Source organism: Diuraphis noxia, unplaced genomic scaffold, assembly GCF_037042655.1.
Source record: "Diuraphis noxia isolate RWA-SAM2 unplaced genomic scaffold, SU_Dnox_SAM2 contig0001, whole genome shotgun sequence".
NCBI classification, from domain to species: Eukaryota; Metazoa; Arthropoda; class Insecta; order Hemiptera; family Aphididae; genus Diuraphis; species Diuraphis noxia.
Window position 1 is genome coordinate 62,878,855 of NW_028301711.1, and position 288,358 is coordinate 63,167,212.

General features: G+C 27.7%; 12 protein-coding genes, 1 long non-coding RNA gene and 5 pseudogenes across 24 annotated transcripts in view; 10 read left to right on the forward strand and 8 right to left on the reverse strand.

Annotated features, from left to right (window-relative positions):
* The first annotated feature begins 421 nt into the window (after positions 1-421).
* LOC149061213 (uncharacterized) lies at positions 422-61,112 on the forward strand. The gene is made up of 9 exons (XM_089230879.1): positions 422-681; positions 12,415-12,519; positions 16,763-16,897; positions 39,597-39,659; positions 44,078-44,188; positions 49,525-49,596; positions 59,003-59,074; positions 60,786-60,857; positions 60,915-61,112. Exons 3-9 carry the CDS (start codon positions 16,805-16,807, stop codon positions 61,110-61,112), a joined length of 681 nt encoding a protein of 226 aa, XP_089087005.1. The 5' UTR covers positions 422-681; positions 12,415-12,519; positions 16,763-16,804.
* Positions 52,590-54,971, forward strand: LOC149061214 (uncharacterized). The gene is made up of 7 exons (XM_089216024.1): positions 52,590-53,585; positions 53,676-53,744; positions 53,837-53,902; positions 54,008-54,076; positions 54,169-54,234; positions 54,339-54,411; positions 54,543-54,971. The coding sequence occupies exons 1-7, from the start codon at positions 53,489-53,491 to the stop codon at positions 54,793-54,795; spliced, it is 693 nt and encodes a 230-aa protein (XP_089072150.1). The 5' UTR covers positions 52,590-53,488; the 3' UTR covers positions 54,796-54,971.
* Positions 61,113-66,852: 5,740 nt separating the features above from the next.
* Positions 66,853-72,829, reverse strand: LOC149061215 (uncharacterized). Its single transcript, XM_089216105.1, has 8 exons — positions 72,481-72,829; positions 69,104-69,318; positions 68,820-69,029; positions 68,406-68,672; positions 68,092-68,306; positions 67,827-67,989; positions 67,587-67,689; positions 66,853-67,007 (listed from the first exon to the last, which is right to left on the reverse strand). Exons 2-8 carry the CDS (start codon positions 69,315-69,317, stop codon positions 66,902-66,904), a joined length of 1,278 nt encoding a protein of 425 aa, XP_089072231.1. The 5' UTR covers position 69,318; positions 72,481-72,829; the 3' UTR covers positions 66,853-66,901.
* On the reverse strand, positions 69,726-72,097 carry LOC149061216 (uncharacterized). The gene has a single exon (XM_089230880.1). It carries the CDS (start codon positions 71,868-71,870, stop codon positions 69,726-69,728), a length of 2,145 nt encoding a protein of 714 aa, XP_089087006.1. The 5' UTR covers positions 71,871-72,097.
* Positions 72,830-84,540: 11,711 nt separating the features above from the next.
* LOC149061217 (uncharacterized) lies at positions 84,541-85,735 on the forward strand. Its single transcript, XM_089230881.1, has 2 exons — positions 84,541-85,608; positions 85,684-85,735. The coding sequence occupies exons 1-2, from the start codon at positions 85,403-85,405 to the stop codon at positions 85,733-85,735; spliced, it is 258 nt and encodes an 85-aa protein (XP_089087007.1). The 5' UTR covers positions 84,541-85,402.
* A 3,420-nt stretch (positions 85,736-89,155) lies between these two features.
* LOC107170789 (uncharacterized) lies at positions 89,156-93,167 on the forward strand (annotated as a pseudogene). Its single transcript, XR_016191840.1, has 7 exons — positions 89,156-89,835; positions 90,246-90,570; positions 90,638-90,836; positions 90,973-91,189; positions 91,250-91,440; positions 91,866-92,897; positions 92,960-93,167. The product of XR_016191840.1 is annotated as an uncharacterized LOC107170789 (transcript).
* Positions 93,168-93,688: 521 nt separating this feature from the next.
* Positions 93,689-103,643, reverse strand: LOC107168143 (uncharacterized). Of its 6 annotated transcripts, none has more exons than XM_015517453.2 (6): positions 103,146-103,605; positions 102,432-102,567; positions 100,161-100,271; positions 98,301-98,729; positions 95,407-95,430; positions 93,689-94,039 (listed from the first exon to the last, which is right to left on the reverse strand). In XM_015517453.2, the coding sequence occupies exons 3-6, from the start codon at positions 100,251-100,253 to the stop codon at positions 93,908-93,910; spliced, it is 678 nt and encodes a 225-aa protein (XP_015372939.2). In that variant the 5' UTR covers positions 100,254-100,271; positions 102,432-102,567; positions 103,146-103,605; the 3' UTR covers positions 93,689-93,907. The 6 variants fall into 6 exon arrangements, with proteins under 6 accessions (XP_015372939.2, XP_015372942.2, XP_015372943.2 ...); XM_015517456.2 differs by having other exon boundaries at positions 103,119-103,605; XM_015517457.2 differs by having other exon boundaries at positions 103,113-103,605.
* Positions 103,644-104,062: 419 nt separating this feature from the next.
* LOC107168140 (zinc finger MYM-type protein 1-like) lies at positions 104,063-108,421 on the reverse strand (annotated as a pseudogene). Its single transcript, XR_016189701.1, has 8 exons — positions 108,097-108,421; positions 106,612-106,883; positions 106,354-106,549; positions 105,967-106,290; positions 105,604-105,856; positions 105,248-105,505; positions 104,911-105,165; positions 104,063-104,850 (listed from the first exon to the last, which is right to left on the reverse strand). The product of XR_016189701.1 is annotated as a zinc finger MYM-type protein 1-like (transcript).
* A 4,989-nt stretch (positions 108,422-113,410) lies between these two features.
* On the reverse strand, positions 113,411-119,120 carry LOC149061218 (uncharacterized; annotated as a pseudogene). The gene is made up of 7 exons (XR_016189476.1): positions 118,274-119,120; positions 117,801-117,927; positions 114,514-114,761; positions 114,077-114,448; positions 113,892-114,000; positions 113,706-113,831; positions 113,411-113,550 (listed from the first exon to the last, which is right to left on the reverse strand). The product of XR_016189476.1 is annotated as an uncharacterized LOC149061218 (transcript).
* A 2,116-nt stretch (positions 119,121-121,236) lies between these two features.
* Positions 121,237-125,578, forward strand: LOC149061219 (uncharacterized; annotated as a pseudogene).
* Positions 125,579-128,081: 2,503 nt separating this feature from the next.
* Positions 128,082-171,803, forward strand: LOC107168139 (uncharacterized). Its single transcript, XM_015517451.2, has 7 exons — positions 128,082-128,671; positions 169,495-170,037; positions 170,142-170,324; positions 170,410-170,500; positions 170,571-170,651; positions 170,734-170,825; positions 170,897-171,803. The coding sequence occupies exons 1-7, from the start codon at positions 128,396-128,398 to the stop codon at positions 171,776-171,778; spliced, it is 2,148 nt and encodes a 715-aa protein (XP_015372937.2). The 5' UTR covers positions 128,082-128,395; the 3' UTR covers positions 171,779-171,803.
* Positions 171,804-176,985: 5,182 nt separating this feature from the next.
* On the forward strand, positions 176,986-179,768 carry LOC107168726 (U11/U12 small nuclear ribonucleoprotein 35 kDa protein-like). 2 transcript variants are annotated; one of them, XM_089217247.1, is made up of 4 exons: positions 176,986-177,183; positions 177,719-178,013; positions 178,884-179,097; positions 179,172-179,768. In XM_089217247.1, the coding sequence occupies exons 2-4, from the start codon at positions 177,765-177,767 to the stop codon at positions 179,612-179,614; spliced, it is 906 nt and encodes a 301-aa protein (XP_089073373.1). In that variant the 5' UTR covers positions 176,986-177,183; positions 177,719-177,764; the 3' UTR covers positions 179,615-179,768. The 2 variants fall into 2 exon arrangements, with proteins under 2 accessions (XP_089073373.1, XP_089073372.1); XM_089217246.1 differs by having other exon boundaries at positions 176,986-177,168.
* Positions 179,769-194,269: 14,501 nt separating this feature from the next.
* Positions 194,270-227,105, forward strand: LOC107168725 (ras-related protein Rab-29-like). The gene is made up of 6 exons (XM_089216196.1): positions 194,270-194,495; positions 212,813-213,039; positions 215,278-215,475; positions 217,124-217,305; positions 226,118-226,239; positions 226,302-227,105. The coding sequence occupies exons 2-6, from the start codon at positions 212,871-212,873 to the stop codon at positions 226,411-226,413; spliced, it is 783 nt and encodes a 260-aa protein (XP_089072322.1). The 5' UTR covers positions 194,270-194,495; positions 212,813-212,870; the 3' UTR covers positions 226,414-227,105.
* On the reverse strand, positions 225,016-230,798 carry LOC149061220 (uncharacterized). The gene is made up of 2 exons (XR_016189461.1): positions 230,684-230,798; positions 225,016-225,200 (listed from the first exon to the last, which is right to left on the reverse strand). It is a non-coding gene; the product is annotated as an uncharacterized LOC149061220 (long non-coding RNA).
* Positions 230,799-235,589: 4,791 nt separating this feature from the next.
* On the forward strand, positions 235,590-256,390 carry c11.1 (maestro heat like repeat family protein c11.1). Of its 2 annotated transcripts, XM_015518230.2 has the most exons (29): positions 235,599-236,261; positions 236,616-236,761; positions 236,995-237,186; positions 238,743-238,932; positions 239,524-239,660; positions 239,826-240,062; positions 240,127-240,205; positions 241,580-241,770; positions 241,833-241,952; positions 243,445-243,646; positions 243,847-244,038; positions 244,120-244,415; positions 244,535-244,807; positions 244,890-245,083; positions 247,665-247,810; positions 247,884-248,065; positions 248,141-248,368; positions 248,422-248,593; positions 248,841-248,976; positions 249,511-249,664; positions 251,118-251,305; positions 251,382-251,519; positions 252,208-252,322; positions 252,391-252,534; positions 252,667-252,855; positions 252,926-253,081; positions 255,425-255,559; positions 255,652-255,754; positions 255,848-256,390. In XM_015518230.2, the coding sequence occupies exons 1-29, from the start codon at positions 236,207-236,209 to the stop codon at positions 255,979-255,981; spliced, it is 4,824 nt and encodes a 1,607-aa protein (XP_015373716.2). In that variant the 5' UTR covers positions 235,599-236,206; the 3' UTR covers positions 255,982-256,390. The 2 variants fall into 2 exon arrangements, with proteins under 2 accessions (XP_015373717.2, XP_015373716.2); XM_015518231.2 differs by lacking the exon at positions 252,667-252,855 and having other exon boundaries at positions 235,590-236,261.
* A 1,620-nt stretch (positions 256,391-258,010) lies between these two features.
* Positions 258,011-260,049, reverse strand: LOC107168723 (E3 SUMO-protein ligase KIAA1586-like). The gene is made up of 3 exons (XM_015518227.2): positions 260,011-260,049; positions 258,646-259,374; positions 258,011-258,519 (listed from the first exon to the last, which is right to left on the reverse strand). The coding sequence occupies exons 2-3, from the start codon at positions 259,331-259,333 to the stop codon at positions 258,011-258,013; spliced, it is 1,197 nt and encodes a 398-aa protein (XP_015373713.2). The 5' UTR covers positions 259,334-259,374; positions 260,011-260,049.
* A 12,273-nt stretch (positions 260,050-272,322) lies between these two features.
* Positions 272,323-280,765, reverse strand: LOC149061221 (uncharacterized; annotated as a pseudogene). Its single transcript, XR_016189877.1, has 17 exons — positions 280,672-280,765; positions 280,273-280,346; positions 280,065-280,180; positions 279,801-280,008; positions 279,648-279,737; positions 279,403-279,529; positions 279,261-279,340; positions 277,726-277,930; positions 277,403-277,664; positions 277,097-277,336; positions 274,602-275,507; positions 274,362-274,528; positions 273,654-273,791; positions 273,294-273,545; positions 273,040-273,223; positions 272,814-272,957; positions 272,323-272,459 (listed from the first exon to the last, which is right to left on the reverse strand). The product of XR_016189877.1 is annotated as an uncharacterized LOC149061221 (transcript).
* Positions 280,766-285,979: 5,214 nt separating this feature from the next.
* Positions 285,980-288,358, forward strand: part of LOC107172804 (zinc finger MYM-type protein 1-like) — a 6,365-nt gene continuing 3,986 nt past the window's right edge. Inside the window, exon 1 of the mRNA XM_089230882.1 lies at positions 285,980-286,023. Within this exon, the coding sequence (XP_089087008.1) occupies positions 285,980-286,023 (44 nt within the window). The remainder of the gene's footprint in view (positions 286,024-288,358) is intronic.

The window sequence follows — 288,358 nt, forward strand, 5'->3', positions numbered from 1 at the left end:
CGAATGTGCACGGAATTGACTTATTTGGTGATCAAAACAACTCCACAGTTTTATGTGTGGACTATTCAAGTATTTTTGAACTGATATGACGGTAAAATGATTCGATACCAGTACTTTTTTATCAATATGAGTTAAGTATCGAAACCATGGTATCGATACAAAAAGTACTTGTATCGAAAGAAAAGTATCGATACTTTAATGGTATCGGTAGTATCGCAACGTCCCTAGTTCCAGCAAAGCAAATTTAAAACATCTAACAAAATGTTTTCTGTTCCATCAGTGCTGTAACTTGTTTTCAACTTGTTGGAAACAATAATTTTTTGTTGCTAGTTATACGTTCAGTCTAATGTTATGCGCATGCGTACAATGTAAAATATTAATTATTGTGTTTTTGTTTTATTCAATTGATAACGTATTAACGTCAAGAGTCTTGAGTCGTTTAATGTTTATTCGTTTACTGTGCTTACGAGTTACGAGTGACAGCTTAAATCATGTTTTTTATATTATATTTTTATTTTATTTATTGATTGAAATTTTGAGATAGATTTTGAATTTTCGACTCCTCGTCCACGTCCTCTTCATCATCTAACAGCTATGAATTTTCAGTTGGTAGCGACGATGAAGTTTATTTTGAAGACAGAACAAGACCGAAAATGAGAACTATTTTGAGATTGTAGCAAGGTAGGTAAGCTTTTGTTAATTACATTTGAGTAAACTACAAACAACAAATGGTAAGCAAACATTCCCCTCTCGGGTTTAAATTGTAACTTTTTTATCATTTATAAAACTTAGAGGCAGTTTTGGTAAATTTGTTGCTGGTTATTGATTTGGCAACATAAATTCTTTGTTTTTTTATTTCGGTACAATGACTTAGAGTTTATGGAACATTTCCGTGTTAGACGCCACATTGCCACTGGAGGACATGGAAAAATATCTGCCTACAAACAAGTAAATCACTATCAAGTTACTTATTTTCTCTATTTGACTCTAACCTTAAGTCCTAAGATAGGAGTTAAATACTATTAATGTTTTAAATAGAATCAATTAATTAATTAACTTTTGTGGAGTTCATAGGCGGACATTTGGTTCAATTTTTAGGGGGGCTATAATAATCCAATGTAAAGTGGACCGCAGGGGCTTCGCCCCCGCACCCCCACATGCTATAAACATATAACTAATACAAATATTGATATTTTTAATTTGTATTAAAAAAAAAAAAAAACACTAAATAAGGTAAATTTAAAAATAATTAATCCATTTAACGTGTTTCTTAGATCACCAGTTTCGTTATTAACTTCTTCTAATTGTAAATCATCCAAGTCGTCATTGTAAACGAGGTTTGTTTCAATGTTGTTAACATTTTTTATTTTTTCTTTCTTTTTAAGATCTTTTTTCACATTAAAAATACTAAACAAATTTGCCATGTTCAAAAATCAAAACACTTAACGTCTACGTCACAACACTCAACCGAGTCAACCGAACTACCAATTAAACTATTATAGTATTATTATAGTTGTATACTCGTATTCAACAATATTAACCGTCAATGGCGTCAATACTCAATTGTCATAACCACAAAAACGTTGAAACCTAAACAATTTTTATACACACAGATATATAAAAATTTTTATATATCTGTGATTATACACTAATTAATAATAATTATTATTATTATCAGAATGTCAGCGCGGCACGTGAGAGACCGTTTCTATCATGAGTAACCTAACCGCCGCCTAGCATACCGATAAGACGTGATAACGCGTCGTCTATGGGATATCCGCGTGACCGCGTGTTCGTAAATTAAATGAATTCGGTCAGTTGTTGGTGGCGGTGGATTTGATTGTTTGATGGCTATATATTCTAAGATTTTTAATGATATTATATTAGCGTCATTTGTTGGTTAAATATTATTTTACGATTTTCAAATAAAACGAAAACATAATAATTAAATCAACGAATAACATTAATAATTAAATTTCGATTTTGAGGGGGCTATTAAAATATTTAGGGGGGCTAAGCCCCCCTAAGCCCCCCCCCCCCCCCCCCCGATGTCCGCCTATGGTGGAGTTCCAAAATGTTCAATTATTTCTTCCCATAATTTGAGTCTATTCACACTGTCATAAGCTTGTATTTAATAAAAAAATACCATAATTTATAAATTAATACAAACCATAATAATTAACTTATTTCAAATACCTACATATTTTGGTTTAAAAATTTGTATAAATAGAGGTGCTAAATTGTGTATTAAATTAAATATTAGTTATTAAGTCTGTTAAATAAATCAATATATTTTATTTAATTTATATAATGTAGGTATTGCTTAAACAACAATAAAGATTTTAAAAAAAAAAATTTAAAAACAATAAATTATTGTTCTGATTCTGAAACTTATCTTAAATTATTAAACCTACTCATTTTTTTAGATTTTAATTTTTCTTTGGTTTGCTGGACATCAGACTTCCTCTTTCCGAGATGTTGCTGATTCGTTTGGCACAGTGGTTCCCAACCTTTTACGAGTGTGTCCCTAAAATTTTAAATTTAACTTTTGGCGACCCAAAAAAAAGAACATAATTGCAAGCATCGCTTTCATTTATTAACTTCAAAGTGGTATCTATCCTCAAATACTAAATATAATAAATTTATAAAATACAAATAAAAAACTGATCAACATACGTGACTTAGGTACGTCTTAAAATATTATAAAAAGCAATTTATTCTTTGTTTCAAATTTGACATGGTATTAATTGTATCAACTCTTATTTAATGATTTCCTTGATGCTGAACATATTCCACGAGTTCTTCAATATTTGGATGTATATTCATTGAAAGTGCACATTGCATATCGTGTTGAGCGTCAAGCCGGTTTCTATACTTTGTTTTGATGACAACTAACGTAGAAAAACCGGCTTCACATAAGTATGTGGTTGGGAATGGTAGCAATGCATTTTTGGATTCTCTTGATAAAATCGGTTTATCTTTAAGTTGTGCCCAAAATTTTCTTTTAAGACATGACTGGCATGAAGGTCAAAAAGTTCTTCTTGGAACCCTCAAATGTCTTCACCAACTTCGTGAACAGAAATTTCAAAAGGATTTCTTACCCAACTGTATTTACTGAGCTCTACGTTTTCTGGTATATATCGATCGAGTTCTAACTGTAATTTGTCCAAGTATGCTTGAAGCAGTAATTTTAAGTCATTTAATGTTACCTTTGTTGAATCTTCAAGAAATTCACTTAAAAGGGTAAATGTAGCAATTTTTCCTTGAAACAGTTTTTCCCGCCAAAGTGCGAGCTTTTGTTTGAATGATGAGAATTTTTCGCCAATATCGACCATTGTCCTATTCTTCCCCTGCATTTTAATATTCAATTCATTTAACCGTCCAAAAATATTACTTAGAAAAGTCAATTTAGCGACCCACGAATCATCATTAAGTTTATCAGCCAATGTGTGTTTTTTTTCCGTCAGAAAAATTTGTATTTCTAAACACAAAGGCATTACACGAGTAAAAATTTTTCCACGGGAAGGCCAACGTAAATACTAGTGATAAAGTAAATTTACATATTGTGATCCAATCTCGTCACACATGGCATGGAATATTCTTGAATTTAATGCTCTTGATTTTTTGAAATTAACAATTTGAATTACGTCTTGAAGTACTGAAAAAAGTTCTGGCTGAAATGTTCTAGTAGCTAAATTTTCTCGATGTAAAAAGCAATGAATAATAAAACATTTGAGTTAACTTCCTGAACTCGTTTACAAAATCCTATTCGATTCCCAAGCATTGCCGGTGCACCATCCGAACAGATTCCAACGCAATTACACCAAGCTAGATTATTTTTAAGAAAAATCCTTCAACTTTATTAAAAATATCTAAGCCTGTTGTCGTTGTAAGAAGAGGCTCACAAAATAAGAATTCTTCACGAAAATCGTTAGTACTTCGATAATGTATGAATACCATCAATTGTGCGTTATTTTGAATATCAACAGATTCATCAATTTGTATGGAAAATGTATTAGCTGCAATCGCTTGATGTACTAGCTCTTTTAAAATATTTTCAGACATAAGGTCTATTCTTTGTTTAACTGTGTTATCCGAAAGTGGGATTAATTCCAATTAGTTAGCAATGTTATCTCCGCAGACCATTCTAACCATAGAAATAGCTGCTGGTTTGATAAGTTCCTCTCCAATGCTATGTGCCTTTTTAGAGCGTGCGATTTTCAAAGCAACGTCAAATGATGCTTTTGTTGTTTTCTGTAATGAAACTGTAAGTGTAGTGGACGGACAATCAAGACGCATACGTTTTATTTTATTTTTATAGTCCATGGATAGTAACTATCAAACAACTGGAAGTTACCATGACTAAAAGCTACAGAGTGTTTTCCTATTTTATATGAATCACTAGCTTGATCATAATGCAAACCATAAGATTTATCATAACGTTTTATTACATGATGTTTATTATCTAAAACATTTGTAAATGATGGATCTAACTCATCGTCATCATCTTCATCACTAGAGCATACATTTTCTTTGTTCATTGTGAATAATATATATGTATATATAATATATATATATGTGTGTACTTAAAATTTGTTTATTTTAATAAACGTATAAAATCCGCATCTATATCTTCCTTCATTCAGTTCCTGCGTTTTATCGATAACCAAAAACCCGTAGTTGCTGCGATTCCAACAAAAATGATGATACAGCTTATTCAAAATGTTCGTTTTGCAGATTTGCAGTTATGCAAAATATGAATAAAGATATAACATGTATTCAACAAATTAAAATAAACTTTCCAATCACCCCAGATTTAAATGGTAAAATTTAAAAATGGTGTTAATATTATAACATGATACAATAACATGATCTCACTACTAATTAAATATTATTTAATGACAACACCAATCATTGACAGAAAAATTTAGTATTTATCATTATTCAGTAAACAATATTATTTTAAATTAAAAAAAAAAAAATATATTACATTTTAATAATTTATATTGAGAATTTAAACTATTACCTAGGTACTTAGTAGTAATTTAAGTATAAATATTAATCACATAGGTACCCACATTAAAAAAATTCTTTATATGATTTACACAATTTACATATTATGTGTATTTATTATACTGTGTGTAATTACTGATTAACATCTATATGACCAAATATGTATACTATAGGTATAGATTATTAGATTATAGGCAATTCTTCGCTATTGCAAGATTTCTCAGATATTAATTTGTTATTTATCTTCTGGATGTTAATTAATTATTTTTATTTTAGACCACTTTGAGCCAAGTCTCCGTGGTAATGTAACCATATATATTTCGGATTCTTCATAATTTTGAAAAAAAATTATATCGCTTGTGTCAATAACAAAATTGATGCATATTGCAAATTTTTTTTATTTAATATATTTAACGTACGAAGAGCTAAAATTAGAGTTTGTGTATGTACATTTTGTAGGTATAATTGTGGATGGAACAAAAGATATGAATATGCCAGTATTTTGATAATTCAAAAGCTTAAAACATTTCTTTGTAAACGACGTTATCAACTTTTTCTGGATCGGAGGCAAAAATATACAAATTAGTAATTCGATTAAGCGAACTATTCGATAAAGACTCAAATGGCTGGCTTGAAAAATTTCAGAAAAAAAATAATATTTCTTTTAAATCAGTTAGCGGCGATAACTGGAAAACAAAAATACCCGAAATTATTAATTATTGTAATAAATGTATGAATAATTAATGTAAAAATAAAATAAAAATTTAGGTAACTGGTTTTATTTTTCGTAAATGTTAGTTTTATCGTGTATGTAATTAATGTAAAAATAATATAAAATAAAATTATTGAATTTATTTATTTATTAAAAAAAATGTTTTCCTCTAAATAGTGGACAAAATTTCGGCGACCAAGAGTGTCCGCTGTTCAGAAGTTTCACTGTATATATTAAAGAAGGTTTTTCGTTATAAAACACAAATAAATATATTAGAGTAATTATGCTTTTTATATTCTGCCCCCCTTCCAGAAAAATAGTTTTTGCGCCACTGGGTTTGGGTAGTTTGCAGTTACTGCCGGGTGTTCAGTAATCACCATATTTGTGTACAAGTAATATGACTAAGATACGATAGTTAATACTTGGTAACAACTTTTAGTATATTGTGTGAAATTTGTATTTTATCGATTAATTAAATTATTTTCCACCGCTACCATTCCCGTATTAACTTCTGATATTTTTTTTTATTATAGTCACCCTAGGTTACAGTATACAATAAATAAATAACTTTGTACTAAATTATACCGAAGAAATTTTGTACATAAAATTAATAATTTTATTTCATACTTAAATTATTGCAGTTAGTCTAATTACGAACTATTAAAACCATAATGATCACTATACAATGTAAGGAGCATCAACTTTGGTCAGCAGACCCTATAAAAGCAATGAAAGCGTTTTACGATTGTCAAACCCGTCAAGTAACATCACAAATAAATAAATATAATAAATACATTTTTCATTTATAAACTGGATGGTAATTTATATTGGTTCTCAGATTATCACAATTTCCAGTTTAATGTTTTTTGAATATTTTCAGTGGTGGCGCCAGAATTATTTTTTAGGTAGGGCCAATAGAATAACGCCAACAATTATAAGGTAGGACCACAAAAAAAATTAAGTTAGGTATGAAATAGGAAAATATCTTTAATTTTTAAATTATTTTTCATTTCATAACGGCTAGTTGACTTTTGTAATATTTTTAATTCGGATTTTAAGCTTTCAATGTGTTACGTCCCGACTGAACGTCGATTCATACATCAACGTAGAGATGAAATACTGATGTTTACAATGTAATAATGTCTTAATTTTCACAAATGTATTAATACTTGATACAAAAATACAGTTTATATGCTATAAAGGTGTTGGTGAGCGGTGTTACGACCTTACTCTGAAATATTGTTTTAAATGACAATGAATGGTTTTACGACCTGCCTCTAAGTGTCTTAAATGTCCCTAACCGTCTGATGAGCTCTTGTCGTGGTCTCTCTTATATATGCTCGTGTCCGTAAGAGTAGGTGGTCGTACGTGGTGGTGAAATCTGGCACAAGGCAGAATTTGAGTCTCCTAGTGTAATTGGATAATTCTAGTCGATTCACATCCTCTCTTAGTAACACAGAATTTTTCCGAGAAGAAACGTGTGACAATGCTTTTATAGTTTAATTATCTACGTTTTTTTACGATGACCTCAGTATGTTATTTTATATTAATTGCCTACTTAGTTATATCACCACTCATAGTAGAAACGTACACTATGTTTTGAATATTGATAGGGTACGTAACATATGTCACCTAAATAAGCTTGTACAAAAAGAAGTATGGTATCATATGTAAAAATGTCGAAGATGCTGGATTAAAAGCACTTATCCCGTTGATTATCTAACTTATTTGTTATTTTGTCCAAAGTACAATAGAATACTCCAGATCTAAATTTGTTTTCTTCTATCGGCAATAATTGTTTTTCCATAGTGCTATATTCATGTATACATTTTTCTAATCTTTTTGGTGTTTTTTAAATAATTATTTGTTTAACTTTGTTTAAATTATGCAGATGGATGTGTTATATCACAATTTTTTGAAATTTTGGCTGCTTCATCATAAAATATTTTGTGTTTTTATAGGATTTCTAAGTTCCAAAAAGTGTTTTTTTTTTTGTAAATTCCACTAATATAATACAATTAGCCATAATATCAGTTTTAAAATCTTGTAAATATTTTCTCTACTTTGTATTTGTATTCAGAATATAATATCAACAAATACCAATAATAAATAAACAAATTTTAAATCAATTTTTCTTAATAGTCCTTCGGCTCCAAGAGAACATTAATTATTTATGGAAAAAGATGATTTATTTAAAAGCAAATAAAACAATTTAAAGAGTATTTTTTATAGCTTTACAACAATAAACTAGCGAAGACTATCTTGTTAGACATAGGCGTTTTATTTCTACTGGTTTTTAAAACCCGGTATTTAATACCTCCTTTTTTAATTCGATAAATTGTGAATGAACTACAGAACTAGAAAAAAAACATATAACTCGCGTAACAAAGTAAAGAATAAATCAGCTTCTTCTATATTTTGTGCTACATCAACTTTTATTAGATTTAGTCTGTGGTTTGCGCAGTGAGTATATATTGCTTGAACGACTTTATTTAAAAAAATAGCTTACACACCATTAACGTAGCCCCGCATAACGCTTGCTTCATCGTACATTTGTGCCACCAATTATTGATATAAATTTGGCATTTACTAAAAACTCGTTTTATAAGTGGAAATAAAAAATGAGCATTTAAATTTTTAATAGGTGTAAAACTTAAAAACCTCTTTTTTATTTCACATCGAAAAAGATATCTTACCACAATAAATAGTTTCTCTGTCTTGCAAAATAAATTGATTCTTTTGTTTCTTTGGAAATTTTAAATAAAATTATATTAGACATAATTTGAATAATTTAATTTTGTTTTGAATGATGTAAATATCTTGCATTTTTAAGCCCATTCATTTTCGCTTTAACAATATCATAAAAATTACTAATAGCACTCATTACCTCAATAAAATTCCCTTTGTTCAGACTATGCTTATTTTCACTATTTCTTCTCAAAGCTTGTGCTTGAACGGCTAGTATTCTTAATGAAATAATAATTTACTTCATATATCTCCTATATTCCATTACTATGTGTTCATGATGGTCTAAAATTTGAGATAAGACTAAGATATTTTTATTTTTATTATTTTTATGTTTCACTCATGATATTAAACATTTTTTATGTTCATCAGATTTTTCATACAGAAGATATCCTTTAGCAGACATTGCAATTTTCCAGTTTTTGTATCCTGTAATTCTATAATTTGTACTTATATTATTTTTTAATTTTTTGGAAAAAAAATCTAAAAGGAAAGCAAAATAAAGAATCTTCTACTATGCTGTATTCCAACTATTTAAAAAGTTCATACCAGTTGGAATTGTAACCTCTTATTTTTTTTTCGACCGACACCATATACAGTTTATGGATATTTTTTTAGTTTGAGTCGAGTAGGACTCACATCTTCCTAAGGTTTGGCTTATATTATTAGGACCAGGAATTCGTCAAAAACTATCTGGTATAGTTAAATATTTCTCAGCTACTTCATGTTCATTATAATTACGTCTTACCACTATATAATTTTCAAGGTTGCCTTCTTCACTTAAATCATCATTGAAAAATCTAATTTAAAAATAATAATACTCATAATACAGATGAAAGCTGGCTTAAATACTTAATATTACTTAATATAATAAAATGTATGACAAAATATAAAATTAATTAAGATCGAATTAAATGATTATTACCTATTGAATTATAAGATTATATAATAAAGTATTTATATATAATTTTTCAAATATGTACAAATGTTTTAATGATTTATCACACAGGTACCTACCCATTATTCCAATTTAACATAGATAATCAGAAAAATTATTTAACACTAACCTACTTAAATTTCATAATTATCATCGATTATAGAAAAATGTTTAATATGTTATGCCGATAAAATACTTAAACATATTTCAGATAAATTTAGCTACTTTAAAAATAATTGATGGAAATTTTAAATACCTGGTTATAGGACTAGAAATTTTCGAATTGGAGAATTTCAATTCCTAGGGTTCAGCTTCAGACTCAACTTCATTAATAATATTACTTTTTATTTTATTTTTCGACTTCATGAAGAAATCATCTATGTTATTTCTATTTCTCTTTTTTATTTTTAATAAAATGATTACACAGGTATAAACACGTATAAAATAATTATATAGGTAGGCAATACAATAAGTACCTATATATCCACAACGTATCAGTAAATCGACTGAATACGAATACTGAATGCACTTCTGATTACTGTAAACTATAAACTGCACTTTACAAGTGAATAATATTATTTATACAACATGATTACAAATATTTCAAAAATTAAATATTAAAGTTAATGATAATTTTGAAAAAAAATTTTAATAAGCATAGTCTAGCACGGTTTACTGTCTCACTGATGTCTATTTATAGAAACACAAAGGATTTACCTACATTACCAAAAGTGAGTATGTATATTGTATATTATTATTAGACAATACACATACCTATATATAATTATCTTGGTAGTATAATTATTACAAAACATGTTAATATAATGAACTATTATCGTAGCGAAGTAGATTCGTATGTAATTCCGAATATAAAGATACTATCTTAATACTTGGTAGGTAATAATGCTCTTTTAATCTAAATTACATACACTGAACAAAATGCAAATGCCTATGAAAAATGACTATTATTATTTCTAAGGTCAGACCAGTGGTAGGGCTAAAGGTAGTACAAGGAATTTTCGGTTATGAGTGAGTTGCGGTCCAACATGTCATCTACGTGTTGAAGACCGGTGAATTGCGGCCCGGTCATATTTTATCACTAAGTTATTCGCGGCCTGGGAAATTTATTTATTTTAAATTTTGTGCCAGCAGTATCGGCAATATCTTATCTAAAGTAGATACCATAACGTCAATAGTTCAAACGAAAAATATTACAGTGTTAATCTGTTCACCACTTGTCCACTTAGTATCTATGTCTACGAAAACTAAAAATTCTGTTTGAGTGTGTTATACAGTTTATTATAAGTGCGTTATAGAGTTTGTAAATAGTTAAAAATCAAAACCAATTATTCTCTACGAAGGCTACAAATTTCGTTTTCACAAAACACTAAAAAACGATGTACAGCGGTGGCCTTGCAGTGTCAAAAGTTGTAAGTGCTTTTTAAAATTATCTCCTTTAAATAAAATAGTTGACAGTTATACTAATCATAACCACAATAAAAATGACAAAAAGTCATAAATAGGCAAATATTAAGTAATTCTCTGAAAAGAAAAGCAATAGCTAGAAGACATTTCTTGCTAACCTTCAAAATTAATTCGTTCAGAATTGAAGAAAGGCGATATATCGACTTTGACAACGAATGATTTATCATTAATTCGACACAATGTTCATCGTGCCCGTTCATTTGTACACCCCCCTCTGTCAAAATGCATTAAAGAATTACATGCTGCTTTAGAGTCTATGAATATAAAAACTAATATAGGTGAGCCATTTTTGTTTATCAACGACAAAGAAAATTTTATAATTGGTTTTTCTACTACATAAAACATAAAAGTACTGTGCGATGTCTTTCAGTCTTCCTTAATGCTAAAATAAGAGGATGTCAATATCACCTAGGGAAAAGTTGGTGATGGAAAATTTAAAGTTTCGGACTCACGAAAATGTATAACACAAATATAGATAAAAGGTATTTAAAAAAAATTTTTTCTGGTTTGCCATTTTTGGATTCTGACAACATCATTGATTGCTTCACTGATGACTTTTTAGCAATACTGCCCGCTAAAGATGATCGGGTTGTACAATTTACCGACTATGTTTTCGAAAACTATATATCCGCGGATGCTATGTTTCCTCCACAAATTTGGGCACAGTTTTTTGCTAGCTTTAACCGTACCACTAACGGCTGTGAAAGTTTTCATTCACACCTAAGTTCATCGTTCTACTATAGTCATCCTAACATCTATAATTTTATTGATGTGTTAGTAGAAATTCAATCAGAAACATATTATATCAAATGTAGAAGCAATGGAATAAAAACGAATAAAATATGTGAAAAAGAAGCATTTATAAGACAATAGATGACAAAGCTAGCACAAAAAGAAATAGAGCAGTTTGATTTCGTCAAATCATTAAGTTTTAAGTTTTTTTCCAACCAATAAATATAAATTTAAATATACCATATGAATATTTGCCATTTTTCATATTTTATAAAAATTAAAAATTAATATAATATAAATATAAATATACCATATGAATATTTGCCATTTTTACATATTTTACAAAAATTTAAAATTCATTTTACCATAAATTACCATACATTTTGCCATTAAAAAAAAAAAAAAATTTGGGAGACGACTCAGCCAACCTCCTCGTGGTGTCTTATGGGTAACGCTGAAAGGCTGTTTTGAAGTGATAAATAAAATGTAAAATGTGGCCGCAACTCGTACGTCTGTTTTATAAACACGGGCCGCAACTCGTACGTTATTTAGGAATCGGGCCGCAACTCACCAACACCGGAATTTTCAGGTAGGGACATGGCCCTATCTGGCCAGTACTTGGCGGTGCCACTGAATATTTTCATAATTCATGCACACCACAAAATACAATAAAATAAATGTCAATACTAATATTTCCAGTTCTCGAGTTTTAAAAAATTTTAATATCCAATCACAGAAATATAATTTTTTTGTATCATGTTATTTATTTACTCGTATTTTATGTGATTAGGTATGTAGTGAGAAAAAAAACTTTGAAAATAATTACATAGATCATCGACATTGGGCAACTGATCTCAATGACGTGAGAGAAGCATTAAATGAATACAATGAAAAGGTATGCAACAACTTTTTTTATGATTGTAACTAGTACCTAATATAATGTTCAATTCAGAAAAATTATATTATATTTTATAAGTATCACTACATAGTAGGTATATTTTATTTTACCATACAGTTTGGCAGTTGGTTTATTTTTCTTTTGTAGTTTTGAAATAATTATAACTACTTATTTATATCGAACCAACTATTAGACTGGTTATTCCAACAACATTATTAAAGTTATTTTAATAAGTCATACAATATGAGTAGTTGGCATAAACATGCTTTTATCAGTTGAATTATCTCATAATTCTATAATTTAAGTTCAAAATATGTTTCAGAGCTAATGTATAACATGGAATTGTTCGAGATTTTCTGAATTCCTTCAAATGGCACATTATTCTATGATACTAAAAATTGTGATTTATTGTCTTTAAATTGTTCGTGTTTAGCTTCAAACTTCAATCATATTAAAGCCAATGGATCACATTTTTTATATTAAAGATAGTGAACTACTGAACTATATTATGATGGAATTTAGGGTTTATTTCTCGAAGAAATTTACATCAAAGCGTAACAATGTCATTTCTCTCCATCAAAAATATTCGGCCATCATTAAACTTTTTATAAGAAAATTAAAAATTTTTCAACAAATTTTGCAACTAACGTAAGGATCCAGAATAATTGATTTTCTGTTCTAAAGCATTTAATATCAAATTCGCTATTGGGTAGTCGCCTAAATCATATAACTCGTGTACCGTTCTCCTAACAATATTTGAATAAAAATCGTCGAGCTCTTATACAATTATCACACGTTTGTAGCCTTTGTGTGGAGGTTTGAATGTCAAAACTGACTTTGATTCATAGGGTTCAGGTCTTGAATATTTTGCTTCCATGTAAATACGTCTGACAAACCACAAGCTTCAGCGATACGTTTTTAAGAATTCGGTAGTAAAATCTAGTTTTGATAACAGTTCTATTAAAAATATATAAACATTTTAAACAATCTGTTTACTCTGGCTGCGAGTATCATGAAAGATGAAAGTATGATGAAAGATATTTTTAATAAACCTTAGGACATAAGCTTATTCAAACTCAAGAAAAATACACAAATATTCACGATATATATTTATTAATGACATTTTGTAATTTTTCATGTTTTTTTATTTTATTTAGAATTTTGGTATTTAAAGGGTTCATTTATATTATATAATTAATATATGTTTCTATTTTAATTTCTTTTAATTTTTCTATACACATGAAAATATCTGGATTAAATGTATAAAAGCTAGAATTAAATTCACATAGAGAAATCAAATATACTTACCGTGTTAATAACTCAAACAAAAAGTCAAATAAAAATAGTCGATTGTTTACACTTTTTTTATGTAATATGAAAAGTAAGTATATGATAGGCATAATATAGTTGCATCAAAAAAATTAAGAGTGCAAAAAAGTAGTTTTTATTATTTTTTTCGAGGATACTATGATATTTTAAAATATTAATTGTTTTTCAGATTTTTGGTAAAACTTCTGTAATAAATTAGAGCGACAATATTTAATCTTTTTTTTTTTTTACATAGATATTGAAGACTAGGGGTGGCACCGACGTTAGTCATTTCACCCCCCCCCCCCCAGCCATCATCGTTTATTGACTAACTATGGACTAACTAAAAGTTCTATGGATACCCTATGTACCTCACGTACATGAATAGAGGCCACTACTCCTATCTTGGTTGCCTTCGGCATAAATAGTTGCACTTAACTAAGCTGATGTAACTAAGTAAGATTTTTACGTGACTACATGGCTCCGTTCTTCTCTCTTGGGTCCAAGTGTATTTATTTTCCGCACAAACGCTCTTCTAGTTTCTAGTTCGGCCTCACAGTTAGCGACATAGTGGTATCTGGAGCCGCAACTCCCGCAGAGACCCTTCCTGTCTTCTCTTTCACACTGATAGGATTGATGCCTGAAGGCAAAGCACCTAAAGCATCTGAGCTTTTTGATGTGTACTGCGACTCTGCCGTACACGATGCCAACCCATAGTCTGCCCACCTTGAGCAGTTCCGCTGTGGACTTCGTTGGGAGCAAGATCATGGCAGACTTACACCCTCCGTAAGTTCTCCTCATGTGTATGACTTTGGCTGCATGGCCCTCCAAATTCGTCTCGCGCTTGACCGCTTCCATGACGTCTTCGATACTGGAAAGGCTATCAAGGTCCTTCACTTCTATTGTCTTCATGTCCACAGTTCTTCTGGCAGTAATGTCTGGGTCCAGAACACCAACCACTACTTTCTTCAGCCTCTCAGCAGCTTCAGCGCCGCCGTCCACTTCCATAATCAGGTTCCCATGTCTCGTTTCACGGATCTTTAAGATCTTGACGAGTTTGATGTCCCTTAACCCTTCTTTAACGCCTTTTAGTAGCTCACTATAGTGATCGGAAGTGGAGTTACCTTTCTCGATGATGACCGCGCTGGGTCTGGATTTCTTCTGAAGTCTGTGTTTCTCGGGTCCGCAAGCTGCCTCGACGTGCCTGGTTTAGCTGCCCCTGCTGATGCGACCTCTGCCGATGTTGGTTCTGGTTTCTCTGCCTTCTTCATCTTTGCCTTCTCTCTCCTACTGTGGCTTGTGTTGGCATTGTCGACGTTGGACAGAGTGTGCAGAATAGGATTGCGTGTAGTAGCACTGTTCTTACTCCTAGGAGCATCCTGTTCTGCCTCTGTCTGCACTGCCTTCTCACTCGTGGCAGGGGGGTCGGTTGGCTTTAGCTCATATCAAATATTGAGTTTTGACAGGTCCTTCATCCTACCACTTTGTTTCTCTGCGTAAACTTGGCATATTTCACTATAGTCTTTTGTTTTAACTGTCATTAGCTTCAGCTGTTTGCTCCAATCTTTTATTTGCTTGTGCACGTGCTTGGTCGAGAATGTGAAGCTGTGTAGCTCTGTCACTACACCCGTTATTTTCTCTACTTCATCTAGTAGCTCCTGCATCATTTTAAGTCACCAAACAGCTAAACTTTCATACTCAATGTCGTCCGGAATATCATGCTTCTTCATCTTCATCTCCAATTCTTCTCTATTCATCTCGGTAAATCTCATTCTAGTCATTTTGCGTGACTCCACGCGGACACCCGCAGTTGTCTGTTCCGTGCCCACCGTAACCTACCTACACGACAGTTTCAGCACTAGTGGCTTTTGTAGTTGCGAGGGCTAGGCTGGCCACCCCCGTACCCTCACGGTCGTTTGATGACGACCGTAGTGGGCCTGCAACGTTGGAACCGGTTTTTAGGCCGGATCCACCCACTACTGCCGACTCCTGGAGTTCCGAGGCCCTTGAGGTGGTAACAAAATTTCTGTTATTAACGCCCATTAAGAGTTTTTGAAAGGATGGCTCTCCCTTGCGTTTAAGCTCTGCTGCCAGGGTGATTTTTAAGTCAGTGTTGCCTTCACCTGTGTCCGTTTGCAGGCGCTTGCAGGTGGACCAGACCTGCCCGATCAGTTATGGTCAGGCTCTGTATTCGGTCTAACTAAGACCGCGATTGCTTTGTAAGACACAGTTAAGAGTCCGCAAACCTCCCTACCACGACAAGGCGGATCCCATAGGGAGGAACAATCTTTAATCTAACCTAGGTTATCTAACCTAACCTAACCTCATATTTTGATGAACAAACGATGTACGATATTTTGGCACAGGTGAACAGACAATGCGCAAATTTTATACGGCCATGTTTTTAGCCTGTGAGGATACTTGCCTGTACATTTACATAGGTACTGCAATTATTCTCATAGTACTGTATAACTGAACTTTTTTGAGGATACAATTTACCGAATCCGGAATACTTAACCCTTTAAATGTACCTATTAAATTAAATTATTATACCTCATACTAGTATAAATCTGTAAAATTTACATTTAGGCTGCAGAAGGACTGCTTAACATAATTTTTGCAATTATTGAATTAAAATTTAAGATATTATCGATTAAGTAACTTACTCTTGATAGAACTACAGAATATCTCTATAGATACAATATTGACACCTACTCTAAGCAGAGCGGTTACATAGGTACTTGTCCACTTTTTCGTCTGTCTTTATTTCCATGCTATTGCTGTCTATGTACAATATAATATAATATAGGTATATTATAATTCCACATACCTAAAACCAAATAATATTGCAAACAATTACATTTATAATATATTATATAGGTACGTATCAAAAATAATTACAATTATTTATTTATAAATGTATTATAATTAGATTCAAATATCAAATAAAGTATTTGCAACATTTAAAAATCACATGCACAAGTCATTATATGCTGATTTTGAAAAATCAATCGAACGGTTAAAAAAATGTCTGGGAAATTTTATTTGCGATACACAATTGAACCAAGTAAGATTAACTTAAGTTATTCTTATCTCAGAAAGTATAATTTAACACTAACAATTTCGCATTTTATAACAATACTAATTATTACAAACTATATTGTATTTTTAGAATCTTATTTTTTATTATTGTAAAAAAAAAAATCAATTGTTTTTAGGCTATCTTATTATGATGATAAACTAAATATATCATACTATCAGAATATTTGAGTTGCAACTCAAAAATCCATATTTTGAGAAAAACGAAATTTTGATTTGACAGCGTTGTAAAATATCTATTAAACATTAAGTAGGTATTCCTCTTTTCATCAAATTATCTTGATGTTTATGCATATATTTATAATGCTGAGTTTAAAAAATGTTTTCCTACTTGTAGAAATAATTAACTTTTTTTGAGTTGATATAGTAATACTATAAATATTTCACAACAAATTTCCTAATTACTACAATAATAGGTAACTTAAATTTCGAATTAGAAATTTTTCCATTTTTATTTGCAATTAATAACTTTAACAATTAATAACAATTAATATTAGATTTTATATAGGTATTTAATACTTACTTTTCTTAGAAGTAAAATGGTACCTAAGTAAAACATAACAGACACATTTATTAAAAAAATGTAAACGGAATATAACAATTTTTTTAAATAAAAACTAAACATAGTAGGTACCTTTTATAAAATTAAAATACATATTGTGAAACCTTTTAAACAATTTTAATTATACTTATCAATCTATTTATTATATAATTTAATATACCTTACATAATATTTTTAACCTAAGCTTTGGTTTTACAATATATAACTTATAAGAATATAGTAAAATTAAATTTTTTTTTAACTTGATAAAAAAATAAGAATAATAATTGATACAGTGAGATTAATAATAAAAAATGTCTTATAAACGATGGAAATATATTCAAAATAAAAAAACAATTATTGTTTCGTTTACGTAAATATTTCAATATCTTATAAACTTATTGATTAAACAATTTTTTCTTTACATTCATTTTGCTTTTTTTTTATATAAAACATTTTTAGTCTTCTTTAAAATTTTTTTCATTATTTTTCTTAGTCTAATTATTTACTGCTTGTTTAGTTGTTTTCTGGGTTATTATTGACTATTGTTCTGTCAATAAACTTTCGAAAAAGATATGGCGTTACTGTGTACATACATAACTTTGTGAAATATAAAAAAATCTTTGTGTTCATCTCTGTTGTTGAATAAGGTTTCCATTATTTTTTCTGCAAACTTTATTATTGACACTCAATGTGGTGGGATGTATACGGGTCCGCTTTTTAATGCATGCTTTTTCTGATTTTCAATTCAGCTGTGCATTGCATCAACGAGCATTTGCGTGTAACCAGTTGTTAAGAACTTGCGAGTTATTTCTGAAATGACATTTTTCTAAGTTTTCTGGGAAGTAAAAATATAGTTTTTATGTTTTTTTAAAATTCGAATTAACTTTTTAGTGCTAGTGTAGCTTGTTTTTGGAAATATTAAATTTAAAATATAAAAATCACCCACATAAAATAAGTTTTGTTTTAGACAATTTAGTCGTTGTTAGCACGTTGAGTGCCAGTGTATTTATGATGCGCATATAGTAAGTTTCCGCGCCAAAACTGAGCCGCGACGCCGTCGGTCGACTACGTGTGGACACCGGTTCCGCGCGCCGTGCACCGTAAAATTGTTATTTAAATATTATAAAAAAAATTATTTTCTGTACGAATATATACTATATTATCAAGGTTATTTTTTTAAAAAGTAATCAATAATTTATTGCCACACTAATTAATTTTAATATTTAAAAAAAAACAAACAATAAAATGTAATAAATACAAAATTTACATGAAAAACAAAATTATTTACGTATAATATTGGCTGTTAAAAAATAAACAGATTTTTAACTTTTGGAAAATAAAACGAATCATTAACATAATATTAAATTAATTATAATTATAATAAATAAAATAACTAGAAAACCATCGTTATCTTATTAATTTGTTTAGTTTACAACACAAAAAAAATTAAAATACCTAATAAAAATCCTTCAAAACAACTAATTGTTAAAACTTGCATAAAGTAATTCTAAAAAGTATATAATAATTTTATATGGTTTTAAAAATCCCTTCAAATTAATAAAAAAAAGTTTAAGTGTATGTTATAAAAACAATAAATAAACAAAAAATAAAATGAAAAACATTAAAATTTAAAATTTTCACAATTTTCTATGGAAGTTTTCAAAGCATGGATCCAAACCTAACCTAACCCGGTTGTGAATCATATTTATTACAATAATAAATAGTTTCTTCTCTTTTTCCTGTGGAAGCACACAATCGGCACCTTTTGAGAATGTATCTATTTTTATGATTTTTTTCAACTTTACATGGAAAATGACGTTCGGATATCTGAGGACGAATTAGTGGTACCGGGTCAGATTTATAAGATAGTAAAGCTTTTATAACTGATAACCGGTAGTCATATAAGTTTACTTTTTTTATATTTGTGCAATAAAGTATATGTGAATTTAATAAACTTATTTGTAAAAAATGAATCGCAATTTTTTTATACCAACGTATTACGTTGAACGTAAAGTTTTACGTTCTGGATAATAAGACATCATTTGATCTTGGCGATCGATACCTGACATATATTTATTGTACTCCGCTATTGCCAAGGGTTTAATTTTTTTTTGACCATGTCGATTAGTTGTTTCAACCATTTAATTTTTAAATTTTGAACTTATGCTAAGTACGTCACGCCTATCTTTCCATTTGACAACACATATTCCATCCTTAGTATACTTGCCAACTGATTCTCCAGGTTTGAGCTTTCTGGTAACAACTTCTTTTGGATTATCTCTTCTATTAGTACGTAGAGTTCCGGTACAATATGTTTTTCTTTTCAATAATTTATGGGCTAGTTGAACGCTGTTGTAATAGTTATCCATAAATAACGAATAGCCTTTGTCAAGATAATTGTCCATTAGTTTTTCTACGACATATTCGGTATGACTAACTCCGGGCAATACACCAGTACCTTGGCCAGAATAAATCATAATTTGTTGTACAAGTCCTTGGTGTTCAGTTAACACGTACAACTTAACGCCATATTTATGGCGTTTATTTTTTATGTATTGCCATTGATTATAAATACTATAGATCGCTCACTGCAATACAAAATACGCTGCGCGGAAATTATTTCCGATAGAGCGCGATAAGGTATTATTTTTGTCAACAATAAAATTAATATTATATTTTCTAATCGCCCGCCGGATCGTCATACTCGCCGACCGCCGTCGCACATCATCGTCAACCTCCATTGCTCGTCGACCCGCGACCCGCACTCTCGTACTAACAATATTATTTGCGCCTGCATAGTGCATACCACGCGCGGTAACACTCGAATTCAACAAAATCAAAAAAAATTATAGTTATAGGGTCGGTATATCAGCATTTTATATTTTACATGACTGTATTTATTTTGGGTTTTATTTGAGGAGGTTATACAACATATTATTATTTATTACCTTTTTTTTTTTTATTTTATAATAAACACAAATTTAGGATAACAACATTTTAATCGTAATGACAGTACAATATATTGGTACAAATGTACAATAATTAAAAAGGTACTCGGAAAGAAAATGTATAGGATTTTAGATTTTTTTAAATATAAAAATATGATTAAGTCTACTATTTCTAAGTATGAAACATGTTTTAATTGTTTCGGAATATCTTTAATTTATCCGCCTGTTGAATTTCTTTGTTATGAAGTTTTGATGTAATCCATTTGCATTCTTTAAACATTTTGGTTCTGAAAAGTAGCTCTATTATGTACATGTAATGGTCTTTGCACGAAGAGTTTAAAATTGAGGTATTTTTAGCAATTTTCTTGGTAACATCGTTTGTAAGTTGAGTGACTATTTTTTTTTCAATTTTTATGTCTTCGAATTTCCTTTCAAAAATAGCAAGGCAAATATTTGATATTTTCAATAGTATGGATGAAGGCATTTTTAAACCTTTTGTATTAGTAAATATATTATCAAACGTTTTATAAGTTTATAATAATTGGTTTTTATCATTAAGATCTTTTTCAGTGATCAAATTTGAATAACAATCAACGCACTTAAATTTCTCGAGACACTTATTTGCTAAATATTCTGAGAAATAAACAACGGTACATGTTTCCAGTGAAGCGGGTATAGGGCTACAGTCTAAAGATAATGAACTGGTTTCCGATGAGTTATCAGACACTAAATTATTTTGTTCTTTATCGAGATCAGTTTCTATCAAATCTGGGTTTGGACGATCAATTAAAAATTCTTTTGAAACATCAACATTTAAATATTCATCGTCATCTTCTTCACAGTTGCATTTGTCTGAACATTTCATCAAACTGTATGAACAGATGCTTCCAAAACAAGACCTAAAAGTGCGAGCGGTTGGATTTCTGTTATAACCATTTCTTTGTCTTATTATTGAAAATAAATTTTCCAACGGATCTTGGGTTAACCGATTTGTCATAAAAAAAAATGCATTTTCTGGATATTTTTCAGTCATTTCCATAAGTTCTGACTCGTATAGATTCAGCAATGCAGTTGAAGTCCAAACCATTCCTGAAAAGCACGGTGGAGTACTGTTTTTTTTATTTTTATGGTTAATTTTAACAAGATTTTTAAATGTTGAAATTGATTTTTTTAAATTAGAAAATACTTGTGGATTTTTTACACTCAGTGGACGTTTATTGGGATTGTTATCAAAAAGATTTTTACTATTTCCAGAATCAAATATATCGTTTACTGTTATAAAAAAGTTTGCAGTGTTGATTGCCGTTGATGATTTTAACTGACCCGTAGCCACACAAGTTTTAATTGAAGCTGCTACTGATCTACTCAACAATTGTATAGCCAACTTACATGACATTTTTTGAAATGCATTTGGCGCGAGATGAACTGGCGTGATTTTTATCATGGACCGTACTTTTGAACTTGTTGTATCAATGTCGTATGTTTTTTTCACGTCACTTAATGAAATAATTTCTTCTTCATATTTAAAGTTGCAGCTTAGAAGGTTGTTTCTGACGCTTTTAATTAGGTGTGGCATGTCATAGATTAAAAATAGTTTCCTACAACAAATTGTGGTAAATGGTTCATTTTCAGAGCCACCTAAAATTGAAAACATTCGCCTATTTTGGGTACCCTGGTCACAAATAATAGCAGATGGTAAAAATCCAAGTTCTAATATTTTCTGAACACATTCTTTAATAATTAATACCAAACTGTCACCTTTTACACCACTCCCTGTGAAATAGTAGCTTAATGGAATTTTCCAGTTTACATATAATCCACGAATCATAACAACAAGAGAATGTGACCCAGGTTTGTTTGATTTTCCTAGTGACCCAAGATCTTCAAAACCTTCAACTTCGTCTAATGTTTTATTATATTCGATATATTTTTTTATAGCCATCTCGTCCAATAAAATCATGCATTTTCTTTCTTTAAATGACATACAATCAGCCTTGAGTTTTAATTGTTCCATGTATTTAGGAGAGAATCCGGTCGAGTATGAAATTGAGTTTAGCCAGCGACGTACAGTACTCTCACCTGGTAAAACTACTTTGTTTCTACGCATATGCTTATAAGTAAATGGTGATTTATAGTACAATGACAGTGATACATTTTTTTCTGCTCTAGTCCATGGCTTACGATTTTTGTGCAATACTTGCATCGTAACAAGAGCTTTCGAAGGTGTCGAAGAAAAAGAAATTCGTCTAACATTTGTTTCATTTGAACTTTTTTTATATTTTTATTTTTTTCATTTTTATTTTTCAAATAACTTATTATTGATCTTTTTCGTTTTAACAATCTTTGTAGATTAATATTTTTTTGACGTAGTTGTTTATTTGTCATTTTAATTTTTCTAGGACTTTCTGGTGTGTTTATATATGATTTTGGATTATTTTTCTGTGGACTTGGTAGATCGATTAACCTTGAAACCCAAGATTTTGTGCCTGGAGATGACAAAGTAGGACTACCAAACATCATGGAAGGATTCGGATTTTCAACATTATTTGTTACATATCGTCTCACAGGTGATAAAACTTTAAATTTGCTCGGAGAAGGTGACCAACCTGGACTTTTTGAAAATGTTTTATCTCCTATACACAAAAATTTAAAAAACATATATAATAAATGATGGGATAAATAATAAGCTGATAGATTCGATAGTAGTAAACACACTTTTGAACCTATCAAATTTTTTTGTTAAAAAAACATAAAAAACACATCTAGAAATGACTTTGAAAAAAACATTACAAGAAAAACCAACCTTATATTTTTATGTTAAAAATTACAAAAAATCTAGACATCTGTTAAAATTCCAAAAAATTTAAATTATTTTTATTTATTTTATTTTTTACAAAATATCGTGTCCGGAAAAAATTCTATAAAATGTTATTTATTTTTCTTTCTAGGCAGTAAGTAGTGACCACGTGTAATATTATTATTATAACATACTTAATATTTTTAATTATATTTAAAAATTATAATAATAGAATATTGTTATCACTGTTAAAGCTTTGTGTGGCCGTTTTTGATCTTGAAAAAGTTCTCACCACACCACAGGGTGATGTTAGCAGTTTTTATTACAAACGTAAATTTGCGACGTACAATTATTTCACCATCTTTGATATTGGAAAAAAACATGGATACTGTTTTGTGTGGCATCAATCAGAGGATAACAGAGAATCCAACAAAATTTTAACTTGTCTTTATAAGTTTTTGAAAATAATCAAGGATCAAGGTATTAAGGAAGTTGTATTCTATTCAGATAACTGTGGTGGACAGAACCGTAACCGCTTTGTTTATGCTATGTGGGAGTATGCCTCATACACTATAAAACTTAAAATAACTCACCGATTTTTAGAACCCAAAATGAGGGTGATTCAATGCACGCTGTCATTGAAAATGCCAAAAAAGGTAAAATAATTTACATGCCTGATCAATGGGTCACATTAATTCGATGCGCCAAAGTAAAAGGTGAACCATATACTGTTTTCGAAATGTCTTACAAAGATTTCTTGGATTTTAAACCACTAGTTGAGAACAAAATATTCAACTGGAAAAATTCTGATGACAAAACATTAATCAAGTGGAATAATATAAAAGAAGTGTTTGTTAATTTTGAACTTCCTCATGTAATTCAAATAAAGTACAATTTAAGTTCAACAGATTTCATACAGATTAATGTTATAAAAAAAGACAAAGAGGCCGATATGACAAACGCATAATTCCCACAAGAGCATATAAAGAACAACTGTGTATAAAAGAAGCAAAAATCCAAGACTTATTAACTCTATGTAAAAAGGGTCTTATTCCTAAAACATATCATTCATTTTATGAAAATCTCAAATCAAAAAAATGACTTAAGTAATATTATTAAAGTTCCTTATTCTTATTAATTACCATTACATTTTATATTTTATATTTATTTTTTTTTTTATGAAAGGAAGTAACTCAAGGAAAACCTAGGAAAATCCAAACTTTAGTGAAATTGATATCAGGCCAAATTTAGTTCTACACAAATAAAATATTATTTAAGTTTCAATAAAATCCAAATAATATTAGAATAAGAATTGTAGTTCAAACTTTAATTTGCTTCTAGTGAAAAGTAGTGAAAATTGAGTTACTGCCTTATTCGTTGCGTATGTCGAAATGAACACAAATATCATGGTTGGAAAAGCTAACCATGATTTTAGATAGGTATCAAAAAATCAAAACTATTAAAAATATCATAAAATAACCTAACCATAAAATGAAACTTTTCTGATCTAAAATCGTTTTATATTCATATTTATTTATAAAATTCAATATATTTTCAATTTAATGATTTTAAAACATGTGAATCATTTGAAATCAAACAATGATAAAAAGAGAATGGATAACATGAATAAAGAGAACATTTAATATAAAAATGTTTGTAAAATGACAAAAAGATTGTTTAATAGAAAATATAAAAAAGCAGTTGCATTAAAAATGTTAGATAAAAAACTGATGGAAAAAGCTGATATACAATTTATAAGAACATGGACAACAGATGAAGTTAATAAAACTTTAGAAAAAGGATACATAATAACAAACATTTATGAGATGTGGCATTTTAAACAGAAATCAACAGATTTAATGTAGAGTATATAAAAACAGTTTTCGATAAAATGGGTAATTTATTAGATAAAGATAAAATATGTTATAATCCAGGTAGAAGAGATGTAGCAAAAGTATGTAGGTATATGTTGTTTATGGGGAAAATTTGGACAAAGACAAAAAATGAAAAAAACTGAGTTTGTTACAGACCCACAACAGTTCTATACAATATTATTAGATGATAGATTAGAAAATATAAATATAAATTTATTAAATGACAATATAATGCAAATGTGTTATAATTATAAAAATTATTACGTTGAAAATTTCCATAATACAAATTAATATTTTAATAGCTTTATTTACAACATCTAGTGCAAGATTAAGATTATATACAATGTTAGATAATTAGGTAGAGCTGTAGTTTATTATGATACCGACTCTATTTTCTATATAGATAATGGCATTATTAAAATTAACAGGATCAATGTTGAGAGAATGGACTGATGAATTAGGTGAAAATGTACATATAACAGATTGGACATCTACAGGTCCTAAAATTTATTATTATAAAATAAATGATAATAAATTTAAAACAGTTATAAAGGGTTTTACTTTAAATTATCAAAATGTATTAAAACTTAATGGGAAAACAATAAGAAAGTGTTATTTTTTTCCAATAAGATAAATTGTTTATTTTGATTTAGATTTATAAACTAGGTACCAAGTAAAAAAAAATGTTGATGTTATTTTTAATACAATAAAAGGAGTATCTATCGTTTAAATACTAACAAATTGTGTATGTTTGGTTTTTAAATAAGTAATGATTGATGACATTGCACCAGAGACGATATTTCATTTAAAATTTTAAAACAAGCAATAAGTAGTACTAGTAGTAGTGGTGCAAAGAAAACCCGATGACTTTAGCACCAAGAAAAAAATTTAATTTTTAATCATAAAAAATAAATAATTTGACTGAAATTAAATGTTTCTTAGGTACCCTAAAGTAACCAATAAAAGTTTCAAAGTTCTAACTTAAATATATATTTTTTTTAATACAGAAATAAAGAATCACCTATGTATGTATGTATGTATGTATGTATGTATGTATGTATGTATGTATGTATGTATGTATGTATGTATGTATGTATGTATGTACCTATATACACTTTGTATGTTGAGAGACTTCAACCGTGATGTCTGAGAATAATTTTCTTTTTAGTTTTACCCGCAGCGGTGTTTGTATTATTTCAGGTACTGTATCATCATGAATTGGTGGTTCTAAAAACGTATTTATATTATGACAATATGTACACACATAATCAATATTTAAAACATTCTAACATATTAAATTAAATTTCCTTACGGTTATTCTTTCTTTTGTTGGTATCAAACAGAATTTTTTTTGGAACTAATGTTAAACGTTTGGCCAATGGGTTCATAAACATACATTTTTCAAAATGATCCCCAAAAATCAAACGTTTCTTCAACGATTTTGGACTTAAAAAAGCCAAATCAATGTTTCCTGGAGTAAAATAAAATAATTTAAAAGTAATTTTTTTCTTTTAGCCTCACCCGCCCCCTTATTTTATTTCATATTTTTTTTCTAATAGATCCGCGCCTGCTATAATAAATATATTTTAATCAATTACAGAAATTTACTTACCGGAATTTTCTATCCAAGTTTTTGATGAGTTTTCATAATTTGGAAAATGATGAAAACTCAATTGCTTAAAGTGCCTACGACTCTTTTTGCAATCAAAATAGTCACATTTGCCACCAGACATTTTATTTCTTAAAAAGTATCAAAAGTATCACAAAATAATATACGACATCGACAACATGACTGAATCGACTCAACTGATTAATAGTCAATAGTGGTCGAATGTACACTGTACTGTAGTAATATATATAGTTATTAGTTTTAAATTCAAAACAATTAATTTGAAAATAAGTAGCTATATTTAGTTATATTCTATTTACACTAAAATAACAATTTAGGTATAAACTATAAATAGAATAATGCGATATAGTACTCAATAATATATTCAATGACAGAGCTAAAACAACAATTCATGACTGAAAATAGACAAACAAAACATATTTTGTCTCTCACAATAATTGATCATAGTATAATTATTATACTATGAAGTTAAAGTAGGCACGGTACACACAAATACCTATATATAAATTATTATAAATTATAATAATTCATAAATTTTTTATCAATTGGCAACCGAGCAATTATGATGTGTTAACAAATATGTTAATTATAATTAATAATTATTATAAACAAAATGTTATTTTTTACTATTAATTATAAGGTCACAACTTTTTGGTGGTAAGTGGATTATACACCAGTTCCCTATAAAGGGTTCATTGTTTTTTTTCTGTGACATATTAAGGGTTAATATCAGCCTCCGATGTTGGAAAAATATAAATATGCGAAAATTAAGAATTAATGATAAATATTAATATATTATATTATTATTCATTGTAACAAGAGTTCGTAAAAAAAGCCGCACGAATGCGGGATGCGTAATCGTGATCGCAATAATCACGGACACACATTATTATTACGTCTACACTCTACATTCATTTTGGTGGGTGGGACTAATAAAGCGCACTAGCGATTCAAACGTGAATCGCCGGTACTCAAATCCGACTACAGCGGCTTATAGTGGCAAACGCCGCTGAACGCGCAGGGGATTTTACACGGCAGTGAGCGATCTATAGTATTTATAATCAATGGTATTGCTGAAATACTAGACGGCAGACAACGAATTCGAAAAAATCATTGGTCAGTAATAAATTTAAAAAATCAATTGGTTGGTCTCCATCCGGTCTTATTTTTAACCCAACATTTTCATGAAAATCAATAGTGTCCAAATTAGGCGAATGGTCCAACCAATTATAATTTGGAGCCGAAACACGTGTTGTTGGTTGTTTTATTATCCTATTCCGAGTTGTGGGTGGAGATATTAGTGGCGGTAATAATGTACCAGTTTCACTATTTTCCTCATTTAAACGTAACGGACTTACCTCATCAATAATAGCATCATCTGTATCAGTCACATTATTGTCATCAATTTCACCAAAAACCATTTCACCCACAGCATTGTCGGCAGGTTCTTCAAAATCGACATCATCATCGGCAGAGTCACCTTCACCCAAATCTGTGTCAGAACTAAGATTGAAGTCCTTATCACTGAACAAAGGGTTTTCAATTAAATTAAAAATTTCCTGATCGGTCAGTCGTTTTTTTTTTTTTATTGGAGGTGATTTTGATGTACCCGGATTATTGTCCATTTTGTATGAAAAAAGGGGAAGAATTTATCTACTAATTATCTCAAAAAACTTATCAAAGAAATCGAGTAATAAAATGTCGTTTACGTCATGAAAATAATTGTATTTATTTCTACGAAACCAATAAACAAATTACTAGCACTCTGTTCAAACTTTCTCGGAATATTGACGTGTTTTACAAATAATCTGTATTACCAAATCATAATAATTTTGTCGTAGACAAATGGGAATCAAATTAAATATATAATAAACGGTATGTAAAAATATGAATGTAGGGTGTACCATAGTATGCGAACAAGCGAACATAAATATACATTTATTGTTATTATACATCCGAGCAAGATACACCTTGTAGATTATTAAAATAAACTAATACTATTTTGTCAGAATATTATAGTAACAACGAAAATAATATGATATTAATATATTATCGGAAATAGCACAGCCGCGTAATCGGCATCGCCGTCGCCGTCGTCGTCATTCGGGAAAAATTAATTAAAACTCGCTAAAAATAGTTACGCAAAATCCAAATATACCATTGAAATCACGACATCCTACTGAATAACCACATAAAAATATTGAAACAGTGCGTCTATAACCGATCAAATAATACACCCATAAAGATATACATAACATTTGTCGACTACGCGTCGACAGCGGTCCCTGAGACCGTGTGACAGTTGTCGACTACGTGTCATTGAACGTGTTAATTATGTATGTCCCCCGCGTATCTTCTAAAAATGCAACGAACAAATCTGGTTGACTTTTCCGCAACATCTTCCAGCAATACTGATCCAAATGTGACTGAAGCATACGAATAGGTACGCCTCTCATTTTCTTCAGTATGAATATTTTTGCATTCAACATGATCTTTCAACCTCTGTGTGTGTGCACACCTGTTAAAGAAACAGTTTCATGAATGAACGCTTCTGATGTTAAACATCAGTATGAGGGCCACTCATCTGAGTGAATGACGGAACTACCTTCACATTCCCTTTTAATAATAGATAAAAGGGTATCCTTGTCACGGCATTCTACGTAAAAATACCTACTGTCATTTCCTTGCTTGAGACCAAAAACCCACAGTCCATCAACCCTGGCACCATGGTTGCGGTTGTTTTGGACCTGTGCCCCCTCATCCGTATTTGCTGGTGGCTTATATCCACTTAACATGCAACCACGGTTATATTTTCGACGACCAGCGAAGCGGTTAAGTTAGGTTAGGTTAGGTTTCTCGCTAAGTGTAAGATTACATGTAACTCTGCTATTGAGGTCCGTAAAGTGAAAAAAAGGCATTTCCTTGGAGAATTGAACGAGAAGTTTGACAAATTTTTTTTGGGCACCTGAATATAGGCACAAATTTTCACCATTTCGGTTCTTCCGTCGTTTTTCACACATCTCTCTGTCGCATTTGTAGCGTCCCTGCATACAGTAGGACGAACGACTGGTGTTGAGGTAGATGGATTGAGGGAAATAAGTATAACAACTTGAATTGTGATTAATTATTATATATATTTATTTGATTGCTATGTGAATAAAACACTATTACTGAACAAGAATGATTTAATTAAAAATATTCTAAGTCCAAATGATTAATTTAAAATGATGTTTGGCGTGAAGGTGCTTGTACTGACTCTGGCGAGTGACGTCTGATTTGAGTCTAATCGGGGCTCTCCTATATAGTCCTACTCTCTGCGTTTCCTCTCCTATCGATAAGATAAGTATGTGTCCATGCGTACGCGAGTATCATTAGGATATCGCAGCATCCCAAGCTCTTGCGGCCATTTGGTTCACATCCTGTTATTCATGATACGTAATCTCAATAAACCGATGCCATATTAGGTCATTATGACATTAATCATCTCTCCAGGTGTGTCTGTCAACACTACGATTTCGTACTCAATATTTCGTATAATTGATATCCATTGTTACGATAATGGAATAAGTCTTTAAGTTTGGCCTTCTACTCAGCTATAGGTTCGCGATTAATATGCCCCAGGGACACTTACGTACATCTACGTGTATATGCGTATTTAGGTGTCTAAGCGGGACGTCATTACATAGCACACTTATGGCATGGGTCAATATTATTCACATCTTTTAAAAGTTGGTGTTCTCGTAAGAATGCAGTGCACGCTTGCTCTGAGCTTGCAACATGAATATAAAAATCTTTGAGGAGCATGACGGAAACAAAAACAAAAAAATTACGAAAATAGACGAAAATAATGACAGACAAGGACTACCTACGTGCGTCGTCGAAATCGGAAAGCACATTAAATTATTATCGACTATCGTAAACAAAATATAACGTTAACGTCGTTAACGATAAATTACCGATAAAGAAGTGTTATGTTCCCATATATTTCGTATATCGTAATTCGGTTATCGGCATGTATATCTAACACACAGCCTGTAGGTAATGAGAAGGCACACGTAAACTGTAGATCGCACGCTACACTGGCACCAACTTTTTTTAAAGTGATTTTTGAAATATTTTCCAACATAACTTAATAAGAAGGTTTTTATTGTTTTTAGTGTCAAATAGTTTCAATGATTTAGTACTATTATTGAAACAACAATAACATTTTGTATGAAAAGTAATTGATTTTTTGGCGCTTGTAACCTTTTTTTTTGTACCTAACAAATTTTTTGTCATTTGACCTCTACAAGGTTTTCCCGCTAATATTATTGAACGAATAACCAAATTAACACAACTCTATACAATTGTTTAACATTAATTAATAATAAAATAACATGTTTTAAAACAATCACTTTTTATTAACATTAAATTTTATACTATTAAATAACATTCAATATAAAATTAGTAGGTACCTTATGATTTATAATATTATTATTGATAGGAATAAATAAAACTTTTGTTTATATAGGGACTCAGAGACTATAACAAAAACAACGTTATATTATAATTAGGGCGCGGATTTTAATGTCCTAAAAAATACTAAATGTGCCTTAACAAAAATCAATTATGACCTAAAAAATGTAATTAATGAAGTAAAAAAATGCTTTAAAATTTAATTAATGACGTAAAAAATGTATAAAAATTGTAAAAAATTACTACAAAAAATGAATTAAAAATGTTTTATTTTATTAAATAATTGATCGATGCTTTCCAGACGTTTCTTGTATTTTTATTATGGTTACGTTAAACTGAAAATAAATTTTAAAGCAATAAATTAAAAATAGTATTAGGTTTGTATTAACAGTCAACATTTTAAAAAAATTTATTTTTTCTTATAATATTTTAGTATTTTTACCTTGTGGTAGTATGTGATGGTTGCACTAAACAATATATTGTTTAATGTGTTCAAATGTCAATGTTGTCCGATTATCAGCTAATATTAATTGTTACATATCGAAAAATTGCGTTCGACATCTACAGAGGTAATTGGTGCAAATTTCATGTAGGTCATATCATCAAACGTGAAGTCTTCAGGAACATTATCCGCATCTCGTGAAACAGTTTTTCCTTCCAAAATGTTCTTAAAGTTTTTAATAGCTTTAAATCCGTTATTCTTTTTTAATACAGTTTCAAGTTTTTTTTTAAATTTCTTTACCTTGACCACTGTTGTTTCGATTAATAAACACTTCAGCTTCATCAACTATACTTATTGCGTCAATTAAAGAAAGTCCAGATTTTTCAAGCCGTGTAATGCAAGTGGGTAAACTAACGTAGTTGGTTTTTATGAATGCCAAACTTGCCTCCAGTTTTTGTTTGGCCAATACATCTTGAGACTTTTTAATATCTGTAGAGTTGTTTTTGTTGAGTTCGTTTACAACTGCCTTAATCACATGGAAATGTTCACAATAGTAATTTCCTGCTGACAGCCAAGTACCCAGCGAGTTAAAATAGGTTCTGGCGACATCGATATTTCGGGAGCAATACTCTTAAATAGAAGCACCGAGATGGAGCTTTAAGAAAAAATTTTTATAGATATAAGAGAATCAATTTCAGGAAAATTATTTCGAATTTCCTCGGCTATTCTGTGCAATCCGTGAACAATGCAAGTGACGTGAATCATTTTAGAATATAATGCACTGATACTTTTTACAACCTTAACCATGTATGACTCTGCATCGCTTAAAAATAATAAAACATTATCATGTCTAATTCCAGCAGGCCACAATACACTCATGGAGTTGTCAAATAGTTTTGATATTGTACTAAAATTTGCTTTTTCTAAAACTACGGAGTTCAATAAAAATGTTTTTCCAGGGCAATTATTTTCCATTGTACCGACGATAACGTTGGCCATATTATATCGGCCTTCTACGTCGGTCATTTCGTCTATGTTAACCCATATCTTTTTGTTTTCTACGTATGATCTAATATGAGCAATAAGAGTTTCATCATAACAAGTACTTCCGCAGTTTTTTCGGACACTCTTCAGGAATTGGCCGTTTCATATATTTTTCCAAAACATTCCGAAAATTTGATTGTTTTAGATTGGCTAATGGAATATTTGACAACAACGTGGCAAAACATAAATCTTTATTGGACGAATTAGTTAACGATCAGTAAAAAATACCTGAGTTTTATCATTTGTATTTTTTGCTTTTTACAACTCTCTTGAAACATGTTGGCTAATCGTAAATTTTTTTTCTGACGCAACTTTTACACTACATACTTTGCAAAACAACATTTTTCTGTCTGTCGAAAAAGCATCCTCACCAAATTCGTTTATACACCCACGTAAACGAAGTGATGATGATGTTTTAACTTTAGGCATATTGCTAAAAATATGAAAACCCTTAAATGAACTGTAATTTGCGAACGTCAAACGCACGGAGTACAACAAGATACAAACACGACGTAACTCGGTAAGACACGACTGTTTTCATTTGAACAATTGAACACTTGAACTAGCAATTTAGCCGGGTTTACATTGGTACAGTATATTTTGGTATAGTACGACGTTAGAGTGAGTACTTTAAGATACTAGCATAATGTAAACACTCAGGAATAGTATAGGTAGAGTACTAAAGATAGTAATCGGTATAGTAGAGTAGTTAACCACTGTGGTAAAGTACACTCTACTTGCTTTTACTCCCACCATCGTTTTTACTGTACTCTACTGCAACTATACTGGTGTAAATAGTCTAGTTTTGGTATAGTAAAGTAAAATGTTGATGCGCGAACCCGCACGTGTATTCATATTTATTTTTAAACTTTGTATACATTTTTAATTTTGTTTAATGTTTTTAAACCTTATATAATAATATAACTATTCTATATTTCTGATCGTATTGTACTTGACGTGATAATTTATATCATTTTATTTCATTATAAAAGTGGTTTTAGTAATTTTTTTAAATGAAGTGGTCTGAAAGTGACGCGCTAGCGCTGGTGGAATTGTATGAAAAGCATGAGTGTATATTAGTTCCAAAGATTATACAAATAAATTAATGAAAGATGCTGCCTACGAAGATATCGTCAAGACACTTAAAAAAGATAATTTTGACTGAATTAAAACAAAAAATAAAAAAATTAAGATGTACTTAAAACCAAGAACTTATAAAAATGTAAAAATCGCAGAAGTTTGGTAGTGGTGTTGATGATTTATGTGTTCCAAATATAAAATGGTTCAAATTGATGGATTCATTCATGAAAAATGTCAATAGGACAATGCAGAAAGTGGAGGTAAGTAATATTTATTTTATTGATAAACTGATTTTCCCCTTTAATTTTTATTGTAACTTGAAGTACAGTCAATTTTACAAATTATGACTATTTTACCAAAATATGCTGTGAAAACGGTAGCAGGTCACATCGCCGTCACTGTTTCCCCGTCGAATTTTTTTTCCGGTCGGACTTTTCCCCGTCCCGTCAGACATATCCCCGTTCAATTCACTTTAATTTAGTCATTTAGTCAAGTAAGTTTTAAATACGTTTCATGTAAGAAATTAAAACCTAAAAGTTTTAAGTGCAATTTTTTTGAATTTTTTTCAATTAATTTAATATATTGCAATTTTGTTGAATTTATTCATTTATACAATTATTTTAGCTAAAGTCAACACTCGACAGTCATATAGATAAGATATTACTATAATTCTCCAGCCATAAAATCCAATTACTAATATAGTATATACTATATACTAATAGTGGTATCTTATCGAAATAAAGATAATATCAAGTCGGTCAAATGTGACTGTTTGACTGTATAATCTATACAAAAAATTACGTACCTATTAAAATTTGGTGAAAATGTGTTTTCATGTGATTTAAAATAAATACTTATAGACTGACTATAGTGAAATGCAATGATGTATAATATAGTTGTATATATAGGTATATATATTTTTTTTTTGGTAGAATTTTAGATTATAATATTTATAACAGTAAACTTAAAACATTTATAACAAAATTTTGTTATTTTTTTGTACAATTTTTAATATTTCAAGTTTGATTTTCTGTATTTTTTAGTGCAATTTTACTATACTTTTAGTACTACAACATCCGTGCCCTAGTCATCACCCTGTAGATTATATACAATAAGTAATATTGTCATACTGTAGATTAGATATACATCTATGAGGAAAGTGACAATTATTGAAACTTCAATTAGTTTTATTTACAATAAACAAATGCATTTTGGTACAAATTTTTCAGAATATTATAATAATATAATTAAACTAATTAAATTAACTAAACAGATACTATTAGTCTACTAGACTCTATACATATTTATTAGTATATATGCCTACATTGCCAAGGTACAGCTCCATTTACAAAATAATTTTTCAAATGATCGCGTATTTTGTTGGCCAAGTCTGATCAGGGCTGTATTTACAATTTTTGCGCCCTGGGTCAACCATATTTTAACCCCCTCCCTCCCTCCAAAAAAAAATTCAATTTTTTTATTTTTCTTATCATCAGACTGTCCGATGCTCTTCTTTCTCTATGACTTTCCAAATTTCGAAGCTCAATTATTTCCGTTCTCCAGCGACCTTCTCTCATTAAACAACTCGATATATCTTCTTCATCAATAGAGCCAGGTGGTTCACCGTTTTTAAATTGCAATATATTTTTTTATCAAATACTTGAAATCTGCTAACCAAAATGCCAAAAGCATTTTCTACAATACGTCTTGCTCTGCTTAAGTGATAATTACAAATTTTTTGAAGTACAGTTAGAGCTGTTCTGTAACATTTATATAGTTTCATCATATAATGTCGCAACGGAAATGCATCATCGGCTACAACGTAATATCCTAATGGAAGCAGCTCTTTTTGCAAAAATTGTCCAAGTTCAAAGTTTTGGAGAATGCCACCATCCGATGCTGACCCCTTGGAGCCTATTTATACATAAGTAAAACAATGGTTATTGTCAATCAGTGCCATCAACACTACACTGTTAGTCCCGTTATACTTGTAATATTCACTACCAAAGTTAGGAGGTGCCATTATCAACACATGTTTGCCGTCAATTTCTCCGCAGCATTTAGGAAAATTCCATGTATCTTCAAAGCCTTTTGCAATGCTTTTCCATTCTTCACAAGTTTTTGGCATCTAAATATTTAATTATTATATTATTATTTAAATAATTACCATACAATGTAATACAACTGAGTATATTTATTTATTTTTGTTTTTTTAATGAACCTAGGTAACGAAGAAGGGCTATTGGAAAATGTAAAAGGTGAATACACAGACAGGTCTACAACGCCGATGACAACAACTGTAGTTGCTGGAAACCCACAAGTGCCTACAACACCAACTGCAAAAACTCTAGTAGTTACAAAAACATCAGCTAAAAAAAAGCGGCTAAGATGTGGATGTCACTTTGCTGTAAAGTAGGTTGCTGTGATGGATGGAATTAAATTTGAATCCAATGATATTATATCATTGTATACGAAAAACGATTCTAAGCGGAGGCGGTCTATCTATCTAGGATATAATATTATAGACTATTAAAAATGTTCAAATCTTAGATATAAAAAGAACAATTTTTATGAATTTCTAGCATAAAATAATTTACGAATGTTCGTGATTTTTACGTATGTTGTCAAAATTCAAACTTCGAATGCTAGTAAAAAAAAAAAAATTATGACTACCTTTATATTTCTTTTATTTTTCAACTGCTATTGTAAAAATATGTTAGGAGCCTTGTATTTAATTTTAAATCTTAGATCTAAAAAGAAAAACTTTTATTAATTTCTATCTAAGATAATTTGAACATTGCCGTAATTTTTACGTATTTAGTCAATTTTTGAACTTTCAATGCTTATAAAAAAAAATCGTGTCTATATAGTTTTAATATTTTTCAACTGCTATTGTTACTATATAGTCTTTTAGACTTTTAAAATTAATAAAATAAATTTTTATCGATATTTATAGAAGAAAAAAACCAAAAAAGTTAAAAAATTAAAATGTCAGTTAACAGATCAAAACAAATCTAAATATTTTGAAAATTGTATTAAATATATAAAATGCCTATATAAACATTCAGTGAAAATTTCAAGTATCTGCGGTCATTTGTTTTAGAGTTACACCAAAATAAGAAAATCGCTAAATGTGAAATCCAGTGAAAACCAAATGTTGTAAAAATTTAAATTTCAAATGCTCATAAAAATGTAATTTGAATTTCCGGTGGACATTTTTTTTGTGATAAAGATTGACGATCTTGTAAGGAATCTTGTATTAAATTTTCAAATCTTAGATTTAAAAATAAAATTTTTTATGAATTTCTAGCTTAAAATAATTTGCGAATTTTCGTGATTTTTACGTATTTTGTCAAAATTCAAACTTTGAATGCTTATAAAAAAAACATTGTGACTATGAGTTTATTTTATTTTTCAACTGCTATTGTAATTATATGTTTAAAACCTTGTATTAAATTTTCAAGATCTTCTAACAAAAAAAAATAAATTTTTATCGATATTAATTTTAAAAAAACTAATAATTATCAAAAATTGCATATGCCTATGAATAGTTTAACTTAAGTCAAAAATTTTTAAAAATTTCATAGTGGATTGAATATATTTATATAAACATTTGGTGAAAATTTCATGTATCTATTATAGTCATTGGTTTTAATGTTTTATTAAAAACCAAAATTGATTGTGCGTAAAACTTCCTGTTTTTCCCTTTATTTTTAGTTTGTTTATCCCGATTATTTAGAAAAATATTGGTAATTTTTTACTTTTGGCCCGCCAGGGCCCATGGTACCAACTAGATTCACTTTAGTTAACTTTATAGTATGTTATTGTAGTACTTAATAAATTGTCACCAATGCAAGCTATTTTGGCTTAAAATGATGTACAGTCTCTTTTGACCAAGTATCGATTAGCAAAACAGTCTGGGTTAAACAGTTTTTATTCTACGTCACCACAATATTTTTAAACAACTGATGAAGATACGTCTACAACAATACAATAAAGCAACTGATGAAGATACATCTACTCAATACAATCTATTATCAGCCAACACAGGAAACGGACATGATGAAATCAACAGGGACAATATCATCGCAAAAGCCTGATTCATTAATTTAAATGTAATTGTATTAGTTATAGTAGTCTTAACATTTAAACTAATATATTGTAAGTGTTCTATATTTTGTTAATATATATTAAAATATTTTACTATTTGTACCAATCAACGAAATAATTTTAAAGAAAAATACCTTAATATATTGTTCCAGGGCTTGATAAATGGCGTCACACACTTCTGGTAAAAATTTAGATATTGTGGGATTTGACACTCTTAAAAAATGTTGTAGAGTTCGGTAATTATTACCAGTCGCTAAAAAATTCAAGTGCAATGTTATCTGTAGCTTAATGCGCACTGGCAGTACATCTCGAAGAATAGTGTCTTGATACTAAATTCAATAATTGTTCAACATTTTCAGGTTTCATTCTTAAATACAGCCTGTACTCTTTTGGATCCTCTAAAGCTAGTTCAGTTAGAAGATTTTCTAATGCCCCAAGTACTGTTCTTTTTTTTATCCACTTTCGAACCCAAATTCGTTTTTCTTCATTACTCTCATCAAAGAATTCTAAAATACCGTTTACTAACACAGTTGTAACCACTCGAAGAGATTTCTTTAGTTTCCGTACATATTCATATTAATTGTTTATTTGATGTTTTGAAGTTGATCAAACCTAACCGTGACGGCGTGCATTTACACATCAACTGCACTCTCTTCTACTAAATACTAGCTTCCTGTAAACATTAACTCTACTACTACAAGTAGAGTAGAGTGAGTAGGAAAATTGTAGTCTAGTGTACTCTACCAAATATTCTACCAATGTAAACCCTGCCAAACCACACTATCTGTAATCTGTTACGACCGATTTCATCTGTTGACGGGATTATTAATAGTGTGGTTAGGCCTATTATGTACACAATATATTATGTAATTCATATTATTGTTATCATCTATCGACTATCACCATACATGACTATAACATAAGGCGATAAAGTGTAGTTGTCAATACATAATTAAATTAAAGAAAAAAACATTGAATACTTTTATTATATATTAAATAATTTTTCAAAAATATGAAAATAATGTCCTTAAAAGAAGTAAAAATAACAAAAATACATTAAAGAAGAGAATAAGAGAAAAAATGCAAAATAAAAATAGTATCGAATCTACACCACTTGAAACATATTTTTGTCAAACTCGGCATTGCATAAGGATTTAGGAAAAAAAATGCATTTTGCATTGAAATCCACGCCCTAGTTATAATATTATTAAATTTAATTTAAAAAATAACACAAATTAATTAAGCTATCACTTTTAGCTTTTATCAATAAAATAATGTGTTTGTGTGTATATGTGTGTATGCTAGTATATAGGTACAAGCTAATTTATTGATACAAGAAAAATATGGTATACCAACACAAATTATCTATAAAAATATATACATAATACATAATATTATATTTAATAAAAAAAATTTTATTTTTATTTTTTATCTTGAGAAACAAAATATTTTGAATGCGCTTTTTATCATTCTATCTTTTTTTTCGTAAGTATCACGATTAAATTACACAATCGGCCAAAAATAGCTTATCCACCCAAGCGCCCACATATGTAAAAACTAGTCAAATTTGGATCATATGTATAAAAATTCAGTTTTGATGTTTGATATATTACCTATAATCTTTATTTTATAATAAAAATAGTCAATATTATATTAATTTTAATTAGAATACGATAAAAATACACAAATAATTTCTTTACATTATTCACAAATTACAAAAAAAATTGTTCTTATATTTTTCAGATGTTAGAATCAAATTCATGTGAATTATCGTGTTATACAAATAACAAAGAAGCTTACAAACGTGTGAGTTTACTGAATTATATTAGTATTCGATAAATGATTAATTACTATTTGTTATATCCCACATAGCAACATGATTAGGATATTAATATACCTGTTATGGTTAGAAAGTATTTAAATGAATTACATTTTGTTAGGTGCATTAAATCATGTACTATAAGTACAAAATTTTAGAGTTTAGTAGAATTTGGCTTGAAACATAAATATATATGGGATATATTCAGTGGTGTATACGAATATTTTTAATGAGAAGGGTTATATAAAAAATTGATATACCTAGTAAAATTATAATATTTAACCTCAAATCTTAACATTGCCCCCCCCCCCCCCCTAGAAAAATTTCTGTGAGCGCCTATGTGCTGATTGATAACTTCAGATGAACTAATTTCAGTAATACAAAATAAGAATTTAAATTTTTCGTTAATTTCTTCGTAAGCTATTTTTCTTTTATTTAATTCAGAAATTAAAGAATCCATTATTGGAATATATGTTTGAGTTTTAAAGACATCTTTTGAATTTAGTTGCGATTCATTTTCATGTGATTCATCATAGGGTATTTTTCGTTTCTTCTTTCAATTAATCTGAGTTGTACCTATACTCTTTAATTTCAGATATCTCAATACTTTTTTTTTCATATAGATCATGATTATTTCTTATATCATTTATATTATTTATCAAGGAATAATATAATTTTAATACGGTTCTTAAATCGATTGATACCTCCTGTTGTTTCTTACTAGTATAATTAAATCATTCCAAGACATCACTCCCAACTGTAACCATAATACTCATTTCCAAACTTCTTAACTGAACTAATAAGCCTCTTGCTTCACTTCTTGTTTGTGGCTTTTCCAATGGATTTTCTTCAATTTCATTTAATGCCTTTAAAACTTGTGACCAATTTTTGGATAAAATTGAACATGCATCGTGGCGTGCAGACCAGCGAGTATCAGATAATCTTTTTATAGATATATTTCCTGTTAAACATTCTGATAAAACTTGCCATCGGTTGGTAGATGCAGAAAAGAATGTAAATATATTTTGAATAAGATTAAAAAAATTATTTGCTGTTAAACAACAACTTGCGGTACACTCACCTATTAAATTTAAGGAATGCGCAGAACATGGTACATATACTGCATAAGAACAAGCATTTTTTATTCTAGCTTGAAGACCTGTATATTTTCCTGACATATTTGAGGCAATGCCCACGAAAGTTTTTAATATCTATATTGTTTGTAGTAAGAACATGAAATACAGAATTTGCTAAATCTTCAGCTTTGTGGTCTGTATTTAGAAGAAATTGTAAAAATCTTTCAACGGGATTACCACCGTTTAGAATTTAACGAAATACGAAAGACAATTGATCGACATGTGAAATATCAGGGGTAGAATTTATGATACTTGAAAAGTATTTTGCTGTTTTTATTTTTTCAATAATCTGATGTCGTACTTAATTAGCTATTAATATTATGAATTCTTCAAATATAGTTATTGATAAATATAAAGTACTTCCTTTACCTTTATTTGCATATTTTTTGATATGTTTAGCAAGGAAAGGATCAAATTCTGCAATTAGTTCTAAACATATAATAAAATTGCCACGATGTGTTGAACGAAAATAATCATTACTTCCTCTCAGAGAAAGACTTCTAGAACATCATGATTTCACAATTGCTATCATTCTATACAATACATTTTTCCAATATTTTTCTTCAGATTCCATTTGATGTATAATTTGTTGATCACTCCTCTCAACACTGCATTCTTTGTTTCAAAGATAAAACACAACTTTAATCGCTCTTTGAATTTTCATGAAATATTATTTTTTCTTCAGTTTTACGCCAATTACAAAATCCCTTAGTAGCAAAACTTGATTTTCCTTTAAATAATAAGCATGGAACACAAAACAGATTTCCAGTACTGTCTGAATACATTAAATATTTTCTTTTTATAACTTCTCCATTTAAGAATTTTGCATGTAGAACATTTGGGTGATAAATATCTATAATAAGGCTTCTTAACTCCTTTTAGGTTAGGTTAACTACTCATACATATAATTTTTTAGACTTCTGAAAATTTTTATTTTCAAAATTTCGATCATAACCATGTAAGCAAATATAGTCTATCCTCTGACTTTAATTTTAACTTGTCTTTAATTTTTATTAGTACTCTTCTAGCTATGCTCGCTTTTGGTATTACTCCCTCTTTTAATTTAAGACTACACACTTCCGAAAAACAGCCTACTCCTTCAAACACATCATTATTTTTTTTTATAAACATATCTTTATCCATTTCGTTGTTATTTTTTGTTGATATAACATCTACATTTTTTAATAGTTTAAATTCTTTGAGTATTGGTAGTCCTATTATTGATCTACTCTTATAAGCCTCCTCTATTACAATAAATTCTGTTTCAATACTTTTATCACCTAATGTTAATATTGTTTTAATTTGCCCCATAGGTTTTACTTTAAACCCACCAAACACTTCTAACGTAACCTTTGTGTCTTTGATTAAATTGTGCACGCCCAGATATTTACAGTCTTGTTCAGATAATGTATTTATTTCAGCTCCACTATCTAATTTTAATTCAATTTTTTTTCTTTTCAAAAATCTTACAATACTATTCATTTTTTATGGACCATAACTTATGTACTGACTCTACTGAAAATGTGTTATCCTCTTCTCTATTTTCAATTTTTACCTCTTGTGCTTTTTTTAATTCATTCTTATTGTTATATTTAAGATTCAACCGTTATAATTAAATAACAATAATAACTCGGATTAATAGACATAATTATTAATTAACCTTTATTATAAAAATACAAATAGTTGGGATCTTTTACAAAGTGCATACTCAGTTTGTAACTGCCATGCCTCCTGACCACTATGATGTGTCAGTGTATATAAACCTCAATGAAAATACAATGTGACCAACATTACTTAACATAAAAGATTACACTTCCTCCTTACTAAGAAAAATACAAATAGACATTATTATAAAATATTAAACCAGTATAAAATACATTTTTTTTTTTAAATTAATTACTACAAATACATATATAATGTTATTACAAATTACACAAATTAGAATACACATTTTTTTTTTTTAAATTAACTACTACATAATATACAGATTTATATTATATATATATATATATATATGTATATAAATAAAAAAAAGTAAAATTATAATTATAAATTCAAACGCTCAGGTGCTTTAATTACTCTACCATTCTTCCTAACCAAATTCTCACTAACTATATTATTATTGTTCTCATCCTGTCCATGTAAGATCTCCTTACTACCACTAGTTCTTCCCTCAAAAGAATTTTCTGCCTCATTATCCTCCTTAAAATACGGTAACTGCTTTAATAATACTGTTTGTTCTACCTCACCACTCGGATTCTTACACTGCCTGTCAATTATTTGATTTAGATGTCTCTTCACAACGTTATTATCTATAGTTTTAATTAAGTAGCTAATTCTTAATAAAAGCTAATTCTTGTGCCTTACCCCAAATAAATTTACTATTACTCTTTAACAAATAATATAAAGCCACTGCTTTTGAAGACATATTTTCGACAAACTTAGAATAATAGTTAACAATACCTAAGAACGCTTTAACTTCTTGTACATTACATGTAGGTGGAGCCTCGGTAATAGCCCTCACTCGCTCTCGAGGAATATGTAACCCCTCTTTGTCAATTTGATAACCCAAAAAAGTAACACTATCCTTAAAAAAATGACACTTCTCTTTCCTAACTGACAAAACAGCCACATTCAATTTTTCCAAAACTAACGATAATCTGTCATCCAATTCATTTTACACACATGTGCTACATACAACTATGTCATCATAAAAACAACCCGTCCCAGGTATACCATTCAATAACTTATCCATTTCCCGTTGAAGTAAACCAGGTGCTGATGCTACTCCATAAGGCAATCTGTTAAACATATATAAGCCCTTATGAGTAGTGATTGTCGTTAACTTTTGACTTTCTTTACTAAGTAATAGTTGCTGATATGTCTGGCATAAATCAAGAGTACAAAATAAAGTTGCACCACGAAACACATTCATTAGATTTTATTAACCTAACCTATCTATGATAAAAACATGTCCAAAAATTAGGTATAAACTTACTTACCTGTTTAGTGTATATTATAAAATGTTTTAATATGAAGTTATTGGTTGTAATACTTAAATTCGAGTAGGTACTGTCTAAAATGCCGTCCATTGGTATTTAGACAAAAATTGCTGCCATGGGCTATTGCCCAGGTCGCCACTGATCAGGAGTAACATATAAATGTATATATATATATATATATCAATATATTGTACGTCATTTTAACACAATTTACCAACTTATGTTAAATTTAATATTTAAATGATATACCTACTATCGTATTTTTAGGGCAATACATTTGAAGAATTTACTGAATCATTATTGAACGATCAATGCAATGTAATATATGTATTAGTAAACTGTCTTAAAATGTACATAGATGATGATGAAATTTTCAAGGTAAGGTATAACTTTTCAAATATAAATATATTGAAAAAATATTATAAGTAGGAATAGGTAAATAGGAATATATTAAAACTTTGTTTTTCAAAATTTTCTTAACTACAGTGAAACCTGTATATAACGGACAGTCACGGGACCAAAATAATTGTCCGTTATAGACAGGTGTCCGTTGTAGACAGGTTTCAATGTTTTAAAAATTACACTTTTTACGTACATTTGTATTGTTTTATATTTTATAATATGTATTAGGTATAATCTTATTAATATGTATTATACACATACATTATAAATTTAATTTTAATTATTTATTAATTGTTATTTATTATATGTACGTACAATTATGTATGTATTTGTATAAATTTATTAATTATTTCTTAAAAAATGATTCTATTGATTTGTGGTTAGGTGTAGGTGCACACACCAAAAGTGTTTTATACGATAGATCCTAAAAAATAAAAATCTAAAGGAAACGCGACCAAAAAAAACTTACAAAAACATTCTCTTAAGTACCTACTACAAAAAAATTATAACTCACAATACTGTCGTCTTCGTATTTTGGTTCATCCTGACTGAAGCTGATTTTCCTGCGCTATCGACTTGTTGACCTCTGCGTAGATTCTTTTGACCCTAGGAGTTGTTGGAAAGTGATCAGTTCCCCAACGGTGATTCTGTCGAACTGCTTCCGTGAAATTCTTGACTCGAAGTTGTGGAATTTTTCAACATTTTCGAAAAAATTTATTTTCGTGAAAAATTCTGCTTCTCCTCCTCTTGAATTTTTGATGTTCTTCTTAGGGTTCCGTAGTCGACTGCGCCAGATGTAGTGATCACGTCGCCTACAGGTATCAGTAGTCAAGGATGATGTTGGAAGGTGACTTGAGTTAATTTAAACAACGTTGAATTATATTTAGTTAGACTGGTTGATTATTTATTTTGACAAAACATATATTTATCTATAAACATGAAAGCTGAATTTTATTTAACAAGTTAAGTATTCTGATTGGCTAGAATAAATTCGGTTTGACTCGAATATTTTCTAAGTTCAGAATATTATTTTACGAGAATTTTCCTAAGTCCAATTTAATTAATTAAAGAACAGACTGGCGTGAAGGTGCTCTGGTTAAGTCGCGTCTGAATACAGTCCGTTTCGGAGTTTCTTATATAGTACTACCCTCTACTCCCCATAGTCTTCTTGCTCTTGTCGCTGTTCTCACGGATGTGGTATAATTTTCTAGACTGACGGAAATGTTACTCGCCCACATACAAGTCAAATGTGCATCCCGTGCAGCTGTAGACCTTGATGATTTATATTATTATTAACATTAAAAAGATATATTATTATAAAACATTTGAACATTTGGTTCTTGGAACTTTTGTACTGATGTATAACCCCACATCCTGTGCACCCATATTGATGACATTTATAGTCATATGCTCACATGGTTTAGTATTTCCCTAATGTTAATGATTTCCACGAAATGCTTTCTCTCCTACAATTACGAAGTTGGTCGCACCCTACCCTAGTTTGGTTCGGCTGGTACCTAGTTGACCGTGAACTAGACAATCCGGGACGCTAGTCCATAGCAATATATATTATTATCCTTTTCATTAATTGTTTCGTTATCTTTTTCAGTATCTTCTTCTTCGTCACTATCTACTTCATCACTTACCTCAGTATTAATTAACTCATTTAAATATTCTTCTGTTGTTATTGACTGTAAAATATTATTAGGTTCATTTTTGCTAGAAAGTCCTATTTTTGGTTCACTTCCAAATAACGCTTTATAAGGGCTTCTGTTAATTATTCTATGTTTTGAGCAATTTTTTTGTCATTGTACAAAATAACACCCCATCAGTGCTTTGATTGTCCATACTCTCAACATGTTATCTACGTCTTAATTACAGCGCTCTAAACTCCCTTGAGATTGCGGACACAAGTTTGTCATTTCCTCTACTATAGTTGCGGTAAACTCTCGACCACTATCGCTCTGTAATATAAGGAGCTCCAAATTGTAAAAATATCTTGAAATTCTCTAATGCTACTTCTGAAGCTCTTTTTAATTGTAATGGACGTAAATGACAATATTTTGTAGCGTGGTCTTGGTAGTTTTAAAGCCATTTAAAACTACCACTTTGTGTCGATTGAAAATCAATCAAATCAACTTGCCCACGAATATTAAAATCTTTGGATAATAATATAATAATATTATTATAACCTATATTATAGGTTTTAAAACAATGTTTTTGTGCTGCTGAGATTTTTTTAAATTACAAACATTGCACAACTTACAAAATATCAGAAAAATAGGGTTTGGAATACAATATTTGTCTTTTAGAGCAAGGGTCACCAATTAATATTTTCCGAGGGCCACATTAAGAATTCGGAAAATTCTAGCGGGCCATAAAGATTCAAAGTACATAATATTTATTATAACATGCCGGTTGGCCAAATATATTTTATTTCAAAAAAAAAATGTATACAATTATTTAGCTAAAACTAATGAAAATATAATTAAATTATTGGCTTTTTCTCTCAGTCTGTGGGACAGTTAAAACGCATTAGCCGCAGGCCGCCATTTGATGACCCCTGTTTTAGAGCATATATAATTTTATCACGACTTCCGTGTCCAATATTTTTGTGAATCGTATTTTAAATTTCAAAAAAATTATCACGTGCTACTAATTGAACAATTGGCTCCTCATGATTTTTTCTTTTTTTTCCAAATATTTTGAATCACCCACTTCTGTAACATCAAATTTTTTAATCAATCTATAATACTATTTTTTTTGATTCCTGATATTTTATAAGCTGCTATTTCAGAAACAGCATCAGATATCGTAGCTATTGTCTATGGTTGTGTAATTGCGTTCATTTTATTTTCCATATTATGCACTCATAAGTAGGTATTAACGTACTCGATGAAATATACTCGGTTTACTAACGTATAGTACTGTAGAGTATACCATTATGTTACTTACTGTAGTATGTACCTACCTACAGTATATCGACAAAAATAGGTACAGTGAAAATGTATAATTTAATCTACTGATTAGTCATTATCTTGTAGATTCCTTCAATTATTAGGTATACGTCGTTAATCCGTATCTAAATTCTCAAAATAGACGGTTTTAATGTCAACAACTGTACAAGTAATAAATTAATAAGTAATAAGTATAATAAGTTATAAACTACCGTATATAATTATTCAGTTTACATGTTACATATTATAATGTATTGTGTTATTATTATAATAACCCTTAAAATAATATAATTTAAATGGTTATTATGATTGTAGTTCTTAAAAGGCCTAACTGCTGTTGGTCTGTATGCAATGAGTCTAAAAAAACAGCAGGCTGTTTGGAAAAATAATAAGTAATTCGCAAACGAGCTACCCCATTGCAAAGAGCCTAGTCTTTTTGCAAAGAAACTAATTTCCAATATGGCCTACGACATATATATATACAGGGTGATTATTTTATCAAACAACACTCATATGGTGTTTGTGTGTAAATACCACCTAAAATACACCTATAACACACAAACACCACCCAACTTTGAGAGGCTATATCTTGTAAACGGATTAACGATAAATGAAAATTTAAACGTGAAAATTCGTTGAAAAATAGCCTTTTTAGTTTATGAAATTTTAAGTATAGGTTGTTATTTGAAAATCAAAAGTTGATAATGGTTTACCTGATAAATATAAGGGTGAAAATATTAAAAAAATATATAGTTCTAGAACAAGATGGATCTAAAATTGAAACTATTAATAAATTGAAAAAAGTCAATAGTTTTTGAAATAATGAGTGTTGTTTGATAAAAGAATCACCCTGTATATATGTATCTAAACGGGACGTCAGTACATATAGCAACCCAATAAACATTATTATTAAATAAATATGAACTTTGAAGCAGATTAATAGTATTTTGAGTTTTGCTTTAGTTATTGGATGTAAAATTGTTGGATCAAGACAAATCAAGCAATTACTTTAAATACATGTATACAGCTTTAAAAAAAGTTCTATCTATTGTGTTCAGTTCCTATAAGAAAACAGTTGAAGATAAACCAATTGATTTTTCTGTAAGTTAAATCAGATTGGTAAATTTATAATTATTTATTTATTAATTATTCTTTAAGTGAATAATTATTGAACAAATAGACATCATTACACGTTTTCTCACAAAAAAAAAATGGGTAATACGAGTATATTCAGCTAACTCAAAATTCACTAAAAATAGTAGACATGTAGGTTAGGTTAGGTATTGTATGTAGGTATCTATTGTTTCGACGTGAATTGTGCATAGGTAAATGTTTAAACAATTGACTTTAATAAATCATGGTAAAAATAAAATTTTGTTAATTATACATAGTGTTATAAATTACATTTGTACGATAATTATAAAATATTTACATGATGAATCTATAACTTAAGTATTTCGAAAACCTAGCGTGTAGTATTAGTTATTTTAGGCACCAACTCAATACAATCTAGGAGAAAATGTTTATAAATACATTTTATAATTTTCATAATTTAATCATAGTTTTTCGTTAATACGTAAATATTGGTTTTTTTGTAACAAGAAAATAGATATTATGAGAATGGATAGAATATGTGTATACTGAAGAGGTTGCGGTATTTTTTGAGGAAGGTAGAAAGTTCAGTATCTACGAGAGAGATAAACTAAAAAAGTTATTTTTGAGGTTAGGTTACAAAAATTGATAATTTAAGATTGTAATGTTATCTTTGATATAAATTTGAAAAACTATATATTTTACATTTTACACTATATTATGGATTTATATTGTTTTAAAATTGTCTAATTCTTATTAGTATAAGTATTAAATAATAACTTCTTCTCCTCTTCTGATAGCTAACTGTTTGCAACAGTTATCAATAATAAAGAGACCTTTATAACCTCAAAAATGTTTTCACTTTATTCTCAGTTAATAACACCGATGTCCTATCCATTCGTATAATATCTATGAATAAGACGCGAGCAGCATGTGACTCGCAAGCTACAAGTTGGCTACCTCTGCTATATAGGTACCTATAAAAAAATATTGAAACTATAAGTCATTGTTTTAAAATGCATATAGGTACGTTAAAACAATTTACATAAGTCATAAATATATATTTACCTATGATTTTAACGCCTTATAAGTTAGATAATATAAACTTTTATGATTAAAATGATTTACCTACCTACCTTATGTCCTTAAGAATCTATAACATTTATTCTTGGAATTATCTACATAAGTATATAATATTTATATTCTACATCCATTATAATAATATAAACTGTGGGTTTTAATTATTTCTAAATTGTATTTTAGTTACAACCTGTAGATTGCAATTTGAAAGAAAAATTGATAGTGAATGAACACGAAAACCAACAAATTTGTAAAGTAAGAAAATTGTGTGTTGATTATAAATTTGAATTAAAATATCCATTTTTGCGTCTTTATATTTGCCCTAAAAGCAGCATGTACGTTTAAACGTATAAATAAAGGTAATAAAAATGCATATACGTTGAAGAAAATGTACAATAATAAATAAAATACACACACACACACACACACACACACACACACACACACACACACACACACACACATATATAGGGTGTTCCTTAATTTTCAAATTCAAAATATTTTTGGTCTCACCCCCTTAATCGGTGTGTATACATATAAAAATGAACTGTAAGAAATTTTAGATTTTAGATCAATCAAATAAAGTTAACCCTTGTCGATTTGAAATTGAAGTTTGAGATTATCACATTTTTAAATAATTCTAGAGGTTTTTGGTATTTCCGTAAATATTTCGTTAACTGTTTTCACAATTTTTGTTTTAAGTAGATTAAATTTACAATTTATTTTATAATTTACCATTTTTTAATAAATCTTTTTATTTATAAGATGCATGAGCTTTAATCTTAAAATTTACGATTTCTCCGCAAATATCATATTTACCTTTTATTATTTTACTGTAGGTTTAATAATAATAAACATAACTTACAATATAATATTACTCAGGTGACACTACTGAATACCCTCCTTTAATTGTAAGTCTCGCCATGTTATTATCTGTTATAAAAATTAATTAGTGTACAGAAATTTTGTATAGATTGAAATTAAATATATTTTTGATAATAGTAAAAAAAACTTACAATATTGGGTTAAATTGATAAAAGATAAGATAAATTATATAAATTATTGATATAGGCACCATAATTTTAATTATACATCGTGTTGTTGTTGAAGTGTTCTTTTTTTACAATTGGGGCAGGTTTTCGATGTTTTTGTACACATAGCAAGACATACTGTTTTTGCTCTTCATCTAATGTTAATGATGCATTAAAATCGTCTATAAATTTCACTGCTCTTTCTGCAGTGTCATTGATTATTGTTAATGAATTTATTATATTTTTGCGTTCATGAAATTTGTATTTGATTTCCAAGATGTTGGATCGTTTTTTAAAAGCCCATCGACAATTTTGAATCGTGAAAATAGTTTCAAGCTACGCTGTGATAAAAATGCATTAATATTTTTCTCTGGAAAAATGGTAAGTTGATTGTTTATTGTTTTATATAAATTTTTAATTTCTAAAATCTGTTCAGTAAACTAGATGTTTTAATTACCTACCTAAAAATGTATTATCTATTTGGTTTGGTTGAATACCGTAGAATCGTTTGGTCAGGTTTTTGGATGGTTTTTTTTTTCAAAGCTTTTAGTATCTGACACTTGTCCAAGTGGTATAGATTCATCAAAAGAAGATAATGCTGCAGTTTCTTGGTTAAGTACCATCAATTATGAAATATTTTTTTAATCGATTCTTTAGCTACTATAGAGGTAAACTTATAGGCTGAATTAAAGAAAACCAATTCGAGTAGATTATTAACGAGAGTATACATAAAAATTTAACTAAGTCAAACAAAACAAAGGTTTTAAAATCATAAACGAAAGATATCAAATGTTCGGAGTACGGACGAGGTTAGGTAAACCACTACAACGAGAATGGTGGCCAGTCTGCGGGGCCGGGAGACGGCACCGCTCGATCGACCTGAATGTAGCTTTGGGTGTCGCGCCATCACTTTGGTAACATGCTCGTTCGTGGAGAGTTGACCGTCACAATACTTTAAATATCAACTGTTTCAAATGATTTTAAATCTTTTATAAATTTAAGCCTTGCTTGGAAGCTTTTGTTGGCAATGGGCAAGTAAACCAAGCTTTGACATAAAATATAATAATTTAAAAAAAAATCTCTTCAATCGCCCTTTTAACAGACTCATATTATAATGATTTCTAAACAAAAATATTTTCAAGCAATAAATTCCCTGTGCCATCCACCGAGCTCGATGTATAGCACCGGAAGGATGAATTTTTATATTGTCTTCCATATCACCACCAAGAAACATTAGTACTTAATTTAAAAACATCATGGTTATCTCCACGAGTGTTTAATTTTTAGTTTATTTTTGACAAAATTGAAAATATCTTCCTTCACATTTTCTAAAATAGCACCACATTCTTGATCTACAATCCCACTATTATATTTATTAATATGTATTTTGTAATATTGTTTTTGAAAATTTTTAAATAATGGAATACTTGGGTTTGTAGTAACATGAGGTATTTTAATTTAAAAAACGGTTCTTAAAAGCAGCTCATAAATATATCTACATGGAAGATATAGTAAATCTGTACCCAACTTTTTTAAAATCTAAATACATGCTCCATTTAAAATCCTTAACTTGGCAAGCATCAAAATATTAGAATGAAAATTTGAAACTAGATATTTTTAAACTAATTTATGGCCGCTGAATTCAAAATTGTTTTCAAAAAAAATGTTGGACTTGAAAGTTCAAAGTTATCAATTGTATCTTAGAAGATACATTGCCAGAAACCGATATTGTAGTTCCTGTATCTTTAAGGATACATTGCCAAGATAAGGTTATTATTTACATATATACATAACATATATAGCGAATAAATCAATATTTCAATTTGATTTTTCTAATTTAATTATTCTAAATTTAGATATATTGTTTTTCTGATCTTAATCAGTACTATAAATAATCTATTTCTTATTTTATTATTTAAAATAGATTTGAAATATTTTCATTGGTTCAATTAATAATTAATAACGGTTGATTGAGACCACTATAGGAACTTTTTATTGTGTTTAAAAATTATTCAGTTCATCCTTTCGGTTTCAACTTAATATTATAAATATTTTTGTAAAATTAATAACAATAAATAAATTTAAAATTCAAATTCAAATTTACCATGTACTCTGGAAACTTGATATGTATAGTTATAAGTAATAATAACATGTTTATTTATTGGCAATGTATCTTATAGGATACAATTAGTAACATTAATGAAATGTGCAGTTCATGGCGATGTATCTTATAAGATACATAAACTTTGAACACTTATGTAATACATAAACATTATTTAACTATATAATATTATGAATACATGTTGCAATACTACTTACCAATACGTTATTAAAAACGTTACAAAAAAAAAATATAATCAATAACGTACTAATCTCGTCTAAAAACATAAAACGAAAAACGCCGACACGCTATCTGGTAACATCAAAAAAACAGATGACTGAAACCTAAATATTAGATAATGTGTTAATACAGTGATACCAATTTTTTTCTCTTTTCAAACTAAAGTACTAAAGGTAACACAGTGTATCCAAAAAGTCTAATCAAAAATATCTTTAAATATTATTTAATTAAAAATTCGCAAACATGACGTATCCTAAAACATACGACCTGTATTGGACGCAGTTGTGTCACAACCATTGACCTATTATAAATGGACTGAGCGTAGAAAGAGAAACCGCGGCCTAGAATGAGATAAAAGATGTACTCCTTTTTGGAAGAAAATATTCTTATAATAAATTTTCTTCCATGCTGAAACGTATGATAAAGAGCACTTAATAACAGTGATAATCATAGATAGGTATTATATACAGTGATAACAAAGCCGGTAAAATTTACAACTTTTCAATTTTCAAGGTTTTAATTCGACATTTTTCAAAGAAATATAGTGAATTGTATAATTCTAATTGCTGACGATTATTACAATGGTTTGGAGTTGCAGCATTCCTTTCTGCGAGTCTAAAGGACATAAAGGATCCAAACTTAAGTTTCACAAGTAAGTATTATACTCAAATAAAATTTAATTCTAGCCCTTTTATTTTTATTTAGATTTCCGCTTGATCAAAATCGTCAAACACTGTGGATTAAATCAATCCAAAACTTTCAACCGACATATATAATGAAGAAGTCACATTATGTTTGTCAATGTCATTTTTTATCAACAGACTATGAGTTAAACAACCTACTAAAAAAAACTGCTGTTCCGTCTGTTTTTAGTAAGTCATTTTAGTACAACATGAAAAATTAGTATCTGTTTATAGACACATAATTTTTGGTTTTCAATATTTTTGGTATAATACATATAGGTGAGGTTATAACATTGATGCCTTCTACAATTGTTGAGGACAGTAGTAATTTTCCATCTCAAGTTCCTTGTTAGTATTTCAAAATTAATAATAAAAGATAATTTATTTTGAAGTTTCATTACTTTGTACTCATATTGTGATATAAATTAATAATGTTTTAGGTGATCCAAATACTAGTAAGAATCTAGCAGAAGAGTTGGAATGTTATCCATTACAGTTGATGAAAAGTAAGCACAATCAATAAGTATTATTAATAATTATTATTAATCAATTACTATCTGTTTATAGACACATAATTTTTGGTTTTAATATTTTTGGTATAATACATATAGGTGAGGTTAAAACATTGATGCCTTCTACAATTGTTGAGGACATTAGTAATTCTCCATCTCAAGTTCCTTGTTAGTATTTCAAAATTAATAATAAAAGATAATTTATTTTGAAGTTTCATTAATTTGTACTCATATTGTGATATAAATTAATAATGTTTTAGGTGATCCAAATACTAGTAAGAATCTAGCAGAAGAGTTGGAATGTTATCCATTACAGTTGATGAAAAGTAAGCACAATCATTCCAGTATATTTTGTAGATTAGTAGATTACTAGATTTTGTAGGAAAGTTTTCCAAAAAATATTCAATAATAATTTTTATGATTTTATTAGATAATTCAAAATCACCATTAAAAACCGATGTAAAACAAGATTTTGCAATTATTAAGAAACCCTGTTCCACTCGGTAAGTTATAATTTTATGTTTATATAATTCATTCTCGTTTAACCAAATCCGAAATTGAGAAATTGTTCATTCATCAACCTTTGTTAAATATTTTATAGGATTATAATAAATTATAATTTGTTTTATTTTAGAAAAAGAAAATGTTTTATTGGTGATTTTAATGTCCAGGATTTAAATAGTCCAATAAAGCGATTACGGTATTGGTCAGAGTCACAAAATACAATTAAAAAGTATAAAAGAGAAATTCTTTTAACAAAGAAGAAGAATAAAAGACTTTTAGATAAAATTAAAAACTATAGACAACTAATCAATCACCTTAAAAATACAAATTATATTTCAGACAACTGTCATTCTGTAATTAAGGTAAAAACTACAAATAAATAATAAGAGGAAGTGGCACCTGCAAGTGTTGTCTCCATCTTACAAGTGTGTGTAGACATGTCATAGGCTTTTTATTATATTTTAATTTTAAGCGAGTTGGGAGTATTTTAAGGTGTACAAACAATTTACAATTTTAAAATATTCACTTTAAAATTAAAATATTATAAAAAGCCTCTGAAAATGCCAAAATAATAATCTTATATTAAGTTGTGTGTCTATCTTACTAACTTTATACCTTATAATGTTTAATCTGTACAATAAATGGTTTTATTTATATTTGTTTGTTTGTGTTGTGTTAATTTATTAAATAAGGTTAATGTTGCCATTCAAATATTTAATAAATCATTTTTAGGAGGTGTTGCCTATAGCTGAACAAGAAATAGTACTTAAGCAATTAAATATTAAAACTGGTAAAACTATATCTCCTGAACTAAGATCATTTGCACTCACTCTTAATTATTATTCAGCATCAGCATACAATTATGTACGAAAACAATTTAATAATTGTTTGCCTCACCCAAGTACACTACGAAAATGGTATGGAGTTATTGATGGTCAAGCTGGATTTTTAAATGAGGCATTAAATGCAGTAAAAATTAAAGTTGATTCTATGGCAGAAACAAAACAGACATTAATATGCAGTTTAATGATGGATGAAATGAGCATTAAAAAGGATGTACATTTTAATAATAACAGAAATATTGGATATGTTAACTTTGGTGTTAAAAATGATAGTGATGGGTTACCAATGGCATCAGATATTATAGTATTTTTATTAGTTGCCATAAATTCGAATTGGAAAGTCCCTGTAGCATACTTTTTAATCAATGGACTAACAGCCTCTGAAAAAGTAAATCTTGTAAATCAGTGCCTTAAAATTATACATGAAACTGGGGTAACGGTAAAATCATTAACATTTGACGGAGCAGCCTCAAATATGTCAATGGCTCGAGAATTAGGAGCAAACTTACAATTTCCAAACCTACAGAGTTATTTTAACCATCCAATTACAAAAGAAAAAATATTTATAATGTTAGATGCAGCACATATGTTAAAACTCTGTAGGAATACGTTAGGGGACCATAAATTGTTATATGACGAAAACGATATACCTATTAAATGGCAGTATTTCAAAGAGCTAGTGAGTATACAAGAGAACATTGGCTTACATTTGGGGACAAATATACGAAAACGACATATACTATATCATAAAGAAAAAATGAAAGTCTCGCTCGCTGCTCAGACTCTTAGCTCTAGTGTAGCTGATGCATTTCAATATTGTTCGAAAGTATTAAATATGATATCATTTACAGATTGTGATTCAACCATTACATTTTGCCGACAAATAGATCACATATTTGATTTTTTAAATGCACGCAATTTTCTTAGTAAGTCACCATATAAAAAACCATTGTTTTTAAAAGATATAGACTTTTGTCATAAGTTTATATCTGATTCAATACAATATTTAAAAAGCTTAAAAGATAAAGATCATAAACCGATATTACTGAGTTCTAGAAAAACTGGATTCATGGGATTGATAATATGTTTAACAAGTGTCAAACAATTATTGGATGAACTTGTTGTAAGTGGAAAGCTCAAATTTTTATTAACATATAAACTTTCACAGGACCATTTAGAGATTCTTTTCTCTGCTATACGAGCACGTAATGGATTTAATAACAACCCGACAGCAACCCAAGTTGAAGCAGCAATGAAGAGAATATTGGTACATACCGAAATAATGACTTCATCTGGAGCAAATTGTTTACCTCAAGACGCAACAACAATATTACATGTTTCTAGTACAAAAAAAAAAGAAAATCAAGAAGATTATTTAGATATATTATGTGGAGAAGACATTGAAATGGAAGACGATTACTATGACAATATTGTGGATAACATTAATAACCAAATAACACATGATGTATTAGAATATATTGCAGGGGCAATTGTACGAAGGATGAAAAAAATTATACATTGCAATGAATGTGCTGCAGTTCTATCTACAAATAATAACTGTTCATTAATTGATATTAAAACAAGAGGTTACCTAATAAAACCATCAAAAGATGTTACAGATATATGTATCAAAGCCGAAAGAGTTTTTAAAAGTAATACTGTTTTAATAAAACAAAAAAGCAACCCAATAAACACTTTAGTTGTCAAAACCACATCAACAATAGAAATAAACAAACTATTCCAAACTTTAAATAACCACATATTAAACCAGTCTCCTCTTCACAACCACTTACTTCAGCTGATAAAAAATATTCTTTTGTACTACTTCAAAATTCGTATTCATCATTATAATAAAAATCAATCACAACCTCAGCAAAGAATTCGTTCAGCGTTTACAAAAATTATACATTTTAAACACCAATAACATATTTCAAAAATTAAATAAAATAAATAATAATATCTAAACATTCATTACTTTAATAGTTTAATACATTATTATAATATTATATACATATATATTTTGTACTTCGAAAGTTGTATTGTTGTAATTGTAAACTTTAATTATCAGACGATTTGTGAAAAAAAAAACAATTTAAGAAGATAAACAAGTTGTATTTTTTCATGGAACAAAAGAAATAACTTTTCTTTTCTTCCAAAAAGGAGTACTAGCTCTATCTCATTCTATGCCCAAGATTATTACACATGAAAGATACGAAACGCTCAGTCCATTTATAATAGGTCAATGGTCACAACACAAAGCTTGTACTATATTACATAGTCCCCGATCTCGTAATACATTACACACGTCTGCAGCTTGTCCTTCGCATGTTGCTCGCCCAAGTATTGGTACTCTTAAAATTTGTTCTATATTTTTGCCAGTTATCACTATTGGAAGTCGTTCAACAGTTACATTTCTAGTTGTAGTATCCGATAAAATTTTTCCGTCGCAATGTACGACTACTTAATTAGGTGGAGATTTTTTAAATTGTAATTTTATAAATTCACCACGTTTGCTACGATATGGTTACTCGAGCTCTGTATATAGACGTCTAGTTTATTATTACGTAATCATCTATACTTCAATTTAAAGCTTCTAAAGTAGCCTGAAGAACATATACAAAATATCAAATACTTAATTGACATCTATCTTTTGGCTAGTTTTGGTGTTATGCAATTTATTTTTCCCCGGCATCTCTTGTTTTTAGTTGGTGGTTCTATTAACTTTAAAGAATTAGCGCTGGTCTCTAATTCCAATATATATCGCTACTCTCTAGACAATCAGTTTCTAAAGTTTGCTCAATTGAATTAATCTCGAAATCAAAACACAATTTGTGTTATACATTTCTTTTCTTTTCGATTTATTCAACTTTCGTTGAATGTGAATATTTTCTTTTATTTAATATTTATACAATCGAGATAACTAGGACGCCTAGTTAAACACTGGTTTATTAGAAGCTGTTTATCACCTTTAATGTTAATTAATTTCAACCCATCAGAATGAGCAATATCAAATAACAAATTAAAGTTTTTTTTTAATCATTTTCTTTTAATTGATAAAATTCACCAACTTAATGACAATTTTTCTAGAGATTACGCTATTCGTTAATTTATTTATTTATTTATGCAATGACAAATAGTTCAAATAGGAATCTTGGCTTTTTCCAAAAAAATGCAACACTATCGTACAGCTAATGCCGCACTTTCCCTAGTAGTAAGATTAACGGTTCTCATATTATACAAAAATAAAGAACTTGCCCGTTGGATGGAAGTTTTAACACATTAATGTATGTAATTTGAGATCCAATTAAAAATATATTTATCAAAAATTTTAAATTATAAAATATATTGGAAATTTAATTTAATTAAAAAATATAGTGTGAAAAATTACGATTTTCGTAACGTTTTACAAAATATTTACAGAGATACCAAAAATGCCCAGAATTATTTAGAAATGTGATAAGCACAAACATCAATTTCAAGTCGGCACGGGTTAACTTTATTTGAATTGAAATTTCTTGCTTTTCAATTTAACATGTAAACACTCCGATTTAGGGAATGAGACCAAAAATATATCATCATTTTTTTTTCTCATATGGCTAAGGAACACCCTAATATTTATATAACAATACCTACGATTCTATCGCTTTGTAAATTAAATCTTATCTAATCATTAGGTACTATATGTATAAAGTATTTACCTTTTGAATCCTTAACTATGAGTCTTAAATAATTCCTAATTGTATATTAGTCAAAAACAGCCGATTGCAATTCAGTAAAAGATTTGGCGGTAGATAACAAGGAAGACCCACCAACCTGCAAGGTAAGAAAAATCATGTGTTGATTAAACATTTTAATTTAAAAGGGGGAAACATTAAGTACATGTGCTACTCTGTTGAATAATAGGAGTTGAGTAAAAATTGTTAGAGTAGGTCAATGTAATAATTCATATGTTGAATTAGAATTTATTGATAAATCATTGTAAACGAATATAGTTATAGATAGTATTGCCCATTGACCATGATTCCTATATTTGAAAAATATCTAATTTTTGTAATCAGTATTTTCAGTTTTTTCTTCATTGGTTTTTAAACCCATTATTTGTCCTTTATAATCAATATCCATGGAAGGCTTTCTAGTTTCTTGCCATTATTACTAGATCATCTGCATAGGCGCAGATTTTGCATGACTTGTTTATAATACTTACTGTTTCAATCGTATCTTTTACAACCTTATGAAAAACAATATTGTACAGTGTTACTGATAAGGCGTCACCTTGTCTAACTCCTAAATCTATGTTAAATGAGTCGCTCGTTGATTCTCCTATTTTGACTTTTGCCGTTACATTTTATAGGGTCATAGTTTTAAGTTTTATTATTTTATAGGGGTCGGAGTGCGCAGTGGTCACGCAGTTGACTACAACTCACACAGTCATCGGTTTGACTTATAGCAAAGTGCAAAAACAAAATTTGTGTAGTTTTACGCGATCACCAAATCTCCACGCTGTCGTCCGATTGTATCATCTGGTTTCCAACTAAGACCCACTGGGAGTGAAGACCGTACATGTCTCCTCTTGGATAAGGGGGGTAGTATCATGCATATAGTGATATATACATAGATAAATAGATCATATGATCTCCCTTCTACTCACTTGAGATTAGCATTGATGAATACCAAGAGGTCGTTTCATTGACCAAATACAAAAATAAAAATATTTTATCAAGAGCACCATTTTTCGCTAGTGCTATGTTCATTGCTGATCTATTTAGGTTAACAAAAGCTTGTCGATAGTCGACAAATAGTAAGTGTACATCTGTATTGAATTCTAAACATTTTTCCATTATCTGTTTTATTATTTTTATTTATTTTTATTGCCGTTAACTGTTTGAAATTCGAAATATGAATAGATGAACTACAGATGTCAGAAATACACTACACGCGGGAGAGTTCCCAAGGTGGCAAGACGGAGCAATACGCTTTAGAATTTTAGTTTTGTTTCCCAAACCATTATCTGTGACGTGCCAATTTGCTAATCATATATTACTTTTAATTAATGTAAGCATAAAATGTATAAAAAAATGTTCTTGTTTTTATATGGCCCTCCCTAGAAAAATGTCCTAGGACACCCATGACTATACAGTTTACAGTCTTACATAATTCATGTTATAAATTTGAAAACAAAACTACCATGCATAAGAGCATTCTTTTTGGTAAAACGTCTTAAGTATAACCACGTCAAAATTTTTATGTTAGGTTCTGAGTGGAGTGATGAATGTATTGATTTTACAATGATGTGTGTTTATTTATTTATTTACCTATTTGATTTGTGTATGAATAAATGATAAGTTATCCAAAAAATGCTTCAATTTTCAACTTCAGTAGCTTTTCCGATTGGAAAGCAAATTTATTTTGTTTGTTAGGGAGTGCAAAATTTAAAATTCCAAGTAGTTTTCAAAAGCACCTAGTATATAATATTCTAACCTATTTTATTAATATAAACTGTGAGTTCTAGATATTTTTTAATTGTATTTTAGTCGCAAATTGCAAATCATAATTTGATAGTAGATTTTTCGGCTGATAAACTCGAAATCCAATCGACAAGCAAAGTAAGATAATCACGAGATGATTTAAAACTTAGATTATAATTTAATAACAATTTATAGTCAGAAGTCAGTGACGTGGAGTGTTGGGAAGAGAACATAAAGCTAAAAGATGAGTTAGCTGAAATGGAAATAATTAAAAAACAGTTGCTCTGTGAAAAACGATTGAAAGAAGTAGCTGGATATAAACTTTTATTAGCAATACGTAAAGCTAGTTTAAATATTAAAAGGCAGAATACATTAAGTTATCTATATATATAAAATGGATTTTTGTTTATTTGTCTGTTTGTTTTTCCTTTACATTCCTAAACGGCTGGACAGATTGCAACGACATTTTGGTACAAAGATATATTAGACCTATGTGCAGAAGATAGGCTAAGTTAAAAAGTGATACACCCAAATATCATTCAATTGAATATTTGAATTGTCAAACTTTTCTCGATAAAATGAATAAAATTACATAGTAATTAACCAAATTGAATATCATGGTAAGATTATAACTTTGTATATTTCAACAGTTTTCTATCTATACGTATGTATAAAAATATACTGCTAGCATAATCAAAGACAACAAATTTAACACACAGTTTGAGACATATAAGAGGTAGGATTTTTAATGGGCTACGAAGTGCATGGGTTCAGATATAGTTATCTAAAAAGCTATAAAATTATTATTTTTATTTTTTACGTGATGGTGCTTCTTTTTTTTAACTTACCAACATATTATTCAAATAATTCGATATGTACACTTTAGTTTTATATATGAAAAAAATAAATGGAATAATTATAAATCACCTAATGTTCTTATTAGTTTAAATATCAAAAAATGTAACGACTAATGAAGTTCATAAATATAATATTTAATTCTTTCCCTCCATTAAAATTGTCATGAGTTTGGGTGGAAACTTCAGAAGGTTAGGAGGCCCATTTCGAACGTAAATGTAGGCTGTTAAGATATTCAGACGATGACCGTTTTCAGAACGCTTGATGACACTGATGGAGGAGCTTCTAACGTGAAACTGAACGACTGGGAGTGTCTAAAACGTTCGACTCTGGAACACACATTAGTGGTTGACCTATCAAAAAATGACCAGAGGTCAAGCTTTCTAAATCTCCAGGTTTAAAAAAAAACAACGGTGACAATGGTCTCGAATTCAACACTGATTCAATTCGACAGACTACAGTGCTAAACTCCTCGTACGTTAGGGTATGAACTCCTACTACACGAACCAACATCCTTTTCATTGACTTCACCACCGCTTCCCAGAGACCTCCGAAATGCGGTACATTAGGGAGGAGTCTAGGACAAAATCCTGCCAGCAATATTCTGTCGGACGAAATCTCGCCGCCTAAATCGCGTTCGGACAAAATCCCGTCGGACGGCATCCCGCTCGGACGAAATACCACAAAAAGTTCATTAAATTGTTGGTAGTTTTTCTCTAGCGTATAGGAAACCTCTATACAGTAATAAATTATTACCTTTAGCACTTTTTACAAATTCCACATTAAAACTTAAAACTTATGACGAGAGACACGTTCGACGTGAAATGCGTGTGTGTTTGTACTGTATACTGATATATTAATTTGATGTTACGAATGTCATATACTAATATCGTAAATTCGGAGATAAAGTACAATTAATAGATCGTTCACGCACGACAGTTAATTGCGTATATATATATACCTATAAGGCTAATGGCTATACCGTATACGGATTTCCTAATTATTACCAGTTCCGCGTATATATTATAATATACTTTTATAAATAACAACAATAACCAATACAGATCACCAGTAGACAACTTTTGAAACAGTTTAACGAATTACATTTTAATGAATTTACGTACAATACGTTTTTTTGCGGGATTTTACCCGGTGGGATTTCATATGGGTGGTATTTCGTCCGGCGGGATTTTGTCCGAATACCACTAGGGAGGTCGAAATGCCAACTGCAAGGAAGGTGTGCATTTAAACGGTCCTGGGTCTTCAAATCTGAAAAGAGTAGTCGAAGTTGCTACAAAATTGGTGCCACAATCTGAAAAAATATCCGACGGACCGAAAGTTTATAACATGCAATGAGCGCTGGAACTAGCGTTTTGCAGAACTGGACCGATTAGCACCCATCCAAACACGGAGCTAAACGCGGAAGGCAGTCCATGACCAAGAGAGTATTGATCACCAATCCACATTTGTAAAATAACGTCAGCATCTAACAACAATTCTACCGGAGCTGGAGAATCAAAGTAGGGATCTGCAAGCGTCATATGAGAACAATTTTCCTTTATGCTGACGGCTAACTGTTGATTGGGTATATTTGCCGTTATGCTAGGTAAACCCCACGCCTTGACTATTATAACCGGAACTGGATCATAACGAGGTCGTACATCAAATTCAACTGTCCCTAGAACTTTAGGAACACACTGACCAGAGAGCCTTGTCAATGAGGCTGTCCATCTTGACCACCTAAGACCCAGCCGGTCTAAACATTTTTTTCGTAGTGATGCTGATTTGAGACCACGAAATACCTGAATCTGTTAAAAAATTCTTTATCGTCATAAAAATCAATTGGATTTTGCATGTCTCTAATATATCGTTTAGGAACACGTTCATTATTTTCTTTAGCACGGTTGTAAAAATTAACTAACTCTAAAAAGTGTATTATATCCATATTTTCAATTTTTATAAAACTAATCAATGTGATATGATCAAAAACAAAAAAAAATCATGAACGTACCTCGTATACAAAATCATTATTATTAAAAGAATTTCTTAATCATGGTCAAGACCAGTCTTTTTAAAATCTTCTGAATAAGTCGTACTTTTCATTTTCTTAAGCTCGAGTACTACTTCTTCTTAAGAATCGATTATATATACGGCCCATAATAGCAATAAATGAACCTGCATTTTTAAAAATAAGTAAGTAAAATAAATAAATGATTGAAATAGATCAAGAAAAAAGTTAAATGGAAAATATAAATTTAATAGAAAAATATAATACTTACCAATAAAAAAAGCGGACAAGTGGATGTCGCTCTGCTGTACATTAGGTGGAGGGGTGGACCTCTGACTAGGGTAGGTTAGATTTGAATGCAATGATAGGTATCATTGTAGGGTATACGAAAAACGATTCTGAACGGAGGTGATTTGTCAGTCTAGGATATATTATAGATAATTAAAGATGTTCAAATCTTTGATTTAAAAAGAAAATTTTGTACAAATTTCTAGCTTAAAATAATTTGCGAATTTTTGTAATTTTTACGTATTTAAGCAATATTTAAACTTCAAATGCTAATAAAAAAAATTGTGCCTACGTATTTTTAAAATTTTTTAATTACTATGTGACGACTCGAGTCATATTGCTCATCACGTCATTCAACAGCGTCGGGGATTTTTGTTTCACACTTCGTACCAGGAACGAGGAAACGAATAATAAGAATAATAATAAAAAAATATAACACACTGTTCAAGTTAGATAGCAATAAGATATTGTTTGAAGGTGGGCGCCGAGAAAGCCATTGGCATAAAACTCGGACAGAAATAAGTAAATAACACACCGCAAGAATAACAGAAAGAACCCGCCAATAGGGCAATAATAAATAATAATATACTTGCCAATAGGGCAATAATAAATAATAATATACTTGCCAATAGGGCAATAATAAATAATAATACAGACTTGCCAATAGGACAATAATAAAGAATAATATACTTGCCAATAGAGCAATAATAAATAATACTATAATGGATAGGCATACCGGCCACGGTGTCTACTAGACAATAATATATACAAATTTGGGTACGTTACCACTATGCTCCATGATATATATGTGCCGGCCGATGGCACTCCGGCGATCGCGACGCTCTACTCCTCCAACATGGTGATGTTCGGGCATACGGGTAAAAACTGTCGTCCGACGGCTTAGTCGGCCACAAACGCACGAAACAGACGATGGGCGACAGAGACAGTAGGAGGAGGGAGACAGAGCGAGAGCATATGGAGACGTAACTTAATCGACCGATATCCCTATATTGTACATAATTAGTCGGTGTGGCCCAGACCATGGAGATGTGAGAGGGGAGCGTGTGTGCGTTCGTCGCAACGGCAGGTATAGTCGTAGATCGGCGGACTTGGACCCACGGGATAAAGTTGGCTTTCACACACACACGCAATATTTGTATACAGCATAATGTATGCAAATACGATTAGCAAATGGTCACACCCCCTGATCGTCACAGAAACCGGTGATATACGATTGCGTACGTTTTTCCCTTTTAGTAGAACGATTGCGTACGTTTGTACTATTGCGTACGATTTCTCTACCTATACCTTAAAATATTACGATTGCGTATGAAAATGAGAGCAACGTAGCCAACATGTACTTACTACTTAATATAATATAATTTAAAAACTATTATTATAGTCAATAAATACAACAAATATAAGTTATAAATTAAAAACGTTGGTTCTTATCAATAAGCAGTCCCTGATAAAAAATTTAAATAATAATAATATAATTTAAAAAAACATTAAGTCAAATAAATACAAATCATAAGTTATAAATTAAAACCTTGGTATTGATAACCAATCCCTGATAAAAAATTTAATACATTACCATCTATTTTAAATTGGTCATATAGTTTTATTACATGGTCAATTTTTTGGACATCTTTAGTTGAAATAGCTTTGGATATATTATTTTTTACAGTGGATATTTTTATGTTGGTTTCAGCCTGCATTTCTTTTAATGCCTCAATGACAAAGTATATTGGTGGATGTGCGCTATAGAATTGAGCGTTAAAAGTTCTGTGGAAACTCTCTGGACAATTTGTAGTTCCCCAAGTAACAAAAAAATATTTTTTTAATGTTTTAAAAAAGATTAAAAATATGTTTTAAATTGCATTCAAAAATATTTATAAAATGTTATAATGGCCAACTTTTCATTTAAAATACAATATTAAAAAAACAAATTTTAAATATTTTTTAAACATTTTTTTTCTAATGTAATTTTGATAATAAAATATCATAAAAACATTTTTTTCAAATCAATTAAACATTTTTTAAGTACTATTTTGATGTTTTTATAATATTTTTATTCCGTTAGAAACACCATTTAAATATATTTTTAATATAATAAATTCATTATATCATTATAATAACTGAAAATAGCTATAGGTAGGTTAGGTATTTAATAATAAATATGTTTTAAAAAAATCTTTTTATTGCTCTGGTTAAAAAATATAATAATATATATAAATGTTAAGAAATGTAATGACTAAAATATATATGGTTGTAATACATTATATATACAATGGTTATAATACAATATAAATGCTTATAAATATAATATGTATTATTATTATATAGTAATAATATATAAAAGGAAAATTTTTATAAGACTTTTTCGTTTTTTTTTTTTAAATTTTAAATTAATAAATACACAATATACTTAAGAAATATAATAATATGTATAAAATGTGTGTTTTATAATGGTATACAATATATATTAATAAAAAATTACTTCTGTTTTTGATATACACATTTTTATAAGCATAATATGTATTTTAGTTATAATATATAAAAGAAAAATTGTTAAAATGATTCATTTTTTTAAACTAAAATTCATAAATAGGTATACAATTACATTTTATAGGAAATATAATAATACGTTTTATATAAACTTATATATTTCATAATACTATAAAAGTTAAGATATATAATTGAAAAAAAAATACTTGTAGATATATGTCCGTTCTTTTTTCTTTTTTACTTAAATTAATATACAATATACATTTTTATAAATTTATAATATGTATTATAGTAATATAATATAATATAATAAAAGAAAAATTGTTAAAATGATTCATTTTTTAAAACTAAAATTCATAAATATACAATTAAATTTTATAAGAAATATAATGATACGTTTTATATAAATGTATATTATTATTTCATAATAGTATAAAAATTAAAATGTATAAAATCGAAAAAAAATTACTTGTATAGGTATGTCTGTTATTTTTTTTTGTTTTAATTGTAATGTAAAATAATATTATGTTATAGTGATATTTTTATCATTTGCAATATTATTGTCGCCATCATCATCATCATCGTGATGATAATCTGCAATTTCTTTCTTTTTTTTTTGTTTTTCTTTGCTGTAAAAATACAGAACAATGAGGATCATTTTAAGGTTTAAAATATTTTACTATTTATATTCCTGTATCGGTTATACATTGTTTAAGTTTATTGTATAACTTATGCGCTAAATAATAATTAATAAACATAAAAAGTGGTTTTTATCAATCTTTATAATGTTAATTATACCTAATAATTTTTGTCAACATAATCAACGCTTCAAAGTTTTAAATAGTTCTAAAAAACATCAAATTCATATTATTTGTATATACCTACACATACAAATTTAAATAACCAGTGCTTGCAATATCATCAAAACAAAGTATCTCATTTAAAATCAATTATTTGCAATTTGTTATTTTTCATATTAAATAAAAAATAATAATTTACTAATTAGGTATCTCATTATTTAGGAATTATTTTAATCTGTGTAATAATGATCTAAACTTTTTGAAAATGTTAACATAAACCAACTTTGTCGATCAACAACTTTTTAGTGTTAAGAAAAAACATATTAGCTTATAAATCATATATTAATGTTTCTTCAATAATAATTATATTTTCAATTTTCTAACAATTAAAGACTAGGTTATTATTACTTTGCAATCCTTGTTGGTGCCTGTGCCAGCCATGACATAATACTATTGATAATATCATTTCTGATATCTTTTATTTGTTCAGGAAATTTTTGTCTAACAGCACCTTTAAATAATAACAATTAAATCATAACTATTTCATCATCAATATATAAAATACCATATTTAAACAATACTCTATACAATATATTATTGGCATAATAACAATAATATCATCTAATGAAAAAATAAAAAGATACCTACCTATAATGACTTTACAAATTCTAAACTCTGAAAATGGTTTTTTATTTTTTTGACCTTTCCAGCTGTAATACTTGAGGAGCTCATCAGAAAACATTATTTTTAAGATACTATAAGTGACTTTGGAAATATTTTTTCCTTCAGAGGCAAAAACTAGTGTTGATATCTATGTAAAATAAAATGTATATAATATACAATAAACAATATATACTACAATTATTCCATAATGATAAAAAAAAAAAAAAAAAAAATACAACATACAACATACCAATTTGTTTGTGTAGCTTAATTCTTCATTTTTCAATGTTGATTCTATTGCTAAGAGTTCACTTTCGGTTTTTAATGGAAAACATGATAAATAGTGTTCTTCAGAATTTGTATTTGTATTTATTGTCTGACGATTAGGTGCCGGTTGATCTTCAATAAAGGATGAAACATCTTGTTTTACATACTTTATACTTGACTTTACTTTATTCATATCAGCTTTAAAAACATAGTATGTATGGGTTAAAATATTACTCTTGTAGTATGTATAAATATAATTTATCAAATAGTATTCAAATTAGATGTTGGTGCAGTTACCTGATAGCTTACAAAGTTGATGACCAATAGCTTCTAATAAACTTTTATCTTTGATATCAAAAGTACAGGAATGTATAACTTTTTTGGCTAGTTTACATTTTTTCAAATCTTTTGATGGTTCATCTGGTATAGGAGTAGAAAAGGGAGTACTGCTGCTAGACTGAACTGATGTCTTCTTATTGGTAAAACATGATGTGTCAAACTCATTTCTTGGTGGAGAAATATTATCACAATAATTGTTGGTCTCATCAAACGATTGTGACTGTTCTAGTTAAAAAAAATTATTATTATTAACTGTATTATAAAATACTATGATTGAAACATATTATATACAGACTAAAATAGCTTAGACAGTGTAATAAAAAACAAAAAAAAAAACATAAAATAGTTTTTTTTTTAGAAAATTCAATTTACTTTTTTGTTTCTTAGGGAATGCAGGGTATGGTGTGGGCTTATCTTTGAGAAGTATATCATCCTCATCAGAGTGTGAAGAGTAATATTGGTCTAATGATCTTTTAGCTTTAACTTTTAATCTTTGTCCACGGCCTCTTTCTTCAACTTCTGAATGGAGGTTGGAATTCTTATTTAATTTATACATCAGTTTTAATCCATATTCATAATTGTCTAAAAATATAAATATTACATTTATGTACATTGCATAATACATTCATACTAGATTGCATAAATTTATAAATTACCAATATTTTCTTCTATAATGTCAATCTTACATTTTTTCCACTTATTATAATCGGGGTTTTCTTTTGATTTTGCATATTTTTTAATTGTAGATATTTTGAAATCCAGTGGATACCAACAATTTAATTTATTAATTATCCAACCATTTGGTATTAAATCTGGACTTTTTTCAACTGCATCATCTTCATTATCATATAATAATATTAAACACCACATGCTGACAACAAATTATAGCCATCATAAACATATATTTTAATAAAATAAATATTAGTCTAGTAGTGAAATATAAAGAATAATAACTACCTACTATAGGTAATTATTTGAAGACTTCGATGTACTAAATATTCAACTTTTGTATTATATAGAAAAACCTAAACTTCAATACATTATGTTTAAACATATAAAACGATAAATTATACACATAATAATTGCTATATACATTATGAAAACAATCTGATAATATAATACTCTTATACACATCACAAAAAAGTTTATACAATGTAACTTGGCCGGAAAATAATATATATATTTAGCTCTAATATAATATTATGAGTATGAAAATAAATATGATTAGGTTATAAATAACATTTATTTATATAAAATAATAATTTAAACACCAAGTAATTATTTATTCGAATGTAATAATGGAAATACAATAAATGCATTTTTGTGAGAAAAATATACATATTTGTTAACAATTTCATGAACTGGCCAAATTCGCATTTCTGATAACTTTTCGACTTCATATACTCCAATAGACGAACTTTCACATGGAATTGTATAAAAATTGTTTTTTCTTAGAAACATTCTACCAATAATTACACAACTGTTCATGGCTTGTGAAAAACAAATATTGTCCACCATTATAATATCACCAGAAGCTGAACCACAACAATTATCAGGAGAACTAATTTTGATTTTAAAATCACTAAACTGTATATTGGAGTATTGTGGATTAACACATGAAAGGACCAAAGGACCATTGCAATGCATTTTTGAGTAAATAGGGTATTTTTGAAAAGTCTGAGGATTGTGTGTTGCGTTTACTGTTAACAATTCGGCCATTCTATTTCCTATTTGCTCTAATGGTTTATTTTTTCCTCTTGTCATTCTTTTTATTTGTTGAAGGTAATTCTCAAAGGGAAAAGCTGATATAGTATCTAATGTTAGCATAGGAATTATTGGTGCAAAGTAGTCAGCGTCATCGACTAGATGAATCAAATTATGAAAATTATGAGTAATGAAGCTTGGGTGATATAAAATCATAAATGACTGCACAAAATGTCTTAATAGTTTTCTTGAATAATCTCTTAATTTATGGTCTTGAATACTGGTTTGATTTAACAAAATAGATATAGCTACATTTAATGTCATAAAATTGTTGTATTTTTCTTGGTTTAAAATGCCTTTTAAAGCAACTGGACCAAGATAGAGTAAAAATGACCGATACTCAACAGCTTTCCATCTTAAAAGATATTTTAATTCCCTTGGTTTTCTTACAAATTCTACCGGTAACCTTGCACTACACATAAAATCTGAGATTCTCTGAATTAATAGTCGCGATAGCTTAAAAGGTAAATCTCCATCATACCAAGTTAAAAGCATGGTCCGCATCACTCCTAAGTACACCAAATGCATTATGTCGAGAATGATTGAATGTACAAAATCAATTCCGGGTATTTTCACCAAACATGAATCAACTAGTCGATAATTTGGATCTATCCAATTAATAAAGTCATCACTTGTTCTAGTTGGACAGTTAATATCAGTAAAAACACGCTTATTATTAAGAGTAGTACCTCGAACGGTACACCTGGTACAAGAATAATACCCACCATGACCTTTAATGCCCAATATATCTTTTTTAGCAGGTGCATCACAAACAAAACCGAGAATTTTAACTAACATATTAGTGTCATTATCAATTAAAATACCTCTTTCTGACAATTCTATGATTTCCAATACAAATGGAGTTAAAAAATTATCCATGTCTTTAGGTTTTTGAAAACCATAGTATAGTCCAATGGGAAAAACTATTTTGTTAAGTTCAGGGACATTAACAACTGAAACCAATATAGGAATTGCTTGGCCTGGAGAACTTTTATACAAAGGTAGTCCATCAATATTTATTAATAAATGTAATTCATGGACATTACAATCAAATGATGAGATCAAGCGTTTTAATTGACTTTCCAAACCAAAATGAATATAATGTCCTGGTTCAACTGTTTTTTTTTCAAAAACAATACTTGTTTTTAGCAAAGTTCTTGAATCTGAAGGCAAAATGTGACTTATATTTTCAATATTTTTTTTTAAGCCAACCAACAATTCAGATAGTGCACTAGCAGTAATATTATGCTTAACAGCCCAAACACGCAAGAAATTTTTAATTGAGTTTTCGTCATTTATCGAATGGTCAACAGATTGCCTACGAAATAAATTATTAGAATCAAAGTCCAATAAAACATCTTCATCAATTATATCATGTTCACTAGATGAGGTACTTGATAATACTTTATCATATTCATCATAGTCAATACTTTGGTTAGTAAAATTTGAAAGTGTCTGGTTGAGTGAATTTATAGGTGCATTTATAACATCCTGTTCATTAGAAGTATTTAATTGTTTATTGTTATCATTATTAGAAGAATTATTGCTATCTGAAGAACTATAATGATCAAACATATAAGAACAATCCTTATTTTCGGCCACACGCCTTCTTTTACTTCTGTTTGATAGGTGATGGAATTTAGAAAAAGGTCTAGGCATCCTAAAAACAAGATAATGCCCGACACAATAATTGAATATTGAAAAAAAAATTCACAATTTTATAGTTAAAATGCAATAATAGGTATAGTTGGCCAATATTTTAAATTATTTTTAACGCAAATGTAATTAATTAATCAAACAGAAAGCTTATTAAGTACCTATACTTTGATTTCTTAAATATTTAGCAAAACTATAGACGCCAAAGAAAAAAAATGAACAGATACTAAAAAATTCAATTTTTAACAAATTAGGTAGGTATACTACAAATTAAATAATTAAGAGAATATCTTTGTATAGTATTTGTTATTCCTCTCTCTTTCTGACCCACACGCAACATAAAAAAGTTTACGTTCACAACAATGATTTGAACCATAATATTAATTTCTCAAACTAAAGTTAGTTATGAGCTTTTTAAGATGTAAAAACATTTACTTAATTACCTAACAATTGATAACTAGATAGTATTAAACATAATATTGGTTTGAATAAAAAAAAATATTTTTAAATATTGTACTAGATTAAAAAATATATGATAAATAGTAATAATAGTTTATAGTTAGGTAATACTGGTAATAGATATGTATAACATTATTATTATTTGTATTCTTACTTGGCACTTCGCGAACTTTTTCGAGTTTCTTAGACAATATAGCCAACAAGTATATAGGTAAACAGCTATTTGAACGGCGTAATACGAACGGCACTATTAAAAACATTAACGAATTACGAAACTAGAAATGCAAACAACAAGCAAACCACGATGGCGATGTACGTTGTAGATTTGAGTATTTACTATTTGACAGAAGAAAATATAGAATATAATGACTTTATAGACGTATTAAACCATGATGAAACCACGGTTAAGGCGAACACAATACAATATTATTATTATTGATTAAAATTTCGTTTAACCAAAACGGAAAATTATTTAATATCATACCGTTCTAAATTTATATTTTAATAACGATATAATTACCGCCGGCCGTTGTGCGTGTGGTATGATATCGAGCAAGTGCGCAACGTTTCGCAACGGTAGTACGGTACGGTACGTTTACTGCATCAGTAGGTATCACGGTTATCTAGTGTAGATAACCGTGGTAGGTATAAATTCTGTTTCATTCATAGATAATCTTTATTATCAATGATTTCATTAGAGCGCATAGAGTAATAAAACTAGAGAGTCATCCTTATCACTTAAAATCACTGCGTTCTTATCTACATTAACTATTACTTAATACTTATTAGTTATTAGTCTTTAATTAGAAATTGAGAACTTAATATTATAACATATTTTATTATTATTATTAATATCTTTGATTCTTAGGCATTGTTCTAGCCTTCTAGGTTCTAATGTTTTATTATTTTCTGTTTTCATATATTCAGTTTACTTGGGCTTATGTTCATCAATATATTAATAATAGGAGCTAGGGATAATATTTGTTCCTATTAATCTTGTTAAATATTATGTTAAGGTCGATTCATTAATAATGTTAATATTTATATAACAGAGAGAGTATCTATATTTCATATACCTACACAATATATCTAAGCAATCAACATAGACATTAAGCTCTAGCTGTAGGGAATTATAAAATCGGAAGGAGTGTTACACTTGACATATGATTTTTAAAATGTACATAACTTAAAAATTTAAATTGGACTTTATTAAAACCAGATATTTCTGAAATAATGTATATCTATTATCCTAAATTGCGATTCCTGAAGACACTGATCTATAATTATAGTTTCAAATATGCATATATTTGTTAAAATAAATTTAATACTTAAACCTTTAATTTTGACTCTTATTCTTAAAATAAATATAAACTACCCAGGTTTTTAACACGCAGTTAGAAATGTTTTGACCAAGTAAAAAATACTGGCTTAAAATATTATATAAAATTGGATTGATGATGGTAACAATATAATATAGGTATATAATATAATAAGGTATATTGGTAGGAACACTACATAAAATATGATCATTGTAATTGTGACATTTTGTTCATACCTAAGTATTTGATTTTATTAAAAGATTTTATTTTAATTTTATTTTTGATTTGATTTGTAAAAATATAGTTTGTATGCTGGCCTTTATCATATGTATTTCAACACTCATTTATCATACTACCATAAAAGTATATATTAATAATATACTATAATAGTAAATATTATAATCTATATAGCCTGCAATTATGGCAACCATTTTATTAGTTTAAAAAAAACTCAATATTTGAGAGCCAAAATTAAATTTAGTTTCTTCATTAATGAATTGCATATTTATGTATTAACTATATGTATAGCAGGGGTTGAAAAAATATAAGCAGTATAATAACAATTGTTCTAATAATTTATTAATTCATACCTCAGAGCCTAAATAATTTAATTACAAATAACTGGTTTTGGGAGATAAATGGTCCAGTGTATAGATGATATATATGATATGATGATATATGTGATGATGATGATGATGATGTAAAGACGATCAGAATCTAATATTATATATTTTAAACATTATAAAAATGATAGAAAATAAACATTATAACTTAATATTTTTTTAATATTTTAAAATGTTTAGAAAAACATATTGAATAATAAACATTATATTGATATTTATTTTATCTTTTATTAAAAATCTTATAAATCTAATATTTATTTAATATAAAAAAAATATATTTTTTGAAAACATTATTTTTGAAATGTTGTAATATTTATTAAACGTATAAAAAACATTCCATTGTTACTTGGGTCTGATATTCAAATAAATAAAAATTACGAAATTAGTAATATTCTAATTATTTGGCACTTTATTTTTAGGTATTAGAACATAAACTTTAAAATTATATTTTACAAGAATACTTCCTGCTAATTGTTCTTATAACTCATAAAAATATGATACCTTTTATTTATTGAAGGTTCTTCAGCCCATATATTACTTGGAAATATACAATTTGGTTTTATATAATTTTCTAATACACAGTCTGAAAATTCTAGTTATTGCATTATGCTTGTGCTCACCAATTACTGCATTCACTTGAGTTTTTGTGACATCAGTTAAAATGCTGGCATAACAACTTTTATTATAACATATCCATTTTAGCAATTCGTCTTTGCGTTTTCTTAAAAAACGATATTTATGGGAAGAAACCACGGCTAACTCTTTCCCACGTTCAGAAATTATAATTTTTAAAGAATTCTCCATGGTTAACGCACTATTACTCATTAACATTAATACTATAGCGACTTATCGAATGACAAGTTGTTCGTATACTAATATTTTAACGGTGCTAAAGTGCGACACGCCAGGAAATCCGATATAATAATCGGCATTTTATCTTATCTTATAGTATTTTATAGATTATCGATTGGCCTGGGAATAATAGTCACAGTAACGTTTATCAAATTGTATCAAGTATAAGCAATAATTTCCTAAAATAAGTTATTTTATGATTTTGAACAACGGCAACGTTGCACTAAGTTTGGGTAGGTAGAATGTACGCAATCGTAATAATGAAAAAGGTCCATACGCAATAGTATCATGCGCAATCGTAACGTACCCACAGAAACCCCCCTGTAGAAGTTAGTACACGTGGGAACAATTTCTACACTAGAACACTGAACATGGTGTGGGTGACGTGTTTGACTATGATGATAGTGTGCGTTGGGGGACCTCGGTTACTCCAGCCGGTAGAGGTGGACCTTGTCTGGGTGTGATGTACCGACGCAATCGAATTATATTATAGGTCCCTATAACCTGGTTTGTTTCTGATTCGGCCACCATATACGCATTTTGTGACGAAACGCATACAATTACATAGGGTCCTTGATACAGCAAAAAGAATTTGTGGATTTGCTTATCAACCGCAGAACTCAAACGATGGGTTCGTACCAACACACGATCTCCGATATCTTTGTTACTCGACCATGTTTGTCATGACGTAAACGCCGTCGCTCGGCGTGGGACTGTTGTACCTCACGGGCCAAGACCATTTTTGTCTGCTGAGTTACGGCGGCCCGGGGTGAAAATGAGACTACAGCACTAAACGGGTTGTATCGGTCAAAGGTAAGGAAAAATTCTTTTGGCGTATAGCCTGTCGCTTCGTGCACGGTGTTGTTCAGTACCCATTCAATGTACCCAAAGTGTCTTGGCCACTCAGCATGGTCTTGGTTGCAGTATGTTATGCGGGGAGCATGCGTGGTCGCTAATAAAATTAATTTCCAAATTTCGAGGTGGTGATAAAAACCTGTCCAAACTGTCCATACTACAGAGGCGCTGTTCCAATCCAGTAGGCACAACGTGTTCGGTGGTATAATGGACATTGAGACAGGTGATTTGCGCAGCTGGAATCGCTCCATTATCGCCTTGGAATAGACATTCTTTTCCCCATTGCGGAAATATAATACATCGCTTAAAGTAGTCCAGAACAACTCCGTATTTTGAAAGCCAATCATCTCCGAAGATGATGGGGGTAGCAAGACGTGGGACAACGAGGAAAACACCTGGAGCATATTTTCCAAACAACACCAGTGGCATGAACACTTGTTTCGTGATTTTCTTGCTTCGCCCGCGCACAGCCGTTGAAATGGTAACTCCGGTTACAGGTAAGATGGACAAAAGCTTAGGTGTAAGAGACCGGTTCTGGATGGTGGCAAAACATTTTTCGGATATAGCTGAGATAGATGCTCCAGAGTCGAGCAGGGCAGAACCTGATACACCACACACTTCGACGGGAATTTCTGGTCGGTGTGGAACATGTCCTGGGAATTCATTTGAATCGGTGATCGGTGAGTGGCAATCGGATGACAATCCAATCTCGTCAGGTGCCGTATTCACTGGCAAGACTGTGGTTCGTTTCCCGTGACGTTCAGCTGATTAATCGGTTCTTCGTTTGGAGCCGGTGGACGGTGGTAATTCTGAGAACCTCGATTCGGACCGTTACGATAATTGTTTTGATTGTTCTGACGTGGCTGATATCCTCCCCGTCCGTGAGAATCCCGTGGTGGCTGGCAATTATTCCATACGGGTTGGGTTGGGCCGTTGTCGGACTGACGGGAACTCGGAGCCTCGCAGAAGGACGTTGATTCCTCGATATCTGTCAGTACGGATAATAAGGCGTTCGTCGTTTGGGGGCCCCGGCCACGGATGGCAATTCCCAAAGTGGATAGATGATGCTGTATGATTATGCCAACAAGATCAAATTGGTCGATGGGGGGAGATAAGTATTTATCTTTAGCAATCCAGGTCATAGCATGAGTATTGATCCCCACTGGTGAGCGGTATTGATAGGATTGAAAAATTTCATTTCGGATTTTTCTCTGTGTGGCTGCAGACCAAAACTGCTGGCGGAACAACCTCTTCACCTCCACATAGGTGGTTGGCACAGGCACGAGTGAATCAAACCGTACCCGGGAACCTCTGGTTAACCGCCGTTGAAATAGTTCAATACGTTGATCGTCATGTGGACAATTATACAAAAAATATTGTTCCAACTGAGATAAGAACTTCTCTGGGTGCACATCTTGCCGGTGGCCAGTGAACTCAGACACAACATCAGTAAAACGTTCCGATTGACTAACGGTCGTAGACATATTAGACTGTCCACACAGATTTAATAATGGCCGGGAGTAATTTATCTGGGCCTCCGTCGAATTGTATGTCGGCTGGAAAGAGTGCGCTTGAGATGTAGAGTGGGTCGGAGGTACCTTTAAATCGGATTGTATCTGTTTCACAGTTTCCTTAAGGGATTCGACGTCAGGGTGGATCTTTGCTACACGTTCATCAGATTTAGTATATGCAGTTCGTTGGTCGATGAAGTTGCGGTGAAGAGTGGCGATATTTTTTTCAGTCTTATCTACTCGCGACTCAATGGCATCTTGTCGTTTGGTAAACCACTGAACTGATTTTCCAGGGACATAATGATGTTCAGGTATATACTCCATATATACACATGAGTGTATATGACACATGAAGACATATATATCGCTTCGTATAAAATATAAATAATATCTCAAAAAAAATTTAAATTTAAAATTTTTTTTTTTTTGAAAGTCGAATTCAAAGTCAAATTGTAATCAAATACAACACCCGTGTTATATAAATATAATATCTAATATTATTAAATAATTAATTTTAATAATTTTTTAAAATAAGTTAGAAATAGCTTTTTGATAATATTTTCAACAAATATATTAATGATATTATTAAGACATGTGTTTTGTGATAATCTTAAAATATTTTCAAGAATCATTTTGAAAATAATTTCAAAATGATATTAAATACAATATATTTTTAAGATGTTTTTAAAATATTTTAAAGGAAATATTTTCCTTATGATGATTAAAATATATTTTTAAAATGCCATCATCATACAGACAAATTGAAAATTTCAGTCGTCTATAAATATCTCAAAAAAAGTCAAAATATATTGAAAATTAAATCATGTAAAGAAAATGCCAATCCTAATAACTGGTAAAATTTTCAAGTATCTAGAACTTATACTTTTTGAATAATAACAAATATTTAAAATCGTTTGAGGTTAAATCGTTATCATTACGCTATTTCGTAAGAATTTGAAATTCAAACGCACTTAAAATTTTTCCTATAATGATGCTTCAAATTTTCTCTATAGCTATTTGAAGGAAAACTTATGGAAAACTTAATGTTATATTTTTAATCCTTAGTTATAAACAGAAAAAATTTTATGATTTTTAAACTTCAAAATTACTAGCAAATTTTCGCGTTTTCGACATATTTCGTAAAAATTTGAACTATAAACGCTTATAAAAAATAATTGTGACTAATGATTTTTAATTTTTTTTAGCTACAATAAGAACAACTTATAAGGAACCTTGTATTAAATTTTCAAGTATTTTGATTGGGCCAAAAAAATTTTATCAACATTTAAAAAAAAAATTTTCAGAAAAATTGAAAATTTTAGTGGTCTATAAATAACTGAAAAAAGTCAAAACTTTTTGAAATTAAAACTGTATATATATAACACTAACATAAACATTTGGTGAAAATTTCAAGTATTTACAGTGATTAGTTTTTGAATTACAACCATATAAAAAAATCAATTTGTTCGAAAACTGGTTTTGCGTAAAAATTCCAGTTTCTCTGTCATTTTTTTTTTTGTTTTTCTCGATTTTTTTGAAAACTGTTGGAAAATGTTTATTTTTGACCTGTATAATACACCAAGGATCTTCAATTTTACATCGGAAACCACCCCTAAAGCTTGAAATCGAAGCATTATTTCGACTAGTTATGCTGTACACAGACACAAAAAAAAAAAAAAAACACACACACACACACACATCATTGTAAAATCAATACATTCATCACTTCGTTCAGAATCTAAAATATAAAATGAATGAAAATTATTCTTAATGGGTTGACCCTAACTGTAATTGTCGGTATCATTCAATACCGATTTCATGATTTCTCTCTCTAAGTGCAGGTCCATTTATTAATATGTCTATGATTTTTAAGAATAGACAATCAACTTATTCTTATCAACCATTTTGTTCTATTATGTTTGATATTAAAGAGCAAAACTTCTAAAAAACATTATACCTTCGGTATTATCTATCATACAAGTATAAATTATATTTTGTTAGTTAAAAAATTATTGACCAATAAGATTTTATTATATTATTTAATTTCTGAAATCTCTTCTTCAATTTCTATATTTAGTTTTATTAGATTCTGAACGGAGTGATGAATGTATTGATTTTACAATTATGTGTTTTTTTTGTTTTTTTTTTTTTTGTCTGTGTACAGCATAACTAATCGAAATATGACAATATTTAAATATAATATATCCTAGACTGACAAATCATCTCCGTTTAGAATCGTTTTTCGTATGCAATGATACCTATCATTGAATTCAATTTTAACCTACCTTAGTCAGAGGTCTACCCCACCCCCTAATGTACAGCAGAGCGACATCCACTTACCCGCTGTTTTTTACATTTAGTCTAATAAAATTTAAAATTAAAACATTAAACAAAGGTAAATATTATTATAGCTAACAATTTAGGTAAAGTTATAGTAAACAAAAGTAAAAATATTTTAATAATACTTATATATTTCCCTGTTATATGCATACAGTTTGAGTATATTTCAGGGACCAGAACCGGAACCGAAAAGAACCGGTTCTGGAACCGGTTAACCTTAAAAGTTTAGGAAACGTAATTGGAACCGGAACCTTTATTTCCAAAAATGAAAAACCGTTACCGTAACCGTAACCTTAATTATAAAAGGGTTATTTTGGTTAGGTTAGACTAGTTTTTTGGACTAGTAAAACTATAGAAATTACTATTTTGGTAGACAATTTTTAGGTTCAGAAAAATAAAAGACAAATCTTTTAATGTTTTTGTGTTGTACCTAAAGTTGTAACTTGTTATTCGTCCGTCGTCGACGTAGAATCATAGAGACGTATCAACACTCAACAGTAAACACTATCAACCAATTTATTATTAATAGAAATAAACCACTAATCGAGTGAAAATAAATACTAATAAGTAATAACTAATAATACGGACATCTTATTATTATTCAACATTGAAGAGCTAAAAATAGTAGATAAGAAAATCCATTCTATATGACATTATCGACGTGCACCGACCTGGCACGGCGGCAGTCAGCACTGGAGAGGTACGGTTGGTATTGTGTTTTATACTTTTATACAGTTTGTTGTAATTTTGTAAACTTGTAAATACTATTTCTGAGTTTATGCCATTAATGACATGTGTAGTTGTGTAATTGTGTTACATTCTTTTATTTAAAAAAATTAAACATGGGTCGACCAATTAAAAGTGCAATTCGAAACCATTATGAATATGATAAAATCAACAACGAGTCAAAATGTAAAATATGTTCTGCAAAACTTAAAGTAAGTATCTATTATACATTATTAAACCTTCAAACTTTAGAACCAATTGTTGGTTTTTATATTTTTATTTGTACCTTTTTTGTATAGACTAATCATGGAACAAATTTGAAAAAACATTTAGAGCTACATCCAAATGAGTATGAAGAATTTATTAAATCACAGGATAATACTTTTATAACTACAAAACCAGACAAAACTAATGCAAGTAATTTCAAGCAAACTACTCTTCAAATGACTCCTGGAATAAGAGTGAATCATAGTATGAAAACTCTAATCGACGGTTGTGTGGAAATGGTGACAGTCAATGGACGCCCATATTCAAGCTTAAATGATAGTGGATTTAGAAGAATTATTGACCCAGTTCTAAATGGAATTAAGAATAGCGTTTCCTTAAATTCTGACTCAATTGGGTAAATATTCATAATCATATTATTAATAAATTTTATGTTCATAATAATAATAATAATGAGATAATCAAATAAACTTGTAGGTACCTAAATATTCTATAGGTATAAAGTATATATTTACAGTAGAGCAGGCTAGGAGTTAGGCTTAAGGTTAAGACTCTATCTAGTTTGGTTACATTTTTTTTATTTATAGGTACTGGCATCATTAATTAATAGACTATGTGCATTGCGCATATATATTTTTGAACCAAAGAATATTCTATAATTTTAGCTTTTTTTTTAGTATCTGCCTTTAATTTTTTTGTTTGAAAATAATTTAGGAAAAAAACACTTTCCAAAACTATATAGATGATACCTAAGTATTTTTAATTTTAAATAACCATAGATAGTTCTTGGTTGATATCCATAACTTATTCACATAACCACACATTACCTAATAGTAAATCGTATAAGCATATATTCATATTACACTCCCAAAAAATAAAAATAAAGGTAATCAAATAAGCCTTGAGGAAAATGTATAGACTACAGAGCATACTATTCTACTGTCTACTATCCGCTCCCAAGATTCAATGTCATAATCATATTTTAATTTTTAACTAGTTTTAGTTAGGAGTATTTAAAATTTATATCATATCATTTACACCTAGATAAAATACATTGAAAACATGCAAGTATATAGCAAGTACTAGATATCTAGCTTTTATGTATTTTATTTCAGAAATTATGTTTGTAAAGAAGCTTTGTTATTACAAAATGATATAAAAGCAGAAGTGAAAAATAAACTGATTTCTCTTAAAGTTGATGCTGCATCGAGAATGAACAGAGGGTTCCTTGGTATAAATTTACAATATTATTTTAAACTAAGAACTATTGGTTTAGTAGAACTCAGTGAAGCCCACACTGGTTAGTACAAATTATTTGTAGCATATCATAGTATTTTATTTATATTATCATGCAATATTTAATAAAGATTTTTTTAACTGAATGCAGGAATTTATTTAAAAGATGTGATACTTGAAACATTAAGCAAATATGGAGTACACCCAAAGAAATTATATACCATCACATCGGACAATGGTGCTAATATAATAAAAGCTGTAGATTTAGTTGAAAAAGAAGCATTTATTGAGTTAGAAAATGAGCCAGAGCCCATGCTGTCTAGTTCAAAAGAAAAAACTAATTCTAATCAAGCAGATGATACTTTTGACAGTGATAATGATAGGTAAGCTATTATCATTTATAAGTTCATAAGACATAAACTAAAGCCAAACAATAACTTAACCTAAATATAGAGTTTGATAGTTTTATTTTCAAGTTTTCAACATCCAGTACTAGTTGTTTTGGTTTTATTACCTCGTGTGATTTAATGTATTATAAGTTATAATTATTATACTATTATATTATGTTATAAATTATAATAGTATAATATTATTATTATTAAAATGTATTTTTATTTTAGATGTCTTTTTGAATAATTAGTATTTTTTATTAAATTGCTAGAAAACTATTTTGTAGTATATTTTTATTTTTAGTGCACATTTTAGGGTTTTTAAGTGTATATAAGTGCTTGCATAATTAATAATATTTTTGATTTATATGTTCTCTGTCCTAATTTTAATCAACAATATTTAAAATTAAATATTGTCATTTATAATATGTTTCAGTGATTATGAAAATACAGACTTAGGTAAAATAAATAATGATGATATCAATGATTTACTCGATATAGTTGATGACAATGAATATGACAGGTATTGAAACCGATTGAAATAATTTCGGTTTCGATTTTGAATACCGGTTTCTAAATTTTTCGGTTTTCAAAATCGGTTTCTAAATTTTTGAGTTTCGGTTTCGGTTTTCAATACCGGTTTCTAAATTTTCGGTTTCGGTTTCGTTTTTGAATACCGGTTTCTAAATTTTTCGGTTTCGGTTTCGGTTTTCAATATCGGTTTCTAAATTTTTCGATTTCGGTTTCGGTTTTCAATACCGGTTTCTAAATTTTTCGGTTTTGGTTTTAATTTTTTATAATTATTATTATGAAACTAAAGCGGGGTAATAAACGTCAATACACGGTACGAAAATAATAAATATCCATTATCCAATATCGGATTGAAATATGCTCTAAACAGTGAGGGGAGACTAGGGAAAAATTAAAAATATGGTTAATTTTAAAAATAAAATAATTAGGTATTTAATATTTTTATATTTAGTGTTATTATTATAAATTTATTGTCGTGATGGGCGTACGATCACGCACACAATTTAAAGCCCGTGCTATTTTAAGATTTTCCTGGTATTGTACATGTATAAATAATTAGATCTCAGTAATTATATGTTTATCTTATTATTTATTGTTAGATCATTATACTATTTAAAATTTAATACTATTCAATAAAATATGAATAGACATATACGGGCCGCCGTGGTCTCCCGTCAAATAATCTAATGTTGTTTTCAAATGTAATGTGGTGCCCAATAAATAACTATAATATAATAATAAATTATAATAACAAACACTATATTATTATTGAGTTATAACTTATAAGTTATAAACTTATAACACAATACGGGACAACTAGTACCAAAAATCGCGACACACGGATAATTCCCCTGGGCAAGTAACGAACAGTCTAGGATTGAAACTTGAAAAATACAAATATAGCGCATTCGAGTATTTTCAGGGTGCTGTATCGTCTATACAATATTATCATTGTTTGTCCCCTATTGTCATATATTATAGTATTTGCTAGTAACTATAATTTATCATTACTTAAGGTAACTAATAATTTGACGAATAATGAAATGCTTATCAACATTTTAATTACGATCTCAATTTTATTATGAGCATTAATTATGCGTATTAATGGAATTCACGTATTTAAAAACACGTCAATTGAAAAAAAAAACGGTTTTGAATTTAATACCGGTTTCCAATTTTTTCCGGTTTCGGTTTTGACTTTAATACCGGTATCTAATTTTTTCCGGTTTCGGTTTTGCCTTTAATACCGGTATCCAATTTTTTCCGGTTTCGGTTTTGACTTTAATACCGGTATCTATTTTTTTCCGGTTTCGGTTTTGACTTTAATACCGGTATCTAATTTTTTCCGGTTTCGGTTTTGCCTTTAATACCGGTATCCAATTTATACCGATTTCTGAAATCGGTTTTGAAAACGGTTTCAAGCCCTGGAATATGATGACCTGGTCGAAACAGATTTGGAACAACAAAATGAGTACTGTGAAGCCGTTCTTCTTAATATTGAGTCTCAATGTGTTGGAGATATTTCAATTTTTACTGGTAAGTTGGATAATTGGATTATCTTACAAGCATGATTTACTTAGTTCAATTGGATTTTTTTTATTCATTAGGTATGAGATGTGTTTCACATACCTTACAACTGGCAGTCATTGATTGTTTAAAAGAAGCAAGTGTCAATGCAGTTTTGAACAAAGTTAGAGCCCTTGTAAAAAAACTACGTAATCAAACTTACATGTATTTAATTAAAAAAGAAAAACTTAAGACTCCAATTCTTGATTGCTTAACAAGATGGCATTCAACCTGTGATATGTTGGAAAGAGTACAGGATTTAAAAGTCTTCATCAAAAACATTTCTGCAAATGATAAAAAGCTAAAATTATTTTGTCTAAATTCCAATGAATGGCAGCATGTCGAAACAATTTTTAAAGCTTTATTACCAGCCAAAATATGCACAAAGAATCTACAAAGTGAACAGCTTACTCTTACAGACTTTTATGGAGAGTGGATTGCATGAAAATTCAAAACTGAAGCACAAAATGCATCGTTTGCTCAAAAATTATTGCAGTTTATGATTTCCAGAGAAAAGTTCATACTCAATAATAAAGTTTTTGTTTCTGCTATCTTCTTGGACCCGTGATACAAAATAACATTAAACAAAGAACAGTGTTTAATTTCCATAGAACATTTAATAAAAGTTTGGATTCAGTTAAACAAATTGCAGAGTGATGATAATGATAATTATGATATAGACTTAAATAATCAAACTTTTGAACATTTTGATAACTCTGATTCGGAATCAACTGATGAAGTAGAGCAGTTCTTGAAGTCAAAGTCTACCGAGATAGAAACATTAGAAATAAATTCTTCACAAACATCTGTCATATTCACACAAATTGAAACTATACTGAAGAATTATAATATTCATCAAAACGAATAAATTATAAAACTGATATACTCAAATTTTGGAAAAGTATGGAATATACTCATCCGGAATTGTATCAATTAGCTAGTGTTGTATTTTGTGTGCCTGCAACTCAAGTCAGTGTTGAAAGACTTTTCTCAGGTTTAAAATTTGTGCTGTCTCCATATAGAACTAATATTAGCTCCAAACACTTAGAAGACCAGTTACTGATACGTACTAACAAACTTTTTGAAAAAAAAGAAAAACGACTACAGATGTAAGTTTATATTTTTATAATATACAAAATGTTCAATATAATTTTTAATATTATGCTTTATGATCATTTTCACAGATCTGAATTGGAAACAAACACATCAATCAAACGTAAAAAAAATAGATTATAATATATTGTAATATTATTATCATTATTATTAGTATTTGTTATTTTTGTATGTTTCTTAATATATTACAATGAGTATATTGTCTATTAAGTATTAAGTTTTTTTCTAGCAAAACACTTTTCTGGTCTGTACAAACCACAAAATATAAATGTTACAAATTACAATATATTATATACTATATAGTATATAGTATATAGTACTATATACTATATAGTATATAGTATATAGTACTATATACCCACCTACAATGGCTATAACAATAGCCAGTGTCAACTTTGTCTCCTAATTATAATTAAATTAAAATTAAAAATATATATTTCATCAAATCATAATATTTCACATTATTACAAATATGAAATATTACTTAATATTTTACAAATTTTTACTATGTGATGGAATAAAATATCTTAACTTAACCCACAGAAATATTTACATTATTATCTTATTTTCCTATAGATCCTAGGCTAATATTTATAAATATTTTATATTTGAGATTTTTATAATTATTTTTTAACTACTCCTTCATAATACCTTCTATTTTTATGAAATAATTAAATTATTTTATACTATTTTTTTTTAATAAATCTCTAACAGTCAGAAATCAAAATTAACCGAAAATAACCGAAAATAACCGGTATTAACCGGTTCTAGAACCCTTATAATTTTTTAGAAAACCAAAAAGAAACCGAAACCCTTAAGCAAATTAATTTAATAACCGGAACCGGAACCGGAACCGAAAAACACTGTAGGTTCCAGTCCCTGGTATATTTTTATTAATTTTCTTTGCTGTATACTATTATATGTGGTTCAATAGTAATATGTTTGGGGTTTTTTATTTTTAATTTAATTTTTTTTGCCAAGTCGTTATGGTATTCCCAGCTCTCACTTGCTCTCTTGATGTATCCAACTATTCCATTTAATTGATATCTACAAAATAATTAATTATATTGGAAATAATTATCATCTCCATAATAATTTATACTCTTTAAAACAAAATCATCATTTAAAAAGTTTGTCGATATCGGATTGAATACTGAAATAGCAGTTAAAAATTCTGAATTGTTATCTTTTTTTCATTTCATTCAACATATTATCTATTACTGTAAAATACATAATTCGCAATTTTTGAGTCGTAGTTTTATTACATTTTAAGCCAATTGTTGAAGTAATTACATAATCACTTAATGTATTATTAATATTTTTCTGTCTTTTTTCATAATTATCCATAGAGATATTTAAATTTGAAGCCATAATCTGAGCTTTTTTATAAAAGTTATTGAAAAATTCATCCGAACGTAAACTTTGAAGCTCTTTTATTGTAGCATCAATTAAATTTAAACACTTAATTATATTAAGAGAAGAAGATTGTAAATGTATTGAAAGTACGTTGATAGTTGATAAAAGGTTATCAAAAAATGTTAAAACAAATAATACGTCAAACGATCGAAATTGGTTTAATAACCCTTTATTATATGAAATCGTTACATAATATTATGTACTTTATATAATATTATGTTTTATGAATGTTTATGATTTCGGTAATTTATTAAATGTTAAAATTGTCCAAAACTATTAAACAATCTATAATAGTATTATGTTACAACAATTACATCAGAAAAACACTTACGTTGTATCTTTGCTTGATCGATTGTGAGGAAATTTGACACACAGATACATTAGACCTATGGGCAGAAGATAGGCTAGGTTAAAAAGTGATAAGTCTAACCCCGAGAGGTGTTCAAACACATTTTGAGATTTACGATGGAATTTTTTTTATAGATGGCAGCTTATTTTTATATTATTATCATTATTATTTATTATTATGCGAGTATAGCTGAACCCATGCAATTTGTAGCCTTTAAAAATCCTACCTCTTATATGTATATTTCAAACTAAATTCGTTTCCTGTGATTTTTCTATAGCGGTATATTTTTATACAAATTAATTGATAACGGTAAAAATATACTAAGTAATAATCTTAAAACGATATTCAATGTAGTTTATCATTTTGTAATTTTATTCATTTTATCGAGAAAAGTCTGACAATTCAAATATTTAAATGAATGATATTTTGGCTTATCACTTTTTAACATGGCCTATCTTCTGTCCATAGTTCTAAAGTTCTAATATATCTCTGTACCAAATTTCGTCACAATCGGTTCAACCGTTCAAGAATGTATATAGAACAGACAGATCTATATATTTATATCGTGTGTCCAAAAAACAGGGTACACTTTATCGCTCATTACCTTGTAAATACCTTTCAATTCTATTTGCTGGACATTAAACTAGACCAATCAATCATATAAGTTTCTATGACTTGACATTTTTGAACTCATGTATTTTGCGCATGCGCAACAAAATTTCATTTTTTTTAATGGAAACCACTATTTTAAATATTATAATTTTCGGATTGTTCGATTTTTTTCAAGATATTTTGATGAATCAACTTGTGTTGTAAACTCAAAATTGTCTAAATTAGAGCTATGAGTATAATTTAAAAATCTTATTAAATTTGAATATTTATTTTTGATTCATCAAAACGTCTTGAAAAAATCGATTAATCCGAAAATTATACTAAAAATGGGGGTTATCATTTAAAAAAATGAAGTTTTGCGTCAAGCGCAAAATACAGTAGTTAAAAAAATTTCAAATCATAGGAATTTATGATTGACTAGTCTAGTTTAATGTCCCGCAATCAGAATTGAAAAGATATAATTTACAGAGTAATAAGTGATAATATGTACCCTGTTTTTTTGAGACACGGTATAAATATATAGTAAGTTTGTCCTTTTTACATTCCTAAATGGCTGGACCGATTGCGAACATATTTGGTACAGATATATTAAACGTACGGGCAGAAGATAGGCTAAGTTGAAAAATGATAGGCCCAAATTATAAAATTATTATTAATAAATATCATTCAATTGAATACTTAAATTATCAGACTTTTCGATAAAACAAATAATATTACAAAATGATAAACTAAATTGAATATCACTTTAAGACAGGAATGTCAAACCTTTTGAATACTACTGTATTATACTAAATTTATTTTAATTTTTCGAGTGCCATGGATTTGCCATCCCTGTTTTATAAGATTATTACTTAGCATCACGGTTTAAGATATCTTAAACCGTGCTTAGCATACTTTAACCGTTATATATCTATATGTATAAAAATATATTGCTAACATAATCGAAGGAAACAAATTTAATACACAGTTTGAGACATATATAAGAGCTAGGATTTTTAATGGGCTACAAAGGGCACATTTCAGCTAGTAAATTCATATTTAAAAATTTTTTGGGTAACAAAAGTATTGTATTGATTTCTGATTATTTTTTAATAGGTGATAAGAATTATAAAAGAATAAAACTTATAAGTAGCCACAAATGTAAATAATCATATCAGGGACTGAGACCGGACCGAAAAAAACCGGTTACACAACCTAAAACCTTGTATAAATTAAAGAACCGAAAATAACCGTAACCTTTATTTTAAATTTTTAAAAGACCCTAACAAAAACCAAAACCCTTATACTAAACCGAAAAATACCGGTTTTTAAGGGTTTTTTTTATCGGTTTTCAATTATCTAGTGAGGTAGAAATAGATTAGATCGGACATAGTTAAGGTTTTACAAGCAAGAATTATATTTTATACTTTTATAGTTTTATAATACACAGTAGGTACCTACGTACGTAATGCTATTTTTGGACGCCGGCCGCGTCGCCCGTATATCCGTGACAGTGACGGCCGACGTGCGACGATGGTCAATGTTAACATCGATAACGGATAATTTCTACAAACACAAGTTATTTTTACTATTGCAGTAATGAGTAATGACACTGGGTTTATGTTTAATACAATATTATTACACACTTCACACCACACGTATCATATTATATTTATTATTATTTTTCTCGCCATTCAGTCGGTAACGCAGTTGCACACCACATACAGCAGTCTATCTGTGAGTTGTGACAAGTTTATATTAAATATTAATTATGGGCCGTCATATATTGTCAACAGTTTACGAATATTTTAATTATGACAAACAAACACAAGAATCAATTTGTAATGATTGCAATGGTAAAATAAAAGTAAGTACCTGCTTACACATTTTAGGTTTGTTTAATTTAAGTTTAAAATCATAAACAACAAAATAAAAATAAAATATGTACCAAGGCAATATTCAAATTTCATGAAGACAGACTATACGACATTATCTACATAATTTATATATAGTTAATTATAGTTTTTACCTATATCACCTATAAGAAAAATCTTAAATAATTTATCTAAATACTTACTATGTTATTAACCATAATATAAAATAATATATTATATAAGTTTAATTAAGTTTAATTAATATAGGTAGTTTGTAATGTTTGTATATTGTCGTCTTCCTTAAATATTTAAAATTTTGAAGTCTAATCAATATATTAAAGGTAATAAGATATTGTATAAATATATATAATTAATAAATAATATGTACCTATAATTTTGTCAGGGAAAACATGGAACAAATCTAAAAAGACACCTGAGTTCCCACCAAGATTTATATGAAGAGATGCTAATCAAAGACAAAGTAAAAAAGAAATCCTCCGCAAAGACCACCACTTCTGTTATCAAAGCACATGAGAAACTTTTTTATTTTTCTACACCCAAGGTTAAAGTTAACATTAATATGAACACTTTAATCAGCGCCTGTGTAGATTTAGTCACTGTAAATAGACGATCATATACTGTACTAAATGATACAGGTTTCAAAAAATTATAAATCCAATTTTAGATGGTATGAATAAAAAAGTGGCTATAAATTCAAATACTATAATGTAAGAAAATATTTTACATCAGTTCCTGAAAATCTTTTATTTATTAAATACTATTTGTATTTCATAGGAAATATGTACATGAAGAATCATTAGCCATACAGAAGCAAATTCGTATTGATGCATATACCAAAGCAAAACTAATATCATTGAAACTTGACACGACTAAATCGATCATTTTTGGGAATTAATATAGGTACAATATATTGTGGATGATTACATCAAACTCAGAACTCTTGGCTTAGTTGAGCTTACACAATCACATACAGGTATAAATTAAATATAAATTTTAATGATTAGGTTTTACTACTTTACTAGTACCCATTTAGGTTTTATGAAAATCGTTTTTAACTAAAAAAAATAAATAAATAGATAATAACAATATGTATACCTATTATATTTTAGGTTTATATTTAAAAGAAGTTATTTTAAATGTCTTAAAAAAATACAACATTGAACCTGATCAAATTTATACAATTACATCGGACAATGGGGCTAATATGTTAAAAGCTGTGAGCTTGATTGAAAAATATATTTCCGAATTACAACAGTCAGATAACGAATCAGAAAATAATGGTGAAATAAATGAGCTGAACATTGAAGATGACAGCTATGTTTGCATGTATAATATTTGTGTTTTGAATTAATACTAATATATGTATTTAACTAAAAATTCTTGTAGCGATGAAACCACAAGTGAAATATGTACAGAAAATAATGTTGATCTTGATGAAGACCAAATCTCAATGATGCTCGCTGAAAATACAGAAGAATATAATAATTACCTAGATAACGATTATGAGCAATCTGAAAATATATTGAATTAAATTCAATCATTTCAAAACATTGAAGGTGATACTTCAATATTTACAGGTAAGTTATCACAAAATATTCTTTTACAAGAACATGAAATTTATGTTTAGAAAAATTAAAAAATTCTACTCTATACAATATTCTACTAGTAAATTTAATTTAATATTTACTTTAATTACAAATTAAAAATACCTAGCTAAAATTGTTTGTTTTTTAAAGAGTAAATAATTACGGATTCTTAATAATTATTTTCTATGAACATAGAACCAAGTACAGCAGTGACCTAGTTACTATATACTAGTTATATACTAATTTTATTTAATCTTAGTTAGATACTTTTTTTAAATATTTAAAGACTTAATTTACATTGTAATGAATAATTTCTACCTACATAAGTAATAAACAACAATTTTCTGTTAACCAACATAATGTTATTGTTTAAAAGTTATAACATACAATTTTTTAGTGTTAATTTTGATTTTTAGGTGTATGATGTGTGGCTCATACCTTACAATTGGCCGTGATAGACAGTTTGAAAGATAATGGGATTGAAAAAATATTAAATAAAGTTCGCACATTGGTTAAAAAGCTTCGAAACCAAACATATATATACATAATAAAAAAAGAAAAATTAAAGTCTCCCATACTTGACTGCTTAACTCATTGGCATTCAACATTGGATATGTTAGAAAGAGTCAAATATCTTAAACATTTTATACAAAATATGGCAGCAAATGATTCAGAATGGAATCAAATTAAAGTTATTTCAAAAGCTTTGTTACCGGCAAAAATATGTACAAAAAAGTTCCAAAACTAGCAGTTGACATTAACCGATTTTTATGGTGCCTGGATTTTGTGTAAAATTCAAACTAAAAATGTAATACTTCATTTTCTGAAAAATTGGTTGAATGTTTAACTATTAGGGAACAACATTTAATGAAGAACAAAGTTTTATTGGCAGCAATTTTTTTGGACCCACAATACAAAATCATCCTTGATGACGAACAATACACTACTGCCATTAGTCATTTAATTGGAGTTTGGCTTCAATTGAAAAAGTTGGGACAAAAAAGTATTGACTTAACTACGAACAATGACGACATCATATTAAACAAAGATTCAGAAGATGATTCAATTACAGGTTCTGGTGGACTTGAAGATTTTCTTAAAGAAAAGGATGTTGACACTTACAATGTATCAAAAATCTCACAAACATCATCTCATACAATTGAAACAATTCTTAAGTCATACCATATCAAACAAAACAGATTAAACCATAAAACAAATATCCTCAAGTTTTGGAAATCAATGGAAAACATTTATCCAGAAATCTATGTCTTTGCTAAAATAATATCAGTTCCATCAACTCAAGTTAGTGTTGAACGTCTATTCTCAGGCCTTTAATTTATATTTTCACCTTATAGGTGCAATATAAATTCACAAAACCTAGAAGACCAATTGTTAGTACGTACAAATAGATTGTTCGATAAAGTTGACAATAAATATTTTAAAAAAAGGTAAAAAATCTATAGTATAATATGAATTTAATATTATAATATTATTTTTATTAATGTTTTAGTATTGAGAAAAATCTAACTACAAACATTGAAATGAGCTCTTTTCAAGAAGATACAGAAAATAATACTGATTCAATGCCAACGCAAAAGAAATTCTATGTCTTATTTAACCTTTGTTAACTATGATATTACAAATTACATTATATACTAATATTACTATTATATTAACTTAAATCTTAATATTACAATTTATTATATTGTAAATTACAATTCTTGGTCATTTGTAATAATATAATATAATATAATTATATATTTTATTTACTTTGCATTTTTATCAAAACAAAACTCTGAATAGATTAGTAAGTCCTAAAATTCTAAATAGTATATTTTGTTAATTATACAAATTTAATAATTTTGATAAAATTTAACCATACACTATAAACTGTAAACTAAATATTAATTATTCACAACAACCAGGTTCTTATGAGGTTTCAAATGTTTTATTTTAAGTATTTTTAACATACCTGGGCATTCATGGTACCTAAATTATTATAACATACAACTGCATAGTGCATACATGTATTAAAATTTTTTGTTTGAAAAACAAATATAAAAAATAAGGGTTGGAAACCAGTTGGAACCGGTTTTAACCGGAACCTAAATTTTAAACTTTATAAAATACCGAAATTTAACCGAAACCCATAAAAAAATATTTTAAAGATCTAAACCCTTACCGAAACCGTTAAAACCATTAAGGTCTCGGTCCCTGATTCATATACCTTACAAAAATATTCATAAAAATTTATAAAAAATTTATTTTATCTTAAAATTAAAACATAAACATATTCTATTAAATCAATAATTAATTTGAAGTATTCACAATATTGTTTTAAAATTCATTAAACTACTTTTTTTTTTTTTAATTTAAAATTTTGTATAAAACACTTTGTCTTTTAGTAGAAGAATGAAGTTAGTATGTATAATAAATATGATTGTTAAATGAATTAATATTATCTAATAGATGAGTCTATTGGGCAATACATCCATTCTGTTGATTCAATAAAATCAATTTCTTTTTCAAGTTCTTTAAGTCTTTTTGCATGTTCTTCCACATTAATCAGGTCGATCCCAATTTCATTCATCTAAAAAATACCATCATATTATTTGTAGATTATGGACTAAAAGGCCAAAGTAAATATTAAATTATTTAATTTATATTAGTTAAGTAATATGAAGTGTTTTTCTTTTATTTTTATAATTTGAATTTAATAAAAATATAAATTTAAATTTAAAAAAAGCTATTTGAGATATCATTTTTTTCTTCAATATTATTTGTATATGGTTGACAAAACTACGATGGATAATAGACCCATCGAAACAAAAATGAATAAAAATAAATATTATAATCACAAAACATTAATTAGATAACTATAATGCACATACAACAACAATAGCATGCAACATTGACAATCAAAACAATAAATCGGTCAGGATTTTGTTTAAAGCTTCCCTCTGTTGCCACATTCCCCAAAATGTATGATAAATTTCAATTAGTAGTTTAAAAAAACATTTACATCAAAAGATATATATTGAATATACAGGATGTTTCTTTCATCATTGAATACTTATTATTTCAGAAAGTATATAAAAAATGTTACATGGGTTCTAGGAATCAAACTAAAAATTTTCAAAGAATTTTGATATATTAAAATTGAATTTAAAATGAGTAGATTATGAGTTAAGTATTTAAAGTTTAGATGAGCTGAGTAGTTGATTATTATTTAGAGTAATATTCTCCTACCACTCCACTATATTCATCAAAGTTTTAAATATTTATAAAGTTACAACTTATAAGATACTAATCCTAAATTTGATTTTTACGTATCAAAATACATAGAAAAAGGGAACTGTTTTGGAATATGAAACTAAAACTGAATTTTGCCATTCAACAGAATAAACAACTTGAAAAATTTTAGATAAAATATATATATATATATATGTAATGTTACAGGCAAAGTAGACTCTCGGGTAATGCTCACAATGCCCGGTCTATGTATACTTTGCCCGGTCTATGTATACTTTGCCCGCTGTTTTTGGACAATACATTAAAATACTATTTTGACCGGCAGGGTTATAGCTTGACCGGTCCAAGTATACTTTGCTCGTAGTAAATTGGCTATTGTAACTTAAGCTATTAACTAAAATATTATGAAACCATTGTCTGTTAGCAAGGCCAGGCCGAGGGCCTGGCAAGGTGGGCGCCAGGGGCGCAAAATTTGATATAGTTAAATTTTAAAATCTAGGGGGGGGCATTGCCTGATGTAAACATTGCCCGAAAATCTACTTTTCCCGTAACATAAAGATATATATAAAAAAAATGTTGTTTTTAAATAATGAGTATTCAATGATAAAAGAATCACCTCTTATAACTATTATGGATTGCATGTTTAATTTATATTGAACATACAATAGTTAATTAAACATAAATACAATATAAAAATATATTTACCTGGCCTTCAGTTTCACATGGTTGCTTTAGTGAAAAAAAAAAAAATATAAGTTAATAACCATACTATAAATTGTATCAATAATTAATAACTATACAAATATAAAGGATATTTGTCTTTAGTCTGACTCATGAAAAAATAAACCAATACTATTTAATAAATATCATACAACCTTTAATTCCAATCAATAATTTGGGCAATATTCAATATAACAATATACAATTATTTTCATAAGCCATACTATAACTATTTAAAACATAATTTAACATAAAATTCATTTTTTTATTTATTTTGAACTATGCTTAAGTCTTTTTCTAAAACTACCCAAACTCTTACTAAAATGATTATAATCTGTTTTATGTCAAACACAATAGTTCTCAATCTTTTTATGTTTGCGGTACTTTTTATTTATAGCATTTTCACAGAACATTATAGTATTTTAATATATAAAAAATATTATCTCAATTTAAAAATGTTATACTATAACCATGGTTTTTAGGAGATATTGATATCTAACAACCAATAGTTTTTCACAATATGACCACTATACTCAAACTCCTAGGCGGCTAAACGATAAGTGAAATAAAATATAATAGTCATTTATGATAAAGAAAATTAAGAACTGGGAAATTTATATTCTTATTAAATGTCATAGGGTCATAGTACACCTATAACCATTTTGTGGTGCAGAACACTAGTTTAACATATACCAACTATGGATAAATCCTTATTTAGTATTTCTCCATTTCTTCATTTTATATTCCAACTATTCAACTTAAGTTATTTTTTACTACATATTTTGATAAAGACATAATTAAGAGTTCTACATAAACTGTTTCTAATACTTTAATATATTTATAACAACTAATGTAAGGTGTATATACAAACAATTGTTTAGATATTTTTGTAAAAAGTTATGTATATCTAATTTGAACATATTGAATACAATATTACTAATTAGAAAACAGAGTTTCTAAATCATATATATATATGTAAATAAAGACAAAACATTTTGTTGTCACAACCAAACATTCTAGCTGATGACAATACTTTGAATGTCAATCATTAAAAGTGAATAATCTTAATACTAACTTGTAAAATTATTAAAATGAAAAAAATAAAATGGTACTTCACTATTCGTCTTAAAGACCTTAAATTTGGACAATATCGCAGGATTAATAGATTTAAAAAAATTTTTTGAAAAGAGGGTTATATGAATGAAAAATATAAGTACGAAAGTTAAGAAATATTGTAGAATTTGAGTAGTTAAATTGAACTTAAATTTATAAATTCAGTGAAATCCACTAACAAACATTTTTTTTTTTTTTTTTATGAAAACATTTTCTACGGTAAAACCTCCTGAATAACAAATACCTTAAATTATGAAAGAACAAAGATAGAAAAACCAGCTCACATTAGTATAATGATATTTGACAACAAATTCTTTCATAAAATTTGTTATGAGGTAATAAGATAAGATTTTGATGAATAACAACCATCATGACAAAAAAATCAATGACTTAACTGCCTAAGTTTTGTTCATTTTGTTTGTTAGTTAGACCAGGCAAATCAATTTTTTCAGGCCGAATTTATTTATTTTTATGTGTAAACATATGCATTTTTTTATTACTATTTATAATATTTATACATATTATACTATATTTTATAAATGTTTTATTATATTTAACAATGTTAGGTACATTGACTATTTAAAAATTTCAAAACGTGTTTTCTCGGAATAACGAACAAAATTTTGGTACCTTAAGAATTTCTGCTATTTAGATTTGGAAGTATCATTAAATGTTGTTTAGTCAATAGCTACACATAGTTGGATATTTTTACTTATAGGTGGCTGATATCAGAAATGTTGTTATTAGCCAAGCATCAAATATTACCCGTAGCACATAAACAATGGACAATTTTTTTAATGGAGGAAGATAGAAAAAACAGATATTTAAGTTTGCAGTTAAGTTGAAGCTTTTCCATTTTTTACTAACACCACCACAATAACAATAGATAAAATACATAAAGTCTTAATAAATAATATAATTTTTCCTATACCTCATATTTAAAAAATTTCTCATTAATATTTATGAATGTATAAGTTTATTTTTTTTTTTTATTTTTGAGACATGACATTAAAAGCTTCTTTGAAATATAACCACTATCCCATGAATGGCAATATTAACCCATTGAAACAGTTTTAAAAATAATGTTAAAATTGACAAGAATAATATGTGATATATCTTACTACATGAAAATATCTTCTTAGGAGTTGACATTAACAATGTATGATGCTGTAATAATGTATTGTAAGGATTTTTCTAATTGCACAAATAAAATATATGGTATATTTATAAGGGGGGGGGAGTGCTTTAATCCACACAGTATACACTGAATACTATATTAAAAAAAAAAATACAAACAATTATGTACTCCAAAATGTAAAAAGTGCACCCTTAAAAATAAAAGAGTATTATATAAATATAAGCATGCCATATTTTTAGTTTGAATATCTGATTAAAGATAAAATGTACCATGTTTTCATTGTTTTCAATTGGTTGATGACAACAAATCAAAAGTTATTTATTAATAATCACTAAATACATTTTATTTGCAACATAAGGGAGGGCTTAAAAAATAAAATATAATCCGATATCAAAAGCACAACATTATTTACCCATCCAAATATCACAAATAGGATTATAAGCCAGGGCAATTTTGTGGGGGAGGGGTGGGAAGCAGAGAGAGAAATTTATGTACCATATCACCCAGTAAGACACAAATATTATATTTTTTATAAGGTTTTGTAGAAAGAAAAGTTAAAAAACAATTTATTATTGCTCCTGAACACAATATTTAAATAAGGTCATAATAAAATGAATTCAACTAATACCTGAACTAATATGAGTATTGGTGATATAAAACTTTCTGGATTATCTTGATTAGTAGTTGATTTATCAAGAGTCCAGCTCTCTCTAATCAACTCTTTTAAAATTGATTCTGTTTCAGAATTTTCAGAACTTGATTTATCTCCATATGATGTATTGGATGATGCTGTAGACGACCATGACGTATCGTCCATGTTATCGTCAATTATTGGATCCAGCTTGCATATATGATTTGAGTAATTCAATTCATCATCAATTATTTCTGATTCATCAGATGAAATGTCTGATTCATCTGTTGTTGTATAATCTAAATCTCGTAGTGGACACTGATTGTCAAAAGTATATGGCATGGTTTGTGACGTTGAAGCTGATGATGTTGATGCTGTCGATGTAGATGCTGTTGGGATGTCACTCATTGTTCTGGTCAATAAACTCTAAAAGGAAATCATATATTTATCTATTATTCACAATATGGATTTAAAAACATTAGTTTACAAAAAAGCATATTGAAAACATCCATCAGCCATTAAGTGCAACATTAAAGCATAATTTTATTATTCAATAGATAGTTTAAAATTTAAATAATTTAGTCTCATGAAATTTTGAGAAATTATTTAAAAGTAAATATTTTACAAATTAATTAATGTATACTAAATTTAAATAGTTTTAGTTCATAAACTTAGTATGTTCAACAAATCACTGCGCGTGCAGTAATCAACAGCAACAATTACTGAAAAAAAGTTACAACTTTTTATAAATAATAATAATAGCAAATAATTAATATGCAAAAATGAAAACTCAAAAATAATAAACAAGCGCATATGTACTTTTATTTGAAATAAATATTTTTAATTTTATACTTTATTTGTTTTTGTTTAGTAACAATATGTATTCTTTGCTGATTACTTAAATTTCTAGTTAACCAAGTTTGGCTAGGTATATTACATGATATATTTTATTTTATTGTAAAATTAAGTTAAATTATTAAATAGCTTATAAGAAAATAATGAAGATAACACGGTTGAAATGAAAATATGATTTCAATCTATTAACTGTTTAGAAGCATTGCAGAATTTATATTTAATTTACAACAAATATATATAATTAGTGATGCAAACAAGTCCTAATTTATAGTATTGAATTGACCTCAAAGAAACCTCAAAACATTCAGATTAATATTCAAAATTAAACCAAACTATTCAAATATTAAATTAACTAATAATGATGTATAGTATTTATTTAAAACTAATAAATAATTATTATGTTTGGTTATGTTTATAAATCAATAATTATACCACATCACCAAGAAATATAAATTTTCAATTGTCATTTATAAAACTACTTATTTCTATTTTAAAGTAATATTTTATACTCATAAAAGGTTGTTTGTTAAAATAATGTTACGGATTTTTGATTAAATTATATCAATAATATTAATATACATATGGCCATGTCAAAAGTGAACAAATATGTTAGTATACATCTAAAATATAAAAGGTAAGCAACAATTGAGATATTTAATTTGATCTCAAAATAAAAATCCAATTGTAAAGTTTACAAACTTTTCAAAAAAGTTTCATTACTTTGTTGAGAAAACATTTATTAATTATATTATAAGCTATTAATTATTAAAACCTTCACAGAAATAATTTTCACTTAATTGTTTTGGATTCTTATTTTGATAAAATAATTGATATTTGATATTTTCAAGTATAAAGATACTAAGAAGATCCCAAAATAAATAAGTGTTAGACTAAAAGGCCTATTTCATAAAATATGAATATTTTTTTTACTTAATGTAGTGTTAGTATTATAGTACTCAGCTTTAAGTAAGGATACTAGAACAATTATATTTTACTATTTACGTTAAATTTATGAAGAATCCAATCAAATAAGGATTGCTTTAATGCTTTGGTACATTTTTTGATACATCTATATCCATTTGATAGCATTTCCATATAACCAAACTATGTTGCCTATCAAGGATAACAAAAAATAATAACATTAATTTTGATTTAATCAGTAAAAGACAACTTTTGTTTTTACTCTTGTTTATTTTTTTAGGAATACACACCACCAGTGGAAAAATAATAAAATCAGAGGAGTTGAGAACTTTTGGAACCATTCTTAATATAAAGATGTTAAACATTTATAGAATAATCAATACAGAATTTTGAATTTAGAAAAAATTTGGTGGTGACAATAATGTTTTGAATAATTAAATTAAACTTTTTAATCATCATAAGTGGTTAAGTTTATAAGTTCTAATTTCAATTATATCAATAGTTTATTGAAACATAAATTTTGGTACTTGTGCGTTATCACAAATACCTCATATAATGGGTTATAACGACCCCGTTTTATACGCTATTCTATTTCTAATTCTATTTTTTCCAGTGTTGTTACAATTTCACTTATCACAGTTTCCTATAGAGTCTATAAAATATAAAATTCTAGAAAAAAATAACATTTCAATTAAATATTTTACGGTTATTTTAGAGTATTCGATGGCTATTCCAGGTACTAACGCGTCGGTAGAAAGAATATTTTCAATTACAAATGTTTTATGGACAGATGAGAAAAATCGATTTCTTGTGGACACAATTAGATCGATAATAATCGTAAAACAACATTTTAAAAATGTTTCATGTACAGAATTTCATACATTTCTTTTAGAACATCCACAATTATTAAAACTAATTACTTCTTCAGAAAAATATGAAAAATCATATAGTGAAGACATCTCTGAATTATCAAAATGAATTAATAAGTTTTTTTAAAAATTTAATCTTATACAATATACAGTGTTATTAAAAATTATAGAATATATATAGATATTATAGATATATATATTAATTATTAATAAAAAAAATTAAATTATTATTAATTTTGTCCTGTATTTTTTTTTTTTTAAATATGGTCACCCTACTATAGACTGGCTGGGTAACTTTTAGAACACTTGGACATTTAGCCACAACCACGCTGTCACACTGGTAGTAGACAGTACTGTCTAAAAATCTTGTTATACAGTTACGAATGTTATGATTATTTGGCAATGGATCTGTGAAACTTACCTACTACGGAAAAAGATGCCGTAGCTGTTTTTCAAGAAAAATACATTTTACCACATAAACGAATCTGTTTGAACGGTCACAAAGCAAAACTCTATTTTGGTAAACAAGTATTTTGGAAGTTTTACTAGTTTTATAAATTTGACATATTCTATTATCACATATTTTATTTTATTTTATTTGACATATTATTATCATATTATCAATAAATACATTGACATTAGCTTTGGGTAGTTTTTTATTATAATAAACATATTAAAAATATGTTGCATAAAATACTATGTGTTCAAAATCAAGGTAGTCGCGAAGAGTCGACGGAAGGCGCGATAACGCACAAGTACCTAAATTTTTAGTTTGAATCATGTTTTTTAAAAACTTAGTAGTAGTATCTGCATTTATTTCTCGATGGAATTAAAAAATAATATTTTTTATGGAGGTCTGTTGTTAATGAGTAATAATGTAAGGGGATAGGGTATAGAATTTGCAATGAGTAACTGCCCATACAAATTTATAGGGCTGATTAGTGACCAATATGTGGTATATTTTTTTAGTGAAACTTTGTGGTAAAAGATTTCCCATAAAATAAAAAGTACTTACACAATAAACAAATTTAACACACCAGAATTGCCTTGAAATTTCAAATTGATTCCTCTTAAATTATTAAAATTTACTTTTTCAGCATGCAACATAAAAGTATGGCTAAATCAACTATAAGTAGGCCTATGAACTAATTAAGTTATTTTTCACTATATTTCATATCATAGGTAAGTAACTAAAATAAAAAATTTATATAATTAAGTTAAAAGTATTGAAATAAAAAATGAAAAGAATAATTAATACCTATGACAATATTATTTATTTACTTATTCATCTACATACTTTTTTAGAAGGTTATACTTAGCAAAAATAACTCGCGATATCCAAAAATGAATTCAAAGAAACTATATGATACCAATTCGAAAGTTCTAGGAATACTTTGGTACACTACACTTAGCTGACTCGTCCAACTTTAATTTTAATTTTATGAGTAATAAGTTAAATAGCATTAATAAAAACCACACTTACAAACTTTTTTTTTTGGTGGGGGGCGGTGGGGGGAATGGCATAGACTTCTTCTTGATAACTACTCGTACAAGTAGGTGGTACAACAACTAATCAGGTCTTGATAAAAATATGAAATTCGTTGTTGATCCATAAGCATCTGTAAACACAAAGATTGACTACACACACACTTAGTAACGACCCGTGCATTGAAATTATTGTCAAGCCCATCGATTGGAGTCAAATACAAGTTACACATCTCAAAATAATTTTAAACAATCCATCATGCAACAGATGCAAGTCATATAACATAATGAACAGTGTCGGCCTGGTACTTAAAGGGCCCCGGACGCATTTCTTCAGAAGGGCTCCCAAACATGCTATTTTATAAAATGATAAAAAAAATGATTATAAGTAGTGAAATATTATATTTTTAATAGTATCGGGGCTCCTCGACATAAATACCGCCAGGGGCCCCGAATGCGTTCGCGGACTAGCGGCTATGGCCAGGCCGACACTAATAATGAATATGTTGATGTTGAAATTGTAACAAATTTTGTCATCCAAAACGTATAGAAAAAAAAAACTTGAATCCTAGCTAGAAATTATAACAACAGAATACTTTTCCTATTGATAATATAAAAATGAACGTTATCGAACCCCCACAATGTTAAACTGTAAAATAAATCATAAACGAGTAGGTACCTGTACCTGATATTATTAGCGAAAAATACATACTTATAATTCCGGTTTAAGTAATTGGTGGTCGAGTACGGTCACAACGAACATATTAGTGTAGGTTATCAGTTGAAAAAAATAATCGATTTCAAATCGTGTCAAATCCTGATAAAAGCTGGATACCTCAACAAAATATGCCGTCACAATAATGAATAAAAAATTACTAATAATTAAAATCAATTATATTACACATAAAACGAGAATAATAACATGCAGGTAGTCGACTAGAGTTTTAACAATTTACAATACAATATATATTCACGACTGACGACCAGTGAGACAGTGAACCGTGAACGAGAGACGACTAATTTGATAAGACAATCGAGACGATAAGACGAATGACCGAAGATCAAAAAATATGATTATAAATTTATAAACATTTATTTATAACTAATAATTTGATTTTCATGCATCGAAATTCTCCAGATATTATTCTGCTGCGGGTTATGAAATAACAAAATTATGCTGTTATTTCTGTTATAATTATCTATAGCCGTGGTTCAGTTAAGGCACTGAAGAGGTCTTTACAGGGCCCTAGTTCAGTCAGTGGTTGTCATTCAAGAGAAAAAAAAAATGATAACGATAAGAAATATTGATATTAAGTCCGTGCCACTAAAAAACGTAATCTCATCACCAGGAATTAAGTTGGGCAACACCCATCAAGATAAAGAATACACTGGAGTGCGCGCTCGTATAACCGCACACTTAAATAATAGAGCCGTCGGGCGGCGTCGATTCAAAGTTCAAACGCTAACCTCACCACCGTACGGCAAGAAAAATATTATTATTTATTACGTATGCTGTACACAGGAAACATTCGAAGAATTCACTTTTTTGTTGTTGCTATAAATGCGATTTCAACCTAATACTTAATGGACATTACTTAATCGACATTTAAATAATAAAAAAAATATTCATATATTTATAATATTTATTTATTAAGATCAATTAAAACAACTAAGTACATCACAGAAATATGTAGTTATAATATAAACCATATTTAAAAAAAAAAAAGGAATTGTATAAAAATAGTATTATTTATACTTATACATTTTTAAACAAAATAACTTTTGTAAGTTTATGCCCGAGAGAAGAATGATTTTTGAAAACTTCACACATATTAAATTGCTTTTCATAATGTTTTACTCTTCGGCAGAGATTTGATCAAATTTTAGGGGGACTTAAATGTTTCTTTGCAAAAACTCTAATATCAATAATACCTTCACTCTTCAGTACGCATAAACTACTAAATTACTAAATTACAAAGCTACTAAATAAAAATTATTAACTATATAATATTATGCACTTTAAAAGTCATTAAATTATAGGTAATACAATAAATATTTTATTATTTTAGTGCAATAAACCTACTTTTATTAGCAAATATATCAATAATGTTCTCAATACTGATATTGATATCTTTTTCAATGTATAATATTGAAGAGTTATTCAATTTTTCTTGCAGCATACTCGTGCATAGCCATGTCTTAACTTTGCGCATTGCAGAATAGCTTCATTTACACGTAGCCGAGATGATTGGTATTGTTATGGCTACCTGTAGAAGTTTATATAAATTAGGAAACACACGTTTAGAAATATTTTGTTTTGTTGTTTCATAATTTATTTCATTTCCTGATTGCAAGATGCTATTTTTTGCTACGGTCATCTCAGACTGAATATTGAATTTCAATAAATCCAATTATCTCTAAAAACAGTTAAAATGTACTAAGAACTTTTATCATAAAACTAAAAACTTAAGATTTACTTGATAATGATCAATAAAAATTGACTTTCTTCAAATTTTAGTTGAAAAAATTATCAACAGATATGCCCATTTGTAAACTATTATTAAAAATCTTTCTTTTAACTTTGTAACTAGTGTGTCAAGAATCACATAGTTACGCATTTATTCTGTAGAAATCTTCAGTTGTCTGTGTAGGTTCTGTGTACTGTGCACTAGCGCTAGCAGTTATAATGAAATGTTTAAGATTGTTTGGTTCTTTCCTTGTTCTTTCATTTCCTAAATTTTAAATAGAATTGATAAAATAATCATTTTTAATAATAACATAGTTAAGTAATCAGTTATTTAGGTTTAGGTATACCTTGGAATGGATTTTCAATAGATATATTATTGACTGTTGCAAATTTATCAAACCAAATTTCAGCAAAACATTTAATGGTTTTATAATCCTCTAAGGATTTGATTATAGATTTAATAATAAATTAATAATTGATGAATTTCCAAGAGTTGAAGTTTTTTTTGGCAATTTGCATGTTAAAATATTAATTATTGTTAAAAATGTATGTAAAAGAAACAAATATACAATGAATTGTCCTTTTTGTCATATTGGTTAAAATTCCTGAAAAATAATAAAGAATAAGTACACATTAACTTCAAATTAACAAGTATCTATAATCTATATATTAAAACATTAATTGCAATAATCAAAATATTTACCTATAGCTTCATTTACATATTTATCAGATTCATTTTCAATCTCATTTATTAATGTATCTGCTATTGCTTTATAACTGACATTACAGCTTCGCAATTTTTGTAACGGCAATTCCACCTTGTGTTGATTAATCTTGTAATTGACTATTTTTAACACCCAACTTATTTTGAATATCGATTAATTTTTATTATTAGCCAGATATGAAAAGTGAACATGAAGGGCCTCTAATGTGTTAATAATGTTTCTGGTTTCCAGCTGTAATTTAATATTTGAAATATTATTAAATTAGTTTTTATTTTAAAACAAAACACATTTATTTAAAAAATAAAAATATAAATAGGCAATTTAAAATAATTAATCCATACCTTTACTTTTTTACACATGTCTAGAATTACTAAATTAACTTTGTGTGCTGTGCAGTGAGTATAAATTGCGTACGGATGTTTTTCTTTAATCTTTGCTTGGACACCATTAAATACCCCAGATATAACGCTGGCCCCATCATATGATTGAGCTACAATTGCCACCTGAGGGTTTAAATTACATTACTTGAGGTAATCTAGCATAGTTTGACTTAAAGCCTCTGCGTCTTGTTTATATGAACAATCAATGAAACCAATAAATCTTTCTTTGATATCTAACCCTTTGCAGTATTTCAAACATAAAGCCATTACTCATCTTTAAAACATCTGAAAAATTCAAATTCAAATTTGAATTGATTAAATTTCCAATTAACATTTTTAATTTATTACCTAGCTTCAACGCACATTATTCCAAACATGCCTACATCGTCAACTTCTAGTATTATGGTACCTTTTGATAAACCTGCACAAATATTAATAAACTCATCTTGAACTCCATGGCTAGTATAATTTGTTTTCTCTTTATATTTCTGGGCAAATTCAGGATATAGTTTAGATATCATATCACAGACTTCTTTAAAATTTCCTAAATACAATTATTAGTTAAATTTAATTATTAATAAAAAAAAATTACTCTCCACTTCATACCTTGATTCATAGAGCTGTGAGCTTCATTGTGGCCTCTAAATGGTAGGCCTTGTCTGCACAAAAATAGTGTCACTTCACACAAAGTTCTTATATATCTACGATTACTTTCAATAAGTAGCTTATGTTGAGAAGAAACCTGTGCCAACACTACCAGTTTTTTCAATGTCTTTATGTGACTGCCATTTTTCCATATTAGCCAGATGATATTTTGTTGTTACTTTAGAATGAAGTCTATTTTGATGGCCTTTTATAGATCCTCTTGAACTACTTAACTGTATTAAATTTAAACGTAATAAAAAAAAAATTGTATTCAATAAAATTGTTTAATTATTAAAATGTTTACTTTATTCCATTTTTAAAACAAATTATAGTAAATGTATCTTCGATATTGTTCCCAGAACAATTAAATACGACAGGCAAAACAGTACAAAGCATCATTGATGATACTATATTAAAGCCATTCAAGGCAGTTGTAATATGATGCATTAGTACTACGGGTTTGTTGACCACATAGGCGCAAGGGGGCTTAGCCCCCTACAAATTGGTATAGCCTCCCAAAAATCAAATAATTTTACTTCATGATACACATTATTTAATTTAAAAGCATCATAAGAGTATTCAGTATCCTGATCTGAGCTACAGCTTCAGCCCCCCCCCCCAGATTTCAAACTCTATTTGTGCCTATGGGTGATCAAATTTTGTCATTGGATAAGACTGGAACGTCTGGAACATAATTTAAAAGTAGTAGTCAGTATTATAGTCACTCTATATACCTTAATGGTACCAACAACAGCAATTATGCAATAGTAAAATGTAAAAATTGTATTTATATATTAATTATTAAGGTTTCTAATTATTTATAACCAAAGTTTAATTGTAATTTGTAAGTGTTAAGTATCTACTGTTATATGTGGCATGTGCCAACTAATAGTAATAGACAAAATATTACTTCTTTTAGCTAAATGTTTAAATTGCGTAATATTAGGCCAACGAAGCAAATGAGCTAAGGCAGCACTTAGTAAGATAATATTTAAGGATGTATAAGCATCACAGTAGAGGGACAGTGCGGGTTTCGAGTGAGAGACGGTATATGTTTGTAAGCGATTCATAGAGACCCGTATTTTTGTGTGTTTATTTTATGTTTAATAAAGTCATTCAAAATAGTATTAATTGTTCATTGATCATTTTGTGTACCATCATAGGTATACTACAGTGGCGCCATGCGTGTGAAGTTGGCCCCCCGACTTTGTCCGATCGATTCCAAAACTATGTCAATATTTTACAAATTAATTGCAAATAATCGCAAATTGGTTTTTGGAATTTGATAATAGCGCCATTGTTTTGTATTTTATAGGCAAGTGAGCCTTATTATTCACTTATTGTAACTAATATATATTGAATACCTACATTGTGAGAGGATAATAAACATTATTTCTACTCCAACACCGTTTCTCGTAAGTCCTTTATCATATACCTAATACCTACAATCAACATTGCCCACGTCTCCCGACTACTGTGTTTCGCGTTGGTTCACCTCCACGTCATCATCGAGCGAGTGTCACCGCGTAAGTCCGCCAGCAACTTATGTTGTGTGAGAGGCCGCCCAGGTCGTCAGGTTCCTGCAAATCAACACCAGCACACCACCCTTCAGACTTCAGTAGTTTAAGTTAGTTTAAGAATTACCTATCCCTATTTTGTTAGCTCTGTGGTCATTGCACCAGACCGAATCGACCACAGAGAACCCCTCCCCATAATTAACTTGTATCATCCTACTTCCCTCGTACATTGTATAACCACTCCCGTTCCTGTGTCGTCGTCGATAGGCGGAAAAAATGGCCACGGAAAAAAAACCCACGGAAAAAAAACCCAAATTTTTTCCGTGGGTTTTTTTTCCGTGGCCATTTTTTCCGCGATTCGTCGTCGTCGTACATAATTGATTGCCGACCCAATAAAAGATAAGGCGTGTAGGATCGGTGGCCTATCTATGCTATTGTAGGGGTTTTTTGTTTAGTGTTCGTTTTCGAACCACCGAGTGCTCCTTCGGCTATCCCGTGCGAGATCGGGATAGAACAACCCTTATTGGCTATTTTAATTTGTATATTTTTTACCTACAGTTTTATATTTTTTAATGTGCTTAATTTTAGTATTTTTTTAATTTTTAATTCTAAGACCTATAGAAGTATTGACTATGTTATAATAACTATTGACAGTGATAAAAATGTAAAATATTTAATACAAATTTAAAAAAAAAAACTGTTTTATTATTAAAATATTTTAATTATTTATTTACCAATGAAATATAATAATTTGGATTTAGGTGCGAGGCCTCGCATATATAATTTGCACAGAGCCTCGCAAATCATACCGCCGGCACTGATAAGGCCATAAGGACTTATAAGCTGCGACTGTACCTATATTTAGGCCGGGGTGCATAAAGATTAGTCTGTAAATTCGTTACGGGGCCTGTAATTTACCGGTCCGGTAAGGTTTAATGATGTTCGTAAAATTATGAGTGGGTTGCATAAAAAATAATTAGATAACCAAATAAATTAAAACATATTTTATTTGATAAATTTGAATAATGATAACACAAATGATATACTTTGTACATATTAAATTATTAACTCATTATTATGATTTATGAGTACTAATATTACTAATAGTGCTATTTTTATTTATATTCCACTGTCCACTACTGGATCTGGAGTCATAGACGGTGATGGAAAAAAAAATTATTCCATACTTTACATAGGTAAGACGTTGTCGTTTTACGCTTACCGTTAATTCGTTAATAATACCTACATAAACATGTTATTATTGTTATTAAATATTTTAACAGTGTTAAAGTACGAATAATATTTCTCATTACTCAACGGTGTCCTGTGTCTTGTTTTATTTTTCATTCAAAAGTTTTTATAATGTCTGATAATAATTTAAAATATTTCGGGATTTTTAATACAAAAAAGCGGGTAAGTGGATGTCGCTCTGCTGTACATTAGGGGGTGGGGTGGACCTCTGACTATGGTAGGTTAAATTTTAATGCAATGATAGGTATCATTGTATACGAAAAACGATTCTGAACGGAGATGATTTGTCAGTCTAAGATAATATATTATATTTGTATAAATAACGCTTATAAAAAAAATTGTGCCCATGTATTCTTATAATTTTTTAATCACTATAAGAATAACTTATGAGAAACTTTGTATTAAATTTTCAAGTATTTTGATTGGGCCAAAAACATTTTATCGACACTTAAATATCTCAAAATAAGTCAAAATATTTTGAAAATTGAATCATTTAAAAAAAATACCAATCTAAATAACTGGTAAAATTTTCAAGTATCTACTACATATACTTTTTGAATAATAACAAATATTTAAAATCGTTTGAGGATAAATCGTTATCGTTATGCTATTTCGTACAAATTTAAAATTCAAACGCACTTAAAATTTATTTTTCCTATAATGATGTTTCAAGTTTTATCTATAGCCATTTGAAGGAAAACTTATGGAAAACTTAGTGTTGTATTTTTATTCCTTAGTTATAAACACAAAAAATTTTATGATTTTTCAACTTTGCGTTTTCGACAGATTTCGTAAAAATTTGAACTATAAATGCGTATAAAAAAAAGCTTTTTTTTAGCTACAATAAGAACAACCCATAAAGAACCTTGTATTAAATTTTCAAGTTTTTTTGGTCGTCCGACATTTTTTTACCGGCACTTCAAAAAAAATTCTCAAAAAAATGAAAATTTCTGGTCTATTATTAACTCAAAAAAAGTCAAACATTTTTGAAAATTAAACTGTATATAGATAACACTGACATAAACATTTGGTGAAAATTTCAAGTATTTATAGTGATTAGTTTTTGAATTACAACCATATAAAAAAAATCGATTTGGTCGAAAACTGATTTTGCGTAAAATTTCCCGTTTTTCTGTCATTTTAGATTCTGAGCGGAGCTATGAATGTATTGATTTTACCATGATGAGTGTTTTTATTTATTTATTTTTTATTTTTGTGTCTGTCATCACGTTTTGGGGCAGTAAAAATGCTTCGATTTTTTATTTCAGTACCTCGTTCGATCAGAAAGTGAATCTAGTTGGTACTTGGGGGGGGGGTCAAAATTAAAAAATTCTTAATATTTTTCTTAATAATCGGGATAAACAAACTAAAAGTTAATGGAAAAACGGGAAATTTTACGCACAACCAATCGATTTTGGTTTTTTATGTAATTTAAAAAAAAATCACCATAGATACATGAAATTTTCACCAAATGTTTATATAAGTATATTTTATCCACCATGCAATTTTCGATTTAAGTTGTACTATTCAGAGGTATTTTCAATTTTCGATCATTATTAGTTTTTTTTAAACTAATATCCATAAAAATGTATTTATTGGGTAGAAAAGCTAGATTTAATACAAGGCTCTTAACATATTGTTACTATAACAGTTGAAAAATAAAAGAAATATATGGTCACAATTTTTTTTTATAAGCATTCAAAGTTTGAATTTTGACAACATATGTAATAATCACGAAAATCAGGAAAATTCGTAAATTATTTTAAACTAGATATAATTTTAAATAATATATAATAATATATTCTAGACAGATGAACCATTTCCGCTCAGAATCGTTTTTCGTATACAATGCTATAATATCATTGAATTCAAATTTAATTCCATCCATTACAGTAAACCCACTTGTAACCTACTGTACAGCAGAGTGACATCCACCCCGAGTAACAATTTAGGTTCACGCACGGTTTACAATCATTTATAAAATAGCGGTGCTGCACTGCGTTCAAATCCCGTTCCAAACACGGTCTAAACAGTAATTTGCATACCAGATTTAACATGGAGTGCACAGTTCCACAAAAGTGCAATTTCGGTGTTGGGACGGTTGTAGGGTTCATTTCTTGACGGTTCCGCTAAAGTGCAAATTAGGTGTTGGGGCGGTTGTAAGGTTCATTTATTGACGGTTCTACAAAAGTTAAAATGTAGTGACCAGAATTTGTTTTTTGTTTAATGATAACTCCAATTGTGAGGGGGAGCAAAGTTCGTACTCATACCGACCCTTGCAATTTTTATTTATACTTGGCTCATGTATTAACCAACAACCTTTTTCAACCTTGGCCTTAACACTTAAATAATCATTTTTTTTTAAATATGATTTCAATTCTGTGTAACCACATACTATATACATATATAATATTATATACTTTACTATTATTATAATACCTATATAATATGTACACTAAAGTCAATCATATTTATTCAAATTTTGAAACATAAAATATTATACATGTCTTGTATAGGATTTTATTTATTATACTGTGCATACGTTAGTGATGTTGCATTTCAAATCATAAATCATTACATGTGTAATTTTTTATTTAAATAATAAAACTAAACCGTATAATTTAAATTGAATAAACAATCTATATAATATAAGTAGTTATATTATAATTTTAAAAATTACATAAAAACAAATTATAAAAAGAATAATTTTTAAAATAATATAAGTAACACAATTAATATTAATAGTATAATAAAATCTTTTTTTATACCTGTATAAGTACACTTGCTTATAAATTTTAAATATAAAATTATGTTAACTACTATTTTGAGGATTGCATCTGTAAAGGTGATTTCTGATGTTGAATTGGACGGCAATGTTTTAAAATATTTGATATTATTTCTTTAAATACCTTGAGGTCTAGGGTGGTATTTATCCAACCAGACAGTGATTCTAAAATACATAAATACAAAATCAAATAAATTGTTGATGATTAAAACTCAAATAGGTCAAAAGAATGTAAAAGAAGCCAAATGATTAGACTACAATATTTATTGTAAAAAAAAAAATATATATATAGATTATAGGTACATATAAACAATATACATATTGAAATCATATTTTTGGATCTAAAAAACAATAATCTGTTAGCAGATGCCACATTATAAGTAGGTAAAACCAGCTTGTAAATGGAAAATAAACACACTGAAGTCAAAATAAATAAAAGACTATTGATAGAATGAGAGAATTAAGTGTTTGTTAAATAAATGAAGCATGGTAAATGGTAACAAACAAATAAACAATATTGAAGTGTATATAATATATTATTATTATAATAATTAAAGAAATTATGCTATTATCGTGATAATATACAATATATATATAGAATTTATAGCTTTATTGACAATATTGTATGATTGTTGATAATACTGTAGTACACCTATGTCTATGTGATATAGCCTAAATATATTTAACTACATATTAATATTATATATAATTTACAGTAGAATCCAGTAGGTATTGGTATTGGGAAAAATGACACCAAAATACACTTTGTATATTTCAAGAGCTACAAAAGATTTCTTTATTTTGCCATGGAAACTAAATTGCTCACCAATTTCTCTCATCATGCATAGATTAAAAGCAGTTTTAACTGCAAGGTTTATTGAAGTCGATGCATTTACACAAAGTGATAGATATTTTTTCTAAAAAAAAAAATAAGAATATTATATCACATTTTTATAATTGTAATATAATGAATATATTATAATATATATATTATTAATACAAATTCTTCTTTATTTGTTAGAGAATATTCGTGGGTTGATGATAATAATTTTTCGATCATTTCAAGGTTATTATTTGTCGCAATAGGTAATAAACCTAAAAAGGGTGCCGGAATTTTTGGCAATGGAAATGCAGAGCTACGGAGTTTCTTATCACTTTATAATATTTTATTGATTTTTTTGTTCACTGATTCCAAATAATTACAAACTTTTATTTGATTTGAATTGTTTAATAAAAGTTGTGTTAAAATTTGTTGTTGGTTCTTTTCAATGCTTAATTTCATTTTTATGAATTCATCATTGCAATAACAATTGTGTTTTGTAGATTCTACAGCTGATATATTGTAATCTGTAAAAATATGTTTTAATATAGTTATTGTGTACATAAACATTATTATCAATCAAAATATATTACAAATATTAATACTATAAAATGGCATTATTAATAACACTATTTTACAGCCAATAGAAATAATTTAAATAAAGTTTCAAGATTTATTTTACCTGATGCATCATTATCATATTGTATAATTTCATTTTCATGATTCGACAAAGATCCAATACACACATTGTCGTGATGCTCTTGCTCTACAAAATTACTTAATAATTCCTCCAATTCCATTGCATGATCTATAAACATAAATTATAAATTTATTTGTATTTATGAAAAATAATAGTTGATAATAATACTTAGTTCAATTTCTTGCAGGTCATTATTCACTATTTCGAAACAATTTATTTCATTTTATTTTATCTTCAGCATTTGTTGAAACAAGATTATTGCCGGTAGATGAATCAACTAATAAAATGATAAATTAAAAATTAATAATAAATTAAATATAAAAGCTAGGTTTATTACAAAATAAATAATTAACCTGAAAAAATATTTTGTTTTTCATAACTATTTGTATGATTAGTATCTACATTTGAATATAACACTGCATCTTTTGAAATAATTGGCAATAATTCACTTGTATATTCAGGGCTAGTGATGGACCACTCAGAAGTGTTACTGCTACAAAATTATTCTCTTTTAATATACTATCCTTTTCTTTATATTTGTAGTCGGTTAAATTTTTCTTAAATTTCACATTGTAAGACGTTCCTGTAATTATCAGCAGCAGTATCACTATTCTCTGAATCTGCTTGTTCAAAATCACTACATTCAGAGTCCATTGTCTCAAAATCATCACTGTCATCATTACCAGATAAAGATTTTGCCATTTCTTTTGCTATTTTTTCTTTACCTAGTAATAAACAATTAATATATATTAGTCAATATTCAACTAGACAAAAGTGTTTAGAAACTCACTAAAAGGACCGGACATTTTTTGAGCATTGAACCATTTTCCATCATTTGTGTTTGGAGTGTAACAGCTATGTATAATTTTTTCAACTTGATGGGTTTTAAAATTAATTTTAGAATTGAGAAATTCTGATTTTGTAAAAGGAAACCAGCATTTCCCAAATTTATGATTTTTATTCCTCTTAAATTTGAACCATTTTGTGGGTACATGTTGTACATTGTTCTCGTCCAAAAATAGAACAACTATCCAGGACCTTAATCACATTTTATTGTTACTTGGTAATAATATGGCGTATTTTTTAAAGTATTACTTGTAATAAATATTCAATATAGGTTAGAAAATAAAATTTCTTGATCTAAATTCTTTAGTAACAAATGTATGAAGTTGTATGCTTTCTAATTACTTATTAAATTTTATATACATTTTATGGTTATTATACAACTTTTTACTATAGTTTTTTAGACAATATATTATAAATAAGTAGAATAATGAACATTTTTTATTATAATTTTTACTATTTAAATTATAAGGCAATAAATTGAATGAAATATAATATTGAAAATAAAACTGAGCATTAAGATGTTTTAAATATGTACATATAAATATAAAATAAAATAAATAAATAATAATATTATTTTAATTGTAAAAATGGCAAAATAACAGCAGAAGGATTACTGTTATCTTCTAAAAGTAATCGTACAAGTTTTTCCTTAATATTTTTAAGATACCAATACCCTAAAGGGCTCAGATTGGAGATTTAAATTTCCAATATTGAAGATAGACATGGTTCAGTAAAAAAATTTTCCATCTTTTCATAACGACGTCCAATTATAACAGTTTCATTATTTTTTTTAATGTAGCTATATTTTCTATTATAATAATTGATCCATTTTTCAATTTTACACAATTATCAGCTGAGTTAATTTTCACTGTAAAACTTTCAAAACGCCAACCAGTATAATGGGGAAATCCAGTACCAGAAATTAATGGTCTATCACTCTGACAAACAGCATTTATTGGCCCTTCTTTACAGAACTGAGTTTGATTAAAATTTAATTTATATGCACGACGCTCTTCATATCGATGGATTAATTGTTGTAGAGGCTTTACTCCAGTTCGCACATCCCGTTTTAAAGGTTGCATAAAATTTTCAAACGGAAAAGCTGATATTCTTTTCAATGATTCATACTTTTTGGCGTCTTCAGCCTGATGACATAATGCATGGATATTGTGAGATATATTATATGATTGTCCATATATACTTTTGAAAGTTACTATAAATTGTCTAAGCAACAAATTTGCATAATTATTGAAGTAATCAGTGCACTTTACAAGAAGTATTCTTATTGCTATTGGCAGAACTACAAAATGATTATACACTTCTTTTTTTACAATATTTTGGAATACAACTATTCCTGTATACAATAAACATTGTCTTAATTCGGAAGCCTTCCATCGGTTAACATCCCTCATCGGATGCATTCTTGAGTATTCATTGGTTTTTCTTTGAAATTCAACAGGTATATAAGATGATAAAAATTTAAATTTATTATCCATAACAGTTACTAATTGAGATGGCAAATTAAGATCATGTTTTTTGTGTACCCAAAACAACAAAAGTTTTTTCAGAACGCCAATACAATTTAAGTGCATATAATCATATGGAATAGAAGAAATGATATTAATTTTTGGGATTTTTGTAAGTATAGTTTCTCCTAGATGATACATTTTATCTTCATATGTTATAAAACTTTGATGTGATCTCATAGGACAATCTAAATCAGGAAAACAAACTCTTCTTTTAGACCATTCTCCAGTTATAGTACATCTTACACATAATTTTTTCCAGTATGGCCTTTAGTGTTCAACACAAATGATTTTGCAAGTGTGTCACAAATTAATGCATTTAATATTACATTGACACGGTTATTATTATAATTAACACCAGTATAAAAAAGTTCATTCATCTCATTAAAAAACTGTGATAAGAAACTATTTGAATCACTCGGTTTAGTTTTTCCAAAATATGCTCCTATTATGAATACATTTGGTCTTTTTTCCTTGACATTAAAAAAGTAACCAAGAATTGGCCATAGCTGACTAGGAGGGTTGGTTGTTAAAGGTAGGCCATCAATTCCAACAACTAATAACAAAGTCTTTGGTGTCTTATTTTCTATATCATTTTGGAGTAATAACTCAACTTCAGACTTAATGCTAAAATGATATAATAAGTACCATTACCCATATCTTGTACAGATGTAGATTTTGGTGTATTCAATAAGGTACGTGCATCTTTAGGTAAGTATTTCTTTGAAAAACTAGGAAATTTCTTTAAACTTTTCAATAGTTCACTTAAAGCTTTATGAGAAATACGATACCGTAGCGCCCACAACGCAATTGTTAAATTTAAATTTTCACAGTCATTTTCAAAATCTTCTGGTTCCGAAGTATTACTATTCAAATCGTCCTGACCGTCTTCTAATAAGCTATTATTTGTTGTTTCATTAAAATAATAGTATTTGTATTTAAACCACTTTCAAATGAATTGATTGAGTCTGATGATGATGTATAATCAAGTGATTGGTCAGAAGTTGAAAACATTAAATTATTATGTTCTACTGTAGGTGATTTAATTTTAAATTCAAATTTATTGGATGCATTATCATACAATGATGATGATGTTCCTACAGTAGAATCATTTAACAAATTCAAGGCAGCTAAAGCAGCTTTTTTACGATTGCGATATTTGGTACTTTTACATTTATTTAATTTTTTACTTTTTGAATTAGGATGTTGATTTTCCATTGTATAGACAATGAGAATTTAAACAAAAAGCATAATAAGATTTACTTATTTTTGAACACTAATAAATTATAATTTTTAACTTAAATTATATACCTATATAGAAAGTTTTTAGATGATATAAACCCAGCCTTTGAAGTATAAGTGAAATTTAAAAAAAAGTAAATTAATTGTGGTAGAAATCTGCTGCATAAAAAATATTGAAAATACATTTAGGTAATATTAAGAATCTATATAATATGTTCCAAACTACTTATATAATATAAATAAGGTATGTATTTTACCAATGTAATGTTGGTAAAAAAAAATCTACCTACCTATGATTAAAATAATTACAATTAAATACTAAAATATGGTACGATATATTATGCAATTACCTAGACCTATAATAAATTTCATAAATAAAAAGTAAATGTTCATTCAGTCTTAATAAGGTTAAATTAATTATACTAACTACTGTAATGAAATGAAATAAACATTTATTACTTACATGTTTAAATTTGTATTTTTATTTGATTTAAAATGTTTGTTATGCGCCAATATTTATATTACAGCTCTGGATAGTACAATATATATTATAATAATATATAATATTGTGTATTTGTGTATGATAATAACTAAAAATAATAAAATATACAATACATATCTAAATTAATTAAAACTAAGATTAATTAAAATATACACTATAGATGCATAGTTAATTAAGTATAGATGTAAAATAAAGCATGTGATATATTGTATAGGTAAGTTTTTAAAATTTTCAAACTTATTATGTTCATTAATGCTGTATTAAATTTATAAGCATGTCTTATAAATGAAATGTGTTCATACACACATTGTATATAAGTGGTTTTTGTAACAGTACCTATTGATTGTACCATCTTTCTAGGTATCTTTTTTTTTTTGTATACTATGTATTATTATAGGATAAATATAATTATTATATTAAAGTAGTACATATACCTTATTCCTTTACCTTTAATAGGTAGGCGACAGTACAGTTGACAATTATATAGTGACTAACAATAAAATAATTTTTATATTTAAACTTTTCAAAACAGAATTGAGGTTGTGCCGTAAGCCGTTTATCGTGGACCGTGGTACGCCGATACTGCAACTGCAAGCTCCAGTATAAAATATTAAAATGCTATACACGATAGTACGATGGCATGATGCAGATGGACGAACTAGTCAACTATTAGCCACGGAGGCACGGAATAATATGACAGTAGAAAATTAAACATGGGCACTCGGCCGCTGATTATAAAATATTTATATATATATATATACAGTAGACGCCGCTTATAAGACTCACGGATATAAGGTTCAGTCGCTTATTAGACTCAAAATCGTCTGAAACGGTCCGGACGTGTCCAAATACATTAAAAAAAAATCGGTTATAAGACTCAACACTTCGGTTATAAGACTCAAATTTCGTAAAATAAATAGTAGAAAACAAACTTTTTTGGTTATAATTTAGAAATATATTGGTATTGAAAAATTAAATGATATTCGTGTTGATTATTTCTAGTTTCTGTTGGTACCTAATAACGTATAATAATTTTTATCGCAGATAAAAGTTCACATTTATCGCAACGATTATCGTTATTATAGTGTACTGATTTTCTGGTGGCTGCACAGTTATCGTAATTACGGGTACATAAATACACATACTGTACACGTGCACATATGTAATATGTATTAACGTTTAATTATTTTAATGTATGTATTAATAAAATCAAAGCAAAATATGTAATAAAATAAAATTTATAAATACGTAATTAATTTTTTTTTTTTCACTTCGCCTATATCTAAGGTTCATTCGGTTATAAGACTCACTTTGTGCTGGTCCCAAAGTGAGTCTTATAAGCGGCGTCTACTGTATATAGAATATTATAATTTATATTGAATATAATATATTGGAAATGGGTCATTTTTATTTTGTTTTTGCGTTTGAGACGAGCATCATGTTATATATTTATATCGTGCTATCGTGGCTATTGTTATGTTAGACATTGGACAGTACTATTTTTAATGTATTTTCAGTTGAAATAACCGTATATTATTATTGGGTTTAAAATATGATATTCATTTTTAGACCTACACAGTCAATAGACTTACCTAACCTAACCTACACAGTACACACCGAGAATTCGACAAAACAAGACGCAAGTAAATTGAATTATTCAATATAGTAAGTAAACAACTAAAGAAAATGTGAGAAAAAAGCCCGACCATGTAAGAAATAACTGGCGAGAATTGACCGGTTGTTTTTGTGATTTTAAACGCGATGTTCGTCCAGACGTCCCCAACGTAATAATAACAATATAACATGATATAAATTATAAATACCGACATGTTAATCTTACAATTGAGACCGTCTCTAAAACGGCTTTCGTCTTCAATGTGTTTTAATGCTAAATTATCTTTATTACTTATTAGTTATTAATAAGCTATTATGTTTTATGTTATGTATATTATGTATAATATTAAATATATACAAGGTATATTTAAAAACATTATTAGTTTATACATAGACTCTAACCGTCAATAATACACAATTTAGTCAATTGAACCGTCGAGACATGGTTCAGTCTATTGCACAGACCCAACACTAAAATATTATTTCACTCGGTTAACAATATCTTTGTGAACGGTACAGGCACGGTTCAGTCGATCGAACGGACCAGACACCAAACAAAGTTTAAAAACAGTTCAAAATAAAATTAGCACCCTCCATGCACCCATCGGTCTATTTAACCGACCTCACACCCCGAAATTGTTACTCGAGACGACTTATCCGTTTTTTTTTTAGTATGTGATGTACGTGTTATGTGTTTATTTATTTTAGCCAATTGTGATACCATCGTTAAATTGGTACCTAATCAATATAATTTATAAATAAATTACATTTGAAACTTTTTATTTTTTTAAAATAAATACAAAAAAGGTAGATAACTCCGTTTTTTTTTATTTACTTTGGTCTGATAATTTTGGCCTTAAGTGCCCCAGTCATATTTCCTATTTGTACCCTTCATTAGACTGCAGGTCACAATGTAATACCATAACATTATTTTGTATAAAAGATCGACTCTGCGTAGTTCATACGATATTATCGTGTGCTCCACAATGCATACTAACTGGATTTATTTATTACAGTAAGTAGGTACCTAATTACGGTAGATTTTTAGTTACTAATTAAATATGTTAGAATTTTTTTAAAAACTTTTGTTGTTTTATGACATTTCAATACTTGGAAAATGAATGATATATATCATAGTTACGATAAATTATACGTGTCAATATTTTTGGTTGCCCCCAGTTTCAAATAAAAATCATACCTACATATTCTGCATAGTTAAATAGTAAATACGCGGTCAATCTCGTACGGTTTATATATTGTATATTAATGACTAATATTAATTTAATTTGATGACTCATTAATTTCCATACTCACTTAGTAAATTCCTTCGTAACACATAGTTGAAAAAATCAGTTGAAACCTTTTCAATCATATTATTGTTTATAAATAGTAAATAACATTAAAGATTAAATACATGAAAAATGTTATAAGAAATATAATTTTTTTAAAGAACCTGTTTATTAAAATCAAATTTTAAATAGTATGTCCTGATAATTTACAATGTCCAATATATCAATATAGGTAATGCGGTAAACGTTTCATTTTCTTCATACAAATTTATTAATTTAATCAACAAATAATTTTTATATGAAATAATTAATTATAAAAATTATAAAAATTATAAATATGATGTGTGTACATTATAATTTAATTGATGAAGTCTTAAAAAACCTAAAAAAGTGTATAATTATGTCAAAAAAATCAAATCAAATCTCCACCTATGACTGGAGTACAGTAATATAGAATCGTTAATATTTGAATATATTTCTAATTAAGTTTTACAATGGCTACGAAACTGATGAAGAGTATGCGAACAAAAAACTTTACTGAGAAAGAGAAAGAACTGTTAATAACATTAATAACTCCTTATAAACATATCATTGAAAACATTAAAGTAAGTATTTCACTAATGTTCATTATTTCCTTAATTAAAATAATATTATACTTAATATTGGTGTGTATTAAATATATCTTTAGATTGATGGTTATAATTTGAAACAAAAAAACTTAAAAAACCAATCCTGGGCAATTGTCACATCCCAGTTTAATTATTGTGCATAAAGTGGGTCTAGAACTGTACAACATTTGAAAACTGTTATTATGACACGACTAAAAGACTAACCAAAAAAAATCTCAGTAACGAAAAATTAAATCTTTTATTTGTTACTAATTTAATGTATTTCAATAATTACAATGATCAATGTTTTGTAATAGGTAATAATGTACAAAATAATGAAACAAATAACACACGAAGAACAATCTGTAATTGTGGACCTAGTTCAATCGCATTATTTAGAACTTGTAAGTTTTTTTTAAGTAAAATAAAGAATGATAAGTATATAAAACAATTAAGAATGCTTTTTGTATATTTTATAAAAATATTTATGGCATAGTTTACTGGTAGACCATATGAAAGAGAAAAAGCATGGATAAATATTAGTGAAACGTACAATCTACATCAAACCACAGGGCCTAGGGAAATAGAGGAATTAAAGTTTATTTTTGAACATTTGACTAAAACTGGCTAAGATTGAAAATGGTACTGATAAGGTAAGATTCATTATAACTAGAGCTGTTGATTTAAGGTATTTTATGTTTTGTATGTCTTATATCATTGAATTCAAATTTCAATTATAATCCTACTGGACAACAGATCAGTACTTAGTTGCTCACCTTTAATTTAGCATAGTATATTTGTATCCATAGTATCTTAAAATGTGGGTAGTATATTTAGATTATAATTTAAAGTAATAGTTTTCAAGGAACTCTGTAAATATTTCTTAAAATTAATAAATTATGCTCTATGGCTTCAGATTAGAAGATATAAAACTGGCGGTGGAACATATACTAAAAGTATAACAAGTATCACCAAACAGAGTTTGGAAGTTATTGGTGATAGAACTGAACCATTTTCAAACGAATACGATGATGATGTTACAGTGAATGTCCGCAATTGGTGAATGCTGACAGTCACCTGGTGAATGTCAACATACACCTAATGAATTGGCGGATGTTGAAAAATTAAAATAATACAGACATTTACTAGTGGATGTTGACATTTACGTTAGGATTTTGGTCAATGTTGACATACACAACAAGATTTTGGTTAATGTTGACATATATTATATTAATTAAATCAAAAAAATAAATATAAATAATTAAAAATTATTTATTACAGCATGACAAACTGTCATGACATTGTGTACTACATAAAATGCCAACATTTTTACATTTACACTTTTTTGTAGTACACTTTGTTTTGCAGTTACATCTTATATACCCTTGTCCACCAATCAACGAATTTGATGTAGAAACTTCCCTTAAAGAAATGTTTTGATCTCTTTTTACATCAGTGATTGATATTAAATTTTCTTTACAGACTGAAAACGGGTTTCTGGTGTATAATCAATTTATAACACCGTTTTTAGTTGCTAATTTATAATAATCATTATCTATTATATCTAATACTACAGCTAAAATATTTTGGGGATCCATTTTACTTCGATCAACATCTGGAACTCGAATACGGACAGTTTCTCTGACTCTAGCCAAATTAGATTAAATAATAACAGCATTACCAACATTCACCAATATTGTTGTATAAATTTCGACATTCACTAGTGAATGTTTACTAAGATCACAAATTTAATCAATAAGTCAGCATTCACCAATGACTTTGGTGTACGACGACATTAACCGGTGACTGTCAGCATTCACCAACTGCGGTCATTCACAGTAACAATGGCACTAGTTATACAACTACAAAGATTAGAAGTACAGGTAGGTTAGGTTTACATCATTAATATTACATTACATTTTATTAAAATTTATAAGCTAAATTTTGTTCAATGAACATTGTTTGTAGTGCATATAGTCTGTCTTGTACTTGTTGCATTTTACGGTACACGTGTCGTATGCTATCTACCAGCATAATATGCTATCTACAAAAAATTAATACTTGTGTCGTATGCTATTTACGTGAAAAAATGTATTCTCACCTTACCTAAATATTTTATTAGAGCTTACAGTTTTACATTTATCATTGAAATTATAATAGATTTATAAAAATGTATCTTTTATGTCTTTCAAAAAGCTTTCAAACGTATTGATTGGATTGACTGAACGCCACCATTCTTCCTGTAATTGCCTATCGAGTAGGTTTGTTACAGTAGAATCATATTTTATAAGATGGAAGTGGACAATAATTTTTTGCCATGCCATGCCATGTGCTTTCCAAAAGGGAACTTTATACATTTTTACTCACACCAATATTTGCCAGTTTATGAAATTTACTATAATTTATTAAGGGGAAAGAGAGAAGTTAAAAAAAGTTTATTAGTTACATAGGGGATTTTGGACACGAGATCCTGTCACTAAGTTTAACGCAAGTATAACAATTTTTTAGCATGCTTCTGTATACATAATACGCATTATTATATATAAATAAAGTTATTGTAAGGTTTTTATAATTTTATATTGTAATTATCATACCGGCTAGGTATATTTCATCCCACGCAGTTTTATTTATAATTTCACCAATACTTGATTGTAGTTTAATAAACACATTAGGTGAAATACACGGGATATCTATAGACGCTAAAAATTCATTCAGTTGTCTATGACCAATTTCAATTGCAATAGAACCACTAACTGCTGCTTTATTTACTCCTACATATTCAGTTTCAGAAGTGTTCTCAGAGTCAAATTTTATTTTTATTTGACACACTAAACATTTAAACAACCAAGAACAAAAAAATCTTTTTCTGTGTTCAAAAATTAATTCCATATCTAAGAATGTACTGTCTAGCCCTCCATTGTGCCTACAATTCAAAATTTGTTTGAATACAAAATTCATATTCACAATTCGACGACCACCCAAGCTTTTATTTTTCAATACCTAATATTTTTATCATATAATCAATATCTTTAACATATGAATTACAAATTAGATACTGTTTGTGGAAGATTAAAAGGAAAGGTATATAATATATATAATACATAACTAATCATAAAATAAGTAGGAATATGAAGTAATACTGTATTAATAAAAGTAAAATACATTCTGTATTTTACTTTTATTAGGTTTCTTGCAATGGGTGGAAATATGAAGGCACATTCAATGTACTTCGTAAGAGGAGAGTCAACACAACCAGAAGTATCAAAGCTGAAACGGCTCAAGTTATTTGGTACAGTCTTCAAGATATATACATGCCAATACCTACAAAGAATAAGTAGGAAAATGTTACAGACCGATTCTATGAGCTATGGAATATTTTAAACTGTATTGGTTCTATTGATGGCAAACACTTCAAAATTAAATGTCCATCAAATACAGGTTCAGCTTAGTATAATTATAAGCATTATTTTAGTCTAGTGTTGATGGCCTGTGTGGTTGCGGACGGAATTTTCTTAACAATTGATGTGGGTGATTATGGCCAAAACAGTGACGGTAGAGTGTTTCGAAGTACTTCACTAGGAATATGTAGCTTTGGAGAATAGTACATTGGATATACCTGAACCTAGACCATTACCCGGATGGGAAAATAAGGGCAATTTTTCGCACTACTTTGTTGCAGATGAAGCTTTTCCCTTGTAAATAAACTTTATGAGGCCATTTCCTAAAAGGTCATTTAATAAGAAGAGACGCATTTATAATTATAGGAACAAAAGTATTACATCCTATATTTTGTGAATATGAAATAATTGATGAAATATCTAAAGTTGTCGCTGATAATGGTTTCAACCTTATAAAATCTTTTAGGTAAGGGATTTGTAAATTTAATACAATAAATTATTATTAATAATATATAAATTGAAAATGCTATAGCAAAATTAAAAATAATAATTATAATATCAACTTAATTAACTTATAAAACTTTATGTTTATGCTAAACATATATCAAACTTTTTTTATTTAAAGAATGTAAAAAAAAAAATCTATGTTTACCTTGTTATTAATTCTATTTTTTTTTTTATAAATAATTGTTCATATAACAACATCAGAAACAAGAAATACTAGATCAAGAGTTGAAACCTCTGACGATGATGAAGATGGTGAAGATGACAATGACGATGAAATATATATGATAGAAATAGATGAAATTTTAGCTACCTACAGGTCTTGAACAAAATCCTGAATATTCACTTACACCTCATCATCGCTGTGCAAGTCACACTTTGAACTTAATTGCAACAAGAGACAGTGAAAAAGCATTATCTGATGTTATTTATAAAAAGCAAATGGGATCATCGTTTGCAAAAATGCAAGGCTTGGGGAATAAGCAAAGGACATCTGTAGTTGCAGATACTATTAATGACACATTAAATGTGTATATAAATGTACCAAATACAACTAGATGGAATTCAACATACAATTGCCATCAAATATTTGAGTAATCCGTTACAAAAATCTGAAGCTAAGGTTCAATGTATATGTGATGAATCTGATATAGGTACCAAGATTTGATAAAAATGACCTTGCTTTCATGATTGATTATTGTAAAGTAAATATTGAAGTCTTAAATAAAAAAAATGTCTTTTAACATTTTATATTAATTATTATTTATTGTTTATATTTAGATTATGAAGCCTTTATCGAGGGCATTGGATATTCTCCAAGGAGATAAATATATACGGCTACGGGCTATCTAATACTAACTATCAGTTGGCTGAAAAGGAAACTTACAGAATTATCACTAGCAGGTAAATGCAAAAGCTTGTTTAAATGGTATCAATTTACGATTCACAAGTATGACTAAAGAAGTACCAATTATACTATCATCGGTCTCCCATCCAAAATTTAAATTTAAAGGTTTGTTACCTTTTGATAGAGAAGAAGGTATGGAATTATTTAAGGCTGAAGTAGAGCAGCTAAAGTCAACTACAGGCGATTTATTAAAATTTGATATTTAAGATAAATCTCATTAAACAATTAACATTAATAAAAGGTATTGTCAATATGCAACCTGCAGCCGAAGATGATTTTCTTTTCGATGGTGATAATGTAGAACAGCCCCACACAGAAATTTATCGATATTTGACAACACCATTCTCTGGAGACTTGCTAATTTTAAATACCAGGTCAATCATAAAAAACATCATCTTAAAATATAATACCGCATTGCCATCAACAGCTTCGGTAGAGCGCCTATTTAGTGTTGCTGGTGATATATGTACAAAAAAACGTTGTAAAATATTAAATAAGTGACCAAAACTTCGACAACTATTTGTTGTCAAAATTAATTTTAAAATTAAAAATAAATGAAATTGTATTATAAAGTTTAAAATGTTTAAAATAAAAACAATTCAATTGATCTAGGTAGGTACCTACTTTACTATACCCATATAATAAATAATAAGTGAGATGAATGATGATTGTAAATTTACATATTAATATATTATTTTAAATGTTGTACATAAATACATAATAAGTCTATTATCACAAGGTAGTAGCATTATTATTGTTCTAGGGTAGTAGGTCTATGATTGTAATAAAAATATATATTATATATATCATATGAATTGAATATAGTTTAAAAAAATGATAACTGTTATCAGAGATTAAAAAAAAGTAACATTATTTGTAACGCACTACTTTATATATGAAAAAGTTATGTAACGTAATAAAAATAATTTTAACGTTACGTAAGTGACGAGTAACGTAATTCTATTACTTTTCAAAAGTAATTTACCCAACACTGAGTTTGAATTGTTTTCAATTGTTCTATGCCCTATGCCCCTATATAGTCTGAGTCTAGTACTGATCATACGATGAAAATAATTCATACACCCATCGTTTTCCGATGTTCGCTTGCCGATACATGTCACACGCAGACGACATTACAATACGTGTCATTTGGTCGTGTTGTTGTAAAGTCAAGACTCAAATCCAATGTGTAGCGACAAAATATGACAAATAATAATACTCTGTATCAGAAATATTTTAAATCTTACTACTTTTACTGGCTAAAGACCTTTAAGAAGGCTATAAACAAATTACATGAAACTACGAAAGGATTGTTAACCAGCTATTCCTTTGGGACGGCCTAGATTGTAACACCAAATAATCATATTATTATTTAGTCACACTTGGTCATTTTATCATATTATGTGAGTAAATTATAATATTACGGACAATTTTCACGGGCTGCTCTGCGGTTAAGTAATAATAATAATGTAAGTCCGCCAAGAGAGCACCCACCTCGACGACGAAAAAAAATGTTAAAATGAGAAACGGCGGAGAGAAATAAAATATCGGGAGAAATAACTTTTGCCGAGACGATATAACCGGCACACGCCGGTCCGTTTGCGCCGTCACCGTATCACACGTTCCGTCTTCGGTTCGCCGTTAGGCGTTGACGCCGACGCGCTACCAACGGACGCATCGGTCGCGTCGTCGCTATGTGGCTATGTCGTCTTCACCGGCCGACCGAACATGTGCGTTCGATGTGCGCGCGCAGAACGTCGGCACATAGCCACACACACGCGCGCATACGCACGGCAATAGCGCGCGCGCGAGCAACACACAGACGCACGCACACGCGCACTCGCACACACACGTTCACGTGCAAGGTACTGCGCGTGCGTGGCCCGGTTCACCACCTCTCCGGAACCGCGCCGCCGCAATCGGCCAGGTATTTCATTGTCACTCGTCTTGGCGCTCTCGAACGTCGTCCGGCACCGTCGCCAGCCCGAGAATATTATAACACCGACGACGACGACGACGTCCGTTTTGTTGATATATTATCGTGATATTTTTTTTTTTTTAACATCCAAACGATAATTTCATTTCGTTCACGTAGGAGTCGACTGCCAAACCAATACGTTCTGCGACGAAGACGAAGGCATTCAAAAACAAAAAACCGTTAAGTCGACCCACGTTTTTCAAACAACGCGCGAAACATAATATATTCCTGCTTGACCGGCTCGTGTTGCACCGAACGATGACGACGGAAACCGCCAAATCGGTGTTCGCCGTCGAGGGACACCCGTGTTTCAAGTACAAGCTCAATGATCCAAAGGCGTTTTGGAACGGTGCCGGCGCCGGCATCGCCATCGCCGGTAACCACCAGTTACTGCAGGCTACGGCGTCCACCGAACGGTTTTGGGAAGAGGAACCGGAGGAGAGGATCAAACGGAATGTGCAAGACGCGAAGATCAAATTCCACAAGGACAGGCAGCTGCAGGTCAAGCACTTGCCCAGAAACGTTAGCGAAGAGGTGAGTAGTGTGTTAGGACTGCATAGTAACGTAGTGATTGGATAGTAGTACTAGTAGTAGTTATAGTTAACAAATAGGTAGATAGGTACCTTGTATAAAAAAAAAGAAATAAAAAGATAAATTCCTATCGACCATTAAGTAATAAGTTTAAGTACAAATAGTTATGTAACTAGCTAGTAATCGAATTTAAGTATAAGTGACTATCTATTAACAATTAAAGTATCTTGTCATTTGTTGAATTTTCGCGTTTGATAACATTTATTATGTACGTGCATTAATGTTGATTACGGCCGACCGATATTTTAAACAGCGGAAATAGAACCGGGAAATGCCCTGGGGTCATGTTTTTGTGTGCCCGCTTGGTGGTTCTTATACGCTGGCCTTTAGATTCGGCCTCGTCTGTCCCGAAACCGCGTCATCGTCTCTACAAAGATGATTTCTGACCTTAATCCAAATGTTTTTTTTTCTCATAAATAAACGCATACATTGTTTATCGTGCGACTGTTTGATGCACGATGGCCACGCGTCCCGAACCGAGATAATCGATCTAAATTTAAGTACGGCTTCCGACATAAATTGCAATCATGGGTTGACAATTTGACATTATTATCGACAGCTCTCGCGACGATACGGATTTCCCCAAGTTAAAACTGGTTACACATATTGTGTCATGCCGCTATAGAATTCTCATTGAATACAGTCGCAAATTATTATTATTGTCGTTAAAATATAAAATAGAGAATCGTGTAACTATATTTTAATCGACGGGTACCTTTGCTCACATTTTGCATACATCTCACGATCGATTAATAATTAAAATCTTTACACTGTTACTTGTGCTGTTCGACGAGAAATATTCATTCCCATAACCTCTTCTGACAATTGTATTTTATAGTTTTGCTTCATCCCGACTACTGTCGTTCTTACGTAAGTCGTTTTGCGAAAACGGCTTGTGATTTTAATTAGCTAGGGTGGTATTATTAAATGTTTAAGTTTATTGTGTTAAGAATTACAGAAACCGGTGCGGATACGATACCGGAACGGGAGTGAGTCTCCCGTATTTTTTTTAAATGGTGTATCCGTATTCAATCTGGTATCTAGTTGTTATCATTAATTAGTTAATATTTATATCCATTTCAACTTTTATTTTTAAGAAAAACAATACTTATGCATTATGAATGTATAACATTTTTATCCACCTTATTTTTTTTAGACAACGTGCGTGATTTTTAAATAGGTACGCCATCATATGACTTGAGACTTCTTGAAAACATCGACAATACTATTGTTTGTTTAACTAATTACATAAATAATCTGCTTTAAGCAGTAAAAAAAAAAATTAATTCAAAACTTGTGTGCTTGCCTATGCAAACAAAATATAATTTAGAGTCGAATTAACAGCTTGTTATTTTAAAATAATAAATATGTATATGTTTATGTTTATCTACACTTAAGAGTTAAGGTTTATCCACGCTTATATACATAGAATAGATATTTATACGAATATACATACATTTATATGGATATATTTTTGAAAACGTGAGCTACTTATATTTTATATGCGATTTATTAGTTTTTACTTTATTCATTACTATTTATTATCGTTAGCACTAATATTGAAAGACAAGGACTCATATGAATTAATTAAAGTCTTCATTTTTAAAACTGTTCATTGATATTAATTGATTACATGTCATGAATCATGATTAAACATTAATAATTAATGAAGCCTTAAATAAATTAATCTGTTTAATTTAAATCAAACAAATTGGAAAATAGTAATATTGTAAATATTGGTATGTTTATGCTATAGCAACATTTACTACACAATAAGTGATTTTTAAGTTAAATATAATAACTTGATATTATTAAATGTGTGGTAAAACCAATCAATGTATTATTATAAATTACGATTTTACAACTTTCTGGTTATTATTATTATTAATCGAGCGTGAAATAATAAGCTTATACAAAAATATAAAATATTAGTGGACATTTGATACCTGTTTTTTTTAACAAATAAAAATCTATATTGTATTTATTTTAGTAGGTAATATCATTGTAAACAATATTGGAAAAAATCTATTTTCATTTCTCATTTATGTTTAGTTTATTTATATTTATCAACCCGTATAGTAAAATTATATTTATACTTCAACTTATGAACACGGAACAATTGCCTAAATTCTACCTTATTCCTTCTTTTTAGCAGTAAAAATTGGGTGACTTTAGATCTTAGCATTTAAAAATTCCGGTAGGAATGAATGCAGTGATTTTTTTTCTACATTTCAATATATATAAAATACATTAACTAAAATCTTTTACTATCCATATTAATGGCTATCCCTCATTAACTTGGTTGTATATTTAATTCTAATAATTTTATTGATATTAATTATACGCAATCGATGCACACTGCTAAAATAAAGTAATGAGTAATCATATTTTTATATTTATAAATGTGTATAAATCCACACTGGTTCGTATTTGCCTCAATATTAAAATATGCTGAATACATGTTAATTATAATATTATATCTCATATAAATTAGACTTATCAGTTGTTACTATGTAATCTTTTTTGTACCATTTTTTTCTCGATGTCTTCATAATATTTTAAAGGATTCTCTATTGCAATTAGCTGTTATTTTTTTTAAGATACACCGTTTATCAGTTGAATCATGAAGAATACGTGAGGTAGCTTATTTGTTACATTGTTTGTGCATTATGACGATACAACAGTGATGTTTATAAATTATTTTTCATTTTAAGATATTTTCCTTATAATATATTGACATCCTTTAATTTGCGATTTTCTATACTAAAAAACTATTATTACAATTACGTTCAAATTCAAAAGTCCAATAATAGTACGGGTTTGTTGCCCTCTCTAGTTTGGCTTTGTATTTACTTCAAATTATTATACAAGACAAATATTTTTACCTAAATCACTCCATCGCCAAAATAAATCCTAAAAATCATTCACTAATTTGTATCTATCAAATGTCCATGTTAATTTACCGAATATTTTAAGATTCCGACTCAACTTTTTATTTCGACCCCAATGATAATTGAATTATAACTTACACTATGCCACTATTATAGGTATTAAAAAATACTAAATACATTTAAAATATGCAGTTGTTATTAAAATTATTAATTGTAAATTAAATAGGCAGATAGGTTCATTTTATTATTATTTATGTCTAAAATATTTTCAAACAAACATTTTGTGGTCATTCATTATTTAGTTATTTATATATCTATGACCAATCATATTAAGGTTTACATATTAATATTATGCCTACGGATCTACAGTGTTATATATTCAATGTACACAATTTTACATAAAATTGAATTTATCTTTTTCAAAATATACATCTTACATATATCACATGTTAATATATAAAGATATAATATTAGTGAATCAATATTTATTTATTTTTTATATTACAAATGGATTTTTACTTAACAACAATTCAATCCTATAGGTAGTTATTTTTTCCCAAGCTCTGTAACTGAGCCTCTAATCCTTCAAATATTTATTTTATTGTACAGTCATATTCAAGAATTGAGGAAACAAGTTAACAAAGTGGTTGCACAGGCTCCTCATTTCTTAATATTCAATATAAAAATAAAAATAAAAAAATAATGTATATACCTATTATAATACTTACTTATTCATTTTCATAGTAAAATATCACATGTACATTTATAAGCAGAGAATCCATATTCCCGTGAAGGAATAAAGCTAAAAACCAAATAATACTATTTATAGATAATTATTATTAACTTCAACAAAGTATATAAAAAAATATATATTGCTAATGTGTGTATATTATAATGTATATATCACAAAATAATAACATAAAACAATTTATTTTTAAACATAAAAACTAAACAAATAACATTTTTGATTTGTCGGTGCGCTCAATGTCTAAAATTTAAAATCGTTTCATGTAGTTTTGGAAAACTTCATTTATAAAAATGAATAACTTACCTACATTTATATCATAATAATATAATGATTAATGATTATACCCGCTTGGCTAATATTTAAATGTCATTAAGAGCATATTTTCACTAATGAAACCTAAAATGAAATGAATTTAGAAAATATCTGCATAAAATATCTGTTAAATTTGTAGTACCACTAATTTTATTTTTGTCTTAATTAGCATACTTTTAAATTTAAACAAACAAAAAAAAGAAATGTAAATGTAATAGTTCATATTTTTTGTCTCTGCTCTCTAATCATTAAGTATCTACTTGTTTTGTTAAATCATTATTAGTTTTATTATTTTTGATCGAATAATATTCATAATTTTGTACAAAAGTAATAAGCAAGTAATAAGTAGATATTAATGTATTCGATGTATCGATGTATTATTTATTTATGTATTTATAAATTATAATCAGTTACCATGAGTTTTTTAGTACTCACGTTTCACTATTTCAATAAAATAAATCATGACGTGAATTCAATATAAAACCATGAACCATGACCCGAAACATGACAATAATTCGCGCATCGTATATTCGCTACTTACTGCAAACCTAACTACATCATAATATAATTATTATTATATATTATTATGTTATGAATGTTAATCATATTGTTGATCATAGTTTTATATCACCAATATCATGTAATAATTATTATACTAATATTAACTTACAAGTTACAAATAATACCTATGCATCTAAAAAATATTAATTATATCTACCTATAATTTAGTCATATCCTACATATTAGTACTTATAGGTAATATGTAAATAATAATAACATAATATATTTCTTTAGCTCATTTTATAAAATGTCAATTTTATTCTGTTTTTAACGTAAAATGATGACTATTTAATTTCGGTTGTAAGTGGGAAATAAGTTATGTGACATGAAAACGTGATTACTTGATATTTTATTTGAAAACAAGGATGAAATTGAAGAGTTAGACCTTGGTTGATTTAGGCATGTAATTTTTTGCGCTCTTGACAAATGTGTTAAACGAAAAGTCCGTTCTCTATTCCAAGGTTCTCTATTCCAACTATACGTGATCAATGAGTACATTTTGATTTTTGTTTTTTTTTCTAATTATTTACAAAACAAAATATAATGAATAATGTTTTAATGTTTTATAGTTTTTACTTCAATTTTTGAATCTTCTACAAATTTAAAAATATTTTATTTAATGTATCTTTTATTTTATAAATTTAGTTCATGTACTTTACCTAGTAAGTTTTGTTTTAATTCTCAGGCCAAATATATATTTTTAACTTCAACAAAATTAAATAGACGGCTTAATACTAAGTGTTCTTAGCCGACCCAGTATAATTATTTAAATCGTATAACCCGATCTCATCCATTGTTACTTCAGAAGACAAAAAAGGAGGAGTTGAACCCACAAGTTTCCTATTCACTTAACACCGTTTTTTTTTGTGTTGTGAGTCGCATAACCTATATTCATAAATGCGTGTAGGCTTAGGTATAGGCAGTTATTTCACCTGATACTTCTTTATACTTGAATATGTGGGAAAAATACATAGTGCATTTATTTCCTATTATTTTAAAGGTTTTTGAACTATAATTAGTTTTTTTATTATAATAATGTATTGTAAATTAAAAATTATAGGTATCGATTAATAACTGTCCATAAAAACCTTGTCGTTTGCAAAAAGAAAAATTAGCCATACAATTTGATAATAAGTGAACAAAATTTTACGAATAAATGAGTTATAAAAAATGATGGTCATAGAAAATAACATTGAATTGGAGAAAATATTGTTCAAATTTAAGCTTAAATAGGTTTGGTCGCAGTATACGTTAAGAAGTTATAAGTTATTAAGTCAATTAAGAATTATTTGTTTGTTTTTATTTATCGAATGGAACTAATCGAATGGGAATCATTTTAAATTATTGTTGGAAAGCTCATAAAACATTTTCATCAGTTCCTTGATTTTTTATAAATATTTTATTGAAGTACTCTCAATGCTATTTTATAATATTTCGTTTTTTATTTATCAATTCAAAAGGATATCCCTAGCTTATGCTATGTTTAGTATTGATCATTGTTATTTTGTATTTATAATTAAAACAAACTTATAGTATTTTATTAATTTTTAAAATATTAGTCTACCACGTGTCCGCGAAGCGTCTCGCCTTCACAAGGTTATACCTATCGTAATAATAATAATATTATTGAAAGAAAACATATTGTTTGTGTATGATGTGCGTATAATAATTTAAAATCGAGTGTTAAATGATTTTTTTTATATTTGTGTATCCCATTGCAGTAACGGAGTTTTTCTTCGTAGTATAATTAAACGGCTATGTTCCGAACGCGCTCATAAATAAAAAAATATCTTATCATGTACGCCGCTAACCCAATAATCGGCAGTTCGCGTGTATGTGCGTGCATTTTAAAAACGTATACATTTATTGGTGAATTGATTTTTAAAAAGAAGAAATCGTTAAATGGTTAAGGGCCAGTTGTACCGTCTACGGTTAAACTTCGATTACGCTTAATCAGCTGATAACAGATATTTAACCGTGCAAATTCGGCCGATTAATCTCCGGTTAACTTTAATCAGAGACGGTACAACTGGCCCTAAATGGTTCCTGTCCAACACACCGTGTCTAGAGGACTCTACGCCCGCATGTGTGTGTACGTCATACAAATGTAAGAATAGACATTAATACTCGGTAATAAATTAATAAGTAATAACTGTTTTGCACTAGTAAGAATCGAGAAGGCCACAGTCATAACTCATATAACTAAGAAACAAAATTTTAACTACATTAAAAAGAGAACTTTGACATAAAGTATCTTTTTTTTTTTGATTCATGTATAAAAAACAAGAAAATTATGTCTGAATTTTGATACAGTAAGAATTTTTTTCGTCTAAGTGATATCAAAAATTTATAACATTCCTAAAATAATTTTCACAGCTAAATTGCATATCAATTTAATTTGGAGTTTTGTTACTACCTACACCCTGAGTGGTTTTATTCCGCGCAAACTGTTTTCGATATGTTGTATCGTAAATTATCTTCAAATTATAATTTTTAGTTAATGAACATTAGATCGAATTTACTTATCATCAAATTAATTTAAGGCTACATTTTTATAATGCGGTTATAATAAGTACATAAATAATTTAGTTTTTCAAATTTATATAACTTATTATTCATCAATCAACATAATATGAAAAAATACTCTCCACTCTCGAACACAGGTTCTTTTAAACATTTTACTCGACATTTTATAACACTTTATTTTAAGTAATATTAACTATTAAAAGAACCCTATATATATATATATGTATGTATATATTCTATGTTATTTTTTTTACAACATTCTTACTAATTTACCTATAATAAAGTAAATTTAACTTTTAGATGAATTCATTATACCCTGTTATTTTAAATATTAGAGTGAACCGGTCTATTATGAAGGTAGGTAATAATTACATTCATTGCTATGCAAGTGATTTTTTTTGATTCAACGTAATAACTAATAAATCATAAATCTCGGCACCATTTGCGTTTAAGTCTCTTTAGTAGCCTACCTGGAATTATAGATTCTTAATGGGAAGATAAACAGTTTAGAAATTTTCTATAGAAATATTTAGCTTCGTCGTGAATTATCGTATTTTTAAGTTACAATCTATATGTAGGGTATTGTTTGATATTATATTAGGGTGGATCATTTAATTATTATTTAAGATCATATTTTGAAAAGCTTTTCGAGTATCTTATGTAAACGGGACTTTTTTAGCATTTCCCCATATCTGGACTGCGTTAATATTGAGTTACTAGTTTTTAAAATACAAAAAAATCACAATTTTAAAATGTATGCATTGACGACGATATATTATATTCTCCAACATACTTGCGCGGTTGACGAGATTCATCCTAACATATTTTTCGCAGTCTGCACTTAAATGTCACAAATAATTGCGTTTTGTGATTTTCTACCATCCCTCTCCCCTTTTTAGACCGAGTAACTTTCCACTGCCGACCATGGTTTTATTGTTGTACACACACAACATCGTTTTAATAATATTATTATTCCTACTGTAACAATAATAACGATGACGACGGCACACCACCCCCGCCTCGTTACACTTGTTGCATCTTCGACTGTCTACCGCACCGGCGACCGCGTAAGGTGTAACGAAATACTACTCGAGGCGCATCGGTGACGGGTTCAACAGTGTATAGAACGCGGACGGGGAAAACGACGACCGTGGCGGGTGACAGTAAGGGGGGAGGGTTCAGTCACTACCGTAAACAAAAAAAAACCAAGTAATTTTTTTTTCGGAGAGAATAAAATAGCATTATTATGTTTAACGCGTTTCTTATGGTCCGTTGACGGCGGTCGGTTACTACACTCTTGCTCCATGGTTATACTATAATATAATATATTATTATTATTATAGTAATAGTCTTCGGCGTCGATGTTGTGGTGGTGGTGGCAGTAGTAGTTTTAGAAGTAGCTGGCTCGCTGCTGCGGCGGCGACCTGAAGAACAACGGCGGCGGAGGAACCTTGAAACTGTCGCCGGTCAATGGCACCGGTCCGCCAAGTTCAGTACCACGGGCACTACACTTGCGTGTCCGCCACTGCCGGTTGTCGTTAGTCCTCTGCGCGCGCGTGTGCGTGTAAGCAACTAGTAATAGTAGTAGTAAAATAGTAATAATAATAGTTGTTGTTACTTGTTGTTATTGCACTGTGTGTGTGTGTGTGTGTGTGTGTGTTACAATGGACAACCGTGCAAAGAATACCTCTCTTCCCCCCTCATTACCGTGTTAAGGATGCCACCCACCCCCCCTTGACCTTCCGACAACCACGGCCGGTGTTTATGTACAAAATACACTACAGATAACCGTCCTCGTACCTATACTGTGCAGCGCGGCACAATATGACATCTTCGCGCTGCTGTTTTTATCGATTACAGTCGACGACGCGATGAAATCGTAAATGTCTTTGTCTCCTTTTTTACTCATAAATATCCAAAAAAATTCGGATGGAAAGTGACAGTATAGAAGAGCCAGTCCTACGGTATCTATAGGCTAAGCATTTGCGTGACTAGGGCTGAGGCTTTGAGGAACTCAAACTCTAAACAAATAAATATAAGGTGACACTTTAGTCATGGTATTTATACAAAGACATCATATTGTTATCGGCATCATTCGTAGACTGTAGACTGTTTCGTAAGGGAGAAACATGGATTTTATTTTATATGAAGTGAAAAACATATATTTTACGTAACATTAAAAGATGTCTAATGATATTTAATTGGATAAGAATAATTTAACAAGTCAGCTGAAAACGAGAGATGTTTGAGCTTCATATAGCCTGTAAATAGGTATTACTTTATACATAATTTAAATTAATATTTGATTTCATAATTAAACCTCCATCCCCCTTTCGTTGATTGAAAAACATACTTATGCCTACGGTCTAGAGGAGTGTCGTAGAATGATTTCCACGGTTAATGGTGTCATCGTGCCAGGGTGGTATTCTGATTTGATCTCTGCTTGGTATTACCATTGAAAAATCTGTCCCTATATTTAAAATATAATTATACGTATTTTTATTCCTTGAATTCGACTGTAAGAAAATTACATTTTATTCCTGTTTTGTGTGGTGTCGTTGCACTTCCGGTTATCTAGGTGTATCGGCCAAACCAGTTTGACACGTGTAAAAATATGCAACGTTTCGTTCCCACAAACTAGCCGAGAGAACGATGGGATATTACGCGAATCGTCAATTGACTAATATAATATGTTTGATTGGTTAAATGTTTGATTGAAATAATAATATACAACAATGATTCCCATGTCTTCAATACTGAATACTTCATCATATTGTTTTTTAATAATATACTCGTTGCGTTTGTAGGTTCTCTCTCGCACGTTATCGCCATTTGGTTTGCTATACTATTAATGAATGTAGGAAAAAAAAGCCACGGGGAAAATAATCCAAAGAAAAAAGGCCACGGAAAAAAAAGTCAAATTACAATAATTAAGTATATAACAATTAAAATTAAAGTATTAAATTAGGTATTATTGTATATATATATATAATTATTAATACACAGGTTATATGTTATTATTTATTATTCATAGTAATAAATATATTTTAGATTCTAAACAACAATGAATGTATTGATTTTATTAAACAAAAAATTTAAATTAAAAATATACATAAATTAATTTATTTCAAGATAGCATGTAGTTCACACTGCAACATATACATTTAAAAAAGTTTCACTCTGTACAAGGTATATACATTATACTTATATACATATCTAGGGTGTAAAATATAAATTAATTGATTTTACGATAATACCCACAAAATATTATGTTATTTTTATATATGAATACAGACAATACAGTATGATCAACTGTGTTAAACATTTTAAATTAATTAACATATAACCTGTGTATTCATAATTTTATACATTTATATATATGTATACTATATGACCAATGTTTAAAAGTTTTGAATGATACTTTAAATTTTATTTTTTATATATTTGACCAATATAATGTGTAAACATTTTTTAAATAATACCTACCTAATCTAATACTTAAATTTTAATTGTTAAATATTTAATCATTGTAGTTTAACTTTTTTCCCTGGCTTATTTTTCCCATGGATTTTTTCTGTGGATTATTTTTCCCTGGATTTCTTCCATGGCTTTTTTTTCTGACTACCACTATTGATATGTTATTATTTATTATAGTTATTTATGACCGTTCTCTTCTTCTAGTGATAAAATACAGTTCAAAGTAATTGCTTTTCTCGTTTCTGAAATGTTTTAAACTTATATCAGTTACATCTAAGTTATTTGTCTAACGAACCTCTTTGTTTCGTTTTTCGTGATAACTTATTCATTAATTTATTACAGCTTTATTTACAGTTTTAAAATAATTATACTGATCTATACCATCCCAACGATGTGCGTTTGTTGCGTTATAATTAAACATTAAACCATGTTGGCCTTTTTAAAAAATATTATTGTATTGCGTCCATATCGGTGGTTCAGTATATATAGTTCATGAAAAATGCACACCGACTTTTATTTTTTTACTCCCACTGTGAGGTTTTCTCGGATCACTTTCATTGTATATACGGACGTTTTAAATTCATTCTGTGATTTTTTTTTTAGGTCAATGAGATTTGTAGGAAATAAATTACTTGTCAGTGCCATATGTGTACTGTTCACTGAGAGTACACTAAAGTTTCGCGTGTATTTATTATAATGTATTAATTACTCGGCGTATGTCAATGTACGCTAATGACCTACCACGGGTTGTCCGAAATATATTATTATTATTTGCTTCTTTTGCTCCGAGGCTTAAATTGACCTATTAAGTGGTGAGCATTACTAACGGAGGCAAGAAAATAGTTCACATATGACATACGCCGTATATTATACACCCTACTATTATAACATCGTAAAGTGCTTATAATATTATTAATATTACCACCATTTTGTTTATAAATAAATAATTGCACATATAAATTAATTATTTCTTCACTCTACACACCATTTTTTCTCGATTTAATATTTACTAGCTGACCCCGTGCACTTCGTTGCCTTTAAAAAATGGCAGTATGGGACAATCAGATTTGATGATGCATGCTTGGAAAATAGTTGTTTTAATAATAATAATGATAAAAATAATTTCAAATAAAAAACAAATAAATCATATTACTAAATCGTTTATTATTGTAAATATGCATAAGTTTACGACAATATAGCCATATTTATAATTTGTATGAGTATAACATTTTTTACGTAAACATTAATTATGGTTCTGCTTGCTGTCCCGCCCGGCGTTGCCCATGCAGTATAGGTATAAAAGAATATAATTATGGAGTGGCGTTAGTATTTTCATTAGTGCGCATACTATATAAATTATATCTTATAATATAAGATAGTTATATAAGATAATAGTTCGCTGATTTAGAAATAATAAGTTTTATTTTTAGTTGCGGTCATAACTTGTATATATTTATGAAAATAATTATTATGATGGACTTTGAATTAGTATTAATTTAAACATTCAATATATAATATCAATTTTTTCTATAACCCTATTAATATTATTAATAATAATAAGTGATTTAAAATCTACATAATATACAAGATCTATAGATACCGAATAACATTTTTACACCATGCAGTGTTCATAATATATATGTTACGGTAAATGATGTCATATCGGAAATTAACGTTATTCGCCAGTTATTTATGTTATTTATCTACGAATGTGGGCATTTCGTTATTTTCTATTGAATAAGATTAATAACCGTATGATTTGGGAAATGTTGATTTGATTATAAAATAATGGCCAACGAGCAATGATAAAGTGATCGCTAAACTAATTGTGGTACTAATTGGGTAAATTAATAAATCATTATCTGCCACAGATAAGGTTAACACTGGAGACTGGACATATACCTCATATAATTACTGTACATATTATAACATCGGTGGAGCTGTGGAAGTTACATTTGAAAATATCATACCTATCGAAAATTTATATAGATTAGTATGTGTACAACTGTAATCGTATTAATAACCACTTATTTAAAATGGCTATCGATGTACAGACTGTTCGCACAACTTTCAACGACAAAATTAAAAATATTCTTACGAACAAACGAGATGACAATAATTCATTTTTGTCTAATAAAGACTACAATGATGTTATTGAACAAGTTAAAAATTCAAAAATTACCTAGGTACATCATTTTTCAAACTGTAGTATTTGAGATACACGTGCATAACTGGTATATAACAACAATTAACTGTGTATTTGGTAAATAACGTTAATAACCGGCGAATAACGTTAATCTCCATCTAACATCATTTACCGTAACATATATAAACCCATTTAATGAAGAATGTATTATTTTTATTAGTTAGCGATTAGTAAGTTTTCACCATGGTTGGGTCTTAGTTTAACAATGTTACCGCATTCATTTTTTAATGTATGATTTTTTTTCCAATGCCTTTTTAGTACATCAGTTGATTAATCAATTTTCGAGTTTGAGGTTTTTCTTGTCACAAAAAATTTTGCATTCCAATTAACTAAACTTAATAAGTAGTCTTAAAATGCGATTTATCTATTAATGATCCAATTTAGAACTTATTAAATGAATTCTGTCAAAACCAGTTTATAAGCTATAATAAAAAAATTCTTTCATACTGCTTTGCCTTCCTTACTAGCTTTTTTTATTATTTATTTTTCAAATCTTAATCCATCATTAAACCTGGTATTTGCACAAAATAATAGCAAATAATAATATTATTAATATACGAATAGGAAATTAATAGTTATTGATCTGTATGATAACGGAAGTATTTAATATTGTTATACGTTTATAACAATTCGTGTATACGATAATAATAAGTAGGTACTATAGGTATTATATTATTCTAAAGCGAGCTTGTGGCCCTGTATTTCAGTATTTTATCTAATTGTACCCATCGAATGCTCTCAAGACTGAACAGGCGTGTCTTGTATCATGTAAAACAAAATATTTAAATTAAAAATATTATTTGTTACTGTCTCACCAAAAGAGACTGATGAATAGGATGAACATGTTCCATATTGATGTTGGTTTTAGAACCATGGTTAAATGCCCAAATGACTAAACTATTAGTTTATTTAAAGATGGTGTTAAAATACGTGTTGATATTTGAAAAAAAATGCGAGTTGTATTGCACTTGCATCCAATGAAATAGGTTAAATATTTAATAACCGTAAAAAAAATTGTATTTCAGTTACTTAGCTTTTTCCCCGGCTTTTTCTAAAAGGGTGATATACGATTGCGAATGGAACGATTGCGAACGGGCCTTTTCCCGTATCACGTTTGCGAACGTTTTTATCTGCCTTTTTCCGTACAGCGTTGCTAGATTTATTGTTAGTAAATTATATTTATATTATATATTATTTTAAGTCAGTTTTATAACCCCCACCCCCCAACACACGCAGTGTTTTCAGTTTTAAAACAAACACAGGTTAGGTAATACCATGGCCAATAAAGATAAATCTAGAATTGAATCAACATTAAAAAATTTTAAATGATTTTAAAATCCATAAGAATCTAATTTTATATTTACAAAAAACTGAAAATTCCTACCAAGGAAAAAATTAAATAAAAAAAAAATGCAGAAAAAACATTTTAAAAACTATTAAAAAATTTTTAATTTTTTTTGTGTATTTATCTGCTTGTAACTTATTAAACATTATTGAACAGTATTGTTAGTATTTATATTGAATTTGTTTTTAATCAATCGCCGTTTTAAACATTACCTATTATTATGTATAATTTTATTTTAGTTTGTAACGTAGTTATAACGTCACATTGTATTATTTATATATAATATATATATTTTGAAATATAAACTTGGCAACGTAGCCTAAAAAAACAGTTCGCAATCGTTCGGTTTTCGGCTAAAAAAACAAATTCATCGATAAGCGACATTCGTTCGCAATCGTGTTATACCCTTTCCAAAAACCCTATTTCAATCTGGAACAGAAATATTATATTACCTTTAAAAGGAAACGCACTCCCCCTCAGTATAATTTAAAATATAATATTTATTTTAATTATACATTATAATATTCTACTTTTATTAAATAATCTTATGTGGAGTTCAGTTATAATATTAAATGATATAGGTAGGTAAATGTTTTTTTTTTTTTAAATTACTTTGAAATAATTTATTTTATAAAGCATCCTGTTTTCTTAGTTATAATTCGTCTTGTATTTCCGGATTTTTATACGGCCACCTAATACTATTATAATTGTATTACATAGTTTTGAATTCTCGTTATTGTGACACTGAAACGCACGTACGAATTCGTAAGTCGTTTTTAGTATTGGGTTTTTTCACGCATCGTCTTTCCGAGCCATTTGGGAGTACCGTCTGATTGGTATGTATAATACAAGCTGTAGTAAGGAGGACTAAGCGCTTACACTTCTACCGCGTTCGCGGTTTATTGGCCCCGCGTTCGATCCGATTTCGGTGATATAATAATAATAATATAAGAATAATAGCGTGTTATGTCCGTCCATTGTATCGTGTATTTGTGTACGGTTTAAAAAAAAAAAATTGAAATGTTACCATATTTTTTTTTTGGACGATCGGTCGACGACGTGCACGTTGCGCGTCGTCGCTATTCGCTAATGGTGTTTCAGCTGCGATCGTGCGAACTCGTGAAAAAAAACTATGTATTAAATAATCACGGTCCAGAGAACGCGTTTAAATGACATATTATAAACCATAATATGTCATATTCGTTCCATTATTATATTATTGTCATCATTATTATTAGTATGTGCGCGCACGATAATAATATATTATGTCAAATATAAAAATCGACATCGAAAAATCATCGACATTCTGTACCGTTGGTTCGTTCACCCGAAACTGCACAGTATAATAATAATGTGATGTTATAATATGTTACACTACTATATGATTACTGTTGTTATTGTTATTATTATTATTATTTATCTGGTAAAGAAATCGTTCGAAGAATCGGTTCATCGTCGTACAGCGCTCGGCCGACCAGTTGACCCAGAGCGAATGTCAGTGTCGACGGCGGCGGCGGTCGCCAAATAACGGTTTTGCCGTTTATGCGTGTGGTTTGAGCTACATAATACATAATAATATTATACACCTATTACCATTATACCATATTATATATACCAGGTTACATGTATATATATATATATATATATATATATATAACATTATATTATATTATTAAATCTACCGAACGGTACTGCTGAAGTAGATTGACCTGTAAACGTTATTTAGTATATTTTATAACTAGGTCAAACTTAAAATCTTACATTTCTTAATAACTGCGATAAAGACAATTAATATTGAATTTTGATTGGAGGAGTAACTAAGACATTGGTAACTTAAAAGTATACGTGTAACTGAGTAATTAAATAAGTAAATTATAAGGACGGGGACACGAGGTCTGGTTCGGTGATTGAATGGTGTTGCTGGTGCATAGTGCATTGAACCCGTTGACTTTTAAATAATAGATCAATCAATAGACTTGAAGCAACTTTCAGGCTTCAATTAAAGTTTAATATAATCTTTGAGTTTTAGGATTGATCTAAGGATTTATTTTTGAAATTTTTACAATTTATGAAGTGGGTTTGTGTACTTTTTCCCCAAATAGCTAAAAGAACGATATAAAAAGTGCGTTCAATAGTCGGTTATAAATTACATGCCCGTTAAACAATATTATATTAACATTATTTATTATTTAGGGCTACTCCTGTTTGGTATGTGTTTGTATCGCTAAAGATTAATTCACGCACACGTCTGCGCATTATTTTATTATCTTGTTGATTGCTTCGACGATGTCGTTATTCATTAATATTACATTTTTCATTGGAATGCTATTAAACTATAATATTTCGATGTAATTTATGGCCCCGAACATAATTGCAGTTTAATTGATTATAATGTATAAGTTTATATTACCGTGTACCTTTGTAATGTTCTATAATATACTTACAGAGAATAGTATTTTCGAAACCGAAGAATTTGAAAAATTCTCATTGGTATACTTTATGAGTATATGACAATATTTTCTTTGAAAATTAAAAATCCTTAATGTGCGTATTTGATTTATAATTGTATCAATTAACATAACGATTCCTACATTTACATTTTAAACAATTATATAAGATAATGAATCAATTAGTTGGTTTCATTACGTTCCATTACAAGTGTCAAACCTGGTATGCGACAGTATAGACACAAGGGCACATTTCGGTTTAACATAAAATTACTAAAGATAATGTTTAGACTCTGACATCAGAGGGAATATAAAATATAAATATATATATTCATCAATTATTAGAAATGAAAATAATAAAATTAGATCTCTATGATTGTAAGTTTGTTAGTTGAGGCTTGTACGTATTTAATCTCGTATTTAACCCTGTTTATTTATGTTATAACAAGTCATATATTGTAGAATCTGAACGAAGTGATGAATGTATTGATTTTACAATGATGTGTTGTATTTTTTTTGTGTGTGTGGCTGTGTACAGCATAACTAGTCAAAATAATGATTCAATTTCAAACTTTGGGGGTGGTTTCCGATGTAAAAGTGAATATCCTTGGTGAATTAAAGAGGTCAAAAGTAAATATTTTCCAACAGTTTTCAAAAAAATCGAGAAAAATAAAAATAAAAAATGACAGAAAAACGCGAATTTTTACGCAAACCCAGTTTTCGACCAAATCGATTTTTTAAGGGATTTTTTTATATGGTTGAAATTCAAAAACTAATCACTGTAAATACTTGAAATTTTCACCAAATGTTTATGTTAGTGATATCTATTGACTATCTATCTTGACTTTTTTTGAGTTATTTATAGGCCACTGAAATTTTCGATTTTTTTGAAGTGTCGATAAAAAAATGTTGGACGACCAAACCTAACAATTTTTTTAACTCATGTATCTTGCGCATGCGCAATAATACTTACATTTTTTTTAATGGAAACCTGTAATTTGAATATCATATATTCGGGTTTATCGATTTTTTTCAAGCCATTTTGATGTATCAACTTGTGTCCTAAACCCAAAATTGACTAAACTAGAGCTATGGAGAATTTAAAAAATTAAAAAATTAAATTTATAATAAGTTCCACATTTTAATAGGTATAGGTAGGTAAATAACAAAAATAGAAATACCAATGCTCATTATTATTTTAATAGATACTTAATTATAGGTAATTCTGATGGAAACAAAAATACACTTCTTCTTTTTTGGTCTCGGCCAATTAAGACCATATGCAATTTCATAATGTGTAATAATAAAATAAGATAGGAAAAATTTTAAGTGCGTTTGAATTTTAAATTTTTACGAAATAGCATAACGATAACGATATATCCTCAAACGATTTTAAATATTTGTTATTATTCAAAAAGTATAAGTCGTAGATACATGAAAATTTTACCAGTTATTTAGATTGGCATTTTATTTACATGATTTAATTTTCAAAATATTTTGACTTTTTTTGAGATATTTATAGACAACTGAAATTTTCAATATCGGCCAATTAAGACCATATGCAATTTCATAATGTGTAATAATAATAATTTTGATTGTTTGTGCATGGTGTTTTAAAAAAAATAAGTACGTACTACAGTTAGAAAAAAAAAATTTAATTAATTTAATTTTTTAATTTTTTAAATTCTCCATAGCTCTAGTTTAGTCAATTTTGGGTTTAGGACACAAGTTGATACATCAAAATGGCTTAAAAAAATCGAAAAACCCGAATATGATATTCAAATTACAGGTTGCCATTAAAAAAAATGTAAGTTTTATTGCGCATGCGCAAGATACATGAGTTAAAAAAATTGTAAGTCATAGAAATTTATGATCCATTAGTCTAGTTTAATGTCCCCCAAACCGAATTGAAAAATATTTTCATGGTAATGAGTGGTAAAGTGGCCCCTGTTTTTTGGGACACACGGTATATATATATATATATAACATTATAAAAATTAAATATACTGTTTTATTATTGCAATATTAAATATGTTTAACTATGTACAAATAACAATTTATTGTGACATAATTTGTCACTACCTTTAACTTGAAATTAATAATCATTATTTCAATAATTAATTAAATACAAGAAAATATACAAATTCAAAAAGTAAAAACAGTACAAATATAGAAGTGTTCTGAATTAAATTCCGTTGTTAAACAATGGTTTTCTAAGTGTACACTAAACGGAAATACCTTTTTTTATTGAATAGGCCATTTAATAAATTGCAATGCAATTTTATTATCCAACTACCTATGTTAATAAATGTCAACAATATTATATTTTATATTGACTGTTCTGAAAAAGTATCTTGATAGTTTAATTTATTTTTTATTTTTGGATATCTACGTAGTTGTATTACGTTTAGTGGCTTATTTTGTAGATAAAAAAATAAAATGTGTTCTATAAAGAAAAATTCAATTTCTTAAATTGTCTTTAACTTTTCACAATATCAACTATAGACTATAATCAAGCATTACATCAATCAAGAGTATTTTTCGTAGGGTTTTTTCTTAATTGGTTTTAATTGAACGATTCGTGAATAAAATAAAACTAATTCAAACAGTGTAAATTCGGATACCAAATGAACTATACATCTTATGTCGAATAACTTCTTGTTTATTTTCGCGTGTTATTTTTTTTTTCGATTATGGCCCGTACGTGCTTAACGCGCTAATATCGTTACCGACCGAGCTGAAAATTCATAGTATAATATAATACGAACAATATCGAATGTGAACACGTTTTCGCGCGTATACACAGACGTGTAGCATTCGATTGAAATAAAGACGGGAAAAAAACCGTCCGAATTTCGACCGAACAATAATCTGTATTCTACCGTAAACACAACAATAAGTCTTTTACATTGTAGGTAATATATTATATATTTTATATTATATAAATTCACAACGAAGTGGTGGTAACACTGTGACATGTACTATATTTCACTGTATAATATAAGTACCTATATAATAATGTATAATATTCGATATAAACTGTTCATCCTGGGGTCACGAACACAATATAGTCACGTCCAGGGAGTCGAAGGAATAATACGAGAGTATGAAGATTACATGGTATTTTATTTTTTATTTAAAGATCTATATGATGTTGTATAATTTATTACCAACATTGGAAAAATGACGAAGAGCGCTGCATGTATTCAAGGATCGTGGTTTCTGAGAATAATCCTTAATCCCCATTTTAAATGTTCTCCCCAAGTGTGTATATATATGTATATATATATATATATATATATATATTTATTAAGGAAGGCTTACGTTTACTGTAAAAATCTTAAAGTCTACATATTCGAGAGTAATTTGTAATATATATTTGAAAATGCAATTTTGTAAAATATGCTTGTAAGTATTTATGTTTTTAATTTAAAATACGTTAGTGATAAACTCTTCATCATATTTTCGTTCTAGACTTATAAAGCGACCTCTCTCTATACTGAACATTTTGAAAATCTATGCAAGTTGTGTTCTGGTTATGCGAAATTATGGCCCAATTTCTAGATTTATTGACCACCTCTTCAGCTCTTTACCGTATCGGGTTCGCAATTAACTTCGATTCGTTGTTATGATAAAATTGAGTAAATATGCTTAACATTGCCAGTGTTTGCATGACACGTCTGACATCTATGAGATCTATACAGAACTGTTACTTTTTTTACTAACTTCTTCTTCTTCTTTCTTGGTTTCGGCCATTCAAGACCTCTAGATAAACATACTGCCACCTATCTCTATATCCTCTGCTACTTCCTGCCAATGACTCTTCGGCTCCACTGTTTCAGCGTCTCTCTTAATGCAATCTTCCAATCTTAACTACGGTCTTCCAAGAGGTCTCCTCCCTACTGGGTTTTCCTCTATTACTCTTCTACTTTTTTTACTACAATGCACATTTTTGTAAAATTCAATGTTATATAAACTGGCATGGTATTTGTTTTCGGTATACGTTCAAACCACCCGATTGGTTCTCATTATGCTACCATTATTATTTAACACTGAATAAATAGAACGTGTGTTTTATCCATGTTTCTCACAGCGTCGTCGCTAGTTTTCATCTTTTTTATTAACTACATTTTTTTTTCAACACGGTAAAAGAGAAAATTAAACAGCTCGTACACTCTAATTAACAACATATTTTTTTTTTGCTTAAATAGATACTGATATTTTTTATATTTTTAATGAAATTAATTATTTTTTCGTTCTTGAAAAATTATAATTATGACCGTGTTAAAAAAAAAAAAAAAAAAAAAAAAAACCAACTACTATAAAGATATACATCATTTCAATAATAATATACCAAACGTAAAACAATATACCTACCTAGTTTTAATATTATTATATCATAATTCTTATGGTTGGTTAGGTTAACTTGTAGCATTTAATTTTAATGTGATGTAAATATCACTTATAAAATCATTGTTTTAACTTATTTTTTGCCAATAGGTACAGCTTAACTTGTATTTAACATGCCTTCATCACAAACTTGTCGAAAAGTATCAAATTGCGGCAATTTATAATGTTATGTAATTATTGTTGCACTATACATCATGTATATTTTATTTTTTATTACTATAACGTAAAAAAAATTATCAAATTGTAGATAATATTATGGAAGTATAGAAAAAATTGTCAACGTATCCCAGAATTCTGCGCGTGTATTTGAGATAAGGAATACGATAAGGACAAATTAAATTACAATGTAAGGTGTTGCAAAATATTGAAACAAATTGCGTTAACTGAGGGTGTGTTTCACAGACGTGTGTTCTAAATATTATTACGATTTGTGTTTAACAACATTTGTGGTAATGATAATGATAATAATATGTGGCGATTGACTCGTGTCTGGTGTGTAGATATTTCTAAAAATCAAAATTATTCTCCATTTTTTTTCTCGTCGCGCCGGATGATCCACAACGGTCGTCAGTCTTACAGAAAATATAATATACTTTATCTTTCACGTTTTTTATCATTATTTTAATCCGATCGAATACCGTTAATTCACCTTAATAACATCCCAATCCTCACTATCGCTTTGACACCTCAGCTCTATCGTCATCCTCATATTTTTATATTTTTTATTAAAACTCGACATTCTTTAGTATGTGTCTTATCTTGGTCACTTGTTCACGATAATATATGTAATATTAAATCACGTAACCTAATGTTTGTAGCGTATAATATTATAACCAATTTTAGGTACTTACCTATAGTATATACCTAACCTATAAAGTGTATTATATATTATTATATTATACATGTATACACGCATGATAAATAATATACTGACGCCGAAGAACCGTTAGAATTAAAAATCATGTGTGTGTGTGTCTTACAAAAGTACCGTTCTCTAGGGACTTGTTGTCGAGAAGATTCCTTCTCTCTCCCTCTTATTATTAGAGCGCTCTCTCTCTCTCTCTCTCTCATTCTTGCACGGTGCTCCGTGTTTGTGTCCTTGGGCGAGTTAACGCTCTCATTGGTTGTGTCCGTAGTTGATTTTTTTCGTTATTTTTACCAAACATTTATTTACACGATACGTTATACATACGATTCTTCGTTATAACTTGTAAGGAAGGACATAATATTATTCTATTGACAGTATTGAGAATACGGTCAAAATTCTTTTTTATTGTGTATTTTTTCTCCGAAATTCGTTTAAAGTCGGTTTAGACAATATTTTTTTTTCGACAATAATATTATATACATATATAATAAGATATTGTAGGTATAGTTCGTAAAAAGGTTCAATGCATCTTAAAATATTAGCTCTTTTTCCTTACATATTTTATTCTGTATTCGAATTAAACCCTGCGGCATAACATTTTTTCTATTGCACTCAAACACAACAAAAAACATTTGTTTATTTTTTATCGTGCAGTATAATAATTATTATTGTCCTTCACTTAGCGTAGTATCTCGTTAAAAAAAAAATATGAAAAATAATTTTACTCCCTTAAATATTTCAATTTTATATAAAAAAAATTAAAGCATTTGATCAATAAAACCGCTAGAAATTACCTTTAAATAGTTTATTATTCTTAAAGGGATTGAAATCGATGATTTTCTGTCTTTGTCTAACACACGTACAACATAGAATTATAGATGTGTTCTATTTCCAACGTACCTATACCGATTAATATAATGAAGCGATATGAATTCTGAAAATAGATTTTAATTTGTTGTAAGTCTTCTTGAGATAGACTTTCCCACATTTTTGATTTTTTAATTTAATCTTCTCCAAAAATTAAAATATGATAATTTTTTAATCTATCGTTTTTAGGATTTTGATAGGTAATATCAAAAAAGTGGGATAGTCTATTTCAAGAAGACTTACGACAAATTAAAATCTGTTTTCAGAATTCATATCGCTTTATTACATTAATCGGTAGGTACGTAGGAAATAGAACACATCTATATATAATCCTATGTTGTACGTGTGTTAGACACTGACTGAAAATCACCGCTTCCAATCCCCTTATTAAGTTATTTTTTAATATCATATTATCAGAGGTGGGTTTTATCACTCACCAATTGGGAGGGGGGTCTAGTTAAAATTTAAGAATTTAGGTAGTTATATTTTTAATCTATTATAAATTTTAGTTAACATGATATGTTTTTACTAATATGTGAATCATTTTTTTTTTTCACAGTAACAACATATTTTAAATAGTTGTTGCTCTACATTTTCATCTGAAACCATTTATAAAAGTGATTATATTAAATTAATTACAAAAATGAACATTTTTCTAAAAAAATATTTATACTACATTTATTAATTCCATGTTTCTTTTTTTTAACTTTTGAAAATCGTTTAATGATATTATCTGTTTAGACCAGGGGTCGAGAACCTTTTCGTAGGAAAGAGCCATTTTTTCAAAAAAATACAAAACTATGATATCCAGGAGCCACACTGCAGGTTTGAACAACCTTTTTTTAGTAGGCAATAAAAACATAATAATACGTCTTAAATTTAGAAAATATGGAAAACTTTATTTCATTATTATTTATATTTATATTATTATTATTATTGTTTATACAAATATAATATTATTTAGTATAATATAATTTATATTTTACGAATATCGATATATTGATAATTATCCAAAGAGCCGCAGGTTCCCGACCCCTGGTTTAGACCATATTCTTCAATGAAGATATTTTATAATAATTATTGATTGGTGTATCATAATACTTGTCTTAAAATAAATAACTTAGTCCCAGGCGGGGCTAACGCCCACATACTCCTTCCTTAAACCCACCACTGCATATTTTATTAGAAATCATTTTTTTTTTTTAAAATTAATAGTTAATAAAATACCTAAATATAATAAATAGTTACCACGTTTATATGCAATAGTTAATGCGCGTTGAGTTAACCCGGGAGTTGGGTGCATATAAACGCATTTTTAATTCGCATTAAACTAATGCGCATTTATTATCTAATTCGATTCATCAAATCGAATTAACTCTTACTTCGGGATTAAGAAATACATGTAAACGCTTTAATGCGAATTAATATTTTAGCGGGAATTTTAAAACGTAAAATTATAAAATAATATAGGTAAGGTATAATCACAGATATAATATACCTAATACATTATATAAATAGGTATACATTATCAACTCAGCAAAATGAATACTTGATGTAGGTACCTATAATATAACGTGTGTTTATTAATAGGCGCAATTTCGATTCAAAAAAAAATTAAGGGTACCTAAGCTATGCATTTTCTTATTTTAGATTTTTTTTTCTGTAAGAAGTTTTAGATTCAAAAACACGAACATTATTTGAGGGTGCTAATTTTGAAATCCCCTAAGTCCCCCCTATTTGCCCCTATGTTATTAATCATATACTTAATACAAAAATACCATAGTAAACTATAATAGAGTGGCGTTACGACCAAACTCTACAAGTCTGAACTGATAGCTAAGACTGAGAGGTTTTACTATCTGCCTTCAAAGTCTTGCCTATATCCCTAACCGTCTGAATGTCTGATCGTGTCACAAAAAAACAGAATTTCAATAGAAGAAGTAATTAGAGTTGTGTATGAAAAATAGAAAACTAAACTTTATTTTGTAAATTAATAAAACAGAGTAAAATAAAAACCAATATTAGTATATTTATTTTTATTTTTATCAAATACTTTACATGGAGTAACTAACAGAAGGTTGCACTTGCAACAGCACTGTTGTCTGTCAGCACTAAAAAAAAAATGTCATCCTTCTCCTCAAGAGAATCTAATGTACGCATTTGGTTGGTAATATTGATAAAAATCATTTGGTTATATTAATATTTAGTGATTTTCTTTTTTAATTCATAGTAGTAGTGACATAATTCACAGTTATTGTAATAAGTTTAACTAAATTAATATTAAAAATACTCTGTTGTATTTATTACATAACAATATTAAACTAATTCTATGTTAAACAACAATACATAACCGTAAATACGTGCTAACAAAATCGATTTTGGTTTTTGATGTAATTTTAAAACAAATGACCATAGATATATGAAATCTTCACCGAATGTTTATATAAGTATATTCTATCCACCATGCAATTTTAAAAAATTTTCGACTTAAGTTGAACTATTCATAGGCATTTGAAATTTTCGATCATTATTAGTTTTTTAAAATTAATATTAATAAAAATTGATTTGTTAGGCAGAAAAGCTTGAAAATTTAATACAAGGCTCTTAATATATTGTTACAATAGTAGTTGAAAAATAAAAGAAATTCGTTGTCACAATTCTTTTTTATAAGCATTCAAAGTTTGAATTTTGACAAATACGTAAAAATCACAAAAATTCACAAATTATTTTAAGCTAGAAACTCATATAAAATTTTCTTTTTAAATCTTAGATTTAAAAGTTTAATACAAGATTCCTTACAATTTTTTCAGTCTTTATCACAAATAAAAAGTCCACCGGAAATTCAAATTAAATTTGTATGAGCATTTGAAATTTAAATTTTTACAACATTGGATTTTCACTGGATTTCACATTTAGTGATTTTCTCATTTTGGTGTAACTCTAAAAGTCTGAAACAAATGAACGCAGATACTTGAAATTTTCACTTACCTAATGTTTATATAGGCATTTTCTATATTTGATAAAATTTTCAAAATATTTAGATTTGTTTTGTGCTGTTTACTGATATTTTAATTTTTCAACTTTTTTAGTTTTTTTAAAATTAATATTGATAAAAATGTATTTGTTCGGTAGAAAAGCTTGAAAATTTAATACAAGACTTCTAACACATTTTAACAATAGCAGTTGAAAAATAAAATAAAATCAGTCACAATTTTTTTTTTTACAAGGATTCAAAGTTCGAATTTTGACAACATACATAAAAATCACGAAAATTCATAAATTATTTTTTGCTAGAAATTCATAAAAAAAATTTATTTTAAATCTAAGATTTGAAAAATTTTTCTTAATCTATAATATATCCTAGACAGATAAACCGTCTTCGCTCAGAATCGTTTTTCGTATACAATGATTTAATATCATTGGATTCAAATTTAATTCCATCCATTACAGTAACCCACTTGTAACCTACTGTACAGCAGAGCGACATCCACGACTTACCCGCCTTTTTTAACTTGGGTAGTTATTATAAGTATCTACTATATTTTTAGTTTTTAATATACTTTTGTCTATTGTCATTTTCCCATTTATTATTTTTATTTTTATTTCATATGATCTGGTAACGAAAAATAATATGATAATACAAAAGTATAAAAACTGTTACATAATTATTTATTAATAAACAATATAATAATTCCGATAATTCATAGAACAATTGGAAATTTGAAATATTTAGAGCATAATCATTAACTGTTCAGTGTTTGTTGGTTAGGGGTTTTTGTTTCCCATAGACGGGTTTTTTACTGGATTTTATTCCTAGATTCGATCAATAACCATAGTTTGTGTTTGTGTGGACGTGTTTACCATATTGTATTCATCGTACATTTTTCGAGTGCATTGATTTCATACACTTCGACTAAACACTATATGTAATTGTTATCAATTGCATTCAATATAATTTTGTCTTGAGATATTTCGTTCTACGTAATTTATCGTTCTTGGTTTCGAAGTTTTATTATTTGTAAATTATCGTCTTGGTTTCTACGCCTGATAAAAAATTGATATATTATGTATGCAAGCATTTTAATATAATATCTTGTGGGTATTGTATTATTTGAGATTATTACTTAACTATCGACGATTTAGATATGCAAATATTATGGTTTACGGTCTACAACAAAATAATTAAAACTACACAAAACCATAATATCGATTTGATGTATTAGGTATAGTATGTTACGCTTAACCGACGTGTAAAACTGTAACAGCATAAAGTTTTTTTTTATGAAGCTATAAACTGGTACATAATTTAATTGAACATTTTCAGTTGCACGGTTTATAATAATAAGAAGTCTAAAACTATATACCTATAATGCTGTTAGGTATTACTCGCTGTTAAGCATTTTTTTTTTCGAAAATTTTTTCCCGTTATTTATCGTTGACAGACATACTGGCTTCTTAGAATAATACAAATAGATTTATTTATTTTTGCGTGATCCTAATTTTTACCTCTTTTTCATTAAATGTTTTTAACACTCACCGCAATCCGTACAAGATCAGTATGACACTTTTATTTAGATTATCCTATCAAATCGGTCGGTAAATCCTTTTCTCTATCGTACAAAAGTTTCAAAAGTTTGACTCTTTACTGTTTTTATAGAATAGAGAAGAGTCTCATGTATCGATGGCTGTTCTTATGTTGTCTCACAATCAACAGCATTTCATTAGCAAAAATAAATTTGAAATGAGTTTGTTTGTTGAACGGGTTGATTAAAAAAGAAAAAGAAAAATAACCAATTAAATATATCATCATTGTAATATTTTGCTTCGCCAGCAAGAAGAGCAGCGTGTGCACCGTTTCATTGTCATAGATTTGTTATTATTATCAATGAATTGACTCGTCATAATATACACGTCCCGTTGACGACATAATAATAATACTCATTTCTTATATAGTTGTATGTGCTCTATAAGAAAAATCGTATTCATAAACGTTTTTATTATGTACCACATGTGTAGGTACGCACCATTTAATGATTTGTATATAATATTATAAAATATTAGATTATGTAGATAATTAGTAGATATAATGTGTGTTGACTTTTGTTCGTTTGATATTATAGGTATGTACTGTTCGTCCATCCTATTTTTGCGAAAAGTACACTAAATATTATGAACACGTAGTTTTCACAAAAAAAAAAAACTGTCAACGGCTCATTTTTATCAATAAAAGTTTCGTACAACGGCGCTCACTGGCAATATTATTTAAAATTGTATAGTATGCAGGGTCAGACTGGCAACAAAAGGCCCAGTCTGCGATCTGATGAAAGGGCCCTTACGGCCTTACTAAGGTTGGAATATAAATTGTTAGTCCGTTCTCTACTTCTCCATTTTTGTATTTAAATAAGATAACAATTATATGGAATAAAACAAAACACATTATAATGATAAACATTTTAGATAAAAGTGTAATATTTTACACACATACTTTTATTTATAGCAATTTGTTTGATTTTAACAAATATGAAACAATACATAATATGATAATAAACATTTAAATGTAAATAATTAAAAAATTTAAATAAATTACAATTCAATTTAGCAAAAGTTTTGAAAGTTCATTAGAACTCTTTGCAATACAATCAATAACACTTTCTTTATCAATTTTAACATTTCTTTCTATATTCATTAATAATAATGCTTCCATTGTATCTTGGAAAATAGTCTATCTTAGTTTTATTTTAATATTTTTTTAATTTGTTCTTTCACAAGTAACTTGGATACATGGCAAAGTTAATACAAATTTATATGCATAATATTTATTGTTAAAACAACCAGACTGTTGAACTATATTATATAACACATTGAAAGCACATCCTAAACAATTATTGGATAGATCAATTACAGATGCTTGATCTTCATCTAAATCTAGCTCATGTTCATAAATAGGAAATTGGGAGTTTTCAGTTAAATGTGTAAAAGTAGCTTCAAAAGTTTTAGTAATAGAATCAAACTGTAAAGCAAATTGTTGTAATTCACATTATGCAAGTGTGTTTCTATCAATAATTGTTAGAATTCTATAGTAATGCATTTGCAGGTACTTCATTTTTTATAGAATTAAAATTTTTAGGATCCAGGCAAACGCAATCACTTAGTAATTTTGTATTACTTATAAACTGTTTATCCAAGCTGTTTTCACAAATATCATGTATATAATTAAATGTTTCAATTTTAAACCTATCAATTAGTGACATATTTGGCCGTTCATCTGTTGCTTCTTCACCAGACATTTTTTTTTTTTTTTTGATACTCTACCTACAGATTTTCCCTCATTAAAATCATTTTTTATAGTGAAATTACTACTATTTAATTCTAGCTCTTTATTTATTTCTGTATTAAAATGTTTAACTTTAGAATAAAAATTAATGCATATACTATCAGCATTATCTCTTCTAGATCTAATTTCTTTATGCAAATTGTTAATCATATTAAAAGCAATTAGATAGTTTAATGACGGAGATTGAAGAAATTTAGAAATAGGTGAGCTAATACTAAATATGTTCAGATTAATTGCTGCAGTCATAAACACATCAAACTTAGACCAATTTTGTAATAGAGTGCGAGCAGTGAATTTTGTTTTTGAGTCAAATGTAGAGTGATTTGAAATTATTTCTAGAAAAAAATTTAAAAATAATAAAAATCTTGAATTTTTATGTCAGTTTCATTAAATTTTATAATAGAGCTTAATGCTTTGTCTTTGCTCCACCATCGTGTAGCACCAATTAAATTTAATCTCCTAAGTTTATCATTACTTGTATGAGTATTTTTTTGTTAAACTTTCATTCTTTTGTAGGAATCTAATAAAAATGTAGATGATTGTTGTACTTAACCGAATAGAAATTCTGCATTCACGCAACATTCCGATGAATCGACCATAACCAAATTCAAAACATGACCTACACAATGTGTGTATACACATAATGGATTTTTGTTTTTTTAATGTGATAGTAAACCATTGTATGTCCCTTTCATATTAGCTGCTCCATCAAATGAGCAACCTACAATTTTAGAAATATCTAAAGTTAATTTATGAAATTCGCTTGAAATCAAATCATATAAACCTTTTCGCTGGAGTCATAAGCTATTATCAATTTTAAAAGTTTTTCGTGGACTTCATTATTTAAAACATATCTAACACAGATATTACAGATAGCACAGATAGCAAGCTGGTCTAAAACAGAAACCTTGCGTACCATAATACTAAACAGTTTAGCTTGTTTTATATAATTTATTAATTTATTTTGTATTATTTGACCAATGACTAAGATAAGTAAATACAGTTACTAAAAAAATGGTAATCTTATTTAAATTTAAAATATGAACATAAAGTTTGGGGGCCCAGTCCGCGATCGCGGACCTGCGGTCCGACCCTGATAGTATGACACAATATACATGATTTATATTATACGATGAAGTTGTGGTGCATACTATGTACACATCACATATTATGCTCTATTATGTAGTTGTTGTTATGTTGGTGGTACAAGTTAGTCTACTGGGGCTCATATATTTTAAACTTTAAATTGTTTTATGAAACTTGACGTTTTACTTTGATAAACTCATTTAACTTAACCTCTAATAGTTTTTTTAAATTTATTTAATTGATATTAATTGTAATGATATTTAAGCTTATTTGAAATGATCAAACTTATACTTATTGCTTATCACAGTTTTATTAATTTCGTCGATGTTTGAACATAGTGGATAATGATGGGTATTTACCTGGTATTTTGGGTATTTATAAATGTGTACTTTTATAAATGTTTAAATATAAATTTAGTCATTAAACAATAGTCTTAAAAGTCTAATGAAATTATTAAAACAAATTTTTATTTTTTAGTTAAACATATAACTATTCACTATTAAATAGTATTAACCATTAATCATTATTAATCACAATTAACTACTAATAGAAAAAAGTAAAAACAACTAAGTACTAACAATGAAATATAATTTAATTTTTACAGCTTTTGGTAATGAGTGTATAAATTAATTAACAAAATGTATCAGTCTTTTTGGAATAATATCATCACATTCACATATCAACATTATTTTGATTCAAGTGTTAGTACATTAAAATTTAAATTATAAAATCTTTATAATAATTAGTTAAAAATATAATTACTAGGCGCTTTTAAAATCATACTCTAAGTATAATACTGCTTTGTATCATACTTTTGATAATCAACAAACAACTATTTAAACAATTAAAAAACAACAAAATTAAATAATCAAAAAGTCTGGTCCTTTCAGTCTGAATGTACCTATATTATCAACAACACAATCTTCTCCTTCTGCTTCTTCAGATTCACTTTCAAATCTTTCTTCTTGGGGGCTTTTTATATCTATTGGTTCATTTTCTTCTGTTTGATTGTTAGATTCAATAAAAAAAATATTTAAATTTGAATTAGGAGAGTTACTTATGTTTTTCAAATTTTGTAATTTATTATTGTATGGTATTGCACATAATTTTCCAGCTCTGTCATTAGTTAATCGATTTCTTCTTTTTCAATGAATCCATGAGTAAGTAATAAAACTGCGCTCGGTTGCAGCAGAAGTAACTGGAGCTGTTAGCATTTTAATCGCAACTTTTGAGACATCAATGCCTTCCACATAAAAATTTCCACCAGTCAATTGGCTCAATTTTATATAAGTTATCCCATAAAAATGGTTTCGCCCAAACACTTTGATTTGACTGGTAGTTGGTCAATTCACATATAACATCAAGATTCATGTTTTTTGTAACATTACATATATATTCAATTGCATCAATATTCTGAGGTCCAGTTAAATTTTTTCCTCTAGTAGCAGGGTCAAGAAAATAAGCTGCTAAATAAATATTTTTTTTTAAATAAAGTATTTTCTAGACAAGATATTTTCTTTTACAAGTAATGTTTCATTCCAACTTAGTGGAGATGTAAATAGTTGATCTTTAATAGTATTTTCAACATCATTTATAAAATTTAATATCTTATGAATGATTGGTTCATTCGATTCCACTATGTGTATAGCATGTACAATTGGTGTAAGTATGTCAAGCATTGCTGTGATATTTTCCCAAAAAGAGTAATCAAGAAGTACATTCTTTATTTCTTTTTTTAAAGTATCCACAATATTATTGTCGATTGCAAGTGCTTGAAGAGAACATTTGTTTTTTGTTAGACTTTCAAGACAAAATAAGAAACTTCCCCAACGTGTTATTACTGGAAGTTTTAAAGCAACATTAATATTTTGAAGAGTTCCATGTTTGTTTAAATTTGCTAATAAAACTTGACTTGCCTTAATAGACTTTACAATTGACAAGTTTTCTTCAAGTTAGAAATTGTTTCACTTTTACAGATGCCATTAAATAAAATATGTAGACTGTGAGGTATACAACCCAAGCCTTCAATGTGTGGAAATTAATTTTTTACTAATTTAAATGCTTTCTGCATATTACCGGCGTTGTTTCCAATTAAAACAAAGAATTAGATGTATCATACATTTCAATTACATTAATTATTTCATTTTTATGTTTCTTCCATTCAGAAGTGTGTCTATTGTCTGTTGTATCCAGGAAAGTTACAAAACGTGGTTCAGGTTTGTTAATAATGAAATTAATAATACCTTCATTCCTGATATTGCTTCAACCGTCTAGTTGAAGGTGTAATGTGGTTGTTTCATTCAACTCTACAGAAATATTAGCTTGCATTTCATTGTAAATTGTATCAAGATATAACTTAGACACTGTTATATGCGTTGGAAGTTTGAAGGCAGGTCGAAGAGTTTTGAACAATTTAACCTAAGCTGGACGCTCAATGATACTTAGAGGTGTACCACTGACAAACATTGTATGAGCCAATTTTTGAGCTAGTATATTTTGTGAAAAAAAATCAGTAACTTTTAATCCATAGGTTATTAATTATTATTATTTGATTGCTTATGGGCAAAAATTAACTTCTTAAAAAACTATATTAAATTAAGTGTCAAGAATATTAAACCTACCTAGTTATTTTACAATAAAAAAACGAAGTGCACTTTTAACTACTTATTTGTTAAAACAAATTTAAAAGCAAAACTAAATCTCGTTACAATATATTCCTAATAAACATGATAACTGTAAAATACTTACATTCTCTTTGCTGTCCATTTTGTCCAAGAATCCTTTTAAATTGTAATTGCATTTTATAGAAGTTGAAGGAATATCAATACTGTTTTCTTCAAATTCTTCAACATAAACTTCTTTTATATTTCTGCTTGATTTTGAAAAAAGTTTAATTACAGAACAGGGTTGGGCAAATGATTGTATAAAAGTTTTATACGTGTCAATAACGTATTATACGTTTTATACGGTATAAAACAATAAAACCATATGTTTTTTTAAAATAATACCTAAATATCATTAGTTTATACTTAATAGTTATAGGTGTTATATAGTGATTAAAATAATAATCCTTGTAGTTTTTTTACACTTATTGTTGATGTTTTTTTAATTTGTATTAATAATATTAACTTTATTTAAATAAACACAAGTACAAAACTAAATACCTAACTTGAGAAAATATGTTTATTGTTAATTGTTATACATGTTCTTTCATTATATGTTTGTTAGTAATTTTGACTTTTAAGTTTTAAGATACAATACTGTACCATATTATGAATTGGGGTAATAAAATGATAGTAACTGTTATCAGAAAACAGATTTTGTACCTATGTATAAAACATACGTATAATTGGACGTTTAATACGTGAGGTATAATACGTCCCAACCCTGTTACAGACTAGGACACGCTTGACATATAACGATGTAAGCGTTCATTTTATTTACATTAGCGAATTGAAATTCTTTGAGTTTTTTTTCTGGTGGAAATATCGCCAAACAATATCTTTTTTTGCATCCTATAATTTGTTATAAGGAAAAAAGTGCAACGCAAAATAAAGAAAAGAATAATAAATTCAAAGGCCAAAACAATAACTAACAACGAGGCTTTTATCTAACGATTAATATAACAAGTAACAACATATTACATTTACATGACATTAATTTTCAACTAGTAACTTTACTGCGGAATATAGATCTTATCGTGCATAAATTAGAGTATGACCACTTTAAAAAAAATAAAATAATAATTTGGGTGGGTAAATGAAATATGGGTAAATTCCGGGTATTTACCCACCAATATTTCCCATCGGGTAAATACCCGATGACCCATCACTAATAGCGGATGAACAAAAAAAAAGTTATAATATAATATAACGCGTAAATGGTCATATATGTTTATTATAGACTATTACAGCGGTTCCCAATCTTTTTAGCAGGCGGTGCCCTATTGTTTGTACTAATTTTGTTAGATGCCCTTTTGTGAATTTCACGAGAAACGTGATAAAAATAAACACTAGTTTTCATTCATAACTGATTTAAATAATTTTACCGAACATTATATTATTAACAAATTATAATTTTATAGTTGAAAGTAAAAAGAAAAAATTCTGTTTTAATAGTGAAAAACTAATAATTAATGAGATATTTGAGGTTGTTTATTTTTGGAAAGTTTGGCAATATTTTTATCAGTTTTTATCTATTATTGAATTATTCGTCACATATTAGAAACACTATATTTAATATTGGATATACAGATAGTATTCCAAGTAATTTTGTACGTAAGATAATTTTTTGTCTTTTCAACTACAATAAATTTTTTATATATAATTTAATAATTTTTTTCATTCTCGGATGAGCCGTGCATGGCGTTCCTTAAATGAGCACGCGATACACAGGTTGGGAACCGCTGTTATAGACTTTATAGTACATTATTTTTATTGCATTATGAAAATGTTCATATTGGGACGTTGGTCTCTTATATATCCGGGACCTGAAAAATTCACTTACCCTGCAGCAAATTTCCCGCTAGTTGTGCCAATGTTAATGATTATTTTAATTGTGGTGTCTTAAGACGAAACCTCATAAACACAAATGATAGTGTATAGCCGAAAACTGCAGCTCCGCATACAGGCATACGACGTGTTGTGATTCCTTGGTTGTAAATATTGCTCGAAAATCATATTATTTCCGTGGACACGCTTCCCAATGATTTCTGAAATCTCTGAAATTCCTGTGTAAGTTATAGATTATAGTCTTTTAGTTATAAGTATTAACTGTGCTTGTCATATTGTAAATGTTTATAATAAAAAGTGCGACTTTATCAAAACGTTGAAAGAAAAATGTATTGCATAAGCGTAAAAGTACGATGGATTATTTAAGACGGCAGATTTTTGAAATATTATATGTACCTATTGATTGAAATTAAGTCTTAACAATTAACTTAACCGTTAAAGTTAGCGACATACTTCGAAATCTGCAGATTTTAATATTCTCCTATGTATAATATTTTGTTTCCAGAAAAATACTAGTTCGTATTATTTCTAGCTGCCTGTAGATGCTGATATATTAAGGCTGTTCTGAAAAATATGGTTCAACTTCCATGTTATTGTGTAATGTTTAGAAGGAAAATACGGCTGATAGAGTTTTTAATGTACTTAAAATTGCAAAACCGTTTAAACATCATCGCTGTTCGCCGTGCATACATTATGTAATAATATGCGATTGCAATCGCTTTAGTTATCTCTAATACATATTGAAGATTTTTTCAATATTCGACATTTTTAATATTAATATTATATTTTTTATTTTCATTATTTTATCTACGTTAAAACTTCAATGAAAAGTTGATTCCTTCTTAACCATGCAATTTTTGTTAAGATATGTTATAACTTATAAGTTATAAAATGACAACGATTTTGCCGCATTTAGTGTATTTAATTACCGTTGAAATTCAAAATTGTAATTTTGATTTTAAAACTTTTTACAATAGATGTATTTTAGACATAACATTTAAGCACTTGAATGAGTTGCAGTATTATTATTTATTTTATTTTTTGGATAGTTGGCATTAGTCCTAAATCCTGCAACTCTCATCACGAAAACGGTCTAACAGAATTTTATTCAATAAAATAGTATTGATGGATTAATATTATATTATTATCACAAAAATGTGTGATGCCATTTGAATTAAATTCGTGATTTGATTAAGAATTTTTCTCGGACCTCGCCGATTCTAGTCGAATACTTATAGTCTATAAAATTATTATAATTCATGGTGTTGTTTTAGTCGGCGCAATATTCTGCATCGTTCTCCTCTGAGATAATTTATTAGAATTTCCACTAACGTGGTACACATCAATAAACTTTTAGAGTTCGGTTTCGCTGTGCACAAAGCAGATAAACGAAAATAACGATTGTGCCATCTGTGTAGTTCTGCCGAATATCATTATAATATGGATTTTGCGACCGATAAAATTCGCTTATTATTTTACGAATGCGGTCAATATTATTGAACGTAGCTGCTGTATGTTTTTCTAACGATAACCTAAATCATCATCGACCATCATCGTTTAAAATACGTAGTGTGGTTCGACTACAGTCGTATGACATCGCATCGTTATAATCATGCCCGTGCCACCTGGGCGATGTTTATAACCGTCAAAAAATAATTTTTGGGAGACAACAACAAACAATCTACTGCAGATAATTAACTATATTATATATATGCAGGAGGATTTGCCAAGTATGATAACCCTTTTTTCTATTTTATTATGTATTTGAATTCTGATATATAGGACATTTTTAATTAGGCGGTATACTATATACGTACTTAAAGGCTTTATTTTCAAATGTTTAGATTTTGACATAATATAGGGGAAAGTCCTACGACGGTACAAACCTCTTCTTTACAAATGAAAACCAACCTTTTTTACTGTAAATTGATAACCAGTAATTTTTTTTCTTGTTGAAAATGTTAATGTGTCAATCAAAATTGAATTAGTAATTTCTAAGTTATTAAAATGTATAATATACCATAATAATAACAGAATAAATCACATAAATAATTATAAAACATATTGATTAATTAATAATTTCTATAATTTTTAAATCGTCGTTTAAATCGCCTCCATATTTTTCAAACCTATTATCATTACCTATTATTAACAAGAAAAGCTATTATTTATTATTATTCGTAATACATAATAAGACAGGGATGGAAAATTTTATTAAATAAAAAACAACTAAAACGATAACAAAAACTAAAAAACCAAAATAATATAACCACGAAATCAAAAATGAAAACGAAAGTACCTAAATTATACCATAACAAAAAAAATATATGATGAACATTAAAAATGAATTATTAATTATTAAATAAAAAACTGTTTTTAATTTTATTTTCATTAGTGTTTATCTTTATTTTGTCATTCTTATTTATTGTTTTTGTTTCAATGTCTTAGAGCATTTTTTTATTTTAATGTTTAGATGTATTTTATACAATTTTATGTTAAACTTCTAACTTCTAAGTTCAGGATTATTTTTATTATTTACTCTAGAATAGTTATTCACTTTACCAAGTGCACTTTTAAAATTAAAAAGCTTTTTAATTGAAAATTTTAATATTAAGAGTAGGTACCTAAATAATTTTAGCTTTTAAGTAGGTACCTACCAATAATGCGTGTTAATATTATTACTTAGAAGAATATATAAAAAAATAAAATAAAATTATCAAAAACGTTATTTGTAAATAATATAGAAAAGCAACAAAATAAAAACTTTTTCATCTCTGATATAATATTAAAACTTAAAATACTTAAAACTGAAAGTTCGAATTTCGATCTAGTTATTACATAACAATTGTCATGAAAACATCTGCATAACAATTAACACAAACCAATTTGATTCTCATTTGAACAAAATAAGTTATTACTATTACACTGCTATAGCTTACAGGACACTTCTTCTGAGTAAATGGTACAAAACATTCAATCATTTAAAAATACCTAAGTATTAATAATTACATGAGCGTGCTGGATGATTCACCCTACATAATATACAATGTAATATTAATGGTGATATCACCACTGCCGAGTTCTTTTGCTACGACTGTTGAAGGTATATGGTACAATGTAATGTCTCTTAGTAAATGGAAAAAAAATGACATATATTAATAATTATTAGAATCCAGCCATCTGTTTCACTTCTTTTTCTTTTTTTAAAATCATGTTTTGCGTTTCAGCACGGAATATCATAATAAAATTATATACGGGCGGGCCTTACAGCGTGATTGGACACCGCGAGAAGTATGTTCAGTGTTTTTCCTCCAAAGATGCGATAATAAAAACAAAAACAAAATCAAATTATATCTATACATATTATGACGGCCGTACGAAATAAATAACTATTTACTTCAGTGGCCCCCATAATACACGTAAAACCCGTAAAACTTTAAATGTTATAATATCATGACTGCGTTTACGTAATAATAACACTAATAATAGTAATACTAGTGTTCATAAACAGTATACAGATACTGCTTTATATTTTGCTGCTTAGAGTTCTCGGGAGTAACTCCAAAACGGCAATTATAGGTACATTCCCGAGATGCACTTCAAATATTAAATTTTTTTTTTGTTTATCCGTAAACTTCCTAGATTAAATACCATTTATATATATAAAATAAATAACCTTTCACCTAACTCACCTTTAATTAAATGTTTGCATACTAAGAAAAAAAATTAAAGTTTTCAAATACATTATAGGTACACGCGTCATAATATTTATGTTTTTTGAATGCCGATGGTTGTGTGTGGAGCATGAACTTTTATGCACTTTCAAATATCAAAATTGTGATCTATGTGCAGAAACGATCTTGGAAGTATAATAGTAAAACAAAAAATTGTTCATTGTTCATGTTTATTTGATAATTATTAATGTATTAGGTGTACAAATCATTTTGTTTATACAATTTCTCTGCAAGATAATGAATAAGAAGTTATCATAGTCGTAAGTTCATAGTCGACAAAAAGTATTTTTTATATAACCTACTTCCAGACGAAATATTATTTTAAAATGTTATTCAATTTTGAATATCACTGTAGTGGCGCCCAAGATATATTTTTCAGGTGTAGCAAGAAATAATTTTACTCACCCACCCGCCCCTTCACAAACTTAAAATTATATTATTTTATCATATTTTAACTGATAATATTAGTAAATAGGTACCAACCAATATGATAATTAATAATGAACATATTTCAAGTCAATTATTTTATGTTATTATACCCACCCATCCTTATTTTAAAGGTGTAGCAACCGCTACACCTAATAATAGAGTTGGGCGCTTCTAAATATCACATACGTAATTTCACTTTAATATGCAAAAAAATTGTTGTCATCTTGAAACCTATTATGTATAAACTGTATAAAAATATACAACCCGACAATCGTAAATATCTGTGCTTGGATAGAGTTTAAAATTGTAAAAAAATTTCGGTATCATTGAACGATTAAGGTATTTGTTTATTTATTTTTTGATTACATAACAATAATATTAGGCATGATATAAAAGTGCGTTTCGTAAGGGAACAACACGTGTTGTGTGTCTGTAAAAAATTACTTCCGTACATGACCGAGTATTGTAATTTAGCCGTGCTTATACACATTTGACTGCACTGTATGATGTATTTAGTTTAAAAAAAACATTTGAGTCTATCCGGATCGTGTTACGTATTATTATTATTATTATTTTTTGAAGAGTATAATATACTTTTAAATTTTTGAACATAAACGATCACTATTAAACTAAATGGTCTTGTAGATTTTATGTATTGCATGATTACTGACACATAATCTGATAATGTATTGTTTACATTTTTCATTAAATTAATGTCGTGGGCTTTACTTAATATATTTGGTTATTTTTTTGGAAACGAGAAATTATGTATTATTATGATGAAGTGTTTCTGTGTTTGTGTTATGGTTTTAAGATTGATGGTATCCGCATTATTATTCCATAAATTACTTTTTAGGGTGATTGTAAATTTTTAATTATTATAATATTATTTTATGAACAATTTTTATAACAACAATAACAAAAATAAAATAACTATTTTCAAATATGTCATGATTGCCCCATCTGTTTAAATTATTATAAATATTTTTTAATTCGCGTACAAAAATTATCGCTGTTAAAAAAATATAGTATTGTATCTATGCTAGACGAATCAATGCGTTAGGGTTAAATGGTCGCATGTAATGTTCACCGTGCCGAATAAAAAATTAGTGAAGCATGATATTCACCGGAAGTGCAGTTTACCTATTCACTTATTCGATAGGTAGTAACATATTTTTTTTTAACATGACGCCATATTTGTTGAGATTTTATTGTTAGCAAAAAATTTGATTAAACATTTCAAATACCGTTTAAATTAGACTACTGTTAGATGGGCTTCTTTTTTTCAACATGTTTTCCATACTTGTATGGCTTAATGTGTGGTATTCGATTGTCTTAATTACAATACTTGTTTTGTTTAACTAGTAGAAATAATGACTATGATCAGAAAATAAAAATGCTGTGTATTATTTGAATAACTCATTTTAGTAATTTTATTTAAATAATTTGAATGCCTTTAGTGAATAAAAACATTAAAAACTGATCACATATAAAAGTAATTAATGTCAGTTAAATAATCGTAAGACAGTATCAATAAAATCTATAAGTGCTTCTTACCTCCTTCTACGTTTTTTGAGTAAGGTCGTACATTTTTTTTTTCGTTAGATATAGTATAGGTAACCACTCTAGCAACAACCTAAAATTTTGAATTAAATATTTCCAACTGAATTCAAACAATAATCAATAAGTTAAATGTAAGGTTAAAAATCATTCAGGTAGCACTCGAGTGGTATGTGAGTTAATTTTTTTCCTATGGTCTTTACTCTTTATTGATTAGAGTAAAAATATAAAATAAATAAACACGTGTTTTTATTGAAGGTATAATATAATATATCATATTATAGATAGGTATGCCTTCTTTCTATATATAAGGCAGTTCCTCGAATCGTATCACCCCAATCGATATGTCCTTCTATATTATTAGTAACTACTTACCTATAGTAATAATAACTCGTTTATATATATAATAAAATAACAAACAAAATTTACATTATAATTTTTTTGTTTGTCACAGGAAATCAGAAAACTTTTAATCGAATTTCCTGTTGAAAGCATTCATATCAGTACGACATCTGGAAGTAGCATGGCTCGAGTCACTTTGGAGGACCCGGAACTTAGGATGGAAGAATGGGATTTTCACAAGCAATTCGTGTTGAGAGGACAGCGTATACCAGTGTCCCCGACTCCCACTGAAATGCTTTTGTGCGTAGCCAGGTTGCCATTCAGCTACACGGAGGATCAGTTCACTCGGTTGGTGCAAATGTACGGGGAGGTTCGCAAGACGTTTCTGATAATCAGTGAGAAAACCGGCGAGAGCAAAGGATATGGATTCGTCGAGTATTTGAACAAGGAGTGCGCGATCACGGCCAAATGTGGTCTGGACGGCAAAGGGATCGAAGACCAAACACTTGTCTGCGATTGGTTAGACGGCAGTCATATCACGTACGAGTCACTTCATTCTAAATGCCTGTATGTGGACAACTTGCCCAAGTCGTTCAGAGACATGAGCGAATTCCGTAAAATGTTCGCCAAAGTCGTGAATCCGCCATATTGCCAGGTCAGTATCTATATAGAATTAACGACCACGACAGTATAGTTACCTACTACGTATTATGTTATTGTTGTTTAATCGACGCTAAATCGAATAAATCTATTGTCTAGATTGCGCTTAAAAATGGATGTCCGTTAGACTGGGGTCTAGTTGAGTATAACACAGCTGAAGATGCAGAACGAGCGCAATCGGAGTTGAACGGACATGCACTGAGAGGCCATAATATTCGCATAACTTACTATATACCCGGAGTCAGAGCTATAAATTTGTTTTTGAAACTTTTGAACGAACCGGTAATGGCGTAAAACCATTTAATATATTTTATTATTATTCAATTTTAATTTTAAAAAATAATAATGTTTTTTTTTTTTTCTTAAGAGTAAATCTAAATGCGGTGGGCTCTTGCCAGACCCTCCTCAGGAAGTCATCGAGCAATCATTACAAAACCTTTCCAAACAGAATCCAATCTGTAAGTACCTAATAGGCAATTGTACAGTATTAGTTTAAAGTTATTTTTCTAATTTTTTTTTAAATTTAAGTTGCACAAAATCTTCAAAATATTATTTTTAATCAAATCAAAGCCGCTCAAATGGGATCTGAATTGCAAGATTTTAACGACTGTAAGTTTGTTAAAATGTTAAATTTAATTTTTTTTATTGACTTAAATATATTATAACTGATTTTTATTATAAATATTTATAGCAACAGTGAGATCACATTTAATGAATAGCAAAGCTCCACCGACTATGTTGCATTCTCCAACAAGTTTATCTTACATGGGTACCACTCCAGAGGTAAATTAATTTTTTTGTTGTTATAATTGATTTGTAAACAATTATATTATCTTTTTATTTTGTTATTTTAGACTTATGGTTCAAGGTTATTACCTAGCCCGCCTGTTGGAGAAGTTCCACCACATTTGAATTCTGGATTATTTGATGCAGACTTGACCAACCCACTACTGGCTAATTATTATAGAGAACTTATAACCGCTCAGATTATGGCTGGAACACAAAAGGCTAATGGCTTTGGAAGTTTGACTGCCAACCTTAATCCTGCCTTTGTTGATACTGTTCAACAAACAACAAATAACAGTAGTACTTTGAATCAGATTGATGCAGTACAAAAAGTATATCAAAACCAAAATTTACAAAGTATTGGCCAACAATTAGCTCAACAAATAGCTCAACAACATATAGCTCAACAACAGATGAATCAACAGTTAGTGCATCAACAACAACATAATAATATTGGTCAACATAATATAAGTCAACAACAAAATGTTGTGATTAATATCTATGGAGGTGTTAATACTACTACACCTCCAGCAACACCAACTCCAACTACACCTACTTATCCATTTGGTTCGTCATTATCTCTTAACTTGGATCAACAGTGGCCAAAAAATACTCAGGCTTCAACAACTGATTCGTATCTAGCCAGTCCCATTGCTGCACCTGAAAAATCTTCTTTGAGTTACTCGCCATCATCTACATGGTCCTCTATGCAGAGTATCGCTTCAACTCCCTCCCCGCAATCTATGTATTCTCCTTTGGCTCCGAATATCTGGACACCTACTTCATCCACATCATCGTTGTCAAATCAACATGAATCAGCTCGTGGGCAAAAAAGAGGTATTCCTCCATCCCCTGAACTTAGTCCTGAGGGTATGTATATTGGACAACATTCACAAGGAATTGGAGGCCACTATGCCGATTCCTACTTGAAACGTAATAAGAAAAATTGAACTCCGTCCTCAACTTAGCTTTCTATGTTTTACTTAAAACGTACATAATTTTTATGTTAATTTCATAGTCCAGGACTCGTCATTATTTTGTATTTTAATTTTAATGTTAGATTTGATAATTAACAAAAAAAAAAAAATTATTATAGATTAGCTTCTGTTCGTGTTTTATGAGGGTAGTTACACTATATCTCATAATTTGAAACAAAAACCCTTAAATGGCATGCGTGCAACTTATCTATTTCTTTTTTCTTTATAGCACCTCCATATTTATTTTTGATTTATTAAAAATCCTGGACTAATTTATTATTTTCAATGTTTTTATTTTGACCTCAATTCAATGTTGACTAAAATGATGTGACATAATGTCATACTCAATTGTTTTTTTTTTTTTTTTTTTTTTTTTATATTCTTGATTTATTACAAAGATCTAAATTAAATTATTTTTATCTTCTAAAAGTATTAATTTTATGTGCATGTATTTTTCACAAGTCGCTTCAAATGGACTTGTTAACTTTATTTATTCACATAGATATCAACACACTAAATGAAAATTCTGATTTATTATGAAAGATATTCGTGTTTATAGTTGAAGTTTTTTACTTATACTCTAGTTTATGTTTGATGATTAGTTAAATTCGTCATATTTGTCCATTTTGTCTTTTTTTCTGATTTTTTTTTTAGTATTTTCTAGAATCTATGTTTTTTTCTTTCTTTTTATTTTGAAGTCCAAACAAATTAGTATATATTATTTTAATATAAATATTGATTCTTATATATATATATAAATTTAACTATCCATCTTGAGAGAAAATATTTTTAATCCTAAACTTTCATAATTCATACTGTTGGGCTAATCCACTAGATCTATTGGATCTTCCTTACATTTGAAATATGTAGGTGTTTAAACTGATTGTACAATTTAATATTATTGAATTATTTTATATTAGCCAAATTGTACTTAACAACGCTCATTAGGTCTTAATCACACACATTTAATTTTGTTTAAAATTATGTTCAATTAAATGTTGGCAATCAGAAACAAAAAAATATATATTATCCAATCATCCTAATTTTGTTTATTAAGACTGCATAAATATAATAAGAGTATGCAATTTTAATATTTGTATTACTATTATTACATATTTTTAAAACTAAAAATGTTTCTAAGAAGTAAATTAATGTATTTGTTTTTATTTTAAGGCTGATTAGTTAACCTGCTTTTTTCATTTTTCAAAAAACACCTTAAAGTAAGCAGTGTTTTTGTTTGTTTATTTATTTATTTATTTTTATGTATGAATCATTTTTGTATGTTACTTATCTCATCAACTGTTATCTTAAATATATGTATATTAAATTCTTTGTATTGCATAGCATTTGAGCTATACTAAGCTTCATTTACGAAGTACAAATTTTCGTTACAATCCTTTATTGTTAAATGTATATAAATTTATCTTTTAATGTATTTATTATTATATAAAAGTACATTATTTACCTTATTGTGTTACTTTATCTTAATAACACATCTTTTGCCAAATTAACATCATCAGTTTTAGTTTTTAGGCTTTTAATTATTTAATAAATCAAATAATATTAATTATTTGTGTATATTTTTCACCATATTTTTTGTTTATATATCTTGTGTATTATTTCAGCCTGTTCTTAGATTATTAGTAAACTCCATTGTATTATGTGGTTAATCTAAAATAATTTAATAATCATGACAGTATATCTAATAATATGTATTTAAATAATTCACCTCTGGTTAATTAAATTATTATATTATTTTATTTAATGTCTACAGTTAATTATGAATTTCTAAAAAGGCTGACTAGTATATTCATATGAAATCATAATTTTTCCCATTAATATATGTTCAACAAACATGTGATTTATTATCTGTTAATAAAGTAGATCTTCAACCTTCGCAAAACTTTTTTCATAATAATATTGTTATCTTAACATTTTTACGTTATCTAATTATAGAATAATATTATTTCGATGATATTTTATTATCAATGTTCTTATTCTTTGCGAAGATCCTTAACATAGATAAAAATACATCAATGTGATTTTATATACATTTATTTATCCTTTTTTTAAGCTTATTGATTTATATATTTAATTTGTTTATGTATCTTGTATTATTTATACATACATACATTTTTTTTTTTTATATAATGAATTGTAATTTTTTTAATAATGTATGATGAGATTGTCCATTAAACAGAAAAATAATTTTTTTATAGTATATTATTATTTTTTCATGGTAGTTTTTCTTTTTGTAGTATTGTATTTAAAAGAATTATGTGGAATATATTATTTTAAAACTATTTTTTGTATTTAATATTTAACGTGATATATTTTTATTTCCTTACATCCTTAAAGAATGTATTTTATAGAGTTAATGAATTTGAATAGCTTAGTTAATTATTTCATACAATTCAGTTTATGAGCGACCTTCAATCAATTATTATTGTTTCTTTTGATGTATTATGTAAAAAGGTGTTAAACATAAATTTGGATTTAGTGTATTATAATTGTAAGCATTAAAATCTGATATAATTTTTTCACTTTTTTTTGTATAGAAGTTTAAAATAAATTTAATGTTTTATTTGAAATATTCATATACTAAATATAATTCATTATATTTTTATATTTAGTTTGAGTTAAAAAATAGTTCTTTGGGTTGTTGGTATTCAAATGGTTCACAAACTCTGTTGCAGACTTACAAAAAATAGTGTAGTAATTTTAAGTTCTTAATTAATATTTAGATATATTTTAGTTAAAATATCTGTTTTCTTAATCTTTTTGTCTGTAATTTTATCCTAAAAAATTTAAGCTCAGATTTGTATTTTTTTAGGCTGACACTTTCCATAAAAACTCAAACTTGACATAATACTGTGAATAAAAATATTACATAGAATTAAATTCAAATTCCACAAAATCAAAATACCCAATGCAATTTAAAATTCAAAAATGTGTGTTACCTATAATATTAAAATAATCAAAAATAGCCCCTACAAAATTATATACATATTAGGATCTAAAAAAATGGAAAAGTTGTTTAAATGGGTATTTCTAATTTTTTTAAACTTTTTTGATTTTTAACAATATTATTCAATAATTTTTTGGTTATTAGTTGTACCACTATTGTACCTCAGAAATCATTCTGGGTAATTTTTCTTTCCTAAATCAAATTTTTTAACTTTTTTAGTAAGACTACATTTTTGATACTAAAAAAATATTACAATTAAAAAGGTAGTGTTAAAATGTACACATATTTTATGAATTATTGATAACGTAATAATGATATAAAATTCTGGCTTATCAAAATTTAAGAACAAAATTATATATTTAGGTATGTTATAGAGTTATAACATTAAAAATTAATATATAAAATAATTTATAACATTGGAATTAAATTATTAACATAATATATGCTTATTACCGTTGGTCAGCTAATCTGAGGTTACTTTACACGTACACAGTATTTATACAGCCAAATATATTTATTAAACCCATGAGCAGTATAATATCTAATTAGTAACTTGAAACTACATAGCATATAGTGCATTTTTTTTTCAAGATATACAGGGTGATTTTTTAAGTATGCACATCCCCCTTTTTTGTTTTTTCCCTTTAACAGTAAATTTATTCAAATTCTGATTTTTAGAATTTTCAAGTAGACTTAAAGAAAAATCGATATAAAGTGGCCTAATGAACGATGTTCTACATGGATTTCATTTATATAAAATTGTCGGTTACTGCCTTTCACTTCGGCAGGCCAGTATAGTATTGTATATGATGTATATTTTAATGGGTTGACCATTCGTCTCCTCGTTTGTACATTGTACCTCTACCCTTTGGTTTGCTGTGGAATCTTCGGAACACCAAAGTGTTTGACAATTTTCCAGAGGTAGGGAGATCAAAAATCAACAAAAATAAAATTTGTGAGCACCAGAAATTACTGGGCTAAAGCTTACAGTGAAACCAGATGGCTCGTGCCAGTGGCGCCGAACTCATAAATCATGTGAAGTGATCACTTCAATTCTTAAATAGGTGGATATAGGTGAGTTCTAGAGAATACCCGAATACCGGTTAATGTGGTAATTAAAGTTAAACCTGGTGTTCTATACATAATTTAGTATTTTAGTGTAAGTACCTATTTTTATATCATATTTGACGGCTAAAAAATTCGAGTGGGTGGCTGAGTAAACATTTGTTAAAAAAAAGTTAATAGTTATAAAATCAAGTTTAGATTATGTTGTTGTAATTTTGTAATTGAGGTTTGGATATACTGATAGTTCCTACCAATGTAACACTCCGAGTAATAGAATAAAAGTTAGTAATTGACCGTTGTATTATGATTGCTGTTTCGTCCCCTTATATACTAGTGTAGTATAGTGTTTAACACAATTCTAGATTTCGCTTCACAAAAATATCTGAGTTCGGTGCCACGACTGGCTCGCACCAAGCCGACTATCGGAATTGTTTTGCAATTAAGTGTGTTCCGCTAAAATAATATTATGCATAATGCATAAAAAAAGTGTTCATTGGTTTCAAATAATTTCACCGAGTGTCCAAATTCCCAGTCAAGACATTTTATTTACACGTGAAAAACATTCGAATAAATGTGTATAGGCGGTAATGGGATAAAGGCAGGGCCGGATTTAAGGTTGTGGGGGTTCCAGTGCCCACATAAGATTGAAATATAAGAATCTTCAGATGATCTATATTTTGTTTTAAAACTTAAACTTTAAAATTATATCACTGATGGGTTATTCCCTTATCATGCTATTAATTTCTTATCTCAAATGCAATATTTTTTTGCAAATTAGTAGAAAAATTTTTTTTTTAAAGGTAATTATTTTGTGGGAGTCCCATGCTCTCCCTAAATCCGGCTCTGGATATAGGTATACAGTCTGTATGCGGTTTTTTATTGGAGCCGAAAAACGTGCATATTAGTTTATAAATCACTCAAGGAGCTGGGTGGGAAAATTCAGTGGGCTGCGTTGTATTATTCATTTTACCATTGAGTATATATAGTATATACTATATATATATATATATATACTATATATATATATATATATATACACTATATATATATACTATATATATATATATATACTATATAGTATATATATACTATCTATACTCAATGATTTTACTATCACCAACGGTGTGTGTTATCAACAAAGCAGTTGCCGACTAATCAGTCCACTGATATAGTGATTTGCGACGTCCGACCAAATGCGCTCAATAATTATTACTAATATTCGTCGATAAGTTTTCGTTTTGAATCTACAGACTTTATAATAATTTCAGAATCGTCACGCTTTTACTCCGAATTCAGTCATTCGAAGAAGTGCACACACATAGTCACAGAGGTAAATTCCATTCTAGTGAGTCACTATTACCCACTAATTACTATACTATACTTGTTAATTTTGCTCAAACACTTTGTCGTCGAAAAATATTATTCGCATCTTTCGACTTTTCGAGTATTGCATTTATGCCCACCCGACCACCCATCTAATCCAAGCTTGATCACGCTGTGTGTGAATAGCGTCGTACATTCACGGTTTCTGTGATTTTTATTATTGATTCTTTTGAACAGTTTACAACTTAATTTCTGTACATAAGCATATAACAATATTTTTTACATGTACGTGTATATTCATTTCAGTACTGAATGTTGGTCTCAACAAAATAAAATATTTACTTTTAATAATAATTTAGGACAACTCAAGTCTGAAACTTGACAGATTAGCCATTGTACATCTTCGATAAGTCAATAACATTTTAACTTTAGTTTAAACTTGCTTATCGCAAACTCTGATATAGAATATCTATCTATGTACATGATGTGGGTGTGTCATTGAACGTTTTGATTGAATAAAATAATAATGTAATATTTTATATTTATATATTTTACAGAATTTATAAACGGTAGTTTAAGACACATTTATACTTGAATGAGAAAATGACATTCTTTTACAAGGGACATGAAGAAAAGATACCAGAAATAAAATGCTGGTATCCAAGAACAATAGTTTACGATCCAATAAAAGCTGGCAGTATTGATGGCACTGATAATGAACCACATGATGCTGGAATTATTAGAGCCTTAAATTCTGAGTATAAAACGTCCTACAAGGCTAAAGGAAATCCCTTAAATACAATATTTGTAGGCAGACTAAGCTTGGATACAACAGAGAAAGATTTAGAAAATGTAAAATAATATTATTATTCTGAAATTATAACTAATAAATAAGTAGATTGATTTTGTATTATTTTATGACCAAATTGATTATAACAGGTCAATAGAAATAAACTAAAATATGTTTAGATGATAATAAGTGCAAAATTGATAGTATATTTTTAAAATATAACTTATTTTTATATTTTTAATATAAAACCGTGTATTATTTCCTTCCGTCAATACATAATATAATGTTGGCATTCAGGGCCGGTTATAGGCGTAGGCGACAAAGTTAATATTTATATAGAGGCGGCATATAAGAAAAGTTATAATAAAACAAGAGGCGGCAATTTGATCTTTACCTACATTTAAAAATTTGCTTGCACCGGCCCTGTTGGCATTATATATATTTAGGTACATTAATGATGAAATAATTTTGTTTTCATAGTTTTGTACATTCATTATACCAGGGGCGTCCTCAAGGGGGGGGGGGGGCGAATGGGGCAGTCGCCCCCTCCATGACCTCTATTTTCTTTCTTAAAATTAATTAAAAGGTAAAAAACCTAGTAATTGGTGTATTTTCATATAAATATATAGGTGATGTATGAAGTTCGCCCCCCCCCCCCTATGAAAGGGTCTAGGGACGCCACTGCATTATACACAATATTTTTAATATTAATCGTTTTATGGGTAATACACTGTTTACTTTGTTTTATTGGGTAATAATAAATTATCATCATTCTTTTTTTTCTTGGGGAAGAGGGCTTATTTACCATATTATATTTTATTTATACCTACACTTAGATACAAATAAAAACTACACTAACTGTTTAAATTCATACAATTTAATTGAAAATGTTATATAACTTAAACAATTAATTGTTTTTTATTTTGTTTTAGGAATTCTGTCGGTATGGTAAAATGATAGCTTTAAGGCTGGTTAAAGATATAATAACTGGTTTAAGTAAACGATATGCTTTTATAGAATATGAAACATTTAAAATGGCATTGAATGCTTATGTACTTTGTAAAAAACTAGTATTAAAGAATTCTGAGGTATTTGTGGATTTCGAATGTGGACGATTACTACCTGGATGGAAACCTCGAAGACTAGGTATATCAATATATATTTTTTTTAATTTCTCTTACCAAAATAATTTATGTAATTTATTTCTTACCTTTGTTTAGGTGGAGGTTTTGGAGGTGAAAAACAATCAGGTCAACTTAGATTTGGTGGTAGAATAAGAAGTTTTAGACCACCTTTAAATCTGGTTGAATTTAAAAAGAATAGATCAAATAATGAAGAAAACAAAGAAATTAGAAAGTCAATTACAACTCCTCGTTCTACTAACGACAGGCATTCAAATTCTGTTGGTGTTTCAACTACATCGGCACCTTCAATTATATCATTACCATTAACACCACCATCGCAACCCGCTATGGTTTTACCATTAACACCTCCTTCATATTCAAATGCACTGATGCCATTAACACCACCTTCACAATCTATAATTGTTTTACCATTAACACCTCCTTTAAATTCAACTGTCACATTACCATTAACACCACCATCACATTCTATTACATCTTTACCTTTAACACCACCCTTAAATTCGATTCCGCCTACTTGAAATGTTATTAAATTTAAATAAATTTACTGAAAATTTAAATGACTCATTAGCTATAATTAATAACAATATATATAAATATATTCATATTTTTTTGTACAAATCCATCTGAATATTTTAATAATTATTGTGATTGTATTAAACTGTTTTTGTTAAACTTATTGTTTTTATTATTATTAACTTACTTTTCTTAATAACTTCACAAGTATACTATCAGTAATCTCAATGGTTGTTTAGTTTTAATATGTTACATAACAATACTTTATTTGAAATAAGAACAGTAGCTAGCGATGACAAGTTTTTGTATGCAATGAACCTTCTTTAATCGAGTATTTTAAATTCCAAAACTGAAAGCTCTATAAGAGAATTATATGTGTTCATTCACATCCTTCAAAATATTTATTTATAAAGTAATCAATTCCATGCTTTGTCCAACTGTCGCTTAAAAGTAAATTGTTGCTTCCCAACACTATTTATAACTTTTAACTCATGTTTATTAATTATCTTCAATTATTCAATTATTCACAGTTAGATTCTAAATTACAAAATGCAATAAAATTAATATTAGTAGGTATTAATTTGTATAAAACGTTCATTATTATTGAATTATTCTTCTAATCATGAATATTCTAAAAATTATTTCATTTGAATATTAAATTTCAGTATAAAAAATACTGTAAAGATACATTAGCACAAAGTAAAATAATACTTGTTGACAGGGGCGGAGTGGCCGGTCTGGAAATGGGAATTATCCAGATTGCCTGGCCCATATTATGGCCTGGTGGCCCAATCATTTATATTAGATTTTATTTACAAAATTAGTAAATGCGTCAACAATGTTTTTGTATTAAAACTTTGAAATTACGAAATTAATAATTATTGTATTTGGTATATTATTAATACAATTGTGATTTGTGTTACATTTTGATAGCCTTGTATGAGTATAAGAAAGCATAGGCCATCGGGTATAAAATTACAAAATATCGTTTGGTTATTTTTATAATTAACACCCGAGTACCGACGCCTGTTGAAACTTGAAAGTTGTTTATCTTCAGAGTAGCGACAAACATAGACATACACCAATATATAATGGCTATAATTGAAATAATTGAATAATACCCAATGTTGTGTTATTGGTCGGTGGAAATAGGAAACAATTTTTTGTATCATAAATATATTTGATTGTATTTACTGCTTAGCGAAAATGTTCTAGTTATGACTTATGGTAGGGTCGTTGGAATCATTTTTAATTTAAAAAAATAGATAAAATAATATAATAATTTGAATAACGTTTATCATTATTTTATTTGCTGGTTAACAAAATTAAGAAACAATATTTGAAAATTTCTGAAACGTTTGTGTAATAAATTTTATATAGTGAGTGAATACCTATTTAGTACAGTTTTAAGTTTATTGTAGTAAACTATAATATAGTACCTCAGATATTATGTAGGATCTTAGGATATTAAATATGCACTTAATATTTTAGTTGTATAATTAAATAAATAAAAACGTCTATGAAAAAATATTGATAAAATGATAAATTTTTTAAAATATGCATTTGTAAGCAAAATAAAATTTTTCAATACTACCTTTGTGAAAGCATGAAATGTATTTGTTTTGTACTTGTGAAAGGTCATTTTCAACCCTGTAGTATTTGAATAATAGGTTAAGAAATTCAATGACCAATGAAAACCTTGAGTCTTTTATGCTAATGGCCATTGAGAATAAAATTCTCATGGAAATAGATAATAATATTATAATAAATGCAGTTGGTGAAAAATCTAAGCTATTATCAAAATTATTATTATAAATGTATATCTTTCTTATTATATAATTATTAATAATTTGTTATAGTTATTGTTTATAAATCATAATTAATATAATACTTCTTTATTATAAATATATTTGTTACTTATTAACTAAACCTGAACCATTAAAACACAATATATAATTATTAACATTGCTATTAATCTATACTGATTAAATATTTTCTGGTATTAGTGGTATATAAATACAACACATTAGAAGTTAAACGAAATAGCAATTGTGATTGAATTAATTTTATAATATTGAGAGTATAAATAATACATATTATAAATAAAATGAAATGTATTTATTTAATTGTAATTTGTATTGAAATAAGTAAATAGAAATATATAATTTTAGCGTAGCGAGAAAAATTTGTTTGGTAATTTAATTGGTAAATGGAGAGTGGCCTGGATAAATTTCAATCTCCCGGCCTGAATTTTGTTCCCACTCCACACCTGCTTTTAGATACTATTTCTAAGATGTTTTAGTACTTTGGTACTTACCTGCAGTACCTATATCGATTTTTGCTTCACTACTTTTTATTAGTTATTTTCGCTGCTGTATCTGTTTTTACTGAAAAATAACCTTTTGGTTTTCACTGATATTTCATTTTCACCCAAAATTTAAAAAGTAGGTTTGTACCAATAAGAATATTATTCATTATTAAGCTAGACGTTTTAACTGAAAAACCATTTTAGTAACCAATTACCTACAATTCGCGCATATTATACGTGCCATATGAAGAAAAACATTAAACAACAAAAGTATATAATATAGTCTAAATGTTGTATTAAGAAACTCCTGATTAGAGATAACAATTTATCATATTTAGTATTATTATGTTTATGTAATATATTATAATATTAAAATTAATAGAACAAACATTTTTAAGATTTTAAAAGTGCATTACCTAGATAAATAAAGTATTGAAATTTGAAGCGTCCAAACAAACCGAAATACGAAGCTGCCAGTCAATATACACATCAGGTCAGCTAACTTGGATAGAAGTTCACTGAACACCACTCACCTGTTATTTAAGTGGATTAGTAGACATTTTGAGAGTAACTAAAAATAAAATTATTTTATTTTTTTAAATACTAATTAAAAGTTCAATGTTGCGTAATGTCGAAATTACAATGATAGTTATACTATATAGACAAACAATTTCAAGCATAAATAAACTTGCAATTTTAATAATATAAACAGCTGATCTACAAAATTGTCATTGCTCATAACGTAATTCACACAGTATGATGTACAGGGGCACTTCTGCTATAGCAGTAATGAAAAGTGACTTTTTTGGCTGGATTTGTAGAAAAATAAATAGACGAAGTGCCATAAACGTGTTAAAAGACGATAGATCATAGTTATAGTTGTATTGTAAAAATTCTGCAAGCTATTATGAGAATCCTTGCCCGTAATTTTGTCAGCGCTAAACCATTTGTATTGATCAATGGTGAAATAGTGGTCCGTAGGGTCTCTCTTGTCCATGCATCATATATCATATTACTTCGTATTTAAATTTAATTTCTAATTCCTTATATGTTATTCTTTTTTTAACAAAAAAAAAAAAAGAAGTTTACCAGGAATTTAAATTCCTTTTTTTTAAGCGTTTTAAGTTCAAAGTTTCATGACATAAATCATCCATAAATTTCTCATGGAACTATTTTTTATTTACAATTAAAAAACAAATAACCATTGATAACTATGTACTTGAAATATTCGTGAATGTCTATATCAGAGACATAAGGGGAGAGCTAAGCGGGATATACCCCAGGGCCCCCCAAAAAATAATATGGACTTGCAGCTTTTCTATAGTTATAGATATATTATTAGAAAAATACGATCTTAACGATGTTTATTTAAAGATACAACCATATTAATCATTTAAAATAATTGTCTGTGATAACCTGCATGTTATTGAATGAGATATAGGTTAGGTTAAAATTTATTAAATTTGAGACGGCTCTTATGTGTGTTATTGGTAAAAGAAATCAAAGACGACGTGAAAAACAAACTGTTTTATGTGGGAAAAAAAGTTTGAAGTCGATACCTTCTTTGTTATTATAGATAAATTGATTTCTGAACTTGACAGAAGATTACATTCTTATAATCTTTTTCTTTCTCAATTCAAATTTTTAGTTAACTTTAAAACTGACACTGGCCCAGGCATTCATTAAATAACTGTATTCAGTTTTACCATAATGATCTCGATGATAACTTGAAAACAGAAATATCTCATTTTTATCATTATATCGAAACAGTTTCCTCAGATATTGACAATTATTGTGATGCTATAGCAAAACTTCTATAATATGAATGACAACTTTTTGATGTTTTTCCAAATGTATATATTGCACTGAGATTATATCTGACATTACCGTTGACAAATTGTATTGTTTAATAAATTAACGATGTAATGTAAATTTTCTGTCTGAGGAAAAATATTTTTCTTATTTAACTAATTAATATCAATTGGTATATTATTATAAAAATACTTTTTTGTAAAATTAGGGCCCCAAAAATTAATTAGCCCAGGGCCACTAATTTCATCAATCCACATCTGGTCTATATATATTAGTATTTTCCAAGTTTGACTCTCTTTATAGATGTTTTCAATTTTCATTTATTATTAGTTTTTTATTTTTTTACCTGGTTTCTAATCAAGTATAAGCTTAAAACACCTTACATCACCATTATAGCTAGTGTTTTTCCGTTAGTTACCAGTACATATAGGCACATAGCACAGTTTTCTAGTAGATAACTATATATGGTCGTAGTGTGGTACATATAGTAATAACTAATAAGTAATATTGTAATAACGATTGTTGATATTAAGTTATCTAATTATACTATTGTCTATTGTTACTATTAATAAAATATTTATATTAAGATATAATTAATATATATTTTTCAATGTTCATCATACACTAGCCAAAATATAGCCACTTCCAAAACATCATATTTATAATTCTGCTTAAATTAGAATAAAATTATGGCCTATTGCGTTGAATAAAAATATGCTCGCAGAGTGAACTTTTCTTACTTGCTTTTCTTCCAAAAATATCGATAGAAAATAATTTTGCTCCGTCAAAAAGCTTGAAAGTTTTACTCAAGATTCTTATAAATTGTTATAAAAAAAAAAAAAAACGGGTAATTGGGAGACCCTCTGTTGTAAAGTAGGTTACAATAGGGTCACTGTGATGGATGATGGTTTTAAATTTAAATTCAAAATATCCATGATAATGATTCTGAGCGGAGACAGTTTGTCGGGCTAAGATATTTCAAAATAGGTCAAGATTTGAACTTTAAATGATTATAAAAAAAAATTGTGATCATTTTTTTTTTTCAATTTTCAATTTTTCAACTATACTATTGCAAATAATACATACCCTTGTATTAAATTGTCAAGTTTTTTAACCAATAAAATTTTTTTTTTAATATTAAAATAACAAACTTCACTTTAGAAAGTGTAAGTAGGTTTTTTATGAATTTCTAACTTAAAATTATTTGCATATTTCGGTGATTCTTACGAAATTTTTAACTCTTGGTTTTTAATTTCCACTTACAAAATTTGTAATATATTTTCAAGTTTTTTGAACGAGTCAACATTTTTTTGACGACATCAATTCAAAACAAATTAATAACTATTGAAAATGTCATGCCTATAAATAGCTCAACACGAGTCAAAATATTTTAAAAATTGTATAATGTATACAAAATTCTAATATAAACATTCAGTGAATGTTACATGTACCTACCTATATACAGCTTTTTTTTTTATAATTACACTAAAAATTAAAATTAATTTTTTATAAAACCAATTTCGCGTATAAAATTCTGATTTTCCTTAATTAGATATTTCAACTATTTAAGTGTAAATAGAGTAGACGGACACAAAATTAAAAGAACATCACACATCATTAGTGTTAGATCAATATCATTACACTCATACATCATAAATATATATATCCATCGCTCTATTCAGAATCTAAAAATTCAAACATATTACATGTGCACAATTTTTTTTTTAAGTTCAAATTACGATATAATTCATCAAAATCACGAAAGTTTGGGTATTGCCTTATTGTATTTGAAAATCTATAAAATGTTTGAATTTTTATAAGTAAACAGGATTGAATATTTAAAACAAGGTTTCCCATAAGTATATTTCATATAGTACAACCAAAAAATCTAAAAATTATATAAACACAGTCTTTTTAAGTAGATATTCAAACGGAAAATAACAATTTTAGTTATTTTTTTTGTAATTTAAAATTTATCATCATTTTATAAATTGACAAGTGACAAGCCTTCTACGCTCAGAGTCGTCTTTCTTCATATAAAATGATTTTTGATTTTATATTATTCAAATTTTATACAACCATTACGACAGTTAACGTAATAATACAACTGCAGAGTGCTATATCCACTTGTCCGCCACTTTTTCAAACATTAAAAACACACTAATAAATACAAAAAATAAATTACCTTGACTAAATCATGTAATCAACATTATATATGCATATTAATGTTAGTATCTACCTACTCTAATAGGTTATATTATGTACACATTACACCATATGAATTAATAAGTATATCGTATTATGTATAATGGCACAATTTTATAATAACATTTTTATTTAACATATTACCTAAATGGGAAAAAGTAGGTCTCAAAAAATAAATAAAAATTATATTGTATCCAAATTCAATACTTATTTTATATTAAAATAAATTCATATCAATATAGATCTTCGGAAACAATATTTTTACTATATCTCTTTGTTATATCCAGACCCTGCAGATTTGGTTTTGGTGTCAGACAGTTTAATATTATCAAAAACGGTATATAATAAATAATAATATATACCTATACAGTTATAAAAAGTATAAATTGCAACAAGTTTGTTTTTATACAGGTTGTAACACTGTAAAAGGTCTATTTGAGTAATCTTACAACTTTTTTTTCTATTCAATATTTTGAAGTTTTTTTTTTGTTATGATTTCTGGAGCTCTGCGCTATAATTTTTATATGTTATAATTTATTCTATTTTTTTACGACTAAAATTAAATAATTTAAATTTTGTATTAAATTTTTTCTTATAATCTAAGATAGCTATTTTATAAATAAGTATTTAAAAACAGTTTTGGTGTTAAAAACTTTTAATTTGGTTACATCATTGATTTTTAATAAAATTTCAATGTTTGTTAAAATTCACATTAATTTCTTGCTAATCAGTGTTTCGTTATCATTAAAAGCCAAAAGGTAAGTAATCAATAATAAATGCATATATTTTATCATTATTTACCACATGATGCATACCACCACCATATTAGTCAAATAGACCTGTTACACTCTGTATACCTACATAGATAATTAGATTGTAGTATGTTTACTCCTGTCTACTATATTATGTAACGACACTAAATAACTAATCATACAATTTTTTTATAAAATGATATAGGTACCAAATTGTATTATGTCACTTTGTATTTTACTAGTAGGTACTATTTAGTATTTAGGACTGAGCAAGTAAAAAATATTCAAAACCTTAATAGTAAAAATTTGGCACTTGTTCCAAAAAAGGTTCGCATCCCCTGCAATACAGTATAATAGTCTGTAATAGGCGTGTAAGGTTTTTACTGTCCTCTTTGATCGTATGTCTCATTTGTATATATATATAGGTGCTATGTTGTAATTGGACTTTTATATATACCTAAAAGCGTGAAGTATAATATATTATTAATTTTATCGACAATTATAGTTTCGATTTGAACAGCTTATTGTTGCTAAACCAGAGAAATTAATTTTTTTTTCATACCATGACTCCGCTATTGCGTGTTCACAATATTTGGATGGTTCCCAAATTGTTTATGAAAAAATTGAATCAATACGGATACAATATGGCCAATATGGGTGATAATAATAGTAGTGAATTTAGTACAAGAAATAAAACTTCTAATGGTCGAATGATGTGTTTCGTTATCGTTTCCATTATGATTAATGATTATAAAAAATGTTTATATTAATTATGCAAGACCTACTACATTAATGTTGGTTTCCGATGCTTTGAAACGGTGGCTCCCTTCGCCAACTCTTGTGACGCTCAGTTTGAATACCACTGTGCTAAAGTATAGGAATATATAATATAGTTAGTATGGTATAATTATTTGATAACATTTGTTTCTGCTAAAATAGTAGATATATTTTTATTAAACTATTTACTGATGCATGTCATTCTCATTATTTATATTAACTCCTGTGTATATAGATATTTAAAGCTTTCAAATTTTGCAAATGTAAAATTATCTACTTGTAAACTAGGTGATTTTGTCTATAGGTGTTTGGTAATGTAAACCTTTAAATATGTAATGATAATTTAACTCTCGTAATTTAATTTACTATTAAACGTATAGGTATTCGTCAAAAAAATATAACATATATATCTAATAATAGAATTCATATAAAAACATAAAAGTATTAAATTTAGCCCCTACTGTGATAGTCTAAAGTCTAAACTACCCTCTTCTATGTCTAATACAATTGTTTAAAAGTATTAACTTTCAATTTTTAAACACGTATAGTAGGAACCTATTCAGTAATAGCTCAACACTCAAGTATATATTGTATATAATAGATATACCTTTACCTACCTACATAAATGGCTGTCGAGTTCAAACTACTAGCTAGTAAGCATTAACACTTGAAAAAACATTAAAACTTATCTAAACATTGTTATTAGTATACATTTAAGTAAATAATTTTAATTTTACAGTTTAGTAACAATTAATATAATACATTTTATTAATAACCAATAATAACGAATTCAACCAATTTTTTATTAAATAATAAATCTATATATTTAATATTTTTATACACATATATTAAATAGGTATCTTCATTAATTATAAATAATATATGTTTTTATTTTTTTATAATTAATGGTATAGTCATACGTGGATAATGAATAGTTAATAATGTATAATGTATTATATATAGGTATACATAAAGTTATGACTATAGCGTTGGAATCTAGAGCACAATGAGTAGGTATTTAACTTTGAAAAAGTCAAAGATCTCAAAAATTAAGACAAATACTGAATAAAATAACTATTCAATTTTAGACACCTTTTATTTTGTTAAATTTTGCATGAAATTGATTTTTTTTCATCGACTTAAAGCATTAACTGAAAAATATACGTCATATCATCGTGTATATAATTACTGATTTAATATTTATTATAATATATTTTAAAGCATTTTAAACTGGCAAGTAATGGGTGAGTCAGCTATTATAGGTGGGTCACATGATGGCCCACCTTGCAAGTCGTATTGTACTTATTAAATATATCGCGACCTGATAAAGTTTTATCATGGCACTTTAATGATAAAATTACAAATTACAATTTTCAATAATAATACATAATTAATTAAATATATTGAAAAATTGAAATATCTTAAAGTACATAAATCATAATTGGTTTGGCCTACCCTGCCGAAAAGGTCTGAGGTCATGGTTATAGTTTCTATAACATATAATATTTATATTTGTTTCAGATTAAAAACAGTTCAACGACTGTTCACCTAGTTTAATTTTAAAAACTATTTATTGTTTTAAATTTTTAATAGGTAAATAAAATTATACTTAAATTAATTAATTTAATTTTTAGTAAATAAAATAAATCTAAATGGAATAAGTGGTAATTAATTCGTTTTTATTGATGCAGGTTGGTTTTAATTAGATACAATATATTAGTGAAACCAAAAGAAACTTAATCAATAGGTATGTTATAGAATGCATTTTAATAATCGCTGTGAAAAAAACATTATTTAAGACTTTCATAATATTATAATATTAGCCATTTATAAATTTATAATTTATAATTCGTAAAAAAGTGGTCATAAAAGTCATAAGACTATTAATATGACAAGGAGGAGATAAAATCACATAATATGTTTACTAAAGCTATAGTGATTTAATCCAATTAAAGCATTTAGTATATTATTATGGTCTCTTTTAAATGTCTCATTAACAATCTCATATTAATAAGCAAATATTTGTGATTTTGATAAATTTTGTTAAAATATACTAATATAATACTTTAAATAATGTATGAACTAATCTTTGATTTCAATTATCAAGCTATTTTACTAAAAAATAAATATTGAATGATACACGAATCGAAAAAAAAGTAGAAATTTTAACTTCTTATAAATAGCACTAAAAGAGCGAAAATATTTTTTTAAAAGCGGGTAAGTGGATGTCGCTCTGCTGTACATTAGGTGGTGGGGGTGGACCTCTGACTAGGGAAGGTTAGATTTTGAATGCAATAATAGGTATCATAATTGTATACGAAAAACGATTCTAAATGGAGATGATTAGTCAGTCTAGGATATATTATATTTAAATATTGTCTTATATTCTATTTTGAAACAAATATTTTATTTTTCAATTAGGATGCATTTTGCATAAGGCATGGTTAATCTATTTTTCCAAAAACATTGCATGTAGTTATCATAATTCATAATACCTTATATTATCATAGATATACTATATACATATACCTGGTTTGAGGATAAATAGTTATCGTTACGCTATTTCCTAAAAATTTAAAATTCAAACGCACTTAAAATTATTCCCATAATGATACTTCGAGTTTTCTCCATAGTTACTTGAAGGAAAAATGACGGAAGACTTAGAGTTGTATTTTTAATCCTTAGTTATAAACACAAACAATTTTATGATTTTAAATTCTGAGCGGAGCGATGAATGTATTGATTTTACCATGATGTGTATTTTTATTTATTTTTTTTTTTGTGTCTGTGTCATCACGTTTTGGGGCAGTAAAAGTGCTTCGATTTTTGACTTCAGTACCTAGTTCGATCAGAAAGTGAATCTAGTTGGTACTTTGGGGGGTCAAAAGTGAAAAATTCTTAATACTTTTCTAAATAATCGAGAAAAATTCATAATCAATAATTATAAATTATATAGTCACAATTCTTTTTTACAAGGATTCAAAGTTTGAATTTTGACAACATACGTAAAAATCACGAAAATTCATAAATTATTTTATGCTAGAAATTAATAAAATTTTCCTTTTATACCTAAGATTTGAAAATTTAATACATGACTCCTATCATATTTTTACAATAGCAATTGAAAAATAAAATAAATGCGTAGTCACAATTTTTTTACAAGCATTCAAAGTTTGAATTTTGACAACATATGTAAAAATCACGATAATCACGAAAATTCGGAAATTATTTCAAACTAGAAATTCATAAAAATATTTCTTTTTAAATCTAAGATTTGAAATTGTTTAATAAGTTATAATATATCCTAGACAGATAAACCGTCTTTGCTCAGAATCGTTTTTCGTAAACAATGATATAATATCATTGGATTCAAATTTAATCCATTACAGTAACCCACTTGTAACCTACTATACAGCAGAGCGACATCCACGACTTACCCGCCTTTTTTCAACTTCAAAATTATTTGCAAATTTTCGCGTTTTTGACAGATTTCGTAAAAATTTGAACTATAAATGCGTATAAAAAAAAGCTTTTTTTTATTTACAATAAGAACAACTCATAAAGAACCTTGTATTAAATGTTCAAGTTTTTTTGGTCATCCAAACATTTTTACCGACACTTCAAAAAAAATTCTGATAAAAATTGAAAATTTCAGTTGTCTATAAATAACTCAAAAAAAGTCAACAATTTTTGAAAATTAAACTGTATATACTCGTAGATAACACTAACATAAATATTTGGTGAACATTTCAATATTTACAGTGATTAGTTTTTGAATTACAACGATATAAAAAAATCGATTTGGTCGAAAATTGATTTTGCGTAAAAATTCCCGTTTTTCTGTATTTTTTTTTTTTTTTGTCTCGATTTTTTTGAAAACTGTTGGAAAATGTTTACCTTTGACCTCTATAATGCACAAAGGATATTCACTTTTACATCGGAAACCACACCCAAATTTTGAAATTGAAGCATTATTTCTATACACAGACACACACAAAAAAATAAAACACACGTCATTGTAAAATCAACATATTCATCACTCCTCAAAATCTAAAAAATACTATGTCTGGCAGATTTCAATATTAATATTCATAGGGAATTTCAAATCACTGAAGTTGTTTCATGTTACCTACCTACTACAAAAAACAAATTCGATTTTTTCAAAAACTGGTTTTGCTTATAAATAAACCATTATGTTATTCTATATATTAGTTTTTTTGTTTTTCATGATGATTTTGAAAAGTACCGGAAAGTTCTTCCCAAAATAACTAAATAGATTCATTAGATTCAATTTACTACTATAAAATCTTTTTCTATGTTAATGGTTAAAGCATAATATTTTTATTTTTATTAATAGCTTTTAGTAATTAACTATAATAGCTTGACAGTTAATACAGATAAAACAGATAAAATTATACAAAAAATAAGACTTAATATAAATAAAAACAATAAAACATTGATAACAAGAAAAAGTAATATAAATTAGGTGACATAAAGCTAGAAGCATAATATTACTGCTCCAAAAGCTGATGAAAGATACTATAAAACACACATAAAACATGATCGTAAAAATAATTCATTCATCGCTCCACTTACAACTTAAGAGGACGCCATACCCGCATGTGTTGTCTTCGTCGTACAAGTGGCGTAGCATAGCAAATTTTACGCTCAATAGATCACGTTTATTTCCGTTATTTTAAAATTTAGAGTGAATTGACCTATTATAAAAATTAAAGGCAAGATTATTACCGAGTGTATCTCATAGGATTTTTATCATATTTTAATTTTAAAGTGAGTAATGAGTATTTTAAAATTATAAATAATTTTTATATCTAAAAATACTCATACCTCGGCTTAAAATTAAAATATAATAAAAAGCCTATGAGATGCACTCGGTAATAATCTTGCCTTTAATTTTTATAATAGGTCAATTCACTCTAAATTTTAAAATAACGGAGATAAACGTGATCTATTGAGCGAAAAATTTGCTATGCTACGCACTTGTACGACGGAGACACACATACGGGTTTGGCGTCCTCTTAAAATAACAGTTTAACATGCAGTGTAAAATGTATAATATCCACTATATCCTATCATAAAATTGTATATATTAGGCATTATAGTAGGACGAAGATAACTCGTGAACATGTCGTCTTCCTAACTGGAAGAATTTGAAAAGGTGTTATAATAATATTGCATATGCACATTTCACAATATGTCAACATAATAATTACACAACATCACAACAAAATCATCTGGGTGATCATCTCGAATACATGCCCATGCGGCAGTATATACTGATATTTCACTAATTCGCTTTTACCTACCTATACGATCATATTAGAATATCAACCTAAATAACTATCGATGATACTTTCTAATTCTTACATTTTATTATATTTAGTAGATAATAGTTTAACACTTTATTATATAAACAAACATGTAGTCAGCCAGAAGTCATCGGTGCTATACAGACATATTATTGTATATATTATAGTAATACTGATTAAACTACTACTGGATAGTATCCAGTTGAAAGAAACTAGAATATCACCATGTACATGATGATTCGAAAACATCACTAATAGGACGTACGAATGAAAACCTATGACGATTATGATAATATTAAGGAGTTAGGTCTTCGTATTAGCAATTTTTTAATTGGGTGCTGGTCTTGTGAAATACACAAGAAAATGCGTAGAAAGTGCGTAGAAAATTATCATTATTATAATGTGTGTGACAGTTATGTAAAAGAAACAGCCGAGTGCTACCACACGTTTTTTTTTTTGTCTAAAAGTTTTTTGCCAATTGTGTTGACCTACTTATTTATCGTATAGAATATATCACGAAGTTCACTTGAAAGCGGCTCTCATATATTTTTTCCATTATTTTTTTTAGTTAACAAATATTATTAAAATTTTAAAACATTTACGTAATATTCAAAATTTCATATGGTTACGTTAAATTTTAAAAAAACTGGAAGAGTCGATAAACTTCTTTGCAAATTTAAATATGATTTTAGAAGTTCAATCCTATAGTAGAGATAAGACAACAGGTGTGTAATTTTGGTAGAGATACCCAGGCTACAGCCGTGATCGAATCCTCGTATTAGAATAACGCGTAGGTAAGCGTATTTTCGGGGAAAAAAAAAAAATTGGAATTTTTACCCTCTCTTCGACGTTACGTAAACTCGCGCAATGCCGTGCCTAGTCGGTCGTCGATCATCACGACGACGACTATCGATAGTTGCGTAAGCGGTGCAGCACACCGCACTCGTGTGTATTTGCACTTTGCAGTGTGCAACTATTTTATATGATATCATTATGCACATCACACGCCACAGGACTGCCCCCCTCGCCCCATAAACATTATCAATTTAAATGAAATAATAATAACGTCTTTGGTCCGGCGTGACAGTAAAACAGAACAGAGTATTTTAAGTGGACACTTTTAGGTTTCGGTCGTCGAAACACACTACAGTACGTCAGTACCGCACTGACCATTTGCCACAGTTGTAGTAGGATCGCGATCGCCGATAGAAATCATACCACATTATCACACTACGTCTTGTTAAAATTAATCTCTTTGAATAAAATACAATACACATTCTAATAAAATAAGTCGGAGCAGCTGCTGCTGCGGTGACGGTATATTCGGCTGCAACGGAGACGTGAGCGGTTAAACAACATTCCCTCCATGGCGGCCGTGTAAACGCGATAAACGCGTCGTCCGCTCCCCCGCCCCGCCCCGCCTCGCCGACGCATCACCACAACACGGTCTCGTGTTGTAGTCGACCACTAACGTAGTGGTACGTCGTCCCACCAGTTCGCCAACAGCGAGTGTCCGCGCACCGTCGCCGCCGCAGCTGTCGTCTTGTTTGTTGTTCACACCGTTCACCCGGTTTTTTGGCGCGCAGTCGTGTCGTGCCTTCCATGTGCGTTACGTAACGGCGGCAACGTTATCACACCGTGCGCATATTTACAATAATAATATTAATATTACTTATAGTACGGTTGACATGTTTTGATCCCCGTAAGTATTACATATTATTATTATTGTTATTATTTGAATCTATCGTATTTTTTATATTTTTTGTATAATATTATATAAATCATCATTATCATGTGGCCTGAAGGCGCTAAGATAGAGATAACAGGCAGGGCTGAAAGCTTAGATCATATAGTATATGATCTAAGGCTGAAAGCATGTCCCTTCCTCCGACCAAATGCCACTTTTCGTCACTAATCAGTAATCAATATTGTTTAGGAAACGATCGCGTACACATTTTATTTGTATTGTAACTTTTGTTTTACTCACAGTACACACCACATAGGTGTGTTAATTTGTTTGGTAAAATTAAATATATAAATACTAATTTGAAATTTCATAGTTTTGTATAGTAATTATTTAAAAGAACATTTTTTATAATAACATTTAGTCACTAGGAGTAGGTCACTGTTTTCTCTTAGTCTTATCCACTTCCAGTCTTGCAGAGATATGGATAGGCCATGGCTTTATCATCTATCACGCTAATAATTTAGGGCCGCAGTCTTTTTTGCAGACGAGAAAAAAATTATAATATATATTATCATCTACGCTGTAGGGAGGTTTTTCATTCTACCGTGGGATAGGTAGATTTTCATTAACCTAAAAATCCTTCATGATAATTCTGAATCTATACTGTTACTAGGTATTGGTAGGTTACGGAATGATGTAGGTAGAAGGAAATTTATGATAATTGATTCGATAATCTACAAATATAAATATAATTTAAGTGTGGTTTGTGCTAAAAAAAATGATTACAAATATAAAACAATGCGTCCCGTTTAAAATATTAAAAATTCAAAAGAGCGTAGTATTATTGTAAAATTATTTATTATCGTCGATAATATACAGTATAAAAAAGTATAATTTTACATATTATTATTCATCGATCCTTTGCACGTTTTGGAAACCGCCTGCATTCAGCATCCTGCAGTTTTTTCTAATTCGAATGACATTACAAGTTGTTATTATGATGACACTGCGTACCAACTTAAATCTACACCGCTTGTCAAATAAACCGTCAATATTGTAAGGAATTGTCAAAATAAGAATGTTGAAAAAAATTAATTAAATTAAAAATAATATTGGTAGTCGGTAGGTATAGTAATAGTCAATGCTAGATATTGCATTTAAGATTAGTAGGTGCGTATTATTATAGAATATGTTAAGTAATACGCGAAGAATGAAGATAAGTACTTTTTGTAATGTGGCGTCAGTCTATTTCATATTATATTATTTTACACTCGTATACTCCTACCTCAGAACGTGTACTTGGATTATTCCTATTGGATATTAACAATTTGAAGACTGGGTTAACTTGATGTTGTATCTAATTACAGGGGTTATAAAATAATATCATGTTAAAAACTGCAGCCAAAATAATGTGGCGAAATTGAGCTCGACGTACATCCATGCGTAATTATCGTATAATAATATAATATTGTGTTATAGATAATATTATATTGCTTACTGATCGTATACAACTTATAGGTACAAAATGTGTTAACTGTTCAGACCCGAGTTCTCTCATAAGTTGGTATCCTTTTTTTTTAACAATATTACTCTTGAATTTTTGAAACGTTTTGGGTAAAAAAGAATTGGTTCTCAAATTCCCAACTACCCGCAGCTATATTTTCTCTCGAATGTTTTTAGAAAAAAAAAGAGGGTGATACTGCATCACTGCAACATATGTCACAGTAGGGTGGACCGTACATCTTTAGGATTTATATTGGTCAATTATTTCGCTTTGTGTAGACTCCAGAATTCTGCTGCACACCGGCTTATATAAACAAACTGACAATGTATAATATAAATATATGGACCTTAAAATGAAAAATGTGTAGTACCCACAAGGATTTATTTAAAACGGCAGGTGATTCAGTAATTATTTTTCGTATATATTTTATTATTGTTTTATATTTTATTATTTTTTATTGGTTTATAACTTCTATTATGATTGATGTTGTTTGACTTACCAATTTGTATTGTATTGACCTACGTTAGGTTGACGCATTGACAACCTTACAACCCAGCAACTTTGCGATCAGCAAAACAAAGCTAACAAATTTAAATATTTGATATTAAATTTGTAATATTAAAAAAGCGGGTAAGTAGTGGATGTCGCTCTGCTGTAAAGTAGGTTACAAGTGGATTGCTGTAATGAATGGAATTAAATTTGAATCCAATGATATTATATCATTGTATACGAAAAACGATTCTGAGTGGAGACGGTTTATCTGTATAGGATATATTATAGATTATTAACAATTTTCAAATGTTTAATTTAAAAAGAAAAACTTTTATGAATTTCTAAATTAAAATAATTTGCGAATTTTCATGATTTTTACGTATGTTGTCAAAATTAAAATTTGAATGCTTGTAAAATAAAATTGTAACTAGGTATGTATTTATCTTTATTTTTCAACTGCTATTGTAAAAATACGTTAGGAGCCTTGTATTGAATTTTAAAATCTTAGATTTAAAAATAATTTTTTTATGAATTTCTAGGTTAAAATAATTTGCGAATTTTTGTGATTTTTACGTATTTTGTCAAAATTCAAACTTTGAATGCTTATAAAAAAAAGTAGTGACTATGATTTTATTTTATTTTTCAACTGCTATTGTAACAACATGTTACGAACCTTGTATTAAATTTTCAAGCTGTTCTACCCAACAAATAAATTTTTGTCGATATTAATTTAAAAAAAAAAACTAATAATGATCGAAAATCGTAAAATCAATACATTCATCGCTCCGGTCAGAATTTAAAATTAAACGTAAGTACGAATATTTTCGTAAAATATTTCAATTTCAAAATACTCATAACTTGATTAAAAATTAAAATTAAAAAAACATACGTAGGTACATATCGTACATACAATCATACAAAAATAGCTACTATTTGTAAGTTACTGTAATTTTAATTTCCGATCAGACTAGTGTTTTGTCGGCGACCGAAAAAACGATCACGACCAAACCGCAATCGGCACGACCGTTCAGTTCAGACTATGCGTTTTATCGGCTGCCGAGTGCCTATAAACGAGATTAAAAAGCGCAGGAATCTTTGTTAATTTGAAATTTAATATAAATTAGTATAGGTAATAGTTTTTGATTCCAACGAAATGTATCTAATATTATAAATTAAGTATACGTTACATAATCAAGAAAATTGTTAGGCCCTTATTCAGTTATTCGTGTTCTCATTAGAGATCATATCCCAAATACACGGATAGTTTTGGATCTCTGTTATTAATTTTTCAGTTGAATACATGTTTGAAAAATATTTTTTTTAATTTAATATAAGTATGTGCATTTAAAAAAAACTGCTAATTCAAAAAATAATGGTCAGTGTAGACGGCTCCGTATAAACGAATGTAATGTTGTGCACGACAGAAACGCATCATCGCTACGACGCTACCAAACCGCTACAGCGCGTGGTTGATTTCAGACTGAAATACTGAATTCGGACAGTTCGGAGAATCGGTCCAGTCTGGCTCCGATAACGCGGTTTATATGTTAATTATAGATGTCGTGGTTCGCAACTGACAAAACGCATAATGTGATCCGCTACTTGAGGACCCTATACCCACATGCGTGGTCTCCGTCTTACAAATTCAGTAATTAATACATCCTGAATAATTAATTTAACTCTATTATGTATAATTCTATTGTAAATTTACCTACGACCAAATTTAGAAAAAAGAATTTAATTCAGCATTTAAAAATGTACAGTTAACTATTTTAAAATGCTCATAACTCGCTTTAAAATTAAAACATAAAAAACCTATGTCATTGTTTAGATGATATTCTTACTTCTAAATATGATAATATATTAATTCTCTCTAATATTAAATTAACTATTCAGAACATACAATTGCGTTTTTTAAACATAGACAAAGTTAGTATCTCAAAATTAGTTCAGCTGAACACACATTTGCTGGTATAGTATCTAATTTTTTATGTATCCAAATTACGGATCCCTATGTATGTGTATTTAATTCTCATGAATATTCTTATTATACGTGCAAACGTTTATGGTAATAACATTCACAAATCCATAGGGAAGTTGCCCCCCAGTACCCCCTAATATATAACTATTGCTACAACAAATGTAGTTAGAAAAAAATGTCTTTATTAATAACTTTTAATTGGGTCTCTGTATTTCAAATATGTACATGAATATGTAAAAATATTATTAAAAAACAACTTTTTATTTTGACATAAACAATATTATGATCTATTTTGAACCATATCGGTATTTACGTATAGTAACGAATTAGCTTCCTGCATTATTTAATTATTATCATATTATTATTATTATTTTAACATTTAATCATGATGGACTTAGATTTTAGTCCGTACAATTAATTGAGTAATCTGCAGATATAAAATATTGAAATGATCCATGGTTATTTTTTATTATCAAAATTACATTATATCAGTATAATAATTGTTAACAATAAAATAATTAAAATATTTTTTACTGTTGTGATTGTCTATGTGTGGGTGCAAAATGATACTTTTGCCCCCCCCCCCCAGAAAAATTGTCGTGGGTGCAACTGCACCCTCATGCCCCCCCCTAGATGCCGCCTACGGCTATGTATATTTTTAAATTATTATATTGACATAAATTACGATATTTAAATGTAATAAGATTCTGCGAATTGAAATGTTAGGCAGGTATTAAATCAAACAAAATACTATATTTTTTAGACAATTTGTGAAATAAATAATTAAATCGTTTATTAGATAGGTATTCAAATTGTCTAGTTATTTTTATATGATTATAATTTATCATTATAGCTTACATACTTTAATAGTTTTATATAGGTAAATAATAAAATAGGTAATCATGGAAATACCTTTATTATTATGATGATAATAATTAATAATGTACCTATCTCAAATAAAATAATTAATATTTGATTAGTTATATGTAATTATACGATCATTGAAAATAGATACCTACTTGTTTTAAAGGTATTTTATATGGTAAATATAAGTAATATAATACGCATTTTACATACCTATGTAAAATTGGTTTCTATTTTGTTTGATTAGTATAGCGTACTGATCTATAAAACGAGTGTTCCAATTTTGGATTCTAAGCGGAGCGAGGAATGTATTGGTTTTACAATGTTGTTTATTTCTTTTTCTTTTTTATTCTGTAAACACTTTTTCTCCCTCTAAACTTGCTCAAAAGTATCAAGTGTAGCATATTTTCTGAAAGGTAATGTTCTTGATCTGGTACTTTAAAGAGGTCATTTTTCGATTTTCGAAACGGTACTCGAAATAAAAGCGGTTAAAGGAGAAAAAACATACAATTTCTCGATTTTATAATATTAAATAATTACGGACGATGTTTCCTATCAGAAATATTGCTTCAAATGAAAAATGACAAGAGATCTTTTTAGTTGTATTTTGGATTTTGTTTCTTGCGGTTTAAAGTTCGGAAAATTTTAATAATTTTTTAGGTATTTATAGACATTTTAATTTTGAGAGTATTTGTTGTTGTAATTCGCTTAAAAACATTCGTATAAACTTGATATTTGGGTTGTCTCCTTATATTAGCTTTACCTATACATGGTAAAATTTTCAAAACATTTGAGTGTCTTTTTAAATCTAAGATTTGAAAATTTTTAATAAACTTTAATATACTTATCCTTGACAGATAAACCGTCTCCGCTCAGAATCATTTTTCGTATACAATGATATAATATTACTGAATTCAAATTTAATTCCATCCATTACAGTAATCCACTTGAAACTTACTGTACAGCAAATCGACATTCATGACTACCCGCTTTTTTTAGTTATTTCTTGTCACAATATCTATGATTATGACTTATGAGTTTACAGATAAATTGATAAATTTACTTATGTAGTTATGTATCATATTTTAATTAAATTATCTGTATTAGGGCCGTTCTTACAATGTCCGGTTAAGTGTCGGTTAAGACTAACCGGTAGAATTCTATCGGTTAACTCATGATAAATTCTTCCGGTTAGTGTTATCAGGCACTAACCGAGCATTGTAAGAATGGCCCTTAAAGTTGTAAACATGTTTTTCAAATGATTGTTATTTGTAATTATAAGTAATTTTTTGGTATCGAGTGTGATTTAATGTGAAATTAAAATTAAAAGTGAACTCATTCTGCTGCGTTATGTTTCGAGCTAAATTCATAATTTGAGTAGATGAATTTGAATTCAAAAATGATTAATTTTTGGATAAATAGTCGGTAAACAAAAAATTACATTATTGCATTATAAATACGATTATCAGGTATTAAATTAATTAATTTTCAAATAGTAATACGGTTGGTTTAACTTTTCTAAAATCTAAAATCTTTTCTAATAATAGCATAGGTAATAAGTAAATTATATGAATATTGTATTTGTATATGACAAAATAAAAACATATATTTATATGAAGTCATGAGACAAGAAACAAACCCATTGGTAGATATTTTAAATGTATTATAAAAGGGTTTTATTTCTTAGTCAGTTTCTTTTTAGACTTAGTTCAAAACAATAATATAAAACAATTAAAATCCTTTTTTTAATATGGTTTTGAGTACAACATAATATAAAGTACAACTTATGAAGAACTTTGTGTTTTACTTTCGAACTTTTTGACTTCGTTTTTTGTTTCACATGTAGAATTTATTAATCTTAGTTGAATAATGACTCTGAAATAGCACTAGTATAATATGATTACCATTTAACATACTATATAACTAATAAATGAGCAATTTATAACCAAAAATATATTTATTTTCAGTTTATTCTTATTTTATAAGAATTTTTCATACAATAATAGCGAGATACTCCTCCATACATCATATACAGAATGATTTTTTTAGCATGCTCGGCCTCTTTTTATGCTTAACTTTTGCATGTATCCAAATTCTAACTTTTGGAATTTTTTGATATGCTTGAAGACCATATCTTTGAATCCTTGAGATTTTTTTTTAACCATTTGAGAATGATCGTGATGATACAAATTTCCGTTTTTTATATAGAAAAACCTTCTTTTTATTTTCAAATTATTATTATTATTATTATTTTAGATTCTGAGCGGAGCGATGAATGTATTGATTTTACCATGATGTGTGTGTTTTTTTTTTTTTTTTTTTTTTTTTTGTGTCTGTCATCACGTTTTGGGGCAGTAAAAATGCTTCGATTTTTGACTTCAGTACCTCGTTCGATCAGAAAGTGAATCTAGTTGGTACTTTGGGGGGTCAAAAGTGAAAAATTCTTATTACTTTTCTAAATAATTGAGAAAAACAAACTAAAAATTAAGGGAAAAACGAGGGAAATTTTACGCACACTCATTTTTCGACAAAATCTATTTTGGTTTTTGATGTAACTTTAAAACAAATGACCATAGATACATGAAATTTTCACCTAATGTTTATATAAGTATATTCTATCCACCATGAAATTTTCAAAAAATTTCGACTTAAGTTGAACTATTCATCATAGGCATTTCAAATTTTCGATAATTATTAGTTTTTTTTAAAATTAATATCGATAAAAATTTATTTGTTAGGCAGAAAAGCTTGAAAATTTAATACAAGGCTCTTAACATATTGTTACAATAGCAGATGAAAAAAAAAAGAAATTCATAGTCACAATTTTTTTTTATAAGCATTCAAAGTTTGAATTTTGACAAAATACGTAAAAATCACGAAAATTCACAAATGATTTTAAGTTAGAAATTCATAAAAAATTGTCTTTTTAAATCTAAGATTTAAAAATTTAATACAAGATTCCTTACAAGTTTTTCAATCTTTATCACAAATAAAAATTCCACCTGAAATTCAAATTAAATTTTTATGAGCATTTGAAATTTAAATTTTTACAACATTGGATTTTCACTTTTAGCGATTTCCTTATTTTGGTGTAATTCTAAAACAAATTACCACAGATACTTGAAATTTTGACTGAATGTTTATATAGGCGTGTTATATATTTGATAAAATTTTCAAAATATTTAGATTTGTTTTGAGCTGTTTACTGACATTTTAATTTTTCAACTTTATTAGTTTTTTTTTCTATAAATATCGATAAAAATTTATTTGTTCGGTAGAAAAGCTTGAAAATTTAATACAAGGCTTCTAACACATTGTAACAATAGAAGTTAAAAAATATTAAAAATTCGTAGGCACAATTTTTTTTTATAAGCATTTAAAGTTCAAATTTTGACTAAATACGTAAAAATTACGGCAATATTCAAATTATCTTAGATAGAAATTCATAAAAGTTTTCCTTTTTAATTCTAAGATTTGAAAATTTAATACAAGGCTCCTAACATATTTTTACAATAGCAGTTGAAAAATAAAAGGAATACATAGTCACAATTTTTTTTTTAAGCATTCAAAGTTTGAGTTTTGACAACATATTACCTATGTAAAAATCACGAAAATACAGAAATTATTTTAAGCTAGAAATTCATAAAATATTTTCTTTTTATATCTAAGATTTGAAAATTTAATACAAGGCTCATAATATATTTTTACAATAAAAATTGAAAAATAAAAGAAATGCGTAGTCACAATTTTTTTTTTTACAAGCATTCAAAGTTTGAATTTTGACAACATATGTAAAAATCACGAAAATTCGCAAATTATTTCAAACTAGAAATTCATAAAAAATTTTCTTTTTAAAACTAAGATTTGAAAATTTTTAATAATCTATAATATATCCTAGACAGATAAACCGTCTTCGCTCAGAATCGTTTTTCGTATACAATGATATAATATCATTGGATTCAAATTTAATTCCATCCATTACAGTAACCAACTTGTAACCTACTGTACAGCAGAGTGACATACACGACTTACCCGCTTTTTTTTTTTTGGAGATGTTGATGAGCCCATCTAAATCAAAATTTAAGCTAGTAATTGTTGAGTTATAAGGAATATGTGTCTTATAGTTTATAGAACCTATATTAACTACCTAATGAGTAAAGTAGATATGGAGGTTTAAGTGATTTGAAAAAGTTAGTATTACTAATTAGTAATTACTATTAGCTTAATGAAATAAATAATTTATAAAATTTATTCAAATAAAACCTATACTACATAAAACATTATATATACATTTCAATTTTATTAAACTCTTTTGAAGGATTATTATTTATTATCCTTAGTAAAAATATTTCAATAACTTAGAAACTACCGATTAGAATTTTTATTCAGAATATTCAGATACATCAACATTTTCAAGGAAATTATTAAGTAACTGAAAACTATTTGAAAAATAGAAGTTAATACGTCACATATATGATATCTCGTATGATATAATAGATTTACTTTTGATTTTATGCATTTAGAAACCTAAGCACTTTAATATAAATTTAACATTTTATCGTTACCTATATAATTAATATATATAAAATATAATAATATATTAATATCTATAATTAAATAGGCTTGTTTAAAATATAATATAGGACATTCAATAATGATTTATGTTAATAGTGAATTTTTAATATTCTATGATAACTGATAAGTGTTAATCATTGTTCTATATTCCTTATAGCTGTCCAATATTATGAACAACAACTTTGTATTCCTATTATTTAACCAAATCATTGCACACATAATTTAATACATTTTACAGTCCTTTGTCGTATAATTTGGTATTAACTTTCGGTTATGTGAAAAATTGTTATTATTGATATTTATATCACCAGAATTGGTGTGAATTACAAAAGTATTGAAGAGTAATTATGTTATAGTGTATGTTTGTATCTTGTGCAGTAGGCATGTTTCAGTCCCTAAAATATCCAAATTTTCGTACTACACAATACATACATAGTCCCAAATCAGTCAAATCTAAATTATACATAGTACCTATCAACCTATCAATTAATATTAATATGTATTTACAATAAATAATTTTATTTAAATAAAGTAGAACTTCTATTTAACAAATTTAAAGGTTCTTAAACAAATTGTGAAATAGAATTTTTGTTGAAAAAATTTTTTTTTATATAAAACATCATTTTAAGTGTACAAAATGCATGAAAATAATAATACATAATATCAGAAATAAATAAAAATAAATTTAAATTACCTATATTAGGTATGTAAATTATAGTTTTTTTTTTATTTTTCGTCGAAGAACTTTCTGATATCCTGTATTAATATTGTTATTTTAAAATTGTATAGAATATATTATTATAAAAGTTTAATGTGAATAACACACTTTTAAATTTCGTACTGCACAATTAATTTTTCGTACTACACAAAATGTGTCGTACTACACACAATTTTAGGGACTGGCATGTTTACTAAAACAACAAAACATAATAACACATTAAATAAATATATTTTAATAAAAACTGTAAAATTAAACATTAATTAAAGTTAGCTATTTTGGGCACTAATAGTAATTCAAATTTAAAATAATTGATACAATACCATAACTTCTAATGTTTTTAAGTTTTACTATTATCATATAATAATATTATAAGTGAACCAAAGTTAATTATTTGTAGGTCGAATTGATAACAATCAGTTATGAGCATATTTTTTTTAATCCCGAACCAGAACGAAATTGTATTAATGTTAGTAGAATAATTAAAAAATAACTTGTATAGATATTAATATTGCTTCGACTGTAGTCATAAAATAATGATAAATAGTTGTCGGTTAGGTCATCAATGGCACGTATAAACCTGTAGTTATCCGTGTTTACAGATTGTACAATAATACACTTCATAGTTTTAATGCATAAGTATAAAATAGGTACATGATGGTATATCTATACTTATGTATGTGATGGGAAAAATGTGCCGCACTTCGTCATTATTATTATTGTGTATTATCATTATGTAACAATTATCATAGTTTTGTATAGCCTATATTATATTAACATATTATAAAATCGTCAAAGCAACATTAACACATATATCTGTGTGCACAATATCGAAAGTAATTGGATTTTTACAAGGGAGAAGTATATATAACAAAAATGTACTAGTTAGCACCCACCAATCATCATTAATTACTATGAGTTTTTTGAGTTAATCAGTACAATATTACATTTATAATATAATTATTAAATATAACCATTATTTATTATAAACCCTTGTTTTAATGGGGGGGGGGGGGGGAGTGCCTACCTACACCTTGTGAATTTGCGTCACATGCAGTACCATGGAGCTAGTGGGATCTTAAATTTCCATATCGGTATCCACGGTATTTGTTTATGACCGGGTACTAAGGTATTTTTGATTATTACCCAGGTATGGTATTTTCGAACTTTCAGTGAATCTAGAACCAGTGTTCATTAAAAAAAAAATCTTTATCCAATACCTACTGTATTTAAGTTATTTAACAATAAATAGAAAATTATGATAGTCCCATAGGTGTATTCACGGGCGATATGGGGAATAGGGATCCCACATTGACCTATTTTACATATCGCCCCCCAAATGAAAAATCTGGTCTACTTCACTGCATACCATATTATTTATTTATTTATTTTTATATTTACGGGTCTAGCCCTTTGGAAAAACAATGTTAGATATATACAGATTTACAATTAAATTCTAGATATAAGTAATAGATAACAAAAACATTATAGTTATAAGATATACATAGGTAAGGTATGGTATAAACATTAACAGAGGCGGGAATCGTCAACATATTATATCAATGAAACATTTTTGGTTACCCTGGTCGTGTTAAGTTTATTAAACACCTCTAGAATATGATAGTGATTTAAAAATTACAAATGTTTACATACAATTAGTAATTGCACAAGTATACGCAGCATGTTTAAGATACTAATAATTTTGAAAATCATGAATTTTCTAATTCCAACTATTTTTATTTATATATTTTTAATTTTGTTCTGGTTAATTCTTCTAAGTATGTATTATTTATACTTTAAAATTTTAAACTTATTTGAATGATTGTTTTGCAGAAACGTGTAGATAATAAATTAATAACTATCATTTAATTTTAAATCGAGTGCGTTGTGTACGGCTAATACTTACACAGTATGTATTCTTTATGAATTTATGATAATGTCACAAAAATGTGTTAAATGTTTACTGTTGTTTGTTAAAACATCAAGAGAATAGAAAAAATAACGATTTATATCTAAATATAGAGACATAGAGTATATACAAATGTTATAGACATATTTATATACGAACATTATTGTTAAACTTATCTTTTACTAAATGATAAAAAAATATAATATCATATCTCATAACGTGTATCTCTATTTGTTTATTTTATTGAAATTAAATACTGGTTGACTTTTGACAAATAACTTAATATTTAGGTATATACCTATAAAGGTATTAGGTTTAGGTATATTATAGTAACATTTATAGATAGAAAACTTAAAATCACAGTATAAAAAATAATCTCGCACTCTATGGAAATTAATTTGGTTATAACCTATATTAAGATAATATCTAGGCACCTATTCAATCATTTATTAGTCTATAATCAATGTTGTAGCTGATGTATATATTGCGTAAAAATTATACTTCTAATTATACTTCTATTGTTTACAATAATTGAAATAAAAACAGCTTATTTCAATTATTGTAAAAATTTGATAAATTTATCTTGATTCTTGATTTTATAAAATGTATTCACTCCCACTTAGGATTTTCTCATACGCAATATGACCTTGGATATTTGTAGAAGGTTGAGTAGTTAAATTGGCATACTGTGATGTTTTCATAGTTTTTTTTTATCGTCTACCTATATTTTAATTAAGTAAACATAAACAATTTTCATAAGTTTCCTGTAATAAACATAATATTTTAACCTTGTTGCAAGCTGTTTTCAACATTTTTTTAACGTCGTGTTCTGTACCCACTATTAATTTACATATACGTACAATTTTAATTACCTTTTGATTTGTATGATAACTATTTAAACAACAACTAAGTATAAACTAAGTTTGGACTTAGACTTCAGTAATTTTTTTTACTAGTATAAGTTCTATATATTATATATATATCTTACCATAACTCATAAGATGACTTGAATATGCATTATGTATTGACTACCTTATGCAATGATGATAAAATCTTATATATAGTTGGCTGGTCAAATAAAGCATTTATGTAAACACTGGGGACCACGCGTGCCGCTACAAAAAAAAAAAAAAAATACCTAGTTAAATTCATATTTTAATATATTTGGAATAACGCTAGTAACTTGTAAATCCACAGAATTATTGTTATTAGTTTATTACTATTACTATCATTATTTCCCCCTATTATTGTTAATTTTTTCGACCACACTCTAACACTACATATATCTTCTAAGAAATCCAAAAAAAGCGGTTAAGTCTTGGATGTCGCTCTGCTGTACAGTAGGTTACTGTATGGATGGGATTAAATTTGAATGCAATGATAGGTATCATTGTATACGAAAAACGATTCTGAACGGAGATGATTTGTCAGTCTGGGATATATTATATTTAAATATTGTCATATATTCTATTTTAAAACAAATATTTTATTTTTCAATTAAGACGCGTTTTGCATATGGCATGGTTAATCAATTAGTGTAGTTATCATGTAGTTATCATAATTCATAATATCTTATATTATCATAGATATACCTGGTTTGAGGATAAATCGTTATCATTACGCGATGGTATTAAATTTTCAAGCATTTTGATAGGGCCAAAAAATTTTATCGACACTTCAAAATAAAATTTTCAGAAAAATTGAAAATTTCAGTTTTGTATAAATACCTCAAAAAAGTCAGAATATTTTGAAAATTAAATCATGTAAAGAAAATGCCAATCTAAATAACTGGTAAAATTTTTCAAGTATCTATGACTTATACTTTTTGAATAATAACAAATGTTTAAAATCGTTTGAGGATAAGTCGTTATCGTTACGCTATTTCGTAAAAATTTAAAATTCAAACGCACTTAAAATTTTTCCTATAATGATGCTTCGAGTTTTCTCTATAGCTACTTGAAGGAAAACTTAGTTTTGTATTTTTAATCCTTAGTTATAAACGAAAAAAATTTTATGATTTTTCAACTTCAAAATTAATTGCAAATTCTCTCGTTTTCGACAGATTTCGTAAAATTTTGAACTGTAAACGCTTATTTAAAAAAATTGTGACTTACGATATTTAATTTTTTTTAGCTACAATAAGAACCACTCATAAGGAACCGTGTATTAAATTTTCAAGTTTTTTTGGTCGTCCAACATTTTTTTACCGACACTTCAAAAAAAAATTCTCAAAAAAATCGAAAATTTAAGTGGAAAACTGGTTTTGCGTAAAAATTCCCGTTTTTCTGTCATTTTTTTTTGTTTTTCTCGATTTTTTTGAAAACTGTTGGAAAATGTTTACTTTTGACCTCTATAATGCACCAAGGATCTTCAATTTTACATCGGAAACCACCCCCAAAGTTTGAAATCGAAGCATTATTTTGACTAGTTATGCTGTACACAGACACAAAAAAAAAAAACATAAAAAAAAAACACACATCATTGTAAAATCAATACATTCATCACTTCGTTCAGAATCTAAAAAGGGTTGGACCAGCCTGACATAGTTAATTAGGGTAAACAATATCAAAATATTACATTAGTTTTGGAGATTCCAAATAAAACATACAATGTTTTTCAAAAGATGTTGAATGGTTATATCGTTATATGTATTTTTTCTTATACACATAAATAAATTACTGAGCGCATATAGGTAATTCAACTACCTATACTCGGAACTATTGAAATACACTATTACTAGAAAAATAATATATCATTGTTAAACATAATCCGTATTTAAAATTTTAAAACTAACAAATTTCGATGTATTTAAATTTGCATTTAAGATGTTGATAATATGTATCTAAGGCTTTAAAAAATTCACAATGTGTAATTTGAAAAAATTAAAATTAAAAATTCTTGGGCGCCTGATGGTTAACTATTAAAATTTTAAAAATATTAATATAATAAACGAATTGATTGATTAGATCAATGTCGTATAGTGTATACTATAAAGTATATACTTAATAATATATTAGGTAGGTACTAAAATATTATAAATTTCATAAAGTATATTTCTAATTTTTTTGTTTGGTCTAAATGTGATAAAAATAAAATTAAAAAGCTGATAATTAATTTAATATTGTAGGGAATATACGCATGATGATTTTAGGAATTGATTTTCGTTGTAACGAATGTTGAGAAAATGACCCGTAAAATGATAACTTCAAGTATCAAACAAGCTTGACTATTGTAAAATACATTAATATTTTATCTTAATGATTCCAATATTCATCGCTTACTATAATAATTGCTAGTCAATAAGCTAAAAAACATATTCAATCACATTAAACGCATTAAAATTTGATGTTAACATGGGAATGAATAATATTTGATAAAACTTAAAATAATTTTAACTAATTGTACCTAAAATGTACCGATATAATAAAATTAAAAAAATTAAATGTATAATCATGTTTGATTCTGTCTTGCTTAACAATGTTTTAAATAAGCAATTACTATAGAATCAGCAAAATGACACGATGACTAATTGTTTGAATGCTTCCCACATTCTTGTGTATCTATTTTATATTTTGTATTTATGTAAATTTCAAATAATTGTAATTTGTAAGAGTATTTATTATATGAATTTCCTGACCGTGGTTTTGAATTATGTAACACAATTCGTTTCAATGAAGTAATTTTTTTGCCTTATACATGTTTATAGCTTATTAATTAAAACATTATTATTGGCAAAATACTATAGCATTAGGTAATCTAAATTCTAATGAATTCCTTGTTATTTTAATTATAAATACCTAATGTAGTATCATAGCATGGTAATGTAAATTGTTATTGACATTTTTAAATAATTAAAACAAAAACAAAAAATACCATTTTTTTATTATTATTTATTATTTTTATAATATTATTAGAGCTCTACATTAATAGAGTTTATCAAACATAGAAGTAACCTGCTGTAGCAATTAATATTAGCTTAGACAAACAATCGTCGATTATAACTGTGAGCACTGAACGTCGAATGCCGATCATGGCTGTATTGTCAATCGATGTGATAAAAATAGATAACCGAATTAAAATTAATCTTTTAATCTAAATCATAGATAATAAAAGAATGGATAGGCCATCAGGCCTTATCGCACGGGGATGAAGATTATTTTACTTTGTGGTTACAAGGGGTTTTATCAATTATCCAATTATCAAAATATCAAAATTGGTATCATAGAAATTACTTGTTTATTTATTAGCAACTATTTGGCATAGCAGATGAAATATCAATGAAATAAAATAAATGATAATACCATTTACTAAAGTGAGAGCACTATATAAAAGCAGTCTATCTCTCATCCACATTCCGGCACACAATCCCCTGTGTTATTAATATAGGAATGGCCTATCCATTTTTTTATTACCTATGATTTATATATAATAATCCAAAAATGTAAAATATTACATATAAAACAATATTGTTTTTATCCATTTATCGTAGTTTGACGTACAAACTCGGTACTCTAAGTCCTAATGTTAAGTTTTTTTTTAACTAGATTTACGTCAAATATTTATTGACGTACGACAATTGTATACCTCCAATATTTCTATTATTTTGAAAAAAATTTCGTGACCGCGATTCCCTCGTGAATATTTTCAATAAAAAAAAAAATTACCAAAAATATTTAAAGAAATTTTTATTAGACATTTAATTTTACTTTTTACAATGAATATTCCGAGTACGTAAGGCTAATGTATTTCCTATAATATTTTGAAACATTGTCAACACACAATATAATGTGTATTTTATACGTAAAATATTCAATTTAAAATTTTAATTGGAAAGAAACTAACGGAAGCTGTTTTATCAATATATGTAGAGTTTATTAATTATTATATGTTTGTACACATTGCACATAATCTAAGCTAGGCTTTAGTCGAGGTACCTATATTCCCCTATATAACCAGCGATTTACAATCGGGGTCCCTAGTAGAACGTTTTATTATTAATTAATTTAAAACAAGACCTCGCTAAAAAAAACGTATTCCTTCTTGAAATCTCAAATAAATGGCAAAAAAGTTTACATAGACTATAAAAGCTTACGATTACTAACTTAATATATCTTAGATTTTCAGCAATCTGACCCTTGTAGTCTATATAAAATTATTATATCGATAATGATATACAATACTTGTTTTTAGATTTAATCGACTATCTATACCTTTCTCATGACATTTTTATTCATATCCACCTACTATCTTTATCATTTACTAACCACACTTGTCTCCAGATATGCTTCAGTTAGACCGCCGGACAGTTAGTCTGCAGTTTTACGTAATCATATTGTATTTAGGAGGCCCATCAGCGAAAACTAAATTTGCCTCAAATTGATTGTATTTCCAATAATTTTTTATAATTCATAAATGAAATAGAGTGATTTTAAATTCTCTTATGATTCTATATTTATTTTTAGCCTTTGTAGGTGATGACTTGAAAATGTTTTTCGACATGCCTAACGTCCGAACAGAATTGACACATTTTACCAATGTTTGAAAATGTCTAGATAGTACAGTTTATAAGTTTTCGATATATATTTTTAAAGTTACAATTTACTATTAGCTAATTATTTGATAGAACTGCACCGATTTATAGCAATTTAAGAATCATGAAGTGAGAGGAATCTAATATAAATCTATTATAATATGTACTCTACAATATAGAGTACATATTATTACATTATATTATACTGTATAGTATCATCAGTGTTATAAAATGCAATAACAAAAAATCGAATATTCGACATATTTTAAATATTATATTGTGCATACAAAAAAAACCTGTTCAAACATGATGCATACATTGCTTTTAAAATATTATGTCAAATAAAATGACATTTAGTTTTCTAATTTGTTATCAATAATAGAATCATAAACTGCACGTTTAGTTAGTATGAAAATTATGTTTAAAATATTAGGTTAGCACTTTTAAGTTTTTAGTTTTTTAATTATTTACTTGTATGTTTTAATGATGTTATGTTTTGCTTAATTAATTTACATTTTGTACATAAAATTTTCATATGAAAATGTATACACGAATGTGTGTTGTATTTGGAGTAACTGTATGTTAAAGGTATACCTATATAAATATTTTAATGTTAACCTAGTTCATACTATTTTAGTATTTTCTTATATATGAATAGTTTAGTTAAAATTTGGTCTAAATTTTTATTTCTAAAAAAGAGCGTTTTATTTTATTTTACTACCCTAAATTTACCTTGATACATTTTTTTTTTTTCATAAGTGTGCGCTCTACAATTGGATCAAAATTATTATTTTTGGAAGAAATCAAATAATATGTAATGTCTTTGTTAAAGACTCAATACGTAAATGACAACGATACAAATTTAGAAGAAAATAAATATCGGGATGACCATGACAAATTAGACGATTGTTACCGCAGACCAAATGCACACTCGTCAGACGAAAATTATGACATCGGGAATGGCATCCGTGATTTTCATCTGAGAGGTATACTTAAAATCAGTTAAAAATATGTTGGCATGAATAAGTGCATTCAAACTTTTTAAATATATATACTGAAGTCGTTAAATTTCTTGAGGTAGTATCTGGTTTATTAGGTAACCTTCTATTTATATCTATAAGTTTTATAAATTAAATAAATAACTATTTATTTAGCTAATAATATCTACCAAATGAAATATTAATTTTAGTGAAACTAGTTTTGAATCATATGAATCATGTTCATATAGTTCCTTGGATTGTATGACTGATTGATTCTGATTTAGCTAGGTACTAGGTACTTTATATAACGATAATAATAACTGGGTATCTATACATTAAAGAACCATCAATATGACAAAATGTGTTTCTGTTAAGAACTGTATTTTTCGAAGCGGTGGCACAATCTGTAATAATTGTAATTTGTAACATCACTAATTTTGGTTGGTCTCTAGGAACTGCTGCTTTTTTAGATTATATATCAGAATATAATAATGCTGTAGAAGTGTCGAACGGTTATGATTTTTGTTTAAATTGCAAGTATATTATCCATATTACGTCTATGTATGTAAACATATGTTATGCTTATAGATCATGCATATTCATACATAATATAATGCTTTATATTTATAACGTGTCTAAGTAATATTATCTATAGATGTATTTTTACGGTAGCGCTGTTTATTCCTTATAGTCTATAATATTATATATTTGCACGCCATATCTTTATTTCCTTATAAAAAAATCTATGTCCATGTAATTTATTTATATTTACAAATTAAACTTTTGATTATATGCAATTGAATTTATAATAGTATTTTTATTTCAATACTCAATAGTGATTATTGGTTTCATATGTGATATTATATTATATATGTGTAATGTATATTAATAATAAATATATTATTATTAGCAGATGCAATTTTCTATGAATTGGTTTGATATTTTTTACATAATGAACCTATTTGCAATATATTTTTGAAATACAAATGTTAAATATTTTATTATATCTTTACCTATCGTAATAATCAAGTTAAGCACCACTATTGCTTCAATTTTAATTGTCAGAGTATAAAACAATTGATTTTAAACTTTTTTATAATTCTTTAGATAATTATTGTTTGCCATAAACATTAAAACATGTATTAATTACTTTTAACTTGATCGTGTAAGTTCCATAATGTTAATAAAATTTCATCTACCTAATTAATATTTGTGAAAAATGATTATTGCATTAAAAAGCCTGCAGAATGTTTTTTTCTACGAATCATAAAAATCCGAGATTATGTTGCAGGTATAGATAGGTAATAATTTCCATTAATTTTATTCAGATAGAGTTATGTAAGTGTTTACGTTTAGTTAGGTGGTGGGTAGAGGCGTGCCTATATAGTGCATTAGAAGACAAAACCGGTGAGGCATTATTATATTATAATATATTATACTGTTATATATATAGTCGTTTTCGTGGAGTTGCTTGTACGCAAATTCATATACATATTATGTATCGCTAGACATTACGCCACACAATAAGAGTTTAAACGATAATCTAAAAACGAGTGTATCGTGTATACACTGTAGTAATACTGTAGTATAAGGTATTTAACTTTAAGTTTGTAACACACGGCCAACTAATTAAACGTCCTACGCTATGTCACTATTTTATATTTCCGTGTGTCTATAGCCTATTTATTATAGACTTGGTATGTGCAGACAAATGGCAAGCACATTTCTCAAAACGCGAGGTGCAGGACCCCATTCAATCTCACGTGTGTGGCAGTGGCCCCAGATCATAGTTTTTACGAACATTATTAGGAATTATCATAATTTATAAAAACTATCTCGATTTTACCTGCAAATAAATAAATTATTTGAAATAAAAATTATGTTTTGGAATGGTTGAACAAACCAAATCGATGAAGAGCGTTATATGGAGACATTGAATACAATAATTTTACTTTGATTTTAACAATAATAGAAGGGTTTTGAAAATATTAAATGTGTATAAATCATATTTATAGGAACCCACGTGGCTATAGGTACGTTGTCAAAAACGTCGCGCTATAAAATACCTAATCCTTAGCCGCTAGAATGTGTATGGAATCTGGGATCGATGCGAAATTTTTAGGGCATCAGAATATAATATAATTGTTACAATTTATTGCATATTCGATTAACGCTTGTAAACTAATTTTTCTTATAACATACTTACGTGTTGTAACTTTGTTCATTTAATTATCTAAATTTCAGATACCATAATGCCGGAGAAGTTATTCAAAGTAATCATTATAGGAGACCCGACTGTAGGCAAGACTGCGTTTGTCAAACGATATGTACAAAAATCATACAGCAGAGAATACAAGGGTACCGTTGGTGTTGATTTCGCTTTAAAAATTATCAAAGTTTCCGAAACGGAAACTATTAAATTACAACTATGGGATATAGCAGGTTTGTTGTTAGGTCTTATATAATATTTAATAATAAGTAATATAAACATTGTACGGTACAAATAATGGGGTGTTGTTGTATTTGAAGATGACTTTATTTATAATATTTATTGTGTTCTATGTCAATAGATAGTTACATAATTTTAATTAAAGTGAATTATATCACGGACAAATCGTAAGCTACGTAAGCTTACAAAAAAAAAAAAATGAAAAATGGAAATGCCAAATACATTTATTGTATTATTATGCAACTTTTAATTGTTCATTTCTTGAAAGTTGAAAATATTTATAGCATTATTTATCAGCATAACTTCGGTACATACTACATAGGTATTATGTTTACCTGCTAAGGTATGTAAGGTAACTTACATAGTGTGATTCTGGTTAAATTTTACAGTAACATTTATACTTCTCTTTGCAATAGAAATAGCAGAGCTGTTGCGTTTTCAAAAACTTTCAATAATTTTAATTTTTATATATAGCGAAATCCATTATACATTTCACTATTTGAGTATACATATAGTGCCGTATAGCTTAAAGTGAACATTTAAATTTATATAAAAATGTAAATACTGAGCGTCTGAACTGTATTATAATTAGTAATTATTAAAATAAACCTCAAGTGAAATATATTAAATATAGAGTCAGTCACTCGCTTACTGTACCTACTTACGTATAGTATTTTTATCAAGTTTTTAAGTAAACCTTGAATATATATGTAGGTATACCTATAGCTACTACCTACTGTTATGTATATACATTGTACAATACGCCATTGGTAAGCACTATATTATGTTATCAGTGATAATTTCTTTTATACATTGTATGACACAACTATGTGTTCCGCCGTCTACTACCGGGCGTATATCGATTCCGCCGATTTTATATCGACTCCGCCGGCTACTGTTTATAATATCTATTATCTACATATCGACTCTCCGTCGGCTATTGATCCCACCGTCTACTGTCTAAAATATCTACACATCGATTCCGCCGGACACTGTTCATCCCCCCTTCCCCATAGTATATGCATTTTAAAACGTATAGTTTAATTAGAAAGTTTCTAAGTTCACTTATTTAAAATACGTGTCCAAGTATTATCAAAAGTAGTTACTTTATTACTTATATGTAGGTATACATTTTAATTTTATATACCTACATACAATTATTACTATCTGCAGTTTATTCAATTTAGACATGTGACCAAATTTTATCAAAAGTAGTAACATTTATATATTTTTATTTTAAACTATATAATTATTATAATTTTATAAAATATAGATTATACATTTTACAATATATTCACATATTAATTAGATTATGCATTTTCATTTTAAATTATAATATAATAATTATTATAGTTTTATTCAATTTAGACATGTGACCAAATTTTATCATATTTTTATAAAATTTGATCAAAAGTAGTGACATTTATACATTTTAAAATAGACATACAATTGGTGGTGAGGAGGGGGGGATGAACAGTGCCCGGCGGAATCAATATGGTAGATTTCATAAACAGTAGCCGGCGGAATCAATATAAACATTTTTCCTATAAGCTATAAGCATTTCGGCGGAATCAACAAATCCCCCTACTACCTACTACCTACCTATATTTCCGTATAATCATGACACTCCTTTTTACATAGGTCAAGAGAGGTTTACGTGGATGACCCGCGTATACTATAAAGACGCACATGGATGTGTGATTATGTTTGATTTGTCAAATAAGAATTCGTTTTTAAACACCCTCAAGTGGAAAAAAGACGTGGATGCAAAATGCACTCAATTAGACGGTGGCCCCATACCTTGCATGTTGTTGGGAAATAAAGTAAGGACATTTTTTAAAATTGATATAACATTTTTCAGCCATTTATCTGTAATAATAATTACTTTAATATTACAATAGTACCTATTAAACCACGAGGTTCATATACAATATCTTACGTCTTTCATTATTTGCATCTATTCAGTAACTATTTATAATGATTAACGGATATTGCATGCATATCAAATGTGGAATCCTCCAAACATATTATGACATTTTAAATTTTAAAGCAATAAACAAATTACATTCATTTGAATCAAACTACGTAACTGCGGCGTTTTGTGATATTGTGATAATACCATAAATTAAACTCATTGTGTATATATGTGGTATTTATAGTTTGTTTATTTGTATTAGAGACTGTGTGAAGTGTAAAAATGATGTGAGGAATTGTTATTAAATCTTAAGTAGTAATTATCGTCAATTAGTTTGGAGATAATGCATATAAAATATATGGCCTAAACACATATAATTATTTTTCCTATTTATCTACGTAGACAAAAAAAACTTAAGAGGGCGCTACATCTGCATGCGTTGTCTCCGTTTTACAAGTGTATATAACATATTAAATATGACGCTCAGCAGATTGCGTTTAGATCCGTTAGTTTAAAATTTAGAATGACCACTTATAAAAATTAAAGGTAGCATTATTATGGAGAGCTTCTCATAGGCTTTTTATTGTATTTTAATTTTAACGCGATAGTTATGAGTATTTTAAAATTGTAAATTGTTTGTATATCTTAAAATACTCATAAAGTCTATGAAAAGCCCTCCATAATAATGTTATCTTTAATTTTTATAAGAGGTCAACTCACTTTACATTTTAAACTGCAAGAGCTATACGTGATCTGTTGAGCGTAAAATTTGATATGTTACGCACTTGTAAGACTGAGACAACACATGCGGGTGTAGCGTACTCTTAATAGCTGTTAAAATAGATAGTAAATATTTTGTATGTTATTTCAAATAATATAAAATATAAATGGGTGTGTTTAAATAGTTATGTGAAGTTACGTAATTTATACTAATCTATAACTAGATTTTAAATACCCTAGTATTAAAACGTTTGACAAAATAAAATGTATAAACATTACTTTGGTTTTAATTCTTTAGATTATCAAAATTTTATTTCTTAACTTATGGATCTAATTCCAATCGTTAATAACAACATTTACATTTTTGATGTCTATAAAATGTGTACATAAAAACTCACCATTCTTATAATTTATACCATAATATAATATTTACTATCATATATTTAAAGAAGAAAATTATATATACATAATTTCATTTAATATAATGTTGGCAATGGTAAATCGGTAAGACAAAAATCAAACTGTATTTTCTCTTTTAATGTATGGCTTCAATAGTCAATAATATAGTTCTCACTTTCAAGTTAAAATAATATTATCTTACGTAATTAAAGATTGATTGTTTTTATGTTTTTCTGCAGTGTATTAGTATTGAAAATGCAAGTTATCTATTCGAAATACAAATATCACCCTACATCTATACAGTATACACGCATCATCACTGCAATTTAATATTGATCATATTATAACTTATAACTTATAAGTGTAGGTTCTGGATAATAAATAAACACTCTATCACTGTTAAATCTATAGAGTGATTCACCAAACATACTTAACTTAATTATTTAATGTTCTGAGTAGAGCGAAAAATGTTTATTGATTTTATAATGATGTGTATTTTTTTTTTAGATTCCTTCAATGAATGTATTGATTTTATTACGATGTATGTGTGTGTGTTTTTTATTATTTGTGTCTTTGGGAACGATAAGTGGTTCGATTTTCAACAACTTTAGTATTTTTTCTGGTAGAAAAATGAATCTAGTTGATGTATACAAAATTTAAAATTTTGAAATATCAGAAGTTTTCATACGCGTCGGGTGAACAAAAAAAAAAAAGAAAGAAAAACGAGAATTTTCATGCAAAAACAGGTTTCGACTAAAATATTTTTGATAATTTGAATATTGCCGTAATTTTTATGTATTTAGTCAAAATTTGAACTTCAAATGTTAATAAAAAAAAATCGTGCTTATGTATTTTTGTAATTTTTTAATCACTATATGAATAAATTATGCTTCGAGTTTTCACTATAGCTATTTGAAGGAAAACTTATGGAAAACTTAGTGTTATATTTTTAATCCTTAGTTATAAACAGAAAAAATTGTATGATTTTTAAACTTACTACTAAAAATTTGAACTATAAACGCTTATAAAAAAAAATTGTGACTAACGATTTTTAATTTTTTTTAGCTTCAATAAGAACAACTTATAAGGAACCTTGTATTAAATTTTCAAGTTTTTTTTGGTAGGTTATTTCGACTAGTTATGCCGTACACAGACACAAAAAAAACACACATCATTATAAAATCAATACATTCATCACTTCGTTCAGAATCTAAAATATAGCGCAATTGCTATGAATTGTATTTAAAAGAACATTTTTAAAAATATTGATTAGAACAAAAGTTATTTCATTTGTCAGATCTCTGTGGGACACTCTGTATAATATGCATAATTTTTTTTTAAAAGCATTCAAAGTTCAAATTTTGACTAAATACGTAAAAATTACGGTAATGTTCAAATTATCTTAGATAGAAATTCATAAAAGTTTTTCTTTTTAATTCTAAGATTTGAAAATTTAATACAAAGCTCTTAAATATTTTTACAATAGCAGTTGAAAAATAAAAGAAATGCATAGTCACATTTTTTTTTACAAGCATTTAAATTTTAATTTTGACAACATACGTAATAATCACGAAAATACGTAAATTATATTAAGCTAGAAATTCAGAGCATTAAGCATTAAGCATTCAAAGATCGTATTATTACCATATCCCAAAAATTTGCAAGTTATTTTGTTGTTGAAAATATATAAAACTATTAATATTCACACTCCGTTTGAAAACTTATTACAATGTTTTACTTATGTTTTTATTAAAGGTTATTAGAAAAAATTCGAGTGTAGGTACTATCATCTTAACTAGTTTTTATTTGTGTCTTAAGTTTAAATTTTTGGAAATTCACACGTAAAATACCGATTTTCCTCATATGATTTTATGAATTTCTAGCTTATAATAATTTGCGAATGTTCATGATTTCTACGTATGTTGTCAAAATTAAAATTTAAATGTATGTAAAAAAAAAATGAGGCCATATATTTCTTTTATTTTTCAACTGCTATTGCAAAACTATATTATGAGCCTTGTATTAAATTCTCAAATCTTAGAATTAAAAAGAAATATTTTTATGAATTTCGATCTAAGATAATTTGAACATTGCCGTAATTTTTACGTATTTAGTCAAAATTTAAATTTTAAATGCTGATAAAAAAAAAATCGTGTATATGTATTTTTATAATTTTTTAATCGCTTTAAGAATAACTTATGAGGAACTTTGTATTAAATTTTCAAGTATTTTGATAGGGCCAATAAAATTTTATCGACACTTCAAAAAAAATTTTTTAGAAAAATTGAAAATTTCAATTGTCTATAAATATCTCGAAAAAAGTTGAAATATTTTGAAAATTAAATCGTGTAAAGAAAATGCCAATCTAAATAACTGATAAAATTTTCAAGTATCTACGACTTATACTTTTTTAATAATAACAAATATTTAAAATCGTTTCAGGATAAATCGTTATCGTTACGCTATTTCGTAAAAATTTAAAATTCAAACGCACTTACAATTTTTCCTATAATGATGTTTCGAGTTTTCTCATCTATAGCTACTTGAAGGAAAATTAATAGAAAACTTAGTGTTGTGTTTTTAATCATTAGTTATAAGCAAAAAAATTTTTATGATTTTTAAACTTCAAAATTACTTGCAAATTTTTGCGTTTTTGACAGATTTCGTAAAAATTAGAACTCTAAACGGTTATTAAAAAAAATTGTGAATAACGATTTTTAATTTTCTTTAGTTACAATAAAGATAACTCATAAGGAACCCTGTTTTAAATTTTCAAGTTTTTTTGATCGTCCAACATTTTTTTACCTACACTTCAAAAAAAAAATTCTCAAAAAAATCGAAAATTTCAGTGGTCTATAAATAACTCAAAAAATTCAAACTGAAAATTAAACTGTATATATATAACACTAACATAAACATTTGGTAAAAATTTCAAGTATTTACAGTGATTAGTTTTTGAATTACAACCATATAAAAAAATCGATTTGGTTGAAAACTGGTTTTGCGTAAAAATTCCAGTTTTTCTGTCTTTTTTTTTTGTTTTTCTCGATTTTTTTGAAAACTGTTGGAAAATGTTTACTTTTGACCTTTATATAACGCATCAAGGATATTCACTTTTACATCGGAAACCACCCCCAAAGTTTGAAATCGAAGCATTATTTCGACTAGTTATGATGTACACAGACACACACAAAAAAATAAAAAAACACACATTGTAAAATCAATACATTCATCACTTCGTTCAGAATCTAAAAGGCGGGTAAGTCGTGGATGTCGCTCTGCTTTACAGTAGGTTACAAAGTGGGTTACTGCAATGGATGGAATTAAATTTGAATCCAATGATATTAAATCATTGTATACGAAAAACGATTCTGAACGAAGACGGTTTATCTGTCTAGGATATATTATAGATTATGAAAATTTTTCAAAACTTAGATTTAAAATAAATTTTTTTTATGAATTTCTAGCATAAAATAATTTATGAATTTTCGTGATTTTTACGTATGTTGTCAAAATTCGAACTTTGAATCCTTGTAAAAAAAAAAATTGTGACTATGATTTTATTTTATTTTTCAACTGCTATTGTTAAAATGTGTTAGAAGTCTTGTATTAAATTTTCAAGCTTTTCTACCGAACAAATACATTTTTATCAATATTAATTTTAAAAAAACTAAAAAAGTTGAAAAATTAAAATGTCAGTAATCAGCTCAAAACAAATGTAAATATTTTGAAAATTTTTTCAAATATATAAAATGCCTATATAAACATTCAGTGAAAATTTCAAATATCTGCGGTCATTTTTTTTAGACTTTTAGAGTTACACCAAAATAAGAAAATCCCTAAATGTGAAATCCAGTGAAAATCAATTGTTGTAAAAATTTAAATGTAAAATGCTCATAAAAATTTAATTTGAATTTCCGGTGGACTTTTTATTCGTGATAAAGATTGACAAACTTGTCAGAAATCTTGTATTAAATTTTCAAATCTTAGATTTAAAAAGAAAATTTTTTATGAATTTCTAGCTTAAAATAATTTGTGAATTTTCGTGATTTTTACATAATATGTTGTCAAAACTCAAACAGTGAATGCTTAAAAAAAAAAAATTGTGACTATGTATTCCTTTTATTTTGCAACTGCTATTGAAAAATATGTTAGGAGCCTTGTATTAAATTTTCAAATCTTAGAATTAAAAAGAAAAACTTTTATGAATTTCTATCTAAGATAATTTGAACATTGCCGTAATTTTTACGTATTTACTATTTAGTCAAAATTTGAACTTTAAATGCTTATAAAAAAAAATTGTGCCTATGTATTTTTAATATTTTTTAGCTGCTTTTGTTATAATGTGTTAGAAGCCTTGTATTAAATTTTCAAGCTTTTCTACCGAGCAAATACATTTTTATCGATATTTATAGAAAAAAAAACCATAAAAGTTGAAAAATTAAAATGTCAGTAATCAGCTCAAAACAAATTTAAATATTTTCAAAATTATATCAAACATATAAAATGCCTATAGCCTATATAAACATACGGTGAAAATTTCATGTATCTATGATCATTTGTTTTAGAGTTACACCAAAATAAGGAATTTGCTAAAAGTGAAAATCCAATGTTGTAAAAATTTAAATTTCAAATGCTTATAAAAATTTAATTTGAATTTCCGGTGGTTTTTTTATTTGTGATAAAGATTGAAGAACATTTTAGGAGCCTTGTATTAAATTTTCAAATCTTAGATGTAAAAGTAAAATTTTTTATGAATTTCTAGAATAAAATAATTTACGAATTTTCGTAATTTTTACGTATGTTGTCAAAATTAAAATTTAAATGCATGTAAAAAAAAAATGTGGCCATATATATTTCTTTTATTTTTCAACTGCTATTGCAAAACTATATTATGAGCCTAGTATTAAATTTTCAAGCTTTTCTGTCTAACAAATAAATTTTTATCAATATTAATTTAAAAAAAACTAATTATGATCGAAAATTTCGAATGCCTATGAATAGTTCAACTTAAGTCGAAAATTTTTGAAAATTGCACGGTGGATATAATATACTTATATAAACATTCGGTGAAAATTTCATGTATCTATGGTCATTTGTTTTTTTCCCGTTTTTCCCTTAATTTTTAGTTTGTTTTTCTCGATTATACAGAAAAGTATTAAGAATTTTTCACTTTTGACCCCCCAAAGTACCAATTAGATTTACTTTCTGATCGAACGAGGTAATGAAGTCAAAAATCGAAGCACTTTTACTGCCCATAAACGCGATGACAGACACAAAAAAAAAATACACTCACATTATGATAAAATCAATACATTCATCACTTTGTTCAAAAATCAAAATACACATTTTTATGTAATAAATAATGATTTTAAAGTTTCTATTTATTATAATTTTTAAAATATTAACATACAACTGATTAAAACCATCAGACATAATTTCTTCTCTAGAATAAGTACTTGTTGTCGTTGTTAATAGTATATCTAATGTTTTAGAACAACATGGTTTATTTTGTGATTCATCATGTGAAGTAAGAATGTAAGATTAACATTTTTTTAAACACTAAACAAAAATAAAACAAATAATCAATATTTCACGTTTAAACTAATTTATTAATTTATTCACAATAATATTCATTGTAGAGTATCTGTTTTCTCTTTATTATAACTTAATAATGCACTAATCGCATTTTTTGCGTCCTTTTACCTTCCGATACGTGGATACATTTTTTTTTTTTTTAAATTCTTTTCTTGCCTTCCATAGTCCCATGTCGTCAATTATTTGCAAAAAAAAAAAGATTGAAATCGTAATATACTATGCACAATTTGATAATGTTAGTGTTTCCTCATTGATAATAACAATAATAATTTATATTAGAATAATAAAGACATATTATAGAACTTCCATGAAACGATAAAAACCGGTCTAATATACATTTATAAACATCTATATACAAATGCAAGATCCATGTGCCGCAGATATCTCATGCTAAATTTAGCTTACTTACACTAATAACGATTTATACACTCACACAGATGCACGGCTCGCGCGCAATCCATATAACATGCGAATTGAATTGCCTAAATTATACTCCTTAATTAATGGCCGCCGGCCGGTACCGACCCCCTTAACAAAGGTAAAATTGGGAATAAGTATGTTTAGTGATTCACTAAATGAGATAAAAGTGTATATTCTCTGCAATGTAAAGGATTTCTTTCGATTCATATTTATTGACCTTTAATCGATATTTATAGCAGGTACATATTTTGATCATTTACTTATTTCATTATGTTTATGCCGTTTTCGCTACAGCTGTGGCTGAAGAACACGTTGAGTCTTGAGTATATAATAATTATTTTGGCCTCATCGAGACTTCAAACTATTTTTCAGGCACTCAAATATATTCCATTCTTATTTTTATAATATATAGTAATATATGTCATATTATATAATGTAATATTTGACATTAATATTAGTATCGCGGTCACGGACTATGAAATATTATGAACGTATTTATATTTTATAAAAACATAAATATATATTATAATATCTAATATCTGCTCAACTTCAGTTTTTCTTCATATACACGTATGAAGGTCGCCACACACTGCAGCGGTGCGGCCGAGAGCCGTTCTCCGACAAATGATAACAATCAATTTTTTCTCAGACAGTTAGAGTGACCAACTATGAAAAAAAAATGTAAAATCGTTTTAATTATTTAAACGTATCATATTAATTAAACAAATACAATTAATACACTTTATATTTTAAACTACTGAAGTATAAATACATAACTGTAAACAAATGCAATCAAATTTAGTTGGTTCAACAATTATTATAGTTCTATAAATAATAGTAAAATAAATTTAAAAGAATATTACAAACATTAATAAAGACCAGATAGGCTTAAACTATATTGGTGGCGTTTCAATGAGGAATTGGATAAACAACTACATTTTTGCATAACAGTATATTTTTATTATTTTATTATATTTTATAATAAAATATAATTATATATTAAACAACTTCCAGCCCTGTGGTTTTCTCATCTGATGTTCATTAAAACACAAACAAAAATAAAAAATAATAAGATATTATGTATTTAAATTTTATTTATATTATAAATTTATAGTAATAGCCATAGTATTTAAATTTTATTCATATAATGAATGTATTTAGCCATGGTATTTACATTTTATTTATTATAAAGATGTATCTACTACAAAATTTAAGTTTGTAGAGTCTACAATAATGACAAAAGTAAAAATAATAGAGCATTATAATATTGTTGGATTTAGATGGCCTAAATTTCAAAGATTTTCTTTTTAAGCGGTTTTATTCTTAAAAATGAGCTTTTAAGTTTCAACGATTCAGATTACAAATTTGTTTACTTTTTAATACAAAATTTCGACATAACGCCAATTTAATAAAAATTATGTTGGTAATGGAGAATATTTGAGGTTATATCATGTTATCAAATTTATGTTTGTCGGAATTATGTATTTAAATTGTTAGTTTTAGGGGTTCCTATAAATGTAAATACATACACACAGGCCGTTAGGCCGTAACAGATATTGATGTATTACAATATATTTTTTCAGTGTGATTTGCCCCAACGCCAAATTGACCAATTGGATATCGAGGCGTTCTATAAAGAGAACAATTTTATCGGCTGGACAGAGACTTCTGCTAAAGACGGGTTGATGGTTAACGATTCCATGCAGTAAGTTAATTTCTCAGCTCTCTCGTCCAAAACTTTATCTAAAATATGTATTTGTTTTTAAGGTTTTTAATAAACTCGATGATGGGACAATACAACGATGAAACCGACCAAACAGAACTCGTAAAACTCTCCGGCCCTAATGCGGAAAACAAGAAATCGTGTTCATTTTGTTAACCAACGATCAATATGTCTTAAACGTTTAAGTCCGTGTTTATAATGTTTCGTCTGTATTGTTCTTGTATATTCGTTGATATCAACGAGTTATTTAAATATAATATTGTCGTTGAAACTTTATATACTATATATTATTAATTACATGTTGTAATTAATTTTAAGTTTCAAAACATTTGGTCTATTAATCTACGTTTTAGTTATTGTCTGTTGGCCTCAATAAGACACTGTCATATTGTAGCAATACAATATTATATATTATTTTTAAGTGCAATCATATTGATAATTATTTCTGTTTTTATTATTTTTATAATTTAAACAAAATTAAGTAGCATGGGGAAGACCAGTGTGCTTCCACATTTTCCAACGTAAACTATACGCAATAACAGGAAAACACTGTGGCTTACCCTAAGTCCCTGCATTATGTTTCTCGTCTTTGTTTAATTTTTTTTTTTCATTCATAGCATAGGCGCAAATAGACAAATTATTTTGGGGGGACTAAGTCCCCCCAAGCCCCCACCTATTTGCGCCAATGATTCATAGTAATATTGATTATTTCCATTTTTACACATTTAAACTATCATTTATTATTATATTAGTGAATTCCTTCTACTATATAGGAATTTAGAAAACTAGAATTTGAAAATATGTGTTTTAAAGTTTTATGTTAATTATACTCTATTATTTTATTATTATTATTTTTTTTTTTTTATAAAACTTCTATGTTGAATTACTTAAAAATACAGTACGATTTTACTATTCATATATGCAAGTAATATTATGTCTATTAATTCTTATATGCACTAAACATATCCAATCTAGCTATCAAATCGTTTATTGTGTAAACATCACAAGATATTTTAAAGTATCTTTAATTTCTGCAGAAAAATTATGACATACCTATATTTTTTTTTTATTATTATTAGAAAATTTACAATCTGTATTATATGACACAATAAGTAAAATAGATAACTGATATAACACTATATACATAATAAAAATACACATGATGAGGGAAATCATCCAGCGATGGTACTCTCTAGTAATTTATTTATTTTTTTGTTCATTAATTTAATAGGTCACGGCACCAATTTCTTTTAAGTCAGTGTGGTGGGTTGTCAGGAAGAGTACGTGATGCTAGGTGAGTGACTAAAGGATTGGGATGGTGTTGTAGTGCAGTTTGGAGTGAAATCTGTTATACTATAATTTAGCTTGTTGGTCAACTGTTGGAATTCTTAAATCATTGTGTAGGATTTCATTTGTTACGTACCATGGGGCCGAGGCTATTAGCCGGAGAGTGATGGACTGGGAAGCTTGGATAGTGCGGTTTTGGGAAAGTTTGACACATCCCCAGATTTGCATACCGTACGCCCAGATGGGTCTGAGTAGAGATTTGTACAATGTGGACTTGTGTGTATTGATAGTTTGGATTTCAGAATCAGCCTGAGTAGATGAAGATGGTAGTTAAGGATTTTACGTTTGGACTTTAGATGAGGTCTCCATGTCAATCATTTTTTTAGTAAAATTCCCAAATATTTTACCTGATTCGATGAAGGAATCTTGACTCCTTGAAGTTGGAGCGAGGGAAGGTTGTGTTTACGCAGTGTAAATGACACTTGGAAAGATTTATCGGGATTTATTAGAATTTTCCACTTGGTTGCCCAGGTGTTGATTAAATTGAGGTGATTTTGGAGAGAGTTAGATAGATAAAATAGGGTCTGAATTGGAGGAGAGTATAGCTGTATCATCTGCATAAGTTGCTATGGTTGTGTTTGCTGTTTTTGGAGTATCTGATGTATATATGTTAAATAAATCGGGTGATAAGTCACTTCCTTGTGGAACACCGCAGAGATTGAAAAGTGGGAGGATATTGACTGCCCTGCCGAACTGCAAATGTACGATCATCGAGGTAGGATTGGATTATTGGATAGTAGGGAGCTGGGAGGAATAATTTTAACTTGTATAGGAGGCCATCGTGCCAAACCCTATCAAAGCTTTGGCCACTTGACATATTTTACTTATGTATAGTATTCATATTATACATATTATATAATAATATTAATTTTAAAATAGTACCTTTAATCAATAGGCTATTAAAAGTTTTATATTCATAAATCAATATAAATTATTTAATTGAATATTTTGTTTAATGTATTTCATTCAAAAATATTATGGATAACAATATTTTTAGTGGTCTTCCAAAATGTTGTATGATAATTTTTCATTTTGAGAGCTTATAAAATCCAAAAAATATTGTATAATATAGAATTACTGTGGGTAATTTCTTCAACAGTAAACATCATCCATCATATCGAAAAATATTAACGTTTTAAAAATACATTTTTTTAATTAAATTTTTTGAAATTACAAAACAACGCTGTGAAAAAATAAATATTTTTAAAATGTTTGTAATGTTACTACATGGGAAATCAAATCTTCAAGGTCAAATTTGCATATAACAGGAAGAAAATTTGGTTGCAATTACGTATTGACGAAAATTATATTAAATATGAAACAATTGAACCTGATGATAATTGCAGTGTTGCTTGTAGTATTATTCAGATTAAGAGGATAATTAATATAGCTTGTGATATTACGCGTCTACTGAACAGTAATAAGTATTCAATAGGATGAAAATAAAACAATAAGACTCCAATGTGGCCAAGTAGATACCTACGCCCATTCCGTTGTATATAGTATGTGTCGATCCCCTCAGAGCTTTTAGATTTTGAGTGGAGTGACGAATGCATTATATTACAATTATTTTTTTTGTGATATATTTATTTTGTATATAGATTTTATTACGTAATTTTCAATCTTGAGGATTGTTTCACATAGAAAATTTAATCTAGATTTCACATTTAAGATGGAAAAATTGAATATTCCCAAAACTTTTTTAAATTAGTGGGAAAACGTTCATTTTTACGTAAAATCGATTTTGTTTTTTGGTGAGACTCATAAACTAATAATCATGAATACTTTTACGTGTATTTTATCATTTGCTATGCATGATATCATTTTTTTATATTTTGATTTATTTTGAGTTTGTATATTATATTTGAAATTTTAAATATTTTCTAGTTATTTTTTTCGATAATTATCGGTAAAATAAGATCTTTTTTATTATAATTAAGACTCCTATACGTCACAGCTAGGTCAATAGCCTAAAAAAAGTTTTTTGTTGCGTCAAAAAGCTAGAATTTAACACAAAGTTCCTCGTAATTTTTTATAATAACTTGAAAAATATTTGAGGTACAAAAGCTCACAATTTTTTAAAGTTAAAATTTCAAAAATTTTATCAAAATCTTAAAAATTATTTTGTTATGAACAATTTATAAAACGTTCTGCTTTTATAGCTTAGATTTAAAATTTTTAACTACATGGCGACGTATTTTGGGTCACATCCTCACATTTTTGGCGTTACAACATTTTTTTTAAATATTATAATATTCTAATTATGTCTATTATATTGTGCATGAGGTAATTTAGTATAATAACCGTGTAACCTAGCCATTTTATCATAATATTGAAAAATAATTTTAACTGTCGATTATTGCAAAATTTTACTGATACATTTTCTTTAATAAATACGTCGTATGACCTTCAAACTTAAATACTTTTAAAGTTGTGATGAAACAATAATTATTTTGCAACATGCCAGCCCTTAAAAATGGTTTGATATTGCAAGAGTACAGGTACTGCACAAATTGCAACATTCCAATTACGCCACTGTACCTATAAGCAGGCCTGGGCCGATCAATAGCGGCAAAATAAAATTTTTATTCTATTTGCACCCCCTTCCTAGATTTTCAAATTTAATTATATCAAATGTTGTGCCCCCTTCCTACTCCATATTTTGCGCCCCTAGCAGGCGCCCACTTTGCCTGGCCCTCGGCCCGGCCCTGCCTATAAGTACGTTTATATGATTTATTGGATTATTGTTTTATTATTTATCTTAGGAGGTGAAAAGGACAGACCCACTGCATAGACACAAAAAATCGGGCGATACCCGTTTGCGTACATTTAACCTTTTTTGCGACTCGTTTGCGTACAAATGTACAACTCGATTGCGCACACGAATTTTTAATACCTGTGATAAATGACCCAAAACGTAGGACTCGTTTGCGTACATAAACTATAGCAAAATTCTACTAAAAATACCTTAACACAAATAGTGTTAAAAACTTAACTTAAAATAGTGTTTAATATTGTTTTCAAACATTTTCCTTACATCTAAACAACAGATTACCTGGTTTTAAAATACGAAACTCACTTGTAGTTTTCAATATTAAAACAACGTTTTCCTCTGCGCGTTTCAAAAACATTTGATATTTGAATGTCCATGGTACTACACGAAATAAAATGACTATTATGGTATCTCGATAGCATCACACGTTCGACTAAATAATAGCATTGATTATAAATACTATATAGTATTTATAATCAATGATAATAAGCATATTATGATCAGTGGCGTGCCCAGGAAATTTCAATGGGGGGGGGGGATATATATTATAAATTTAGTATAGTGTATACTATCACTGCAATTGGTATTATCACAAAGTAACAATAATAGAGTATTAGCTATTAATAGAATATCACAATTATATTATGATCTACTGAGAGATAAGAACTGGCCATTGAAGTAGCTGATAATTTATATCTGATTAGTGATTGGTAACCACTGATTTACCTACTTGAACTACTGATAGACCTTATACTTTTAGTCTACGTGATAAGCATGATCCATCATTCTATCTTCTATCTTACCATAAACATTATTAATTATTAATTATTACTTAGAGGATTTATTGCTCATGAACATGAATACATAATCACTGATCTATAATCAGTATAGTCCGTATAGTGAATGTTTATAATAGACAATGAAAAATAATTTATAAGCAATAAATGTTTATATATTATGTCTATGGTAGTATCTAATAAGTTGAAGTTAACAAAAAAAAAAAGCCAATGGGGGTGGGGGATAAAACCTCTAACCTCCGGGCCCCCCTTGGGCACGCCGCTGATTATTATAATAACATCCAGCGGTCGTCAATAACGCACACATTTATCTAAAATAACATTATCGTTTAGATTCAGAACCGCACACTAGTTAATCAATTACGTGTATCTTATCGAAATTTGCTCGACAAGTAACAATATAAGTCTAATAGCTGTATCTACCTACGCAAACGAGTCGTCACTTTTCAGGTCAAAATCTCAAAATTACTGTTATTACGGTTGTTACTGTAATGGTTATCATTTATAGGTGTTTTGAATTTTTCGATTTTGTATTGTAATCGAATTTGACGTATTTCGACTTTTCGAGTCATTTTTTGTTCAATTAATTAAAATTATAATAATTGAAGACATAAAAAATATTAAAATATGTTTTCTTTACAAATTCACACAGACCGGAACAAGATTATAACAATCAGTATTTTAATATAATTACATTATGTGTAGCTGAAAAGTGGTAGGTATTCAAAATGTACGCAAGGTGGGTGTGAGGGGCTTTGCCCCCCACGGGTCTGCTTTGATTAATTGTGCACTTGGAACGCAGTTTTTAAGTCGCTGGATTGAGCTCCTCTACTTAATTTTTCCCAATTCAAGCACTGTTTAAGATTGTAAACAAAATTATGATTGCCATAATTTCACAATCGATGGTTAGTTTATAATAAATTTTCAACACAATATAAGCTATATTGAATTTTAAATGAATACAATTTGTTTCCTATTAAATCATTAAAAAATGTGTGTGATTTTCACAAAATGTTGTCACTTATCAACATTTGAACTTTAAAGATCATAAACAAAATAACTCCCAAACATTTTCGATATTTTAAATTTCTATCAATTAAAAAAAATTATATGAGTATTTTGAAAATTTAACATTGTATAAAAAATGTCAAAAAGAAAATGAAACTTACACAAAAGTGGTCAAGTGGAATGTTTCAGGTACATGGCTAATATTTTTTGATTACAACAAAATTATTATAGTAGTGAAATCTTTTTTTTTACATTTATACAATCGTTTTTGTCAACATTTAAATTTAAAATGCTCTTTCAACTTTTTTTTTATAAAAATTATAACAACTTACGAAGAAACTACCTATTCAATATATGACTTAAAAAAATAATTCATCATAAATTTAAAAAAAAAATATTTAAAATTTAAAATATCTTTAAAAGAACCAAATGTTTTTTTTAATTTGTCTGGAAAATGCTGGTCTAAATATTCGGTGAAATTTTCGACTATTAGTTATTATAGTTATTATGTAGCAGTAGAAGATATATTATATAAGTATTTGATTTTAGTGATTTTACGGATAAAAGTTTACTCACTTTTAAATATCAAACATATAACTATATTTGTTTTGTACTTAAATGTCTTAAATATAAAATATTCTTTTTTATCTTAATTTCTCTTTTAGATTTTCTTCATTTTTAAGTAACGTACGAAAATTTTAATCTTCTTCTATGTACAGTGGCGTATTTAAGGTTTTTCCGCCTCTAGGCACTTTCCAATTCGCCGCCTTCCTCCCCCTTCATCCTTCCAACAATTATTTCTAAAACGTATTTAAATATACAATTTATTATATTATAATATTATATTAAAAAAATACATTGAGATATATGTAGATATATGATTAATTTTGAGCGAACAAAAATTAGTTGAGTTTGATTTCATCAAATGAAAAATAATTTTTCCAATTTTGTAAAAAAAAATTGTTGAAATTTGCCGCCCTCCAATGTTGCCGCTCTAGGCCCGGGCCTATAGGGCCTGTGCCTAAATACGCCTCTGTCTATGTACCAACTAGATTCAATTTGTCTATTATAAATTTAATATAAAATTGAAGATTGAAGTAGTTTCCCTGCTTCAAAATCAATACATATATGTTTTAGGATTTTATTCTCTTTACTTACAGATTTATTTAATAGTACTCACTAAAATACCATTGGCTTATAATTTAAACTTAAATCACATCCATATTTTTTATGTTGACTTTTTCGACTTTTTATCGAAAAGTAAAAATAATTTGTAAATGCATCACATAAATTTACTTAGGTACCTCATTAATATGAGATTGAGGTGGTGACGGTAGGTCGGTGGGTTATGGAATTCTTGTCAATTATATGATTATTGAATATGTAAAAATGGTGAAATGATATAAAAGCAAAAAAAAAATAACCATTTATTAAAATACATGATATAAAACCATTAACATAATTCATTAAATAATAAGTTATTTATACAATAGTTATATAGTACATTATGTCATTATGATTTATAAAACCTACATCAATGATAGGACCCATATGTTATTATAATGCATTTTCTAAATCGTGTACTTATATGTATTTAATTGACTTTAATGTTATAAAATTGATTTTATTTCCTTTATGATTTTGTTGTCATTCCCCTCAAAGAAGAAATAAGTAGATTTATTGTTTGAAATTAAAATTTTCATTTTGTTCGATAGAGTTATACCTTATACCTATATTGAAGTGGTAGGTAGCATGTTAAACCCTTTATAATTGAAAGAGGAAAACCCAATTAGAGATTTTTCGAACAGACAAATTATACAATATTTTTGTATCCTTTAAGAATTCAAAGCAGTTTTTGAAGGTCCACCCCAAATTACTATACCGATATACCAAGATACCGTCATCTGTATTGCAATTTATATTGATGAATCTAGAATGGTAATGTAGAGGTATAATAGAATATTATATTATAACAAATATTAATTAATCGTATTAAAAAATATAAAAATTTTGAAACAATATTATTTTCTGATATCGAAGTATAATAATATAATATATATATATATATATATATATATATACAAATGTATACTAGGAAAATGTTTATTTATTATTTTTGAAGATATAATTATCATAAAAATGTATCTATATTTTATAAAAGAAAAAATAATTGCCACCCATTGGTCTTTTAAGAATATAATAAACCTATTTGCTAACAACTAAAGGCGAAATTGGTTATACTAAAAATATATCACACATCCAATATAAGACGTATACCCATACGAATGTTTTTCTAAATCGTTATTACATAATGCGCACTTTAAGTGTGCGCGTGCGTGTCTGATACTCTTATGTGTGTATAACAAACACACAATATACCTACCTAAACGATTCGATTTCCCGGAATACCGAATTCGAGTTTAATTTACGTAACAAAGTAGAAAGTACAAACGAATGACTTATAATGTCAATATTAATATAAAAATAAAAATAAATAAATACATTTATACTTCGCTGCAGAGGTGGCTATTATACAAATATAATATACTTTATACGCTGATGCAGACATACGACGACGATGACGACGTCAACGATAATAATTCCGAATTATATAATTATTATTATTATTGAAACGACGTAAACGTTGACGACTTTGTACTTTATTGGTTTCCCACGCGTACGCCTACGCTCGACTCGTATATTATTATTATTATTATTATTGCTTCGGCGGCGATATCGATATTATTTTCGTTGATTTGGCGAATTCGGTTTATACTATGTCGGGCGTCAGCTTATTGTTGAAAAATAATATTTTGTGCCAAGTTAACCTTTTAAAAATAAAAACGATATTGCACTGACAAAATTCTCCTTTTTAATGTGGTGAAAATTTTGTTTCTTAGTTATAACTGTATCTTTCTCGGTTCTTTCCTGCGCGAAACAGTTTTTGCAATGTTACGCACTTGTAAGACGGAGACAACAAATGCGGGTGAAACGTCCTCTTAAGTGGCAGGATAAAAGAGGTATGGACCCTCTCCATAGAAAATTCCTAGCTACGGCCCTGTACCGTTATACGTTATGTAACGTGCGTTTATAATATTTAGTCTCCATTTTTTTCGATTTTAAACCCTTAGCATACCTATATAATATTATTTCCAGTCAGCGGCTCAACGAGATAAATATTATTAACTGAATAAACTCGATAAGTAACTCGATGGGCCAATCCGGTTCCGTAATTCTCCTGTATATTTTAATTAATTTTAATGGCACGTCTGTCATAATACCATGGGGGGGGGGGGGCAATCGGAGCCGGTTATCACGACGGATGTTCGCGGCGCGACAAGTGTCCGTCGAGAGCTTCGACCATATAAGCTAATATGGTCGAAGGTCGAGTGTCCTTATCACCCCGTCGTAGGACGATAAAAAAAAAAAACAGTCGTATCACGAATCGCGCTAGATAGTGGCGTAAAATCGTGTAAACACGCGTATTATCATCGTTTCTGCCGTTTCTGGATCGTCGTCGTCGTAAAGAAGCAGGACCTCCGTACCCACGAATAATGTTATACCTATATTGACTGTTTTGTAGCTATTACCTTGACGGGTGGTCGTCAGGGAAATATTCTCGAAATATCTGCAGGTGTGAGCCTCCGCCGCCACCGCCGCCGCCGCCGTTGTCGTAGTTTCCGGTGGAAAAGCTTAGAGAAGACGTACGTGCGCGTGCTCGGCTGCGGCGGAGGACGATCGGGTACAGCGCAATCGCGTTACGATTTATGTTTCCCGCCGTCGGTGTGCGCCTCCAACAGTCGTCCAGACGACGCCACGCCGCCGTACGTCTGTCGTCACGCCCGTCACCGTCTCGCTGCGTACTGCGCGACACTCGCATTCTACGGTAGTAGTGAGCAGTCCATCGTTTCTCGACGGTTTTCTTCTCGTACACGTGTCGTTTCGTGGTTGGTTTTCTTGTGTTTCCGTCGTCGCGTTTCCCCGTCTGTCTGCCTCTGTCACGCATTCCATTCGTCCGCGTGCCATGGAGGAACCGACTTCCAGCGACATGGTTGACGACCGAAACCTCAGCATGCAGAGTGAGTAACGTTCATCTTTCCGTCCATTACAGCACTTAGTGATCACATATCGTGGCTTGTTATTTATAAAAATCGCTTCAGTTGAGCTCATGTTGGTGATGATCGGACACCGAAATATCTGGTCGGTGGCAAAGCTCTCGCTGTTTGTACTTCCGTGTAAAGTTAAGGAAAGAGGAGGTTGTAAATCTTATTTCCACTGCCTGGATGTGATTGCTAGGTGTTGTTGTAATAGTTCAAGATGATAATGCATTATCCTAGAGACGTTGATATTTAGAAAAAATATACAATGATTTATATATATTTTTAAAAATTAATATTTCTATAATTGATTATAATATTTTGCATGCATATTAGGTACTATTGACCGTTTACTTCATATGATAACTGAGGAAAGAGATGAAATGGTATTGAATTCAGTTCTAGCTTCTCTTCAAACCTTATCAAAATCTCACTCCACTCTAATTGTTCAAAATATGATACATTATAAACTTCAAAATTCGGTAATTATAATGTTTGTTTAAGTATATTAACTAACTAGTAATTATACAGTTGAAAAATATTTTTTTTATTTTATATTGTATTATTGTCTAAGCTAAATAATGATTAGAAAGCATAAAAAAATATTATTAAATTTTAGAAAAAATAACCAAAAAATTTTATTAATAATATACTGTTTAATTTGTAGTATCTTGTTAGTTTTTAGTAACTTGTATTTGATGGCTATTGTTTTCAGTTGAGTGTCGTTGAATCTAAAAGCTTACTATCTGCTATGAAACAACTTTGTGAAAGCCACTATGATGATTTTGATGTAGAGCTTACAAATAATTTGGTCCAATTTGCCACAAATGAAATGTTTAAATCCTCAGACTCTCAGTTCCCAGCATCAGATATGCTGATCATCTTAGGCCGAGGAAGATCTGATCAGGTAAAGTATATTGGTAAAATATGATTGCATTTGTTGCTTATCAACAACACCTTTTTTAATATATGATACAGTATTTTTAAATTTATTTTATTTTTATGGTGTTGCATTATTATTATACAATAATGTTTACTTTTATAAACAACTTAAAAATAAAATAAATATCTAGTATAAATATAAAATTTACATTAATATTTTGATATATTTATCATATTAAACTATCAGAAAACTATAGGAAAATTATAATTTTTAATTTTTATCATAATTCTAAAGCATTAACCACTTTATTTTTAAACCATATTTTTTTTATTTATTGTTTTAAAGATGTTTAACTATAATATGAGTTTGATTATTGGGTAAAATAATAATTGATTCATTTTTAATCGTAAAATATATTGATTGGTTTATAATCTGACAAAAAAATTGGTACTTATCGATTATTGAGACTACCTCATACCAGATACCTAACTGTTCGATAATAAATAAACAATTCAGTTAGGTTAAAATTGGTGGCCTTGGCAAAATTGTAGAAATCGATAAGTTTTTTTAAAATATGTAAAAATAAAGTTGGTTATTCACCTCAACAATGGGGGCAGTTGTCAGAAAACGATCAAATGCTTTTCAGTTGGTGTTAAAGATATTATAGTGTCTACACTTATACAAGCAATAAAATACAACACAAACCAAGGTACAACTATTTATTCCAATATTATTGACGTGGCTATAAAATTAGTGAACTACAGAATGCTGGGCTTAAACATTTAACCGTTAATTGAACTTATAATTTTATCAGTCTTCTAACTGGTGCTCACACATAAAATGTCAAAAGGTTTTGGCCTTTTGGGGATTCTCTAAATGGCACAACAAAAAACATAGTGATATAGCCTGTCAACATCTAGACAATTATTTGGTGAATTCATGTGGCGCCAAAAGTACAATAATCCATTTATAGGCATTTTAAATTGCATAGTTGAGTATTTTCTTCCTCAAGCTAATTAATAATTTCTAATTTTGTATTGTATTCCTAGTTATCATAATTTTTAATTCATTTTTTTAAATTACGCCGTAGAAAGAAAGGTAGTTGCGATAACTAGTAATAACCAAACATTTAATTAAGATTAGGTTATTTTAATAAATGTTTAATTATACATTTTACTATGTTAATGCCTGTTTAGTACAAAATCGTGTTATATTAATCGATTCCTTTGTTATTTGCCAAATATACGTAATTGTGTTCCCAAAAGTTAAATCATATTATAGTATATACTATTAGGTTTAACCCAAATGTATATTCTATTGTTATCACTAATCTTTGACTATTTATATCATACTTTATCCACAGTGAATATGTAACCATTTTTTAATACATTTTAAAAAGTTATGTCCTATTATGCTGTCGAGTATACTAATCACCATGTATATATTGTAAATATAATATTGATTGCAGGTAGAATATTAGTGCAATTATAAATAAAACTAATCACTAGGGTCAACATATGTTACATTCTTATTGTGAAAAGAGTACAGTTGACTAATAATTTTGAATTTTCTGTCTATAGATTATACAAAACCTTATGTCTCATTTAAAAGAAGGCATTCCTCCACATCCTTCTATTATATACTCTTTGGGACACCTTGCTTCAAATCACCCTCTTAAATTTATTAACTTTGTTGATCCATTCTTATCAGCTATTTGCTCGATTTTGCTCCTGACCAAATCAGATGCTTTGCGTAAAATCCATGTCACAGGTTTGTAATATTTACATTTATTAATATACTTTGTATTATACTCTATTGTTAAGCCCTTATAAATTATACAATTTATTGTGTCCGAGGGTTATTAGAAAGTTACCTAAATGACCAATACATTAATAATATAGTGATAATTTTGTTTATTTTTATGTATATATTTTGATAATATCAATGGTTGCGCAACAAAAGGGGATAAGCAAAATGTTTACTATTATTAGTTGGTGGAGATATAGATGTATTATAATATTTTAATGGTACAGCAGTGTGACAATTTTTTATGAGTTGTCAAATTTTTAAACTTAGAATTCAAGCGACTGTTATAATATGTTAAGTCTAAAAGACTTAAGATTTAAGCGACGTTTCTAGAGCCCAAATGAAATTAGCATGAATTATATAATTATCGTTTTTTCGCTCTCTTGAAAACCCTGATATGTGTTGCTTATCCTCTTTTGGCGTGCAACCATCGATATCTAAAAATTATAGAATGATATAAAATCGAATATGATTATCATAAAATGTTACTAAAATTGTTTAATCTAATCTATCACAAAATATATGTATTAACTATAATATTTATTTTATTTTTAGCAATTGGTCAGGTTTGTGCATCTGTTATTGAATGTGAACCATCAGATATAAATGAAATTAAACAAAATTTGTCACCTAAATTAGAAGAAATATACAAAATAATTAATGATGTCTGGTTAATTTCCAAAGATATGAAGGTTTATATTAAACATTTTATTTTTACTTAATGTTATAAACTTAAATGCCCAACTTGCTCTTCTCTTAAATGACACCCCTGGCTATAAGTCATTTTTCTAAGTATAATCTTTTATATTCCTTTAATGTTTGGTCTGTTTAATGTAATTTTTTTATTTATTTTACAGCTGATTGAACAGATTCTTGATGCTTTAAGCTCAATTGTTATGCTAATGAGTATAGAAACATTAATTAGAGATTGTATACCGATTTTGACAAATATACTAAGCTTGTATAAAAAATGTCTTTCTATGGGTATGTCTCGGTATTGGGTTTCACAGTACTTGGCAAGTTTTTTATCTGTTATACCGGAAATTATGCTTGAACCTGTAATAGATAATCTTTTTACAATATTACATGAAATGGTAATTATAATTATTTTTAAATTATGGTTAAATTATCTTAATCTAAGAATTATTTTATTTGCAGGTTATTGTAATGCCAGATTATGATTTTCCGATGTCTATTAAAAATCATTCCGAAGTTCTAAGATGTTACACTTATTTAGGTATTATTTTATCTTGTTAATTGGTGAATTAATAGAAAATTATATAGAGTGTTTCACTAAGATTCAGCTTTGCTGCCAAGCTTCTGTTTGGTTCCATAAATTTGGTATCACTTGCTGACACATCACCTGGTCTAGTTCACCAATGACACGACAAATTTATTCTTTAAGTTCATCAATTGTTCATGGTTAATTTTCTTAGACATAAGCTTTGACGTGATCCCAAAGGATAAAATACATTAGAGTTAGAACACACAATCTGGGAGGCCAGTTCTGATCATCACATTGTGATAGAAGTCAGCCCTTAAGTTTTCGTGTAATAACATGATTGTTGTACAAGCGGTTTGTGAAGTGGCGCCATCCTGCTGAAACCGTTATCGGACATAACCATTTGGGGTTACATCAAAACTCATGTCTAAGGAAACAAACCACGAATAATTGAAGAATTTAAAGAAGAACATTTGTCGTGTCATTGGTGAACTAAACCTGGAGATGTGTCATCTAGGGATAACAAATTTTGTGATCCAAACAGAAGCTTGACAGCAAAGCTGATATGAACATATGCCAGGTGTGATATTTCACACTTAAATTGGAGAATATATGCTACAGGTTGACATAATTTTTTTGTTCTGAATAAATTTTTTAAATAAAGTTATAACAAGATTAAATCTGGCGTTCTGAATGAAACAACCTATATTATATTTTATCTTTTTATATTAATAGCTTAAATAAATATGTATTTAAAAATGTAATCTATAATATGTTAATTTTTGATTTCGTTGGTAATAAATCATAATATTTATTTTATATTAAATTAATGATATTATAACCCTTAACATTTCTGTTATAGTATGGATTAAATAACACTATGGATAGGCTATTTATAAGTATCTACTGGCTTTCTGACAGCATATGCCATTAATTGACATTAATAATTCAAATACAAATTAAATTAATGAGCGATAAAAGATTGCATTGACGTTGCCTATGAATAGTTTATTAATTAAGTTTTAGTTAAAGTTTTATAATAATACAATTTATTGGATATAAAATTGAATTTTTTCTACGGACATTATAAAAATTGTCCTAAATTATTTTCTTGAGATTTTAACAAAGGTCTTTTACAAATTCAAGTTAAGATATCGAAGGAAAAATAAAATATATTTTTTGTTTTAGATTTTTGAAGAACCATAGTTTTAAAATCAAACAATAAATAATTTTGCATTAATACTTAAGTAATCTATTTAAATAACTCATAGGTATATTTTTACTATAAATCAAAATATTAATAAACACAGTCATATCATTCAATAATAAAATGTGTGTTTCACAAATGCTCTATAATTTTGATTGATCTGACGTAAGTTTTTATGTTAGGTAAACATTTTGGTGACAAAATTTGTGAACTGATATTACGAGATCTAAAATCTAGTTCAGAACAAGGAAGAATGGGTGCTTTATTGATTGCATCGCATTTATTAAATGCCTCCAATCAGAGTATCAAAGTGAAATCTTCAGAAATTATTCCGATTTTGTATGATCTGTTGAAAAACAATAGCTCATTTCAGGTATTTATTAAAGATTTTACTTTAATTTAATATAATTTTGAAAATTAATAATCAATTTTCAGATGAAGAACTTACTAGTAAAAATTTTTATATGCTTTGCATATCAAGGACATTTAACTGAAAAGGATGATTATTTCATTGAGTTTTTGATAAAAAATATTTGTTATTATAGTTCGTCAAATGTAAGTCAATAAAACAGTATTTAATAAATATTTTATATTATTAGTATACTAAAAATGATTTATTCACATTATCTATATGATATATTATCAAATTAGCGTAATATTTTTTTTAAATGTGTATTTAAATATGAGATTGAGAATTTTGATGTGTGTATTTGATGGATATAGATTTTATTTTTTACTTATAATCTTATTGTACATTAAATTGTGTTAAGACGCTCTTTGTAATAACTAAAGAAAAATGTATTTTAATAACTTCTTAAGTATAATAATCTACTTTTATGATAAACACTATAAGCTAATAATAATAAAAAAAAAAGGATTACGCTATTCGTGAATTCTTATTTCACTTGTTCTATCATAATTTTGTTGATTAATCAAATGGGTTGCAACTTATACCAATAATCCTAGCCATCAAATATGACTTTAAAAACAACTTGAACTTAGTGTTTATTATTCTAATACTTTATGATACATAACATTCTTCGTTTTATTTTCTGGCATATATACAAACCGTTTTTTCGGTGTTCTGACTCAGAAACATTTTAAATAAATGATTTATTTCATTAAATATATTTATTTAAATGATTGCCATAGATTACATAAAAATATTATTATTATTCTTACTATTATTTAGCTTATTTTTTTCTGAGCAGTTGGCGCCATTATAAATTCATCATCGCCTTTTTTCGAATTATTGAGTGACTACAGTATAATATAAGCCACCATCGCCAGCTGATCTGCGTGTCTGACAACACGATGCTAACTATAGTGTTACAAAATAATGTATTTGCATACTTAATAAAATAATAAATTTAACTAATAATAATACAAGTAATTTGTTGCGTTCAATATTATAAGCAAGAATATCTAATGATCTTTTGAAAAATAAAAATAAATAAAATTGTGATATTTAAAAAAATAAATCAAGCTATTTAAATATTAGTTAATGTTAATATTATATATTGAAATATAGATTTTTATAGAATGTAACTATATTCTATAAACAAAAAAAATACTGCACATTAGTTGTCTCCATCTTACAAGTGCTAAATATAGCAAATCTACTCTCAGTAGATCATGTTTAGCTTTGTTTGTTTAGAAATTAGAGTGAATCAACCTATTATGAACCCAAAATATAAACACAGACAATGTCAAGTTTCCTAATAGTTGTAACATCATGTTTCATAATAGGTCGATTCACTCTAATTTTTAAACCAATAAAATTAAACGTGATATGCTGATCTTAAATTTGGTATATTATGTACTTATAATACAAAGACATAAATCTATGTAGTTTACTCTTAAAATAAAATAATAAAAGTATATAAGCTATTTATAGATAGTTGCATCTATCTGTGTTGCATTTAGGCATATCATACATTAGTATTGTTGATGTGCTATATATTTTAAATAAAATTACATAATAATGAACTTCTTATTAAAATTAAAATTAATTTAATGTATTAAATAAAATATTTTATTGTTCTAGAGTAAATATTCTACTGATAATGATGGACTCTTAATAAAACAAACTTGTGAAGATGCAATATATATTCTTTGTACATCTATAGAGCCAGTACAAGTTTTATGTTGGAATAAGTTATTAATATTTTTACTTAGTAATGAATATGAAAATGCTGTACCATCAATTACACGGTCTTTAGCACACATGGCTACCAAATCACATTTAAGTAAGTTGGCTTAATGAGCCATTAATGTAATATTGACACATGTATTTAATATTTTATTTTTATTATCTTTATTATGATTGTATTTAAAAATGAATTGTTAGTTAAAGATGTGTATGCATACTTTATTTAATAAAACAAGATTTATTAAATAGCTTATTTTATTTTTATGTGCTAGATTGTTAAAATATATTTTATTTTAGGATCTATAAAATTTGAAACAGAACAAGATTTGATAATTGTACGATGTCTTTTCTTATTATGTCAACCATTCAGAGATAACAGAGGCAGTTATGTTATAAACTTCCTATTAAATTATGGTTTTCACGATTTGTCTGATAATGAAAAAGAGTTTTGGACAAAACATGCTGAAGTGCTGACTACCTTTCTAGATTGTATGTATTAAAATTAAATTTATATTTTATTTATAAATAATAAAACTATTTTATTTTATATTGCTAAATTTTATTTAATAGCTGCGTTTGAAAAAAGTGAAGAAGAATGGGAAGTTGTTTTGTTAAGTAGACTCAGTATTATATTAGACGAATGTACACTTAATAAATATTGGTGCTTAGCATTAGTTGGTCAACTGTTTGATGAACTAATAAAAACCAGTGAAAATACAAAAATATTCTCTTCAGATATGTTTTTAATGATTAAAATAATATCATATGTTGCTGCTTATTTCGATTCTGATGAATTATCTCTTACAAAAAAATTACTATATTTCATTTTTCAAACTCTTTTAAAAATGTCATTTGAAAATAGTCATGTAAGTTTAATTTTTTATTTTTAGTTTAGTCACCAAAAGTACTTAATATAAATATATATATTTTTTTACAAGTTGAAATTATTATTTTTGGATTGCAAATGTTAATATTTATTTAATAGGAGTTTTCTAGAGCTATTGGTGTTCTAAGCCAAGCTCATACTGGAATAGTGGTGAACAAATTATTAGAGTTTACCAAATCTGAATTAACCAAACAGCCAAATAAATTTTTAGTCCTAATTAGGGACAAAGGTAATGAAGTGAATAGAGATAAAATTCGATCTGCAATTTCCATAATTATACCTGATATAGTGAAGAATGGAAAGCTTCAAAGTGTTATTTATAGCATGTATGATATTGTCATATTGATCACTCACCAAATTACTTTAACAAAGGTATATTTGTGTATATATATTTTTTAACCAATTAAAAAAAAAAATATCCTTATAATTCTATTTCATTTTTTTGTTGTTGTAGAATTTGGAAACTAAAAAATCATTAGTCGAATGCCTCCAAGTCTTGGCAAATGTTATGAGTAATGTTGAGATTAGTGACACTATACCAAATTTAGCAATTATTCGTGATACTGTCATTAAAAACTTAGTACATCAAATAATAAACTCAAATTTAATATCAGATTTTATATATTATCAAGTTTTGGCATCTTATATGTAAGTTTTAGATTCTGAACGAAGTGATGAATGTATTGATTTTACAATGATGTATGTTTTTTTAGACTCTGAACGAAGTGATGAATGTATTGATTTTACAATGATGTGTGTTTTTTTTTTTATGTTTGTTTTTGTGTCTGTGTACAGCATAACTAGTCAAAATAATGCTTCAATTTCAAACTTTGGGGGTGGTTTCCGATGTAAAAGTGAATATCCTTGGTGCATTATAAAGGTGAAAAGTAAAAATTTTCCAACAGTTTTCAAAAAAATCGAGAAAAACAAAAAAAAAAACGACAGAAAAACTGGAATTTTTACGCAAAACCAATTTTCGACCAAATCGATATTTTTATATGGTTGTAATTCAAAAACTAATCACTGTAAATACTTGAAATTTTCACCAAATGTTAATGTTAGTGTTATATATATATATATACAGTTTAATTTTCAAAAACTTGAATTTTTTTGAGTTATCTATAGACCATTGAAATTTTCGATTTTTTTTTGAAGTGTCGGTAAAAAAATGTTGGACAACCAAAAAAACATGAACATTTAATACAAGGTTCCTTATGAGTTGTTCTAATTGTAGCTAAAAAAAATTTAAAAATCATTAGTCACAATTTTTTTTATAAGCGTTTACAGTTCAAATTTTTACGAAATCTGTCGAAAATGCGATAATTTGCAAGTAATTTTGAAGTTGAAAAATCATAAAATTTTTTCATTTATAACTAAGGATTAAAAATACAAAACTAAGTTTTCCTTCAAGTAGCTATAGAGAAAACTCGAAGCATCATTATAGGAAAATTTTAAGTGCGTTTGAATTTTAAATTTTTACAAAATAGCGTAACGTTAACGATTTATCCTGAAACGATTTTAAATATTTGTTATTATTCAAAAAGTATAAGTAGATACTTGAAAATTTTACCAGTTATTTAGATTGGCATTTTCTTTACATGATTTAATTTTCAAAATATTTTGACATTTTTTGAGATATTTGTCTATAAATATCTCAAACTGACTGAAATTTTCAATTTTTCTAAAAAATTTTCCTGAAAATTTTCTTTTGAAGTGTCGATAAAAATTTTATGGCCCTATCAAAATACTTGAAAATTTAATACAAAGTTCCTCATAAGTTATTCTTATAGTGAATAAAAAATTATAAGTATACATGGGCACAATTTTTTTTTATTAGCATTTGAAGTTCAAATATTGACAAAAATTCGTCAAAACCATGAATATTTTTTTTTGTGTTTGCCATTACGTTTTGGGGCAGTAAAAATGCTTTGACTTTTAACTTCAGTACCTTGTTAAATCAGAAAGTAGTTGATACTTTGGGGGATCAAAAGTAAAAAATTCTTATTATTTTTCTAAATAATCGGGATAAACAAACTAAAAATTAACGGAAAAACAGGAAATTTTACGTACAATAATTTTTCGAAAAAATCAATTTTGATGCAACTTTAAAACGAATGACCACTGATACATGAAATTTTCATCGAATGTTTATATAAGTACCTATGTTATATCCACCATGAAATTTAAAAAAAAATTTAACTTAAGTTGAACTATTCATAGGAATATGCAATTTTCAATCATTATTAGTTTTTTTTTAAATTAAAATCGATAAAAATTTATTTTTTAGGTAGATAATCTTGAAAATTTAATACAAGGCTATTAATATATTATTACAATAGCAGTTGAAAAATAAAATAAATTCATTGTTTCAATTTTTTTTAATAAGCATTCAAAGTTTGAATTTTGACAAAATACGTAAAAATCACAAAAATTCACAAATTATTTTAAGCTAGAAATTAATAAAAAATTTTCTTTTTTTAAACTAAGATTTAAAAATTTAATATTAGATTCCTTACAAGTTTTTCAATCTTTATCACAAAAAAAATGTCCACCGGAATTATAAGCATTTTAATTTCTTATATTGACAAAAATTCGTCAAAACCATGAATATTTGCGAATTATTTTGTAGTTCAAAATTCATAATATTGTTTGTATTTTTATCTAAGGTTATAAAATTCAACACTAAGTTTTCCATAAGTTTTGCTTTAAATAGCTATAGAGAAAATTTGAAGCGTCATTATAGGAAAAATGTTTTGAGCGTTTGAGTTTTAAATTTTTATGAAATCGCATAATGATAACGATTTATCCTCAAACCAGGTATTCGTATATCTATGATAATATAAGGTATTATCAATTATGATAACTACATGCAATGTTTTTGGAAAAATTAATTAACCATGCCTTATGCAAAATGCGTCTTAATTGAAAAATAAAATATTTGTTTTAAAATAGAATAGGTATATGACAATATTTAAATATAATATATCCTAGACTGACAAACCATCTCCGTTCAGAATCGTTTTTCATATACAATGATACCTATCATTGCATTCAAATTTAATCCCATCCATTACAGTAATCTACTGTATAGCAGAGCGACATCCAAGACTTATCCGCTTTTTTTAAATTTTAATTTAATAATATTGATATAGGCGCTTAATTTGTAATATTGATTTAGAGGTAAAATCAAACTATATTATGTTTTATTTTTCATGAAATTCATCAACAGTAAACCAGTTCCGCATATTGAACCTATAGATTTAAGCACAAGGACATATATCATAACAAAGTGTGTTGAAAAGATATTTCAACTCTCATCGTCAGAAATTGTAGATACTGATGAACAACAAACTATGTTAACAATAGGACATTTATGTAAGTGTCAGTGATCTTTATATAATATTTTAGATTTAATTTTTAATAAATTGTGAATATAACTGATTTTTAGGTAAAATTCTTGATCAATTGATTATAATAAGAAGTGGATCCTTTGAAGTAATTGATGAAATTGTTCTAATACTAGATCCGTTCATAGTATCACAAAAGAAACAGCAAAGATTTATTGCTGTTTATTTGCTGCAAAGTGTTTTGAATTGCTATTATAGCCATAGTAATCCTCAGTTAACAAATGTAGTTATTAATTAATAATTTTAATGTTTGATATTGTTAAAATTGTTAAATATTAATTAAATATATTTATTTTAGCTACCTATTTGTTTAAATTCGCCTGCACCTTTATTTGCAAAAATGTGTGTGCGTATTGCCGAGCCGGATATAAAAATAAGTCTTAATGTTTTTAAATGTTTGGATATTTTACTTAAAATAACTGCTGTATACAAAGGGACTTTTACTGAAAGTTATATAAATGAATCTGAATTTGTTGATAAAATATTATATAGCAGTAAACCCGAATCATGCATAAATCTCTTGGAGGTATTACAAAAATATTCTATAATAAATATATATTTCAATTGAAAATTTTTTAGGCTATTCAAAAAATATTAAAACCATCAGATTTACCTGTGTTTTGTAAATTATTAATTGATGGTTTGAACGACCATGAAGAAAAATGTCAAATCAAAACTAGTGAAATATTAAATATTTTATTCCCAATTGTTGCTCAACAACTTAATCAGAAGGCCTGTAATGAAATTTTAAGTACGATATTATATTATGTACTATGTATTTGTTTAGTTTATTTATGTCTAACATGTCAATGTATTATTTTTCTTATCACTAGAAGAATATTTTTTTAATATTGAACCATGTGTACTGTTTGAAAATGTTTGTGTTATCTTATATATTAAGTACCAATTTAAATTATGCAGGCTTAAATTTTTCGATCAGCTACGCTACATATTATGTGTTAATATAAAATCAATGTTAAGATCAGTTTTTTTTACAGATTACCTTTTTAAAGAGCTCGAAAACTCCAATGATATCATTAAGGCAAATAATATAAAATCATTGATTACTTTTGGAAAGTTAATCAAATCTGATTTTATTGAATTACTTATTAATCAAAGCCTGCCATTTAATAAGTAAGTCTGTTTTACTCACTTTTGATATAATTTGTGTTGCATGTTTATTAAATTTAATTAATTTAAGTACTTTTTCAAAATGTACATTATTGCCTATGTATATGATTCAACAATTGGCACGCGTGTCTTTATTTTTCTAGTATAGTATTATCTACCTAAGTAATAACTAATAATATGACTAATAATATTGAATTATAAAATTTACAAAATTTATTAATTTTCAATTTCAGTTATATGTTTCTTTTTTTGATTAAATAATTTAGGTTTATTATTTTAAACAAGTAGAATCTACTTATTTACCAATAGCTGCATGCTAATTGTTTAAAGTTACTATTATTTTAATAAATTTCAGTTTAATTGTATAATTCAGATTATATAGTTATTTATTGACTATTGTAAATTTAAGTATGCATGAATTAAAATTAAAAAAAATGTAGGTTCAAATTCAAATTCAATGTGTTATATTAATATAACTTTATATTTATAAATAATCTATTAATTTATATTTTATAATATAATTCTTAATAATTTCAGGACTGTATGTGCTATTTGGCAATCTTTAGGGAAAGATCAAATGTGTTCCCAGATTATAGATACACTTATAGAATTTATTACCTTAACACCATTGTATGACACAAGTACAAAACAGTTCCTAAACAAACCAGTTGCTTCACTAATTCCTATTTCAGTGAGTTTTCTTTTTTAATAAATGTGTATTTTGATGATAATAGATGTGATAAGAAGTAATATATTACATTGACTATTCATGTAGGACATAATTAGGGACAGACTAGTATAGTTGCATACCTGGACAGTTTGCCACTAGATATAAATTGTATATTTACTTAACATCAATTGTTTCATGTTGCATGTATAACTGCAATTATACTCATACAATTAAATGTGATTTATTATATAAACTATAAAGAATGGCTATCAAAGTTATTGATAGTAGTTCAATAAATTTAGTCGCTTCCACTGTTAACATTAAAATTGCTTATCTGTATATTTTAAAATCAATGGTTCACGAAAACAATATTGTATTGTTATTTTATTAAAACATTTTTTAAATTAGTTTAATGTTATGGTATTGAACTCAAATTTTAATATATTTATAATACTATAATTATATATTTTATTAGAATACATGCTAATAGAGTAAAATATAAATGTAATTTTTGTCTTTTTTATAAACATTGAAAAATATCCTGTTCCTATAATTACGGTATATAGACCATGAAAATTACCTCAAGAGCAGAGAAAATGTCCATTTTAAAATTATTAATTAGAAATGACCGCCAGTTCAGCGGTTAAGTCGATTATTATTGACTTAATAAATACTTTTTACTCCTATCAATGTTATTGGAGAAAACATTAAACCAAAATAATTGATTATATTAAAATATAATTTACATTAAAATCTTTAAGTCCCAATAATACATTTATATAAATTGTGTATGTTAATGGTTTATAAGATCTTATAACAGTAATTGTTTAATACAGTTTTATATTAAATTTATATCAACTAATAATAATTAGCATATTTCTATGAGCTCTAAACTACTATGTTGTGATTTGTGTGTCCACTTTTTCTGTGATTAGGGAAAATGTATAGACATGGTGGATTGTCTTATTGTATAAACTAATTAGAAATATTTAGTGGATTTTTGTGAATTCTTTATAATTATAATGTTGATAGGTACATATTTATTTTTATTTTTAACTATATGTATCAAATAATATCCAAAACAACCTGTCGTAATGCATAAAAAATATTATCAATATCAATAATTATTTTTGTATAATTATTAATATCATAACTGCTCATTTATTGCTTTAAATTTATATGTTATTGATTTATTTAAATACTAGCATAGGCCTGTCCAGACCTCCATGGCTAGGGAGGCTATTTGTAAAATTCAAATTATTTACTTACTACAACGATCTGTATTTTATAATCTATATTTGTGACTTTTTTGTATGGCAATTATATAGCACTACTAACCATATAGAAATCTCTGTTTCAACCACGGTAAAAAATATGCCAAAAGATCAAGAATCAAGTCACCCGTAGACACGCCTATGAATACTAGTTTAAATATTAAATGATATGTTTTATTTAACATGTATTTTTTTTTTAGGCACTTAGTGGTTTGAATGAAGTTTTAAAGCAAATTTCTTACGATTCAGCCATAAACTCATTTCCAAAACTTTTTAATATTATATTTTTAACTTTTTCTGCATTGATTGATGTTCGTTCGCCCATAAAAGGAACTAATAAGAATTTATTTGTGTCTTTTAAAGAAGTTTATGATATCAATCCTGCCAAGTAATACATATTTTTTTACGATATTCCTATTTAACTACCTTTTTTTTTGTTAATATTAAACTTTAAATTGTTCTAGAATTGCTCATAAAACGTTATATCATTTATTCAAATCTATTAAATTAGAAGAATGTTCCAATCATATAATGCAATCAGGAAATTGCTTGGATACAACTGTTGATATTATAATGCATAAATTAGGACCATGCATAATTAAGTAATTTTTTTAGTTTATTTAAAATAATATTTCAGCAATAACATATTTAAAAAAAAAAAAAAATGATTGACAGAAATATTTCTGTGTACAAGTTTTATAATATTATCTGCTTTGTGTTTAAATTAATTTCTTTTGAAAAGTTATGTAATAAACCATAAAATGTAATAATTAAAATCACATAATTTTCCAACTTTTTATACTCTGTTCAAAATTAGAAACTTCAGCGGTGACCAGCTATTGCGCATAAGCATGGCTTAGCTAAATGTATGGACCATGGGCAATGGCTACGATCTGACTATCGGTAATGAAAACTAGTCTCTGTTGTAGGAGTTTCTTGTTTTGAGCAGAGTACAGGATATTAAAAATTGACACATGATACATTTACTATTTCTCACAACTATTTATTAATGAATTGTCAATTTTATTATTACATTTATAATCTTTAATATATTAGAACTGTTTATAACCTTATTGTTTTTTGTTATTCTTATTGATAATTTATATTAAACATAATTTTTTTTTGCTTTTATCTCATTAAAAAAAAAAAAAAATTATGATAATAAAAGAAAATAAATGTTAGGTTTTTCAAAAACAATGTGAGTTACATTTTTACATACTATTTAAAAATATTTCAAGAGCTATACAAAACAAAATATATCACTAAATTAATTATTCTGTTTGACTGTAGGGGCTTAGTTGAAACTCATTTTGAATTGATCTCAAATATAATAAATAATTTTGACCAAAATTTAAATAACACACTAGAATGTCAACGAATTGCTATTGTAGTATTATGTTTATGTGTAAGTATATTTATAGAAATAAAATGTATTATATTTATACATTTATTAATTCAAATATTTATTTTTAGTGTACAGAAACCATAACATCTGATGTTAAATATACAACTAATTTAATAAACATCTTCTTAAAGTGTTTAACCGATACCTCATATGATATAAAAAAGTACTGTTTAAAAGGCCTTACTGTAATTTGTCAACATCAGCAAATTTTGGTAAAAATAAAGAATAAGATTTTAATTATTTTACATTTTCAAATTAATAAACATTTCTTTATGATTGTACTACTTTAATGACAGTTATATATTTAATATCTTATTTAGTTGTATTTTCATATTTGTTTTTAGTCTGAAAATCAGTCTCAATACATACTCGATGCATTAATGCAAGGTCTAGATGAATATCAAACTCTACAAAGTGATGTTACATTAGAAGCATTACGTGGCCTTATATCATTAGTTCCTCACTTATCATTAGATAAATTTGAAAAGCATTATACAACATTGACATTTCGTATAAAACAATTTTTTGAGAATGTAAATAAATAGTTTGTTGATTTGTGTGTAAGCATCATTTGTAATTTCATAAAATATTTAAATCTTATAGGAAAATAGTGAGATGCGTTATACTTCCATAAGACTTTATGGTGAATTGTGTTCAAAAACAAAAGAATTTAACATTCAAGTGGATATGTCATTACATCATAGCAACATGGTTACTTTTTTATTGCATTTATGTGAAAATGATACAAATATTGTCAAGGTTAGTGCTTACCAAGAAAATATATACTAAATTAAAAATGTTAAAGATACATTCTTTGTTTAAAATGTGATGTTTGTAAAATAAGTATATAACTAGATATGTTTCTGATGTAAAAGTGAATATCCTTGGTGCATTATAGAGGTCAAAAGTAACAGTTTTCAAAAAAATCGAAAAAAAAAATGACAGAAAAACGGGAATTTTTATGCAAAACCAATTTTCGACCAAATCGATTTTTTTATATGGTTGTAATTCAAAAACTAATCACTGTAAATACTTGAAATTTTCACCAAATGTTTATGTTAGTGTTATCAATATACAGTTTAATTTTTAAAATGTTTTGACTTTTTTTGAGTTATATATAGACAACTGAAATTTTCGATTTTTATGATTGTCGGTAAAAAAATGTTGGATGACCAAAAAAACATGAAAATTTAATACAAGGTTCCTTATGAGTGGTTGTTATTGTAGCTAAAAAAAATTGAAAATCGTTAGTCACAATTTTTTTTTATTAGCATTTGAAGTTCAAATATTGACAAAAATTCGTCAAAACCATGAATATTTGCAAATTATTTTGTAATTCAAAATTTATAAAATTGTTTGTATTTATATCTAAGGTTAACAAATTCAACACTAAGTTTTCCATAAGTTTTTCTTCAAATAGCTATAAAGGAAATTTGACGCGTCATTATAGGAAAAATGTTTTGAGCGTTTGAGTTTTAAATTTTTATGAAATCGCGTAACGATAACGATTTATCGTCAAACCAGGTATATGTATATCTATGATAATATCAGGTATTATGAATTATGATAACTACATGCAATATTTTTGGAAAAATTGTTTAACCATGCCTTATGCAAAATGCGTCCTAATTGAAAAATAAAATATTTGTTTCAAAATAGAATAGGTATATGACAATATTTAAATATAATATATCTTAGACTGACAAATCATCTCTGTTCAGAATCGTTTTTACTATACAATGATACCTATCATTGCATTCAAATCTAACCTACCCTAGTCAGAGGTCCACCCCACCACCTTATGTACATCAGAGCGACATCCACTTACCCGCTTTTTTATTGTCAACCCTCGGTTTGGTTTGTAGCTTTAATCTATCCACTTCTAATACTTCTATCATCAGTTTATATTCTAAGTAGTGTATTTTTCTTCTACAATTTCTTTTTCTAATATTGATGAAATACAGTATTACTTGATATCTCCCGGCCTTTTTTTTGTGTATTTATTCTATTCTTGTATATCGATTAAAACAATTATTTGTTACTACTAAATCAAATTTTAAGTAAAATTTAAGCTGTACATGCATGACACTAGCATTTTATTTCTTGTGGGTGCTGAGTGGAATAGATATAATTTGTACATTAAGTATGGTTTTTCAAAAAACTACTGTAATTACTCAGGTCAACAATTAAATTAATTTTAACATAACAGCTTACTATAACTCACATTTGACATTTTGTAACACATAGTTTTTATATTCTAGGTTCTAAATAGATAATATATTTGAAATTTTGAATAATTAACAAGCTTTAATATATTTTCATATTTACTTCAAAAAATATTTTAAAGCTTGTTAATTATTTAATTATTTAACATTTCAACAACTACATTAACAATGATGTATAATACATTTGACAATTGGACTTTTATAATATACATCTTTATGGCTGAATGGTTATGCTATTTTTAACCTACTTTTATGAATACATATTTAATTAAAATGATTTGAATTAGTATTAGGCAGATTAATATTTGATTGACTATAGAATTTTAGGCAATGATTTGGAGGATCCCACCTTTATTTCTATTCAATAGTAAATAGTAAATAGTAAATACTTAGTAATTAGTAAATTCAATAAAAAAATTAGTAAAATATTTATTACTTTTACTAATCACAAATTATATTTCATTAAAATTGTAGGAAACAATTATCAGTACTTAAAAATAATAATTATTAATAAAACTAATAATTCATAGCTCTTATAAAAATTATGTCACATTTTGTTTAATTGTTCAGTTGGTGGTCTGGATCATTTTTTGAGGAAGATAAAACTCTTCCTGGTCACCTCTTTGTGTTGTGCTTGATGTCTTTCATTTGTCTAATTTGTTTGATCCAATTAATTTATTTACTCTTGCATCTTCAATAATTGTATTCCTAACCATATATTAGGTATAGGTACTTATAAAGAAAAATGGCTAACGCAGGCAAATTATAAATAATTTTTGCAGTTTATTTTTCCATTCAATAAAAAGTCATTTAAGACTATTACATTTTAATCTATCATTTATACTTTGTGTGAATCATTTTATAATTGTATTTTTAGGCCTGTAAATATGCATTGAAAAAGATAAGCATCTTATTACATTCTGAAAAAATGATAACCATGACCCACAATCATTTGATTGAAGAAGGAAGATTGAAATATACAGAATTTATCAATCAAATGTGTAAAATTATGGTTTGTGTAATTTATTGTATACAGTAATTTTAAAACAATATTCATATTTAGCTAATTCAATAAATTATTATATTTAAAACTTTTGTTGATAGACTGAAGAATTTTTATCTCAAGTTAACATGTATACTATGGTTGGAGTATCTTACTCAAAAAGCATCTTTCCTGATGTAAGGGCCAATGCTGCATTATTTGTTGGTAAGGATAACTGTAGTAATAATCTGTCAAGTTATTGTTTAGTTTATTACATATGTATATTTTTATATTATGATTATATTTATACATTTTTAGGTTCGTTGTATAAAGCAAATCCAAGTAAATCTTCTTTCGATTTAATATCAAGTAAAATGTTAAATCTTACAATTGATCCAAATCCTAAAGTCCGTTCTAGTGCTGTTGCTTGCCTTGGAAAACTTTATGAATAAAAATTTGTAGGTTAATAAATATAAATGTTCTTCTTTATTTTCTGTTTCTATTTAAATATTTATATTAGTTTCAGACATAGTCAATTTTAAACTGTAGTCTTAATTAGTAAAATATAATCACAATTTAAGTGTATTCAATTGTTTTAAAGCTATTATTGTTTTGAAATATTTTGTGTGTTAATGGTTGTGTGTTTTTTTTAAATGTTTATTTTATTAAAATATGAATGTATATGAATATACATTTATCTCTTTCTGATTATAGAGTTAATCATATAGAGATGAATAATACAAAAAGTTGTGACTGTCAAATTAAAAAAATTAAATTATGTATAAGAAGTATCATTATCATATGGTGATTCATTTACTTCAAATAAAATAATATAATGGGAAATATCCCTATGTTTTTAAACATTTTATCACATTCAATATTTTCCAATATTATCAATAATATTTATTGTGTGAACAATGTCACCATGATTTTAGATAATTATCTTATCTATACTATAAGAATCTCGTATGCATTATACAATTAATTTTTAAAATTTTCAAAAATGTATTATTTTTATTTTTCGAATAAAAGTAATTTATACAAATATTATTCTTATGATGATAAAATATTAGTTTTGTTTCATTTATTAAAATACTATTTTTCATTTTCATTTAAACAAAAAAATAATAGTACAAACTGCTTATGAGAATAAACATGTATATCAAAACTATTCCATTATTATTAAATTATGTTATGTGAATTATATAATATATTTGTTTTAAATGCATCTATGTTAGCTTGTTTAATTTTTACCTCATAAATTATACATTTTAATGTTACCATATTCTGAAATATTGTTAAGTAAATGTTCTACACCCTAGTCAGTGGTTCTCAACTGGTGTTCCGCGGTACACCAATTGTAGGGCATGTACCAGTTGCCCCCAAAAATACCTTTTTTTATACCAACTCCCCCAAAACTAACTAGAGCAAAATGTACCAGTTGACCTCAATCAAATGTACCAGTTGCCCAGTTGTATTATTAATAATAATAGCCTATTACTAGGTGCAAAGCCAGGATTTTACAAAAACGAGTCTAACTGGTGTCGTATACGCCGATAACCGACGTACACAAATAAACGAACAAATTAATTATAAGCACTTTTATTGAACATTTTGACGTCCAGTGGCGATCGAGTCACACGATCACCACCTGACTCTGACACTGGTGGTCAGTGGTTAATCGAGTCCCGCCAACGACTACCGCCAACTGACCTCTTTTCTGTCTTCACATATTCCTTAAATATAAATTTTACCATCGAAACACTATCGGTAATATCGATATTGAGTTTAACCAAATTATATTATACTTACTGACTAAGCTTAAAATTATACTATACTCTTTTCCAAATAAGAACAGGCTTCGGTGGCCGACTTCTACGCATGGGCGTGGCTTCACTACAAGTACGGACTTCGAACACTGCCGCTGTGGCGCGACGACGGGAGCGACGTAATTAGTCTATCATAGACCAGTGACCTGAACTAATAACTTAAAATGCATTGTATACTTTGAAATAGATGGGGTGCGGAGTGGTACGTTGTGTTTTATTTTCCGTACCGTCACTCGCACGCCACATAATCATAGGCGTACGCAGACTTCAACTTCCGGTCGAGCCTGGATACAATTAGTGCCCCAATACTTATACTGTGCCCCTAATTTTTTTCTAACACTCCTTCATAGTAGATTCTGTTGTAAAATAAAAACAATGTAGTATTTATATCTATAAATAGAATCAAGTATTTTACTGCTAATTTTTGGACATATATTTTAAGAGTACATATTTTACAAAGTAAAACTTTGAATTCTTTAACATCAAATGATATAAATACAATTAATAGTTATGTATAAAAAGAACAAAACACATTACCCAACATTTAAAAAAAAAGCTTGGTTTAATAAACAAAAATTCTTTATAGGTACTAAATTAATACATAAAGCATATATAATGTATACATGTGTAATTATGTATAATTTAAAAACAATTATAAATGAATTCTCCTATTTCCCATCATTTTGAATTCGTCAATCACCATGTCAATGTTAATACTAGATGTTAATTCTGATTCAGTAAACATTAATAATAAACTATTAAGTCGGTCTTGTTGCATAGTACTCCTTAATTTATTTTTTACTATTGTTAGTTTTGAAAATACCCGTTCGCAGGAACAACTTGTAACTGGTATTATACTGAATAATTTCAGTACGGTGAAAAATCCATTAAATGATTTTATGTAATTATTTGTTTTCATATAATCAAGCCATGCATGAATAGATTCATTATTAGTATTAGTATCTGGTTTACCATCAGTAGCTGGTAAATATTTTAATAGTTTTATCTCAGATTGTAATTTCTCTACCGGGACATTTGCAAAATTTGATAATATTGAAATCATTACAGGCGTAGTGTCTAGACGAATCGTACTGGCTACAGCTTGAACTAATTGCACAATTTCTTGGTTAAACCTCGAGTTGATGCCAGAAATGAGTTCATCTAACAATTGGTTGTACATAGTTATTTTAAGTTCATTTTTTTTTGTTTTAAAAAATAATTGATTATTTGATGTTTTGTCTATTCGAGTTGACACTTTTCTATTTATTACTTCTGGTACTTGTACACCATTTTTATGACAAAGTTCTACTGACTGTTGATAAATATTTCTAAACTCTTCATCACTATTCCTCATAGCCATCAAGTTTTGTACTAAAGACTGTACACTGTTTACTGCTAGTACAAGATCCATGTTTGGTGACTGTAATAAAGAACTTGTCTTTAATATTATATTTAATATAGGATTCAATAAATACAGCCCAAAAATAAAGCCAAAACTTTTTAATTGATACTTCAAACCCATTCCTTTTGCACACATTTCTGGAACACTACTACTTTCACAAATTTCTTCTATGGCTAAAAGCAAAACTTCATAGTTATTAAGCACTGATTTGACTGCTTCTGCTCGACACGCCCAGCGAGTAATAGAACACGACTTTAATGTAAGTAACTTAATTCCTACATCTTTGGATATTTTTTCTAAAATTGCATGCCTCATTGCACTACTTTCAATAAAATTGTAGGTAAATTGTATAGTTCCAAAAAAATTGAATACTAATTTATTTATTTTGGAATTTTTTGATTTATCACATACTGAATCAACATGTGCTAAGTTTAGACAGTGAGCATAACAGTGAATATATTTAATATTTGAATTTTGTTCTTTACATTTTGTCTGCACGCCTCCTATTTTACCAGCCATAGTTGAAGCACCATCAAAGCAAACTGATAAAACTGAATGCCAATCTTTTCCCATAAGTATCAATACATCATGAAGACAGTCAAAAATAGCCTGAGCTGTAACAGATTGCATTCGTTTCAATGTAATATAAGTTTCAACTGGTCTATTTTTTTTTTCATCAAAATATCGAAAAACAATTGACAATTGTTCAAAATGTCCAACATCTGTAGTCTCATCAGCCATTATTGATATGAACGAATTTTGTATGTTGTTTTTTATATTTCATAAAATAACATTTTTAATTTATGTTATTAAATCATTCTGTATTCTGCTACTTGTGTAAAAAGCATTTTTTGGAGCCTCTTGTAAATGGTCTTGAAGAACAACATCATATTTTGTCAGTATGATTACTAATTCCTTAAAAAGTCCTTGATTGCAAACATCAGATTTTTCATCATGACCACGAAATGGCCTACCACTCTTTCCTAAGCAAATTATAATATCAATGGTACGATTCATAAATTCTCTGTTTTTCAAACGATCTTTTTCTTTTCTACTAATTTCTTCAAGACGATTCTTATCGAGCACACAGTCAATTGACTTCAAATTAATAAAATCAGTTAATGCTTTTGCACTGTTTAAGTGACATTTAGATGATTGATGTTTTTTGAATGCATCAATAGCTCGATACCACGCTTTAAAACCATTACTACTAAATATTGATTCACTGTAGCTGCTATTTATTTCATTACCTTTAAAGCAGCGACAAGGGAAAAAAAATACTGTGTCAGAAGTATCACTATACTCTAACCAATCAAAAATATCATACCAGTTTTTCTGAAATGACCTTTTTTTAGAATTTTGAAGTGACCGTGGATAAAGATCTAATATAGGCTTGTAACGTCCTTTCAAAATTCGATTTTGGAACTCTAAGTGATCTTTTGAAAATGGATTAACCGGATCATATACATTCACCATATTAACTTAAAACAAAAAAAATATAGTTAATAAATATATAATATAATTAATAAGCTACTAAAAATACATACCATCATCACTATATAGTTCCTTATTTTCACTTTGTTTTGAACTGTTGAATATAGAATCTGTTGTATTTTCTGCACGACTGCACTAGCTGTTGACAGAAACATATTATGTATATTTTGATTGGATTCAGTTTTTACAAAAAATTGCTTTTGAGATGTCATTGGGGGTATAACATTTTGTTACAAAATAACAAAAAAAGTTTGAAATATTAAAAAATTTTATATATCACATCCAACCCATGTTCAAAATCGAAAAGAAACATTGAATACAACTTTTTTGTCCTTACAATTTTATTTACATTATGAATTTTAACCATTAAACATTATCAACAATATTTTTATTTTTATTTTTTTTATTGATCGCAAAAATTAACATCGACAACAAAGGCCATTAGTTTCAATATTTTGTTCCCATATAACTACAATGTTTAATGTTTGTTTAGTAATTCTGTGAACATTTTGATTGAGGTTCGTAATTTTTTGTCGATGGGCAGTCTTGTAAAGAATACTTTTATTTTGTATTCGGAATACGTATTCGAATAAACGGTTAAAAAGGCACTCAGAATGTGTATTCGAATAATTTTCAAATAAAAAATTTAGAATACATTCTGGAATACTCAAAAAATTATTCGAATACTTTGAGAATACGATTTATTAATACTTATTTTGCTCAAAATTGATTAAGTAGTTACACAATGTTTGCATTTTACTTCGTACGTTTGATATGTCAATTGATCTTTTAACAATTTAATTATTGTGAAGTGATCATTATATTCTATCCATGGAAGTGTTGTTTTATTAGTCGATTCATTTTCACTCAAGGCCATTTTAGTTGAGAAACGGTATTTGTAAAAAATACAAATTAACAAAATATAAACAGTGAATAATCTACAATGAAAAAAATCAAAAGTTACTTTAACATTAAATATTATATGCGTATATTATCGTATACGTAATAGGTACTACACAGTACTAATACTGTAATGTGTTTATGTGTGTGTGAGAAAACTAAAACTATACTTATTGTTATGAATGTTATCATAAACGGAACATTCTAAAAATAAACATTTTCCCCGACTACTGATAAATGGAATATTATCTATTCTACACTGGCAATAACAAATTTATTACTATCACCATTTATTGGGTTTTTTGTGCTAATATAGTAATACCATTGATTATAGAATAGACAGATAGCCCATGCAATGTTAATATTTGGTGACCATGCGTAGGATGCAACCACTATGGAGCGCTAGTGTAGTTGGTATGCAAGGAGGTGGTACCCCCATCATAGATGTTTGCCATGGATATGCGGGGAAGGGAAAAGTTGGCTTATTGCGAAGTGCCGATCTAAAAATAGAGTAACAATAAGAAACTGAAGATATACTGAAATGATTGGAAATAATAATTTTATTATATTATCATTTATTACTATCTTGTTCATTGTGGAGCAACCACCTTCCGAATTTTCTTGTTTTTTGAGTTTTAAGTTGCATTTGCATTTACAATTAAAAATTCTTAAACATGTCTGGAAACAAGTGCCAATATTTAAATTGTGGAAAATCAAAGAAAATGTTTCCAAATTTAAAAATGTATCGTTTTCCAAAAGATGATAGAAACGAAGTATGGATTCAGGTGAGTAATTAATTTTAAATTTTAATTTTTCTGTACCATTGCGAATATTTATAATTTTTTTTACACATATTTTTTTATATCTACACAGGAAACACAAGTTTGTTTTCTGTTGATCCAGATAAACTCCACAATAGGTACATTTGTCAAGAACATTTCCCACCTGAAAGCTTTTTACAAAATTTTACTCAAAATCGTTTGATAGATACTGCTATTCCCTATAATTATCAATCTAAAACACAGCCATCTACATCATCAGGCATCATCAATGCATTAACCAAAATGATGAATCTCAGCAGGAGTATAATATAATGTCAACCTCAACTAAAACATATACACACTCAAAACCAGACATGGTAGAGTTAGTTTTTCCGAGCCCCCCTTCAACTTTTTCTACACCTCAAAAAATTAAAATAACAAATATCATAGACATACATAGCCCAAATTTAAAAAGGAAATCTGATTTGATAGAAATAGATACACCTAGAAAAATCAATTTAAAACTAAAATTAAAACTAAAAAACAAATTAATTCATAATAAAATAACTCAAATTTCAAAATTAAAAAAAAGAGTTAATACTTTTAAAACACATAATAATGCTAAGAATTCAATAAATATGCATAACTTTCCATCAATTAATTCTAAGGCAGTGGTAACGATGCAATTAAAAGATAGGAGTCGTCCGTGGACATATAATGAAAAAAAATTTAGCTTTAAACTTATATTATAAATCACTAACAGCATATACATTTTTACGTTCACAAAAAGTTAATTTACCTGGGCCATCAACTATTCGTCGTTGGATTGGTCAATCAAAATTCTTACCAGGTTTTAGTAAATTATTTTTCAGTCATATACAAAAAAAATTTGAGTCATCTGATAATAAAGAAAAAGCTTGCACTGTTTGTTTTGATGAAATCTATATAAAAGAATTTATAGAATATTCCAAAGAATTTAATTTTATTGAAGGTTTTGAAGATTTAGGTCATTATGGGAGGACCAATAAAAGTGTTAACTGTGTTTTAGTATTTATGGCGCGAGGTATTTACCCTACATGGAAATTTCCAATTGCATATCTTCTTGTTCATTCTGGAGTTAACAAAACAATTTAAAAAAATTTAATAATTGATGTTTTACATAAGTTATTTGAGGTTGGGTTGTGTCCAAAAATTATAGTTTGCGATCAAGGCACAAACAACCAAAGCACTTTAAAATCATTAAATATTTCAGAAGATAATCCATTTTTTTTTATCAACAACAATAAAATTTTTTCTTTGTTTGATGTTCCTCATTTACTTAAAAGTATTAGAAATAATTTAATTAATGCCTGTTATATAAAAGATAATAAAATAATCTAATTTGATGATATAAAAAAAACATAAGAGTTGGACAAACAAAATCATAAAAGTAAGTCTCTCATCAAAATAACAGATGCACATATTTACCCTAATTCTTTTCAAAAAATGCGTGTTAAATTAGCAGTACAATTATTAAGCAATTCCATGGCCGCAGCAATCCGAACTTGTATACAAATAGGACAACTTCAAAGTAACACTTCATCAAATACTGCAGATTTTATTGAGTTTATTAATCATTTATTTGATTGTCTAAATAGTAAATTTTTATATAGCCATAATCCATACCTCTGTGCATTAACTGATCTAGGTACTGTAAAAAATTTTTTAATAGAAGCTTCACAATACTTCACAAATTTACAAAAATTAAAAAAAGGAAAATTATCTCAACCTCCCTGTTTTAAAGGGCTTACACAGACCATTAGAGGTGTAGCGCAATGCTCAGAAAATAATAAATATAGGTTTATCCATGATAAAGTCATTAATAGGCTTATCGCTTTTTCTGTCACTACCTCAAACCGGTCTAGGAATATGTTATTCGCCGTCATTAGTAATAATATAAAATTAATTCATACAACGCACGGACTAAGATATACAGGACTGGACACGAATCGATAGGAGGGTGTGGAGTGGTTGTCCACGAAATGATATAGAGTGAGCGGTGCACAGGGGTTATTTGATCTTATCAACACCAGCGCCAAAGCGGACTACCTTTGTACCACGGACTAAGATATATTTATATAGCCATCGCCCCATAAAGTAATAATAACTAATTAACTAACAAGAATAGGTAATATAGTTAAAATATAATAATATACATATACTATACTAATCTATGCTCTAATTCACTATAAAAAAAAAGTTATAAGTTATAAGTTTTTTATAGTATTTTTATGCCTAGTAAAATACTTAAATGTATTAAAGTAGAATAATGTATCATAAATGCTGCATAATTAATTGTGAAAATAACAAAGATTATAAGGACAAAAATTCATTACAGATTATGCATATTTCATTTTCAAATTCATCTACTTCATTATTAGAACTATCTTGGCAAAGTGAATTTACCATTTCTTCATCACTTGATGTTTCACTATTTATGTTTTTTAATACTAATTTTTTTTTACTGCTTTTTTAGTTGCTTTTTTCTCAATCTTTTTTTTCTTTTCTATATTTTCTTTTAATCCTGTATAGTTTGATTTTCTTTTTGAAATTTTTGCTCAGGTGTAAATGTAGAAAAACATCCAAAACGAGGATCCGAATTTTTATTTTGTTTCAATCTATCTTTTAAAGTAGAGTATGGTATGCCTAAACAAATATAAATATGTATCACTATATTTTAGTGAAATAATGAAACAATTTTACTTTAAAATATTACTAAACAAAATTACCATAACGTTTTGCACTTTTCCTAACTCCCTTACCACTTCGTACATTATTGATTGCTTTCACTAATGTTTCAGAATTCCATTGACACGTTTTACCCATGGTTATCTTTAAAATAAAATGTTTAATTAAAATTTAATAAATTGTATAAACCAATCATCTAATAATTCATTTCGGGTAATATGTAATATTTTTTTAAAATAATTTTTATAAGTCCATGTTTAATAATTATTAGTACTTTGTAGTGACATAGCCTTATAGACAGCGTGATTAAAAGTATTCTAGTACTAAAACTATTGAAATCAAATTAAAATTTACATACTTACAGCTTAATTTCGGGCCGGTTGATATTAGAAGAAATGCACCGAAAAAATAAATTTCGTTATAAATGTGTGATGAGATCAGTAAGCAATTCGGTGTTGATATGGATGAAATACTAAGAGGTTATAAATTAAGCTAGTATTAATATCCACTTAAAATCTTTATCAGGTATCGAAATAACAGGGTGGGCGGTATTAATCGATGGGCGGCAATACGCGCATCTCCCCTATTAAATTTTCAAATCTTAGATGTAAAAGTAAAATTTTTTATGAATTTCTAGCATAAAATAATTTACGAATTTTCGTGATTTTTACATAATATGTTGTCAAAATTCAAACTTTGAATGCTTATAAAAAAAAATTGTGCCTATGAATTTTTAATAATTTTTAACTGCAATTGTTACAATGTGTTAGAAGCCTTGTATTAAATTTTCAAGCTTTTCTACCAAACAAATAAATTTTTATCGATATTTATAGAAAAAAAAACAAAAAAAGTTGAAAAATTAAAATGTCAGTAAACAGCTCAAAACAAATCTAAATATTTTGAAAATGTTATCAAATATATAAAATGCCTATATAAACATTCAGTCAAAATTTCAAGTATCTGCGGTAATTTGTTTTAGAGTTACACCAAAATAAGGAAATCGCTAAAAGTGAAAATCCAATGTTGTAAAAATTTAAATTTCAAATGCTCATAAAAATTTAATTTGAATTTCCGGTGGAATTTTTATTTGTGATAAAGATTGAAAAACTTGTATGGAATCTTGTATTAAATTTTTAAATCTTAGATTTAAAATTAAAATTTTTTATGAATTTTTACCTTAAAATAATTTGTGAATTTTCGTGATTTTTACGCATTTTGTCAAAATTCAAACTTTGAATGCTTATAAAAAAAAATTGTGACTATGAATTTCTTTTATTTTTTAACTGGTATTGTAACAATATGTTAAGAGCCTTGTATTAATTTTTCAAGCTTATCTGCCTAACAAATACATTTTTATCGATATTAATTTAAAAAAAACTAATAATGATCGAAAATTTCAAATGCCTATGAATAGTTCAACTTAAGTCGAAATTTTTTTAAAATTGCATGGTGGATAGAATATACTTATATAAACATTCGGTGAAGATTTCATGTATCTATGGTCATTTGTTTTAAAATTACATCAAAAACCAAAATCGATTTTGTTGAAAAATGAGTGTGCGTAAAATTTTCTCGGTTTTCCCTCAATTTTTAGTTTGTTTTTCTCGATTATTTAGAAAAGTATTAAGAATTTTTTACTTTTGACCCCCCCCCCCCCCCCCCAAAGTACCAACTAGATTCACTTTCTGATCGAACGAGGTACTGAAGAAAAAATTTGAAGCATTTTTACTGCCCCAAAACGTGATGACAGACACAAAAAAGAAAAAAAACACATCATGGTGAAATCAATACATTCATCGCTCCGCTCAGAATCTAAAATGTATTCTAAAATTTTTTGGGGTGTTTCAGGTATCTTATAACAACATAAATCATTTAAATCTTCACTAAAACAGAATATTTTTAATGTATAACACTACCTATAGCCCGTATTAAATTAAAAATTTAAGAAAATTTGTATTAAAATATGTAAGATGTAGATGTAAAAGATTATTACCTGGTATGTTTAACTACTGGGGTACCCATCAAGACTAAATTTTCTTCTATTTTTTGAGATGATAGATTTTTATCACTATAATTAATAATTTAATTGCTTTTAAATTATTAGTAAAATGTTGGTAATAAAATATACTTTAAATAATATGATAATTAGAATTTAGTTCTTAAAATCAGTTGGCATAGGTATTGCGTCGCTCAATAATGCATTTTTTGAAACACCCACCATAAAATGTTGAGAATTAAAATGCTTAGAACATATTTAATACTTAATCGTTCATTAATTCAGGCAGTATAGGCACACTGCAACTGTCGCTGTGACGGACAGACAATTGAGTATTGACTAACGGTAATCGCATATTTTTCGTATTGAATTTTATAAATTAAATATTTAAATTTACTGCATTTGAATTCATTTAATTGCTAAACGATTTGCCTTTTGGACTTTTGGTAAATATGTTTAGCATTTTTAATTTAAAAAAATCTAAAACGTCTGAAGATGATACACAGAAGAACATCTCAATAAACACAATCAGTTCCTTTCAACAGGTAACTATCTAAAAATAAAAAACTATTGAATTTATGCATGCAATTAATTTTATTCATACATATTATTTTTATATTTTGAACATGTCATAACCAAATCTAATTTAAATGTTTTGATAAAAGCAAATGATTCTGAACCAGATGATCTAAAATCATTTAATATTTCACAAAATAATAATGATGAGCTAAATGATACTTCAAATAAACTAAATTATGATTTGAAGCATTCAGATACTCAGTCCAACATTGTTAAGGATTTAGGAGATTTATGCACAGGCCCTGCACAACCGATTTAATCAGTAAGTTATTTTTTAATTTAAAAAATAAAATAATATAATTACATTTATGTAAAAGTAACTGTACTACTATAGTAAAGTAACTTTATTACTTTTTAAAGGTTAAAGGTAACTAACCCAACACTGGTACTATATAGATTGTAAAAACTCTTAAAAACAAACCAATTAATTGTTTATTTAAAAAATTTCAGGCATCTCCCATGACAGTTTTTGGTAAACAAAATAGATCATTTAACGTCAAATACTATAATGAGTTTAAGTGGATTGAGTGTAATATAGAAAAAAATGCGGTTTTTTTGTTTTTGTTGTCGAATATTTGGATGTAGTTCTACTGATCATGTTTTTACCAAAAGAGGTTTTACAAATTGGAAAAAAGTAAATATAAATTTTTGTATTTAATAAAATAAAATAGAATGAGAAGTATTGAGTACTATAGTTATATTTGCTTTGTTTATATTCTATATATATATAGTTGGGGACAAAATTTTCAAAACATTCCAAGCTCAATGCACATGCAGCAACACAAACACATTTAATTAATTTAGCTAAAATGAATGGACATAATTCTAGTAAGATAACAGGTAGCCTTCTGTGTCAAGTATCTAATGTTCACAAAGATTTTGTCCTAAAGAACAGATGTTACTTAAAAACCCTTATAGATATTTTGTTATATTATTGGGACGGCAAGGTATTGCCTTCCGAGGAAATATTGAAAACGAGGATTCCCTAAATAGAAGTATAAAATTATTTTAATTAATATATAATATAGATGTTTATTGTTTATTGTTTATTGTTTATAATTTTATCTTGTTACGACCTTAAATTTAATATAAGTGAATGGAGTGATTATTATTTTTTACAATTTAGGAAATTATTTAGAAGTGTGTAAATTTATGTGTAAACATCATCTAGAATTTAAACAAGTATTTAATGGAGAAATAAACTATACAAGTCCTTTGCTTCAAAATGAACTGATTGGAGTATGTGCAGAAAATGTTCGTAGTATGATTCTAACAGAAGTTAAAAAAGCTGGTAGTTTTTCAGTTATGTGTGATGAAGCTAGGTAAAAACAAATATAATTTAGTAAAATACTTGTGTTAGGTATAATTGCTTAAAAATGTTTAACTATGTAGTCCTATTTTAAGTTTTTACATATATTTTTAGGTGACATAAACAGGAACATATGTCACTTTACATTAGATTTGCAAACAAAATCGAAGTATTTGAACGGTATTTCTAGGTTTTATTAATGTATCTGAAAGTCAAAATGCTACTTCTCTTGTATCTGCCATGTTATCATACTTAAAAGTACTAAAGATTGATGATATTCCTATTATGGCCCAATCTTATGATGGTTCAAATGTTATGTGTAGTTTCAGAAAAGGAGTACAGACTTTATTAAGAGAACATTATCCTGATGCCATTTACATTCATTGCATGGCACACAGATTAAACCTCGTTGTTATTAATATGTGCAAACATGTTACAAGGTACAATAAGATTTAATTTGTTTCTAAGTTAAAATTAAGTTAACCAATTAATTATAATAATTGTATTAGATGTAACATGTTTACTTTTTAGATTCTAATAAGTTTAAATTTTTTCCATTTATTTTCAAGTACTCCAAAACTGTATACAATACATTAGAGGCTATTTATGTTCATTTTTCTACTCAAAAAAAAAAACAAAAAAATGCAAGATGTGCAAAAAAAATTAAAAATGAATAAGTTAACTTCAGCTATTATTGATACCTGTTGGATATGCAGACATAAAAACTGCAAAGTAGATATTGAAAGTTTTAGTTCAATTGTTGAAGTTTTAGAACATGAAGTTGAGGAGGACAATGATGTAGATGTTTCTAGAGCTATCAGTAAATTATTTTGAAATACATACATAATTACTATTTTTCAACATTCTATTGTCATAGGTATTTTAGCTACTATTCAAAAAACAGAATTTGTGGTAAATTTAAATGTTATGCACTTCGCATTGGGTATAATAAATATTTTAAGTGATAAGCTGAGGGATCCCATACGTCCCGTATTTGAAAGAAGTGTCCCTGTGTCCCGACTAAAGTTTAAAAATAACACTTTTGTCCCATATTTTGGATAATCCGTCTCGTATGTACCTTATTTTTAAAATGAAATTTTTTTATATCATTTGGGTTTTTAAATTTTAAATTATTGATAAACAATATTATCTAATTCAAATGATAATAAATAAATATTGGATTATAAATAAAATTGTATTTATAAAAAGTTACACAAACTTACAAGGCCGCAGACATACAGCTACAGAAGAAGTTAATCAAAAATCCCAGGGCTGTATAAATTGGATTTTACTGAGTATTGATCATTCATTTCAGTATTCTTTTCAATACAATATCATGTACCTACACCCTACAATCTATTTATCAAAAATTAATTTACAATAACCTTTAATTTAGAACAATATATCGAAGCAGAGTTTCTCAAGTGTTGAGTAAGCTAATAAATGATATAAACAATTACAAAGTTGGTCACTTTATTACATGCACATCATACAAAATTCTAGGATATTATTTAACTAAAACCATTTTATAGAGTCCATTGAGTATTTGATTGTATCAAATTATATGACACTCTAGTAGGTACTGCTGTCTTTATCATTTTAGATAATATGTATGAAGTAACTTGTTTAAACTTGATTTTTTTAATTTTTTTTAAAAAAAAACCTCTAAATACCGGTATTTACTGGTACTAAAACTGAAACCTTAACTCTGTCATTTTTAAGAACCGCAACCAAAACCAGTACCGAATTAATTTTTTTAAGAAAAACCTAATTGGAACCGGAACCAAAAAAATATTCATTAAGGTTCTAAGTTCTGGGTAAAACAAAAGTGTAAGAAGCTTGAAAGGGTTCTATTTAAACTGTTTTATAAAAATGAATTCTATGAAAAGGAATTCAAAACAATTTCAGTAAGAAAAGTTGCAACTCGGAGACGAAGACCCAAAGCTCTTGGTGATGACTTTAATCTACTACAAGCCTATTCTAAGCCACCTGGAATAACTTCATTTAAAAAAAGAAGATATAATTAGCTTATGTGATGCAAATTGTATCCAAAATTATTATAAGGCATTTTACAATAATTTAAATACTAATAATTGCCAAACTATTGAGGAAGACGATGAATAACTTACAATTAATTAAGCTTTTAAAATTATTATGATGTTGATTTGATTTTTATAGTTATGTTTTTATGTTACAATGTTAACTTTTATTAAAATGTTATCTTTTAATTTGCAATTAATTTTAGTGTGATAAAAGTGCAATTGAATCATGAATCTTGATTGTCAATGTATTATTTATTTTTAAATATTTTCATAAAGTTAAATTTGTTTTAGGTATTAGAAACTGAGTTAATATATTTTAAATAAATAAGAAATTTTTATTCATTATGAAATTATTCAATAATTGAAATTCTTAGCACATTTTTTGCTTAATATTATTATTTATGGTGTAAAATAGAACAATCATAGCATAATATTAATATTATAGCCATCATTATTTACTGTTAGAAAAATAATAATAATATGGTAATAACTAATAATAATATTATTATTATTATTAATATAAATGGCTATTTAATAAATTATGAATGCAATAAGGCCATATATATCTCAAAATATTAATTTTTGATATAAATAAATACTATTTCTAGTAAGTTTAAGTTCTTAAAAAGGTTAGAAGAAAATATTGAATGAAATTTGTTATACTTATATCTGGCTGAAGATAACTTACTAATTATTATAAGCTATTGAATCTTAAAACCGCTCTCCTGAACAATTTACCTTTTTTGGTATACGGCCCTCTTGTACCGACAGTACAATTTGTTCATTGCCAAAAAAGAATATATTAGCAAGAGTACCTACTAGAGTACTTTGTCTAGTACAAAACAGAACCGTCGAAAAAGTTGGTAAAAGATAGGAACATTGGGAGCAATTATTATTTATTTTAGTAAACATTAAACATTTTTTAACTAAAATTATAACTAAAATAATTTGTAGTGAATTTAACCTACCTGAAAATGCACCTATAGAATAATGAAATATAAAAAACATAAAATAATATAATGGTTATACTTCAACCTTCATAATTCATTACCGTATACAACTAATGCAATTTGTCACGGCATTTTTCAAATATTATATTATTGAAATTCATTGATTGTTTTAATTATTTTAATTTCCAATATTCATAGTTGTTTTCTCAAGTGATGAATATCTTTTAAATTTTATATACTATTTTGTAGAAAACATTTCATTCTAATCTAATTTTATTCAAAGACATTCCATATTGCAAAACTATATTATACATTTTAATCGACAATAGTTCATCCAGACTGCATTTAATTTTAAATAATCTATGATTCAATTATTAAGGCAGCGAATAAACATTCTATATTTATTGGTAATAAATGTTTTGTGTTTACTAACTTAAATTTATTTTCTAGTCATATGACAAAGAAAAAAAATATGGATTTAACCATTCTTATAAAAGGCAAATTAAAAAAAAAAAAAAACTATACTTAATTTTTGTTAAATATTTCTTAATTTTAAACATTGATATTAGTTAGTTCTAACTTCTAGCATTTTACAACACTAGCATTGAGACATTACAATATTAGTATTTGTATAGAAAGGGTTGATTAAATTGCAATACTATTAAAAATATATGTTGATAGTTGTATATCTTTAAACGAAACTAACTAAATGAATACAAAATAACTATTGATAAAAAAAAAAAAAAAACAATAAAAAAAAGTTTTCAATAATTTTTTTAATGAATTTATCAATATAATAATAAGCATGATGATTATCACATATACAAATAACTAAAAAAACTATTCATAATCTTGTCAATAAGTCTTAATCCCCATTTTCTTTCTTAGCAAAATAAAAAATACATATCTAAATAGAAAATGTTGTTGAATATTTATTTATCCTGTGAAAAAAAATATACATTTATCAGCACATCACAATATATTTTCTTATTTTTGTATCTAACAAATGAAATAAGAAAATGATAATAAGTATTTTATTTCATAAATAATATATGAAATATAAAAAATATTATCCAGTTATAAAATAACATTCTTATATTGTCACAATTTATTATAAAAATTAAGTTCTTAAAATATTTTAAGAGAAAGAAGAAATGCACTTTCATGTAAGTTGTAAGTAAACATTTCATTGAAGTAGATTTTAAATATAGCAATATAATTTAGTACATTATACTATTAAAGTTTGGTTACCAGTATAACAAATCTAAGCAATGAGACAAAATTAAAATACTTACTTGTATATTACAATACTTTGTTAAACAAACGTATTTCACTTCAGCTACATGGCACATGATTCTAATTGCTAAATTAATTGTACATCGCAATCGTCGTAAAAGTTGTTCTTCATTCAATAGCATAAACGCTATACCATCAACTTCCTAATATATTGCATAAAAATAACAATTAATAAAGTTCAACGATGACTGATGAAAGATATAATTATAATTCAATATTATTTACCCCAGCAAATAATTTCAGACCAACGTCCTTACAAAACAAATCATTCGTCAAATATTTATAAACGTCCTCAGCAGACCAATATTTTGGATTTGATGTGATCTTAATATGATCAATTTGTCCTATATCAATTTTGTACTTCTTAAATCTTGGATTTTGACGATAATAGTTTTCAAAAGTTGTTTTCCTGAAAACAGTTTTTAAATCATAATCACTACATTGAAAAAAATTAAGTATATTAAAAATTATCAAAATACCAATCCCCCAAAACAATAAATTGTTTTTCTTCTATAGTTTCAACATCAGATTTAGTATTGCTGAAAACTTCCATACTATCCATCCTCTTAAGATTATTTTTTTTTGCTATAATTTCAGTTACAAGTGATGACTCCAGTTCAGTAGGACACTGGTTTAGTCGAATATGTGTGCTTCTAAGTCTAATATACTTCCCATATAATGCTTATACTTTGCAACTAAAGGTTTATTTGACCAATCTAATACTTTTCTAGCTAAAAATATTTTATAAAAGAACAATTTAAAATACTGACTTTATTTAACATCGATTAATAAAAATAAAAATAAGTTATTTGTAATAAATACAATAATGTAATACATACCAACTCTAGCAATTTCTGAGTGTGTTATTTTACGGCGTCCAACATTATTAGATTTTAATGTACCATCAATTCGACAATGTTTTTTTTTTGATTTCACACTCTTGGTTACAGTATTCGTTTTATGTTTAAATGACGGAACTGTAAGCACATAGACGATTTGATTATATTATTTAAATAAATATATTTACATCTAATAAATACTTAATCACACATAGTTTATGAGGATACATACAAACAAAAATACAAAATATGGTCTGAATGATATTATAATAAATATTGTTATAGATGACTTATAAATAATTAATGATAATTGTTTAATATGAAGAGATTATTTATATTTGATATATATGAGATATTTGTATTTAATCATTGAATTTTTGTTTTGGACGTCATTTTCATAATAATGAAGTTGAAGGGAAAACTGACAAACAGAAATTAAGATTATACAGACATACAGTGAGCGAGTGTGGTAAAAATATGTGGTTCAAAATTATGACATGAGCAATGAAAATAGTAAATCATTATAAAATAATAAAAGTTATAGATAAATTAATTAATATTTAATTAAGATTGTTAAGATAATAAAACTTATGAAAATATTGTAAAAAAATCTTAATTCATAATTTGGTGAAATTAAAAACACTCTAAATCAATGTGTAAAATATTGTTTAATTGGAATGAATAGAAAGTCATTAATATGGTACTTACTGTCTTCTTTTGAGTTACAACCATGAGGACACTTCGTGTCTTCAGTAGTCATGAAGAATTCACACATGCCAGATAGATTACACAGAGCAGAACAATATGCTTTAGCCATCTTTTTTGATTCAGGAAGAAGTAGAGATTCGGTGTAACTACAGTGAGTTCTTGTTGCACTTAAATAAAATAAGTTCATATAAATTCTATTTGTTTAAATAATATTATGTGTTCATACATTGAAATACTTACCAAGTGGTAATCCCCATTTCAATACCACCAGGTCCATTGAATAACATATTTTGAATTTTTTTAATTTTTTTCAATGCATTCCAAGGAAAATAATCTAAATCAACAAAAAATGATATTGCTTCCCGTAATATTGTGGACACGGGACCGGGACCAATACTATCTGGTAATTTTGGAATTTTCTTTTTTGCCACATGTCCTCCAGGATAACAATCTTTGTTGAAGTAAATACACATTTTATTGCTATTTTTAGAAAACATAACCGAAGGATTGTTTGTAACATTTTCTTTCTTTTTCCTAATATGAATAATTTTTTTATTTCTATTTGAAGAACCCTTTTTTGTAATATTCAATTTTTTTGGTTTTCTATCAACTTCTTTAGGTTTATAATCAACATCTCCAGGTTTATATGGTTTATAATCAACTTCTTCTGCTTTATATTCATCTTCTTCTGTTTTACTGTCAACTTCTTCATGTTTAATATCAACTTCTTCTGGCTTAATATAAACTTCTTCTGGCTTAATATCAACTTCTTCTGGCTTAATATCAACTTCTTCTGGCTTAATATCAACTTCTTCTGGCTTAATATCAACTTCTTCTGGCTTAATATCAATTTCTTCTGGCTTAATATCAACTTCTTCTGGTTTAATAACAATTTCTTCTGGTTTAACATCAACTTTTTCGTCAGCAAATAATGCATCATGAAATTCTTCATCTAGCTCAGGCTCATCCTTAGTATCTAAAGTTTGATCATTAGCATGTTCATCATCACTATCTTGTTTAATCTCTATTTCTGAAGTTGTAGGTACATAATCAATAGAATCAAAATCAGAATCTTTAGTTTTTATAACATTTTCATGATGTTCTACTTCTAATTCTTCAAAACCATCATCGAAACTTATTTTATCTCTAAAATAAAGTTTAAATTGATATATTAACAGTATAAAAAAAGCGTGAAAGTGTTTGTCACTCTGCAGTACAGTAGGTTACAAGTGGGTTACTGTGTAATGGATGGAAATAAATTTGAATCCAATGATATTATATCATTGTATACGAAAAACGATTCTGAGCGAAGACAGTTTATCTGTCTAGGATATATTATAGATTATTAAAAGTTTTCAAATCTTAGATTTAAAATAAAATTTTTTTATGAATTTAAGCTTAAAATAATTTGCAAATTTTCGTGATTTTTTCGTATATTGTCAATATTCAAAAATTGAACGCATGTAAAAAAAATTGTGATCATGTATTTATTTTATTTTTCAACTGCTACTGTAAAAATATGTTAGGAGCCTTGTATTTAATTTTCAAATCTTAGATTTAAAAAGAAAAACTTTTATGAATATCTATCTAAGATAATTTGAACATTGACGTAATTTTTACGTATTTAGTCAAAATTTGAACTTTAAATAGTTATAAAAAAAAATAGTGTCTATGTATTTTTAATATTTTTCATCTGCTATTGTTGCAATGTGCTAGAATCCTTGTATTAAATTTCCAAGCTTTTCTATCCAACAAATAAATTTTTATCGATAATTATAGAAAAAAAAAACAAAAAAAGTTGAAAAATAAAATGTCAGTAAACAGCTCAAAACAAATCTAAATATTTTGAAATTTGTATCAAATATATAAAATGCCTATATAAACATTCAGTGAAAGTTTCAAGTAACTGCGGTCATTTGTTTTAGAATTACACCAAAATAAGAAAATCGTTGAATGTGAAATCCAGTGAAAATCCAATGTTGTAAAAATTTAATATCAAATGCTCATAAAAATTTAATTTAAATTGCCGGTGGACTTTTTATTAGTGATAAAGATTGAAGAACTTGTAAGGAATCTTGTATTAAATTTTCAAATCTTTGATTTAAAAAGAAAATTTTTTTATGAATTTCTAGCTTGGAATAATTTGTGAATTTTTGTGTTTTACGTATTTTGTCAAAATTCAAATTTTGAATGCTTATAAAAAAAAATTGTGATAATGAATTTATTTTATTTTTCAACTGCTATTGTTACAGTAGGTTAAGAGCCTTGTATTGAAATTTCATGATCTTCTACCAAAAAAGTAAATTTTTATCGATATTAATTTTAAAAAAACCTAATAATGTTTGAAAATTGCAAATACCTATGAATAGTTCAACTTAAGTCGACAATTTTTGAAAATTGCATGGTTGATAGAATACACTTATATAAACGTTCGGTGTAAATTTCATGTATCTATGGTCATTTGTTTTAAAGTTACATCAAAAACCAAAACTGATTGTGCGTAAAATTTCCCGTTTTCTCCTTAATTTTTAGTTTGTTTTTCTCGATTATTTAGAAAAGTATTTTTTACTTTTGACCCCCCAAAGTACCAACTAGATGCACTTTCTGATTGAACGAGGTACTAAAGTCAAAAATCAAAGCACTTTTACTGCCCCAAAACGTGATGACAGACACAAAAAAAAAATCGCTCCGCTCAGAATCTAAAAGAAAATATAAGGAAATACTAAAGATTATACTTTTTGCTAAAGTGATAGAAGATTTCTCCTTTTAAATATTCAGGATATTTTGTTAAATTGTCTTGGTCTGTTTGACTTAAATCAATATCAACATCTGATGAATAATAACACTGTTCAAAATCTTTCAAGTCATTGTATGGAAACTTTGGGACACCCAAAGAATAATTGTGTTTATTACACCAACCAACTGGAAAAACTTCATCTGAATAAACTGAGCGTAAATGAAGTAATTCTTGACGACTAAATTCATAGAACAAATAATTTATCATACATTTGTGCTAGATTTTTAATTTTCAAATATATTACCAACTCGTACGATCAAAAGACAAAAACATCCAATGGTCAGCAAATCCTTTTACTGTAGCAACACGTATACAATCAGTATTCAAAGGATCAACAGCTTCAAGTTTCATACCTATATGAACGTTGTTAAACTTTTTTCTGCATGAATTATCTACAGAAGCAAATTTTGTTTCTTTTTCTATCAAATATTTTGACCAAGAAAATTTGTATGGTTTATTCCAATCAGTCGGAGTTTTCAACAAAAATTTGTGTTTGCTTGCCCATCCTAGAATTGTATTATAATAAATATGTATGAAGATAATTATATGGAAAGTATTTTTTCAAACCCGCATGAAATAAGTAAGGATTTTCCTTTGTAGCAACGAAACTGATACGTTTGTGTTTATCGATATCGTTATCCACTTCAACTTTAAAATAACGATTATCATAAATCTTAACAATTGTACCAACATAAAATACCATCATTGAATATGGATTTATTACTTCCAACATTTCTCCAATTTTATAACTGTGTTGTTCTGGTGTCTTTGGCTGATAACAAAAAAATAAATCATGAATATTTTATAATTAATACGTATTAAGAGTACAGGTTCGGATTTTATAGCATTCGTTAATTGTTATAGAATACAGATACAATTAGCAGACTGAGCTATAAATAATGAGTTGACTCATTTTTAACTTTTTTTTTAAAAAAGAATTAAAAATTTCCTATTATTAAAATAAAAAATTCTAGCAGAATATAAAATTTTTACTCCACAAAATCCGAACATTTAATACAAGGCTGCTTGTGAGATGTTACTTGTACAATTAAAATAAAATTTGAGCTTAAATTTACTACGGTGTTTGTGTTAAAAATTCATGACATTTTTATATTTATATATTGGGTTGTAAAATATTAGGTTTTCTATATTATATAATAAACAGAAAAATTGTGGAAAAGCAAATTAATTTTTTCATAATCGTTTAACAATTTTTTACCATTAGAAATTCACACATATAATAATGATTTTACATGAAAAGATTTATTATTACAGTAATTCAAAATGTAATTTAAAACTTAACCACTTAATACTTAACATTTTAAACATATACTTATAATAATAGCTTTTAAACTATATTATATGGTATAATTTTTGAGAATATTTTGATTTTGTATAGGTCAATTTTTTAAAATTATTTTTTTGATATTATTCATAAATATCGATAAAAAATTATTGTTTAGTCCCTTATAAGTTCTTATATTAAGTTAAAAAATATTGAAGATGGATAAAAACTTTTTTCATAACTATTTAGTGTTCATATTTTATTAATATCAAAAAAATTTATAAATTATATCTTATGCAAAATGTATGGTTTTATACAGATTTAAGTCAAAGATCACTCCCTAACTGAGATTTTTTGAGTGGTAAATTGTGTTTTATATGGTTTCAACTAGTATGTCCAAGTATTTTTAAACAATTCGGGCCACTGCATTTGAAATATATTAATTTATAGTGTTAGGCAAGTATTGCTTTTAATTTGTAGTCGAGCTGAGTTCAAAATTCGAGTACTCGAAAAATTTCGAGAATGAAAAAAGTCGAGTACTTGATGCAAGGCGAGTACTCGTTCCAAACGAGTACTGGATTATAGTCGAGTACTTGATTCAAGGCGAGTATTCGTCCTTACGAGTACAAAAAAAAAAAATTTATTCGAGTCGAGTTCGAGTACTCGACTCGAACATTTTTCCAAAGTACTCGTTCAACTCTATAATTTATGTTATACTTATTGCAATTTAAAATTATAAGGATTTAAAACTAAGAATATTCTTACCTATTGATATAATGATAATTAACTTAAATATTTAGATAACATAATATAATACCTCAAAAACATTCAGCAATACACTCGAATCGGTAGAATTTTCTAAACTAGCATCTAAATTCATAACTCTCCATGGAAGTCCTAAACATAGAACAAAACCGATTACGTAATAAGTTAAAAAATACTATATTTTAGTAAAATACCTTTCTGTTCAGCCCAACCTAATGGAAAAACGCGTTCATTTAAATAAAACAACCAAAATGGTTTCTCTTCAGGACTATTTATTCCTTGCATTTGTAAAAATAACCTTCCTCCCACATTTTTAAGCACCTTAAAGTAAAAGAATATACAATTAAAAACAATAAAATACAAAATGTTGATAATGTTTAGTTTCATAAAAATTCATTTAAGGCAGTAACTATAAATAATATTTTAAAATATATTGTACTTTTGAAATCCAAACACGATAAGGGTATTCTTTATCTTGAACTTCTACAAACATGTCACACTTGAATATATTATGAATCGGAGCACCTCCCTGAAATATAAATGTATGTTATTTTTAAATTTTTTTTTTCTTTAAACAATTATAAAAATATACCATTTGTAATACTGCATCTGATATAACATGCTCACAATCTTGAACTTTTTCTCTAATAACTTTTAGTTTGTAACGTGAAAATCTTTTAGGATAAGGAGGTATCAGTTTTTTATTATTTTCGCTTCCCCAGTTTAAAGAATGAATGCGTGGTGACTTTACTTCCAACCAAAAGCTATGTTGATCATTGTCATCACCAAAATAATGCAATCTGAAACAAGATATTGTTACTAATGTATTTAATAATTTAAAAGTTTTTTTACATACTTCACTAAAACGCCCTTTGATGAACATACAGTAGCAAACCAATATCCATTTTGATCTTCATTTTCAATTTCGACCACTGTGCCAATTTCTATTCCATTCATTTCACTCTTACAAACCTGTTAATACAATATTATATTTCAAACATATTATTTTATTACAAATTTACAATTTACTTCTTTTACCTTACATTTCATGGATTAGTACTTACATGGTAAAAAAAATCTTCAGGAACCTTTTCTGCATTTCTTACAGTAAGATATTTATTCCAATCAAATATTTTTTCTATAAAAATTAGTAAAAAAACATTTAAGCCATGCAAAATGTATGTTAAGAATACTTTGATTTGTTTATTATGCACTTTATATGGAACATATTTTTATTTTTTATTACTTTAATGGTGTGTGATTACAAGAGATGGACTAAATAATGCATACAATAATTTGTTTTAAAGTCCTGATTGGGTTTTAATTACTTATAAAAATATAAAATGTGTTAGGCTCGTTTTTTTATATCAAAATTATAAAATGTTTATTGAGTGACATCTACTTAAACTCAATAATAGTACAGAAAACGATCATCACTTAAAGCCAATGCTTAGTAGACTTACCCTCAAGCAAATCGTCTGGTTCACTTGACTGATCCTCAGGCAAATCGTCAGGTGAACTTGACTGACACTCCATCAAATCACCTGATTTTGACAAACTCATAATATCGAGATTAAAAGATAATTTATAAGATAAACTAAAACACGAGTTTAATGTTGTTTTGTAGAAAAAATAATGGTAAAATTACAGTACATTGTACATGAACACGATATACTAAATAAGGTAATTTTTATTTAAAGTGATTCATACACGCACATGGAAACGGAAAAACTATGTTTTTTTTTGTATGATTTCATTTATTGTTTACATTGATGGCTTAATGCGCGTAAACATGTGGAATGAGAATTATGGATACGGTTTATGTATCTAACAAGCCATAGATACTGGAAATGATAATAAGCAACGACTCGAGTAATGGAAGAAAGAAAACGCAGGACACGGACGCCCGAGGGCATGACGCAGCGTTTTCTGTTCTCTCCCCTTCCAAAATAAATAAATGTTATCACTGAAAAACGTTAAGGGCAACGTTTCGCATCGACCAATGATAATAAAGATATGGATAGGATATAACCACGGTGTTAGAAGATTAGGTCGGGATACTTCCATAGGCGACAAGTACATCGGGTGCTCGATTACCCAATATAATAATAATAGGCAAACCATTATCACCACGTTCGTTGATATCAGAGGCTACACGGCAAAACGGGTACCTACCTACTAGTCTAGTTCTCCCGGAGTGTGATAAGAAATTTGATAAAGTATATACCAGGGATCTAGCAGTGATACCAATACGAAATAAGTTACGTCAGTGATGCCATGCTAGCGGCACTCGTCGCTACACTCCTCGGCGCCGTCGTTCCGCTCCGCTGATCGAAAATATCCATCGACTTGCTGTGCAACACCACCTCAAGTTGGTCACATGGTAACCACAGGGTAACCACCACATAACCACTCTTATCACTCCGGGAGAACTGAGGTGTCACCACAGCAAAACCTCGCAAGTGGGAATTAGAAAAAAACATTATTTTTTTTTGCTTTTGTTGGATGCATTGAATTTTTCTATACATTTTGATATCACAATATCACTATTTTTCCCGGTATTTTCACGAACCGTTCTTCGCAGGAAAAATTTTTCGTATGATCCATTTCCTTATCACACTTATACCATGATAATGACCACGTTTGTGGTTATTATTTAAAACCACATCACTTATCATGGTATTATCATAGAACAGTATTATATATTGTATATAAATTGTGATTGTAGATTTATTAATTGCTGCCAAATGTCATGATTTTGGCGGGGAAATATGATTTATACGATTACCCATCAATGTATTTCGTAAGACATTAAGGGCCTGTTATACAATCATAGTTTAAACCTCGGTTACGCTTGAACCACTGATTTTACCGGCCGAATTCGGTGGTTTAACCTGAGTTCAACTATTGTAATACGGACCATAATAATAAGAGCAATAAGAGGATAGTCAAAGCTGAACGTCGAAAATACCTATTCATTGCATTGTATCTTATCGCATTAATTGGGTCATAAAAATAAAAGTAGGGCACTCAACAATAAATTGGAGATTTCGGGGTTATTGGAAGATTGCCTATTTTAGTAGTGTACCTACTCCTTGTTAGTAAACTTTTCTCGTTTAGCCAGCGCCGACTAGTAGATTTTCCGGTTTCCTAATTTTAAGGTTTATTTTTACATACAATTTTTTTTATAAATTAGTATATTATTTTTAATATGTTTTCCTGTGAGGTTGGTGTTATTATTTGTTTAGTGTTTTCAAATTTTTTTTTTTTTTTCAAGCAATTAATAAATGCCAATAATATTATTCATCAATAATTTATCATTAACAAAATGTCTGTGAATAAAATGTTATCTTGTGTGTTGTGCAGTGTACTAAACCATGAAATATGAAAATACTAATATTTCAAAATATAATATAATATTGTGATAAGGATGTGATAAAGAAATGGATCATACGAAAAATTTTTCCTGCGAAAAACCGTTCGTGTATTTTCCTCAGATATAATCACGGACTGGTATCGAAAACATTATCAGTGATCCCCAAATGTTTCTAATGGTACAAGTGTAGTACTTAACGTTAACTATGTTAGGAATTACACATTAGTCATAATCTTCATTGTTCAGTGGTTAACTGGTTGTAAAATTATTAAATTAAAAATTTGATGTTTTCTTTAAAACATTTACAGATAAACTAATATCAATTATTTTAATAACTATAGTATTATAATAACTATTATATTTATTTAATGCTTACAGTTTAAAAAATGTTGGTATTTCACAACATTAATGACTTTATATTGTGGTTAAAACTTAAAGATGATACTACTAGCATTGATTAAATATACTATATTTAATCAATGCTATTAGGATAAATAATGTATTTGTGTATTCAATACAATGTATTTAAAATTTAAGGTTTTTTATGACTTAAATTTAATAATATCTTATAGGTATCTAAATATTACCGTGACATTATACTTTAAGACTAAACTTTTACCGATTGGTATTATTACCGGTAATAACAACTTCCTAAAATATAACTTTACTAAAACAAACTTTATTTTAAAAATATATATATATATAGATGTAAGATAAATATAATTATATAAATAATCAATAGTATAGTTTAAAAAAAAAAATTAAATATAAAATAATATCAATATAATAAATTATAAATAAAAACTACCAAACCTAACTTATATTATATTAGAATAATAAAAATGAAAAAAAAAATTACCTATTTATAACCAATGATAATATTAGGTATAACAAAATTTAAACTTTTAGTATTAACTAATTTTGCAATTATTTTTTTTTTTGCATTCATTTTGGGTTTATTTTTATTGTTAATTAGGGAATACTGTCTCATCCTCATCATAATTATAAAATTTGATACTATATGTGATAGAACTTCTTTCTTATGTATTGACTGTATTGTACACGGGAAATCAATAGACTTATTATTATTGAGTCATCAATTGTTAATAAAAATAAATTATACTATCCAGTAGCCACTAGGACTAGGTTTCTAAAAATACAATTTCAATAATTATTAATTACAATATATAATATTATTATTATTTCAAAAATAATTATTTTAATACGTAATCAATAGACTACCAGAATGCGGTAGTAACCATACTTGTACCATTGGAAACATCGAGGACCGGCCTTCTACTACCCCTTTGAGAGATGGTGGTCGTTCTCCGACAAACATAAATTTGATAACATGATATAACCTCAAATATTCTCCATTACCAGATTAATTTTTATTAAATTGGTGTTAGGGACATTTTGTACTAAAAAATAAACAAATTTGTAATCTGAATCGTCGAAACTTAAAAGCTCATTTTTAAGAATAAAACCGGTTGAAAAGAAAATTTTTGAAATTAAGGACATATAAATCCAACAATATTATAATGTTCTATTGTTTTTACTTCTGTCATTATTTTAGACTCTACAACTTAAATTTTGTAGTAGATATATCTTCATTATAAATAAAATGTAAATACATAATATATTATTATTTATTATTTTTGTTTGTGTATTAATGAACATCAGATGAGAAAACCAAAGGGCTGGAAGTTGTTTAATAAATAATTATATTTTATTATAAAATATAATAAAATAATAAAAATATACTGTTGGAAAAAATGTAGTTGTTTATCCAATTCCTCATTGAAACGCCACCAATATTGTTTGAGTCTATCTGGTATTTATTAATGTTTGTAATATTCTTTTAAATTAATTTTACTATTATTTATAGAACTATAATAATTGTTGAACCAACTAAATTTGATTGCATATGTTTACAATTATGCATTTATACTTCAGTATTTTAAAATATGAAGTGTATTAATTGTATTTGTATAATTAATATAATACGTTTAAATAATTATCTTTATCAAAAATATTTTTTTAGAGCCAACTTATACTTAATGATTGGATTTTTAAAATTTGCAAATCAACATTTTTTTATAAATAAGTGATATAAAATTTAATTTTAATATTAACAATTATTTTGAAAAATAGGAATATAAATCAGCTTACCTATTGTTTACTCTTCATTTTAGTTTATTAAATTAGTTTAATATGTATGGATTAGTTAGCATAAATTGTATTTAGCTATATATAATATAACATTCAAGATCTTGAAACTCTTGAAATCTAAAAACTCTACTAAAGTATTAATAATATATATAAATTATATAACCATATAAGTAGATCATATTGTAAAGTGAACATTTAAATCACCTGTTACAAACATAGGCGTAAGTCCAAATGTAGGCAAGATAAGTTAAACTTAATTTTCTTATTTATTTAACTCGTTAAAAGTTAGTAAGTATTACTTACATACTTTAATCAGTTTAATCAATTATAAAATCTAATCAGGAAAAATGAATTACCTCGTTAACTCCAAGATGTAAAGGATGTAACATATAAAATCAATTTATGTCAAGATAATATGGAGTTATTTTCGTTTAATTTATGACACTTTACTTATCTACAAAACACCATGTCAGTTTTCTTTTATTTATTATACTTTACAGCGGGAAATTTACAGAACAGTTTCATAAAACACTTTCAGTTTTATTATACATCAACTCTAGTATTGTGGTTTATTTTTTGTTTGGTTAAACTTTCTAAACTTTCAGTTATACATATATCTAGTTTTTTTTTCAATATTATTATTCAATATAAATCATTTACATGACCATAATTATGTTTTACTTCTTCCCAATCTTCCAGAAGAAATTATTGTAGATGTGGATGTGAATGTAGATGAAGAAATTAACAGTAAGTACTAAATTATATGCATATATTTATATAAAAGGTAAATATTACTTAAATATAGCAATAGCAATAAATTAAATATTAATTATTATTATTATTTTATTTACAGTTCAAGAACATGCTACAACATACACAATAATTTCTGGTGTTAGACTTAAGTCACAAATATTTGTGGACAATTTAAACTACAGGTATTATAAAGTCAAAATAACAAAATGTGAGTAGAAATTATTATTATTTTAGGATTTTGTTAGTATGGCTAGCAGGTAAAATCTTAATTTATAACTATTTAGATACGTAGTGTGCGATAATCAAAAAAATCTAACAACATTTTGTTCTGCCACTGCAAATGTTAATACAAATATAAATGACAATACAATAACAGTATTAGGATTGCACAACCATGCACCTAGGTTAGTCGATGTTCCTATGGTTCATTTAAGAAGAGCTATTGTTATAGCTGGAACAAAACCCGGACTATGTCCACCTCAGTTAGAGAAATGTATAACAGAGAAATAGTTAAGTAAGTAAGAGAAGATCAATAACCTAACCTAAGACCAATACAAAAGTAATATAATAGTAGGTAATAATTAAAAATATGCATAACTATTGTAACTACTCTAACCTAATCAGTGGCGCCCACACGTTATACTAAGTGTGGCTTAAGCTACACTTATTTTTGGGGTGGGTGCCTGGTGGCATTTGGAAGTTGGAACATTATAATTTGTGGATTTAATAGTTTAAAATAAAATTATGTAATATTGTATTATAACTAGTATAAGGTATAACTAATAATTAATGGATGATTTGTAATACGTGTAGAAATATAGATTAATAAAAAGATTCAACAAGACAAGTGAACAAGATATAATAATATATTAAATAGGTACATATTATTATTGATATTATCTATACATCTAGTGATTATTTATTTTTAGACATTAGACAACGACTGACCAACTATTTTCCCTCATTCTATAACTGTCATTAATAATTATCATTTTGCCATTTTGGCTTGGCGGTGGTGGTCGAATGTCGACAATCGATAACAAAACAAGTAGGTATTGAATGTTATTTTTAAAAACTTATTGGGATTTTGAAATTATTATATTATCGTAATATTATTTGGTATCGCCTATCAGTCAGTGGCTTTAGTCAGTACTCAGTACTCAATGTGTGTTAGTGTTAAAGTGTGTAACGTGTGTTTTGAAAGAAAAAACAATATCTACGAGAAACGAAAATACGAACATACAATTTTTAATTTTCTGTTATATATTTAAAACGGTGACCGATAAGTAAAAATTATTTAATATTCATTAATATCCAAATGAACCTATCAATCAGTTTCAAATATTTAATACCTATATTGGTTTATGTTTGTTTCATAATTTCATAATATATTTTAAAGTTGATTTGTGAACAATGAAAAATTGCGAAATTTGTGGACGCGAAAGAGGAGTCATGAACTTTACGAATTGGACCAGACATGTGAAAAGCTGTAGTTTAAAAACTCCTATACCACCTAAACCAAAAAGAACTTTAAATAATATTTCAATAAAAGATTTTTTCTCCAAGAAAAGAAAATTAGAAAGAATTGGTAAGCTTAAAATAATTATGATGCCCATAATATATTATAATTTGGGTATTTTATAGTCAAATTTGTAGTATGTTTTACATTAATTAATTTAATACCGATATTTATTATTATTAATTTTCAAATTTATCATTGAACATAATTATATTATAATAGGTATACCTATTAGCCATTAGGTCATAATTATTGTTAGGTACCTATACATACATTATTAAAATTATTAATTATTAATTAACATTTTTTTTAAATAAATATATATAATATTATAATAACACATTTTAACATTTAGGTATTTTAAGTTTTAACTATAAAAAGGCGGGTATGTCGTGGATGTCGCTCTGCTGTACAGTAGGTTTCAAGTGGGTTACTGTAATGGATGGAATTAAATTTGAATCCAATGATATTATATCATTGTATACGAAAACCGATTCTGAGCGGAGACGGTTTATCTGTCTAGGATATATTATAGATTATTATTACTTATTAGTTATTATTAATACGGCAGTCAGTAAGTTGAACATTGCCGTAATTTTTACGTATTTAGTCAAAATTTGAACTTTAAATGCTTATAAATAAAATTTGTGGCTATATATTTATTTTATTTTTCAATTGTTATTGTAAAAATATATTATGAGCCTTGTATTAATTTTCAAGCTTTTCTACCGAACAAATAAATTTTTATCGATATTTATTGAAAAAAAAAACTAAATAAGTTGAAAAATTAAAATGTCAGTAAACAGCTCAAAACAAATCTAAATATTTTGAAAATTTTATCAAATATATAAAATGCCTATATAAACATTCAGTGAAAATTTCAAGTATCTGCGGTTATTTGTTTTAGAGTTATACCAAAATAAGGAAATCGCTAAAAGTGAAAATCCAATGTTGTGAAAATTTAAATTTCAAATGCTCATAAAAATTTAATTAGAATTTCCGGTGGAATTTTTATTTGTGATAAAGATTGAAAAACTTGTAAGGAATCTTGTATTCAATTTTGAAATCTTAGATTTAAAAAGAAAATTTTTTATGAATTTCTAGCATAAAATAATTTACGAATTTTCGTGATTTTCACATAATATGTTATCAAAATTTGAACTTTAAATGCTTATAAATAAAAATTGTGCCTATATATTATTTATTTCATTTTTCAATTGCTATTGTAAAAATATATTATGAGCCTTGTATTAATTTTCAAGCTTTTCTACCGAACAAATAAATTTTTATCGATATTTATAGAAAAAAAAACTAAAAAAGTTGAAAAATT

Bases quoted from the DNA above. Each gene is read 5' to 3' on its own strand.
- LOC149061213 (XM_089230879.1), top strand. From the start codon at position 16,805: ATGCACAAGTCATTATATGCTGATTTTGAAAAATCAATCGAACGGTTA. The intron at 39,660-44,077 runs GTGAGTTTACTG...TCGTATTTTTAG, and splicing joins ACAAAGAAGCTTACAAACGT to GGCAATACATTTGAAGAATT. The intron at 59,075-60,785 runs GTAAGAAAAATC...ATTGTATTTTAG, and splicing joins AAGACCCACCAACCTGCAAG to TCGCAAATTGCAAATCATAA.
- LOC149061214 (XM_089216024.1), top strand. From the start codon at position 53,489: ATGAAGAAGTCACATTATGTTTGTCAATGTCATTTTTTATCAACAGAC. The intron at 54,077-54,168 runs GTTAGTATTTCA...ATAATGTTTTAG, and splicing joins TTCTCCATCTCAAGTTCCTT to GTGATCCAAATACTAGTAAG. The intron at 54,412-54,542 runs GTAAGTTATAAT...GTTTTATTTTAG, and splicing joins AAGAAACCCTGTTCCACTCG to AAAAAGAAAATGTTTTATTG.
- LOC149061215 (XM_089216105.1), bottom strand. From the start codon at position 69,317: ATGTGGTGTTTAATATTATTATATGATAATGAAGATGATGCAGTTGAA. The intron at 69,030-69,103 runs GTAATTTATAAA...TTATATTTTTAG, and splicing joins CATTATAGAAGAAAATATTG to ACAATTATGAATATGGATTA. The intron at 68,307-68,405 runs GTAACTGCACCA...ATGTTTTTAAAG, and splicing joins TCAACTTTGTAAGCTATCAG to CTGATATGAATAAAGTAAAG.
- LOC149061216 (XM_089230880.1), bottom strand. From the start codon at position 71,870: ATGCCTAGACCTTTTTCTAAATTCCATCACCTATCAAACAGAAGTAAA.
- LOC149061217 (XM_089230881.1), top strand. From the start codon at position 85,403: ATGGAATATACTCATCCGGAATTGTATCAATTAGCTAGTGTTGTATTT. The intron at 85,609-85,683 runs GTAAGTTTATAT...TCATTTTCACAG, and splicing joins AAAGAAAAACGACTACAGAT to ATCTGAATTGGAAACAAACA.
- LOC107168143 (XM_015517453.2), bottom strand. From the start codon at position 100,253: ATGGAAATGCTATCAAATGGATATAGATGTATCAAAAAATGTACCAAA. The intron at 98,730-100,160 runs GTAAATAGTAAA...ATTTCCTTTTAG, and splicing joins GGATTCTTCATAAATTTAAC to AGTTTATTGACCAGAACAAT. The intron at 94,040-95,406 runs GTAAATATATTT...GGTATTTTTTAG, and splicing joins CATGTGAAACTGAAGGCCAG to ATGAATGAAATTGGGATCGA.
- LOC107168139 (XM_015517451.2), top strand. From the start codon at position 128,396: ATGACGACGGAAACCGCCAAATCGGTGTTCGCCGTCGAGGGACACCCG. The intron at 128,672-169,494 runs GTGAGTAGTGTG...TGTTTGTCACAG, and splicing joins CCAGAAACGTTAGCGAAGAG to GAAATCAGAAAACTTTTAAT. The intron at 170,652-170,733 runs GTAAGTTTGTTA...AAATATTTATAG, and splicing joins ATTGCAAGATTTTAACGACT to CAACAGTGAGATCACATTTA.
- LOC107168726 (XM_089217247.1), top strand. From the start codon at position 177,765: ATGACATTCTTTTACAAGGGACATGAAGAAAAGATACCAGAAATAAAA. The intron at 178,014-178,883 runs GTAAAATAATAT...ATTTTGTTTTAG, and splicing joins CAGAGAAAGATTTAGAAAAT to GAATTCTGTCGGTATGGTAA. The intron at 179,098-179,171 runs GTATATCAATAT...ACCTTTGTTTAG, and splicing joins ATGGAAACCTCGAAGACTAG to GTGGAGGTTTTGGAGGTGAA.
- LOC107168725 (XM_089216196.1), top strand. From the start codon at position 212,871: ATGTCTTTGTTAAAGACTCAATACGTAAATGACAACGATACAAATTTA. The intron at 217,306-226,117 runs GTAAGGACATTT...ATATTTTTTCAG, and splicing joins GCATGTTGTTGGGAAATAAA to TGTGATTTGCCCCAACGCCA. The intron at 226,240-226,301 runs GTAAGTTAATTT...TTTGTTTTTAAG, and splicing joins ATGGTTAACGATTCCATGCA to GTTTTTAATAAACTCGATGA.
- c11.1 (XM_015518230.2), top strand. From the start codon at position 236,207: ATGGAGGAACCGACTTCCAGCGACATGGTTGACGACCGAAACCTCAGC. The intron at 236,262-236,615 runs GTGAGTAACGTT...CATGCATATTAG, and splicing joins CCGAAACCTCAGCATGCAGA to GTACTATTGACCGTTTACTT. The intron at 238,933-239,523 runs GTTTGTAATATT...TTTTATTTTTAG, and splicing joins GCGTAAAATCCATGTCACAG to CAATTGGTCAGGTTTGTGCA.
- LOC107168723 (XM_015518227.2), bottom strand. From the start codon at position 259,333: ATGGGAAAAGATTGGCATTCAGTTTTATCAGTTTGCTTTGATGGTGCT. The intron at 258,520-258,645 runs GTGTACAAGTAC...ACCAATTGTTAG, and splicing joins AGAACTTTGTCATAAAAATG to ATGAACTCATTTCTGGCATC.